Source organism: Desarmillaria tabescens (assembly GCF_030435595.1).
Source record: "Desarmillaria tabescens strain CCBAS 213 chromosome Unknown EV420scaffold_2, whole genome shotgun sequence".
Classification (NCBI taxonomy): Eukaryota; Fungi; Basidiomycota; class Agaricomycetes; order Agaricales; family Physalacriaceae; genus Desarmillaria; species Desarmillaria tabescens.
This window is the reverse complement of record NW_026848301.1, coordinates 274,883-525,047: the sequence shown is the minus strand read 5'-3', so window position 1 is coordinate 525,047 and position 250,165 is coordinate 274,883. Positions and strand designations below refer to the sequence as shown.

Here is a 250,165-nt window from a genome sequence, read left to right as displayed (position 1 = left end):
AGGTGGGTTTCCATGCTTGGGTGATTGGCATCGTTCTGTACTTTGCTTGTGTTATAGAATGGACGCCGAAGGAGTTTCGGTATCCTGATTTTCCTTCGTGTTCTCGGAGCCTATCGGACATCAAACCGATTCCGTACAGACCCTTTCGGTGGGGACAGTACAAGTGAGTGGTCGTGTTTGCATAATACACAGTCGTTGTTTTCTAATGCGGTTTTTATCAGTGTCACGATGGGTATCCGTAACATGCCCTGGGAGGATTGGATCGAGGTACGATCTTCAAGACCTGACCTGAGCCGAAAATGGTGAATGTCAACTTTCGTAGCTCGACGATCAGTTTAATACGTACCATCGTATTCGCGAACGTCGCATTCGCACGCAGGGTGAGAACGTCGTGCGTGTTCTACCGGCTAGACCTGTTGTTGGTTCGGGAGCTTCAGCTGGCAAGTTTCTTTTTGTCCCGATAGTTTACTGTTGAAGGTTTATGATATTTCTGTGCAGCTATTGAGTTAGTTCATGAATTAGCAGAATACTTGCACAAGAGATATCCGGCGGCTTTTCACGTTACCCGAGCAGAAGGCGCTATCAAGACTATTAGGATCCTTCCAGTGGATGCGACCTATGAACTACCGCCTGCTTTACTATCAAGCAGTAAAGGTACCTCGCCGCCGCGTATTCGCAAAGTGGAAGCAAGAGAAGCTGAGGAAGCCATGAAAATTGCGGCGCTATTAGTGCAGGATGATCTGGCGCTGATGGTCGAAGGTTTGAACAGTTCCATTGTCCACGGGTTCACCATTACTGAATGTCAAACAAATCAGGCGCTGATGGACGTTACTATTTCCAAGCAGGAGCAATATGTGTTCCAGGTACTGTTCTCCTCAGTGCTGTTCTGTTGCTGTCACCCAATTCATTACTGACTATTTGGACATAGGCTTCTGGCGTATGCGGGACAAGATAGGCCTACCACTTGATGAGATACACCTTTCTGGAAACGTCCCTCAGTGTAAGAGCTTACGTTCTATATTCTGTTGAAAAAAAGAACTGACAGAAATTAGATCGTGAGAAGCTGCATACGAGTTTTGAGCGATTCTTCCGCCGTCTCCCTGTTGACAAGCCTGTCATCCGTAACAATTACTTTGTACAAGTCGTCCGACCTCAAGGTAAGGATGGAGGTGTCGAAGATGACTCGGTGGACCCAGAAGAATTAGCTTGGTCCACGACGACGAACGGGCCTGAAGGGGAATTCGCACATGGACATCCTGCGCATCCTCCTGAGCAGTCCGCTGGTGGTCTCCAGAGACTCTGAGATTACGAACAGAGCGCCAGACGTTGCGACGATTGCCTCTTTCTGGTGCTGTATTGTTTACGATCAGAACGTACTGTGATCCCGATTGTAGAGTTGGCGAAAGAGCCGGGTGTCCCGGCAAGGATGGCAAGCGCCGTGAGAAGCTGGCCGGACAGCGTAGAGAGGTACAAAGGCAAGGAGCTATATGGAAGTATTTTGGTGGAATACCTGGACAAGTGCGCGCAAGAACAGGCTGAGAGAGGTGTAAAGGAGGATCCCGCGAAGAAGTACCCGTTCTAGACTGTAGAAAAAAGATTCATATGGTTATGTCAGAAGGGTGTGTCACCAGGAACACGCGTGGTAACAGCTGGCTTATGTGCCTGGAGGGAAGTGAACCTTTGATTCGACCCCAAACTTTACTGGTTTTGTTTCTCTTCAACTAACTACGTCCTTCATTTTAACCACATTCCTTTAATCGCCTTAAATCCCTGTAAAGTCTTCTTCACGATATCTTCTCAACTTCATTGCGATGTCTCGTAAGTCCTCAACTGCACCGCAAGCCTAGAATCTGTTCTAAGCAGAGATTACAGCTCCTCGTGTCCACAGATTACCTCTCAACCAAATGCTCGACTACACTCTGATACCGGCACCATTAGGTACGAATCTTGCTGGATAATAATACTCTCGGACACTGACAGCTCTCGACAGACCTTTCTCTCCCATCTCTAACCGAAAAATCGCCTCTTCCTGCCATCATCGTCACGCCATCATCTCCCGTCTCCACACAGGACTTCTCCATCGCGTTCCTAGCACCCGAACCGAAGCCTTCCATACTCAAACGCCTGTCGCTCAAAGCCCCCACAGCCATCATCATCATCCTTATCCTCTTCATTTTGGTCTGTCACGTGGTCACGCACCGACTGGCGGCGAGGAGACCGTATCTCGACTTTCACGAATCCCAAGCTAGTACTTGGTATCACATCCCGTCGTTCTGGGGTCCAGATATCCCCGAAGATAAGCGGAATTTCGTCATTTCGGAGACAATGCCGAGTTAGCGGAGGGATGGTTGAGGGAATGTGGGGTCTATATTTATGTTTCTCTTCTAGGTTGACTGTTGGTTTTGATTTATACATCGTTGTTTTGTGCTTTCGGTTCTTTTTATGTGAGTGTCTTCAAGGTCGGGTCAAGGTAAATCATAGTGGTTACTAGGCGCTTTGTACTTTGGTGAGCACTCCAAGTCCTTGGCAACATCTCCAACTGACTTGTTCGACAGGTCCACATGCTTGTGTCGGGGACATGAAGAAGGAGAAGACGGATACACATAATTAACCTGAATAAGGGTCGACTTTTGACATCATATTGCCCGTTGCTTCTTCTTCATTGTTCATTATGGCCCGACGAAAGGCCAACCACTACAGAGTGAGCTCCTTTTAGACCATTCGCATCAGTCATACCCGCTCATCTTCCCCGAGGAATGCTAATGTGGATTGGCAGCTGCCAGTCTTTTTTTGGGGTGGCAGATATAACAATTTTCATAAGAGTTCTGTTCTACTCCGTGCGCGCGTCTGGCGGCGAATATGTATTCATCTTTGAATCTGTCTGATAGGTAGTGACCCAAGAGCGGTGATGTCATGCAACAGTAGGGTGGGATGTGCTGGTTGATTAGTTCGGCATAGTCTCTCGAGGTATGCTATATTCTTTTCTTTGTCATTGGGATGCTGAAAAGCGTGTCGAACTAGAATCGTGCATCTCAACACGCCTTTGCAGCAAGGCAAGACACGCAGCAGCCAAGGACACCTGCCGCACTGGCAGTTGCCGAGCAGACGGGTTCTTCTCCCAGCACTAAGTACCCAAGGAGGTACCGGGTCCATCTCCCGAGGAGTGGATGAACAGTCGGCGCGCCACCAACTGATGGATTCTGTTCTTCCATTCTTTTTATGGGATTTAAACCATAACTGAGCTTTCTTAAAGTAACAAGGGGAAGCTAAGGTTGGCGTTTCGCTCTTTCCTCCAACCATGTTTCGTCGAGACGACGCGACCTCCACACTCTCTGCTACCGAGTCGGGAATGGAGACTGGGCAAGCCTCGAGTTCTTTCCCGTCGGCTTTTGCGTCTCAGACGGATACCGGGTTAGGTGAAAATACGTCTACACCACCTGCGAGTACCCATACCACACGCCAGCCAAGTCTTACTCTATTTCCATCTTTAACTCTCATTCCTTCATCAACGGGACGTCAATTGGTGGCTGTGGAGACTTCGACACCCCCTGAATCTTCAATGGATACCACAAGCAGGCCGGGTCCCACTATACCCCCATCTCCAACCCCCATTCCTTCGTCAACGGGCCGTCAAATGGTGGTTGTGCAGACTTCGACTCCTCCTGACCCGTTCAGTTTTTCCATGCCTAGTCCGTGGATTGGTGCTACAACCAGACTTTCTGATACCCTCACGTCTTCGACCCTGTTGGATACCACTCCTGTTGCTAGTGCCACGGAAGTTCCATGTCTGCGGATATACCCTCATCTACTATGCTTTTTAATTCTATTTTGACTGCATTATATCCTACCTCAACCGCTGTGCCCGCCTCCTCTATTTCCATTCCTCCGCCAGTGACTTCCATTTATTCTATCCTCCCCGTATTGGATTCTACGACAATATCTACTTCCTCCTCATCTTCACCGACTTTGACGTCCGTTCATTCCATGCTGTCTTTATCAGAATCATCTACTTCAGGCCTCGCGCCGGAGTCGCAACCTTCGACAATCGTTTATTCCATCCTACCTGTATCCGATTCGATACCCACCACCGAGTCTTCAACACTCGCTTATTCCATCTTGCCTGTATTGGATGCTTCTACTCCCGTTGTACCTACATCGACACTCGTTTATTCCATCCTTCCTACTTCTACTACCACCGCCATCATTTCACCTACTCCCACGACAGCATCCGAGTCCTTGACATCCAACTTTCCCTTACCTAGCGTCACGGTCGCCCCTGCAAAAGATGTGTACCAGTCCACCAGTGTTCCTGGAGCTCCCATTACTCTCGCAGAGAGCCGATCGTCGGAAGCGGTGGACTCGTCCTCCTCCTCGCTGTCTTCATCTGCGAGTGAACCATCCAGGTAAGCACTTATTTTTTTTCTGTTTCTCTCAAACTGAGAACTAACGTCGTTCTTAGTTCCAGTCAGCGTATCAACAACTTGGCTCTTCAGCCCACAGCAGACCCAGGTATCAACAGTCTTCCAGTGACAGTGATTACGAGTGGGAGTATAACGCGTACGTTTGTTGTACGTCCGACAGTTGGGATCACGGGTGTTGGTGGAGCGCCAGGGGATGGGGAAGCGAGGGGCCTGCCCTCCTCCGGGTGAGTGATTCTTCCCCACGTCCAATTTGACTTCGTCTCATGTTGACAATGACATTTCTCGTCACCTTTGCAATAGTGATACAAGATCTCACCCCAAGGCTCTTCCAATTATCCTCGGGTCGGTACTTGGCTGTGCAGCGATGATAGGACTGTTGCTTTTCGTTGTGTGCAGGAGAAGGAGACTTCGACGTTGGCATCGGCTGCCGGAGCCGTCATTCCGAGACGTGTATGAGCCAGCGTTGGATGCTAGCAGGCACAGTTCGAGGTTTTTGAACCCGTTTTCGGATATTGATGATGATTGGTCGATTATTGCTCCCGGAGATGTTGAGAGGCCTGTTTCTGCGACGACGACGGCGAGTACGTTGGCTTTTGCGCCTTCGCAGGGGGATGGGGATGATTTGGATGTGTCTGAGCGTTGGGAGACGCGCCGGACGAGGTGGTTAACGTTGTCGCCTCCTGCTAGGTGGTAAAGATCTGTTTTATTTTATTTTTCAAATACGTTAGTTCATTTGTTGTATTTATGGTTTTTATGACTATTTTACAGCGTGGTACGCGATTTTTACCAGCTGGCAGTTGGACCTATCTGTCAATGAGTTATTTCGCAAGGATTGTCTGTTGGTTGTTACGATGAGTCAAGTCTAGAACGAATTAGGTGCGTGGTGCCGGCGGAGGTTGAGTGTGAAACGTTAGAGGCGGTGGGTCAAGGGGCTGCGTTCGTTATGTACCCCTGATTGGCTGTATAATATTCGATCATCTGCTAGCTATAAGAACAGGCTCGCCTTTTCAATCTTGCATCCCTCTCCTCTCTTCTCTTTGCCTGTCATGAGTGTCATCACCATTCTCCGACTGACTGCCCTTAGGTATGTTTTCTAGCTCGTTCCCTCTAAGCATGTTGCTCACTTTTTTGTTTTTTGAAAACAGTCGCGACATTGGTATTCTCGGTTATCATACTGGGATTGAGTGCCCATATCACTTATCTGACCACGACGGTGTATGGGGCCTACTTCACGTTTGCTGCCATGTCCATTGCGACGGCGTGTCTCACCATTCTTACCCTGCCGGTCATGTGTGTAACTTGCTCCCTGGTGATCCCCCCTAGGATTGACAGCTTGTTCAGGATTGCGATTGATATCACTCGAAAGGGTGCTTTTACATCTATGGTGGTGGTAGAACTCTCTTGGTTGGGTAAGGCTCTGCGAGGATTGTTTGACGCGTTAACTGACTCTGAGGGTTTGCAGGTGTGCTGTGGGTGCTCTGGCTGACGAGCGCGGCGCTGACGGCCGATGCTAATACCAAGACCTTCGTGTCCGGGTGTGGTTATATCAACAGTACGTGTTCTCATGGCTACGCGTTCCTTTGGCTTCCTAATAAGTACTGATATAATAATGATTTCAGCGGAGATTGACCAAGCGTGCAAAGAGTTCAACGCTATCGAAGCGTTCGGATTTTTGAATTGGCTTATCCGTACGTGATCCGTCCAGTTCTCATCTGCCAGGATTTGACAAGTGGTTATATCATCAGTGTTGGGATATACGATCACGCTGATTGTTTTTGCTATCATTGCGGCAAATCGAGGAAATAATGGTGTTTGGACGTCGTCTTCTACGGCGACTGACTTTTTCGCGAGGGGTCCTGGAGCGTACAGTGGTGCGAACACTGTTGCTCCGGAAAAAGTCAACTATGCGCCTGCGCAGCCTCAGCCTTCGGTTGTTCAGTATCCACCTCAGTCTCCGTCTGCGTATAGTGCTCAGCAGCCCCAGCATACCCAGCAGAGTTCTTATCCTCAGGTATAAAATAGTGTCTGGTCGTCGTACGATACCTTTGTTACCCAAATGGCAATGCAGTTTTGAATTTTGGAACGTGCCTCCCCAAAAGTTGGAAGTCTCGGCAGTAACCGCTCTTCTTAAGGCAGTCAGGGGAGGTAGTCGGGTTTACATAAATAAAAAAAACTACTACGACTACTGCGACGACGACGAAAGCGGGATGGACGCGTTATTCGTCCCTCTTGCTCAAGTAGCTGGCGCGTCCGTCGACCAGATAAAGGTACCGGTTGCTGATCGTCTCCACATGCTCAGGCTGGCCCTCTGACCTGGGTTCGGTTTTAGCTGATTTCTTGTCTGCTCATCGCGTTTCCTTTGGGATCCGTATTCGTTCGCATTCCTTCGAGCAAGCCGCATCTGAAGCACCTCTTCAATATCGCTATCACTCTTTTCTTCTTCCTGCCGGTTCTCCAGATCCCGCATGCGTTCTTCCAGCTGTTGGGTAGTGTGTTGGCGGCGTATACTATTGCAAAGTATCATACGGGGCCGAGTATGCCTTGGATCGTCTTTGTGTGCGTTGTATAGTTGTTGTTACTACTTATGATGGGGAGCTGAAGTCGGTGTAGGGTTACTATGGGACACTTGACTGTCAAGTGAGCACTTGTCTGTTCTTCTGTTTGATGTTGTGGCTTATAGCTGGTGCAGCCATACGATACGCTACCTCCTAGCACAGAGCTACGAGACGATGGACGTTACTGGCCCCCAGATGGTGTTGACCATGAAGCTGACGACGTTTGCTTGGAATGTGTATGATGGTCGGCGGCCTGTTCAGGTGCGGCGGTTTCACTCTTTCATTGGATGGCTGGATCAATGAATGCCTTGGCTAGGACCTCGACAAATGGCAAACTTCGAAGCGTATTCCGACTTACCCATCCCTTCTCGAGTTCTTGGGTTATGCGTACGCTCCCCGTCTGGCAACCCTTCCTACTTCTACTGAGCCGCTTAATAGGTTCTACTTCCCTGGTGTCCTCGTCGGACCATACCTCGAATATGTCGACTATATGGAGCTCATCACTGAAAAACTATACGAAGGCCATGTCAAGGAGAATGCCAAACGCAATCTTCCGAGCGGACGCAAACGCGTTGCCTACCGTAAGATGGTCGAGGGCCTCGTGTATCTCGGAATCTTTGTCTTGTTGGGCGCCAAGTACAACTTTGCGACAATTTTGACGCCGTGGTTCGCAGAGCAGAATATGTGGTGGAGGTAAGGTCAGGTTGCTCTGTGCATTATGTTTTCTAATCATATAGTCTAGGTTGCTTTGTTTCCAACCGTTTGGTACCCTTGAGAGGAGCAAGTACTATGCCGTGTGGACCCTTACGGAAGTACGTCAACATGGACCTGCATATATCGAGGTTGGATACTGATGGGCCTCCTAGGGAGCTAGTATCTTGACTGGGTTAGGCTTCACCGGCTACAACGCTTCCTGGCGCATCGACCTGGACTGGCGCCGCGAACGTTATACCATCCGCCATTGAGATCCCTTCCAATTTCAAGGTTCTCTTGGACTCGTGGAACATGAAGACCAACGTCTGGCTCCGCGAGTGTGTGTACAAGCGCGTCACGCCTAAGGGGAAGAAACCTGGCTTTGCAAGTAGCATGATCACCTTTGCGACTAGCGCGTTTTGGGTACGTGTAGTAATGCGATTTCGACTTGAGGTATGCTGATGGTATTTGTGTAGCATGGCGTGGCTGGTGGCTACTACCTTACTTTCATCTTGGGTGGGTTCATCACCACCGCGGGACGTCTCGCGCGTGCCAACGTCCGGCCGCTCGTCATGCCTGCTGAAGGTCAGCCTACGACGGTCGCAAAACGTTTGTACGACTTGGCTGGTACGATTATCACGGTGATGATGGTCAACTATGTCGCTGTGCCGTTTATGCTGCTCACGGTGAAGGATTCCTTGGTCGCGTGGTACCGCCTGGCGTTTTACGGACACATTTTGATTTTCTCAGCCCTGGGCTTCTTCTATGCGGGTGGTGCGAAGATGTTGCGGGCGAAGAAGGGAGGAGGGAAGGCTACGCCAAATGGTAGTGGGTCGACTACACCGGTTGGTGAGAAGACGTTTACGATGCCGCCTTCGTTGGATTCGGTTATGCCACCTAGGAAGTAGGAGTGAGGTGTATATAGAGGGAGTTATGTTGTGCTTTGTCGGAGTCAAAATCGTTCATGAACGAAATAATATATTTTTTTGGATTATTCAAGTTCGAAGAGAAGTTTCAGTTCCAAGTATGTTCAGAGTTCTTTCGTTATCATAAGGGATGTGAAAGCATGTGCATAATATTATCAATGTCATAACACATAGCATACACAAACGACAACGTCGCAGTCGCCTGCAAGCCGACTCCAGTACCCAGTGGTTTGGTTTTGTGAATGCAGCGTTTACACCTTGAAGCCACGGGACTTTCGGCGACCACGACCTTGCTCGAACTAGATGCAAGTTATGAATGATACGGTAACCCATAGAGAAACCAATACACACCTTGCGTCCCTTGGACGTCGTGTAGGGCTTCTTGTGCTTGTGGGGACCCATACCAAAGTGCTTGACAGCCTCCCGGACATTCCTCTTTCCCCTCAACAACACCGTGTTGGTACCAGTGGGCGCACGCAGAGCGAGCTGGTCGAGAGTAAGAGCCTCACCACCAGCATTGAGGATGCGCTCTTTAGCCGCCCGGGTGAATCGCAGAGCCGCGATAGACAATTTAGGGACTTCCGTTAGGCGAATATCGTCGGTGATGGTGCCCACGGTGACGATAGTTTTTGAGGCAAGGTCGAGGGTGTTGGAGGTTTCCTTGACGATTCTTGACAAGGAGAGAGGGGGGCGGTTGATTTTGGAGAGGAACAGACGGTGGAGGATGACCTGCACAATATTCGATTTTTTTGGGAGTGGAAAGATGGGTTGGTGAGACTGACCTTGTTGAAATCCGAGTCTGTCCTTCGCGCCATGAAGCGGTAAAGCTGGGAATGGTCGTCAGTCGTGTAGGACGGTGGGCGAAAAGGTTGGTGGATAATACCTTCACGAGGAGCAAGAGGTACGGGTCCTCGCTCTTGGGTGCGGTCCGGTTACCCTTCTTGACGTGGTGGGCGGTAATGTCGATACCCTACGAAGACGCAGCATCAGAAATCGTGCCTCCAACGCTACCAGCCGCGACGAGCTCACCATCTTGTTCTTGCCCGAAAATGTGTTTGGATCTGTTTTCCACCTTGGGATGCGCTCGGTATGGCCTGTACAGTTGTACAAATAAGGTTCCGTCGCCGATTGAATTTTGGTGCCGAGTGATTCGGCAAACTGTTCTCCGAAAATCCGAAACGGGAGGGGCAGAACCGTTGGGAAAGAGTGATGCTGTTTGGATGTTTTCTTTTCTTGTTTTTACTCCCGTGTGCGTCCTTTCAATAAATTTCTTGCAAATTTCTATTTTCTCGGTTTACCTTTTTTTCGGCGCCTTTGAGTCAGTCTGAAACGATGCAGTGCTGTAAACAAGCAACAACAAAACGTGAAGCTGAACCACCATGGTGAGTCCGTGCGGCCTAGGCTCCCTGCAGCCCTTGCCCCCAATTCTGACCGTCTCTTTCTTTCTTTCTTTTCAACGTGAAGTACGGCGAAACTACGACGACTGCACCGGTCGACCCGTACTCGGATGCCTACAATGCACCTCCTCCAGCCCAAGTTCCAGGTGACAGGGATTCTGCGCCAGTGGCGCGAGGGCGCTCGCGTTCACGAAGTCGCAGCCCGTTCCGTCATAGGTCGCCTGCCCCGCCCAGGCGTCCTGCACATGCGCCCATTGTGAGTCTTTTCCTTGGTGCTCGTTGCAGTGCTCACTGTTCATTAGGCGCCCAATCCGACCAACGTTCTCGGAGTGTTCGGTCTGAGTATACGCACCCAAGAGCGGGATCTTGACGAAGAATTCAGCCGCTTTGGACGTGTTGAAAAAGTTACCATCGTCTACGACCAAAGGGTATGTCCGTTCATGGTCTTGGACCCTGCGCCACACCAACGTTTTTAACAATTTTAGTCCGACCGATCTCGTGGATTTGGTTTCATCAAAATGGCAACGGTCGACGATGCCACGCGCTGCATTGCCGAGTTGAACGGCATCGTAAGTCTTCATTCTGCTTCGCAAGTTCACCGCTCATACGTTGCGTGCTAGGATCTCAACGGCCGCCGCATCCGCGTTGACTATTCGGTTACCGACCGACCTCATGCTCCGACACCAGGAGAGTACATGGGACACCGACGGCCGAATCGCGACAATCACTATACTGGTCGAGACAATAGGGAGCCGGGACCGTGACTATCGCGACCGGGACCGCCGTGATAGGGGAGGAGACAGAGACCGGGACCGGGATCGTGACCCATACGGACGGGATAGCAGAGACTGGCGTGATCGCGACCGGCGCAGCCCGCCGCCTCGACGAGGATATTCTCCTGATTATAGAAGGCGTAGGAGCTATTCTCGTAGCCCGCCGCGTGGCAGCAGCCCTTCGCGTGGTAGGGACTACGAGGCTCCAGCAAGTGCGAATGATTCGCGGTGGTAAGCCTTGGAGTCGTTCTCGTTTGTGCTTCGTCAAGCACAGAGCAAAGGTCAAGGGCAGAAGGTCAAGGGTGCCAAGGAGAATGTGGTTTCAAGTTTGGAGTTCAATTGCTCCCTCAAGTTTCTTCATTCTCTACGAAGATCCTCGGACCCCATTTCAATAGCCAAAAAAAATTATCAAGTTGTCAAGTTATCATCGTCATCTCAAGTTGTCTAGTTATCGTTTGCGTTCTCGCTGTCTTCGCCTATATTATGTTTGCAAGTACAAGAAACCTTCTTGACCCTCTCTGTGCTTACTGACTGGCGCTTACCTGCCCTTGAGGAAAGTGGACGCGTGATAGCCGGCGTTACGGCAACAAATGGATAAATTCGCAAGGACACAGCGTTTCTAGGACCGGGAACGGCGGCGTACTCTTTGATTGTTGGTCCAGCGCTTAAAGGAAGCACCAATTGATGTCGCCGCTGATGGGCTTTTTTGACATTTTTTTCGTTGCGACCGGTCGTGGGATTTAGGTTTGTGTAAGTATTCGTTCTGTGCATGTAATTTATGTACTGTGGAATATATCTGTTCTTGCCGTCTGTTCCTTCTGGGATGCATGCAGCGTAAAAAGAGGTCGCCGTGAGTATGTAACGTAAAGTGAATTTGAATTCCTGTCTTATCGTCATCCCAAAGTGGAAACTAATTTTTGACATCTTTTGAACGTCCATCACTACCTATCCAATGCCTCGTATACGGAAGAGTAGGTATTTTTACTGAAGATTCATTGCATACTCTAATATTCAACAGAGACGAGCAACCGGGGCTCGACCAACGACCGTCGAAAACTTCAGACAAAAGTTAGGGAGAGCAAGAAGAAGAAAGCCAAGGCTGCTAAAAAGAATCCTCAGTGGAAATCAAGTGCGTTCATTTGACCCTTTAACTACGGTTTACCGTATCTTATATTCCGTGCAGAGCAGAAAAAGGACCCTGGTATCCCGAACGAGTTTCCGTACAAGGACCAAATATTAGCTGAAGTGCAGGAACAGCGTCGGTTGGTGTGTAGACTTCCCTTTGGTGGGTGCTGCGTACCTGTGGCCTGACTTGCGTGTAGGCTCTGGAAGAGAAGCAACAGCGAAAGGACGCCAAGAAAGCCAAACCTACCACCACCACCGAGGAAGATGAACCCAAAGGATTCGACCCCGTCGCTAGCATTGCAGCAAAACATCTTGTGAATGCGAAGACTACCAAAATGACTGCTCCCCCTCGGCAGGTTGAAGAAGACGAAGAGAGGAGGAGGAAGTGCCGGCGCTTGTCAATAGAGACCTTCCAACCCTCAAGTCGGTGCTGGAGCACGCTGATGTGCTGTTGGAGGTCTTGGATTGCAGGGACCCCTTGGCGTTCCGGAGTTCTGAGCTCGAAAAGCTCGCACAGTCAGGACGGGTGGTGTTTCTGTTGAATAAAATCGGTGAGTGATTTTTTGTTCGCGGTTCTTCCATGTAGATTGAACTTTTTTCGGTCAGATATCTGTCCGCGAGAAGCCGTCGCTGCGTGGGCCTCACAACTACGTTCTCAACAGCCTACAGTGCTCTTTCGTTCAGCTTCGGCGTTCATTTCAGACGAAGTCCAGTGCCATAAGCAGGAGAAAGGGAAGGGAAAACTGTCGGCTGACAATGCCATTGGTGTTGACGCGCTTTTGAAAACTCTGCTCCCATGGGCAAAAGGCGATAAACCTCTTGTCGTTGCAGTGGCTGGATTCACAAACGTTCGTTTCGCGGCGTACATTCACCGTGATGCGTTACTAAAACTTTTATATCTTAGGCTGGGAAAAGCTCAGTGATCAACTCCGTAGCGAAAAAAGCTGTCCTGCCTACGTATAGCCTCGCGACTTCTTCCCGAGGCCCGACAACGACAGTGCTTCCTCAGGAGGTCACAATCGAAGAGGGGGGCAAGAAGATCAAGTTCGTTGATACGCCTGGCCTGCTGTGGGTAGATAGCGAGCTCACCGAGGAGTCTCGGACCCGAGACATACTGATGCGAAATAAGGGAAGAATCGATCGTTTGAAAGAACCGACACCTGCAGGTGAGTTTTTTTTTCTACCTACTGCGCGTAGTATAAGCGCTGACCCGATTCAGTGGTACACATCGTGTCGCGGGCCAATAACGAGGACTTAATGCTACACTATAGTTTACCAGCATTTTCCAAAGGCGATGTAGATGCATTCCTCCCCGGCTTGGCACGGTCGCATCAGCTCGTGAAGAAGGTTTGTTGCTTCATTCGCTCTCGGATCACCAACATTAATTCATTTTCTATGTGTATGTAGCGGGGAATGTTAGATCTCGTGGGAGCTTCGCGTGTTGTTTTGCGTGAATGGAATTTGGGAAAGCTGCGCTGGTACACAATGCCGGCTTCGAAGGAACCGGTGGATTCAGATGCCGATAAGGGTGTTCTTGTTGCTTTATCAACTCGGAGAGAGCTACGTAAGCGTGGAGGCTTGGTGAAGCTCAGCCCTGGTGTTGTTGATACCCGACTGCCTTCTTTCGAGGAGCCTTACTCTGAAGATCGTGATGACGGAGATGAGGACGGGGACGGGGATGAGGACGAGGGCGAGGACGAGGGCGAGGAGGAAGAGGACGAGGAGAATCAGGATGACACCACAATGTCCGACGAGGAAGAGGAGGAAACAGAGGAGGAAGAGGAGCAGGAACCACTGTCTCCTCCCCCCTTGTCCAGCAAGCAAAAACGTAAACGAGGGAAGGAAGATCTTCTCCCCCCTAGCAAAAAGGTCACATTCGCGTCCGCAGGCACGAAAAAGTCACACCCGAAGACTAGAGAACACACTAGCCATAAATCACAAGCCAAGGTTTTGGCGCCCAAGCCTGCGGAGAAGTCAGAGAGGAAGGTCGCTAACACAGCGCTCAAAACCAAGCCTACAAAGACCAAGACCAAATCGGACAGTGATGGCACCGAGGCTTATGATTTTGGCAAATTCTTCTAGGGCTATCGATACTCGTTATCAATATAATTGCTGTGTATGTCGCACGCGTGGTTTGAGGATCGGAGACAAAATTGTGTTCAACGCATCGAGGTACGTCTCTGCATTTTCTTTTCCAAATTCATTTTCTATTATGTACTGGGCCGGCGGATACAACTTCGCTACCATGCCCGCTTGTTGATATTTATGGGCGCAGTGGCCACACGATACTATCCGGCTCTACGCACTTGCTCATCCTAAAAAGGCGGCTTGGTCCCGGAAAATCTGAGTCGGTCCTCTTTTGGACCGTGCTGGTATGTAAGCTCCCTTTCGCCGAACGAGCATGTTCACATATAGGTTACTACGCGAGAGCGCCCTGAGTACCTTGCCTTTACTATACCAACAAATATCGTGGCGTCTCAGGTTGCGATGTCTGGTCACTGCTTAGTTTCGATCATCCGAGGATCCTGCGATCATACCTGTGGGTAGCGATATAAATGACGAGACAAACTTCCCTCTCCTATAGACTCCCATGATTCTCTCACTCCAATCCCCTCTACAAGAGGTAAGTTGTCCAGTCATTATCTCTGTATCTTTTTTTGAGTTTCGACTTTATGAAGGCCAGGCTTTGCCCAATCTCCCATGGATGTCATCCAGTTGCACGGCTCCCGTCTGAGCTCATCATTAACATATTTTTCCACTGCCTCCCCGACGACTCCTACCCCAGCCTACATGGGAATGCAGCCCCTGTACTTCTCGCACACGTCTGCAGGTCCTGGAGGTCCCTCGCTCTCTCAGTCTCCCGCCTGTGGTCTTCCTTCGAAATTGATTTCCACAATGGTTACGCCACACCGCAGCTAGAAGCGCTGGAGTTTTGGCTCAAGCATTCTAAGGAGCAACCATTATCCTTTAACATCATCTACGAACCACCCACTCACACGACGTGTCGAGTCTTTCAGAAGCGGAGCACGACTTTCGTGAAAGCTCTGCTCCGTTACTCATCTCGGTGGCGGAATGTGAGGTTCGTGACACCTGGCGCTAGTGTCCTTCCTCTCTTTGCAGATCAATCACGGGCATCAGGGCTTCATTCCCTTGAAGCACTGACGCTTGATATGAGAGGAGTTTGGCCATCACATGGCGTAGCCTTGCGCTCATTAGGGATTCAATGGAGCCGGCTCTCAGAGCTACACGTCCGCCTAGATTGCACGGTAGAGGGGCTTCCTACGCTCGATGAAATCTTCGAAATCCTATCAGAAGGCGAGAACCTCATAGCCTGTTCATTCAATGCAGCGTGCACCTTCACCTCAAAGCCCGATCCGACACGCGTCTCGGTGGCGAAGCTCCAACGTCTCAACTTGACGTTGAGAGCGACTTTAGGCTCCGAGGCATGCTTCGGATACTTTTTGGATTCACTCGATATGGTGGCGCTCAGAGCATTACGCATCGAGTGCATAGACGACTTAAATGGTCAAAACTGGAATGGCTGTCATTCATCGATTCTCTCATGCCTGCGCTCAGCAATGATCCGGGAACTCCAGTTACATTACCTACCCCTTTCCACTATCGGTATCATTGACATTCTCGATGCTACACCAGCACTAGAACGTCTGAACCTCAAGTTTGACCTAGGGGACATAGACGGAGACCCGGTGGATAATGTTCTATTTCGGCGCATACCGCAATCAAAGGCCCTCCGAGCTTTGGACATAGAATGTAACGGGAGAAAGTTGAATTGTAAGGCTGTAACGGACATAGTAGAACTAGATACTCTAGAAAGATTTTACCTGGCGACGCTAATTACCATCTGTAGCTGTCTTGATGCACATTGGGAAAGGGGGAGGGATAGAGGAGCAGATATTCAGTTAAGACCTTATTTCCGCCTCTAATTCATTTTATTTTCTTGTGAGAATCAGTTTGTAATGGGCACATGGTGTAGATGGTTTATCACGCCCGCTTAGCATGCGGGAGGTGTTGGGTTCAAGTCCCAATGTGTCCAGTTATGCTGGATATTTACATTTTTTTTTGCCGGATGGAGTGTCCACTGTCAGCTAAAACCTTCAAGAATCAAGAATCAAGAATCAAGACTCAAATGACCACTGACGGACGATGGAGTCCGACCGTTTGGCGTTGACGAGCCTGGAGTCGGACTCTTGACACAAAAACAAACATTGCTTTTTGCCCCTTTTCTTAACTTGTATTTTAGTCTTGGTACTTTCCTTCTAAGACCTAGGTAATAGATTCGATGAATTCCAGCTAGATGTGTCCATTAAATTTCATAAGAATTTCTCTTGCTGCTGGAGTTTACACATTGGAACTCCTGCTAATAATTATCAATAGTAGGTTTTGTGACACCAGTGTTTAGTGTAGTTAACTTACTGGCAAAGAAATGGTAACATACCTCTGCCTTCCAACCTTAAATCTACTTCCACTGCAACAGAATTCCACAGGCGTGACAAGAAATGAATACTGTGCAACTTCCGTGAGTGGCCATCTGTTGAGAACTTAAGAATCGGCATGTCTTGTGAAACCCGGCTGAATTTCCAGGGGTCGCTATTGACGAGCTTAAGTTGAGGCGACGAGATTGACGGAAGCACGGCTTTGGCCGTCTTGTTCCACGCACCCTCAACGTTTCTAATGCCTTGTACGATCTAATCTTCTGGAACGATACTGTCAAGATCCAACTCTTCAGCGTGATGAACAGATGCACTGACAAAGCTGACTACCAAAGAAAGAAAAAGGACGCCAAATTGTTACCCCAGACCCACAGAACCCGTTCATAATGACACAATTACAGCTACATACTACCAACTTACCGTTCCAAGGGCATCAGCGTCGCTCTTTTGCTTATTCGCTGGTTCCTCCTCAAAGCTCATAATGAGCGCCAAAGCCTTCTCGGACCGCGGTGAGATCTTGCACGGGAAGGGCTTTGGTCGACTGATCAGCCCAGCTGTCCACTCGTCCTTCAGCTCGACGCCGCTATTCTCGTCTGCCTTGATGTTCAATACTGATAGGATCATGGCGAAAGCGAGAAAGAGAGTTTGGTCAGCGAGAACATTCCCTGGGCATATACTAAGAGTGAACGTCAGGGTTTGCAATCAGATAGAGAGGCAAGAGGGAGGTTTACCGTCGTCCAAAGCCAAACGCGATATCTATGTCTGGTTCTGGGTCGCGACCGTCCCAGCCGAGGAACCTCTGTGGTTCAAACGCGTCTGGGTTATGATACGTAGCCGGATCTCTGGCCATATGGTGGAGATTTGGCATGATGACAGCGCCTTTCGGGATTAAGTATCCTTGATAAATGTCATCTTGGGACGGAACCTATCACCGTGTTGATGTCAAAAGATCCGCATCTTGGAATGCTGTGCTTACATGGGGAACACACATAGGGAGGACTGGGTTAAAGCGCAGTGCTTCATGGACGAGTGCATTGATGTATGGGAGATTGTCGCGGTCTTCGTATGACGGCAGTCTGTCTTCACCGACGACGCGATCCTGACAGCATCACTATAAGCTCGGATGCCCTAATCGTTGAAGGTAACGTAAATGCTTACCAGTTCTTCTTGGGCTTTCGTCTGGACATGGGGGTATAAGATCATTAATAGGACAAAGCTGTACGTTACAGACACAGTTGTGTCTGATCCGGCGCCATACAACGCTGCTGCGCCCCACTTGATGAGATCTTCTTGTTCGGAGGCCAATGATTTTCCGTGGAGTTTAAGCATCGTCTCCGTGTATGAGGGTTTGGATACGCCACGCTCCTGTTGACGGTAAATGCTTCGAACGTATTTTACGACAAGAAACTGATTTACCATTTGCTGCTTTACAAAGGCATGCGGTCGTTCGACCAGTTCGGTGCACCGGGCCAGATATTTCTTGGCCACTTGCTTAAATCCGGTACCAGGGAACCAGTCTGGCAGGTAACGTACTGGAGAAGGGATGAGGAACGTTCATGAAGAATCTAAACACTTACGGAAAGGAATGACGTCGACCATCCATACTCCGGGCTGAAAGGCGATGGAGGCCTCCGCCATACACTCATCCGCAAGGGTAACGAAGGGATCCGGGGTATCTCTATTGATTGAATATCCATGACTGATAGAGAGAATGATAGCTCCCGTCGCTCTGCAGGACTTGTATCAAGATTTCCGTAATACACAGCCAAAGGTCAGGGACTCTGACTTGCGAATATAATACTCAAGTTGATCGGGGTTCTTCAGTATCTTTGTCAGTAAGCGCCTAATCTCCGTTGTCTGCAGAGAAGTAAACTGCTGCAAGGAGTTTTTGGTGCCTATAGTCTGATGAAGAGTTTTCCGGATGGCGCGAAACCGATGCCCGTTCGGAGACATCGCGATGGATGCTCTCCACCCACACCTGTTTGGTTAAATGAAAATTCAAAAAGATCGGCCAGTGTGGTGATGGGCGTTACATGATGCCTCCAAAGATGGACGAGAAACGGTCAGAATAAATGGATGACCGCTTCTCCAGTAAGTCGATCGCAGTTTGCATATCGTTGAGAATGATGATGCGTTGTCCCAATATTGACAGTGAGCTTATGGGACCTGAACGTAAAGAAGAAGATACGTTGAATGCTGAGATCTGCCAGGAAAGGTTTACATACCGTAGGCTTTATGGTGCTTTGCCCAATGTTTGTATTCGTATTCGCCAGGTTTTGGGAGATCGAATAGGTTACCAATTATTGGCTTTCGAGGGGGCCCTGGAGGTAGGGAAGGCTTAGTTTGAAATATGGAATATAGTTTGGTCAAAGCGTAGAGGAAGGCCAGCACGCCAACGAAGGTGCCGATAGTAACGTCCATCGCAAAGCAAAGACAGGCGGAAACCCCCGAATGATTGGGGGGATGGGTATATTTGAAGGTACGAAGTGGACATTTGGTGCCGTGATTTCAATCGAAAGAGTTATGGAATACGTCCGCTTGTGTTCTAGATCAGGAAACATTGAATGCCCGATCAGATTGAACTGTCATGTTGACCTACGTTAACCACTACCGCCACGATCGAAATTTTCTTTCGACTTTTCATTAGGGCCAAACCTTTTCCTTCAAAGGGCCAATACAACACTGGACTCGACCTTCCACCCACCTTATGGTCCCATTTCTGACATCTCCTAGGGCGGTCCATCAATGAATCCAGGGTCCAATAGGACTAGTGCTAGCCAAACCGGGACCTCCAGCGTTATATCGACTATTTTTTTTCCAATTCGGCAATACCCACCGTCGCAGTCGGATATAGTTACGCTTACTCGAAATCTCCTGATAGCTCCGACATCGATTCTCATGCCGAGCCTGACATCAGAAACGATGGGGTTCAGGGAAGAAGTCCATCATATGTATCATTAATATTCCATTATAATAGGAACGTCTCACGAGTCATTCCCGGTTTGTTTTACCGCCCTCTCCTTCCACTGTATCTGCGACGAGGCCCGTCGCGACTCAGAGCGTTCGCTGCGCGTGTTGCTGTAAATATTCCCTGACATGTCGAACGCCAGCTCTTCTGCAACCGCCTTGCCGGCTCTGGATAATACGGTATGTTCTAAATACTCTCTCACGTAGGGTGAGATTTTCTGACCCGGCGACCTTAGATGGGTATGTTGTATTTAAGTGCCCTGTCAGTCTATCTTGCAAAATCTAGTTCTACGGGTGCTGATGATTGAGAAGGTTTGCTATGGGCCTTTGGGGCGCTGGAACGGTCCAGATGTATTTTTATTATACTGTACGTCGATCCCCCGCTTCTTTATATGCAGAGGACTGACGCGAAGAACACGCAGACGTACCCCGCAGACTCGCGATGGCTAAAGTACCTAGTTGCCGTGACCTGGTGTGCGGACACCGCAAATCAAGGGCTCATTAGCCAATTGGTGTACACATACCTTGTCACAAATTTCGCGAATCCTGCCTATCTATCTGCTTTACAACCGTGAGTCCGGTTGTATCTTGTCCGCGAATAAACTTATATTGATTCATACAATACAGCACGCTCCTTCCAATGATGTTCTTAACTGGCATAATTGCTTTACTTGCCCAAACTTTCTTCTGCTGGCGAATTTGGCGTCGTGAGTGCTCTTCCCTCTCGAATTCCAAACAGAAATCTCATGCAAAACAATCATCAGTCAGCAACGGGAATATCTGGTTGACTGGGGGCACATATATTGTGTGCTTCGCCTCTTTTGTTTCAACGATGGGTACGTGATGTTCGCTCGGAGATTCCATCCCGATACTGATTATCATGTACTAATAGTTTTTTACGGAATGACGGCTGACTATAATGAGTTCGCACAGTTGATTCCGCTACATCCTTATATGCATGCTCTCAATGTCCTGAGCGCTGCATCGGACGCTATAATAGCCGTGGTGCTAGTATACCTTCTGCGCAAACAAAGAACCGGATATCGCAAGACCAACTCCATGATCAACCGCCTCATCCTCTTTACTCTCAACACAGGCGGCATCTGCGGATTATGCGCAATCCTCACACTCGTATTCAACATCGTATACCCCGATACATATATTTATATGTTGTTCTATATCATTGTATGCAGAGGTACGCGGCCTCCAGTTCCAACCTTAACCACCTCACCTCTTGTTCTGTTTCAGTGTACCTGAATTCCCTCCTTGCGACGTGAGCATTCTGAAATCAACCGTTCGCAGCCCTTGTTTTGACCCTAATTCTGTCCATTCAACAGATTGAACTCCAGGGAAACGATCCGTGCAATTGGCAATGCGACTATCATCAACTCTATGCCCAATTTCTCGAATCAAGACTCCATCAGTTTGTCTTTTGTTGGCGCACACGGTCATCCGGAATTGGGACTGGGGTCTTCTGGTACTACGGAGAATGACCGAGATTCCAAGACGGTCGGAGGAGTACGTCCGTTCATTTTTGTTTATCACGTTAAGGGTCCTCATCAATTCGGTAGTCTCGCACTAATGATGGTCATCCGGAGTCGAAAATAACGATGGTGAGTCATTCGTCTCAGATTCATCTATAGTATATGAGGTCTGACAGACAGCCTGTGGCAGTCTGCACCCTAGGAACATCGAAGCGTTAAGGCCTTGTCTATAGTTGGCTACATATCTATTTTGTATTTCGGGTATCTAAAATTATGTGCGAATATGTCTTCATGTCTTAGGTACTTACTATCAATGTTGTATCGTCCCAAACTTGGGATGCAAGGGATTTGCCAAAAAGTGGTATTGCCTGGATGTTTTTAATATAACATACAAAGGAGATAATATAACATAAACAATACATAGCAATATAACATAGGTCAGTAGCATATCTATAGGTCTATCATGAGTTAGAAGGGGCGACTCCACCCTTCTTACGAGGCCCACCAACACTCCTCCCGGCCCTTCCACCTCCCCTTTTATTTTTCCTAGTGGAAGCCTTCAACGCCTCTGCTGTCGCTTCAGCTTCTCGCTTCACTCTCTCCTCCTCCTCTACCCACCATTTCATAAATGCTTCTTCCTCCCTACGAGCCTGTTCTTCCATTTGGATTTCGAGTAGCGATCGACGAGCCTTTCCAAGAACACTGCTCTCCTGCTGCGACTGTTGAATCTCGGAAAAGGACATGCCAGACACGGAAGGAGTCGGAATGTCAAGCTGCGAAGGAGATGTCCATGCTTTTCCTCTGTCGGAGACAGCGTTAGAAAATCAGAATATAGGGACAAACAAATAATAAGACATACGACGACACGTTCCTACCAACGTGCTTGGGCTTGGCTGAAGAAGGTTGTCGCTGGGGGGAAATCACGGGCCCAAGCCCCGGTAAAGTACTGGATGACCCGGTTGCTACAAATGGCTTGATAATTGAGGCCGATGGTGCCTTCGGGGTAGACACAGGCGACGAAGAAAGCTTGGGAAATTTATTAGGTGTGTCGATGCGAGATGGAGATCCAGTTGCGTTCGGGGGTATCCTCCGTAATGACGGTGAGGAACTACTACCTTCGGATATTTTATGCAGGGACACCTGCCTGCGAGATGGATCGTCGGCATTAGGTAGATTACGAGGTACGATGGATCTCGCAGGAACCTCTCTGGCAGCCTCCGCCATGACAGCTCGCATGTCCACACTAAGTATTGATGAGTACCGGAAGATTCTGGAAATGAAGAAACATACCGAGCCACCGAGGTAGATTTCCAGGGAGCGGAAGGGTTAGGTTGATCCAAGTTCGCAGTGGAGATTGGATCAACATCATCCATGGCGAAGATATCGTCGTTTCCGGTGGAAGCAGGGAGACCCTGAGGCTTGACTGCCAACGAGGTAGCCCTGACAGAAGAGTGCTGGACTTTACTGCTTGGCGATAGTCTAACCGAATCCCGACGCATCAACTGTTTGTTTGATCTGACAATTGGGGAAGGGAAATCTTGAAGGGACAACCATTCCGCATGTCTCTCCATAGCGAGCTTGCCCAAGTAATTACGTCGCGTGATAGGCGATTTTGTTATCTGCCTTTCTTGAACAAAACAAGAGAGCTGCTTGACCAAAGCGGGTGACAGAACGTCGAGCATTCGACTTTCTAGAAAACTCTCCAAATTGACGGCGATATAACCCTGGACGGCATTGATCAGATCCTTCGCAGAGTAGTGGGTGGCCTCCGAAAGTATATAACAAGCGTTTTGGATGTTTAAGAAGTTTAATATAATGGATGATGAAATGAGTAACAGCCGATCAAGATGTAGCTCGGCCTGAACACAGGGTGAGTGCAGGCGCGGTAAGGATTAGAAGGCAACTGACCGCGGCGGCCATGACTTCAAACATGAACTCCAGAACGGACTCAACAGAATGCGCAAACTCTATAATTATGATTCTTAGCAGTCAAACTCGTGATTTCCGAATAGAGAAAAACTCACCCAACGTCTCGAACATCTCAACATCTTCTCCACAACATACAAACCTCAAAACATATTGCATCACATGCCACTTCATATGCTTCATGTTGACATGCACTCGGCCAGTCCTGTCCCTCCGGTTCCTGGTCCAATCTTCTTCAGTAAAGAAATCGGCAAAGAAAACGGTTCTAGCCCGCAGAAGAGTAGAATGGCAGAAAACGTCCTTGTCCTGGAACTGCAATACAACGTCTGGGTACTGGGGGGAATCAGGCTCCTTGGACATAATTTGTGCATTACTGAACAGGCTTGTCATATCCCGGATCATCGTTGGTTCTGGAATCACCTTTACAGGCGACTGGATTGCCTTCAAAAGTGAAGGAAGATGTAATAGTTTAGCCAAAACTTGCAAATCTGATTTAATGCGTGCCGAATCCAGATGAGAACCGAAAGACAGGCGCCTATCCCAAACTGACAGTAGATGGTCGGAATACAGATAGTCAAGAAGTATCAAGACAGACATAGGAAGACAGTGAAAAAACATAAGCCGATGGTGACCGGAGGTATGAGTGTAACGAACGGAAATTTGCGAGTCATCTCGAATGGTGCGAGGATTCTGGAGAAGCGAAAGAAGGACCGACGAACGTGCGCTGAGGATGACACGATGAGCGGAGAAAGTGTGATGGGCCTCGTCGGTGGAAATCAAGATATCGGCACCTTGCGTTATTAGTTCTCCTTCCGAGGCATGCGAGTCCATCTGGCGACGTATGACATCTGAAAGACAGTATAGCTTAGACAGGTCTTCCTCGATGCAGTCATCAACCTCATCCTCGTCTTCATGAGCGAGATGCATGCCGACCGCGGGTGTTGGAGACGAGGCCTGTAGCCTGCTTGTATTGGGCTGCGCAGCGAGCAAAAGTAGAATTTCTGCCAAATCCTCTGCTATGCCGTGCCCGTGTACCGAGATGGGATCGGGTTTGTAATCGACTCGCATGGCGCCAAAGGCACCGGAGCTATTCGCACACACTCCAACTACTCGCTGGATGTAAGGAACAAGCTGGTACTTGAAAATCTTCCCAGAACCCTGGGAACCGGTGTTTCCACCTTTGCGAGCGCGCACGAATACATGGCCAGACTCAGTGCAGACTATGATCATGCCGTCACTGCCTACGGCCACGTCCTGGCAGGGCATCAGTCGAACCCAAAGTAAATATGGGAAGAACAAACTTTGGCTGCGCTGAGCTGCTTCTTCAAGGTCCATGCCGGTTGCGGTACAAAGGCTTTGGAAGATGGAGGGGATCCTTCTGCTTCGGTTGGTATCGGGATCACAAGTAGGAAGATCTCTCCATTTGAAGACAAGGCGGCCACTGTATCATCGCAGTTAATTATTTTGGAAACGTGGGCTCCCTTGATAGCCTGAGGAGGTCGGTAGGGCTGTATTTGCTGGGGGAAACCATGCGCCGGGAAGCTGTTGTCAAATGTCGGTGTTCAGAATATGATAACCGTACATAGAAGACTGACTTGATCTTGAAGCTCCGGTCACTCCATACACAAATGACTTCTTGCGTCACAAGAAGGCAGATCATGGCGGCGTCCGTGAGACATACAGACGTGACGGGCCTGGTGATTTTGGTGACTTTCCGAGGCAGAACTTGTACGGGTTGAGCTGATTTATCGTAACCTGATCGCACTATGTTAGAAATGAGCCATGCACAAAACGATGAAGCGCACCTAATTGTCCGTTATTTGTGCCCCATGTAAAGACCTCCGTCGCGGTCCAGCAAGCAGACGAAGTCTTGCTCGCGGCAACACCCCTGACAAATTCTTTCTTGAGTTGACCGACAATTTTCTTCGGTGTCGACTGAATAGGCTCTTCAATCCGACCAATGCTAGCGATCGAACTTGTTTCGACAATGTAACCTAGCTGTGCAAACCGATTCAGTCCCCAGCTGAGAACTTCGCCGGTGTCGGTGAGAGCCAAAGTGTGATCTTGCCCCAGCGCGACAGAAACTATAGTCTGATTGAGCTGTGATAGCTGAGTCAAGCTGTACTGGGTATGTTGTCCGGGCCCGAGCCTACAGAGACTTTTCGTCAATAGGTGAGTCACTAGCACCGAAATGACCACCCTGACCGTCCTCCGCTTCCGAATCCACAAAGTCTTAAATTTGCCTTCTTCTCACATGTAACGATGACTAGCATTTAAGGTAAAAATACGAAGAAGAATAGAAACGGAAACACACACCAGTATGTAGTTTGGAAGTCTGGACCTGGCGAACTTGTAGTGGAAAGAACCTGGTGTAGATATTGGAGCTATCGGAAGAGTCTCTGCGAGGAATGACCACCTGGTCTGGGTATGTACGATCGTCACCATCGCCAAGACCGAGAGTAGCGTTCCTGTTACAAAGTCAGCCTGAGTAACGTATGTATTCTGAGCCAGATACCTGTTTGCGCCCCACATGTACGGCTCGGCACCAGAAACATTGACAGACGGTTTTGTGCCCTCTACCGTCGAGTTGTACAACTCAAACGCGGTATAGCCCTCGAAGTCCTTCAGCGAGATGTCAATGTCCGAACGTTGGAGCAACAAAAGGCTATGTGATATCAGCAAGGTTCACCGCGAGATTTTGTGAAGTAACATACGCAGCGCCCAAGTTCCCGTGAAATAAGGCCCTATGTAGGGGAGTCCAATTGCTCTCCAGATCCTGTACGTTGACGTTGACAGCAAGATGGCGAAGAAGCAATCGCACATATTCCAAGGTATCTATCGACGAGCAAGCGAGGTGGAGAACCGTTCGTCCTAGCCTATCGCGTCCGTTGATCTCTGCCGCAATAGCCATTCCGACGGCGCCTCCCTTCGACCATGACTTTCCACCACTACTGCTGGTGCTGATGCCAACTGACCGGTCGCTGCTGGCATCGAGCAGGCGCTGGAAAGCTTGCTGGTTGCGTAGAGAGAAATGAACATGGAGCAAGGTCATATACCAGAAGAGAAGTGGACAGAACGACCCAGAAAAGTCTCTTGAGGAGACCTTTCAAAAGATCGAGCAATCCAGATATCGCTGTGCGCTTGAGCACAGACGACGAAGACGAATCTGCAGTTCCGTGCGCTGGCAGTGGTATACGTCAAGTGGAACGGTGAAGACAACGAGCGATAAGGATAACGGAAAGGAAGCTTAAGGAACGTTCGCATGATGCGTCATCGGGTCCGCTAGAGTCCTCCTGATTCGGAAAGGTAGCACGTGCATGGAACGCACGTGGATGAAACCCCACGCTTCCGAGAATCCGAATCCGAAGTCTGTTGGCTTCCCAATCCTTCGCAACATGGTAGAGATACTCAGTTCTTCAGTCATTCCTTGCAACCATTGCGGTTACCCAATCAATCAATGCGAATATCGTGATAGCTTCCCGCCACCGGTATGGACGGCCCTGCGTACCGGACAACAGGTTTACACCCTCTCAGACGCCACGAGTTACTCCAGCACAATCTCCACCATGCATTCCCAGCTTGCCATCTGGGAAAACGATATACAGCACCTTGAGGCTGCTCTGGATAACCTTAAAACTGACCACCGCAACCTCTCCCGCTATGCTTCTTCCTACCAAAGTATGCTGGCGCCAGTCAGATGCCTACCAGTGGAGATTCTGCTCACCATCTTCGAAGAGGCGTGCTCAGAACTTGGCCTTATATCATTTCAAGATCAAATACCGTACTATTGGAAAGACGAGAAGAACATAACCCTGTATGGCAACACACCCGTGTACTTGGCGTCCGTATGCTACTACTGGCGATCCATTTGTCTATCCACTCCAAAGTTATGGACCCATTCCTACGTTTTCGCCTGCCGTCCATCACTCTCCTCTGCCACCGCGAATCTCATCCTCTTGTTCAATGAGCGGTCTAAGCCCCTTCCCCTCTCCATATCCATTTCTGCGGTTTATGATACGGAGTTTGATCATGACTGCTATTGTGGTCGTTATCGTGATGACGAGCCACTGGATTTCGACTCCCTGGACGAGCTGCTTGGCTTTGGCGAGTTAGAAGATACATTAGTAGACTCGCAGAGGCTCAGGCGTCTTTGTTTAGACGTTGAATGCCGCCATCTTTCTGACTACCCTCCTCTACCATTCTCACAGCTGGAGCAGCTGGAGATCTCTGGTTCTCCGTCTGATTTCCGGGACAGGGGAACCAGCTTATTCGAAGATACATTCAACTACAGCAATCTTCGAGAACTACGCCTTAGTCGCTATGACAGCCACAAGGATCTGCATCTTCCCTGGAAACAGATTGAAACGCTACAGTTATGCAATCTGAATGATATCGCAATTCTGGCGGTTTTTTCCGGCGTCAAACGCGTGACATTGTCGCGCTGTAGATTTGAAGCATCCAGAGGTCTACACGAGCTGACATCCCCGACAGTTCTTACTCTCAAGGAATGCGACGGACCGTTCAATCTCACGAATTCATTCTTGTTTCCTAACCTCTCCATTCTCGAGCTCATCGACACCGATGATTTTGTCTATAATGAGAGAAGTCCTGCACCCCGCTTCAGCGACGTACACTGTCTTGCGTCGGGAATATCATCCACCCGCGACCTCAGACTGAACAACGTGTACCTTCTTTCGGGTGCACAGGTCATTTTATTACTGACCGAGTTGCCACATTTGATGCACTTATCCATCATCGAGCGGAGGGCTTCTAACGAAGCGGATCCTCAGGTAGTAACCAAGTCGCTGTTGCAATATCTTTATGAGGACAACGTTTTGCCCAAGTTGCAGTCCATAAAGCTTATATGGCGCGCGCATAATCCGGTAGAGGAGAATATGGTGATGGATATACTTGAAGCTCGGTCAGGCTTGAAGGAAATCGTTATTGGAAGACGTGATGGAGGAGATTTCAATGAGAACACGCTGGAAAGGATGAACGGATTGAGACAGCAGGGGAGAGCTGCATGGCTCTGGTAGGACCTGTAACTTCTTAATGTACGTTAATGTAATCGAGGATTCAAGGTCGTTTATTCCATACACAAGCGAACTTCTACTTTGCTACATTCTCCGTACAACAATTTCGCGTCTCTGATCCAATGGAACAAGCTCGTTCCACAGCCGCTCATAGCACCAAAGGGGTTGATCTCCATAAGCTGCACCTCCCCACTACTCGTCTGGAACACATCAAACACAAGCCTCTCCCTTCGCATCGTATCTCGAACTTGCTGGGGCAGTGTCTCAGCATGCTCAAAAATCGCTTCCGATATCTGTATAGCCCCTTCATACACCTCTCTAGCACGACACATCGCAGCACTCCGATCTGTCTCGTAAAACGGCTTGTGCCATCTGTACTGCGATATAGCAGAAACGAGCAAGACAGACTCAGATGGCGGGACAAACACGCGGTATTCACGCGCAGGATCGATATCGTGATTGAACGGGAGGAGAAACAAGTTCACCGGCTGACCTTTCCGCCTCTCGAGCTCATCTGCCAGCGCTCGACACGCCCTACGGGATTTGTAGAGCATCTCGTTTATCCCAGCTACGTCATCCACACTTGAATTTGATGCCTCGCTATCTTTGGCACTACAAAAGTCGAGCCGGAGAAAGTACTCCTTGGCCGCGAACACGGACGAGGTGGGGATACCAGCTACGGTGAAGCGCGGGAACATAGAAACGAGCTCGTCCATTTCTGGTGGTTCTCGTTTCCTGAACACCCATACATTGGCTGCTGCAAGGATCTCGGATACTAAGACTGGAGGAAGGTGGAATACATGTACGTTTGCGGGGTCTTCGCGTCGAGTAGTCATGATTAGGTCCACCCAATTTGTCAGATGCTCGACAGTCATATCGGGCATGCGATGGATGAGTATGCTGTCTGGGGATCGCGGGATAACAGATTGGATGGATTCGTAGGAATGCGCATTGGTATTGTATTCGCCAGTTTCGAGTTTTCCAGCTGATTTGGCAGTAGCGATGGAAGCCTTGACGATCTCGTATGGGATAATGTTAACGTCCATCACTGTAGTGGTCAGACCCCTTAGATAGAGATTCAGTGACAAAATGCTACCCTTCTGATTCATCATGATGGCCCCTGTTCACTGGAGTGTTCGGAGCCGTGGTGTTGTACGGCAGTGTCGTTGACATTAAAGTCCTTTGTTTCTGAACTTCACTGTTCAAAACCATCCTCCGATGTGGAGATGGTGAATCAGAACCGAGAAAATAATTTTGAAGAGGACGATAATAGGTGGCAAGAAGACCGGGAGTATTCTCATTAAAACTTCGATCTGCTTTCTCGAATCTCGATCAGCACAAAGCTAGGTTATTTGTAGATAAGGTGCAAGGACAAACTAGCCATGAATTTCGTTAGAGATGTGAACAAAGAAAAGCTTGCCACATAACAAGATGAACCTTATGCAATACTGAATCCTCCATCTACAACAAATGAGTGCCCCGTTACATAACTCGCTCGCTCACTAGCTATGAATACGACAACATCCGCAACCTCCTCCGGCAAACCAAGCCTCTGAAACCTCGTGAGGATGATGAATGCAGTATGACAAACTAGACTCACATTCATCGGGGTCATCTTTTCCAGCATGGAAAAATCCACGTATTCCCTTACATTTTGCAACAAGGGTGTATCCACATATCCTGGACACACAGCGTTGACTCGAATGCCATCTATACTGTGGTTGAGAGCTAATCTCCGTCATTGACACCAAGAAAAAAAGAAACAGAAACAAACGACGAACCAGCGGCTTTGGTCATCCCCACGACAGCATGTTTGGACGCGACATAGCTCGTCACATTCTTGAGCCCGATGCAACCGGCGATGCTACTCATATTGATGATGGATCCGCGCATGCCTGGCCGTCCGGGTATACGAACCAAGGGTTCTTGCCACCTCATGGCCTTGAGTTGTTCGCGCATGCACAGGAAAACACCCCGAGCATTCAAATTGTTTACTCGATCATAAGTCTCCAGCGATGTATCAGCCGTTGGTCCGAGGACACTTTCGGTTATCTGTTATTCGCATGAGGGCCCCAGACATGAGACCTAGGTTATAATTCAGCACGCACCCCGGCGATATTGGCAGCGTAATCGATTCTTCCAAACGTCTTCACAGTGTCATGAACCATTTGGACAACTCGATCTTCCTTCGTCACATCCACCTCCGACATGTGGGATTTGAATTCTGGGTTCGTCACCATAGACGCGACATCCTTGGAGGTTTGTTCCAGGCGAGCACGGTTTATGTCGACAAGGTGAAGACCTGAAGCTCCGGCTCGAGCGAACGCAAGAGCAGTGGCTCTCCCGATGCCGCTACCTGAGAAAAACTTAGAAGAACCAACGGGCCAACAAACAGAGTGGAACGGACCTGCTCCTGTGATGAGAGCGATCCCCGGAACACTAAACATGGATTGCAGTGTAGAGCGAGAGGTGGGGAAGGGGGAACTGTTTATAAGGCACTCCCGGCTACAATTGAACGGCATCATGAGATCTACTCTTTTGCTTCTGCCGCTCTAAAAATGAGGCGTCCAAACACTTATCTTGTGTATTCATTCCGAACGCCGGCCGTTTGACAAGACGATGAACTTTGAGCTAGTCTTTTACTTGTTTGGAAACCCTTTACAGGCATCCAAGAGTTGTGTGCCGGTCTTAACCATGCAGCTCAGAATCAGAACCAGTTCCTTGCCGGTTCTACAATGCCTTCGGTGAGTGAGGCTGCAGGGAAGGTGCCAAGGGAAGATCGTGGAAGCCGTTATGCGACCCACTTCTCAAGGGGATTTTAGGGACAATATATACCCACAGGCATGGATCAAAGATTGTCAGACGACATCAACACCATCTAACAATGCCCAAGAGAACTTGTTCACATCCACTATCGAGACATGCAACTAGCCAAACGGTTAAATTTGTGTATGTTGGAACAGCCATGGACAGAGGAAGTGAACATACCATGGTTCCACAATTGGTGTGCCGCATACTTCGGTCTCCTCGAGTCGAGCAATGAAATAAAAACGCATTGAACGATTATCGTTTAGTTCGTTGCCCTGAAAGATATATCCGCTGCTCTGCAAGTCCGAGTCTGATGGAACAAACACGCAGATTACGCCGACAAGATTCGCCGCGTAATTGCTAGTAGACGTAAATGAGTCGAACACAGGCCACCCAGCTGGTATGTACCTACGTTCTCGAGGATGGCCATGCAGTACTATACAGACGTGGTTATCACAAGCAAAGACACCCAAATTGAGCTTAACGCAAAATTTTAAGCACGGTGGTGTGGGAGAGAAAGGATGCCCGCGAGACTCGGGCCGGTTAAACGCCGTCGACCTTCGATATTTCAATATTCAAGAATATTCAATCTTAGCCTGAATGCCACTCTAAAGAATTGACTCGTAAGAAAAGGGACCAGTTCAGATCTCAGAAACTGGCATGTACGGAATGAACATCATGACATCCTAAGTATCTGTCCAGTATACGTAGTTCCAAAAAGATTTTCCTGCCTGTCGCTAATATTAATCACCCTCCGCTGCTCCTCAGGCAAATCCAACTCATCTCAAAATACATCTAATTCATTCCCTGAGACTCGATGCTGATACGTCCCCCATTCGAAACGTTCCCTTCGCGCGATTATCTCTTTTAGAACCGTATCTACTACCACCGGTCCCTAGCGGGGCCAGTAGAGAACTGTTTCTGCGTCAGTCGATTCCATGTCTGGTTTGTCAGGGAACTCCACTCTTGTGAGATACTGATTCGAATAAACATAGCTATCTTCTTGAGGATTCAACGACATGGCGTTGCCACCCCAAGCTCCTTTTTTCAAGTAGAAATCAGCTTCGCCAGTCCTCGAAAGATGAGAATCAGAATCAGGACTGATCAGAGCCGAAATTCAAACTGAGACAGACAAGTCATGCGTCCGAGTCAAAACTCTACACATCCACACATCTAATTCTATTAAAACCTTCCTCTTAACGTCCCAGTAGCAAGATACCGGGCCACATACAACAGTACCACGGCAAGCATGATCGTACTTCCTATCACAATCACCGTCAGGACAAAATCTCGTTCGTTCCGATTATCTCACCTGCGTAATAGCCCATAGCCTCAAAACCCCTCGTCGCCGTATTAATAGCCCCAGAAATAGGCGGACCCGCAACCGCTCCAAGAGATGCTATCGAGAACGCCATCCCTGTCCGCCTCCCCACATCGCTGATCTCACCAAAGCTGTAGATAGGATTGACAGTTGAGGATATATAAGCCCCGCTTGTGAACCTACCACTCTATTAGTGTCTCACAAAGCACTCGGAGGAGGGAGACGGACCCGTATATTACCACAACGACAATCATGGAAGCGAGGCTCCGCGCGAATGGCCAAGCATAGGTGACGGCGCCTGCTATAATCGTCATGGGGCCAAAGTAGTTCAATGCACCTGTGGATAGGTTAGAGGATGCTCCATGAATACTAGAACGGTTAGGATACCATATCGATCTACACAAATTCCCGCAACGATTCGTCCGACTCCTGAGCTAGCATTAGCGATAGAGACGAGGTAAAAGGCCACATCTGGCGAGACACCGTAGGCGGTAGCGCTAACGCTAATGTAGGTCTGAACTATTGGGCACAAGCGAAACATTAAGAGGGACAGCAATCTCAAAAAGAAACGCTCGCACCTGTATACAGCCCCAGCATTGCAACGAAACCAGACAAACACCAAATAGTATATGGCGTGCTCCTGAAAGCTTTTAGATTGAGTATGCCTCCGGATGCTTTCACAGGCGGAAGTCGACGTTTCATTGTCAAGTTGGCAATTCCCAGACCAAGTATGAGGATGCATCCTATGATTCTTATTGTCCATGGAAATCTGCGGAGTGTTATATCATCGTGATAGCCATACAGAATAGGTACACACCCAACAGTGTCAATAAGCTGACGAGCGACTACCGGGAATACCGTCCCACCAACCGATGCGCCAGTAGACATCAACCCTACTGCAATTCCTCTACGGTGTCGGAACCAATGCCCTATGATCCCCACGCTCGGACCAAATACCATTCCACAAGAAAGCTGAGAATCGATTTCAGAAACACGAAGGGACAGTACAGACAAAACAAACCCCGATGGCAAAGCCCTGGCAGAGGAGAAAATGCCAGTATTGGGTGCATTCCGCGATCAGAAACGTTGCCAGAACAAGTATGATACTCGCTGATAGTAGTGGTGCCTTGAAGCATCCAATATCGAACATGCGGCCCGTAACTACACTCGGCATAAAGACAAGGGCGTACTAATCAATCATAGAAGTATCAGCACTAGACTGGGAAGATCGAGATGAGATTACCTGAATGGAGCCAATCCATGCGCTAACAGGGTCAGTGACAGTTGCGGTTGAATGCGGCAAAAGGAAGATTCACATAGTGGAAGCATCAGAGTCCTTCAGCAACTTTTCTTCATAGTAAGCTTGGAATACCTGTTTGAAGTTGTGCAAAATTCGATAAAATGTTATGAAACGGACTCACTCCCCAGGCGTTCACGAACCCAAACCTAATGAAATATAAATACGTTAAAACGCGGCTCGATTACTGCTGGCACTGACGTCGAAAAGGAACTGCACATTATCTGAAATATGGCCAATGTCTTTATTGACTGATTAAATCAACGACGCAATGCGACTCACTCCTCCAACAACTAACCAAGCCCTCAGTCCGCCATCGGGATAATCTTCCTCCAAGCCAGCGGATGATTTGATGAATCCACGATCATTTTCCGGTTTGATCTGACCAGTCAGAGTCTCGTCCAAAGTCCTTTCGTCAGATATTTCATCAGTTGACAGCGTTTGGGTGTGAGGCAAATGGCGGGACATGGTGGTTTTGAGAAGGAGCACCAGCCAAGTTTTATATGGTGCCATCCTGTCGTCGGTGCATTCGTAGTTGCACCAGTCCGCCTAATAGAAGCGCAGATCCATCGATCAGGGACTCTTCATTGGAGACAGCAGCTCAATTGGTAGGGAAGGTGGGGCACATTAGACTCGGTTCCGGCAGGAGTACGCATATATACAGGTAATAGGTGCTTGCCGCGGTGAGCCGTCGTATTTTGAACGCAAAGATGAAACGGAGACGGGGATAGAGCAGTCGAAGTCTTCATTTCGTTGTTGCAAACTTGAAGGCTTTATCCATTGAAGCCCGAGGGTGGCGAGGAGTATATTCCAGTCAGTTAATAGCAAAAAAGACTTGACGTAACTATCATTCATGAAGAGAAAGATGGAATCCACCGAGAAACTCGGGCTAGAGCAACGGGGAATACACGAGGGAGCCTACAATGAATAGCAGGGGGCTTCACGACGTCGATAACGTGGACAACGAGCCATGCTTCGATCGCGTGTAACATCGATGAGGCGCCAAATCGAACTGGAAGCAAATAGCTCGACGATGGAGCATCCGACCTGAACGGTGCTAGTAGAGTAGAAACGTGGCGACTCACCAATCCATTCCCTTTCAGCGACCTCTCCAACATACCAAACTACATGTGACCCAGTGCTCAAATCCTCGCTGCTGACATAGCCAATGCTCATCTCAGACGTGTAATCGTACCAAGTACAGTTTCTTTTCAATCCATGGCAGGGCTTCCATGCGTTCTTGACGAGCTAATACGTCAACTGACGCGCAACATGCCTAGGCGCGAATTCCATATGCTGGGAATGAACTTAGACTGACGGCAGATGTGCACTCGCCGTTGTTCAAAAGTTGGGTTATCTGTAGAAGCCGTTGTTCGAAAATGGACGGTGTTGGTGGGAGGAGAGCAAGTAGTCCTCGGCACGCTGGGGTCAACGATGACGTCGCAAACGGTTGGCAACGGCCCGATAGCCGGTCTTTTTTCTCTTCACTTTCACACACCGTGGTTTTGTTGCTTGTAGTAATACTTTGCTAGTCAATGCATACGGCATTCTGGGGGTCGACATCTATGGACTTTTGAAGTTACAGACTCCATCTTTCATCGCCGCGCCGTCACATTCATCATTAATATGCCACATGAAATGGACGCACAAAAAGCACTGGCTGAGTCAATCACGTTGACCAGGGATACGGCGAAGATTCCTCCACTTGGACGATTCGTAATATTGTCTTTGGAATGTCGGATTATATTTCCCGTCCGGCATCTTCACACCTCTCTGGCATGCTTCCTTTCAGGTATCCAAGAAGAGTTTCGAAACAATATATAAAGCATGGTTGAATCACATATCAACCTTGACTTGCCATTTACTGCTTCAAATTATGTCTCACTTCGTCTTAGAACCCAGCGAGGTACGTTTATCCATTTTTTTCGCTAACCATACTTTAGCTCATCATACTTTAGAAATTCACCGCTGACAACGCTAGTGCAAGTCGCGCCGCTTGCCTTTATTTTGATAGCAAATTTTCTGACCAGGCAAATTTCCCAGCAACGAGAAAACGCGGATAGCCCGCCTGCAAAGTATTGCCCCGACAAGTCTGGATATAAATGGATCGATCGCGTACGTTGTCATATTTACACTAAAGGTCAAACTATCTGACGATTATTCCAAGTACCTCGCCTCCCTTGACCCAGAGAAAGACTGGGAAGAGATGGTGAAAACCTTTATGAGCTACAACTCGAACGAGTTCATCATCAATATTATGTACTCCGCCACCTTCCTCGTCGTCAACATGAATCCAGTTGGCCTCGCCACCTCCGTCCACACCGGCAAAGTATTCAACAAGAAACAGAAGCGCTTTGAGGACACCCGCGACTTCTTCCTTCCTCTCTTCGAGTTCGGTCCCACCAGCGTCATTCACTCGGAGAACCAGCGTCGTCTCAACGCCCTCCACATGCGTCTCGCCAAACAGCTCCCGGGTAGCTGGGATCATTACGAAGACTTCATCGAGCCCTGTGCAGTCGCTGCGGTGCAGGTACATAACACCATGCGCCTGGCGGGCCTTCCAGGGCTTCCTCCTCACATGCAACGCGCAATGTACCTCTTTGCCAAGTGCCTATATGAGGGATTCCTCATGGAGAGCGGCTTTGTGCCTCCCGATAGCTTCCCTCCCGATTTTGACGCCTGTGTCAAGTTCAATGAGGAATGGGGCCGTCGACCCTGGCCCCAAAGCGATGCGGCCCTTCTGGCAGGGAAAGCTATTGCTGAACAGTTTGAAGAGCGCTGGTTCCCGAAGCCATTTCATTTCGTTGGACGCGCGATGTTTTGCCTACCACTGGCGGATGAGACGCTTGAGTATTTTGGGCTGGGGCCGAGGAATGAGGTCGTGACGTTTTTGGTAAAGAAGGCACTGTGGCTAGCCTTCACGATCAAGGCGTTGATGCCCGATCCAAAACTTGGCACGTATGAGAAGAATAGGATGAGGAGGGAGGGGTTGCCGTTGCCGCAGTCGCCGTTGAAGACCATTATCACGGGTCCTTTGGTGGCTGCTCTGGTGGGTATCGTTATGTACCACTTCGCAAAGATGCAGTAAAGTCAATGCGGAACTATAACACAACGAGTAGGAGTATAGTCATACATACCAGTCGAGTACTATATCCCTGCGTCTTCACTTGTCAGATTGTCTGTTGCTAATGAATGATCAGAGCTTTGAATCGTGGTCAATTCTATACATCCAATTTGAATCTACCATCAACATATCATATCCGAATTTATCTGTAGTTGATTCACTTTGGGCTTAGTTCGATGGGCTCAGTCGGTGTTCTGTTATTACTAATCAAGGCAGCGAGAAGTTCATTCGTCATATATATACATCTTATAAGTGGGTCATGCTGCATGACTGTTCGGCGGAAATTGCCCCATACAAGGCGTCCTTAGGACACGATAGAACCGTGAAATTTTACTTTGTAACATGATCGGGATAAACTACCCCATCGATATACTTGAACCATCTTCCATTCATGATTCTCGGGGTAATGTCCCGTCTTCCCAACTCAACTAGTTCGTGAATGACAAGAGTTGCCACACCAGTTTCTTCTTGAGCTTTTCGAGCAACCCGAGGTGGATATACCGCTTCAAAATTGACGCGGACGCATGTCTGTGTGCCACTTGTCCCCGAATTTAAATTGTGGAACTGCGGCTTGGCTTTGGTCTGTCAAAACCGTTCGTTTGCGAAGCAGAAAGTGGTACGTTTTTACTTACGATTAGAAAGAAGCACCACCACACGCATAAATATTCCTAATTGTGGATAGAGATGAAGCGGTCATTCCGAATAACCGTGGAATTTAGTCTTGACTCTTTCAGTCCCCGCCGAGGGATCGCATACACGCTCCTTGGACAACAGACCAACGACAGACCAATTCAATAGATATTGGGATTTTCCAGCATAGATTTTTCAACCCGAATGTGGAGAAAGTCAGTGCAAAAGACAGATAATCGAATCTTGAGCCACTTCACTTCGACGTCGCCAACAAATCTTGTTAGTGCCTTGAAGTGGGTTGCCCTCAGTGGGTTACTACCATGTAGCTGGGTCGATCGATCATCAATCCATTGTCAAATGACTAATTTTACATCACGTTCGCACGTCCTTTTATGCGGAATCATTTGGACCGGGGCCAAACCGGGACTGACTGTTGCACTACTTAACCGCCATGTCCGAATATTCACTCCTGCCAAATAGTCATGACTTCGCTGGAGCGGAGACGGTTCGATGTTCCCAGAAATGCCCGGGAAATGTCTGTCCTACGGTCTGTGTTGATTGTAGCTTCTTGTACCCTCGCCATGATGGTCAACGTGCGTTCCTTCCTGCTTTTTTTCATGCGTATCGATGCTCACGATAGTCACAGAATGCCAATCAAACTTCCGTCTCCATTGCTCTTCCGACTATGGCAGTTGATTTAGATGTCCCGGAGTCAGAATTAACATGGGTAGTGTCTGCGTACCCACTGAGCGCGGTAAGTTGCGACTTTAGTGGGGATTTATACACTGCTGAGTATTTAGGGTTGTCTGCTTCTAATGTTCGGTCGAATAGCAGATCTCTACGGGCGAAAAAAAGTTTATTGCTTCGGAGCTCTGTGGTTAGCAGTATTCACCTTGGGAGTTTCATTTGCCAACAGTATGTGAGACTGATGATTTCAGTGAGGACCTCTGTTGACATACCTTCTATCAGATGCAATGACTCTGGATATTCTCAGGGGCCTTCAGGGCGTTGGAGCAGCTGCAACAATACCAGCTTCTGCACGTGTCTCCTTGAATGTTATATTGAAGTTTGTTTGCTCACGGATTTTACAGCTCGGAATTCTGGCACACGCTTTCCCTCCTTCTCGCGCGCGTACGATTGCATTTGCTACATTCGCTGCTGGTGCGCCCATCGGCGGAGCCATCGGCACAGCTATCGGTGGTGTAATGGTCCAATTGACTAAGTGAGCGCAGCACGATGCGATCTAAGGTACCTTGCTGAAAATTTGCTTCCAGACAAACCTGGCGATCCCTATTCTATCTCAATACTGTAAGGCCCTCTAATTGGGTGAATGGACATTGCCCTCACGTTTGGCGATAATTTCTAGGGCCTTACAGTTGCTTCCTTGGCTCTGGGCCTCTTTACTATCGACCGCGATCTGCCTTCAACGGAGGATGATCAACGTATCGACGTAGTGGGCACATTCCTGGCAACTGCAGGGCTTGTTCTTATCGTCTTTATTCTAACCCAAGGAGAGCTTGCACCACAGCAGTGGAAGACACCATGTAGGTTCACCCTATCAAAACATGTCGATCAGTACTAATATACCTCAAGATATAACAGCGTTACTCATTACGGGTGTTATTTTCATAGTATTGTTTCTTTTCTGGCAGCATTATCTGGAACGCCAACAAGATTCTGCCAACTCCCCATCGAAATGGACCCCTCCACCACTGATGCGACTATCTCTTTGGACTAGGGCAAACGGACGAGTTGCTGTGGTGATGGTTATCGCATTTCTCAATTGGTGCTGCTTCCAGGGATGGTGTTATTGGACCCAAGTATGGTTCGCGCTATCATCAAATTAACTAAATCTCACTGATATTGCATAGCTTTATTATCAGAACTATGAGGGGCGTACCCCGATCCTCACCGTTGTGCGTATGGTGCCGCAGAATGTCTCTGGTTTGATTTGTAACGTCATAGTCGCGTTTGTGGCAGGCCGCGTGCCTTTCATATACTTCATGGGTACGCCATCGTGTTCCATGGTTTGGGCTGTAGTATTGATATCGTTTAGTATCGGGGACGGCACTCACAAGCGCGGCTAGTCTTCTCTTCGCACTGATAAACCCAACCACAACGTACTGGGCTTTCGATTTTCCTGCGGCTGTACTCTCCGTCGTCGGAGCCGACTTTGTGTTCGCAGCTGGTACACTTTTCATTGCAAAGGTATCCCTGCCACACGAACAGAGTGTTGCAGGTGCAGTGTTTCAAACTATGACTCAGGTAAGTTGTTGGGTATACGCATCGGGATGAAATTGTTGACATTGCCCTTTCAGCTCGGTACTTCCTTTGGCGTGACAATATCCACTGTCGTATATGATAGAGTTCTACGAGCACGGGCGGAAGACTTTGGGACTGACTCGTCAAATGCACCCAAACCGGCACAACTGGATGCCTATCAGGCCGCGGCATGGACAGATTTTGCATTTGGGATCTTTGGTAGATGCTTGCATATATCTTGTGGCCTGTATAAAATCTGACTTTACACTATTCTTTTCTAGCGGCATTGTTAGCATTGGTATTCTTCCAAGGTGCGGGGGTGTTAAAAGAAAGAGAGGGTGATGCCGATACTTTAGCGGTCCCTGAGGATGACGTTCAGACCGAGAAAGCGGCCAAAGAACTGTCGACATGATGCTGAAACGCTCAGAGGAGCAAGTAGAAATATCGTATAATAGACCATATATAGACTGAGAAATCACTCACTCGCATGCAGACAACAGTCGGTTGATAATTTCAATTTATATCCTTTTTTGTTCTTGAGTAGACGCTTCCATGCATTTCCTGCCCAGCTAGGGGTCTCCTAAAGGCAAGAGTTTCAACGGCGCCACATACAACTGAATTGAACAAGGCTCGGGCCAGTGTGACTTTCGTTCAAGCGTACAATGAACGGTGGAGTACTTATGAGAGAGTAGTATTATACCTGCGACTACGCGATGAAATGGCAACGGATTTCTACAGTCATTGGTGACTGTCCTACCGTGGAGACGTGGTCCCACGAGGGTAGTACGGGGCCAGGATGAGTATAATACCTAGGAGCTTTAATCTTCCCCCAAGGGCTTCCAGGGTTGCGCGAAGCCTGAGGGTCGACTTGAAAGTAAAATTATGTAGGTGTGTTAGTGTTGATGCAATCACACAACTGAGTAATGTATTTACACTCCCGTCCTCTGTCAGATCCTTCCTCGACTTTTGTCCAAGATGAGCAAACCAAGCATATTGCGAGGAGTCTACGGTGGTTGTCACTGAAATGAAAGCAGCATCTCAGTCAGCAAAACTCTTAACTCGTAGCATGAAAATCCCGTCACCAAGGTCCAGATGTCTTCGGATGAAAGGATGATCGTCTCCGAACACGTCCGTAATTGTCTGTCGTTGCTCGTACAACCATTCCTCAAAATAGTCTCCTACAAGTTCTCGGGAAAAGGCACGCCCGAGCGCGAGAAATAGCAAGGCCCCCATGTCGAATCCCAGAGGGATACTATACACTCTACTTCTATCAGTAACAGGCAGACAAGCATAAGAAAGAAAAAACGAACGATCTTCCTCGACTCCAAGCTCCGAGCATGCGCAGGATATCTGTCCTTTTATATTCATAATCCCACCCCGGGGAAGAGGAATAATTAGGGTTCTCGGTCAATTTTGTTACGCCCTTCTTTAGAAGAGAAGGGATGCGATGAATGCGTGGTTCCGTCGAGGACGCCACTGGATCGATAGCATTGAACAATACGATGAACTTCCTGGTTAAAGGACCGATATATCCCACAGACCCCAGTGGAATGACCTGTTCAAGCATTGAGATATAACACTCGCGGACACGTAGCCCTACTGTAAATGAGTTGAGTAATGGTACCGATTTTGAAGACATTTAACAACATACTGGGGTACGACCTGGAAAGCAAGGAGGACCATAACATCCGTTCGCCAAACATGACACAACGCACAAAATCCGGTCCCACTTCCTGGTCTGGATAATTGTACTCTCTCCTGGTGAAGGCATCTCGCAAGGTGACAGGAATATCAGTTTCCAGAAATTCAGCGTCTGTAGTCAACGAAGCCAGACATTTCCATTTGGTGAGAGGAGTTGTGAGTCGCTGCACTATCACAGATGTGGCTCCCATGACGGAGAGATGGATGACTTTTTGGTCAACTGCAGGCTGGTTACATTCGCATTCGCAGGGATTGCAGCATCGGAACCGGAAGGGAACCCAGCGGCGGTAGTGGTATATAATAGTCAGCTGTGTGATCTGTTGAGGAATCCAAAAGCGAGGGATATGGACTTGAGGGTCGTCAAGATAGTCTACGTAGATATGGGTAGCGTTTTGAGGTGTTTTAGAGCCGCAGAATAGCCTCCGAAGCGCAGACTCTATTCCCTTATTAGCTGTGATGGAAGGTTCGCATTCCATATCGATAAGGAGCTGTGGCAGAACCATGTAGTCGACCTTGAACGTTATGGTACGACAGAGCGACGGATTAGGTATCGAAGATATCGCCCGGATGGTATACATCTGACTCCCGTTGTAGGAGAGGGGAATGACCGAGTGCGTAGAATTTACGTCCTTCATGATGGCAGACCAGCATCTAGATACAAGGGAGCAGTTTTTGAAGGTTTGTACACGTTCCTCGGTGCAAGATTGAATGGACCAGAGGGAGAAGAGAATCCCGAAGACGAGTTCAGCTGGAAGCGACATAATCACTTGGGCGTTGAGCATCAGCCGAACGTGTGAGGCAATGCTCATAAGGTGCTGACAAAGCGAACGAGAAGGGCTGAATCTTGCCTTCATCCTTGACTCTCCTCGTTCGCAGTCAGCACCTCATTCGCACTTTGCAACTTCGTTGCGTTTTCAGTCATCCAGAAATACTATTACTTTATCATATCATCCACTATGTCTGCTCAAACCAACAATGCTCCCTCAACCTCCTCCGGAAGACCTCATGGCTCGGCAAATCAAGGAACTGGCTTCGACGTCACCATGATAGCAATGACTGCTCAGATGATGAAAGAATTGAAAGGAAGAAATGCTAGGCGAGCGGAAAGGAGAAGGCAGGCCAATGATGCTAGCGAGGTTTCAGAAGATGAAGATGAAAAGGAGCTAGCTGATCGAATGAATTCTCTTGTGCGTACTCATCAAAACAACCCGACTATGTCCACAGCTTCCAAGGACCATGCCAAGGACTCGGAGACAGGCTTCAAATTTGCGGATGCGAAAGCCTTGGCCAATGGAGGTTATCGCACCGTAGAGTCCTCATATCCCGAAGACCTGTTCGTTCTTGCCCGCAATGGAATCTCACCACCGTTGACGATGTTTACTCCCACAACGCTCACGAATATTAGGCTCGGAAGAGACGTAACGTATCGGAAGTTCGCACGAGGTGCTACATCGACGAACATTCGAGTACTCGATACTTCGACTTTCCCCAACGAAAAGGACATGTCCTTGGCCCAATGGCTCGCAGCGTACGAAAACTTCTTGAGCTTTATCTCGGAGTTATGTGAAGGAGAGCAAATCTTCGAAGGTTTTGTGAAACATCACCAGCGAGCAGTTACCGACCCAGACATCGAGGCGACATTCGAGGCTCACAAGGAATTCGACTGCGACCATTTACGACCGCAATTCTTCACTAGGGGAGGCATTATTATTGATGTTAACTCGAAAGAGTACATTGAAGGTTGGAACCGCGTCGTGCAAAGGGTCGCTAGGCGTACGACAGCCCAGGAGATCAAGACTGCCGTTGCTCAATACATCCCAGCCGTCAATGGCCCAACTAGGACCACAAAAAACAAATCCCGGTTTCAACCCTTTGACAAATCTCAGTATTCCTTTCGTAAAGATGGCGAACGCTCGAGCTTTGATTACCTCTGCCTCCGTTGCGGAAAGAAAGGGCATAAAGCCGACGCCTGCAGCGAGAGTATTCCTAACAAACCTGGACGATCCTTCATTGTCGCCTGGAGGGAACATATCTCTACCGCACCTCTGACAACCAGCCCGTCTGCTTACGACACAATGTCCAAGGACCAAACAAGTGTACGATGCCCACCGACGATGCCCTCCACATCTGCTCGTTGTGTGCTGAGACAGGTCATGGTGCCTCCACATGTCCTCGTAACTGAAGGTCAAAAGGTCGTCACACCTTACCGTGCTGAGGTGTGGTGTGATACTCTTCAACGGTGTGGTTTACAGGAAAAATACCCTAATCTCGTACATGACATTATCTACGGTTCTCCCATCGGTTCCCCTCCTCCTCTTACCTCCAATTTCATTCCTTGTAATTCTGCCTCGGCTTCAAAACATATGGACATCATTGACAAGTACATAGCGGACGAGATTGATGCAGGAAGGATGTATGGTGGTTTGTCAATCGAAGATGCTGAAATTTTCTTTGGAGGCCATTTCCGAACAGCGCCGATGGCAGTTATTGATGAGGAAACAAAGTTTCGAATTGTACACAACCTTTCAGCAAAAGACAAGAGCGGCAACAGCACAAATTCTTGGCTCGATGCTCAAGAGAAGCCTACCAAATGGTATACGGCAGCGATTTTTGCAGACGCGGTGAGCTAAATTTCTCCGTAACCTTGGGATGTTCCCTATGTGTATGGAGCTATTCTCCAGCGGCTATTCCGCATTTATTCCGCTGGCCATGGCCATTCCATGCCCAAAATTTTTCGAAGAGCTATTCTCTTCCATGTTACGGTGTTCCTATTGAACATCTGATATGTTCAGTTCCCTAAATGAACTCGGGACGCCCCATTGCGCCCTTTATGTTGTATTAATGACAAATGTACATGTCCTAATTATGTCTTTCAGGTGGTGAAGGCTCCTCCGGGAACCCAAGCCGCTGCGCTGGACTGGGTCAAAGCATACTGATGTTCGCCCATCCTAGCGAAGCACAAATGTTACATTGCCACATTTTGGCGAGATCTTATTTGGGGGAACCATTGCACGCCCTTCGGTTTGTGCACTGCCGGAAATATTCAGGGCGAAGTTGCTGATGCTTTAAGAGATATCCTCCTATTCATCTTAATCATGCTTGAAGTTTTCAAATGGGTCGACGATTTCAATATTTGGCGTTACCCTTGTTCAACAATCACTCACCACGATGGCTCCTCCCAATATCAATATTGTTTCGACCTGTCGACCATTCTCGACATATCTTCCCCATTGGGAATTTTATGGCATCCTGTGACAGAAAAAGGACACGACTTTGCATACGAAACAGTTTATGTCGGTTTCCATTGGGACCTCAAGATGAAAACTGTCTCCCTCCCAGAGAGGAAGCGGGTAAAATACTTGACGAAGCTGACTTCCTTCTTGGAAACAGCTCTAGAGAACCGGACGGTCAAATATGACATGGCTGCTTCTATTCACGGTACTCTACAGCACATCTGTTTCATTTATAAGGAAGGCCGGTCTCGCCTTCCCTCGCTGTCCCTTTTCCTCTCCAAATTTCCCAACAAATTCGTCTCTCATCATATCCCCTCCCCGGTCATCACTGACTCCAAATGGTGGTTTAATGTTCTCTCAGTTCAATCTTACCACCGCACTTTGAAACCCAAAATAGTTTGTGATACCGATGCATGGATAGATGCCTCAACGTCATGGGGAATAGGTATGCTCATCGGTGGCCATTGGGCTGCGTGGAAATTGAAGGAAGGTTGGAAAGCGGAAGGTCGAGACATCGGATGGGCTGAAACTGTTGCTCTAGAGCTCTTTGCCATGTGGGCATCAACGGCGGACTTGTCAGATTGCGACGCCCCGGTGCATGGGGACAATTCTAGCTCCATTGATGCTTATAAAAAAGGCCGCTCTCGTAACCCTCATCGTAACGCATGCATTCGTCGCCTTTCTAATTCATTGATGTCTCACAATATCTCTCTATTGCCAGTATATGTGAAGTCTGAAGACAATCGTGCAGACCCCATCTCTCGCGGCGAGGTGGGAATGGACGAGGATCGACTCCATATTACGTTTCAGCTCCCTTTGGAGCTCAAGGAATTTTTGTCCTATGTATAGGATCCGTTTTCGTCGTGCATCTGCCAGTGCAGATGCTCCCCAATCTGGAGGGCTGTCCCTGGCATCGACAAGTCTGCCGCACCCAGTTGGTGGTAACAGTGTGCCGTCAAAATCGCCTGACCCAACCTTGAAGTCTCCTCGTGTCAAGAAAGGTTCAAGCATTGAACCTTCTGACTTTAGGCCGCTCCGGTTGGCATCGCAGCGAATCCCGTATTGGAAAACACCGTATTCAATCAATTCCTTTGCTCTCCTATCGTCTATCTATCCCCAGCATCTAATAACAGCTTGGAAAGATGTAATGCTGGCTTCAGTAACAGAAGATACGTTGAAGAACTATGGTGCTGGTCTCCTGCGCTTTACTCAGTTTTGCGACAAGTTTCGAATTCCAGAGGATAAAAGAATGCCTGCCGATGATACGTTGCTATCGATTTTTGTCGCAGAAATGGGAGCAGGCAAAGTTAAAAAGTCTACCATCGATACTTGGATTGATGGGATTAAACTATGGTATTTGCATTCTTGAATACCAAGGAAACCCCCAGTTAATTATTCGCTAGGCATGAGTATAACAATGCCCCGTGGTTAGGAGGTGATATGCTACTGCGAACAAAAAAGGGTGCTGATACGCTCGCCCCCCATCCTTGTCCCGAAGAACCAAAATTACCCGTCACCCAAAAACATATTGATACTTTACACAAGCATCTGGATCTCTCAGACCCCTTCGACTGCGCTGTATGGGCTGCCGCATTGACTGCATGGAAAGGTTGTACGAGGCTCGGAGAGATTCTATTGGCCTCGCCTTCTCAATTTGATCCAACACGTAACGTTTTACGCCGTTCTCCACGGACAACTGGAACAGCCGCTAACAATCATTCTTGGATTAGCATTTTTATTCCCTACACGAAAACGAAAAAATACCAAGGCGATTGGGTCACCTGGACATCGGCTGCAGACCCAACTGATCCCTTGAGCGCGATTCAACATCATCTCGATGTCAACTCCGAAATCCCTGACGATGCACCGCTATTTGCCTTTCGTTCGGGAGAGACTGGGTGGACCGCACTCGACAGAAAAAAATTCATGACTCGCTGCAACTCCATTTGGGAAGCAGAAGGGTTGCAGACCGTACTAGGACACAGTTTCCGTATTGGTGGAGCGACTTTCCTGCTCCTGTCTGGTGTCGACCCCTGGGTGGTCATGAAACAAGGCCGATGGTCATCAAAAGCGTTCCTCAGATATTGGCGAAGTATTGAAGAGATCTTGCCTTTATTCATCGGTGATTCTTTAGACAACTTTCGCTCTTTAAAAGAATCCATGTCTAGGTTAGCATCTATTAGTGTATAGTAATCCATCAGCTACTACGTCTGGGGGGAAGTCGGATCCCAGAGGATTCCGACTGTTGATCTCTCATCCTTCGAGATCTTCTTGGGGGGATTCGTAATCCTCTGGATTCTCGTTCGCAGAGAGAGGCTGTTACATAGTACGTGCAGCTTCTCTCACCCCCTCTTCAAGGATAATTTAACGGAAGTGGCTTTGGCAGCGTAGGAAGTAGTCCAGCTATCGGCCCGGAATGTCAATTGTCATGACCTCGCAGCCACCTCACGTGCTGCCAACACGAAAATCAGGATTTGCTTGGGAGTCTGGAGAATGAGTTATCATTAGCGGGTTTCTGTGTCATATGGAGCAACTACTACCTATAAGGCAGATATTACGATTATCTACGAGTTATTTACTCTCTAAGCTACGTACTAATCACAGTGAAACCTATGCGCGAGTTAGAAATTATTTGATGTTTCAACAAAGCCGTAGACAATATTATAATACATGTAACACTTGTAGTATACAGCTGCCTTTACCGAGTACAAATGGGTCGACTATCTCTATTTGTCCTGCCGCATGAACCATAGAAAATACGCATCTAATGCATCATTTATCCAACATCTCCCCTGACCCCACTACGCTGGACGACGACGCATACACAGGAGGAGGTTTTGGAATTATAGCGGGAGGTTCCAGATCCGTGGTGTCCAGTTTACGTTTTAGCCCTGCTGTCGGTGGTGGACAGCCTCCAGGGTCCGCACCCTGACCGTCAGGTTGTAGAGATCCATGCCGACTGCGATTCACAGGTGACGCTATGCCACCTGGGACATCGCCCGTAAAGTCTGCGCTGATAGAAGAGTCTGGGATATCTGGTGGAGAGGTGGCGAAGAAAGAGCTGTAGTCAATCCCATCATCACCGACTGGCAGGCCATCGGACGGTAGTCCCAAGGCACTGCTCAGAAAGTCTATATCACAATCCAGTGCATTGACGGCATTGTCAATGTCTCCGATGCTCTTGTTAAGTGAGCCAGGACTTTGACCATCAGATGGGATAAGACTTTCATCGAGTAGGGATTGTGCGGGAGCATTGTCGCCTGGTGTTAAAGGAAGACGTGGAGACGACTGGCATATATCGAAAAGAGGGAGTTGACTGAAGTCTGTCTGAGAGGGAAAGGGGCCTAGGAGGGAGGAAAACATATCCCAGTCGGAGGTAGACATGCTATCGAAAATGGAGCTGAGTCCTCCGGGGGAAGGGGGGGGAGAGGGTATTGGCTGTGGGGCTATTGACGGATCGATCGTTGCGCTTGGAGCGAATGAGGTATATTGAAAGTCTGTTGCTGGGGCACTGAAAGAGGAGAATGTTTCGGGAACCGCTGGCTTTGGTGCTTCGATAGGTGATGTTGCTGTAAATCTGGTGAGAACAGATTGCTACTGAGCCAAGAAGTATAGTTACGCAGAGCAGAAGCCATGGCGGCCTCTTTGTTATCACCGTCGTGTTCTTCAACCTCCCTGACTTTGCTCGTAACAGAGTTCTCAATCATAAGGCGTGAAGGCTGGGGATGCGCGACGCCGCTACCGCTGGGTTGCGAAATGAGGGTAGCCAGGAACTTGACAATGCGATTTACAGTGTCTTGCAGTTTTGTGTGCCGTTTACGTGCCTGCAGAGCCTCTTCCCACAGCAATTGATCTGAGCGTTTCAGTTCATCTAAATCCTGTGTTATTGCTGTTTGCTGTTTTCTGATTGCAGCTATGCCATTTAATACGGCATGCATATCCAACTGCTGTCCAGCACCCGACGAAGAAGTAGAAGAACTTCCCTGCTCAAAATCAATGGTAGGACGGTCCTTCGCTAGCTTGGTCGGTCGGACGAGGATAAGTTGGTCCTCTTTGTCACGTTGGAAATAGGGATGCGCGTACTGCGACTGCTCTATATCTGTGCTGGCGTTCATTACACCTTGTTGAAGGTTAGACACCTTATGAAAGCCGTAGTTATTGAGCTGGCGAACGAACGAGGAGTACTTGTTATGTTTAAACCATTGTGGAAGATAGTCTCTTGCTAACCGCTCGTGGTCATACACTGTAATGCTCAAATTTAGCCTAAGGTGAAACAACAGCACTTGGACTAGTTACCAATAAACGATTCTCCATCAACCGACCAAGATATCGCATTATTCGTCTCTGGACTGTCGACGATTCTAACGGTGGCACAATGTCAAATGTGATGCACGAAAGAAACGGATATAGTCGGCATACTTGTACAATTTTTGCAGAAATATAGGGACTTTAGAGTTGAACGAGCGGAAAGTGTTGGTCAAGGCAACTTGCTTGTCATTGAAGGACATTACAAGTCAGAAATGATAGAAGCAAGTGGCAGTCAACGCGTGAAAAGGTATCATATTTGTTATCAAGGATAATGGTAAACAAATGCTGTCATTCTACTGCCTGCCGCCTCTCCGATCGCGTTTCCGAACGTCACTGACACGTAGTTATTTACAAGTTATTTAGGCTACTTATTCCAGGGGGGTTGATTGATATAAAAAATTATTCACCCAACTCATGAAGCCACTATAATGATGCTTGGACACAGGCTCTCCAAGCTTCAGTAGCGGCATAAGGTAATGTTCCTCCATCAGAACCTTGCGCATGAGCTAGCGTGTCACGAAATACATCCTCGGCAATGGCCCAAAAATTCTGAGCGTACGCATCGTCCGATGAAGAAGGCCAACTCGACGAAGGAAAGGGCATATCCATCAACTCTGTCCATTGAGATGAATAGAAGACTGGCTGAGGTGAGATATCAGTGCTTTCGCGCACAGGTACAGGCTGTCGTAGGGGGTATACACCACTTGTGAGATGACTGATAGCATCGCTAGCAGCACCAACTATTAGATTTCAATTCACGAGCATAATCATTACTTACCAGAATCGACCAGCAAACGGCCATCTTCAGAGAGTCAAATTTGATGAGCATAACGCGGTTGCACACGGAAGTCACGTACTGTCGCTCAAACGTCTGAAGAGTATTTACACACTGAGTAATGTGTTTGACGTCTTTGCTTTCTGATTTTGCCGTTGGGTTACTCCAACTGTTGAGGAGAAGAATAATCGCGGCGGAGAAGATAGACATCTCAGTAACCTCAGGTTAGTTTAATCCCGCTGATAGCCCGATAGACTCACTGCGCAGTAATACTTAGGACTGTCCGGTTGTTTTCGTGATTGACATTCCAAAATATAGCTGATGGACCGAGCTGCGCTGGTGCTGATTATTAGAGACGGACAAGAAAGAGACGATGGTTTCCCAGGTGTTGGTATGAAGGGTCTATGAATGAGAATTCTGAGGTGATAATAAGAGCAGTACAGAAAGACGGATTGACTGTAAAAAATCTCATTTCCTTGTCGAGGTTCCCAGCGGACTGGCATACAATGAGATCGGTTGCTGTGCGCATCACAGAAAGACGTACTATGTTCAGGTACGGAATCCACCCATTCGTTAACTAAAGAATCGAGTTCGGCGATGATGTCTTCTTTACTTCTCTTGTCAGCGGAACGACGTAGAGCAGTCGGTTTACTTGGAGAATACTTGAAAGAAGTCAGTGCAATCAGCGTAGACCGGCAACTGTACTGACTATTGTTCGAAGGCATTTGAAAAAGATGCGGTTTAACTTAACGTAAGAGCTGAAGAAAGACATCGTAGAAGGTACACCCGAAGGCTGTACAAACGCGCTGTCCCAATATTCGTCATCGCAGTCGATTGGGAGGTCCGCAACAATACTACCCTAACATATTTATAAGGATTTCACCAAAGATATAAGAAACTTACTCCTCTTCCTGAATAGCACATGGTCTACCTAACGCCATGCTTACGATCCTGTCCATGCACACCAAGACCCTTTTGCACGAAGTCAGGCATGTAATAAGCGGTCATCTAAGGGAGGCCAATACCAGAAAGCTCTCTTCAGAAGTTCCTCCTCAGCCGACGGCAACATTCCCGGCCTTTGTTTCCGATGCGCACCAAGGTCTTGTGCCATACGCATAGCGGTTCCCAGTATCGTCCATGAACTGTGTACAGAGAAGCCTTGTACGTAAAAAACCGACAGCTGGAAACTTCTGATCAGCATGGCCGAATTCACTGGGTGAGACAGTAATTACCACGCATTTTTGCAGGTCGTATAACTTCGCAGTTCTCAGTACAGAGACCCGGTGTACTTGAACGAACCATATCCAGCCATGACGATATGGTAACTCGTCATGATCAACTCGTACGCGAGGGTCGTCGGAGAAACGCGAGCCATTTGCGCAAACCATAAGAACAGTAGCTGCAAACGCCTTGTTCGTTCGGTGAAGGCCGGCCGCCAGGGAACGCTCGAACGTAGGGCGGTGGAGAAGAGGCCAGAATCGGTTTATGTGAGAGAAATACAGCTCGACAAGGTTGTCTAGAAGGTCTGGCTCCGGGAAAGTATAATCGTAGAGGTCGACGTCGGTGTCCTCATACTTCCTCTGCAGACCGTCATTAGAGGAACTTTGAAAGGATTCATGCCATACGTACAGACCAAGCATTGGCCCATAACTGATTTCCTGGTAGTCGGGAAGTTGTTACTGAAGGAATTCCTAGTTCTTGTTTGATCTTGAGGGCCGTACTTGTGAACGAGATGCCACTCGACTTCCCAAAGCTTTTCACATCGGGACCACCTACTGCCATTTGACTTAACCTGTCCGCTTCATCTAACTCTGATTCATCGTCAAAGGACACCTCGCCGTCTGCTAGGATGTTATCGTTCCTAGTATTAGAACCATCTTTCGTCACGGTAGTTTGACGTTTCTGGAGTTTCTGATTTCGACTTTTTCCGATCAGTTCTTCTTCAATCACAGCATCCGGAACAAACTTTAAGAGTGGTAAGCAAGCGTCCCACGAAGGCTGATATAGACCGATCATACCTTGCGCAAAACCATTTGCGTCTTTTCTAGTCTTCTCTCGAGCTCTTCGATGTATTCTTTAGTAGAATAGCGGTACTAAAAAGGTCATGAGCTGTACATAAGATAAGCTCGAGGCCTACCGGTATCATCTTTGCCGCAGCAATATACGTGCATTCGACATCATTGGACAAACAGTTCTTGCATTTCTGATTCGACCTTCTGTCACCTTCACCTGTTGTAGAATATGTTATCTCATTATGAGTCACCTAATAGACTCTAGCGCTCACACTTCACTGTTTTTTTTACCGTAAGTAAAAGTTCAGAGATAAATGAAGTAGACGCACCTTTCTTTCTTTTACAATTATCACATGCCTTGGCCACCTTCATATTCCACCTTCACCAGAAGTGAGTTACTAGGTCGTTCACGTTAGTGCTTGAGCCAAAGAACAGTGATGGTGGTAGTTGCCAGTAAGCTTCCGCTTTCAATCCGGTCCGATTTGAAATTTCTGGGCCCTACTGTTTCGTGTAGAATGGGGAAATCAATCCGTTCAGCTTCCTCATGCTGCGCACTGCGCAGCATGACCAGACCACTCACACCAAAAAAAGTAAAATTTCCGCCGAGTTTTTGTTTGTCAGAAACTAATTCCGAAACCAGGAAAATCCCATATATAGGAATCCCGCTCCATCCCGCCTTGAGGCGGGAGAGGGCGCATACCTATATATGGTATCCCGCCAGTTTCTTATTTAGTTTTGGACAGGTGGAAATTCGGCTGAAATTTTACTTTTTTTGGTGTGACTGGGAGGCGGATCTTGGTTACGTTACACTGGAGAATGTCCGGGAATATTTGAAATGGAAAGATAGATTTTTTTGTCAAGAAAGCAACAAGAAAGTAAGCTGTGTAGGCCAATCACACAATAAATCTCGCAGCTTTACGACTCAGGAAAAGAATTGAAAGAAAACGAGGGACTTGCCTAATACAATGTTACTATTAACCCCCGATCCCTCAACGCCTGCATCCTATCCAATACCTCTCGTTGCAGCGGGCCGCCGCGCCTAGGTCCAATAACTGCCGACGTCAAAGTGGTATTACACCTTGTCTCAAGCATCCTGACGACCAGCTCCTCCTCAATGGATTCATACTCCCGCCATACCAACTTCAGATACTCGAGGACCGGCACCAGCCTCTTCAAGCCCTCAATAAACTCGGGCGTAACAAGATCACAGTCGTATGTGTCTTCGACAATCACAAGGCACTTAAGGTGTACCGCTTGGTCGAGTGCCATGAGGACGTACTCATAGGCGATGGGAACGCACACCAAAGTCAGTTCTGTCAAACCAGCTGAAACGGAGAGCAAGTTCGAGATGAACCTTCGTAGGGCGCTAGGCTGAAGGATGATGCTCTTCTCCCCTTCGCTTGTGTTTCGGAGCTCAAGGTGCTCCAACCTGGGGAACTTAGCCGCTCCCACCGCTGCATCGGAATGTATTGTCGTTAGAGAAGTGAGGGGCACAATGTAATTGACCTGAGGACATGGTAAGTTGCACCTAGAAAATTCTACGTGCTCGATATTGGGAAGCTGATGCAAAAAGGCGGAAATGACGTGAGTGTCATGATAGTCGTGGATTCGAACAGTGGTTATTTGGGTCCACGGAAGAATGAAGTGACGGGGATTGAAACATTGGTTAGAGATGTTGAGTTCATGCAGGAGAGGCGCATCTCGGAAAAGAGTGCATGGACTGGAGGCGCCTAATTGCGCGCCGGGCGCAATGGGGGATATACCGAGACATTTTAGGGAAGGCCAACGAAATTGGACGGTATCATTTCCACCATCACGACGGAATATGGAGAAGTCAGGTCTTTCTCGATAGGATGGCTCAAAAATGACATCCCGGCATGCGTCCACGCTCAGATATGGCACCGTTTCTGGGCCACCCCGAGACTCGGGAGGCGAGAGCAGAAGGGCCGCTAGGATATGCGGATGGTCTGCCTCCTCGGGGGCACCGTCGTTCTCGTTCCTTACAAGAGAACGGATCCGCAGCGATAAGATATCCTTGGACTGTGCACGCTTCTGAAAAACCCTGATGAGGTTGAGCTCGCGACTGTGTATGTCCTGGACACTGATAGAGATGTACATGTGTCTCCACAAGTTAGGAGATGCGAGACATACTCCCCGCCAGAAGGAGCAAACTGATGCTAGTCGGATAGGAGTAAGGGACATGGTCTTATTTGTGTTCGACGACGGGAAGATGTCGTCCAGACTGGAGTAGAGGGTTTGTTCGAATATTGCCTGGAGAACTTCGAACGGAAGACGGCGAACAGGAGCGAATAGAGACGCATAGGTAGGAACTACACGCTTCAGTCTCCCGAGGTTGCACTGAAGAGCCTTTATGAGTTTTTCAAGGCGAATTATTTCAGATTTGAGTTTGGTATTTATTTTGACCATTTCGGCAGAAGGGGTGACCAGCGATGCAGAGCGGAGAGAGCGAACGATAGAAGGAAGAGCATCGAAGTACGGCTTGTGCAGCTCTTTAGTGCAGCCATCGCAGAAAATGTAAATGTTTTCCTCGAAATTCATGGTCGTGGTTCGAGATCTAGATCGACGGCCGGTCCGGAAGTGGGGTCCTCGCGTTACATAAGCCGACAGTTCTCTCCCTCACCGACATCGTCCTTTGACGGCCAGCTAGAAGCAGAGGTCGGGTGAGTCGCGTACAGCATGTTCTTTTCTGTTTCTAACATTTTTTCTACAAGTTATGCGAGCTATATGCGATGCAATTGGCTTACAAGTGCCAATGTGCTCAACGTTGTTTACCGCGCCGTTGAGCAGAGGTCGTTCTCAGTGTATGCTCTAAGGCCGTCGCGTACGCTGTCCTCAAGAACGTTCTTTCGGTCTGCAACTGCCCTGTCAAATGTCGAAATTCATCCCTCCCCATCTCCAACATATTTTCCGTCATACCTGGATCCATCTCTTTCTTCACCCCAGCTCTCTCGTGCAGCCTCTCATGCTATAAGGGTATCCATGCAGCACGCCGACGTCAGTGGCGCCTATCACATTTTTAACTCTGTCCGGTTCTCATCTTTGATGGCGAATTCTTCGATCCTCAACGATCCAGAGATGGTTGGAAAATATGAACCATTCAGAAACATTGCCATTAAGCTCCCTCGCCCCGTGTCGCCCCGATTATCCGCACACACACTTCTTCACGCACTTATTCGGCAAAGATTTTTCAGGAAAGCGTACAGTGTATGCAGTTGGATGATGGCGAACGGAATACCTATCCATGTCACAACCTTGGAAGCTGTCATCAAGGGATATGCGGCGTCATCTGCACCCAAAGCATGGGTCAAAGAGCAGTACATCATGCTGCAAGCCGCTCTCAAAACGCCTGCTGTATTTAATCCAGGACCCGCCGTGACCAAGGATGAATTTATCATCTCCACTCTCCAGATCTTGCAATCTGCTCGTGAATACAAGCAGAAACGCACGGACCGTATGTTCCGGGCATTGATTGGCAGCTGTATCCTGCATGGAGAGATAATTCTTGCATCGTTGATATTTGTCGGCCTCGTTCATGACTGGGAAGTCAAGGATGCCCTTGCAGAAGAGCTAGATTCTTTGGCACTGGACTCAAACGAGGAGACGGAGAAATCACGACATCTACTAACCAACTATCAACATCTTCGGCAAGTCTGTAGCAAACCACGTTCTCTTTCCTTGCAGACCATTGTTTCCTCCATTAACGAAAAACTATCCCAAAGACCTGTCGACGATGCTTCGAAAGCAGAGTTTGACGCGTCATTGCAGGCTCTAGCCAACCTAGCGGTTCTCCTTGATCTTCGCGAGTATCCTTTCCCGGACGTCGCAGCCCTCATCCGCGCGCTTTATCGCTGTCCTTACAGCGAGAGCAAAGTATGGATACTGGACAAGGACAATAAGCCGACGCAGGTGAAAGCTTATGATTATTTTCATAGCGTTCTCAGACGGCTCCTTGATGATCTCCCGCCGCAACGCTCCCCCCGTAAGGAGCCATCCATCCACGGGGCTATCACACCTCCTGAGAATGTCCCGCCACTTCCATCCCGCATAGTGACTCGTCGACAGTTGCCCATGTTAGACCTTCACAGCTGCAATGCTCTCCTTCACTACTCCCTTACCCACCGTTCTTCGCCTAAGAAAGCAGATCATGTTCTCAACTACATGGTCGAACGTGAAAAGCCTTTATGGCCGGATATCGTGACGTATAATACTCTTATACGGTCGGGTACCCGCTTGAAACGCTCTGATATCACCCATGCTGCCATGAGCATCTTACGGAATGAGGAGCATTTAGTCAGTCTCGGTCTTTCATCAGATGGTGTTGATGCATTCCTCGGGCCCACACTATCGTATCCAGTAGCGCCAGGTTCCAGCCGCGTCTCAAAGGCACGTTATCGTGCACAGACAGAAAGTATGACACTCCGTGCCCCTGCCTCGACCGTTGCCAAAGTCCTTGATATCGTAACCCTCACATCATACCTCAAACATCTTTCCGAGACCAAAAACTACAATGGTATAATCCAATTACTCTCCATGATCTTTCCCAAACTGTCCACGACGGACCTTTTCTCACCCTGGGAGTTCCGCCCCGTCTTGCTCAGCAAGGTAGCCAAAGAGCTAACACAGTCGTACATTCGTCGCGGGGTGGAGTACGGCCCGGTATTCTTTGCAACGATGATAGAAGGGCTCCGAAGGGGTGGGCACACTGGTCTTGCCGAGCGTGTGTGGAATCTTGCAAGATGGTCTGAACGAGCGAGCTTCCTCCCGGAAATGAACTCTACGAATCGACCCTGGAGGCTGCACATCCACGCGTACACCGCGATGGTGTCGTGCTATGCCCGGGAGGCCAACTATGTTGGATCCTACCCCCAGGTGAAGGGATGGGGTTATGACAACGAAACGCGGAAAAACACTCGTATGAACCGCTTCGGCCCACGGCGTGACGTGGGAAGGCGTTCTGCGTTTGCGTTCTACCTCTCGTTTTGCGATGAATCGGTGAACCGTGATTTCATGGAGCTCGCACAAAAAGCCATAGCTCTAGGGATGGAAGTGGATCCGAAGCAGATCAAGGAGCCAAAGGCTGATGCAAGGTTCTTTTATGCTGTGCTACAAGCGCTGGTGCCTTTGGAGCTACTTCCTACGAGTGGGGTGAGGTTCCCGTGGCTTCGCTTGCTGGACGAAGAACTTGAACTCGGGCTTCGTCCTCGCTACGAAGCCTGCGACTCCGTACACATGGACAGTCTATATCGAGTTGCCACTGACATGTATGCTGCTGGACTCCAAGTGGCTCCTGGCGTTCAGTACTTCTTGCGGCAAAAGTTCGATAGACAAAAGGGAGGGTTCCAGATTGTGAGGAAGACGTTCTCATGTCATACGGAGCCGGAAGTTCGCACTGAGAGCGAATTGCAACGGATGCGTCGTTTGAATAGACATGTAGATATGTAGAAAGAATGAATAGCGCAGTAAATGACGTTAATATTTATGTTGTATTATTGTCTGGGGGTCATGAAGGCGAATCTTTTGGAGGCACTTCTGCAGGCTTTTCTCCTGTACCTCGAAGGAAAACGGCACCCATTGAACCAACAATTTCCCTGGCCTTGTACTCCTTTGCAGCATCAGCCAGCTCATCCACCACCGCTTGCAGCCTCTGGGGTATGTCCTTGGGAGCCTTGTGCCCTTTCTTCGTGACAAACACCAAATCAGCTTTCCTCCCCTTCTCTAGTTCCTTCCTAACGTTATTGAACTTGTGCGTCAAATCCGAGGGAGCCATGTTCCATGTGAACTGGAACTCTTTGTGCTCCGCCTTGCGATGACTTTCTAATCGCCTCGTCTTGGCCGCCTTCATCTTCTCGTGCTCTTTCCACCGTTCTACGAGCTTGGCAATCGGTTTGGGGCTTGTTGACACCAGTTCGACTTTGTATTTTTTGTCATCGATGGTTTCGAGGTAGTCCTTGAGGATGATTTCCCGCAGTTGACCTGTCTCGGGGTCGACGAGGTGGACGGTTTCGAATGGAATTCGTTTGTTTTCGAGTCGGTATTTGTTTCCTGCAAAAGGAACCGGCGTAGAGTGCAAGTGACGGACCTGGCGGCCAGATAACCTCACGACAGCATTGCGAAAAGCCACAAATGAAGCCATGGGTTGACCTAGTTCTGAATTACTGGCAAGGTCGCGTCAATCATGGCATGTACTGACCTTACTTTCGCGTCGTCTTTCTCCCTCTGTACAAGGCGGATCGCTCCGAAAAGAATTACCGCACTGAACAAAAGGTGCGATACTATGTCAGTCGGCAAAGAGCTATATTCTCTGATTTATGGATCCTCACCTGTTGAGATCGTGGTGGGCAAAAGCAGTACGGTTGTATTGTTATCAAAGCCCTATGAAAAACAGAGGTCACCGCCACAAGACCTACGAGGTCCTTGATCAAAAATTCCCCAGGAATAGAGCAGATATCGTGGTAAGTATTCAATGGTAGGTATTAAAAAGTACAAAGATATATTCTAATCTAGGATACCCTGCCTCACTGCCCTCTTTGCGGCAGTTGATCTGAACAACCACGCCAGGTTCTCGTATACAACAAAGGTGACGCAGGTACCTGGCAAAACTCTCACGAAATTGGTTCCAAGACCGCGATAAAATCCACGGAGACCCTCCTGCTGCCAGGTTTTTAATATGGTAGTCCGGATATTTGGATATAGATGCTCTGTTGCATTGGTATTCTGACAAAGGAATCAGCGGAAACGATTCATTAGAAAGGTAGTCTATACCTGTATTCGTGATCGTACGACCTGGTACGGATACGTTATAGCCAACGCTTCCAGCTTGCTGGCACCAGACATGATTGTGTAGGCGGTATTCGACTGCCCCGTTTATAAGTCAGTTGGAAAGCCTAACCAATCGCTCCACGCACCAATTTGTCAACGTCAGGTGTCCAAGGTTGACCCGACTTCTCAAACCGTCTCTTCTTCCTCTCAAATCCCCAGCGTTTCATTTGTTCATACGCCATGAACTGGATGGCACCATTGCTGACACCAAAGAGCCCTAGCCATGTGCCGCGAAAAAGTCCTTGCCAGCCTTCGGACTGAACAATAGTTCGGAGACCGTCTGAACGGAAGATGAATTGGAATTACAATGTTATGTGTGACGAATCAAATAAGCGTACGCCATAGGCCACGGTAGGCGTGGGGAGAGCCTGCGTCAGTGGTGAACATACGCACTCGAACTACCCACAGAGGGTTGGTCATTACGGCCGTCACAGCACCTGTACGACATCAGTACAAACACACCATGAGTATCGAATGGTACGTACTTGCTTCGGCGGAACAAATTAGGTACTCTGCAGAGGACAGCGGTCTAGTAATATCATCTCCAGACGCGCGTTTTTTGAGCATGTTATAGCTGACACGCGATGAGAACACCGATAAGAGCACTGGGAATTGGTCTTACAATAGAAAATAAAACCCCCAGCTTGTTCCATTGCCCGCAATATTAGGACCTACGCCGCGATACAGCCCCTTCCATCCTTCTTGTTGCTTGATATCCTTCAGAGCATACCATATATGTTTCCCGAACGCTCCCTTTGGATTCGTCTCGGATACTTGAAACTGAACTTTGAGACGATCGAGAGGGTTCATACAAAGCGTAGCGACGACACCAGCACCAATTCCTGCAGCTGCATGATCCTGAATGGAAGAGTTATATCAGCTGTGAAGGTCGTGAGAAAACACTAGAACACCGCACCAAGGCAGTCGTAGGAAAGAAGCTGGGCGGTTGCTTCACCATTCCAGCGGCCGCTGGGCAAATTCGACGCGCCTGCAGTAAGTCCTCCGAACGCTACGTAGAACGACGTGAAAGCAAAAAGTAGGGAGCTGGTGTTAGGTAATCGAGGAGTGACTCTAAACTTCGGGCCGGAAACCGGCACGTTGCCTGACTGGTTTTTACTTCGACGACTTCATTTCGAAAATTCGACAAGATGTTCAGTGCTTCCACACACAGCAAGGCTAGCACAAACACAGCTCTGACACATGTTATTGATTCTAATTTCTCTCTGTTGACTTGAAGCTGCCTCTGTTTTGTTCTCCATTATTCCTGGAAGCTAGAACATCCTAACAGTGAATTCTTCTTCAAGGTCAACTGTACGCTTTCTTCGAAAAATGGTCAACGTCCGACTCACGCATCGCACAGCTGATCGCTTCTCTGAAATTTCTCACTTTGTCGGACCGCAATATTGAAACTCATCCGAGTACATATCAGTCCGTGATGATACATCAGCTCCAGGTAGCTCCGGGCCAACATCATCAATTTAATCAATCTTTCATCAGCGGCACCAGAAGGCACTTAGAAGAGAAGAAACTGTTGATGGACCATTTTTCATGTCCCAGGACCAATAGAACGAAGACGCTAGGATATCGCATGGGCAATCCTCGTTTTGGGTCTCCATTCCCTTCCTCGAAAGACCTCGGGCGCTTCTGATCGTATATTAATGCACCTTGCTGGGAATCGCTTCCCCCTCCAGCACCTCTACACGAGTCTTCGCTCACGACCTAGTGAATGTCAGTCATGACCTTGTTAAACTTTCTCTTCCTTCTTCTCGCCGTACAGCTACACACCTGCGTAACAGCCCTGGATCCTCGCTCTACGTCGTGGAGTAGAGCGCTCCATATTGTCGGTCGACAAACTTCTAACATCCCATCGCAATGTCAGACGCCCTGCACTGCTGCTAGTGCCTTGGTCAATGCGGTACGCAGACTCTGGACTCCCATATTATTTCCTGTTCACTGATTATATGCAAAGAATTGTACTCCGGCCCAATGCTGCACGTCTAGCTTTGAGAACAACTATGTGTCTTGCATTGAATGTGTTGGGAGTGCTGCGAACATTACGGACTATTCCTCGTTCCAAACAATCGTGGACGGTACGTTCATTATGTTCTTACTTGCCGCATCAAAATCTCACTATTCTACAGAGTTGGTTGTTCAGTGCTCGATTCAGGGAATAGCAATACCCAAAGTCACTTTCCCTGGTCAAGACGAGAATAGGCCGCTGTCTACTTCGGCCATAGCATCGTCTACTCCAGGTACAGCATCCGGTTCCAGCGCTGGTAGCAGCACGCCAATTTCGCAATCAACAATATCGGGGACTTCAGTTATCACAACCGCCACATCCCATATCTCCGCATCTGTGTCCAGCATTGTGCAAAGTACTATAACCAGTGAGCCGGTATCATCGGCACCTGCCAGTGTTACCTTACGCTCGAGTGCACCTGCATCATTAAGCACTACACCTGCCGCCTCAGGAACTGCTCCCGCGGCTTCAGGAACTGCTAACTCGGCCGTGGCAATGGAGGGCGAGACGTTGTGGATGGTACCTGCCTTAGTTGTCCTTTTTCTTCTCCATGGTGTAAAGCCTTGCGATCAGGAAATCAGGCGTGGAATGGGGACCTGTGTATTAATTATCACCGGGGACAGTGACTAAGTATCATCTGACATTGTATCCTTCCTAAGCAGTACGCTCTAAGTATTCCGCTTCCAAGTTGAATTGCCGTTTCAACATAAACTCTTTATGTAAATCAGCACACCTACGGGTCGGGTCATCTTTGTTCCACCTACTTTTCTATGAAGGTATTCACATGCAAAAGCTTACCGCGTGATGCGAGAGGAACGTTTTTAGTGGCACGTTTGAGCTTACTTTATATTACCACTTTGCAGCAGGGAACACGTCTCGTCTTCTATCATTTTACCATCCGAGTTAGAGCAACTCCGGCTAGCTTTCTGGATTTTCGGCGACTCGATAGGGTGGAAAACCCTCAGCTAGCTGGCTTTCAAACGTCTTAAATCGTACAACTTGAACGACATCCTACTCGTTCAACGACCATCGTACTACGTAGCACCGGTAATACCGGGTCCGTGTCCTCGAATGTTTCTTATGCTTCAACCCTAATAGAACAACTTTGAGAAGAACAGAAGCCATCCGAGGAGCCACTCTTCGTGTCCAGATGTATTCTCATGCTCCGGGAACAACAGAAAACCCGAGTCTAATTTCTGTCCAGGATCTATAACTGACTTTTTGAGGATTGCTTCCGCTATGAAACAAATACTTATTTCCTTTTTGCTTGCAGTCTTCCCTAGGATTTTGCTTACGGCTCGTAAATTTGGCTAGAGCCTAGTGTTATCGTCTGTGATATTGTATGGATTGACCATCAACTTCCTGTTGCGATATATGGTCAAAACGGCACCAAGGGGAGACGTTCTCGATAAACAATGTGTCTTGAGTCTCGTCACTCTCGTGTCTAACTATTTCTGGGCCGTCCCTCTTCCGCGAACCTCCTATTACGCCTTCAATATCAACTACCATGGCCTCTCCTCATTCTGGCAGCAACAACAGCGCTCCGATACCACGACCATCCGCGTGGTCTCGTGGGCCTCCTCATCAGAATAATCCAATAAGCCTATGTCGAGGGAAGATTCTTCCTCTGGGGACCAGAGAGCTCAACAGGGATACAACCGAAACAGGTCTACAAAACGCTGGGGCGTTAGTCACCAGTAAGTCGCAGCCCAACAACCAGTACAAGGTTCATGTCGTCAATACAGCGAGCACCACCACTGCTGCCATTGTCTCCCATGAGACCAATGATTTCCCCGTTGAGTATTCTCCCTTGTGTTGTTAAATGTTGCTGAATATCTTATAGTTTCTTTTTGACCCTCTCCAAACAAGACTTGACGCTTTAGAAGCTGAACTCGCCCAACAACGACTGTTACTCCGTGACCTTATGATATCTGCAGAGCACCTTGCACGACGGGACGCAATCCTGAAGAGTTGGCAAGTGGCCTCCGAGGCAGAAGCTGGTATATTGAAATTTGCATGAGCGGTGACTGTGATACTGACAATGTGGTAGCCTTGTACACATATATTTGGCGGTCATTGGCACCAGAACACCTGGAACAGCTTCATTCTGTCACTGGTGAGCTCAAGTTGCATGTTATGGAAGAGTTTCTCATTTTGGATACAGGAACAACATTTTTCCAAATTGTGAAGTTTTGCGAAAAGCATCGCCGTCAGGGCCAAGTTTTGAACGCTCGCGACGCCAACGATTTTGATATTTGGAACAAGCACTTGAAAGCACAATGGGGTGGGATCATAGGAGCGGTAAGAGCTCGGAAGGAGCAGTATGCCACTCAGAGGTATGCTATTGCGCATCCTCACATCACTGCCACAGACTACAACTCTTTCATTGGGTCTCTGGAGTTGACTGATGCAGAGCGGACATTGCTGGATGATGTCCAAGCTGATGTGTTGAGTTACATGTGATCGGTGCGTTTAGTTAACTTTCTTTCTTCACACACCAACAACTCCCTCAGATCCCTCCTACCATTGCATTGTCCTTGTAACTCTGTTACATACTACCTTCATGGCCTCTGTTCTGCATAATTTTTACTATAAATGGTTGTCGGCTCTGTGTTCCATCCCCAAATAGAATAGAGGATGAAGTATGGTACATTACATCTATCTTGAATAAGAAAGATAGTAGCGTATACACCTCGAAGATCCAAAGCAGTATTCTATGAATCTAGCCAACATTCACTGAGCTGCAACGGGCTGCTGTCCTGTCCTTGCGACCGCTGCGCCAAGCGCTTGCGTCCGAATTGCAAGACCTCTTGTCTTCTCAATGACACTCTGGTATATTGGGAGTGGTGGACGGCTTATTTGGATAACATTCTATGGCAGACGTATTTAGTCTATGGCGTTTGATACAGACCAAGCACAACGAACCTTCTCCAAATCAATCTTGGCATCCGCGCCCATCCGAGTCTCGCGGATAAGGTTGACGATCCATTTTTCACCTTCGGCGCGTGAAAGGTTCAACCGATCGGAGAGATCCCTGCATTCATCATGTTTAGGACAGCAGTCAACGCGACTCGGACCCGGACTCACCCAATATCAATCTTCTGGTGAATTCGGCAATAAGCCTCGCTGATCAGATACCTCGCATTGTCCAAAAATTCCTCCCTAAACTCCTGCAAGAAGTAGTCGTTCTCAACGACTTTCTCAGCCTTGCCGAGCTCCTTTTGCGCGCTCTCGAAGTCGAATTGGACGTAGAGCTCTTTCAAGAAATTGGTGACAGGGTCGGAATACTGGTACTCCTCCATCTGAATGACTTTGACGACTTCCCGAATCGCATTTCTCACCCGCGATGAGCTTGCGTTGGCATTTCCTCCTCCAGCGGAAGATTTTCGGGAGAGAATAGCAGCTGCCGTAAGGTACCGAAGAACCCACGGACAAGCTGTTTGGATTGTATTTAGGTATGTCGGTGACAGGAATGTTTCGAGAAGCAAGGTGCGACCTTGAGGATGTCTGAAGTAGACGAAGAGAGACCAGTGAACAAGCCACGTCCGGGAGTGCAATTGGGCAAGGGCAGGTTCGGGGGCAGAGGCATTTGTGGCTGTTGCGGTGGGCAGGAGAGGCGCAGGCGACCGTGAATCAATGAGTTCCCGGAGACTGTTGAGTTCCTCAAGAGCAATGTCCCATCGTGCAACGAGGATATCCGAGGCGAGTTTGCCCCAATGAGCAGACGTGTTCAGGTCGTTGTCAGTTGACAGAACGCGGAAATGGTACAGGTAGTCAGCGGCACCGCTGTAGTTTCCATACGAATACTGGAATTTTCCAAAGTTGTACAGCGCTGTTATTTGCTCCAGCGTTACCTGTCGAAAAAGTGAGCTGTAATTCAAGAAAAAAGAACTTTAATTGCGCACGTTGTAATGCTCCTTCAGATACTGCAAATTCTGATTTTTGTCTTGTCGCAAAGCCTGTGCAACATCGGGATTTTCAATGACATCGAAAACGGCTTGAGCTTCTTGTTGTAGTCTTTCATGCGTGGATACTGCGTTCTGCCGTTTCTCATCGAACTCTGTTGCCATTGCTGAGCAATCGGAGAAATCATAGCAATACGTACGTACCTGCAGGGACCTCAGCATCTGGGTGTAGCTGCACGAAAAGTGACTGTGCATAGTCGAACATGTTGGTGCCCTTGGCTAGCTCATACTCGGCAACCTGAACATCGGATACTGCGAAGATATTGGTTTCGGCGAGGTGGGCTAGCAGAGGAAAAGCGAGATGACGGTCAAGGTAGGAAATGATTTTCTTGGACAGGTCGTATTCTGCCATTGTCGTCGTCGTCGTCGACTTGGAAGGACGCCCAAATTTTTGAAGCACAGCCACCGACATGAAGCTTACGCTGCTTCCGTTTTGGGAACACAGAGCTCTTCCTGTTTCCTCCATGCATCCTTCTGTTCGTCTACTCTCGACGGCACGTACTCCGCTAATCAGGTTCCTCGGAAAGCGTGTATGGCCTTCCAGTACGTATATTCATTGTGCCGCCTCAGCTGATATTGAACAGAGGTACAGAACCTGAAGCTCCTCACGCTCATCCTTACGGTCCACCCGAGCTCTCGGCAAGTTTCCGGAAAGCATCCCAGCCAGCAGTAGCACAGTCATCGTCGACAAAGACGCTTGCGAGCGGCGTTGCCTTTACCAACTTCTGGGAGGCACCTGAAAGATTTTGGAAGCATGACGTGAATAATGCCGAAATGGCTGCTGTTGAGGTATGTGCCGCGCCGTATTGTTCATTTCGCAAGCTAATGTCAGGATACAGAGTGGAGGTGCATCGTTGTGGTGATGCGAAATAGTTACAATCATCGTCGCCAAGTCTGTCATAAGACGTTTAATCCTTCTCTGCATACGCAAGTAGATGCTGTTCTATCTCTGCCTCTCCCATCACACGCCATTGGCCTCTTGTCTTCACATCCTCCTCCGGTGCATCCGACACAATACCAATCTCAATCTCCCCAGGCTTGTAATCTGTCGCATGGACGGTAGACATGGCCTCAATGGCCATCTCATAATTCTTAGCGATCAGAGCAGAATGAAAGATAATGTAGACATACCTCGATTACCGCGTCACGGCTCAAACTCTTGCCGGCTTGTGCGGCATCATCGGCGCCTCGTCCAGAGTCTAGCTTTTTCCATTTCTTCTCTAGATGATTCATGGCTTCTTGCTGCTTTTGCCCTGCGGCCGTGGCATGGAAGCCTACAAAGTATCCAGCGGGATCCAGTTTGAAGCACTGAGCTCCATATTCAGGATCCATGCCAATGAGTATCATGGCTGTAATATGAGGATGAGTAAGATTGGTCATGTATTGAGAAAAGGAACGAACATATCCCCAGTGGTCGCATGGCTGCTCTCTGGGTATAAACTTGATTGATGTTGGCTAGTCGTCTTGCAAGAGCGTCCGGGGTAATTTCGTAACCATACTTGTACCGAAATTCAGCAGCTTCCGCGCGTGCTCGGGTGACCTGGGCTCTAGCATCCGCTGTCGAATACGTGAGTGATCTAGTGTGACAATCCTATCCTTGGCAAATACCGATAAGCCCAGTCATCACACATCCAATCGTCGGTGTTATACTGAAGAGATGCGTGACGCTTGACGCGTCCAAGAGCTTGTCCTAGAGCGAATGTTATTATTTGTATACATATCGAAATGCAGAATCGTACGGGAACTTTGCGCTGAGTGATTACGACAGAGGTATCCTTTCCGCGAACAGCGATGGCAGTATGAGCAGATCCAGAGATGGCCTTTGAAAGCATATTCTATGCATTGGTGGATGAGCTTGTCGTTGGCAATGGTTTCAAGGTTGACACGAACCAACTTGATATAGGCGCCCTTCCGGAGAGAATACGGTAAGATACCTAACCTGCGTCAATACTATTGCAGAGGTATTGCGAAAATATGCATACCTGTCATAGGATGTTCGGGACATGGTGGTAGATGAGAAAAGTGCGCAAAGTACGCGCGTCGTAGATTTGTGACGTGACGGTCACGGCTGTCCCGGCCCGTTACAGCCGATATCGAACCGGTATCCGAAATCGCGTTACGGTCACATCACTCTCCATATTTTGACTCTTCCCTCGGAGTCAGGTCTTTTGGCTCACGACTCCCTCGTTTCTCCGGTCTCATCTTCGTTGAATCGAATGTCATAGCAATACGCCCAAGTGAAATATTTTGATAGGTCTTGTTTATAAAGTGTCGCCGAAACAAGATGAAGGAAGTCGTACCCTCTCAGGCTCCCAAAGTCATGTATGTAGATTCTACCAAGATTCACCCAGATGGTTAAGCTCACAGTAAACAGAAAGAAACTTCAATTTAGTCTACTCAATGCCCAGGACACTGTCAAAGTTTCTGAGTTCGAAGTCACTCATCGGGATCTGTATACCGCTACGGAACGCCTGCCAGTAAAGGATGGTGTCCTTGACCGACGTCTCTGTGCGTGGGTGTCCTCTCTCGGTTTCTTATATTCTCATTGAATGATAGGGTACGTCGGATAAAAGCGCGTTCTGCGAAACTTGTGGCGAATCATCCGTGAATTGCGTTGGTCATTATGCCTATGTCAAACTTGTCGTGCCGGTGTTCCATGTTGGTTACTTCAAGCATACCATTGACGTCCTCCAATGCATCTGCAAAGTATGAATCCATGCCTCACCCCTCTGTTCTATCTGACTGTTGACAAGACTTGCGCTCGTGTTCTGTTGGAGGAAGAGGAACGACGTCCGTTTCTCAAAAGCTTCCGACACCCGGACATGGAGAATTATCAGCGAACGAAACTTCTGAAGACCCTGAAAGCTAAGACAAGAAAGGCAATCTACTGTCCACACTGTTCTGCGACAAACGGCATCGTAAAGAAAACCGGTGTACTGAAGATCATTCACGACAAATTCCGCGCCAAGAAAACTGCTGACGAAATGGAACGGTGGAAGAAAACATTTTCTTCGGCTGTTGAGGCACAGAAGGAGCTCGGAATGTTTCTGAAAAAGGCCGTGCACGAGGACCTGAATCCGCTGAAGGTTTTGGACCTATTCAAGAGAATATCAGATGAGGTGATTCTATCCTAGCTGAAATATTCATTCATCTAATTCTGTGCCAGGATTGCGAAATCATGGGACTGCGGCCTTCATTCGGGAGACCAGAAGAGTTTATTTGGCAGTATATCTCAGTACCACCTGTCTGCATTCGCCCATCTGTCGCTCAGGATGGCGCGTCGAACGAGGATGATCTCACCGTCAAGCTAACTGAAATCGTGTTCACAAATGCCCTAATAAAGCAAGGCCTGACGAAAGGATCCCCCACGTTTCAATTTATGGTTCGATTGCTTCTCGCTGTTTTCCTGCTGCTATCTCACTGCACTGTGTAGGAACAATGGGAATTTCTTCAACTCTCCGTTGCCGTCTATGTCAACTCTGAAACCCCAGGTGTTAACTCTCAACCTGGCCAGAAGCCCATTCGTGGATTCGTGCAACGTCTCAAGGGAAAGCAAGGTCGTTTCCGTGGGAATCTATCGGGAAAGCGTGTCGATTTCTCTGGTCGTACAGTTATTTCTCCTGACCCGAATTTGCGGATCGATGAAGTAGCTGTACCCGAGCGAGTGGCCAAGATTCTCACATATCCGGAGCGTGTTACCTCTCATAATGTTGAAATGCTCCGGCGGGCGGTGAGGAATGGTCCGGACGTTCATCCAGGTGCCAATTTTGTTGCAAGGGACACGGTCAAAAAGTTTTTGAAGTTTGGGAATCGAGATGCGGTTGCAGATGGATTGGCAATCGGTGATGTCGTAGAACGGCATATTATTGACGGAGATATTGTTTTATTCAATCGACAACCAAGTTTGCACAAGGTATGTCAGTTCTACCTATGTTTGTGCTTCTTATGCTAATGTTAGCCTAGCTATCCATCATGTGTCATAGGGTACGTCCGCGTAATATGCCACCAAAGCAAGCCCCTCATTTCGGTTTAGGTCAAAGTTCGTCCGTGGAGGTCCTTCCGTCTGAATGAATGCGTGTGCGGACCATACAATGCTGACTTCGATGGAGACGAAATGAACTTACGTTGGTGTTACATTCACCAGGAGTACCACAAATTCTGATGTGTTCCACAGACGTACCCCAAACAGAAGAGGCGAGAACCGAAGCCCTGGAACTTATGAGCGTCAAGCACAATCTTGTTACACCTCGTAATGGTGATCCCGTCATCGCCGCCATTCAGGATTTTATTACAGCGTCCTATCTCATCTCTCGGAAAGACCAGTTCTTCGACCGGCGCCAATTCACCCAGATCTGCTGCTATTTTGCCGATGCAAACATACAGATTGATATCCCTCCTCCAACCATCTGGAAGCCGGTCAGGCTTTGGACAGGAAAGCAGATTTTCAATGTCTTAATGCGTCCGAACAAACAATCGAAGGTCTTCGTAAATGTGGAGTCGAAGTGTAATAAATGGGAGGAAGCCAAGGCTGCCAATTATCCAGAGCGGATGCATGTCGTTAAAGATCTTTCACCGAACGATGGTTGGCTCGTTATCGTGAACAGCGAGATCATGTGCGGAGTCATGGACAAGGCCATTGTCGGTAGCGGAAAGAAGAAATCCATCTTTGGTGTCATCATGCGAGATTATGGTCCACATGAAGCCGCAGCTGCAATGAACCGATTGGCGAAGCTATGCGCTCGATGGCTAGGTACTCAATATATCCTCACCTTATTGTCAAATAAATTGCTGACTTTTGGATAGCGAATTTCGGTTTCTCTTTGGGAATTAATGATGTTATACCCGGTCCCGAGCTAACCAGAGAGAAGGACAGATTAGTGGAGCTTGCTTATGCACAATGCCTGGAACATATCGCCCGAGCAAAGAAAGGACAGCTAGAAAACAAGCCGGGATGTAATCAAGAACAGACTCTTGAAGCGCTCATATCGTCGGTCTTGTCAAAAGTTCGAGAGGAGGTGGGACAAATTTGCATGAAGGAGCTTAGCCGTCACAATGCTCCGCTCATCATGGCTACTTGTGGATCGAAGGGTGAGCAAGGAGCTGAAAACGCGTCATGGATGTACTAACATTGTCACCAGGTTCCGTCATCAACGTCTCCCAAATGGTTGCCTGTGTCGGCCAACAAATTATAGCTGGGCATCGTGTTCCCGATGGCTTCCAAGACCGTTCTTTGCCTCACTTCCCCAAGAAATCAAAGGAACCGCCATCAAAAGGATTCGTGCGGAATAGTTTCTACTCTGGGTTGGTTGCAACCGAATTCCTATTCCACGCCATTTCGGGTCGTGAGGGTCTTGTCGATACTGCTGTCAAGACTGCAGAAACTGGGTACATGCAGCGGCGGCTTATGAAGGCGCTAGAGGATCTCACCACGCAATATGATTTGTCAGTCAGGAATTCGACGGGAGGCGTAGTTCAATTTAAGTATGGTGATGACGGTCTTGACCCTGCCTGCCTGGAAAGTGATGCTCAACCTATTGACTTTGAGCGCGCTTGGAGCCACGCATGTGTACGTGGTACCCCATTGACAGTTGAGTCTAGCACTGATGTGGCTATTTAGGCAACTGGGTTGTCTGGCGGCAGAGCTCTTCTGCCATATGAAGTTATGGAAATCGTCAACACTGAACTCAACTCGACAAAGTTCACGAGCGAGTGCACGATGGCGTATCTTGCAACGATCCGTGCATTTATTCTTGACCACGTCGTTCTCAGACAAGTCGAGGTCAGGAAAAGCCGTGGTATGTTCGAAGCATTGGAACGCCATGAAGAATGGGACGAACATACCGATCTCTCTTTCGGAGCTTCTGGTGAGTTGTCTACTTCTGAAAATTGTGCGATTCTAATCGATTTGAGTAGACGCTGACAAGGCGATCGTGCAAAATAAATCCAAGGTCACTGAGTTGCAACTACGGACCTTCTTGGAGCTCTGTTGGTCCAAATATGCAAAAGCTCGCATAGAACCTGGTAAGTCTACGGATTGTTACAGTATTAGCTAGTCTGATACTGTTTCTTTAGGTTCTACTGTGGGCGCTGTCGGAGCTCAATCCATCGGTGAACCCGGAACGCAGATGACTTTGAAAACTTTCCATTTTGCTGGTGTCGCTTCTATGAACGTTACCCTTGGAGTTCCTCGTATCAAGGAGATTATCAACGCTGCTAAGAACATCAGCACGCCTATTATCAGCTGCAAATTGGTTACATGCGATAGTGAGGCGTCAGCTCGTATTGTGAAAGGTCGCCTGGAAAAGACCCTGCTTGGTGAAGTCCGTCGTCTTGTGTTCCGCTGGACGAGTTCACTTTGCTTATTCATATGCATTTTACCAGATTGCTAGCGTCTTGGAGGAAGCCTGGGCTCCTGAGTACACATATCTTGGCGTGATTGTCGATACGGACGCCATTCAAAAGCTTCAGGTTGTGTTTCTTGTTCTCGCTCGGTATATATCGCTAATTGTGTGGTTCAGCTCGAGCTCACATTGGATGACATCAAGTGGGCTATAGTTGGTGCAAAGAAGCTGAAGATCAAACAAGAGGTATGTTTGTCTGGAAGAAGGAAAGCAGCTCTGAACTTATTCTCACTCTAGTCTGTAATTGTCCTTCCGCGCAAAAACCGGCTTCGGATATACGTTGACACGGAGGATAAATATTATCGATTGCGAGAATTGAAGCGAGGGCTGGCCGACGTTGTAGTAAAGGTAGGGATCCCCGCTTTGTGCATCTGCACGCCGCTAAATGCTGTATCAAGGGTGTTCCTGAGATTCAACGAGCCATCATAAACATCAAGGAAAAGGACGATGCTCGAGGAAAGAAGGGAGACAAGGAACTCCTCGTGGAAGGCTATGGTCTGAAGAAGTGTATGGTTACAGAGGGTAAGTCCGGCTAACCTTGACAACGTCGGCTCCCCCAGAACCTTTCTCTTTCAGGAATCGTCGGAGAGTTCACGACCTCCAACTCGGTTATTGAAGTTGCGCAAGTATTGGGCATCGAAGCGGCTCGACGGACAATCATCAACGAAATCCAGACGACCATGAAAGCGCACGACATGATTATCGACCCTCGGCATGTCATGCTACTAGGTGATGTCATGACGTACAAGGTTAATTTACCCGTTCTCACCTCCTCCCTTGCCGCCACTAATTAATAATCCATCAGGGCGAGGTCCTGGGCATCACCCGATTCGGAGTAGCGAAAATGAAAGACAGCGTCCTGATGTTGGCGTCCTTTGAGAAGACGACGGACCATCTCTTCGACGCGGCCGCGTTTGGGAAAACCGATAGCATCTCTGGTGTTTCGGAGAGTATCATTATGGGTAATCCCGCGGCTCATTGTGGGACTTCGATGTCAGTGGTCTCTCTCTTTATATGTTGTTGATGAGAGGGCTCACGTTTTTGTTTCGTCTCAGGCCGGCGTTGTTCTCTAGCGCGCCGACTATCAGCAAACCGAGGAAATTACTGTTTGAAGGGGCGCTGTAAGGTGAATTTAGGTCCTTAGAAGTATATTCTTATTTGTATTCCGACTGTACGCTTAATCTTAGATGTATTCACCTTGATCCGCCTACCGAGCCATTCTGCCATTGACTGTAACGAAGCCGTAGGCTTTAATGAAGGCTTTGTCTCGCTTTCAACACCTATTTCTGATGAGTGCACCAAGGCCACTGTCCTAAGAGTATGCTTGGAATACTGGTAGGTCTGAAGAGACTTTAATTTCCGCCCGCTAAAGATGTTTGATAGAATACATAGTTCCCTGGGGAAAGGTCCCTTCTTTACTACTGCTATCTAAAAATGGAGTCGCATCTATGCTGTTGAAAGTAACTGTTAGGCGGCGATTTCTTCTTCCTTCCCCGTGAGCGTGGCTGGTAATGAAGGTGGTTCCCAGCTACGTAGAGCTCCTACCCACTTGTCTGCCATCGTCATACGCTCATCCTCTATGCCAGTGAAAGCAAGACCCTGACATATCGCCTTGTAACTGTTCTGTAGATGTGTCAATCTTTCTTTGTACGCCTGCAACACCTGGTTGACTTCGGCCAGATCTCTCACGCGGATTGACGGTGTGATGATGAATGATTCTAGGATTTCAAGCGAGTTGAGTATATCCGCTTGGGACCTGAAACATTGTTAGAGTTTTGTGCTCTAGAACGGGAAAAACTTGCGATCGATATCCTTCTATGCACATTTGGAGGGGTTGCGGAAGTGAGGGGGCGTTTCCTATTGCTTTTATGGCGTACATATGGCCCCTAATGTTGTCTCGCATCACCCAGACCTCAAAGCTCAGCACCTTCGAATCGTGGATGAACGCATTTACGAGGCTGGTACAACAAGGGACTTACCGCTACAAGCATTTCCTTCAAAAACTGATAAACACCCGCCATGGTGAGAAAAGTGGAAAGAGCGTCAAGAATCAGATTCCCGAGTACGTCCATTGGATTACGCCAGTATTTTGAATGGGATACAATGGAGAGCGCCGAAATAGCAACCATGATGAACCAATTGATTGTGGACTGTTGATATTGTGAAGTTAAGGGCCTACGAACTTGGACTGGAGCTTACAGTGAACATGTTCATAATGAAAGAGTGTATGCGGTTCATCATCGAGAACGCTGTATCGCGGATTGAGTATTGGTGAGACGAACGTCTGCTCGCGTACCTAAACAACTCGCCCAAGAAGTGACGGCATTGAAGGAAAAGAGTGCAATTTGGATTGCGTTTTTAGGCGACATGGTGGTGGTTGTTCCAGATAGAGAAGCTCCTGTGAATCCATTTCCCGACCTCCGCCGAGTTGGAAGGTTAGACACCTCTTTGAAGGGCGCGCCAATGATGACATCACCCGCTATATGCACGTGACTGGACTCAGACCAGCTTTGCTTGTAACCACCATGGACGACGACCAGCTGCCCTTTGAGCTCGTCGAGGCCATCGTCTCCGAGTTTTGGTTCGCAGAGCATGCCTCGGAAGATCGGATCGCGTTTATGACTGCATGTCCTCTCATCAGCACCATGTGGTGCGGCGTGTATGCGCGCGTTACTTCCAGAGACATATACGTTCCAACGCTCGCCTATCTCTTCTATATCTGCTCTATCGTTCGTTCCACAAAATCTGCCATATACTGCTCTTCTTTCCCAGAATTTACACGTTCCATTACTTGCCATGTCGACCTTATCAAATCCAACAACGACGCCGCCATGCATCCGTATTCAGTTCTCTGCAGCTTGCCAAACTACACCGGATTTCGCAAATGTTTCCCGAATATCCAGTATATCCACCTCCAAACCAGGTTTCCGCATTGGATCAGGTCGCCCCTTTCTTGTCTCGTCGACAGCTCGTCCGAACACGCGTTTCCATAGCCTTCAATGAATCCACGACGCGACTCAGTGTGCTTCCTGTGGACTGGCACATTGCTGTTGACGATCCGCCAGATAACGAGGAATATGACTCATTCCGCCTTCTCACGACATGGAGTGTCTTCCTTGTCGAGTATACTTGTGATATGGTCCAATGCTGCTCCCAGTTCATGAGCATATGGAGCTCTCCCTCCGTCACCTCCGCGGCGACAAACTCGTATCTACTCTGAAGATGTCCGTTATTTCAGCAATCGTATTCGCATCCAAGAACGAGAGGGTGACCTATGGGACATAAATTATCGCTTCCGGAAAGCAGCAGGACCGCCTATGGGTAAGATGCTATTCTTCACGAGCTTTGGCTGCTTGATGTCTCTTAGACCTCAAGAGTTTCTTTTCTGACTTGTACGAGGACGTGCTCTGGGCTGTCAAAGGTTCCACTGCGATTGAGAGTCACATGTGGAGAAACATCTTGGAGCTTGAAGATAGCATCTATTACCAGCAACGAGCCCTAACTACCAATCAAAAAACCCTAGTCTTGGCACACCCTTTACCAGTGAAGAAAATCGTACGTGGATTTATCCGGTTCATGGCATACACTCACATTACCTTCCAATAGGAAGAGAATAATGACGGTTCTGAACAGTTGGTATGAATGTAAGAATACGCAGCCCTCCTTTTAGAAAATGTGATGTATTATCGTATGTAAATCGTATCATTTTTGTCGAGTGATGTTTGCGTGCTCGGTGAATAACAAGTGCTGTCGAGCAGTATTGAAAAGCGATAATGCCGAGGTCTATATTGAGCTGCCGCCTTGTTTAGTCGCTGAGCGCCTCAAATGCATGATACATCCCTCTTAACTTTTGCACCTTCAGTTGGGTACGACGGTCCTGCTGTTTTTAGTTACCCATCGCCTGCTTGTATGGACGTACGAATACGTTGAATTCCCATCGATAGCATTTGAGCAGAGGTAAATGAATGTGCAATTGAAGAAGCAGATGTACAGTTTTAACAAGGCTAATAAACACAGACGACGTAAAAATACAATTAAAAATGGCAGGAGAACCAAGAAAGAGTGTAAAGCAAAGCAAAGGGACGTTTAGTGACGGAAAATTTATGCCAGTGTCGGGCAGCCCCGACAGACTTTTTTGGTATCAGGTTGGATCTTATCCCAAACGAGTGAGGTGAAGACGGCAAGTGACAGCAAGAGCTAACTCCTAATCAGGTCAATGAGTGTACTAGAACGAATATGAAGGGCCTCACGATGACAAGAACAGATATGCGAGGGCGCCTAACTGGATCACGGGGAGGCTCTGGCTCCAGAGGTGCCTCATCGAGGGCAAGCTCTCCCTTCGTCGGCTGAAAACCATGCAGGTGATGAGAGTCTGCGTTCACAACGAGCAGGTCACTCACGAGAGCCACAGTGAAATAAACACACTCGTCCCAATCAATATCTCCATCATGAGTTGTAGTCTGTTCAGTTTCCAACTGAAGAAAGTTGTCTGAATGGCAAGAAGCGTGCACACCATCAGGGGATGATTTCTGTTGAAGTATTCGTGGCCATAAGGCTCATATCGAAAGACAAACGAGGGCAGGGGAACGTGTTGGTAGTATATCGTAGCACTTGCAGGAAGAGAATCTGCTTGACGAAGAACTGTGTGCATAGAGGGGAAAAGACGGTCGCGGCTCCGGATGGGAGGCATGACCAAGAAGAAGGAAGAAAGGAGAGGAAAGAACGTTGTGGGAGAATTGATAGTCGGTTTCCCTTGTTTTTAAGTGCACTTGGGCTTCGATATCGGAAGCATCCGTATTGAGCCAGTAGGCAATGTGTTTGGCGTAAACACAAAATGACATAAGGCGAATATCGACCTCAATTTGATCCCGCGGAGACGCTCACTCGTTATAGCGTCATACTCGTCCTTCGAGACACCGGCAAGAAAGACACATCGAAAAGATTGACCCAGATACAAGGAGTCGTTTCCACAAAACTGCCTGCTTACGCCGGAAGCATTCGTTTCGAATTCGAAACTGGATTGAATACGCTGGAAATCGAATAGCATCCTCGACGCCTTGTAACGATTTATTCTGGCAGGAAACTCGGGGCTCTCGCTTGCGCTGTCGGTCCTCACATCTGGCCGTCTTACTGGTTACGCGTATATTCCAGATCTATGCCCTCTATGCTGTTAATGGCTGTATGGCACCACTGCCTGTTAATTGTGACCTTACATAATAAATGTCACACCTGTATGTGACGATTCGTGGGTCACGGTCCCTGGCAGTGCAAACGCAAGCTTACCATTGTACACCTAATATTGCAGAACAATCCATTGCTCCGTCTTCATGCTCGTCTTCTGTGATTGCCGTACAAAGCGAGCAAACGGACGTGCTTTCAATGTTGTTCAAGACCTAGGTCAGAGTTGCAAGATCAGTCTTCGCTTCAGCGACCCAGCCGGCGGGTATCGTCAAGGACAGGAGAATGCCTCAAGACCTGAAGAAACTGAAGACGTACCTTCAACGATTATATCCGGACACTGCGCCCCCAACCCAATTCAACAAAATCGCCCTGTTGTAGCCGTCTCTGGGTTCTTGAATATCTTGAGCTCCCTAAGCGAATGGCCATATACCGGATGGACCTGAGAACTGAAGGACCCATCGACGATCCAAGAAGACTGTTGCTATATTCCCAAGTTCAAGAACACCGACAGCTGATTTTTGTCGTCCGAGATCCGTAAAAGGCGACGGTGAGCAGTGATTCTCGTTACAAGCCTCCATGCAAGAGCTGGAAAGCTTGTAAAACAGTAAAATACTGTCGAGAAGCTTCCAAGAGCAATAATGCAAGTCCTACTGGCGTCCGAGGTTAACGGCAGAGTCGAGAATATTTGAGTTCGAGACGATTGACCGTCCCGCTCTTCAAGTTTCGTTCCGACATATCGAGGCCGTCGTCTCGAAGCCTTCATAGAAAGGCCGTAAATGCGAGCCTGTATCAAGAGAACGAGCTCGACGATGGAGGCAAGGATGGTGGTGGTTTGACACTGGTGTACATCGGTGTACAATGTACATCGGTTGACAAACAAACGGTGCCGTCCGAATTCGACATCTTGTTCAGCCGCCGGGCACCTTTTCTGGCTGCCCTCTTTCTTGGTCTGCACTTGTCTGTTCACCTGTGTTATTTTCCAGATTTTTATTTCGATTTTTGCACCCCTCAGTGGCTGCCTTGAGCGGTGGAAGGTGCCACTGACTTGACGGCACCAATTTTCTGGTTGCCCCTCCTTCAGACAAACTTCCGGATTCGACAATTCTTTTTGCCACGGTTGGATTTAATTCCAAGGCCGCCGCCGTCCTCCGTGTCTTCAAGCCGGTTTCGCGGTGCTACCTGCGACTTCACTCAGAGTCACAAAGATTGTTTGGCCTACTATGCACCAGCAACCTGCTGATGAACGTTGAACCGTACCAGATTACAGTCACGGCAAACGTCGCATTTCTAATAGATCCGATTTTCTCTTAAAACTTGGACGGCGCAACCCATGGGCACAGCAGGCGTTCTGTATACTTCTAGTTCGATTGATGCTCACGATACAAAGCCTATGATAGCTAGGCTGGCACATCATCTTGATTCGAACAGGACGGTCACACTGCACACGCACAGTGTATCTTGAGGAGACCGTGTAAAGACCATACAAGCCCCGGCATTATCGCTCAGTGCCAGCCGTATCAGCGTTTTTTTAAACCATCGGCAGACTGTCGGATTTCTGTCCGGTTAGGTCCACTTCAATCTCCCAAAATTAGTTCCCAGGTAGCTAATTGATTCCTACAGGTGCAGCTCACATTGTCGAGCATGGCCAACGTACATGCCCCATGGTACGCTGAAGCAGCTGTTGGACTAGAACAGTGATCTTGTGTGTCACCATCTCGAAGGGCGCCGAGCCTAGCATTAGATCTCTGTGTATCTGTACGCACGCTCCAAATACGATGTTTTCATCATTCAAAACAGAGACACCTAGACATATTCCAGGTCCAGCTGAAGACGTTGGAACGAAACAGACAGTTATTGTGCTCAAGGACCGCTCACCGTTGAAGTGTGGGATCACTCATCGTCGAGCCAGTTACCTCGGCGCCAATATAGGTACTTCTTTCTCCAAGACATCGAAACAAATTCACGTCTGGGGCAATGCCACTCGGCTATTCTGAGTACACTGACCTCCATTGCTGCCCCCACGAGATCGCGAAGTTCTTATCTCGAATGAACCGGCCCTTAGCCGTGGTGGATGCAGCCATATCCCCAGGTTCTCATTCGCACGAACTCGGTTGGGCCCCTTCGTTTATGAATCGATCAATCATCAGCATTCTCTCAATGCAAATGTCGTCACTTGCGCCGCTGGCATCAGACTACTTAGCGCAAATGTGAACAGTACTGAAGACAGTCGCGCTACATATATGAAATGGATTGTCACTTTCCGGATCATGTGCAGCACCTTCTCTAAACCCCCCATCATGCAAGTCCTCCTCTTTGTAACATCTTCCAAAGAAGAGGTTGCGGTCTAGTGTTCACCATCACGACAATATTTAAGGTGAGTTAGTTCATCACACGTCGAACCTTTTGCAAATATTTTGTATGGGATGAGTGAAACGGAGCCAAGGAACTTTGATCCCGAACGGACTTCGAAGTAGCGCACGATACGGTGGTCACTGGTAAATAAGGAAGGCTGCTACGACTTTATGTGGCTGTTAGGTGTCGTAGACTTCAAGTAGCGAAGTTCGGCTTGAGTTCGACCCACGAAATTGTAGCGGAGTTTCAATTTGCATACTTAAGTGGGCTGTTTACACATTCTTTCTTCACTTCCATCGACGGCGACGATGACGCCGTAGACAGCGCTGACAACGACGTCTTCGTCTCCGCCGGTATCAGTGTCATCTTCTTGCTGCTGTTTACCTCTGTAATCATACGATCTTCTACCTTTATCTCTTTCACCTCGATCACTCGTGATCTCCGTTAGGCTCTGCAATACCATGAGCCGACCTTTCATGGGTGGACATAACAAAGGCCACGGTGGTCGCAGTGGTGGTGGTAATAACTCTGGAGGTCAAAGCAGGATTGGTGGGACAGGGGGACGGGGTCCAGGAGGATTCAATAGCCCTGTCGTTTACAAGGAAAACGTTCTGGCACGGATTCCTGACCACCTGACGCCAGACAAGCAAAACAAGCTTATCGCTGTCCTTCGGAAGGTACCAGTGAAGGCGACGCGTCCAACACGCCCTGACTTCGGTACCTTGGGCAAGCACATCGTTTTGCGCTCTAATTTCTTCCCAATAGAGCTGCCCGAGGGCCCTCTGTATGAATACGAGGTGAAGATCGAGCCAACGACTTTTTTGAACAGGCGCAAAGATCGTATCTTCCAGTTGCTTGAGGCCAGCCCTCAGGTTCAACCCTGGCTAGGCTTCATTGCTCATGATAGAAGCACACGCCTCGTATCTGCTGTGAAGTTCCCGACTTTGAGCGTAGCAGTACCGTTCTATGAAAAGGACCAGGATGGCCCTTCATCTGGTGCCATTACCTACCAGATTTCCATCATCTTCAAGGTCGAGCTGAACTTCGATGAACTCTCCAAGTATGTTTCCTGTATTCCTTGTTTCATTTTCCTTCCATTTATACTCTTTAGATACCTGAATGCCAATGAGGAATACCGGGACTACGATCCATTGCCCATTATATCTGCCTTAAATTTGGTACTGCAGCAGAATGCCATGCGCACAGGTGTACGTATTGGGCAGAACAAGTATTACTTTCAGCCGCCTCCTAGCGAGCACAAGTCCCTGGGGCCCAGCATTGAGGCATGGAGAGGCTTTTCTATATCTGTTCGGCCAGCTTATAAGCAATTAATGGTTAACATGTGAGTTTCGCATGCAAGGAATGAAAACTCATGTTAACCGTCTCATCAGAAAAGCATGTATGGCCCCATTCGTCAAGCCAGGCAACCTTGCAGATGTTCTTGAACTGTTCAATCGGGATTCTCTGGGCGGGATGCCGACGCTTCCCAAGGGCCTTGCCAGGAGCATCAAAGTCGTCACCACCTATCTTGGACATAAGCGACGCTATAAACTCTGGGATATTGGCCACAAATCTGCACAAAATACTACCTTTCCTTGCGAAGAATTTGAAAAGAACGACATGTCAATCGAAGAATTCTTCAAGAAAAGTGTGTACGATTGTCTTTAGACGGCATGCATGAAACTCACACACCTTCGTACAGAGTATAAAATTGATCTGATTCATGGAGCTGACCTTCCAGTGGTCAATGTTGGGAATGCCAAGAGACCAGTATGGCTGCCTGCTGAACTGTGCACGATTGAAGCTGGGAATCCGTACCGAGGACGGTTGAGCAATCAAGAAGTAGCACAGATGATCCGACACGCGTGTAACCCCCCACACGTTAATGCGGAGTCTATAACTGGGGAAGGGTTCAGCAATCTATCTCTCTCGCCTCCCCAGCCACCCGTAGATGGGTTTGGCATTTCCATTGACCAGGAAATGGCCGTCATCCCCGCTCGTGAACTCCCCCCTCCGGAGTTGTCGTATGGTCAAGGAACGCGCAGGGTTACCAACGGTTCGTGGAACATTCTCGGGTCTAAGTTCCATCGCGGTGCGACTATCGACGGATTCTGGGTCCTCCCTATACGAGAGCGAATAAATAATAAATATCCGCCCCCAAAGGATATCAAGCCGTTGATTATGGCGTTCTTGGAGAAGCTGCAATCATCTGGGATGAATGTCCCAGCGGGAATGCCGCGATTACTGTACCCGTTGCCGTTGGCTCCTCTAGAGGAGGATCCGGGGAGGGATCAATTCTCTGAATACTATCAGATCGTGTCTGCAGAATGCGATGCAAAACGGTCCCAGGCCCAGTTTTGTGCTAGTACTGTTAATGCATAGGGACAACTTCATCTATCCTGGTGTCAAAGTGGGTAATTCTTTTGTAATTAGAAAATAGCGTTATTGACAGACGATACCAGCGGAATCGGAGACTCTGAGCTGGGATTGCAAACAGGTTACGATGCAGCTTGAGAATGCTATGAAAGTAGAGAGACAGGACCAATACCTTTCGAATATCGCATTGAAGGTGAATATCAAGCTTGGAGGGATCAATCATAAGGTATGAATTTCTTTCACTTTTTGGGTGCGGCATACGGACTGAGGGGATGTGTTCAGTTGGATGACCAAGCCATGGAGTGGTTGCGCAAGAAGAAGACGATGATGGTAGGGATCGACGTTACCCATCCCTACCCCAGGGACGAGATTTGGCACTCCATCTATCGCGGCGGTCGTGGCAAGCGTGGATGACGACTTCGTCCAGTTCCCTGCGAGCATGAGGATTCAAAGACCTGATACTAATAAGCATTCGAAAGAGGTTAGATCCTTTTCTGTTAGTTTTCCCGCAACTGCTTATGATTTCATTTAGGTTGTCGAGGAGCTGCAACATATGATGCTCGAGCGTCTGTTAGCTCACAAGAAGAAAAACGACGCTTTGCCGGAGAGGATTCTTGTGTTCCGAGATGGTGTTTCCGAAGTGAGTGATGGTGGCAATTCATTGCGACGCTCTCAATGATACTGTTTTAGGGCCAGTATAATATTGTGATTCGAGAAGAAGTCGCGCAAATTATGGAGGCTGCGAAGAAACTCGATACCAAGGACGGGGAGACGTACAAACCCCTTGTATCTGTCATCATATGCGGGAAGCGCCATAATGCTCAGTAGGCTGGCACTGTCCTTCCCCTTGATTTTAGCTCAACTATTCTCAGGTTCTACCCTACAGATAGGACGAATGCAGATAAGAAAGGCAACACGAAACCTGGAACGGTGGTTGACCAGGGGATTACCGGAGTGTGAGTCATCTCTTTTTCTTCCAGTGCGCTATTCTTAGCCTTTACGCGCAGGTTTGACTATGATTTCTATCTCCAAGCCCACGCCGGTCTTCAGGGTACGGTCAAACCGACGCATTACGTTGTCATCTACGACGAGAACGATCTTGGTGTGGATGATCTTCAGAAGGGGACGAACGATACGAGCTATCTATATGCACGGTCCACGAGGGCTGTGAGTCTCATTCCGGCGGCGTATTATGCAGATTTGGCGTGCGAAAGGGGAAGGTGCTACTTGAACGAGTTCTTGTTAGGATGATTCCTCGACTGTTTCTGGGTCGCTCAATCGGGATGAAGAGGCAGCGAGAGTATTTGATGCTGCTCAGGAGGCTTGGGGCCATGGGGTGAGTGTTTGTTTGTTATGTGGTATCACGACTGACTTGTATTTGCAGCTTCACGACGATATCAAGGATAGTATGTTCTATATCTAGAGCCAAGAATTTAAGAGGAAGGAAGATGTCTGACTGTATATGCTGGTGTGCTTTCTGTATCTCTTGTATTGCTGTTGCTGTCGAGTTGCTTTCGTGATGCCATGTTGTAATGCCAATAAATGGGCTTTTGATTGTATGTTATCGCTCATGTCTCCAGGATGATCATAAATAACGACGAGACTCAAGTGTCATAGGATGGACACTGGCGAAGGGCAGGGTTGATCCCTGAAGTGCCCCGCCGGGGTCCTACCACCGACGTTCTACCACCGACGTTTACGAGCCAGAATTTAAGAGTTGGGTCTGCTCAAGGGCTTCAGACTGCGGTTTTCGTTCTAGGAATTGGGATACCTGATGAGTTGCTAAATCATGAGTGGGGCGTGATTGTTCCGCCGATTGCCATGTTTGTAGAAAACGGGCTTTCGTCCACGTCAGCAACCTGTGGAATCCGTGATGATTGATGAGTCCACTGGAAAACTGAAAATACACTCTATGTCTTCAAAAAATATCGCGGTTTTTGATATATTGAAGAAGTAAATGTACAGTGAGAACAAAGCTAACAACACGAACGTAACAATACATCGAAAAATGACTAGGAAAACCAAGAAGGGGTCGTGAGGCATAGCTGAAGGTCGGTTTGGTGATGGAATTCTATGACAATATCGGGCAGCCTCAACAGGATTTTAGTGCGGTGTGTCTGATAGAGGATTGGTGCTTAGCCCAAACGACTGAGGTGCAGACGCCGAGTGACAGCAAGAGCTAAATCCTGACCAAATCAGTGATATACCAGAACTTGAGAAAAGCCTCACTATGACAAGAACAGATAAGCGTCTAACGTGGGCCCGAGGAGGTTCGGGCTCCAGGAGAGCTTCTTCGAGGGCAACCTCTTCCTTCGTGGGCTGAGGCTATCCAGGCAATGAGAGTGAAGCATTCACGACAAGTAGGTCACTCACGAGAGCCACGGTGAAATAAACACGGTCGTCCCAATCAATATATCCGTCATGAGTTGCAGTCTGTGCAGTTTCCAGCTGAAAAGAAAAAATCGTCGGAATTGCAAGAAGTGTGCACACCATCAGAGGATGATTCCTGTTGAAGTAGTCATGGCCATAGGGCTCGTATCGAAAGACAAACGAAGGTAGGGGAATGTATTGGTAGTATATCGTCGCCTTCGTAGTAAGAGAATCTGCTTGACGAAGAACCGTGTGCATAGAGGGGAAAAGACGATCCCGGTTTCGGACGGGAGGCATGATGAAGGCGAAAAAAAGGAAGAGAAAAGAGCGTGGTGGGAGAATCGACGTCGGTTCGGCTTCCCTTGTTTGTAAATACACCTGGGCTTCGATATCGGAAGCGGCACCCGTATTGAGCTAGTATCCAGTGTGTTTGGTGGTAAACACAGAATGACATAAGGCGAATATCGACCTCCAATTTGATCCCGCGGATACGCTCACGCTTTATATTACCATGCCCATCCTTCGAGACGTCGGCAAGGATGACGCGTTCGAAAAGATTAACCCAAATGTCAAGACTCGCTGTTCGTAAACCCTCTAATCATGCCGGAGGCATTCGCTGGAATTTGACACTGCACTGAATATGCTGGAAATCTAATCGCGACTTGAACCAATAAGTTTCTTCTGATGCCTCTTTCGGATTCGAGCCTGTGCTGTCTGCCCTCACGTCTTGTCGTCTTGCTTATTGCGCATATTTTCCAAATCTATACCGCCCACGCCGTCGCTGGCTGTCTGACGCTCGCTGCCCAATTGTGACGTTACATGCGTTACAGAATTATGTCACACATATCACTTGCTACAGCTATATGTGAGTCACAAACCCTGCCCAGTGCGAACCGAAGCTTACAATCGTACACCCACAGTAATCTCTAGCAGTTCCATCCTTCGCGATTGACAGAGTCCAAAACGTCGTGTGCTTTCGATATTGTTCAAGGTGTTCAAGGGAGAGCAAGAGCTGCAAGGATTCATCTGGACATCCAGGAATGGCTAACCGCGAGTATAGTCAACGACAAGGAAATGCCTGAAGCTGAAGAAACTGAAAACATACCTTCAAAGATTATATCCAGACACTGCGCCCCAACCCAATTCAACAAACTCGCCCTGTGCTGACCGTCTTTGGATTCTTGAATATCTTGAGCTCCATAAGCGAGTGACCGTAAATCGGATAGACCTAAGGACTGGATGACCCATCGACAATCCAGGAAGACTATTGCTATATTCCCAAGTTCAAGAGTGCCAACGGCTGATTTTTGTCGTCCGAGATCGGTAAAAGGCGACGGTGGGTAGCAAGTCTCACTGCAAGCCTCCATACGAGTCCTGGAAGGCCCGGAAAAGAATTAAATGCCGTCGAGAAGCCTTGAAGACAATAATGGAAGACCTGCTGGCGTCCTGAACGAAAGCAGAGTCGAAGGCATTTGATTTCGAGAAGATTGACCATCCCACTCTTCAAGTCTCTTTCCAAGATATCGAGGCTGTCATCTTGAAGCCTTTATAGAAAGGCCGTAAATACGAGCCTGTATCAAGAGAACGAGCTCGACGACAGAGGCAAGGATGGTGGTGGTTGACATTGGTGTACATCGGTGTGCATCGGTTGTCACACAAACAAACTGCCGTCCAAATTCGAATTATTTATGTCGCCGAGCACTTCAGAGCCTTTTCTGGTTGCCCTCTTTCTTGGTCTGCACTCAGATATTCACCTGCGTTATTTTCTACATTTTTATTTAGATTTTTGCACCCCTCAGTAACTGTCTCGAGCAATGGCAGCTGCCACTGGCTTGACGGCACCAATTTTCTGGTTGCCAATCGTTCAGACAAACTTCCGGATTCGACAATTCTTTTTTGCCACGGTCAGAAATAATTCCAAGGCCGCCGCTGTCCTCCGTCTCTGCAAGCCGGTTTCGTGAAGATGCCACCTGCGACTGACGCCGTCTTAGTCATTGCACTAGTCGCAGCATGAAGCCTACTTAGGATGCCGATAATCCACTATCACAAAGATTGTTTGGAGCATGTCGGTATCATTCAACCAGTGTTTGAGCAGACAGCTCAGCGTTTCTTCAAGAACTTGACGTTAAACCAAAACATACCTAAGCGTAGGTAGGTACAGTAGCCAGCTTTCGTCACTAACAGTTTCACCCGTGTTAGGTTCGTTCTCCCACTGTGTGTATTCAGGTCAATCAACATATGCCCCTCGACGGTTAACGTTTACCTGTCATTTCGGAGCAATGTATGGGACACTTCTGCTTCAATGTATCGAACTGTATTCGACGACGTACATGATTGTTACTGTTCTCCCACAAAACGGAAGTCGAACGCTCATTCTAGGTATTCTTTTCCCAATCATTCGGTAGTCGTTGCGTTCGCACCGTTCAAGCCGGATATCAGTTGCCAGGCTTCTTTCGAATGCATTAATGCCATCCCGGCCAGGGACGGAAGACCCAAAAGCCTATCGGCATCTTACCAAGATGAGCCGCGGTCCAACATCTTGTGTCAACCGTGTACTAACGAACATATCGGGGTTCCTCAATGCGATCTTGGCTCGGAGGCAGTCTATCGGTGACAGATGGATCGTTGCAGCTATGTACATACCGGCGACAATGAATGAGGACTGGAGTGTTCCTTCGTCTTTGCAGTCATGGCCCATCACATATCCCACACTCAGACTCGGTCGACTGACGATGTTTCCGAAAAGACTGTCACCGAAACTCCTGTAGGGGAAGCCAAAACAAAAAAGAACGACAGATTATCCCCAGGCATTGAGGAAGCTTTTCCTGATGGCGGGTTGAGAGCTTGGTTGGTTATCTCAGGGGTGAGTGAAGTTCTCGTCTTCAAGATCTTTCGACACTGACCACTTGGGTGAATTTACAGACCATGTGCAGCACGTTCTCAACGTGAGCGCTAGCAGCGGTATAATCACCTCTCAGTGAGCTGACCTAGTAGACTAGATTTGGATTCATAAATACATGGGGGGTGAGCATTTCTCTCATTCACTGTTCTAAATGACGCTGACACTACAACAGGTTTTTCAAGCATATTACGAAGAAACCTTGTTGAATGACTCTGATCCTTCTACCATGTTTGTCTTCCTCTTCTCATTCAGTGATCGTCGCTGACCTTTTCAGTGCATGGATTGGCTCCGTTCAGGTATTCTCTCATCTGTATACATTCTAGTAGTATACTGATGCATTCAATCATCTAGTACGCGCTCGTGTTCATGCCGGGTCTCATTACAGGTCGAATGTTCGATATCGGACACTTCAAGGTGCCGTTCATGCTAGCGAGCATCCTGCTTGTCGTAGCAACGTTTCTCCTAGCCGAGTGCTCGCAGTACTGGCATTTCCTGCTCTGCCAGGGCTTCGCTGTCGGGGTTTGTCCTACCCGCGTTTGCTTCTCCCACCACATAACTCATGTTTCCCAGATGGCTTGTGGGACATTATTTGGTCCAAGTATTGGTATCGTAGGGCATTGGTTCCGGCATCGACGAGGGATTGCTATGGGTGTAATGGCCAGTGGCGCGTCGATTGGGGGGACCGTGTTCCCGATAGCTGCTCGCAGGCTCATCAAATCCGTAGGGTGCGTATCTATTTCGTTATAGTACAGCTCTTCTCAGTTCTGTCCAGATTCCCGTGGACTATGCGAATCATCGGTTTCATCCTCGTAGTAGGTTTGGGTATCGCCAACTTGACAATGAAACGCAGGCTTCCGCCTGTGAATTCGCCCGGAGGAATTCTTAATCTGAGAGCGTTCAAAAGTGCACCATATACGATTTGGTGTCTGTCAACTTTCTTTGCCTTTCTAGGACTCTATACAGGTGTGTATGCTCCCTCGATTGGATATCACTCGTTCTCAATTTTATGCCTAATAGTTTTGACTTATATCAGCATCAGCGCCGCCTCATACGGTGTCTCCCCAGACGTCGCATTTTATCTCGTTGCTATCGCTAATGCCAGCTCGGGTATCGGACGAATAGTATCGGGGATGTGTATTGATCGACTAGGTACCCGACCTTTCAATCCATAGATCAGAACTGATTCTTAACACTTTTACAGGTGCCCTGAACTATTTCGGGCCCATGACGATCATTGCGGGTGCTGTCACCTATGCATGGCCATTCGCACGGAATTTAACTTCTATGATTGCCGTCGCAGTGATTTATGGGTACGGTCGTCTCCCAGTTTTGACTTGAGTAACGCTGAAGGAAACATAGGTTCTCCAGCGGAGCATATATCTCGTCGTTCCTCATCCCGATGATTAATCTAGGCGAGATAAGCGATGTAGGGCGACGTACAGGTATGGCGTTCTCGATAGCGGCATTTGGAGCCGTTGCGGGTCCGCCGATTTCTGGGGCTATCAATACGACAACGGGGGGCTTTGAAGCCATGGGGTACTACGCAGGTATGAGAACCGGGTGATTCGGTCCGCGAGAATTTTGTGCTAATACTTAGTCCTGATAGGCAGCGCTGTCATGCTCGCTGTGATACTGATGTACGTCGTCCGGTATCTGGTTATTGGAACGTTGAGAGGAAGGTTTTGAGTGCAGTTTGCTGCGATAACTAGTAACCACTAGACTTATGTAACTTACACATATATACAGCTCTCTTGCTTGCAAACTCTATAAGGATGGAATCCCATGATTCCGCAGCAGTGATGAATGATGTTCTAGAGTATCGAGCCGCCGTCTTGAACGGGAGAAATGGTAACGGATCTCCTGTGGATGTACTTAGGGATATAGTTCGATATTTTCAAGCGGACCATTTGATGTTTCCCCGTCACGCCATGACCCCGCCGACGAACAACACGATGGGACGTTCTAGAGGAGAAGCTTTTTGATCCCTATTCATTCAGAGCCGCCGCTATTTTCTGGCTAAGAGGAAGATGTAGGTACCATGAAATGCCCAACAAATGCACGTATAAATTTCTTTGTCAAGAGTGAGTGCGTGGTCGTATGATTTCACCGTGTAATAAATGTCGTCTTCAAGCTCCAGGACGCTTCTCCGCACGCGATTCCCTGATCACAGTAGAACCATCGAAATCGGTCTCTCACTCATAGTAGACGTTTTGACTACCTCTGAAAGCCAAAAATTAGCCTCTCGTTGTGCTAAAATGGCCGGAAACATTCCAGTCCACAGAAAGCGCGTTAAAGCGCATCGTGACGGAGTCATCGAGGGGGTGGTCATCTGTTGAGATAAGCGGTAATTCTCCAGCCGCTCACCCGGATATAGCAGGGAACCCTCGCAAACAGGCGAGGGTCATCGTCGTTCATCTACCTATTTATCTACATGCCGTGTACACTAATAGAAGCAATAAGATGTAATAAGGAAAGCCGAGGAGGAGAACAGATGAACGGTGCTTCCTACTGAAGATCCCGACGTCGACTGCACCATGATGCGCGACACTTGACATTCCAACATCATCTTCAGTTCGCATATCGATAGCCGGTGAAATACCAACACATACTATGGATCATGAAAAGCGAGACAAATTATTTCTAGTGTGGAAATATCGCGTTTGAGTTTCTGAGAGATGCGATAAGAAATGAAAGAGATATTCCTGCTACGTTAGTAGAAAGTCTTAGAGAGGGAGGGTGGTTTCTCGCCGAGCCGTATGTCATCGGACTTTGCCGCCATCGAAATTTCCCGCCCTGCCAGTGCCTCCTGTCAGCCCTAAATTTATGTTACACTGTGCCAATTCACGTTACTATCAAGTACTACGCTCTCCACGGAGTTGCTCGGCCGAACTTCCTCTCTCTCCAACAGCAATTCTGAGAGAAAATGCGAGCTGGTGGTGGCTTCTGCTGCCACCGAGGCGACCGAGTAATTACTGATCATGACTTCTTCAAGTTACTAAAATTTCCAAGCTACCAGAAGGTCTCTATCCCGCCATATCCGTACAACAAAAGAAACAAAAGTGAAGCCCTTTAAAACCCTAACGCGCTGTGATGATACCTGTTAAAATCCAGCAATCGCCAACAGTCATCTGGTGAGTAAATAATACGGTATTGAATGCGGACGCGTCCGACGTACGAGGCCCCCAGAAGCTCCCGCCAAACTTTGTCCAGATTTTAGCATATTTTAGGCCCCAAAAACGCAAAAACTTTGTCCGCAGTTAGCATATTTTGGGCTATTTTGGGTCCAAACGTCGTCGAACTTTGTCCGGATGTTAGCATATTTTTGGCCTGGCGGTGACACTATCGCCCTGACATCTGAACCGGTATCAGTCCCGATTTGGATTTCTGACTCCTCTGCGCAATATTTTCCCAGAAAATTCCAACGAAAATTTGTAGTCATGTCAAAAGCAGGTAAAGTCGGTCGTCAGTGCTAGACGGCGAAGTCCGCGGATATAGTCGATTCAGGCGACCAGTTTTGTACGGGCCCCGGCCCGGGAGGCCCGAAAGCGACTTTGTCCGAGAGTTAGCATACTTTGAGCCCCAAAAGTTGCATATTTGAGGAACAATTTTGGGATTTTTGCCGGACAAAGTTTGGTGGGAGCTTCTGGGCTGACGTACGGCAAGGGTTCGCCGCTGGAGTGCGAACGTGACCCGGTAAGTAATAGCGTCTTTGAAGAGGACGGAACTACATTCTCCGGCTGACATCGTTATTATTCTAGCACGCTTCTCTCCTGCTAGTAAAATATCTAGAACAGACCACAGATAAATATTGAATCCATCAACCTCGACTAATCACCAGCCCTTCAGACAATGCCTACTTTGTCTTAGAACCTACTGAGGTACGTAGTGTAATCCTTACACGTTTTCACGCCGAACACTCATAGTCGTCACTCCTTAGAAAATTCACGCCGGCAGTGCAGCCGCAAGTGGCCGCTTATGTTGAACTTTGACATCCAAAATTTCTGACTAGGCCATTTTTCCAGCAACGAGAAAACGTGGGTGGCACTCTTGCCAAATACTCCCCCGACAAGTCTGGGTATAAATGGATCGATGCTGTAAGTATCTTATATTTACTCTACCAGGATCAGACTATCTGACCAGGATTCCAAGTATCTCGCATCTCTTGACCCAGAGACTGACTGGGAGGAGATGGTGAAAACGTTTATGAACTACCATGTAAACGAGTTCATTGCCAACATCATCTACTCAGTCACCCTCTTTCTCGTTGTCATGAACCCCGTCGGCCTCAGCGCCATTGTCCATACAAACAAAATATTCAACAAAAAACAACAGCGCTTTGAGGACACTCGCGAGTCCTTCCTCTCCCTCTTCGAGTTTGGGCCGAGCAGTCTTATCCACAGTGAAAACATGCGTCTCGCCAAACAGCATCCGGGTAGCTGGGATCACTGTGATGACTTTATCGAGCCCTGCGCCGTTGCTGCGGTGCAAATGCACAACATGATGTGCTTGGCCGGTCTGGCCGGGTACCCCCCCTCATATGAAGCGCGCCTGGTATCTCTTTGCTAGAGAGCTCTATAAAGGGTTCTTCATGGAAGGCGGTTCCTTTGTCCCTCTTGAGCGCTTCCCCGCAGATTTTGACGCTTGCGTCAAGTTCAACGACGACTGGAGCCGTCGGCCTTGGCCGCAGCCCAGCGAGACGGCACGTCGGGCGGGCAAAGCCTTTGCCGAGCAATTTGAGGAGCAGTGGTTCCCCAAGCCATTGCGTTTTGTTGGGCGCGCCGTATTTTGCTCGCTATTTTCGGATGAGGCACTTGGTTATTTTGGACTAGGGTCAAGGAATGGAGTCGTGATGTTCTTGTTCAAGGAGACGCTATGGCTAGTCTCCACAATCAAGGCGCTGTTGCCTGATCCGAAGGTGGGCTTGTATGAAAAGAATAGGATGAGAAGGGAAGGGTTACCGTTACCGCAGCCGTCTTTTAGAAAATATGGCGTGGGTGCTGCCTGGACAGCTCCTGTCAGCATCGCACTGTACCACTTGATTAAGATATAGTCAGGAGTGTAACAAGGGTCACGGACCAGCTTTCTGCAATGATACGAACCATCTTGTCAAAATCTGTTGAAAATGCCATACTGAAGTTTCGTATCAAAGAATTTAAGCGGTACATTCAGATACTTATACAATATGCATTTTCAATATGACCGCAGTCCCAACTTAGTTTATAAGAAGTCGTATGTTTCTAAATCATCCAAATTTAAATATAACCACAAACTATGGTCAAAATCTTCCTCAGGATGTTTTAACAATAAGATGCCGGACGATGTACATCACTATCACGGCGAGCATGATAGTTGTCCCTACTAAAACCGTTGGCACTCCGAGACCAAAGAATCGTAACTCTCATACCTGCATAATAACCCATAGCCTCAAAGCCTCCGGTTGCTGTATTAATAGCCCCAGAGATCGGTGGACCCGCAACGGCCCCAAGGGCTGCTATCGACATTGTCATTCCTGTGCGTCGTCCAGCGTCACTAATATCGCCTAGTTCGAAGACCGGAATGAGGAACGAGGAGACATATGCTCCGCTAGAGAATCTGCTCATGCTTGAGCATCGACGAGATGTTTAGAACCGAGATAACATACCCGTAGATAACTGCGACGACGATCATGGAAGTCACAGTCCGGGCGAATGGCCATGCGTAGGTGAGGGCACCTGCTATGATTGTCATGGGCCCGAAGAAATCCAAGGCCCCTGCAAATAAATTGGAAACAGGGTTTAAATAAATGATGGAATGGGAAATACTGAATCGATCGGCACAAGTCCCTGCTATTATTCTTCCAATTCCTGAGCTGGCATTAACGGTAGAGACAAGGTAAAACGCAATATCGGGCGAGACGCCGTAAGCAGTGGCGCTGACACTAATATAAGTCAAAACTGTGGAGAACGCCGGTATCAGAAGGGCAAGCTGATTGGTGAACGATGAATATAATAATCGCACCTGTATATATCCCCAGAAATGCGGTGAAAGTAGAAAGACACCAAAGAGTATAAGGTGTGTTGGTGAACGCCTTCAGGTTGAAGATCCCTCCCGATGAGTTTGCGGGGGGAAGTCGGCGTCTCATTGTCAGGTTGGCGATACCCATGCTGAAGACAAGGATGCAGGCAATGGCTCGCATTGTCCACGCGAATCTTCAAGGTAATTCTCTCAGTAAGCTAAGTTGCGAAGAGAATGTACACACCCAATGTTCTTCATAAGATTATGAGCAACTATTGGGAACACAGTACTGCCAACCGCCGCCCCGGCAGATGTCAAACCCAGGGCGATCCCTCGTCGTCGTCGGAACCAATGCCCGACGATACCTACAACGCAACTAAATATCGTCCCACAGGCCAGCTAAGAACCGAGTTCAAAGAATGATGAGCGAATGCGAATGAAAAACATACCCCAATGGCGAAGCCCTGGCAAAGTAGGAAATGCCAGTACTGGGAACACTCAGCAATGAGGAAAGTTGATACGACTAGCAGGATAGTCGCGAGTATGAATGGGATTCTGAAGTACCCAATGTCGAATAGGTGGCCTACTATTAGGCCTGGAAAGAAGATGAGAGCATACTGTTCCATTACGTAGGTACCAGCGTATTGCAGAGATTGATAATCAAAGATACCTGGACAGACCCGATCCATGCACTATTCAGGTGGTTAGTGGATGTGTTTGAAAGATGCAAAGAGGAAGACTCACATGGTAGAGGGGTTAGAGTCTTTCAGCAAGGTCTCTTCATAATATTCTTGGTATACCTATTGAATTTGAGTACCAGGAATCTTTCGAAGATCGAAAAATCACACTGACCCCCCACGCATTCACAAAACCGACCCTTGGACCGTGAAACGCAAGTCAGCAGCGCCAGAGGGCTGTGGTTAACGCTCACGTTGCGAAGGTGCTGCACATGGTCTGGGAAACAAGCACTCATGGTCAGATTAGGTAGGCGTCCGCCTTATAGTAACGCACCCCTCCAATAATTAACCAAGCTCTCAATCCACCGTCTGGAAAATCTTCCAGGCCTGTGGATGTCTTAACAGAATTACTGTCATATTCTGTTTTATCGTTTCCTAAAGTCGTTTCCCTGATAGTATTGTCAGAGATTTCGTCAGTCGATCGCATTCGTGGGTGGGTTATTAGTGGTCCATGATGGGAGGAGGTGCGATGCCCCATTTTTTATACGTGGCGCGAATATACCCAGTACGTTCATATTTGTGCTAGTCTGCTGCCAGCAGCGCAAGTGACGATGTTTTCCTTGAAGGATGTTCATCGTTGATCGATTCGTAGAGAACGGAGGGTGCAATCGACTTCGCGCGGATGAGAATTTGGGCATATGGCAGCCTTATCCATCGCGGCTACGGGCCGGTTCATTCAAGATAAGAACTGCGGCTCGCAATGGAGGCGAAATAGAAGTCGTCGATGTATTCAGGATGACCGGGGAGCACTTCCCCTAATAGATGTGAATTCATTTCAATATCGAAAGTGTTCCCCAGGGTATTGTTGTCGAGGAAGAGGTAACTAGCTCGACGATGTACGTCAACCATGCTTGATGCAGAGATCAGCACCTGTAGGAATTAATAAACCACTTGGGAGCCACTTGGGGGGGAATAAACTTTGAAGTGGATCGAAATGGAATAGACTCGCATAGCCAACCGATTGCAAGGAAAATGCTAGTACAACATATAATGTCAGTATCAGGAAAGGGTTGCAGTATTCCGCATGCATACCTGGGACCTATGCGATTCCTCTAGGTTTGCATAGTCTCTTCAAGACTAAAACCAAGCATGGGCACCTGCTTACACCGAGGTCGATTCGGATCAAGGTGTCGAGTGACGAGGGCGCTCGTGTGTTAGAGCCGGGGTAGAAGAGCAATCATATGCATAGTATCATCCGAACTAAATATGCAGAGTAAGCTTGAGCAGCCTATGGGTTCCGGGATCTAAGCAGTAAAGGGGAAACCAGGTCCATTACTTCCAAGACTGTAGTCTAATAGGACAGGTTGCTGTTACATAACAGTCCAAACAAACTTTGTGACTGCGAGCCTACGAGTTGTAGGTGGCACTTCGTGAAACCGGCTGGAAGAGACGGACGACGGCGACGGCCCTGGAATTATTTCTGACCGTGGCAAAAAAGAATTGTCGAATCCGGAAGTTTGTCTGAACGATTGGCAACCAGAAAATTGGTGCCGTCAAGCCAGTGGCAGCTGCCGTCGTCCGAGACAATCGCTGAGGGGTTCAAAATCGAAATAAAAATGTAGAAAATAACGCAGGTGAATATCTGAGTGCAGACCAAGAAAGAGGGCAACCAGAAAAGGCTCTGAAGTGCTCGGCGACATAAATAATTCGAATTTGGACGGCAGTTTGTTTGTGTGACAACCGATGTACACCGATGTACACCAATGTCAAACCACCACCATCCTTGCCTCTGTCGTCGAGCTCGTTCTCTTGATACAGGCTCGTATTTACGGCCTTTCTATAAAGGCTTCAAGATGACAGCCTCGATATCTTGGAAAGAAACTTGAAGAGTGGGATGGTCAATCTTCTCGAAATCAAATGCCTTCGACTCTGCTTTCGTTCAGGACGCCAGCAGGTCTTCCATTATTGTCTTCAAGGCTTCTCGACGGCATTTCGTTCTTTTCCGGGCCTTCCAGGACTCGCGTGGAGGCTTGCAGTGAGACTTGCTAACCCACCGTCGCCTTTTACCGATCTCGGACGACAAAAATCAGCCGTTGGCACTCTTGAACTTGGGAATATAGCAATAGTCTCCCTGGATTGTCGATGGATCCTTCAGTCTTCAGGTCTATCCGGTTTATGGACATTCGCTTAGGGCGCTCAAGATATTCAAGATTCCAGAGATGGCTACAACAGGGCGGTTTTGTTGAATTGGGTTGGGGGCGCAGTGTTTGGATAGAATGTTTGAAGGTATGTCTTCAGTTTCTTCAGGTCTTCAGGTAATCCTCTTATCCTTGACGAAACTCGCAGGTAGCGGTCCTGACGTCCAGACAGATCTTGCAGCTCTTGCTAGGCCGTGAACAGTCTTGAAAGCACACTATGTTTGCCTTATCCTTGGACTATGGCAACTACGGAGGACAGAGGCTGGCCTATTAGAGATTACGGTGGGTGTACAACGATAAGCCTTGCTAGGGGCCGTGACTCACGAATCGTCACAGATAGGCGTGATATTATTATGTAATGTAAGGTCACAATAACGGGCAGTCGATTTGCCTCCGTCGGTGCCATACAGCCATTGACAGCATAGAGGGCATAGATTTGGAATATACGCGTAACCAGTAAGATGGCCAGACGTGAGGACAGACAGCACAAGCGAGAATGCCAAGTTTCCGCCAGAATAAACCGGTACAAGGCGTCGAGGCTGCTATTCGATTTCCAGCGTATTCAATCCAGTTTCGAATTCGAACGAACGCTTCCGGCGTAAGCAGGGAGTTTTGTGGACACGACTCCTTGTACCTGGGCCAATCTTTTCGAATGTGTCATTCTTGCCGGTGTCTCGAAGGACGAGTATGACGCTATAACGAGTGAGCGTCTCCGCGGGATCAAATTAAGGTCGATATTCGCCTTATGTCATTCTGTGTTTACGCCAAACACACTGGAAAGTCGCTCAATACGGATGCTACTTCCGATATCGAAGCACAGGCGCACTTAAAAACAAGGGTAGCCGACCGACGTCGATTTTCCCACCACGCTCTTTTCTCTCTTTTTTCTTCGCCCTCACCATGCCTCCGATCCGGACTCGGGACCGTCTTTTCCCTTCTATGCACTCGGTTCTTCGTCAAGCAGATTCTCTTCCTCCCAACATGACGATATACTACCAACACGTTCCCTTGCCTTCCTTCGTCTTTCGATACGAGCCCTATGGCCATGGCTACTTCAACAGGAATCACCCCCTGATGGTGTGTACACTTTTTGGCGATTTGGACCGCTTTTTTTTTTCAACCGGAAATTGCACAGACTACAACTCACGACGGAGACATTGATTGGGATGACCGTGTTTATTTCACCGTGGCCCGAGTGAGTGACCTACTTGTTGTGAATGCTTCACTCTTATCACCTGGATAGCCTCAACCCACGAAAGAAGAGGTTGCCCTCGAAGAGGCTCTCCTGGAGCCTGAACCTCCTCGGGGCCACGTTAGACGCTTATCTGTTCTTGTCATAGTGAGGCTTTTCTCAATCATTCCGGTATACTGATTGATCTGGTTAGGATCTAGCTCTTGCTGTCACTCGGCGTCTGCGCCTTACTCGTTTGGGCTAAGCACCAACCCTCTATCAGACATATCGCACTAAAATCTTGTTGGGGCTGCCCGATACTATCATAGAATATTCATCAACCAAGTCGACCCTCCGTTCTGCCTCCCAATCCTTCTTGGTTTTCTTGCCATTTTGAAATGTATTGTTAAGTCTGTGCTTATTACCCTCATTATCACTGTACATTTACTCTTTCAATTGCACATACATTTGCTAATGCCTAAGCGCTACTATTGGGACTTCAAGCATTCAGATGCTCGAATGAGCAGGCATTATTCGGTAGGCGGTGGGCTGTCCGCGTTTTCTCGTTGCTAGGGAAATCACCTGGTCGGAATTGTCGGATACCATGCAGGTAATCAAGCACGACTTGCACTAGCATTGTCGAAGATGAATTTCGGGCTGGAGCGTCAGAGGAGAAGTCACTACGTTGAAGGTTCTCAAACAGAGAAAGGCATGCTTGAATTGACCGAGGAAAGTTGGAATTAACCTCCGGTGAACTTGGATACACGCATCACCGTTGGTCACACTGATAGAATTTGCAGAAAGCGGATACCAGGATCAGCTTGATCAGGCCAATGCGGCGCAAACCAACTAATTCAGTCTAAATCCAGTCTTCCAGTCTTGTCTCGCAGCTTCGATGGCGCTTTCATCTGAGCTCATCCCCTGTATTCTTTCTGAACTCTGGGCTATTCAGTCATCTGCTGAGGGCCACATTCAAGCATTCTCAATCTGTTCTATCGTATCCAAACAACGGTCTACCATCATCAAGAAAGTGAATTCCATGCACTCGGTCATCTCCTTCTCCTATAAGGGAGGTTATCTGTATACCGTCGGGTCGATGTCCGCAATGCCTAATCCACTGCTTTGCTGTACCATAACATTTAAGGTGGACTACGTGATTATGCCAAACGAATCCAGAGAACTTGAACTGGTAAATGCTCTACTCGGTCTCTTGATCACATCATCGTTAACTCTTTACTACAGTTCTACTTTAACGTGATCCTCGGGCTTCGCGTAACCCTGGAAGACCATGGGGTAAGATGAAACCTCCAAGGGATTATACTGGGACCACATCTCCACTGTGGGTCAGTCGCCAATGACTGTACAGATTCGTGGCCATTTTATCTCGTAATTCGGGGCTCAATATGTTCCGATGAAGGAGGGAAGCCTCCAGCTTTCATTTCACATTCTTGTTTCTGGTCTTCACAGCCAAGTCGATGCTCCTTCTCCATATGCCGAATCCCATTGTTGTCGCTTTCAAGTGTCAATTTCATGCAAGTTAGTTTCTTGAAATTGAGAAAGAGTAAAATGCATCGCCTCTGGTATGTTAGACTCGACTTGGAGACTGTAAAGACCAGACGAGGATAAATTATGCCTTGATCGAGCTGCTCGAATCGTACAGTACAGGTTTATCGGGCCGACTCGGAAACTTGAAAAAGTTCGTTGTTTCACTGGCTTCCATGTCTCTAGACGAGGGCTGAATCACTCCTGAAACAGTAGTTAGTTCATATACAGGAGATTTTCCTGCGCTGTTCTTTGACCGTTGACCATTATGCCGCTTTCACAAGTGCAACTTACCACTTTGGCGAGGATGCGCACTTTCTCCGTTAGAGCGATCTATCCTGGCAGCGGGGCAAGAGCCAACGTATGCATTCCTTCGCGTTCCAGTGCTCCCAGGAATAGCGGTCGACAAACCAACCAACGAACGGTTCCTTCTCCTAAAAATTCCAGTTGCTATTATTAGCGCCTCTGCCCGCCGTGGGCGAAAATGGCTGCTATATGTCGCCACAGCTGTCTCAGGGACATCCGGGTATTTGCGTCATGACGGGCGGGACTTACAACTAGAGGGCATGGAAGAGCCAGTGGTTGAGAATGAAACGTACGATTTCGTGGCAGAGGGTAATGCATACTAAGTGATTGTCTGTCTTACTGTTACTAATGTCGTACCCTTAGGTGCGCTCCGCATTGCGGACGCTCAGTGCGGTGACACCAGAACGTCCATCAATCCTGAAGAGAGCTGGCACCACAACAGGGACATGATTGCCAGCCGGGATGGCGGGAGATGCATCATTATGGAGCCTGGAACAGCAGAGCGCATGGATGGTTTCTCTCACTGGGGCGAAGCCGTTAGATGGGCCGCCTGCCAAGCTGCACATATTTTGCCCCACAATAAAGGCTCCCCGGTATGCTATTCAGCGGCTGACAGCGTTATCTTCCTTTATCTTTAGTATATTGAAGCGATAATTCGAGCGAGAGGACTCGACGAGCGCATCAAGTTCCAAGGTGGTATAGACAACGAAAAGAACGCCATGTTCATCAATAGACAAATTCACGCAAAAGGGCTAGCTTACCAAACTTGCGCCTTTTTTTATGTGAGTTCTTCTTCCTGGATGTCACCAACCTTTCGCTTATTTTTGAATACTGAGGTTCCCAATGATTGTATGACCATGGAGGATGTGTTGTATCCCGAGGACCACCCACCGCCTATCCTTCCCGAGTCTCTTCAACATACCCAGCACGCGTATCTACAGTTTCAGATGCTGGACACAGATGCCTACTGGAATTTTCTGGACTTCATGAAGGGGAAGCGGTTGTGGTCAAACAAATTCGTCCGAATGCCTGACGACCGTTCAAGTTTCCCACCTTTCTTCATATGCCATTTTCACTATGGGGCGACTGCGCTCCACCTATGGTTGGATGAAGGCAGCCGATCAATTCTCAATAGTTTTAACTCCCAGCAATACTACACCGAGGCGGACAACGAGGTTTCTGCTTCTGGTGGTAGGAAACAGAGATACCACCAATCGTCTGTTGGAGAGTCAGCGACGGATCTTGTCAGTTGGCTTTGGAGAGCTAATGGAGCTACCATGGAAGAGGATGGGGTGGATGATGCTCAGACAATTATCGACAAAGAGTTTAGATCTGACAAACGGGAGGCGGTGGAGAAATGGTGCCAGGAGACAGTTGCTGAGTGAGAGTGAAGAGATGTTGCATCATTACGCCTTGCTCTGGATTACTGTTGCAGATACGTGGTAGTTATGTTCATTTTCATATCAGCTCTTCTTATGTTCTGAGATTGTGAGAAGAAAGGGGCGACGGTCCCCCTCACGTTTTCATTGCACCTACTCGACACTGGGGATGAATCACCCTCACAATCTCTGCATTACTATTTCTGATGCAGTCGACTCTAGTCCTCGGCCATTGTGAGTGTTCGATGGCTTTCTCCACCTCCAGGGTAATCCTCTGCAAAGTTTGCTCCTTCCCTTCGTCAATGGCGCATTGCCGTAACCTTATGCGGTGAGTGCTCGCCTTCACCAAGTACACAAACTTGCTCGAAGTGGCATGTTGCCGTCTTTTCGCATGTTTCATGGCGTATAGCTTACTGGGAAAGTTATGGTTGGAGCAGTGTAGCAAGATTTATCAAACAAGTATAGCAGCTCAACAAAGGATTGCAATTGTTCTCTACCCTTGGGAACGTCGCCTCGGACATAGCTAGGAAGTGGAGATAATGGCGGTGCAAGTTCAAAGCATCTTTCTTTTCGAACAGACGAACCACAGAGATCAAAGTTCCTTCGTGCACGTGGGCCGAAGCTTGTCTGATTTCATTCTAGTAAGGCTCTAGTCCCAAGAGACCCTGACAAGCGCCCTCAACGTCGGCAATCTATCATCATAGTCATCAGTTCAAGAGGAGGGGAGGCACCGGTAAGGATAGGATTCTACTCACTTCCTTGGGGGCGGATACGGTCAGCACAATGGGGTCCGTTTTGCCCACCAAAACCTCATCCTAGAAAAAAAAAATAAGATGTAGAAATAAACATCCAGGGTCACGAATGAACCTCGATTCTGATTCCCATATTATGGAAAGCCTTCGGATATTGAGGTAGCGGAGGAACGTAGATGCCTAGCAGGAGAAATGCCATGAGGGCAAAAGAATCTGAAGATGCTTATTGTCCCGTACCGGGTTCAATCGTGATAACCATACCCTCTTGGAGACTGTCATCTGGCGGTGAAAAAGATGCGAAAAGAATAAACAAACGAAGTCACTCACGGCGCCGCCCGGCTGATGGTATGTGACTCGTGCAGATCTGAGTTTTGGTTTGTAAAAAGCTTGAACAGGGATCAACTGAGAAGATTACTGTACACGAACCTATACCAATCGGATGGCTCAAGGAGTGCGGATACAGGTCTCTTGCGAGATCAGATGTGCTGACGTTGAAACCAATCTGGGTAAGCTCAGCTCGGAGTAGTCGACATGATGTTGCGTGAAGGCTGGACAAGGTCTCTCCGGCACTTTCATGACACAACGCCACGAGGGCTTTTTGTGCAGAAAGAACGGCGGAATATAGATCATGCTGTGGTCTAGTGAAGGTTCCGTTGGCGGGATAGGTGCGTGCTGAAATGAGAGTGGATTAGCATGATATGCATCAAGTGAACTTGCGAATACGTTACTGATATCAGACGCGTAACCACTGTAAGAAAGTAAGCATCACTGATCACAAGTGAGTAGGCACACGAACTTATATTCACATCCTGCATCGATGAGAAGGAGTTCATTGTTTTGGATCGGCATATTATTTGATGTATAATGTATGATTAGAGCATTCGGGCTACAGAAACGTCAGCGTCGATATTCTGTACATCTCGTGAAAGGAACATACCCGGAAGCAACTACCGGGACATAGGCTAGACGCTGAGCGCCATTTAGACAGCACAGATATTCAAAATGAGCAGACAATGCGGCTTCTGACATTCCAGGATGTGTGAACCGCATGGTCTGGGCTCATTTCAACGAAAAACACACTGAACAAAAACATACAGGTCTTTACCTTGGCATGGGCACGCCCACTGATGTCTGCTGCGGTTCGCATAACGCGTCTTTCTACCTCACTTTTTATAGCTCTCAATGGCGCGACTTTGGACTTTAGCGCGCGTTGTCGTGAGCCAGAGATAGTAGCCATGGTCGCGTCTATCTCACGAGCACGTTTCTTGAGAGGGTTTGATAGATATCTGAGGAACTTTTTGGGCGTGGAATCGTCTTGGTGGGACTGTGGGTCAGAAAAGATGTGAGAATAGGAGGATGCTATTGAGCCCAAATACTTGGGGAAGGATGTTATGGGTTGGGCATCGTCTGCACGAAAGGCTTCTCCGGCGGCGCGGACTCCTGTTCTAGTGCCGGACCATTTCTCTTCGGATGCATCCTTTTCGTTAACGAACAAAGTCATTGAATACCCGCGCGACGTCGAATTCTTCTCTGTGAAGTCATCAGCACGGGAGAACGGGAACAGGTATTCGCGACGTGGGCCTGTTATTCCACATATGATTCCTCGCGACTTTTCGCAGGCTCATGGGCTTAGTAAGAAAGAAATCCCTGGATTCTTGCCGAGGGTTTATTCCTTCGCTGTTTTGCAACGAGGGGAGTCTTCTTTGCTGATTCCGAGGTCGGAGCCGCGTTTCGCTACTGGGACTCATGTTCAAAATGTCGCGAAGTTTCAAAATTTCCATGCAGGATGTACAAGCCCACGGCGTCACAGTGCTTACCGAGAATAACGGCAGAATCAGGCTCCTCAAAGCCGGTAAGATACCAGAAATCCGAATTCTGTCGGTACTTGTGACTGGATGTTGTTCAATCGGTGACTGGTCAAGAAACGCGAACCCACTTACAATATTTCTGGTTGACTATGTCAGGCCAGCGATCCATCAACGTATAGACTAAGAACCACGTACCACCGCTCATGAACGTCACTGGTGCCGCTGCCGCGACAACCATGCTGTTGTCCGGCAGGCTTTCCATGAGCGTCTTCCGCCGCCTCTCATATTCTTCATGTGGTATCCCAGCCGTCAATTCATTTGGCTGAACTACAGAGGAACGCGTGAGTTAGACGAAGCCTTGGAGCGAGACGAGTACCTAGGTGAGGATGTGATGGGTGAAGCGGTTGGCCGTAAACGGACGGTTTCTGTATCAGAGGTCGCGACAAAGTCTGGCTACCAGCAGCAATGGTAGTGACGAGGGCCTGGGCATTGCGCCGTACGGTGGCATACATAAAATTGGTGGCCACGGAAGACAAGGAAGAGATTGGATCATTTGTTTGGCACTGTCTGGACAAATTGCCGGTATTTTCCTCAAATATACAACAGGATGAAATTGAGAAACATGAATTTCGTATTCGACAGTGGACAGGACAACCAAAGGCAACATATACGCTACATCAGACTCCTTCCCACTCTCCTTCGTGGGGGGTAAAAGCTGCTTCGCAGCTGAGGGCAATCCGAGCTGACTAAATGTTTATCTTATCTTATCTTTCACGTGATCTTTAATCTCTCTAAACCTTATTTTTCAGCATGGTAGGCTACACACAAGAACAAAGCAGCATACCTTGGTTAAACCAGATCATAACATTCTCAATCACAACAACGTTGTGATATTGGACGTCTTGGTGCAGGTCCTTCGGTTCGGGCACGTTGCGCAAAACCTCCATGCTTCTCGGGCTGCTCTACGAGAAAGTGCGGGAGATATCGCTGATCTTCTATTCGAGCAAGAAGACTCAGTCATCAGGAGCTGGGCAGCAAGCATCACAATTTAGTGCGTTCCGAGGTAAGAAAGGGATGGCTCAGCCAAACATGTGCAACGCGCCATAGCAAAAGACGCCAGTCTCCGTAATGGGGGGTAAAAAAAAATAAGGTTCAGAAAGATCAAAACATCACGTGAAAGATAAGATAAGATAATATATAAGCTATTCGATTACCCCACAGCTGCGAAGCAGCTTTTACCCCCCATGAAGGAGAATGGGAAGGAGTCTGACGCTACATCAAATTTCCTCTGCAATTCCTCCATCGTCTAAAAACAAATATTTCCACTATTCGCATCTCCATGGTCTATTCCCGAAAGGCTGACGCAAACCGGAGCGCAAGGAACGTAGCCCCATCTTCAGATTGCGTCTAATGATGCGAGATTCATATGGTGCTATGTTGGTCCAGATGGTGACCGAAGGAGATTTGCAGGAATGGTATCATTAACACGTAATTGCGTCCGTGAAAGCATTCCTTCAAAAGGCAAATAATTGAACATGATGATACTTTCGTCGGTCAGTCTGGTCACAGGAGGTCGTAGTCGTCCAGTTCGTCATTATAGGACATGATTGTCCGTTTGAGTTTAGACGTATCGACCCAGGTGACAAAGTCTTCCATTCGTCTACCAGAATGTCAGTAGCAATCAGCAAAAAAAAAACAGTACACACCTTGTCACCAAGAACGCGGGATCTGTAATTGTGTCTGGTCCGACTCGAACATGCCCTTGCTCTATAAATTTTGCGGCCTGTTCCGCTAAGGGCAGGACGCCGAGATAAATGGGAGTACACTCACTGCGCTAACAGTCTCTGTCATCTTGGTCATGCACATGAACACGGCTAGACGCCGGCGACAAAAAGCAGCGACGGTGATTTTGTCAACGTCGCTTAGCTTCGCCGTGGAGTTAAGGACCCCCATATCGTACAGTTTCGCCAGTAGCTGGCTCTCCATGCGAGGTCGGAATGGGTCTTGTGCAGGCAAAATCGAGATCCGGTGTGCAAAGGACCTCAGAGAACCGCAAAGTTTGTTGTACCTGTGACCCAAGGTCGGCGACAGCAATGATAACATGAGAGACAAAGACTTGCTTGTGGTAGTCCTCTCTGTCCTGGACATGGTAACGACGCATGACCTTGATTTCACGGAGATTGGCGTCTTGTTTCCACTGAGACAAACATTAGAGAGTGGAAAAACGACGGAAAAAGACACATACATTGAGAAAATCGACTTTTTTAAGGAGCTTCTGCTCATGATACTTGAGCTTGCGAACCATGACGGGCGGCGGCAGTCGTCGTCGTCGTTGTCAAAGCGTCGTTGACGGCGACGAGGTCCGGAGTAGAGAGATACGAAAAAGGAAGAGGAAGCGAAGCACGCTCCCACGTGGGAACAATTCGTTGAACAACGAGCGCTGGCCTCTGACTAGCCTCGTTTCCCGCACTTCTCTTCTTCCCCCGACGCTATCGACGTCGCTCCCGAGGCAATTCTTGTTGTCGTCGTTGTCGTTCTGCCCGTCGAGCTCCGGTGTCGCCAGCGTGCGCTTTGCCCTGCCGATCACCACAGATTTCCGTTTTTTTTGACATCTGTCTCGGTGTCTCTGCAGTTCTCCAGCTCGCAGACTGCAACCAGTCTGCGTCGTTTTCCCTGTCTTTTATGTGCGTCTACACGCTCGAAGACTCTATTTGCAGCCGCCTGTCTAGGTTTCCGAGCGTCGCAGTTTCTTCCCGGGGCAACTTTTTACGAACATGAACGTCAACGTTCGACCTGAAATGTTGCGTCAAGGCATGGGTCAGCCACCAATGCTGGGTCTCAGTAGCGGCCCATTCATGCAGTCACCTCCTCAGCCTGGCCAGCAGCAGCAATTGGGTATGCCATCATCGACCGTGCCGCCAATGGCCATGTTGAGCGGCGGCCCACCTAATCAGAACCCGTCTATTCAGCATCAGCGGTATCCAATGCCAGTCCAGCAGCAGCATCCTTCAGCGGGCCCGACACAGCGTCCGATGCTGATGCGACCCGTCCAGTCTATGAATCCGTCCCCCGGTGGCGCGCATATGGCAAGTGTTCCTTGCAACTCGCTTTGATATTCTATTCAATTTTCATTTCTCTTCATCTCCCTAGAACATCAATTTCGGCAACAATCCTATGATGCAGCAGCAGCAGCAGCAGCAGTCTATCGCTAATCGCAGGGTCTCTCATACCCAACCACTACCCCCAGGCGGCAACCACATAGGCTCTTTGCCCATGGGAATAAACCAGCAAGGCAATATGCCTACTCAAATGCGACAACCACCGGCACACGGACAGGCGCAGCAGCCGCAGATGCGCCAGCCCTCTGGTCATATGTCCCCCGAAATGGCGATGGGGATGAGGAGCGCTAGCGGCAATCCAGGGCTTCCTCAGAACGTTGTCAGGACGGGGTCAGCACAGATGGGAATCATGAATGGTATTCCTCAGCCAGGTCAGCCGCAGTCTATGCAAGGTGGGATGCAATCGTCGCATCAGAACAACTTTCAGAGTCCTGTACCCCTTCCTCTTCAGCATCAGACCGCGCAAATACCTCCTTCGCCCCGTCCCCCTTCACATCCATCGTCGCATACCCCTGCCATGAATATGGGTCCGGGTCCGTCGCAGCCTAACATAAATCGTCCCCAGATGGCATCCGACAATCCCATGGCTTTTATGGACTTTTCGGCGCCGCAGTTTCCAGGACAGACATCATCGGGGGGCAACAACCAATTTCCCTTTGTGCCTTCATCAACACCACCAACACAAATGGGGGAGATGTCAAGAACCCTACCATCTAACATTGCCAATACGCCACCGAACCGGACCGCCTTCCAGCTGACTCCAGCTCAACAATTTGAGCAGATGCAACAGCAAGGAACTGAAAACTATAATTCATTTGGTATGCCGCCTCCTCCCCGCCCACCATCGCACAATCACCACCACGCCCCGCTGCCGCAGTCACAGCCGTCCTCTCATCCTCCGTCACCCTCCGATAATATAAACACATATCCCCGTCCTGGCTCTCGACCGCGGTCACAGTCCGGACGACCTTCCTCTTCACATACTCCCCGCATCACTCAATCCCAGCTCCCTACAAATACTGCACTTGCAACTACTGGACGCATACCGTCTCAACATACCGGCCCTCAGCCACAGTCTGGACTCCAGCCGCCGCCCGTCCTGAGCTCTAGTCAACCTGCTGGACCGCCAAGACCGCCGAATCAGCCCCAGGGCAATCTTACTCATGGGTCTCCGGCCTCTTCATCTACGGTTTCATCGACTGATCAACACGCGCCGGCGTCTGCTCCCCGTCCGCCGCCTGTAAGCCTGTAAGTTTGATCCGTTTTTCTTGATTGTAATAGCATGCTTGAACAGTATGTTCTATGTAGTGTGACAACAGCACTTGGGAGCGGCCAAGGACTCACACGACTGTTGCAGTTTAGTGGTAACTTATCGAACGAGAGCAAAACGGTACGTACTGCTCGCTTCGCTTATTACCAGGCACTCATTTCCATGATAGAAATTGCAGCTTTCTTGGTGGAATGACCTAATCAAGGAATATTTTACGCAGAAAGCTGTCATGAAAATAACCTTGTGGAAAGATAACCAAAAAACTGAAGCAAAACCATTTGGTACCGCTTTTTCCTGCTATTGATTCGCAGAGATGCTGATTGTTACTGATTAGAAATTGGTGTTCCTATATTGCCCCGCTTCTTCTTGGTGACGACCCAGTCGGGCGTCAAATCCATGACACTAACATTGGACGGGGCTCGAGAACGAATGTATTCCCAGGGTCACTCTGTTGTTGAATGCGTAACGGCAGTTTGGACGTACAAGTACAACAATGGCTACACGGTTACGCTGCGGGGACCTCTGACGGCACATGTCGTGATAACGTCACCGCACCCGCCTGGAACATCGTCTGCTACTGGGAACTATGTGCTGAAATTCGACGATTTCCAGTTCGACGCCAACTATCACGATAAATATATTGCTCTTGAGTCTATCATTGGCACGAGAATGATAGAATCTCCAAAAACGCCACGGATGCGCAATGTACCCACGCCAGGACCCAATGGTGTCGTGAATCAAGAGGATGAGGATAAGAAGTGGGAGGAACCTAGAATTGTCATTGAACAAGGGTCCATTCCAGGGGAGCCTGTCAATGCATTTGGGATACCGCAAGCCACGATGCGATGTTTGGAGGTTCGTCTTGGGTTTTGATCGCACAAATGCCTCGATTGACACTTGTTTGTTTGATTCCAGTTGGCCGAAAGTGTAGCACAGATGACTGACTTGATAACCTTCTCCAACGACACAAAACTAGGGCCAATAGGTTCGTTCTTTTCCTCTGCCAACATCGATAAAGACTTTTAAAGGATACGATAAGATGCTCTGAACAAGTATGCAAACCGACTAAGGGATGCGATGCCGATTGTACCGCTCACCGGAGGTCAACATATGATGAACGGGATGAACCAAATGAATACTGGCGGTGGCATGATGTCACATCCCTTTGCTTCATTTCCCACGGCAAGCGCTATGTCGTCGACAACATTGTATTCTAGCGCCCCCACTTCTGTGACTAACCCTGCCCCACTCCCCCAACCTCAGGCGCCCACATCTTCGATCAGCTCTCCCCAAAATGCTCCGCCGTCAGCTCATAACTCGCCGACGAAGCAGCACAAGACGATTCCACATAACCAGAATGCATCGTCGTCAACAGCATCTTCGTCGACGCCCACATCGACAGCGAACACGCCTGCGCTATCGAATGCTTCGCTGAAGCGCAAACAACCATCTGGCAATATCTCACCAACGACGGGACCAGAGCAGCCCCCTCCAAAACGCGCTACGCGAAAGCGGGGGAGGACTACTGGTGGGGGATAGCATCTCCAAGTTGTGCTTATCTTTTGGCTCATATTTTGCTCTCCGATTTGCATCAGTTAATTTTTGTGCACCATAGATTGTAACTTAGTACTCTACATGGATATCTTACTTCTACCAGGAGACATTTTGTTTTATGCTGTTGTTATTTATATTTCCTTGTAACCTGTACTTACTAGCGAACATTTTTGAAAACCAATGTGTAACGGGGATGGGGGTAGTTGAATCTGTGTTACGGCATTCACCGTGTGGCATTGAGTCAAATGACCGAAGGAGCATCAGCTAGCATTGTTAACCTTTCTTACCAGTGTATAGTGGATTAAAATAAAATTGCAATAAGTAGTAGACTACACCATCCCGTATATCCTAGCCATCTTCCACGTTTGTCATGACACGTATTCGTGTGCAAAGTCACATTGATCCCCATACTTGCATCTGTTTACGGAACGATCAGTCTCCGTCCAATTTTAGACATATGTTGATTCAATGCTCGCCTTCCTGCCTGAAAGAAACTGCATGGTTTTCTTTTATTGTGTCTATACCCATCCTCAGTTCGTCCACCCCGACCACGGCCACGGCCCCGTCCTGCTCCACGCGCCCCTCTTCCTCCGCCTCGCCAGCCGTCCGACGCGTCGTCCTGCCCATATTCGGCAAATCCCCCCGGCTGCTGTGCCCAATTCTGGTCACCACCACCGCCGAAATTCCCATTCCCATTCCCGAACAGTGTTGGATTCAGTTGTTGCAGAAGTTGTTGTAGCTGCTCCGGTCCCAGAGTAGATAATGCAGATGCGTCAACAGGAGGTACATTAATATCTCCATTCAAGCGCACTGCCGCCGGCGTCTCCATCGTGCCCGCCAATTGCGCAACAAGGTCCGCTACTCCAAGGTTTGATGGCGCTGCCTCGGCATTATTCCAGAAAATGCCTTCGACATCAGGTCCCGACGTCATCATCTGCACGTCTCTATCGACTTCTTCATCCGCTATTTGCTTCGCCGGTTCGCCTGGAGATGGGGGAATATGTGCCGTAGTCATATACATCGCACCCAACGCTGTTTCTTCTCGCTGTTCTTGTGTAGCCCTTTCCTCACTAGCCTCTCCCCGTGCCCGTATTTCGATATCGACCGGTATGTCAATCACTGTTCACACTTTGTCAGGTGGTACGCGCAGCTAAGACGTCTTTAACGCTTACACAGAGGTTCAGACCAGTCAATCGTCTCTTCAAACACATGCTGATGAAGTGCAGCTCCCTCACCCTTTTCCAATTCCCGTGCGCTGTGTGCAGTATGCATACCCTATGGGATATTAATTTTAAAGTAAGATTTTTGAAAAGCGAACTGCTGACATCTACGGGATCGTCATCATAGACAGCCTTCTCTATGAACCGTACCGACTCAAGGTCGTTATCGGGAGCCCACGACACCGATTTCTTCTTCTTACCAAGCTTGCTAGGACCCGCCTGCGGGGGGCTACCCGTCGTTGCTGCCGGTGGCGTCGGAGCAGGGGCAGGAGCGGGAGACTCTTTCCGACTCTTTGCCATCGACTTGAGAGCCTCCTGGAACGGGTCGATAGACAGTGGCTGCGAAACATTTGCATCAGGCTCCTTTTTCACCACCGGCGCCTTCTTGAATGTTGGCAGCTTCGGTTTCGGTTTCGGTGCAGAGAAAAAGGATGAATCCGACTTGGCATCCTTCGCCGCAGGCGCCATCACCTTCTTCGTCACCGTCTTTGCGGGGGCCAAAGTCACTGCGGCCTTTTTCACGGGTGCAGCAGAAGGTTTGCTAACAGGTACTTCCAGTTTCCGCTTCTTCGTCTTCGGTTCTAAACCAACATAAAATCGAGCATTAATAAATATTCAGCATTTCAAACTGACATGACTCACCCTCGCTTTTCGTGTCATTCGCGACTTCAACGATCTGACGCCATCTTCGTTCGATGTTCGAAGCCATATCCTTGATCGCTGCGTTGCATAGAACACAAGAAACAAGTTAGATACATGTATTTTATCTCATCGCACGCCTATTACTATTAAAAGAAATGCCATATGCACGTCGGGCACACGTCCACTTGCATTAGGCAGAGAAACACACAACTCACCCGGAGAAGGTGGGTCCTTCGACAGTTTCACTATCAGTTTGCCCAATTTGTACGTTTTCAAAGCGTCAATGTTTAGCGGTAATCGATCGATGATCTGTGAAGCCTGTGAGAAACTTTGAGCCTACCACATGTGACACTCACATGCAAAAGGGGCATTATCGTCTCAACTAAGGTACTATCGTCCTTTGTTGCGAGTACGGACTTGAGCCACTCGCGAGAGATATCCATTGCTGTTGGGTTTTCGGACCAGGCACGAAAATAGTGATTACCTGCACCGTCACGGATCTTGGTTAGTATCTCGAGACGTGTAGCCGCATCGACGTCCTGAGGACCGTAATCTGATATACGAGATGCCAACGTGTTAACGGCCTGGGCTCCGGTGAACGCGGACGCTTGTAACAGAGGCCTGATCGAAGTGAGGAATTGCTGTTTACGTTCCTGTGGGGTGGATCCTGGCGGCTGAGAAGGTGCTGGTTGGGGTGCTGCCGGCGGTGTGGGCTGAGATCCTGACGGTTGGGGTTTGCCGTAGAATTGTGATGGTACGATGGTCGTCATTAACTGGGAGGGCGAGTGTAGGGCCTGGGGTGACAGGGTCCCTTGTGCAGATGCTGTTGCTATTTGCTGTGGATACGAATGTGAATACATATATGGATTGGAGTTGCTGAGTGATAATGAAAGATGCGTGAATGGGTATGAAGTGCGTGCTTGCTGAGGTTGAAAAGAAGGCTGGGAGTATTGTTGAAGGCCGTTCGTGGCTGCGCCATTGAGCGTTGTCAGTGCCGGGCTGAAAGAAAGTTAGCCCCGTGATGTTGATGAAAGATATGATGATTTACTCGATAATCATCGGTTGGGGCGGTGATTGAGCTTGCAGTGGAGGTGAATGTTGCGGTGCCGGCTGGGAGGGCTGGGCTGCTGGCTGGGGAGTTGGTGAGGACGAGGGGCCTGCGCTCGTTGCGCCATTGAGACTGGAGTAATTGGACAAAGGTACCGTCGGCGTCGACTGGGCATTCCAGGTGGAGCCGTAAGGTATCGAATTGAACGGCGCCTGGAAGTAATTCTGAAAGGACTGATAAAACGCCGCAGATTGTGGTGAAAGCGCAGAAGGTGAGCCTGTGGCTGTGTGAAGAAGTGTCACAGAAACAGCTTGAGCACCCTGGACGCTACGCACCGGCAATGTCACCCATGATATCGGCGAAATCTAGCGTCGCTGGCGCCGTTGTCGTCGTTACAGTCGGTGCAGAGGTCGACGCCCCTGTCGACGCTGTCCGCTCTTTGGACCAGTCTTCAAGGGACGATGTCGGACGTTCATGACGAGTCTGCTGCGACGGTTCGGTCAAGATTTGGGTCTGCTGCTGCGGTGAAATCCATTGACTGAAATAATTTGGGTCCATCGCGACTTTTTTCTCTTCCTTTTTCTTACCGAGTCTTATGGACGGTAAGACAACTACGACGCCTTTAGTGAGGAAAATAAGCACAAAGGACCGCTCTGCGCGCCGCCAATTGTGCCAATCTGCTCGACAACGGCCTTATTGACGTCTTTCGCAGTGGTAGCTGGTCCGTGCGACGCCTTTTGAGTGTCGAATGGCTCCAACAGCGAGCCAAACGGGCGACTAGGGTCGTTAGAGCGGCGCTTCAATTATTTCAAAGTCAGATTTTGAGCTCCGATTCAAAACAAAACCTAACAAAATATGGTGAGACCTATAAACGAACCTTGAACAAGGCTTCAAAAACTAAGCAAAGCTAAGCAAGGTTCAAAAAAAATCGTTGACTCGCCGACTCGGGATCTGCCATGGCCCCTTCAAAATTGGAACACGACCGTCTTCAGGTATATTCTCTTCACTGACGCGTCATGTTAGCTTGTTAACACGTCTGTGCAGATGATACGCGGTCTCGAAGACTTGGTGAAGTCGATGAAACACTGCGTCGAGACTTCGGAGGCGTACCTCACATCATACAAGGCTGCATTTTCTGGTAACGGACAGGAAGAGGATGTGAAACCCGTTAAGGGCAAACGAAAGCACTCTGACGTAGAAGAGCCTGTTGTCGATGGCAAACGCAAGCGCCTCGTGAAGACGAAAGATCCCAACGCGCCCCGACGCCCTGCCTCGACCTACCTGTTGTTCCAGAATGACATGCGTAAGGCAACCAAGCTCGAACACCCCAACATCACATTCCAAGAGCTCACGAGCCTGATGTCGAAAATGTGGTCAGAAATGACGGCGGCAGAAAAACAGGTGCGGTGATCGTTTCCCAAATTGTTCGTCTCTCATCATTTGTTGCAGACATATGTTGATCAGCATGACGCCCTTGAACAAAAAGTATGAAGAAGAGATGGCTGCATACAAGGCGCTGCCGAAGGTCGATGGCGAGGATGAAGAAGGTTCAGCGCCTGCTGCCACGGTTTGCGATTCTGCATATATGCGCACTTTCTTGGCTGCTGACGACGTATTTTAGAGCAAGACTACCCGTGCCCCAAAAGAAAAGGCGACCGACAAGGTGAAGGAGAAAACGAAGAAGGACGAAAAAGCCGAGAAAGCGAAGGAAAAGCAGAAAGAGAAAGAACGCGAGCTGGAGAAGGAAAAGGTGGTGGAGAAAGAGAAAGAGAAAGAGAAGGAACGCGAGCAGGAAAAAGCCAAGCCCAAGCCCAGAAAGTCAACGACGGCACCACCTCCTGTGGAATCTAGCTCGAGTGATGAAGAAGAAGAAGAGGAAGAGGAAGAGGATCGTCATCATCTTCCAGCGAGAGTTCTGAGGAGGAGAGCTCACCAGAGCCAGCCCCAAAGAAAGCCAAGACTTCGGCACCTGCATCGACCGCGACGACCAAGAAGAAGAGGGCGTGATGAGAGGGGCGTGTTTTGGACTATGTATGATCTTCTAATAATCTTTGTATTCTACTTATGCTGTACTTAACATTGTTTAACATTTTGACTATTTAGCGACAGCGAGATCACGAGACGCTGCATGATGCGGTGCCGGGAGCAAAATCGGACGCTTTATAAGGCTCTCTCATTGACCACGACCATCTTTTACCTCTCCTCTGAATGTCTCAGCCTCCGTCGTACGGCAGCGAGCCCCAAGTTAACCCAGATACCCGCCAGCTACCACCTGGCTGGATCTCTCAGTATGACAGCAAGTAAGTGTCCTCAACTGTCGCTTATCACGATCGATGAGATTCACTTTCTACAGTTACAAGACTTGGTACGGTTGCCGCTCTCGATCTTTCTGGGGGTCACTGACTGTCGCACAGGTTCTACGTGAATACCCATGCTCAGCCGCCAGTTACTACATGGAACCATCCACTAGGGCCGCCGCCGGCCGCCGGCCCCCCGCCTAGCCAGTACGGTCCTCCAGCCGGCCCCCCGCCTCCTGATAATCGGGGGTACAACCAGCCCCCGCCGCAACAGGGCTATGGTGGATACGGTAATCCCCAGGGGCAATACGGTGGCTACAACCCCGGCTACCCACAACAGCCACAGGGTTACGGTGGATATCCACAACAGCCGCAAGGGTATGGTGGGTACCCACAGGACGGGTACGGCCAGCAACAGCAGAGTGGGGGAAGCAAAGGTCGGTGATGTTCACAGCTTTAACTGATGTGTTCTAATTCCTCCATCTACCATAGGATTACTTGGCGGTCTCTTTGGAGGCGGAAAGCAGAACAACCAAGGCTACCCTCCGCAACAAACCGTCTACCAACAACAGCCACCAAAGAAGTCGGGTGGTATCGGCATGGGCGGTGCCCTTGCTCTCGGTGCGTATCGCCTCCGTCTTGTCACCTGCTTTGATCCCTCATTCTCTTTTAGGCGCCGGTGGTCTACTCGGTGGAGCTTTGCTCGCAGATGCTATCAATGACAACGAAATGGACGCATACCAAGATGGTTTACAAGATGGCGCTGACCAAGATGGCGGTGATTGGTGAAAATGGTTCCTTATCTGCTTCGTTCTTCTTTCTTCCTTCAACTCCAGTTGTAACTGTGCCCATTTGTATTGTTTGTATACACTTGCAATCGATATTTGTATGAAGCATACGCCCCGGGTGACCTTGGCGTCTCAACGGCAGGGTCCTGATCTTGGTAACATGTTCCACTTCATGCACACAGAAAGACGTTAATGGAAGGTCTTCTTACCACAGACGGATACTTATCGATGTCTTGTTCCCGACATTCGCTCTCATTTCGCCGAAATGAAAGTGGGAGTTGAGGATTTTGCTCCGTGATACATGACTAAGGACGTTTAGGATTTTCGTGCCGTCTCAACTCCATGATTGCGCGTTGATGCTAATCTTATCGTGTTTTTGTAGAGTATTGCGCTGCCGCTAGCCTTGGAATTTCATAACTCTTCGGGTATTCAGACATAGGTTCTTGGAGGAGCCCTGGGGAGGCCGTGTCAGGATGCCTAATCCGTCCAGAAAGTTCCGGACACGAAACGGGAAAATCAGTCGGTTTTGTCTGGATAAAACCCCTCTGCCAAATCTCCTAGTGGTTGTCTGGATAGTTGACATGGCATTCTCACCTGCTTTGAAAAAATTGGTTAAGTGGGGATGAACTGCGGGTCGCCCTGAAGAATGCGAGCCAGTGTTGTCGCTGAATCTTTTCACGAAGTCAGCTCAGAATGTCCGGACCATGACACGGCATCGTTTAGACGTCCGTTCTGACGTCCAGTGGACAAAATACACGAGCCTTTGCGAAACTTAGTTGATTTGTTCGGACGAAACACGACATAGCACTTTTTCCCTTGCAAATCTTGTCCGGATGACGACATTATGGGGTGACTTGTTCTTGCTCATGGCTTATTTAAGGAGGCGTTGTGCCTCCGAAGGCATCCACTTTAATAGGTACTTTTTCCTCCTTGTGGCTTTATTTACAAAGGTTATCTCCCATACTTAGATTCCAAAGTTTGTCACTGGCGTAGACGGCCGCAAGTTCGCACGTTTGAATAGAAAAACAGAACGTTCGGTTACACGCTACGGCCGCGGTATACATACCGACGTTATATTGAGCAACACTGTGCAATGTAGTTGTCAACAACTGTATTTGTGTGGCATTCCTATAGGGGGAACACGACTTTCCTGAGGTCCGTATATGCTCTCTATGATAGAATGGAATAACTTACCCTCATACGACTTCAGTAACTACGACATTATTCAATGAACCCTAGAGTCGTCCCACAAGGCCGTCAATTTCATGACCAAAGTGTACTCTGAAAGTTGTATTGTAATTGTGCGGTACACAGATTTTATATTTAGCACCATAGTCACATTGATTTTGCATAGATACCCACCCGGTCCCCGTGAATACGACCGTATGATAGTTATGACGGGCCGAAACCGTCAGCATCTTTGACCATTAATCGGACTTGGTGGTCTTTTGACTTTCGTGACCCATTATGATTTTCCCTTTTCGTCACAGTTCTTGGTCATGCTGAAGGTCTTTGAAAAGTCAAGGTGCACGAAGGCTTCAAGGCGAAGCACTACAGCTTTCTTTTTCGACCACATGTTGCTTCTCTTCGTTTGTCTCCTCTTAAACCTACCGTTGTTCTCTTTCCACTCAATTCAAAGTGGAGTTTCACTGGGTCAATGTTTCTCCGTAGTGATTTCAGGTTCACGCGTTTCGGATTCTTGTCGTTGTCGGTGCTATTATAATTGCATGCTCCAAGTAAAAATATTGTACCAACTCATCTGAAGACCATCACAGGACCTTGGTCATGTCGAGGATCCTATTCACACGAGACTTGCGAACCTCAAACCCTTTCCACAATTGTTGCTGATTCTCCCTTTGCCTTGTGTCCAGAAACCCTACCTGTCTTCAATCGTCTTATGTAGCTTATTTCTTTTCTGCGTGCACTGCACGACGGGTCACAGACTCAGGCTGGAGGGAGAGCGGAAAGCATAATGGATATTCTAAGATGTCTATGGAAGGCTTCCAATGATTCCCAAAGCGTCAATGCTAAACGTCCTGATTTTTGGTCGGCGAAGATAAATAAAATACATAAAGTTGCAGCTGCAGGCGTTCCGGTGTTCACAGCGCTCTTTTACTTGGCAGCGTGGGCCTCCGCTAACCGCTCATCCCACCACCTGCCATCAGAGTCTGTTCGTGTTTGCACCCTGGCGGAACCATCTCCCCTATTAAGCCCCACCCATCTGCAGTTACAAAAGTTAGCAGCTGGAGCGAATGGAATGATCTGCGGTGCTCACTTGTATCGTAAAGTGGTTGGGATGACAGGACCAAACTTCGCACTGGCGTTATGGTTATCTTCCCAAATCCAGATGTCATCCCTATCGCCTTGGCAGTTACTGAAAAGCAGTGTTAGGCCGTAGCAAAAGAGTGGACAAGAACACCATACAAGTGCAAGATGCCAGGGCTCATGAGCGTATGTTCTTCCCCGCTCCCGTCCAGCGCGATTTGCCGTGCAATATGCTCCTCTTCCGTCATATCTTCCTCAAGATCCTCCCCAAAATGGCCTAACGATAAGCCTAGTTGCTGTCGACATGTGCTGACATCCCATCGCAATGATAGGTGCCTGAACATCGTCGGTCTGTAATACCAGATGACGTGAAATATGCCCTGGTCGGCGAAGAATGGATTGTGGGGATCGAAAGGCGCCATCTCATCGGCCATGGGACTCGGTATTCCATCACTTATTCCTCGAGCGAACGGCATAGAGGCTAAAGAGGATTGCTCTGTTTCTGGAAGGAGGCTTGAAGGCATGAATATGGTAGATGGATCACGCATGAGAGCAAGGTTTATGAGCATGATGCAGCTGCAGATCTGTCCGGGATGAGAAGTGGGTCCGAGTGTAGGGAATGACATTAAAGTGTGGGTCTCAAAATGCTTGAAGTCGTTCCACTGCAAATGGCCATGAATTCTGGTAGTAGCAGAGCATTGAGCACACATACGAGCTCTAGAGGATCAACGAGGAATATCATGTCGGTATCAATGAATATAGTTTCTTCAACGTCTACGAGCAATTCATGCATAAAGACCTTGGTGAGGACGTTCCAGTTCTCTCCTATGCCAGCACGGTGGCCTCGTTCGCGCACGCGTTCAGCGGTTAGAGGATAATATGTTGCCTGCAAATCAGGTCGTTGCATTAGCGAATACAAGAAGTCAAGGTACTGACCTGTATGTCGTAAGCTGGTCGTGTGAACAAGGCGAACTTCTTCTCCAGGTACGGGATATTGTCCTGGGTACATATGAGATGAAAGTGCAGCGGCCGACTCGTGTGCATGATTGCAGACTTCATCGCGATGGTTCCTTCATGTGCGACGCTTTCGCCCATTAGAACGATGGTAATTACGATGGGCTCAGGGGGCGGAGTCATTACTGTCAGAGGCGCTGATGGTGACGGGCAGACCAAGGAATTTGCGTCGAAAGAGAGGCGAGACCATTTACCAAAGGAAAGAATGAGAACGAAAGCAATAGGCGCAGAATGCATAAATTCTGTAAGCCCAGGGCATGGGGAAGAGAGAGAGAAAAAATGATAATCATCTACTGAAACTATGAATTGTTCGACGCTGCCTGAGTATTGAGTTGGCATTGAGTGTACTGCCGCTCATGTCCTTGAAACGTAGCAGTCCCGATCGATCACCGTCATGTTTGGTTGTTTGGTTCCTTGCCAAGCCGAGTTCGAGTTCTTGCACAGTCACATCAAGGAACAAAAGGTATCTATTCGGTATATAGAATGGGATTCACAACTCATTATATAAAATTACAGGAAAATGATTTCAAACTCATCTTGTCCGACGTCCATGGCAGATTTAGAGACCCAAATTGATGGGAGTGCAGCCCAAAACAACGATGCTACTCTATAAATGTTTTACCCCTTGTACCATTTCTCCGACCACATATGCTGTTCATGCTTTGTTTGAATGGAATCCAGGATCAGGCGTTGGAGACCGACATCACCCAAGAAAACACCCGTCTTGTAGAGTTCATATTATATTATTATCTCGACAAGATGTCTATGGCGAGTACATGTGCTTGAGTTTATGCATACAGTTACAAGAAAAAATATGACTGTCTTAAATACCGAATAATTCGTCCGCCTTAACAGGGTGGGCAAGGGCTCATAGCCCCGATGCCATTCGCTAGTTCTACCTTTGCCCGCTCGCGTAACTCCCGTCGGAGTATCTTTCCCGCAGCACTGGAAGATGAATCCATCAGCAAGGGTGTTAGCTATAGACAGCTAGAACACACCTTTTAGGAACGACGTCGATAACGACAACACCTCCACGCAAGAACTTGTGTTTAGCAACCTTTGATTCGATAGATTTCGCCACCTCTTGACCAAACGCAACTTTAAGCTCGTCGGTAGTGACTTTATGGGGTTGCGCATGGACGACGTAGGCCCTGGGGAGCTCGGTGGCCTCCTTATGGTCGTACACACCAATGACGGCAGCATCTGCAACTTCGGGGTGACCCAACAGGACGCTCTCCAGCTCAGCAGGAGGAACTAATAAAAATCCAGGTGAATAACACGAAGAAGGAGAGCACGCATCAGTAACTTACCTTGGAAACCCTTGTACTTGATCAGTTCCTTCACCCTGTCGACGATGAAGAAGTGGCCTTCTTTATCTCTGATTGCAACATCGCCGGTCTTGAACCATCCGTCCTCCGTTATAGTGTGTCTTGTCGCGGCCTCGTTATTGAGGTATCCCTAAGCATGGATAATAAACAGGGGAAATCGATGAAAGAGACACGCAGCAATGTACCTTCATAATAGTTGGTCCCTTAATCCAGAGTTCTCCGGGCTTACCCTCCTCAGCATCGACTCCTTCGTCCACCAAACGCGCTTCTAAATTCGAGAGCAGAACACCGATGCTACCAGTCTTCTTCTCAGCGTCGGCCATCGGGAGTAGATGTGTCGTCGGCGAAGATTCCGTCATGCCGAAACCTTGCACAACCGCAACGTCGACGTCCATGGAACGGAAGCGCTCAGTGACCTTCCAAGATTCTATCAGATTACTTTAGATGAAAGGAAGAACCTGAACTGACCTGCTTCGTCAAGTCAGGACCCAGCGGCGCTGCCCCGGAAATCAAAAGTTTGAGCGCAGAGAAATCGAATTTTTGCACCACTGAAAGCCGTTGTCAGGTGGGCTGGGAGATGAGAGTATGAGAGATTGAAGCATACCAGGGTGCCGAGAAAGGAAGACGAGCACTGGCGGAACAACAAGCACGACAGGTATTTTATACTTCTGGATATTGCTGCAGAACTGCACGGGGTCGAAACGAGGCATGATGTAGCATGGATCGCCCATTTTGATATTCAGGAAAAGAAGCATGACAGAGCCTGGGGAGATCGGTGAGACGGATGCATTTGTTAAGACTATCAAACCCACCGTATATATGATAGAAAGGGAGGAAACCGAGCATTGAGCCGCCGATTTCATGGGGATACGATTCGTTGACGATGTCAACCACAGAGGTGAGATTCTGGTGTGTTGTCTAAATTCATTGAATGAGTGATTTACGTCAAAGAAGTATTGTAATACACTGACCTCTACACCCTTGAAGGGTTAGGTTGATGATCATCAGCATTGTGTGGTATAAGTGCAACGGTAGTATAGTTACCTTGGGTTTCCCTGTGGTTCCCTGCATAGATGCCAGAATTAGTAGGTATAGATCCCCAAAGATTTAGCCCGGAGGTACTCACGGAACTGTAACACAGGAATGCAGTTTCATGGGCGAGATCCCCGTCGAATTTCTCCTCCTCTTCCAAAGAGCCGCTCGAAAGAAGGTCCTCCATGCGTGGAAGTCCTGCGGATTCAGGCGTGCTAGCGGCGTCCGGTCCGCCAGCCCAGGCCAAGCTGTTGCTGAGCACGATGATCCGTTTCTCGCCCTCTTTACCGACACCAATTTCCTTGAACATCGCACGAACAGTCGGAAGGCCATCTTCTGTCGAGAAAACGAGATGGGCTCCGCTGTCAGTGTACTGATGAACAAGTTCATGGCTCGTATACGCGTTATTTGCAAGGGTGCAGCGAAGGCCGGCAGAAATAGCTACGTTACACGTTAACGACAGAACCTTGAAAGAATGTAGGATTACGGCGCACCTCCGAGAAGAATAACGGGATAATTCAGCGAGTTGGGCGAGAACACGAGGACGGTATCTCCGCGTTTCGCGCCTAAGTTCTTGAGACCATGCCCAAGGGAGAGACTGAAGTCTCTCAGTTGTCTACGATTTATCGTCGTTCCTGAGGGCGCATCAGTGAACGCGGGTAGCTCTGGGGCATGTCCTCCGATGAGTTCGCCATCTTTGGTCAACAAATGGGTGAATATTGAGTGAGAGAAGATGGGTACAGAGCGCGAAAGTGATGGATAGGTCTTCACTGGCGTAGACATAGTTCTTTGGGGAGGCAAACTCGAGGTAGGGCGAAGACATGGTTTTATACCATGCAGGGATGCAGCATCTCGTAATCGTGAAGGGTGATCGCGGCTTTCCGAAAGATTTGATTGCAACACGGCACCGGGCACCGCTCCGGGCAAGTACTCGCGTTCCTAAGTAGCAGCGTCCCGCACCTGCCGTTATTCTTGCTAGTTTCGTATTCCATTGTTCAACGCATTGCATTGGAAAGCGTCGTGATGGCCCACCCTCATTCCTCATTTGACGACAGAGACGTATGAATGCTATATTTATGATTCCACCTACACCATACCCTGATTCGCTGGGGAAGGGACGACATGATATGACGGTGTCGCCATACACCCTCGGCTTGGGGTAGCTTGGTAAGACGGTGGCCCCATTGTCCCGGTTATCTCTCCCCATGATGAGCCATGTAGGTTTCTCAGATATGGAAGGGCCAGTTTTGAAAGACTGCCTATGGCTTCACCGTGTTTCGTGACCAGAACCTGGATGTATAGCCGGTCTGATCTCCATAGTTCTATATGTCAAAAAGTCGCGCAGCGGTTGAGCGCATAAGTTTTGGGGTCGACCAAGGTAAAACGTTCTACACGGTACTGGGCACACGCTCGATATCTTGATACCGGGGGCAGATCAGTGATTGCAATTCCGAGGACATAATCGGTCTGATTGGCGACAAGTCAGTATATAAAAAGGTTGCAAGGAGCGAACTCAACCGCCGTAGATGGTCCAGTATAATATCAGAAAGAACGATAAGCATAATTTCAACTTACTATTTTTGATCGTTGCACTCTGAAACGACGAGCACTTGCGTCTTTGTGCGTCTTCGTGAAAGGAGAGCAATAAGTAAGTTGTGGCCGATCGCAGGATCCGAGTCGATCGCGACTTACGAATTCAACTGTTCTTTGACTCAAGGGTAAATCTTGATCCAGGAATCGGAACGGAGCCGGGAGAAGTAACAATGGTATTCAGTCTTGCATTTCGCATTGGGGAACATCTCGATAATAGGCGCTATAGTGACCAGGCATTAAGATAATAAATCGTGTAAACTTCCAATATTTGATTTCTAGCGATCATAAAAGCGGGCGTCGTGTATGTAATCCTCGCAGGCTTGGGCCAAAGCCGCTGTAAATCGTCGAATCCTCTAGAATTGGAGAGCCAGATTGCGATTTCAAGGGACAACACTGAGTCAGCTCATCGAATAACAATGTTGGTACTGGGAATCGATAGTCCGCCTGTATAACATGAGCAAGAAACAAGAGGTAATGCGGATTGGGAAAAGACAGCCTAGATGATCGATGATACCAGAGGCATTTCATCGTCAAGTTTGCCATGACACCTGAAGCTGAAGCTTAAATTTTTGAATCACTGTGCATACCCACGCAACGACTATAATTGCCGGCCTTATACGTCCATTGGGCTTCTTCAAGTTTGGGGTGGCTTCGTCGTCGTCATCGATATGTTAAGTCACCTCTGGCGACTGCCAAAGTCGAAGGTGCCAGTAACTATCCGATAGAATTCAGTTTAGTCTATACTACGGAAAACCAGCAGATAAGAGAGCTTCCACAAATAAGACCGAGAACTCACCGGCACCCCACGAGAGAAAGAGGCGTATGACGAGTGATATCCTAATCCACAGCACAAGAAGCCTAACATCCTTCGCACTTGCAAGAGTTAGCAAGAAATCTGCTTTTACTATGCAGCGGCGACCTCAGGCTCAAAGATCTTGCATATCCATCCCAGTTTACCTGCTTTGACATCGTATCACAGAAGGAAGTGCTTTGGGCTTGTACAGCGATCTGTGCATCCCGTCGCCTCGACAAGCGGTGAGAAAATTGTGTCCGTAGCGATTAAAGCAAAAGTTTTTTGCGTCACTTGCATGCAGCTGGGCGTTGAGCATCAGCCGAACGTGTGAGGCAATGCTCATAAGGTGCTGACAAAGCAAACGAGAAGGGCTGAATCTTGCCTTCATCCTTGAAGGACCCCATGCTGAGGTGTATGACTCAGAGCTTATAGGCTTAGCGTGGGCCGCACGAAATGTACAACGATTGCGTGCAACCCACCCAAGCGTACGTCACATTCATTTCTTTGCCGATAACTCCTCTGCAGTTGACTCCATTATACGTCCCAAACGGGGACCAGGTCAACAGCATGCAACAGTGTTTTTCAAGATAGCCACGGAGCTCTTGGAAGAGGACGAAGAAACATCGCTGGAGGTAGCATGGGCACCCGGCCACCAGGACATACCTGGAAACGAAAAAGCGGACGCTTTGGCGAAGGAGGCATGTACAATGTTCGACATGGGACAGCGCACATATGCAAACGCAAGGAGAAGGATGCGAGAACGAGTACAGAAGAAATGGGTACAGGAGTGGGAAAGGACAAGCCCTACTGGCCGCTTTGGACTCGCAAACCGACTCAAACCACAGCTAAAACCAACCCAGAGGTTCAAGGAGACACCACGCGAGGTGTTTGGAAGGCTCGTACAGTGTAGAACAGGGCACGCCCACATGGGCGAGTTCTACGAACTGTTTAACATCCCAGAGGCGACGGACTGCGAATGCGGCGAGCGACTACAAACGCGAGATCACATCATACGATCCTGCCCACGATACAACGACCATCGACAGATCCTACGTGAAGGATCACAGAATCTAGTGATGTGCGACCTTTTGGGCACGACAGAGGGCATCGAAGCGGTCACAAGGTTCCTAGCGGAGTCTGGAGCCTTTACAAAGACCGGAATTCCAAGGCGAGAGGTGGGAATGCCGCTCTGGGAAGATGAACCAGAGCCGCATGAAGAAGAGGATGATGGATAGAACACTACATCACAGCGCTACCGGGCCCCCCCATTGTTTCTTTTCCCTTACTCTTTTTCTATTGTATTTATTCTCTATCTCTTTTCCCTAGACAATGATTTTCGCAACGAAGAATAGACACCTAAAACACACGAAGCTACATAGAATTTTACCCGAGAGTTTTACATACCATAGAGTTGACAAGTAGATTAGTATTACAACGAGTAGCGGTACAGTCATACATAGCAGTAGAGTACTGTACCCCCGCGTCTTCGCCCACTACGAGGCGTGTTGCGGGTCACCAATCCAGACCTTCATCATCATCATCAGCCTTCATCCTTGACTCTCCTCGTTCGCAGTCAGCACCTTATTCGCACTTTGCAACTTCGTTGCGCTTTCAGTCATCCAGAAATACTATTACTTTATCATATCATCCACTATGTCTGCTCAAACCAACAATGCTCCCTCAACCTCATCCGGAAGACCTCATGGCTCGGCAAATCAAGGAACGGGCTTCGACGTCACCATGATAGCAATGGCTGCTCAGATGATGAAAGAATTGAAAGGAAGAAATGCTAGGCGAGCGGAAAGGAGAAGGCAGGCCAATGATGCTAGCGAGGTTTCAGAAGATGAAGATGAGAAGGAGCTGGCTGATCGAATGAATTCTCTTGTGCGTACTCATCAAAACAATCCGACTATGTCCACTGCTTCCAAGGACCATGCCAAGGATTCGGAGACAGGCTTCAAATTTGCGGACGCGAAAGCCTTGGCCAATGGAGGTTATCGCACCGTAGAGTCCTCATATCCCGAAGACCTGTTCGTTCTTGCCCGCAATGGAATCTCACCACCGTTGACGATGTTTACTCCCACAACGCTCACGAATATTAGGCTCGGAAGAGACGTAACGTATCGGAAGTTCGCACGAGGTGCTACATCGACGAACATTCGAGTACTCGATACTTCGACTTTCCCCAACGAAAAGGACATGACCTTGGCCCAATGGCTCGCAGCGTACGAAAACTTCTTGAGCTTTATCTCGGAGTTATGTGAAGGAGAGCGAATCTTCGAAGGTTTTGTGAAACATCACCAGCGAGCAGTTACCGACCCAGACATCGAGGCGACATTCGAGGCTCACAAGGAATTCGACTGCGACCATTTACGACCACAATTTTTCACTAGGGGAGGCATTATTATTGATGTTAACTCGAAAGAGTACATTGAAGGTTGGAACCGCGTCGTGCAAAGGGTCGCTAGGCGTACGACAGCCCAGGAGATCAAGACTGCCGTTGCTCAATACATCCCAGCCGTCAATGGCCCAACTAGGACCACAAAAAACAAATCCCGGTTTCAGCCCTTTGACAAATCTCAGTATTCCTTTCGTAAAGATGGCGAACGCTCGAGCTTTGATTACCTCTGCCTCCGTTGCGGAAAGAAAGGGCATAAAGCCGACGCCTGCAGCGAGAGTATTCCTAACAAACCTGGACGATCCTTCATTGTCGCCTGGAGGGGAACATATCTCTACCGCACCTCTGATAACCAGCCCGTCTGCTTGCGTCACAATGTCCAAGGACCAAACAAGTGTACGATGCCCACCGACCATGCCCTCCACATCTGCTCGTTGTGTGCTGAGACAGGTCACGGCGCCTCCACATGTCCTCGTAACTGAAGGTCAAAAGGTCATCACACCTTACCGTGCTGAGGTGTGGCGTGATACTCTCCAACGGTGCGGTTTACAGGAAAAATACCCTAATCTCGTACATGACATTATCTACGGTTCTCCCATCGGTTCCCCTCCTCCTCTTACCTCCAATTTCATTCCTCGTAATTCTGCCTCGGCTTCAAAATATATGGACATCATTGACAAGTACATAACGGACGAGATTGATGCAGGAAGGATGTATGGTGGTTTGTCAATCGAAGATGCTGAAATTTTCTTTGGAGGCCATTTCCGAACAGCGCCGATGGCAGTTATTGATGAGGAAACAAAGTTTCGAATTGTACACAACCTTTCAGCAAAAGACAAGAGCGGCAACAGCACAAATTCTTGGCTCGATGCTCAAGAGAAGCCTACCAAATGGTATACGGCGGCGATTTTTGCAGACGCGGTGAGCTAAATTTCTCCGTAACCTTGGGATGTTCCCTATGTGTATGGAGCTATTCTCCAGCGGCTATTCCGCATTTATTCCGCTGGCCATGGCCATTCCATGCCCAAAATTTTTCGAAGAGCTATTCTCTTCCATGTTACGGTGTTCCTATTGAACATCTGATATGTTCAGTTCCCTAAATGAACTCGGGACGCCCCATTGCGCCCTTTATGTTGTATTAATGACAAATGTACATGTCCTAATTATGTCTTTCAGGTGGTGAAGGCTCCTCCGGGAACCCAAGCCGCTGCGCTGGACTGGGTCAAAGCATACCGATGTTCGCCCATCCTAGCGAAGCACAAATGTTACATTGCCACATTTTGGCGAGATCTTATTTGGGGGAACCATTGCACGCCCTTCGGTTTGTGCACTGCCGGAAATATTCAGGGCGAAGTTGCTGATGCTTTAAGAGATATCCTCCTGTTCATCTTAATCATGCTTGAAGTTTTCAAATGGGTTGACGATTTCAATATTTGGCGTTACCCTTGTTCAACAATCACTCACCACGATGGCTCCTCCCAATATCAATATTGTTTCGACCTGTCGACCATTCTCGACATATCTTCCCCATTGGGAATTTTATGGCATCCTGTGACAGAAAAAGGACACGACTTTGCATACGAAACAGTTTATGTCGGTTTCCATTGGGACCTCAAGATGAAAACTGTCTCCCTCCCAGAGAGGAAGCGGGTAAAATACTTGACGAAGCTGACTTCCTTCTTGGAAACAGCGCTAGAGAACCGGACGGTCAAATATGACATGGCTGCTTCTATTCATGGTACTCTACAGCACATCTGTTTCATTTATAAGGAAGGCCGGTCTCGCCTTCCCTCGCTGTCCCTTTTCCTCTCCAAATTTCCCAACAAATTTGTCTCTCATCATATCCCCTCCCCGGTCATCACTGACTCCAAATGGTGGTTTAATGTTCTCTCAGTTCAATCTTACCACCGCACTTTGAAACCCAAAATAGTTCGTGATACCGATGCATGGATAGATGCCTCAACGTCATGGGGGATAGGTATGCTCATCGGTGGCCATTGGGCTGCATGGAAATTGAAGGAAGGTTGGAAAGCAGAAGGTCGAGACATCGGATGGGCTGAAACTGTTGCTCTAGAGCTCTTTGCCATGTGGGCATCAACGGCGGGCTTATCAGATTGCGACGCCCCGGTGCATGGGGACAATTCTAGCTCCATTGATGCTTATAAAAAAGGCAGGTCTCGTAACCCTCATCGTAACGCATGCATTCGTCGCCTTTCCAATTCATTGATGTCTCACAATATCTCTCTATTGCCAGTATATGTGAAGTCTGAAGACAATCGTGCAGACCCCATCTCTCGTGGCGAGGTGGGAATGGACGAGGATCGACTCCATATTACGTTTCAGCTCCCTTTGGAGCTCAAGGAATTTTTGTCCTATGTATAGGATCCGTTTTCGTCGTGCATCTGCCAGTGCAGATGCTCCCCAATCTGGAGGGCTGTCCCTGGCATCGACAAGTCTGCCGCACCCAGTTGGTGGTAACAGTGTGCCGTCAAAATCGCCTGACCCTACTTTGAAGTCTCCTCGTGTCAAGAAAGGTTCAAGCATTGAACCTTCTGACTTTAGGCCGCTCCGGTTGGCGTCGCAGCGAATTCCGTATTGGAAAACACCGTATTCAATCAATTCCTTTGCTCTCCTATCGTCTATCTATCCCCAGCATCTAATAACAGCTTGGAAAGATGTAATGCTGGCTTCAGTAACAGAAGATACGTTGAAGAACTATGGCGCTGGTCTCCTGCGCTTTACTCAGTTTTGCGACAAGTTTCGAATTCCGGAGGATAAAAGAATGCCTGCCGATGATACGTTGCTATCGATTTTTGTCGCAGAAATGGGAGCAGGCAAAGTTAAAAAGTCTACCATCGATACTTGGATTGATGGGATTAAACTATGGTATTTGCATTCTTGAATACCAAGGAAACCCCCCCAGTTAATTATTCGCTAGGCATGAGTATAACAATGCCCCGTGGTTAGGAGGTGATATGCTACTGCGAACAAAAAAGGGTGCTGATACGCTCGCCCCCCATCCTTGTCCCGAAGAACCAAAATTACCCGTCACTCAAAAACATATTGATACTTTACACAAGCATCTGGATCTCTCAGACCCCTTCGACTGCGCTGTATGGGCTGCCGCGTTGACTGCATGGAAAGGTTGTACGAGGCTCGGAGAGATTCTGTTGGCGTCACCTTCTCAATTTGATCCAACACGTAACGTTTTACGCCGTTCTCCACGGACAACTGGAACAGCCGCTAACAATCATTCTTGGATTAGCATTTTTATTCCCTACACGAAAACGAAAAAATACCAAGGCGATTGGGTCACCTTGACATCGGCTGCAGACCCAACTGATCCCTTGAGCGCGATTCAACATCATCTCGATGTCAACTCCGATATCCCTGACGATGCACCGCTATTTGCCTTTCGTTCGGGAGAGACTGCGTGGACCGCACTCGACAGAAAAAAATTCATGACTCGCTGCAACTCCATTTGGGAAGCAGAAGGGTTGCAGACCGTACTAGGACACAGTTTCCGGATTGGTGGAGCGACTTTCCTGCTCCTGTCTGGTGTCGACCCCTGGGTGGTCATGAAACAAGGCCGATGGTCATCAAAAGCTTTCCTCAGATATTGGCGAAGTATTGAAGAGATCTTGCCTTTATTCATCGGTGATTCTTTAGATAACTTTCGCTCTTTAAAAGAATCCATGTCTAGGTTAGCATCTATTAATGTATAGTTGGGGAAGTCGGATCCCAGAGGATTCCGACTGTTGATCTCTCATCCTTCGAGATCTTCTTGGGGGGATTCGTAATCCTCTGGATTCTCGTTCGCAGAGAGAGGCTGTTACATAGTACGTGCAGCTTCTCTCACCCCCTCTTCAAGGATAATTTAACGGAAGTGGCTTTGGCAGCACAGTGGACGTTAACACCAGTAATTCTTATTGAATAATAATTTCCAAATATTATTTACTCTGTATATTAGTCATCAAAATCCTTAACGCTGAACTTAGAAAATCCCTATTCTCTCGTCTTGCCTTCCAGGACGCTAATACTACAAGATGTCTGGGCAAACACCTGTTTTTGTTATGAGTGAGCTTTTTTCTCTTTCTTCGCTCTGCTGTTTTGACACAATTCTTAAGATACTGCGCCTGAACGACAGTCAGGACGAAAAGCTCAGATCTCAAATATCACTGCCTGCCAAGGTTTGTACATTACTTCTGTATCGCGGTGCAACGGCTTCTTATTATCTCTGAAGACTGTTGCAGATGTTATTAGGACGTGTCTCGGCCCAAAAGCTATGCTCAAAATGATCTTGGATCCTATGGGAGGCATATTGTTTGTCTTCTTTGGTTTTCGTGCCGTTTTGTCGTTGATGGGACTGTTCACAGACTGACAAATGACGGCAATGCAATTCTTCGCGAAATTGATGTCGCCCATCCAGCTGCGAAAAATATGATAGAGCTGAGTCGTACTCAGGATGAAGAATGTGGAGATGGAACGACGAGCGTCATTATCCTTGGTGTGTTCTCTACTACGTTATTCCATTCTGAAGTTTCCTGATATCTCTAAGCCGGAGAAATTCTTGCGCAGTCTCTTGGACAATTAGAACGCAACATCCACCCTGTCGTCATCATCTCGGCATATAACAAGGCCCTCAAAGAGGCGCTCGAAATCATCAAACGAATATCGGTCCCCATCGACACGTCCAACGATGAGGAAATGCTAGCACTTATTAAAACATCCATTGGCACCAAATTTGTCATGCGCTGGTCTGATCTCATGTGCAAACTGGCCCTACAGGCCGTACGAACGGTTGCCCAGGAAGAAAATGGCCTAAAAACGGTAGACATCAAGCGTTATGCGCGAGTGGAGAAGGTTCCCGGGGGAGAGATCGAGCAGAGCAGAGTGTTGAGCGGTGTTATGCTGAACAAGGATATCACACATCCCAACATGCGAAGACGCATCGTCAATCCCCGGATTATACTCCTCGATTGTCCCTTGGAGTATAAGAAGGGCGAGAGTCAAACCAACATGGAGTTTTCCAAAGCTGAGGATTGGGAGAAAGCTCAGGCTATCGAAGAAGAGCAGATACGGCTCCTGTGCGACAAGATCCTAGAATTCAAGCCGGATCTGGTGATCACAGAAAAGGGCGTCTCAGGTATACAGGACTTTCTTTCTTCCCAATGTATGTCCTCACTTCATGCTAGACATCGCCCAGCACTTCTTTATGAAGCACAATGTCTCTGCCATTCGCCGGGTGAGAAAATCGGACAATAATCGTATTGCTCTCGCCGTTGGTGCAACCATTGTTAACCGAGCAGAGGATCTACGGGAATCTGATGTTGGTACCCGCTGTGGTCTTTTCAACATTGAGAAGATTGGTGATGAGTACGTATGTATCTTAATCCAATGTTTCTGCATCTCATTTCCATTCCAAGATACTTCACTTTTTTGACAGAGTGCAACAATCCCAAAGCTTGCACGATACTCCTTCGTGGCCCATCAAAGGACATTCTCAACGAGATCGATCGGAACCTCGCTGATGCTATGTCAGTCGCGCGGAATGTCGTGTTCAACCCTCTTCTCGCTCCAGGTGGCGGTGCAACGGAGATGGCGATCAGTGTTGGTCTGCACGCTAAGGCAAGAAGCGTTGTGGGCGTGGAGGGATGGCCCTTCAGAGCTGTAGCTGATGCGATGGAAGTTATTCCTCGAACATTGGTGCAGAACAGTGGCGGAAACGCTATCCGAGTTTTGACTGAGCTGAGGGTACAATCTCAGGTTATTCAAACGTGATCATTTCTGATATGATCCTTGTCATAGGCTAAGCATGCGGGTGGCGAAAACTCCTGGGGTGTCAACGGTGATACAGGTAAACCGGTTGATATGAAGGTTTACGGATTGTACGAATCAGCAAGTGTCAAGGTAAGACCTCTCCCCAAAGCGGAAATGTGATACTGACGTTCTGGACAGATTCAGACTTTGAAGACTGCCATTGAGGTAAGGAATGGGTCAAAATATCCTATTTCTATACTAACTCCCTTAATCATAGGCCGCTCGTATGTTGCTTCGCGTAGACGATGTAGTGCAAGCTGTGCGGAAAGATAGAGAACAAGGGCAAGGGGCGCCGCCTGAAGAGATGATGGAGGGTTAATTGATTGAATGTTTGTATCTCCTTGTAATTTGACTACTGCCTCTTTGAAAAGGGCGCATTGCTATGTCGTTGGACGCGTAAGTAAATCATAAGACGCGTTCATGTTGGCAGTGGCAGTGGATCCAGGCACTATATACCCTGCACGTCAAGTTTCAAACTGGAAACTGACAGTTCGCCCTCATGGACATGGTATAAAGGTCGGAAAGACGGGTAGATGTATACCTTCCCCTTGCTTTCCTCACGTCTATACAGTATAGACGTACGATGAGCACTCTGGATGGTCTGAATGGTAGACCGCTGCCGCCAGGTTGGGTTCCCCATTACGATGAACAGTGAGCACAACTGTCTCTTCTTTCTGGAATTTGTCTCCTTATATCTGTTCAAGGGGAAACGTCTGGTAACGTTTGAGGCGTGTAGGATTTTCGGGAGCTAACTAGGGCCAACTCTTATGTTTACAGGTTTGATATTCAGACTGAGAGGGACGACGAAGATTCGTATCAGTCGCAAAATAGATCCGTGCCACGAACTCCTTCGCCTCCTGCCATGGCCGCTGCTTCTCCCCCACAGAAACCTTTGAGCTTTGCTCAGAAGTTGTATGCCAGCGCGCTTCCTCCGAAATATAGTGATCAGCAATCAAGTTCTCCAGATGTTACTGAGCCGTCTCGTCCGACTGCAACTCTTCAATCCCAAAACGCAGCCCTTCCTGACACAGGCCGTTCTGCTCCTCTCAGAGTACGAACACATCAGACTCCGCCTGCTCCCCCGCTCCTTCCGGAAACTTTCCGTCACCAACGCGCGTCCACATACCCCACTCCTTCCGGCACTACTGTAGGTCCCACGGATGTTCCTACAGTGTCTCTCGTTGCACGTCGGCCAGATCCAGCGTCCAGTGGACAGAGCAAGGGTTATTCGACACCAAATCCTACTGCAGCTCCATCAAATCCTCCACAGCATAACTCTTCGCCGCCTCCGCCTCCTGCGATACCGTCGCGACCACCTATTTCACATTACCGAACAGCACCAGCTAGCATATCTGCACCACCACCACCTCTTCATGTACCTTCACCTCCTACAATACCCTCTCGATCTCCAATTACACATTACCCGACTGCACCTACTTCGGCACATCCTAGTAATAGTATGCCTCAACTTGCTTCGCCACCAACGTCATCCGTGAACACCAGTTTCCCGAATCCTTCGCCGCCTCATTCATCACCGTCAACAATAACTCGGTTCCCACAGTCCCCGCCGGAGACTCACAGACACCTTCCCCACCTTCCCCCCACTCCTCTACCAACAGCGGGTTCTTTTCAAGGCACTTCGACTCTGCCACCTCCTGCAACGGTTTCAGATACCAGGAATAGATCCTTATTGACTGACGTGGGGAAAATTGCCGGAACAGCCGCACTGAAATATGCTGGTAGTGCAGCCCTGAACACTCTTACTAGGCGGAATACTGAGTGGTGATGCCTTCGGATGGTCTTTCGACCATTTTTCAAGGTCTCAACATTGGAGATGCACTTGGAGCATTTGATATTTCGCAGCTACAGGGTGTTCTGCAGGGTCAATCAGGAGCCGACTACCAATCCATCATTGATGCTATCACTCAACAGGTCCCTCAGCAGGCGCCTGGCGTCGATTATCAGTCCATCATTAACGAACTTACGAACCTCCAAAATCAAAGCTATCAGCCCGCGGCGGTACCCGCTGTTGACTATCAAGCACAGCTACAGGCCATTACCCAACAGGCTCAAACGAACTACCAAGATGCAATGAACGCGAATATGCAGCAACTGCAGGAGATGAGTATGTCTCAGCAGCAGCAGGCGTATAATCCTATGCAAGACATCATGCAGATGCAGCAACAACAGCAGCAATCGACGATGCAAATGACGCAGGCGCTACAACAACAGCAACAACAGCCACAGCAGATGGCCAGCGCCATGCAGCAACAGCAACAGCAGCAGCAACAACAACAGAATCCGTTCTCGTTTTCTAATTCAGGGGGTCCCTCACAGCAGTCAGCCTCCCCTTCACATCACAGCGCACATCCATACGCCGGTCAATACACACCTCATCATAATGTCCCTGTAAGCCCGCCGGGGCATTCATACCATCATAGCAACAGCTATGGCAATCACTCACAGACGGCGGTTCACCCTCATTCGCATGCACATGTAGGCCATCATTCTGGCCATCATTTTTAAGGTGTGTATTATTTTCTTCATTTTTTTTTCTAGGTGATGGTAACCCAGCCATTACAGCTCCGTATCTGGTTTTCCACCCTTTTCTTTTCACTTCGTGTACCACGATGTATATTGTAGATACTACGTGCTCGATAAAATGTTGTCGACGGCCGGTCCCGCCATTTCCGCTGTTTCGCCACGACGTGACGTGGCACGTGATCACGTCACCTAATTAATAAGGTTGCTGTGACAATCGGACCCGGCGGAACGTGAAAATTGCAATCCACCACCCTTGTTCTCAGCTCATCTGAGAGACATCGACATGGCCCGTGTTACTCGACAGTCGGCACGCAAGCAGCAGGCAGCTTCGTCCACGCCGACTACCACAAATCCATCTCCCACTTTCAGTGCAAGAACGTCCTTGGCAGACACTCCTCCCGACCTCTGATGGAGATCAGGAGGCGGAAGAAATCAAGGTCGCTACAACGAGAGCAAGATCTTCAAGAGCATCGTCGAAGCGTAAGGCTGAAAGTGAAGATTTCGATAGTGAAACAAGCGAAAAACCAAGCCGAAGAGGCAAGCAGGCGCCCAAACGCCGTGCAGTAGGAGGAAATCGTGTCTACGTCGAGGTGCCTGCACGAGCAGCAAAAGCAAAGGAGAACGCAGCTGTAAGCCTTTTTCTTCTGCCATAATGATCTTCACGCCGAGTATTACTAGGCCGAGTCTCCAGTGAAGAGCAAGAACAAGGGCAAGGCCCCCGTGCGACCCAAAGCGACAGCCGTTCAGTGATGACGACCAAAACAGCGCTTTAGAATATGACGAAGACCAATCTCTCGATGAGTCTGATACCAGCGGATCTGAGTTCGTTGCTTCAGACGATGAATCGGCGTTTGAAGGCTCTGTCGGCCCTGGCCGACTGAGGTGTATGACAGGCGTGGACTTCCGACTCTGAGGATGAAGAAGCACTTATGTTGCAACTCGCTGTTCGTAACTCACTCAATGCAAATCGCGAGGACTGCGAGAGAGTCCTCTTCTACGCCAATGTCGCCAGCTGCTCTTCGTGCTGCTGCGGCTGAACACCGACTTGCTCGTGCAAACAGGAGCATCGATGTCGATGACTCGGTTATGGAGTCTACTGGCCAACTCTCTTCTGAGTCAGAAGACGAACCACTTTCACGGAGAGGCAAAGGGAAAGCCAAGGGCAAAGGCAAAGGCAAGGCTTCCGTGGACCCCCCTAAAATTATGACCTTCGCAGAACTACGGAGGCTCCGCAGAGAGGCGAAAAACAAAAACCTTGAGGAGACTAAGGCCACGCGATTGGAAGAAAAGGCAATGCGAAAACGTTTGGGCAGGAGGCTTACCTATGTCAGTATATCATCTACTCAATTTACTCATCTCTGATATCCGTTCTTAGGCGGAAAAATCGACCATCGCCTTACACTTCTATCACGAGGAGCTTCGCAATGTCTGGGGGAATTTGGAGGAATCTATACCTATTGTCGTGCCCGTTAAGGCCGAACAGCCTGAGGGCATAAAGCTCACCCTACTGCCATTCCAACGGGAGAGTCTGTATTGGATGAAACAGCAAGAGCAAGGTGTATGGCATGGTGGTATGCTTGCCGTAGGTCTACTGTTGCTCTTCGCGGGCTGCGCAGCTTATGGTATTCCTATACAGGACGAAATGGGAATGGGAAAGACTATTCAAATCATCGCCCTTCTGGTTTCTGATAAAAAGAAACCAAATCTCGTCATCGCGTATGTGTCCATCTGGTAGCCGTAACTTGATATATTTACAGGCTCTCCCGATAGCCCGACCGTTGCAATCATGCAGTGGAAGAACGAAATCGAAGCTCATACCGACGGCATGAAAGTTCTTATTTGGCATGGCCAGGCTCGAGAATCTGATGTCAAAGAACTCAAGAAGTATGACGTGGTAAGGTACCCGCAATATGTGGCTGTTCGCGTTCTTAATGGCTGCATAGGTTTTAAGTACCTACGCAGTCCTAGAGAGGTTTGTCTTCTCAGTTTTGCTCTAAATATTTGGTTCTGAATTTGTAGACTAGCTCTTTCCGAAAGCAAGAGAAAGGCTTCGAGCGTAAAAAGGGTGAACGTAAAATGCTCATTACTGAAAAGTCGCCGGTACATCAAATACAGTGGAACCGAATCATCGTGAGTGGCTATCTTGTTTCAATAGGTAGGAAATAAATTTCGTAGTTGGACGAGGCACACAATATCAAAGAACGCGCGACCAATACCGCCAAGGCCGCCTTTGAATTACAGGGTAACTACCGCTGGTGTCTCTCCGGGACCCCGCTACAAAATCGTGTTGGAGAGCTATACAGTCTCGTTCGATTCTTGGGTGGCGATCCATTCTCCTACTACTTCTGTAAGGCTCCTGCGTTTCTCGCATCTGTCATCCTGATGATCCTTTGCTAGGTAAACGATGTCCGTGCAAATCACTGCACTGGCGATTCACAGACAAGCGCACTTGTGACGGTAATCTCGATTCGCTGCTTCCTCTCCCGCACTGCTGATGCTTTAGTACAGACTGCGGACATAGCCCAATGCAACATGTAGGTGCATAAATGCTTGACAATGAACAATGGCCCCTCACAATAATCTTTATCAGACTTGTTTCTGGAACAACGAAATCTTGACCCCTATCCAGAAGCATGGGATGCAAGGACCAGGAAAACCGGCCTTCAAGAAGCTCAAGATACTGTTGGACCGTATGATGCTGCGTAGGACCAAGGTAAGATTCACTCGTCTATCTCCCTCTTCGTCGCAAAATTGACCGAGCATCTATAGCTTCAACGCGCCGACGACCTTGGCTTACCCCCTCGTACCGTGATTATCCGTCGAGACTATTTCAGTCCGGAGGAGAAAGAGCTCTATACATCCCTGTTCTCAGATGCCAAGAGACAGTTCAATACATACCTGGATCAAGGAACCATTCTAAATAGTAGGTATTCGTTGAGATCATTGTCTTGTAGTTGGTGCTCACTCTCGTGCAGATTATTCGAATATCTTCAGCTTGTAAGCGCGCGCCTATCTTCTGGACCAGCTGACACTTACCTGGTCTCTTATCAAGGCTTACTCGTATGCGGCAAATGGCTTGTCATCCGGATCTTGTCATTCGGAGCAAAACCAATGCTAATAAATTCATACAAGAAGCTGAGGGCGAGGCCACCGTTTGCCGACTTTGTAATGACATTGCCGAAGACGCCATTCAGTCCAAGTGTCGGCACATCTTCGACCGGGAATGTATCAAGCAGTATCTGAACACAGCTGTTGAACAAAATGCAAGTGTTGACTTGGCGTTTCCGGTGCTTTCGCTCATATTGTGCTCTAGCCGGCATGCCCCGTATGTCATCTGGTCTTGACCATCGATCTGGAGGCGCCTGCCCTAGAGCTGGGAGAAGAACAAGCCCAAGCGCGACAAGGAATTCTTGGCCGGCTTAACATTGACACTTGGCGTTCCTCCACAAAAATTGAAGCACTCGTAGAAGAGTTGAGCAATTTGCGTATGCAGGATTCCACGACGAAGAGCCTCGTTTTCAGCCAGTTTGTAAATTTCCTTGATCTTATCGCTTTCAGACTCCAGAAGGCTGGGTTTACAGTGAGTTTATACTTGCTTGACAGCACTTATCTCCTCATCATGTGCCACAGATTTGTCGCCTTGAAGGGACCATGAGTCCACAGGCCCGTGATGCCACCATTAAACACTTTAGTAAGTCTTGGAAGTCCATATCGCTTGGACGAGTCTCATGACTGTTATTATGTAGTGAATAATGTTGATGTGACCGTGTTCCTTGTCAGCTTGAAGGCTGGAGGTGTGGCTCTAAACCTCACAGAAGCTTCTCGAGTATACCTTATGGATAGTTGGTGGAACCCGGCTGTAAGTAACAGCCCCTTCATCTTCCAGTCTTAATAAACTGACATGAAACAGGTTGAGTACCGTAAGTTTTCCCGGTATTTATATCCGTAGACGCATCTTACAAAGCCCGACACAGAGGCCATGGATCGGATCCATCGTTTAGGACAACACCGGCCGGTGAAAGCAATCAAATTAGTAGTTGAGGATAGCATTGAGAGCCGGATTGTCCAGGTGCGGTGTGCCGTTACTCTAAGCGAGAAGTGCGGCGATGACAACTTTTCCTAGCTTCAAGAGAAAAAATCGGCTATGGTCGACGCAACCCTATCACCGGACGACTCTGTAAGCTGTTTTCTACTGATCTACAGCTCCGCTACTGATTCAACGAATTCTCCTAGGCTATGGGAAGGTTAACCCCCGCCGATGTAAGTTTTTTCTACCTTGTGTCGATTATCTTGGCTAATAGTTGCAGCTTTCGTTCCTTTTCCGCGTGAGCTTTCTTCCTTCCTCTTAATCAATTAAGCCACTCATCGTGCACCCTGATCGGCAGCTATGACCTGCACAGCAGTGCTCACCATTTCCAGTTTCTTCGGAGCCACTTGGCGCTCTTGCAGTCTTGGATAGATACATTCTGCAATGATTATATAGAGTATAGACGTTCTAATGGCGCATCCACATGAACTACTACTGTAGAGCCTCGCTACAGGAACAAAAGAGTTTTGGGTTATTTGCTGTATGTAGGTCTCGAAAGGTTCCTTTACTTGTATGACAGATCTCGGATGACACCGCATTTCTATATTTGGCGCCGAATTCTTATATTATTTAGAGCGGGGTCGATTTTACGTTCCGGTTAGTACCATCACCTTCACCCACATCAACCACATAGCCAGCACTCCAATCTTCCGCAGAAATGGGAAATTCGTCTTCGTCCTCTACAAGATACAGAGACACTGATCTCCCACCCAAGTTTAATCTCCAAGTTCATGCGGACGACACCGATGTACACAGAAGCCGTGATCCAGTGCACGTAGCATCGAATTCTGGTCGTAGAAGGAGCAGATCTGCAAGTGCTGCAGTTCACCGTACTGACCTTGAAGATATCCCTCCGCCTCCGCCATATTCACGTACGCCACCTCGGTCGCATGCTCAATTTTTGACTCCAAGTCATTCAAGTTCGAATTTGAGTCTCAGTCATCCATATCAACTTGCAGGCCAGCGGCGTACCTCAGGCTCATCACGGCCATCTTCTCCTTCAAGAAGTACGTTTCTTCTCTTCAACAGTGTGTCTGTTTATTGAATCTTATCATGCAATAGCATCGGCCAACCGAAGAAGTATCAGCACGTCTCATTGGTTTTGACCTTGTTCTATTCTCTGACACGCATAACGTAGATTTCCGTACTCCCTATCGACAAAAATCTCTTGAAGATGCTCTTGAAATGTTGCGGAAGTTTGATACCGTCATTGTGCTAGATGATTCCAGTTCAATGTATGGTCCTTCTTGGACTGAAGTACGTGATATTTGAGTAGGGGGGAACACATTTAAAGGTCGATTTCAGGCTACAGAGGCTTTATCAGCCCTGGCAAACATGGCTGGTAGATATGACGATGACGGCATAGATATCTATTTCCTGAATAGCCCCCAGTCCGGAAGAAACATCAAGGTGATTCTTTGAGACTACATTATGCTGAAGCAATATTGTAACTTCCGCCTTCAGACTGACGAGGAGGTCAGAACACTTTTGTCGTCTGTTCGTCCCAAAGGTGTCACACCCATAGGAGGGAGGTTAGATGATCTATTGGGAGATTACCTTCATCTCCTTGAGTCCAAGACTTATGAGGAGTTGAAGCAGATTAAACATAGAAATTACATCGTCATAACCGACGGCCAAGCTAGTAAGCGTCTCATAGATGTAGTTGTGAACTTTCCTTACTAATTCACCATCGTACGCCAGCGGATGATCCCGCCACGGTCATCGCATCTGTGGCGCAACGTCTCGACAGAGGGTATTTCCCTCAGACGCAGGTATGACGGTCATGTCTCTGCGATAATCATGCCTCAAATTATGAACAGGTCGGTATACAGTTCATTCAGATCGGTAATTCGAGCAAATCTGCTCGATACTTAAGGGAGCTAGACGACGACCTTCGTAATCAGTATGGCATTCGGGTGAGTTTCTCCTTGTTCTAAGCGCTATAGCGTCCGCTGATCGGATATATTCATAGGACATGGTTGATACGACTGAGCACCATGGACAACTAACTGGAGAATATCTCATCAAGGCGCTCATTGGAGGCATAAACCGTCGGGTTGACAACCATGGTGCTAAGTCTGTAATAGATCGTTAGACATTCAAAGTTGCGTTATCGTTTAGTTTCTTACCATGCTGTTGTATTATGTGACCTTGATTCTTGGAATAATTAGATGTCCCAGTCTTCTAGAGTGAATGCGATGACACCGAACGTGGCTGCAGCCTCTCCTGTCCCTCCCGCAAGGCTCTCAGCTCCTCTTCGCACAAAGCGCACAAGGGCATCCAGCTCTGAGGACATCTTATCCAGTCGTACCGCCCCATCATCCATTGAAGAAGACATCGTGGAAGGCTCCAACAGAAAAGGATGACTCTGGTGCCACGAAAGCCTCGAATTCCTCGTCAGAATCAGAACTGTCACTATCATCTTCCATAAACTGGGAAAAGCCGATGACATCTCTGCGTGCTCGCTTCTGTCCTCGTGTTCGTCGACGCTTCGTGATAAGGGAATGTCGTGAGATATCATGTGTGGTAGTGTCTCCTGCGAAGGCTACAAACATATCACTGAAGTGTAGGGACATGTCCAATATAGATATGATCGTGCGATGAAGTGCTGTTGTCTATGGAGATGTTAGCTTCGGCAGCAATTGAGAACCGCAATACAGACATTGCCCTGCAATAGGCATCGCCCTTGCAATTTATCCAGACTGGCGGGTGTGTGTGTGTAAATTCAATGGCTGTTTCTCATTGCGATGCAACGTACTGCTCGTCATGTAAACGTATCATCTCGTCCATCGATTTTGCAGCGCGTATTGCCTCATGGAACTTGAGAATTTGAACGTGAATGACCTGTATACCGTAACATCGTTAAAGGAATTATAAGGAGAACACTGTAAACGGAACGTACGTAGGTTGTCACGAAATCGAGAAGGGTGCTTTTGTTAGTCACGTCAGCGAACTTACGTTGTGGCATAAACAAAGGAGCGCTTACTTCACAAACCAACTCAGTCGACTTCGTATTGCATAGAAAGTCTTGAGCTCATTCCCCACTTTCCTATCATCGCCACGCACGAGAATCCTCTCAAGCACGTTCTTTGCCCGTTTGATCTGCAAAAGAAAGACGAATATTTCCCCATACACCTGAAGGGTTCTAGGCGTGAAGATGTACGTCAACGGGAATGGCACCGCGTATTCCAAGAGAAGACCGTCAAGGACTCTTACTGTCTTTGCAGCAACCTTTTCCCGGCTACCACGGTACGAAAATCGTACCAGTGACAGTTGAACCCACTCTTTCGCACCAACGTGAGTCCCAGCTTCTACCACATCGTTAAAGGTAGCATTGAGGAAGTGGAAGTCATTCCAATGCTGTTGAGTGTCCATCTAAAAAAAGACGAGGATCAAACACTTACCCTTAACGACAATAGACAGAGGCACAGACCTTGGCGTAAAGTCCATCACAAAAATGGCTCATAGCATCGCCTTTCATCATCAAAAAAAGATTTTCGATGGTTCCCAAGTGTCTCCAAAGATCGCACTCCTCCACTACAGCGTTGGATAGCCAAGATCCTGTCATAAAGCAATAAGGCGCAAGCTCATCATGGATAAGACTGGACAAGATGTCGATGGACACTGAGAATAGTCCCTGTGCTTCGTCCTGTCCTGTCTCATTTGCCACAAGTGCAGCAAGAGGTCGCCATTTCCACTGAACGGATTGATCCTGAGCTGTATTGATACCAAGGGCCTTCAACAGCCCCACAGCCTTACCAGATCTCAGAACAGGCTCAGCAATGTGCCGGAAGAACGTTGGTATACCTTTCCTACTGCCGTCTTCTTCATCTTCATACCTCAATGTATACCCATCAGCCCAATAATCCGGGTCCAACAGCCCTACACCAAATGCTCCCGATCCGAGCCCGTTACTTTCGATGAAGAATTCATCATCCAAATCATCGGCATCGCCCACGCCCATGCCATCCTTTAGCCATCGTCCCACCATTCCCCATAATGGCTCTGCACTCCTGATGAACACCCTCATGACCACGCCGGCCGCTATCCGTTCACCTCTCTCTAAGTGTTTCTGTATCGCTACGAAGAGATGGTCCAACAATGATGCTGTTACCGTCGACGGTGAAGCCTTGGCGGAATAGTCATCTCCAAATACCGTTCGCACTACGTCTAGCAAGACGAAGAACGACCCGCCAAATGTGTCTCGAATTTGCATTTCTAGGGAGAGCAAGCTTACAACCAAGCCATCATCAGAGCCCACGCCGTTCGTTGCCTTGCATATCGCCTCTTCCTTGCTAGCGCACCAAGCATCCCACATGCGTATCTCTGAATCCAAAGCATCGGCGAAAGCTTCAAGCGTTCGTGTTTTCGACTTTGAACCTCCAGGTGTCTGGAAGACATGACTTATGAAGTCACGAAGATGCTGAATAGCAGTGCATGGGCGCGCCAGAGTCGTTAAAATCGACGCCTGAGATGCTAGAGACAAGTGGAGAAGCCGGGGAGTAACAGATGTTCGGTACTCTCCATGTCGCCACTGAAGCATTATGTTGTTGCGACCTTGCAACGCAAATAGGATCTCTCGTATAGCATCATGCTCATAGATATATCGCTGTTTGAATGAATAAATGCAGAAGAAGACTTAAAGACCAGTTACTCACGTCTTGAATATGCGTTAACTCTGTCGGTAGGCCTAGCCCATCTCGGCCTAGGACATTCTGTAATGTAGGCCCTGCTCTCGTGTGAGAACCTTCATGAGCAACAGAAGAAGCGACAACATACCTAAAGTACTCGCATCACCTATATCAAACCTTGTTTTGGTCCCTTCAATTGGCATCTTCCACTCAGTTCGCCAGTACTGTCGTGACTGCAGATCCTCCACCTCTTTACGATGAGATATTGACACGCGTACATGGTGCGTAGGCTTATCAACAGTCGGCAAAGGAGAAGGCGATCGAGGAGGAGTAGGCAGCGACTCTGACGAATCATCGAGGTCCAAGTCTTCCGAGTCCAGCGACAACACCGAGGAAACATCGCTTTGTGAATCGGGTTCACGCCAATTCTTGATGCTACCCGGTGGCAAACCGTAAACACCTTCCCAATGCTCGCCTTCAAAGGGTTCTTCCTCGAGGATTTTCTTCCATGTTAAAGTTTCGGGCTCTTTTGGAGTCTCCGTTAGTGAAGTAAGGTATGCTGACGCATGAGCGAGGGTTCCTTCAGTGGGTGGACTAGCTAGAGCGAGCTGAAAGGATTTCAACAGATGCATATAAATATTCTGGTAATACCTTACCAGTAATTGAAGGTGTGCAGGTACATGGACAGACTGCCTCGCAGTTAAATCTCAGTCGCCAACGTAGACGCAGGCGTCGTACCTTTATTTCTTGATCCAAGTCATGTTCCTTCTCTATCTGCACCTTCAGCAGCTTGTGTGACGCTTGAAGAGCGTCCGCAAGAGCGTCTCGGGACTGAATTCGCGCTTTCTGGATATGTCTGAAAAAAACATTTAGAAACAAGCCTGCAAGACGATGAACCATTCCGACCCACGAATCATCCTATCCACTTCCGTCTCACCAAGAACAATACCGACTTTATTGAGAGTCATGCCTTCGGCACTCAATGAGCGCGTTGCATACGCGACTTGTTCCCTGAACTCGTCTTGATCTGTATTGCCAATGATTCCTCGTACGAGATCCTCACATAGCCCGGTAAGCCGCTGATGGTTCGCACGAGCAAGTCGTGATTGTGGACGCTGCGTGAGACGAGAATGGGGCCGAACAGACGCGCTGGAAGCAGGGCGCGGAACGACAGTGCTTGCACTAGTAGGAGGTCGTGTTGATAGGCTCGACGTTGGTCGGCTCGGTGGTTGACGTCGGGACGCGCTAGATGGGGGACGTGGTAGACGATGAGAGGATTCCGTGCTGGCTGACGGGTGCATGATGGTCACCGTCAAAACCCTAAACTAGGGTCTATGAAATCTCGAAATCTATCTTCGGGGATCACGGGCCGTTACGCTACTACTACATGCATCATACTTTTGAGATGGAAAATCCTTAATTATTTACTTTCGTCACACGCGAACGATTTTTTGAGCGTCCACAGCAAAGTTCCACGTTGCATAACACCATACCTTAGCATGCAAAGAAACGACAACATCAAAAAAAAAAAAACTACTTACTGTACGTAGGGGATGATGGTAGCCGAAGAAAACATATGAAACCAGGTATCAAGCGAATCCAAAGAACAGTATGGAGATAGAAGGAGGAGGAGACATATTATACGATGGCACCAAGCAAATACAGTAGAACGAGAGCATCCGACGAAATAAACAAATAATAAATGGGGTGACCCTTACTCCGCCTTATCCTCCGGCTTCTTCTCACTGTCGCGTCTGGTCAGCCCGGCAGCAGCAAAACCTCGGGCCGCAAAGCCTCCACCTCTGCCTCGTCCTCCGCTTCCCCGTCCCCGATGAGATGCGCTTTCGCTCTGGCGCGTCTCTTTGTCCGTTGCCTGCTTGACCTCAGGTACGGTATCCTTCAGTTTCTGTTGGATTCCCATGAGAATTGCCTCGCATATCAGTCAAGCTAGCTCACCTCCGCATGCTTCTCCAAGCCGGCCTTCATAGCATCTTCGTCCCCAAATTCGATGTAGGCAATCTTTTGCATCCTGTTATTGAACTTGCCCACTGGGAACGTTATGCGAGTGATCTGAAATGCAAGATGTCAAGATCAAGGGGTAAAGATCAAACTCCTGTTGAACGTACACCGTCTTTGGCATCACCAAAGAAGTCTCTCACTTCGGCGTCAGTAGCAGGTATGGTCAAGCGCATAAATATTGTCCAAGGGTTGCGTTGAGGCTTGTTTCGTTGTGGTGTGCGAGCACCCGAGGATTCTGTTGCCGGAGACTTGATGATATCGTCGTTCGGTGCAGGTGTTGAAGGTTTTGGAGGAGCCGGAGACGCCATTTTCGGTGGTGGTGGTGCAGGGGATGCCGGAACAGGAGATGCAGCTGAAGACTTGTCTCTTTCTTTTTCTTTGTCTTTTCGTTCCCGTTTCTCCTTCTTCTTTTTGTCAGGTTTTGAATCAGCCACTGGACTCGCTGCCGTTGCCGTTGCCAGCTCAACCTCGCTTTTGGCTTGAGACTGGGGTTGAGGCGGAGGTGGAGTGGACTTATTCGCAGGCGGGACAGGGGTCGCTGCTTTCGTTGGCGGCTGGCTGCTGACAGGGTTGGGGTGAGGGAGAGAAGATACCGCAGACGTAGGCGTAGGCGCAACGCGTCTATATGCATAGTTGAAGCCTGCAAAGGTTAATGAGTGGCAAGGATGAAGAATCAGAGGCCCTTACCTTGACTCTTCAACTCTGCACTGACCCGGCCGTCCTTGATGTCCAGGATCAAGGCACCGTATGCGGCATCGCACAAATTCCAATTCCAACAATTCTTCCAGGCGGCCTCTTCAGTGGCCTGGAGTGGGAGCGGGATCTTCTCCGCGACGCTAAGGGCCTTATCCAGAAGAACACGTTGGTTGACATCGATGACAGCGTCAACCTGTGTCTTGACATTCTCCCAGACCTTGTCGAACTGCTCCTTGCCACTTGTTAGCTTGCTCCGGAAAGCTTCAAAGTCTGGCTGGATGCTGAACTCATTGTAGGAAGTGGCGTAACGGAAGTGCAATCCGGCAGAGATGGTCAGATCTGCCCTGAGAACGAGCGCCAGCTGAGCGAGGATACCTTCACGTCCAGGACTCGCGTGAGAAACAAGCAGACGAGTTTCTGTCGGGTCAAAGACGCGCTGAGCTGTGTCAACAAGCTGTCCGATTTGCAAAGCTGTTGTCCACATTGTACCCTGTCCACCTGCAATAGTAGCATTTCCTTCTCCATTATCAAACATTTTGTGCGGCACAAGAGCACCGCCAAGTGCAAGAAGACGTAACTTGACGCCACCGACATCGATGCAACGGGTGGTGGCCTCGTCAAGTACATGCAAATTGGGGACGGAATAGGTGCCAAGACGTATCTTTTCGAGTACAAGCACGTCCTCACATGCGCCCCAGGTGGTATATACTGGAACGGAGAGCTGTATTTGACCGGCAAGAAGAAGAGGGAATTCCGAGAGGAGTGACACGGTAACTGTCGAACGGAGAAGAGATGATGGGTTGTTATTGTTGGTTAAGTGGCTACGCTGGGGAGCGGGAATCAAAGGGGAGTAGGTAGTAAGATGCCGCAACGTCCTATCGTTGATTCTGTCGAGACTTGTGGCCTCGAAGAAACCAAAGTCGCCGGTGTGAATGATGGCAATGGCCTGATTCTCGCGAGCAAGGTCATTGAGGGCCGAAAGACGGCCCCGAATGTCTGCAATGCAGAGAATCCGACCATGGGCAGTGTCAAGGACGGTTGTCTGGGTGTCGACGCGCGCCATCGCGGCGGTGGACGACGACAAGGGGTTCGAGTTCGTTGGGGGGCGCGGCGAAGTCATGGCGGAAACTGAAAGGAAGAAATATTAAGATTTTCCCACGCCCTTTGTCTCTTGTCTCTTCCTTCGTCAGATGAGCATTTTTCGTCAAAAAACACTCGAACAATAAACGAATTATTGATAATAAATCTAAGGCGCGACTATCCGGTCATATGTTTCTGAAAACAGCCCAATCACTCGTTGAAAAGTCTAGGGACCGGATCGGATAAAAAGTAGCGAACATATGAAGGAAAACGATTGGACATTGATACTATGAGGGGATAGAGTAGATTTCGAGGAGCCGCTCGTGGTACCCAATGGTGCGTCTTATGAAGTGCTGCAGCGCAGGACCCTCCCAAGTTCTTCCTTCTTCATACAATATCATGGATATACTCGCGAGGAGATTCACTGGTGAAGTTTGTAAAGACATCGATGCACACATGTACGCACTAGACAGGCGACGAAGTTGACTGAGCCATAGCGAAGACTCGAGAGAAAATTGCGCATCGTCGACGCGCAATCCCAACGGTCAACCGTATTCCAGAACGGTTTGCCTGCTTATTGACGAGTGAAGGAAAGGGATCAATACGGCTAATTCCTTGGACCAAGTTCCCTTCAGTTAACTGTATTTAATTTAAGCAACCTCAACCGCCCCCAGCTTGAAGGGGACAGGCAATCGATGCGCTGACCTGCCTTCCTAATCACAACTCAGGGATTTGATTAGCTGAAAAGTTAGAATGGCGGGACCTTGTAGTACTTGTGTAACGGGAATGAATGGTTTTCCTTTGATACATATGACCAGATATCTACATTTTCCTTTGTGGTGATATGTTTAAGTCCAGGTGGACTCAAGGCCTTGAACATGGCACATATGATGAATTATGATTAAAGCATCAGAAAGTGCCTATCAAATTTTTATTGCAGAGATTCCTCCATAAATTAGTTCCATTTGTGGGAGGTCAAGCAAAAGACATATGACAGCGTAAGGTAAGAAAGTATTATACAAGAGTGAATGACGACGTGTGTTGTACAGAAATGATATGTAGCGTCTAGATATGCAAATGAGCAGTTACAACAGGGGTTATATGCGACAAGGTATGACGACAACAAATGCGCAGAACGAATAAACAGAAACAAGATAAACCGTCATTCAGGCGTGTCCACAGAACCGCCGGACATAACTGCTGTTCTCATTGCTTCCACAGCACCCAGATGAGAAGGCAGAATCGGATTGGCACTTTTCATGCGCCATTTCAATGAAGAAAGGACTGAAAGAGCATAGTACGAATGAGTGATATCGCGGAATAGCTGGTTGTAGTCTGACGCAGGGTACGAACATCCTACTGAGCGAATCACGTGCAACAAATGAATATGTAGCATGGTCGTGGTAGCGACAGTCGTAGAAGGTACCCGAATGAGTGTCGCGCTCGCATGTGGAATAAGGGGCAACACGTGGGGGAGATTGCTATGGTCGTGTTCGATAGAAGGGCTCTGAGGATGGGTCTCCTCCCCACTATGCCACGGCGAAGGGTCTGGGATATATCCAAGATCCAAACCCAGATCGCCAAGAGTCGGGGGAACGGAGACGGGAAGTGGGGATTGTTGGAACAAAGCGTACGTGCTAAATGCGATGTCAACGAAAACAGGGTGTGAGTTGTGTTTGGAGGGCTTCGAGGATGAGACAGATGCTGAACGACCGACACTTTTTAACGAAGGAGGCACAGACTTGGGTGTGTCAAATTCGGGGCGAGAAGTGAACATCCAAGGCGTCGAAGGCTCTACAGCGACAACGGACACGTGAACCGGGCCCATTTCTGTATCGGTTTCGAGATATCTTGTCCATGCTAGAAAGCAACTGTCAGTAAAAGTTCTTAATAGCCAGTATGCATTTACCATCTAATTCAGCCTCTCCCATGGAGCCCAGTTTAGCAATGACGATTCTCCACTCTATATTCGCCTTCTTGGCGAAACGTGCAGTGAAGTCCCACACTTTATGGACCAAAAAAGTCATCTCGTCTTCACCCTCGTTAGCTTCACCTCCTCCCTTGCTCGTCAGCCACACTCCGAGATCATGTCCATCACCTCTTTGATCATTACATGACGCAAAAATCCACTTTCCGCATTCGCTTAGCCCGTATCCCACATGCAGAAAGGTACCCTTGTCCATGACTCCTAAGATCATGGCAGTAGCATCTGCTTTGGGGCCACTGTAGACTACCTTGGATTCCTCGGGCGTCCTTGCGAGAACAAATGCAGGGTCCTCTAGAAATTTCGTCACCTCTCCCGCTGAGGATAACTTCCTTGACATAGATCGAACAACAGGAACTAGTATACGGTCGTACACCGAACTGCACAGGTCCTCGAAGTAGATGTTTGAATTCGGAATAGAGTGTTTGTTCTGGTATGAAGTGGAAGAGCATTTGAGGATGGGAAGCAGAAGCCTTGCGCACGATGGAGAAAAGTTGGCGCAGGGTATGAGAGAGTAAGGTCATCGTCGTTATGGAAGTAACGATGAAGACGACAATGCTTGTCCTGGGAGGTGGAGGGGACGATCCAGCGATAAATGCATCTAAATAGAAAGTCAAGGAAACGAAAAGCATCAATATGAATTCACCTACCCAAAGTTTTCCGCAGAGCCGAGTCGTAGCGGATTGGCACAACACCATTCATGTCCTGTTCGCAGAACTGACTTTGGCCTAACAAAACCTTACCAAAATGTTTTCCCTGACAAAAAACCAATGAGACTGTGCTGCACGTATAGTCAATTATACTTTACCTCATAAATGGTCCTGAAATTGATCAACCACTCGCTGACCTTGTCAGACATCTGTTCTTGAGTACTGTCAAATACAACGAATGCTTGAATGTCTTTTTTGCCACTTCTAGGTCCCAGGCCTAGCTTATCCCAGAATCGCAATGCAGGCGGTGATACCTGTATCACAGCATCCCCTTTCCCCACCAATAACATGGGCGCTTCGAGTTTCTCCAATCTCGATTCCGACCCGTTGCTTGTACCAGACGATCCTGCTGTTCACAATAAGCTTCCAGCGTAACCTGAAAAGCGCACACAACTTACCTAACCCAAACAGTTTTTCCAGCTGTACCGGAGCGTTGATATCTTGCACAGATGAAAACAAACGACTAACGACCTGGACGTCTTTCTCCCAAAGAATTCTGCCGATGCCTCCAGAATTCCCTTTTGCATTCACTCCGTCCCATACTGCTGCCCAAACGCTGTTTTCAACAATCTCTTTCCCTAAACTCTCGGCAGCAGCTTGCAACGACTTTCCTTTCCCGACCCTACCAGGGGATACAGGAGTTGGAACAGACGATACGCCTGCGCCTACGCCACTGCTGCCACCGACAACACCAGACCTCAAGGGAGCGCTGAGTGGAAGCATGACCTCGTGCCGAAAGTGCATAGGAAGCAGGGCAGGTCCCATCGGTATCCATGCAGGCAACGGAGTACAAGGCCTTTCTCCCTCGGTTTCATCCACACTCTCTTCCTCTCCGCCGCTCTCCATGTCTTCATCACTGTCATCCACTCCATCCGAATCCTCTTCCGGTTCCGGATTTCCCTCCCGCCACTCTGCTTCCCAGTCATCTCTCTCGGGCTCATCGACGCTCTTTGCTCTCCTCAAAGCTAGCCTTTTCACAACGCCCAGCCGAGGATCGGTAACTTTCTCGTACCGTTTCCGCCATCCTTCCGCTCGGCCCGGGGAAGAAGAGAATTTACCCATGTTATACTTGCCGTCCGTCGCGCGGTAGCTGTCTGCGAAAGGAATCGCATCCCATAGACCACCAGCAGTATCAACCTTCATCTGCACTTTTATATCATCGACTCGAAAGTTTAACACGGACTCTGCCGGTGGAGATGGTAAACCAGTGCCGATATCTGGCGTTGGTTCGATCTCCCAGTGTGGTTCCTCTAGTGGCGCGGCCGGAGTCAAACCCGTCACGGCAGGCATGGGAGGAGGAGGCTTATCATCAAAAAAACTGAAATCGTCCTCCGTGAAATCAGCTTCAAAGTCCATCATGCCTATACCCATGCCTCTGTCTCCACCATTACCGACGTTGACAGTGTCGCCCAAGCCACTCATCCAGTCTTCCATATCCATCCAGTTAGAGTTGAACGGTTCATATGAAGGCTGTGAAGGAGCCGGATTAGGCTGCGGATCGACATCCATCGGTGCAGCAACTGGAACTGTCGGCGAAACATGACCCGAAGGCGGAGGCACCATCAAGTTTGTTTGAGGGGGAGAAGGATAAAAATCAAGCATCTGTTGTTGTTGTTGTGCCTGCTGCTGCTGCATTTGCTGCTGCTGTGTCTGCTGTTGTTGCTGTAATTGTGCTTGTTGTTGCACATATAGATGCGGGACCTGCGTTGATGGAGGTTGCGCTACACTCGTGCCCACGCCTTCTCTCTCTCTTTTGAGACGCTCTCGTTCGCGTTCGCGTTCCTTTGCGACAGCATCGACATAGCTACCCACTTCCTTGGCTACTCGTTTAATATCTCGGCTCTTGGAGATCGTAAGCGTCCGAAACGCGCTTACGGACGTGGGGCTAGAAACCGATAGGAAAGGTAAAGATGGAGTTGACTGCGGAGAAGACTGCAAGGTAGCTGGTAAAGTCGGGATATGGGGTAGAGATGGGATATTGGGGGACAGTGATCGGACGCAGAGCGACGTCGGATATATAATCATGACACCCTTATCTTCGCCCTGCCTATTTTCGACACTGACCCAGGCAATGATGTAGGATTCAGGGTCCCAGGATGACACGCCCAGGCCCTCAAAGCATTCTTTGAACTGTTTCGACAGAGCGGAACATGGACCTTTATACGACGCGAGGAAATAAGCCGGGGTAGCATAGGGCAGCAGCAAGATAGGTGATCCTTGCGTCAAGGATGGCGTGACAGGAAGAAAGGACGTTGGGATGACAAGAGGGTGTATCAATAATCGCGACGACATTAAATGGACTTGAAGGTGACAGTACACGAGAGGCCTTAAGAGTCCATTAGATAAAGAAAGGTAAAATGCGTGAGAAAATTACCTCATAATGGCCCACGGCGCACTCCATTCGTTTGAAGCCGTGGAATGAGCTATCAGGAAGCCCGAATTGAGACGGCCAAGAACGGACGCATCGTGCGAGATATCATCAAGGAGACGGATTCGAACGGAATTTAAGAAATGAGATATGACAGTCCTCAGAGCCTTCGCCGGAAACGTAGGAAAGACGATATCCTGGGGAGAGAACGAAGATGATTCTACGACTGAGAACAATGAGTATGTGCTGTATTTACAGCGGCAAAGTACTCACCATTTAGGCCGTTGAAATCGAGATCATTGAACGAGTCCAGCTGAATTCCCCGTATAATCCGAAAAAGATATATGTAGGAAGTGGCGGCAACATGAACGCTCGAAAGCAAGGAATCCAGCAAAGAGGAACCAGTATGTCGTACTGCAATGCGTCGTCGAAAGGCGTCAATAGTTGCCGGAGAGGATGACGACGCTACCAGATAGGCTACGTTGGATATCTCCTCATTCGTTGTCGCAACATTGAGAGACATTGAGAGGGCAAACCGGCAATACGCGAACCACATTTCCTGCAAGTCCAATTTTGGCAATTTATTTCAAATTCAAAGGTCCGAGGAGAAGGTCGGCCGGACCCTTTAAGTTTTACTTCGTGCGACATGCACGGCTAAAAGCATACTGGCAGTGACCTGGCCAAGTTCTTTCAAGTTATTTTTTCCTGCAGGTGTCGTCTACAGGAAGACACTACAGGCACATTTTATTTCATGTTCCAACTTCTAACCTATTTGAGCTTAGTCGCTCAATCTTTAGATTTCGGCCGATATCTTGAATCCGGCCCTTCTCGACATAATTCGCCATCTCATTGCACACTTATCGAGATGGGTTCCATCGTGGAGCCTGTCAGGAATCCAAGATAGTGGAAACTTGTTCTGATTCCACTTGCGATATGTCGAGACGTTCACAGTGATTGACCTTGGCGCGGTATCTGCCACACGTGCAAGTTGTTACATGGGCAACGACATCGTAAGTAGCGGTGGTAGTAGCAGTCATAGTAACGAAATACAACCAATTACACGATATCCAGTGAGACCGAGCATGAGTTTGGTAAGAAAGTCTAGTAATCATGATCCCATGGTTCGGACAGAGTAACTCGGCAAGAAATGAAAGACAACAGCATGAAGCGTTTTTTCCTTTGCCCTTCACCATCATCTATCTGCAGGAAACATGAAATCCAATGTGAACTTAACGTTGATTGTTAATCCTTTCAATCATCATCTCAAGACTCAGCATACGAGCAGGCTTGTCCAGATGGTTCTTGATATCTTCCTTGGTCACCTGTCTCTCCAATTTTCCCCACTCATCCTCCTTCGAGAATTTGAGCAGTCCATCACGATTTTCCTCCTTCCACCAATCCGGCAGGATCCCGGACTTTTCGGCCTTGGCCACAAACTCCTCAAATGACATTGATGAAGGTCCCGTACCCTGCAAGTACTCGCCTGAGCGGAAGATGCGATACGTATCGACAATTTCGCTATACACGCGCTCAGGACAATCCGCTTTGTATCCGAACATATCCGCGAAAAAATGGCTCTTGCTGCTTGCGGGAGTAGATACGCCCGTCATGGGATTATAAATGGTCCCCAGCATAGACATGGAGCCCAATGGACCCGTCATGTAACCTGGAGGCAGAGATGAATTCGATTGGGCGCCAGGTTGGGCGGCTACTTTCTTGCACTGCGTTTTATGGGTTGGCCAGTCCTCCAGTATTCTATCAACTGAAGGTTCCTTGTGAGAAAGGTGCTGCTTGTACCTTTGCCTGGCATTCAACGCTACAGTACACGCGTTCTTTGCACCTGGAGCAGCGCTGCGTAGCTTCAGTATTGCAATCGGTCTCCGAACATTGGACCATGATGCTCTTTTGACACAAAGGTAAGCTCAAAGAGATCCCAGAGTCCATAAACGGGCGACTTACAGGTGTACAGGAGGTTATAGATGCTTTCAAAAAAAGGCGTTTTTATCTTTTATCAGGGTTGTCGACAGAGACGTAAAGTAATGTCAGAACCACGCTAAAGATCCTTCGGCTGGCGCCTTGAAGTATGATCGGGGATCATGGAGTTTCACACGCCGCATGATTGACTCGCACAATATAGGGACCACTTACACCGTGCTAAGGTTATTGTCGCAGAAAAGTTACAGCCCCAATTTCTCGAAGTTGCCGCTTTGTTTTGAAGTGCTGCTCTTGAAGATCTGAAAGGAGAGTAGAAGGAGGGTGACGCACCAATCCATCGTTGTCATCAGTCGAAAACATTTATGTCCCCTCGAATTCGTCGTTTCGCATTATCAAAGCATATAGTTTCGTGGTATCTACCGACTGTGGTCCATCCCGGTTCTCCTCCCGAAATTACTGGTTTTTCTTATCAGCAGCATTAAATCCCTTGGGGGCGTCCATGCGAACGGGACTCTGGATGCTTGCCAAAGCCTTGATACCAAAATAGATGATGGGCAACAGAACTCCTACGACAATGAGGAGGACAAGAATGAGGCCTGGGGTGAGGAGCTGGTAACGTGCAAGAATTCCTCCTTTCGGAGGCGCCAGCGAGTTTGTTAAAGGAAGGTCCAAGACAGACGGGCTGTCAGGAGACTGGCGCTTGCGGTGCACGGGGAGGACAGAAGTGCTGTATATAGTTAGGTGCTGAGAGTATGGTAGAGCGGATAATGTCAATTCCAGGAGGTCATCTGTAAAGCAAAGTTTAAGGGCGCTTACAAGCACTTGAAGATGAGAGGATGTACCACGTCTCAACATACTGTTCTTCCTTGCGTACCCTTCAACCGAGAGCTCTGGAAGACTTACAACGACAACCGCCTTCTCTCCTGCATTCAATGAGGTATCGCCATACCCAGGGGTCAGACTGACGAGACGCGCATTGCATCTCTCAGAGACGGACTGGGCGAATGTGATGAGGTCTCCTGATGATGAGTAGTCATCATGGCGAACATATGGATACTGGCGCGACGACGTCGAAGAATTTAGGGACCGTGCGATATGAGAATTTGAAGGTAGGTTTCGTAGGTCGGAAGCATGCAGCTGGAGGACGTCAGCAAATTACGACGGCGACCTAGGGAGACGACAACGCACTCCTGGCTGGTCGACTACAATCACTGCCTCATGTACACATATTTCATCGTTCAGCAAAATAGTCTTGAACAGGTCCGTTGAATGTGTACTACTTGGAAGACGGCTGAGCACATTTGAGCTGCAAACTGATTGAGAAATATGATGGGGTCGTATGTGTCACTCAGACGCACGAATGAGATGACCAAGCAATAATAGGAAAAGTATCGGAGAAGGCTAGCGCTACTGGCAGCAATGAAAAGAGAAAGGCCAGTCTGGTCATCGTTGGCCGCGTTGAGGAGGTAATAAGGAAAGACGAAATGAACCGAGCACAGCCCTGATCCAGTAGAACGAACCGGACCGATCTGCCTACGATCACATGACCGGCTATTACCCCGGATCATTGGGTGCGGAGTTGGTCCGTGATTTGTGTTTTCCGGACAGCCATTAGGTCTCCAAGGCTCATCTCAATTCCGTTCTTGACATTTGAGGCATTCCGTTTCTCTCCTTGTCCTTCAGCCACTATGTTCAGAACGTCCTTGAGAGCTTTATCACTCAAATCTGCTCGTTCCATTCGTGCTGCTAGGTCATTCTCCGAGCCGTCTTACTTGGAGTTAGCATTGCTGACAGCGAGCTCAACAGGTCATTCTCGTCGACATGGATCCGCAGAGAAAGTGAAGGAGCCCGAATAGCCTGTCTGGATACGTTCACAGAAGAGGAGCTGATGATCAGAGAGACTGGTGTGTTCTGACAGATAAGTTGCACTCCTCAGCTAATCAGCAGCTTAGTGCAACGATTTGCAAACGATGTCGTACGACCCAAAGTCAAAGAAATGGATGAGAATGAACAAATGGATCCTTCCATCATCAGTGGTTTGTTCGAACAAGGAGTATGTCCTACTCCAAATCCGATTCGATACCCTGCTCACTGTGTCTAGCTCATGGGTATCGAGACATCTGCCGAACACGGGGGCTCTGAATCTTCCTTCACGTCAGCCATCATCGCCATTGAGGAACTTGCCAAAGTTGACCCGTCGGTCTCTGTCTTGTGTGATGTTCACAACACTCTCGTTAACACCGTGTTGCGTAAATATGGTACAGAAGAACAAAAGGATAAGTGGCTACCCCAGCTGTCTGAGTCAAAGGTATGATCATTCTCACATGTTGAACCAAGTCATTTACATCCCCCAGCTTGGATCCTTCTGCTTGTCCGAATCGGCTTCCGGCTCAGACGCATTTGCACTTCAGACTCGAGCGAAAAAGGACGGAGATAATTATATTATCAACGGTACCAAAATGTGGATCACCAACTCGTACGAGGCCGAAATATTCCTTATATTCGCCAACGTACATATAATCAGTTATCTCTCTCAATATTCACTACTCTAACGTTTATTGTATTAGATTGACCCCACAAAAGGATACAAGGGAATAACCTGCTTCATTGCTACCAAGGACATGGGCATTGAAATCGCAAAGAAGGAGCAGAAATTAGGGATCAGGGCGTCCTCGACCTGTACTCTTAGCTTCGACGACGCAAAGGTAACCAATCTTTCAAGCTCATCTTTCATTTCCACCGTTAATAGAAGACATCAGATACCCGCTGAAAACATCATTGGTGGAGAAGGTAACGGGTACAAGGTAATTGGCGTCATACCGCATTTACTCTACCCATGTTTAACCATGCTCTTCTACAGATTGCTATTGAGATCCTCAACGAAGGCCGTATTGGTATCGCTGCCCAAATGCTTGGTCTTGCACAGGGGGCCTTTGCGTTGTCGGTTCCCTACACATACACACGCTCACAGTTTGGGCAACCCATTGGTACCTTCCAGGGTATGGGCTTCCAGTTTGCAGAAGCCGCCACACAGATCGAGACCGCCCGTCTTCTGACGTATAATGCAGCCCGGAGAAAGGAGATGGGCTTGGGTTTCGTCAAGGAGGCAGCGATGGCGAAGTGGTGGGCGAGTAAGGTCGCTGAGAGCGTTAGTGGCAAGGCGATAGAGTGGATGGGTGGTGTCGGGTTCACACGCGAGACTGGTGTGGAGAAGTACTGGCGAGATTCGAAAATCGTATGTTTACCGTTCATCTGTCTTTTCTGCGTACTGATCATTTGCTATAGGGCGCGATTTACGAAGGAACGTCGAACATTCAGCTGCAAACTATTGCCAAGTTCATTCAGAAGGAGTATGGGTCTTAAGCACTGGCGGTTTTGTCATTCAACTAGGTCTTGGACCGTATCACTGTATCACTAGCCTTGTGTTTTATCCAGAACATCATGGTACACTATTCGACAGCATCATATGACACAAATCGGCCACTTGGCAGCGCGCATCTCCGTAGTTCAACTGGTGAATGTTAAACATGCGAATACGGTACCATACATCGCTGCCAAAATTAGACAAATACGCATCAGTAGGTGCTTATGCGCTTTGGACCAACTGGCACAGCTAGAGGCTTACCTGGATGAGCCTGGATATCTCCTTCACACCACCGGAAGAAAATACCTTAAAAAAGTTTGATGCACCTCACGCCGCGGTCCTTGTAGTTGCGGGGGTATGTTCCTTTAGAATAATGGCTTGGTGATTGATAAATAAAACTTCTCTACCACTTGATATGACAGTAACACGGCAGTGCTATGGTGGTCTCGCCCGGAAAGGTGATCAATGGCGGTGGGAACAATCAACGCAGTGTTATTCCATTGGTTATGTTTACGTAAGTTATCATTATGATCTCAGAAAGGAAATCTGCCGTGAAACGATACCTTCATGTTGAACATCTAAATTCTATCTTCTTTCGAATCCGACCCATCGCTTACACCGATACCATGGCATCTACTCTCTCAGAACGACAGAGAGACGACTTGTAAGCATTCGGGATACCTGTCTTTCACCTTTTTGACTATTTCTAGACATAAATCAATCTTGGACTACCTCAACAGCGCCGGGTTTTCCAAGACTGTTGACCAGTTTAAGCAGGAGCTTCCCGTTTGTCGACCAGTTTTCTACAATTTCGCTCGTTAATCAAAGACTAGTAGTCCGACTTTCGATCTGATTTGAGTCAGAATAGCAGCGGTCTTCTCGTTAAGAAATGGACCAGTGTCATCCGGATGCAAAAGAAGGTGCGTCTGCCTTTTTTTGCACGAAACGTTGACTCTGGATACCTTTTAGATTATGGACCTTGAATCCCGTCTAGCGCAGGCACTAGAGGACAGCGCGCATATGGTGCACCTTCCCAACGGCTCAGCTCGACGTTACGACGCAGACTGGATACCAAGTTCTGGCTCTGCCAAACACACCCTTACAGGCCACCGCGACAGCGTCAATGCAGTGGCATTCCATCCTCTCTATTCCGTCATTGCTACCGCCAGCGATGACTGCTCCATCAAGATTTGGGACTGGGAGACGGGGGAGCTCGAACGAACACTGAAGGCTCATACGAAGCGAGTCTCGGACTGTCAGTTTAATTCGACAGGGACGATGCTCGGTGCGTGGCTTTGGAGTATATGTCGAACGTGACGCTGAAACTCGCTTTCCAGTGACGTGCTCGTATGACCTTTTCATTAAGCTATGGAATATCGACAATGATTATCAAAATTCCGCAACGTTGCGAGGACACGAACACTCCATATCCTCGGCGCGCTTTTTACCTGGAGACGATCGTGTCGTGAGCTCTAGTCGCGACCATACCCTCAGAATATGGGAGGTCTCTACTACGTGAGTTTTTCACTTATTAGATCCACTGCCGCCTAAAAGACTGGCTGCTAACTGGAGCCGTGATTTTGACGCTTTCTCAAATGGCATTATTTGGCCTCGTGGAAAGGTCGAGCCTCGTCATTTTTTCAAAAAGCTGACCCCTTTTCCAGGCATTGCATTAAAGTTATTTCACCCCATGACGACTGGATCAGATGTGCTGTTCCCAGCACCGACGGCCGATATATCATAACGTGCTCTGCTGACCATGTATGTGACATTTCCGAGGTTCGTAGTCCTAATTTGACTGTTTACAGACAGCGAAAATCGTAGATACAACCTCTGGTGACGTCAAGACAGAATTTCGGGGCCACGAAAACGTCGTCGAGGCTGCCCAGTTCTGTCCGCCTCATGCAGTCGCTGCCATTCGCGAACTAGTTGCCCTTAAGGTGAGTGTCGATTCTAACTTTCCATATAACAGCTTTTTCATCTTTCGAACTCACAGGCTCCGCAAGGCGCACAAGCAACGGCTCAAGCCTCCATCGTTTTTGCAGTCACAGCAGCGCGAGACAAGACCGTCAAGATATGGGATGCAATCCGGGGCCAATGCTTGCATACCTTAGTATGTGACGATCTTGTACCTATTCTGCCGTTCTTTGATCCGGTTTTCCTCTGTAGATCGGACACGATGACTGGGTTCGCTCTATAGTTTTCCATCCAAACGGGCAATATCTCCTCACGGCATCGGATGATCATTCATTCCGTATCTGGGACCTAAAAAACTGGACGTTGCACACGGAAAGTAGAAGCTCACGAGCGATTTGTGACCGCAATGTCCTGGGGACGTCAGGTTGTTTCTACGCAGACATCGGATCAAGCAGACCCGAATGCGCCACCTGCGTTGGTGAACGTTATTGCGACATGTAGCAGCGATCAGGTATGATTTTCTTTACATTACTAGCATCCTCTTCCACCTTACCGTGTAATTCAGACAGTGAAAATATGGGTTCCACAACGCTGATAGCTGTTGCGTGTTTTATTGCATATTGTGGTTGTTCCTATTGGTTGTTGACTTTTACATGATTTTGTATTCTTAGTACGGAGTTTTTACATCCTTGGTACAGCTACTCTCTCATATAATGTTTAGATTTTTATGCAAATGGATTTTCAACGCTTTTAAGTATTGAGATTCCGCTATCCACTGAGAAACAAGAAAACTGAGGTATACTGTCCGTGTCATATTATATTATGCAAGGTGCGCAAGAAGACACCAACTAAACACTCGACGTAACGTCGACACAGAACCCGACCCTACAAATCATACGGGACCCGCCAACGTGTTCTGCTGCTTGGCTATCTTTTGGCGGCGTATCCCAATGCAATTCACCTTATGCTCGAGCCATTCCTCTCTGGCGGAGCGGGAAGAAATGCTGTCGCTGAACTGAATGGTGTTGCGGCAGCCTACGCATAAGACCTGCCTGCTCTTAATGTTGGAAGCGTCGACCCAGGGATCAGTGGCAATCCATTTGTATTCTGCTATGAGAGGGGGTGCCTTGCGCCTGGAGGTGACCTTGGGATTGGACGGACCTCTCTTTGCCTTGTACAGCGATTTTTTAAGGGGGGTGTTTGGGGGGGTAGGAGCGGAGGACCCAATACCCATGTTACCCATCGCTGCAAGTAGCTGCCCAATGGTTGAGGCTCTGCGGACGATGGCTGGGTGGCTTGGTGGCGCAAGGGCTGGCGCTACTGGGCGGACGCTGCCTATACTCAACATGGCGTTCTGACGACGTAGTGGCATTATGTAGAGCCAAGAATCAAAGACGGGCTCAATGAGGTCGTTCAAGGCCGAACGTGAACTGGTGATACTGGGAGCGTGGAGTCCTGCTTATATACCCAGCCAGGGTTGGCTTTGTTTCAGGGCGCCATTGTTGGGCGGCCGTGGTTGTCTTAGTATCATTGATGCCGCCCTTGTTTGATTGCCCGACGTGATATGACTCCTTCTGATTCGGTGTTGTCTTTCTTCAATATTCATAAATGAAACGTGCTAAACAGGTATGAAGGTGCAGGATCATAAATCAAAATATTACCCTTCGCCTTGACCCCTCGCACATCAAAGACTAAGGGCAGCGGCTACTGTGTCATAATTCGTCCCCAGACTCGGACCATCTCTTTTTCAAGCTGCACTTGATGACATTACGCCACAGACGCAGAGCGATGGCTGAACTTCTTCACACATGCAAACACAGACTTGGCACGTAGGTGTTCGAGCCGTTCTTGCCACTCCTTTGTGAAGGGAATGAGGATAGGCACGACAATTTCCTCAATGGAGGTACTGTTAATGGTCGAGAGGACGCCAATGATAGTATCACATAATGGCGGTTGGATTGCACCCGCGAGCCTGAGGCTACGAAGCTCCCTGTTGTTGCTAAGGTCGAGATGCTGCTGAACGTCTTGTACGGGAGAAAACCAGTGTTCAGATATTTCTTTCGAGGTACCGGAAATGTAAATCTTACCTGGACTCCAGCCTGGAAAGAATGGACGAGATGTAGGACGAAGGATTAACTCGCAAAGATGGGGACCTGCTCCTTTGAGCAAGGTATGCACGTGGGAAGTAATTCGGAACCCAATCCCTCCCAACTCTAGGCGCTGCAGTGAGATGGGGGAAGGCGATGCGGCGATCCAAGCTATGATGCTATTGACGGGTTTGGGGCCGATGATGCAGAGTCGTCGAAGACCTCGCGGGACGCCTGTACCGTTAAGGTCGTCAGTGTCGTTCGGAGGTAAAACCGTGTAGACCGGCGTCAAATCCTGCAAATGAGGAAAGCACGACATGAAGTCTGCCAAGTGTTGCATGTCTGCAAACTTGTTGTTCTCCAACCAAAGCGACGTGACACCCCCAAAAGGTTTGAGCAAATCTCCCAAGCCCGTCTCCCTGGATGTTTCCCATAAAAGGTGCTCGAATCTGAGTAGCGTCAGCCTCTCCAGCTTCTCCAGCGCTGGAACTAGGCTTTCCAAAATACAGCTATCGATGTAGCGTGTATCACCCATCTTGTACCTGCATATCTTCAGCTCCTGGGTGAAATTAGGAATCGACACCAGTGGGGACTGAAAGAGCTCTAGAAAGCCTTGCATCGTTTCTGGGGTGACGACCAAACTTTTGAATAGCACACGACGGCTGGGGGGCAGCCATGTCTTGCATACGAGAGAAAGGGCAGCAAGCGCTTTGAAATCAGGGGTGATGAAGTCGGCAATGGCGCATAGTATTTCGGGGGGGAGCTCGAAGGCCATAGGTGATGCGAAGTAAGAGTGTGGGTCTCTTTTTCAAAGCACAGCGCCTGCCTCCCCGAGTCAGTAGGAACGCCGTCGCCTTCACGGCTCGCAGCAAGTTCGCCGTTTCGAATTGGTCGTGATGACTCGAACTGTGAAGTTCCCGTGGATAAGTATTTGTAATTGTAAGGCAGTACTTAGAGATGATATACATCTCAGATCTTAATTTATCCTAGGTCATCGGCCGGTCTTGTTGGTCTCTGAGATTCTCTAAGTCATTAGCAGTGTCCAACATTTCCGAACCATGTAACAAGTAGTGCTCCGACGAATATCCACTTACTAACGTATATCATGGGAAAATAGGTACGTGAAATCGTATACACATACTCCAGGTTTATAATCATATCGTACAGCTGAGGTAGCCAGCTAATTCAGTCAGGCAAGACTATAACCTCCATCCATTATCCACGCATGACCAGTCATATAACTAGACAACTGACTCGCCGAAAACAGCACATGGTCGGCAATCTCTTCCGGGTAAGCCAGTCGCTATGAACGACGTCTGGTCAGACGAATGGCACCATAGTAGCTATGGGCAAAGTCATACCTTCATCGGAATGGCCTCGCGAATACGATCACTATAGACCATATCCCCCACGTTCACCAGCATCTCAGTATCAACGAACCCAGGACAGACGACATTCACTCGAACAGCATCCGTAGCGTGGTTCAAAGCTGATTGATCAGCCGCACCTCGACTCTTGTCGCATAATAGATCACGTACCAGCAGCCTTCGTCATTCCGACAACAGCGTGCTTCGAAGCAATGTAGCTATTCATCCCCGGAACAGCCAGTTGTCCAGCGGCGCTCCCGAGGTTCGTGATCGCCCCTCGGATAGCGGGGCGTCCAGGAATGTGAACAACGGGTTCTTGCTTGATCATCGCCCGAAGCTCCTCCCTCATGCACATGAAAACGCCACGAGCGTTGACATTGTTAACACGATCATATTCCGCCATCGTCACATCGGTGGTCACAGATGAGATGTCCACTACCTGTGGATATTATTCAATAACAGGATCGTTCTTGAGCAGTCCATCCTACCCCAGCAATATTTGCAGCGTAATCCACCCTTCCGAAGGTCTTGATGGTGTCGTTGACCATCTGAACTACTTGGTCTTCTTTTGTGGTGTCTACCACGGAGGTGAAGACTCTGAAGTTCGGATTCGTGGCAACGCTGACAGTGTCCTTGGCTGTATCCTCGAGGAGCGTGCTACGCACGTCGGTGAGGTGTATGCCGGACACTCCAGCGCGCGCGAATGCAACAGCAGTCGCTCGACCGATACCTCGAGCTGTAGAAGAACCTCAATAAAGAGTCAAGGCAATGTACGAGCAAGCGCGACACGAACCAGCGCCTGTGACTAGAGCGATCCCTTGCAGACCAAGCATGGATATCTTGTTGGGTGGGTGAGATAAGTAGCCACACCTACTTATGGTTGTTAGTTTATCACGCGTTCTCGGGCACGACTCTGTACTTCATTTTCTGAGCCTATTTCTGGTGGATATCCGATGCTGAGGGAAGCAACGTCGTGAGAAGAACGAGGTAGTATTGGGTTTGACAGCGTTCACTTTCTCCGGAACATGCCTTGTGATCGCGAACTTGAAAGCCCCACTCAGTTCATCGTTTCACATATCACAATTGCTTGAATGAATGGAAGTCTCGAGTTTTTTTTTTCCAGAATCCTGGTTCTTTTCTTTTCATGTAACGGTTCACACACGGGGGCCACATCGCCTAAGATTAACCATTGTGCTTTGACAATATCAGTGCCAAGTAAACCAATCAGAGAGGGCCCACGTACCTAACTTACACATACCTCTTTGATGCTCCAAAATCATTTGCCCGGATACATAGCTCCAATCCCTCGGCCTGAAATTCCTTTAGCCGCCTAACATTCCGCTCTGATAACGGACATTTGTACGATCCTGCCTCTGGGACCCATACGTCGAATCTTACCGCACGCAATACCCTCTTCGCATGCCTCTCTGCAATCATCTCCACGAAAACCTCGTCCAAAAACACCATCGCTTCACTTGTGTCCCGATCATAGCGATTGATCGCTAGCGTTCCCAACCGACTCACCAGCGCACCCTGCAGACGGCTCATAAGGGACTTCAGATGGACGCTGGACGGATCCCGGCAACGAGGGATATTTAGGCTAAGAGACTCGAGCTCGGGCGATAATTCAAGGATATGCACCAGGTCCGAGTCTGGGGCTGCATCATACACAGACAGACGATGCAGGAAACACTTGGAGCGGGTGATCAGCCCAAGGAGGGCAGGGAGGATAGCATCCATGCGTGTCTCAACTACGATGTAGGGTCGCAGAGTGATCTCCCTTAGTGCGGGAAGCGTCAAGCTATCAAGGAAACTGCTATCGCGCACATTGAGACGCGTCAAACTGTCGTGGAATACAGGAACGGGTACGGAAAGGATTTGCTGTCGAACGTTACTTTCGAACGCCTCAAGACGGAGCGCTTTGTTGAGTATGTCTAGATCAAAGGCTCTACCTTCTGGAATGCGGTGATCGCAATAATGGACGAGGTTCCTCCACGGAAAGGCGAATCGTGTATATGGTCCCAAGCCGCGAATCTTCACGTTGGTTAAACGTGGAGCAATCTCGAATCCTTCTATGGTGTCCACGCTGGAAGAGTAGCATGAAAAATGAAGATCCGTCAAGGACGACAGACGTCCATGAAGTTGAGAGAGCATAGGTATAAGCTGGAATGGCAATTCCAGTTGGACAACTTTCCACGAATCGGAACAAGATATTAACACCTGGAATAACGCCTGGAGTAGATGCTCCCCGTCTGAACCGCCATCAATAGCCAAGTCTCTCCACGTAAAATTAAGGTTATGACGACAACGAGTGACGACGGCGGTGAGAAGCGAGAGGGGCTGGCGTTTCCAAATGAGACGGGATGGATTAAGGGTAAAGTTTGTCCAGATTTCGGGCAACGACATGGCTGTTGCTCGCCAAGAACTGCAGACTTGACTGAGTGTCCACGGTAGACTGTGGGTGTCAGCCAAGTCGAGCGAATCATATTGCGTTCTGGCCCATAGGAAGATTTCCATCAGCAGTTCAGGTGGGATTCGCTGTATGGGTGGTGATGTGTATCTCTGGTCCTTGCCACATTTCATGTCGATGTGCAAGCCCAGATCAAACTGCACAGTACCACCACCCGTGATGCATTGAACAGTCGAGATCTTTTGGTACAACGCTAATGGCTTGATGAAACTCAATGACGCAGGTACGAATATGTGCCTCAGCGGGTTCGTATCAACATCATCCAGGCGTGGGTTTGCTTCGTTCATCTGGGTAGCAAATGAATGCACAAATCAACGCAAAATACAATGGAACGTACCTTTTCTCGCCCGTTACCCATTGGAAAGTAGAATAGGCCGTACCTCGACGCGTATATAAGACATTTTCTAATGAGTCCTAGGGAGGCCGCCCGCTGTGTTTCCCCAGGGCCAAGCCTCCGACTCGCAAGAGGTATTCATAGATCAAACAAGCCCTTGAGAAACCGCTGATAGTAAGGCCGATATGGGACGCTAGTGCGACAGTAGTGGAGGTCCATGATCAAGATGTTTGTGCTGACACATCCTTGCGGCAAGTTCGACAAATACCACTACCATAACAAGCTAAAAACGATACACGTAGAGCTGCTGTTGTTTCGGAAAAACTCTACATCTACACAGAGTACATATCGACCCTATCGATCCTATCTCCGCCACGGACCGCCCTTCAAAAGACGTTTCAGATCTCGCTTCAAGACCGAAAGTAAAACTCAGGATTGAATGAGAACAGAAAAGAACATTGTAACCACGCGCATATAGTCACGTTCTAGATGCGATACACCGGATCCAGCTCTTCACTTCACCAGCGAGTTCTGCAGCGAGAATCTAACCAAAGTGTCCTTGCGTTTTGCCACGTCGAAAGACTCGTTCGATATTGTCCGATCGATATTCTGAGCCAGGCATCCAAGACAATTCGCAGGACATTGACAAGAGAGATCTTGGTTCGAGCTGTCACGACGCATCTGAGCTCTCGGCGGGCGCGTCGGCGTCTTGGAAACAATGGAGAAGCGAACGCGGCCACTTTTGAGTGAACCATAGAATGAATGTCGACGAGGTATCGCAAGGCGTGATGCAGGAAGAAGTTCTTGTGCCGAAAGGTTACGATTTGGCACAGGTCGAGCCTTGAGGAGATTCATTTTATGATTGACGGAAGTGAGTGCATGCATACCTGTACTACTAATCGAACCGTCTTGGTGGGAGCCTTCTTCCACTTTGCAATGATGACAGCCAGAACAACAGAAACTAGAAAATAGGCCGAAAGTGATGCCAGGACGTAGATGAGAGTTTGACGCTTCGCTTCAGGGATAGCCAGAGAGTAATTGTTGGTAGACATTGAGATCATCAACCGGGATGATATCGTGATGGCCATCAGTAAAATCGAAGAGGATGGTGACGGTACATACTATGTCCGATGTTTTGTTATTGCGAGCGCTAAGAGGAGAATTATGCCCTGCCCGGAGAATTGGCCGGATGTGACCTCACATCGGACCCGTCCGTTGCGGTGTGCCAAACAAGTACAAATGTTATGGCCCCGATAACTTTTGGCGTCGTTTCCGTCCTTTCGTGGCGTCGTATTTCTTTCATTTCTTATCGTGTTATTTCTTTCATTTCTGGGATGCGGTTTTACACGTAAAAATAATGACTGTGTCCAAATGTTGTCGTCTTTCAAGTTTCTATGAATACAGCTTTAGTATGACATGGGAGATGAGCAGCGAGATTTCAGGCTGCAGCGTCGGCAATGTGGAGGGCTGAGGGATTACCAGCAACAACGCCGCGGTACCAGCATCATCAGTATCCATGGAAATATGGCAGTGCAGACGGACGCTCCCTGAGACGACGAGGATTTCAATGGGGTGTTCAAGCAGATCCAGCTCAGGCTGTTCTCTTTGGCGTAATCACCCAAATTATAATAGCTGCACCTTTGACGACGCAGGATTCACTACATACCATCCCGAAACCATGGCTACCAAGTGACTCCTCAGATTTATGGTCTGGGACAGCAACATTTAGCAGTCTCCAGCGCCGAATCGGTTAAAGTACAGGAACAAGAAAATACAAAGGAACCCGTACGGACAGATTGATATCCTTGATTAGGAAATGTACAGATCCAAGCTATGTGATAAAATGACAACGAATCTGTACAGTCATTGGCGACTGCCCCACAGTGGAGATGTGGTTCCAGTACACGGGAGTACGGTTCTTAGGAGGCTTGACCTTCCCCCAAGACGTTCCAAGTTTAGACGACGCTTGAGGGTCAACTTCAAAGTAGTACTGCACAAGTGTTAGTACTGATGTAAACACAAAGACAGATGATACATTTACTTTGTCTAGAAAATTGGCATGGTAAGTTCTCAGAAGGACAAACCAAACATATTGCGACGAGTCTACTGTGGCTGTAACTGAAATGTAGCCAGATGGTCAGTCCATAAAGTTTGTATACATAACATGAACAATCGCTTCACCGAGTCCCAGGTGCGTTCGGATATAGGGATCGCGGTCTCCAAACACATCGATAATTGTCTGGCGGTGCTCGGATAGCCAATTCTCGAATTGATCTCCTACAAGTTCCCGGGAAATTGCATTCCCGAGCCCGAGAAAGAGCGTTTTGACGAAGTTATATGCCAGAGTGATACTATACACTCTGGTTCCGTTAGAAGCAGAGAAATATTGACCACAAAGAAACACGAACGATCTTCCCTTGGTCCAAGCTCCAAGCTTACGCAGAATATCAGACTTTTTATATTCATAATCCCATGCTCGGGAGACGGGATATTTTGGGTCAGTGATTAATTTCGTCCTGCCGTTCTTGAGGAGGCAAGGGATGTGACGGATCGCTGGTTCCATCGAAGAAGCCGGATCGATGGCATTGAACAGGATGACGAACTTCTTAGTGAATGGATGAATATATCCTACTGAGCCCAAAGGAATAGCTTGTTCAAACATGGGGATGTAGGTATGTGTGCTAACTGGATAATTTGAGCTAGAATGCCCAAAAAATATGTATGGTGACGTACGATGCTGCATGGGGACAAGAGTCGAACGGAATCCTCGTTCGCCAAACATAACCCGAGACAGGAATTCCGACCCTATATCTAGCGTTTCATAATTATACGTTTTCCGTGTGAAAGAGGGGATTGGGATATCAAGTTCAAGTACATCCGTAGCCAGCGAAACTAGACATTCCCATTCATTGATAGGGGTTATGAGTGACTTCACTATGAAGGTTGTAGTTCCTATGATGCAGAGATGGCTGACTCGTCGGGAAAGGATGGGTTGGATACATTGACAATAATAGGGATTTGGGAAAGCCACGTCTGCCCAGCATCGGTGGTGGTAGACAATTGTTAAGTGGGTGGTCTGTAGAGGAACCCAGAAGTGGGGGATGTGGACCTGGGGATCGTCAAGATAGTCTACGAAGATATGAATGCCATCTGGGGGTGAGATAGGACCACAGAATATCTTTCGAAGCACCGATTCTATCCCCCTGTTAGCTGTAATGGAGGGTTCACATCCTGAATTCTTGATAGACCATGGCATGATCAGGTTGTCCACCTTGAATGTTATTGTGCGGCAGAGTAGCGGTTTAGGTATTGTATGCATGGATCGTATAGTGTATAGATATCCTCCGCTATAGTCAAAGGGGATGACCGAGTGCGTGGAATTAACCTCCTTGATGATGGCAGACCATTGTTTGGACACAGTGGAGCAGATTGAGAATGCTTGGATGTAGTCCTCGGTGGAAGACTGGATGGCCCAGAGTTCGAAGAGAATGCAGTAGATGAGCTCAGATGGAAGCGCCATGCCAGTTGAAGACAAGACAGGACCGATCGCTCCGTCACCGGCTCGGTAATCCGAATTCAAACTCCGACGGCGCGCCCTCACTCGCTCATCGCGTGCGCGGTCACCAATCTCTCGAGCGGCTCGTCCCCCATGCCGTGCTCGCTCGTCACCGACGCCTGGGAAGGGGTAGGTCACAGATCTGGAGTGTGACTCACATGGTCGCAACACTTTCCACTTTCCTATCCCCCCGTCCTGTAACTTGCACCGTTGTCGTCATTTTACAGTTGACTCTAACTTGTCTACCTCGACTCCTAATCCAACGACCGCTGTCCATCTCAATAATGTACTACACCAGCTTTATGGGTCTCTTGGTCCATCCCAATGTTCGCTGCCGACACGTCCAAGAGGCTCGATCAAGCGATCAACATGTCTCAGTCAGACCGCTTTATATAGAGCTGACCTCATGAAGGGCCAGGTTACTTTCCTTTCCCTTCCACTATGTATTTCTTCCTACTGTATACCTCTCTATTTTCGCTGTTAGCGGCATCCGTGGCTTTCCCCGTATCTTTGATATCCAAACCATCTGTGTTTTCACGCCCACATCAAACGTCCTCTGTGTGCAATTTTCGGTGCGTAATCGCCCTTCACCTCGTTGTGCTTTTTTGATAACTCGCCTAACAGATATCGAATGCAGACTATGATCTGTGGTGGTCCCGCCACAGAACAAGAACCTGGTCAGTGCTAAGGCGACATCAGCTCTTTTCTCCCGACAAATCATGTTCTTTCCTACTGCAGGCAACCTTTCCGTTTTTACACCTGTATACCATCCCCTCCCCATGATAGGCATCCACGGCGTGCATCGCGATATCACCTACCAATTCAGCCTCCAACTACCCACACTAGAATCTCCTACTTCATCAGACACATCACCTCCAGGTGTGAATAGTATGCCTTCAAAAAAACGGCTGGTAATCATTGTTGCTACCATTGGACTGGCGGTCTTTGCTACGGGAATGATTCTCCTTTGGCACTACCGGGGTCAATTGATTGCGCTCAGAATCTTCACGGGCTGTCGGGACTTCCTCCGGCGGGTTTGGAGCTCCATCAAGACTACGTGTGGACGTTGTTGGACTCGGGGCTGTGATAAATGCTCATCTGTATGGAAAACATCCACGAAGTGCTGGATAAGTTTCTGGGCAATCGTCTTGCCCTATCCGGCGATCTTCAAATTTTTTGAAGGATTAGAGGGTCAGGTAAGTCGCACAGTCGTGCCTGCAACATAATACTCATGATCTCTAGTTCACACCATGTCAGTTAGCTATCTACAGAATCGGCCCGGTTGTAAACCTGGGTATCTTGATTCTCTCGCCTTGCGCTATTGCTTTGGATCACGGGTGGCAAACCATCGTGGTGGCAATCGTGAGCTCAACGTACTATGCATTGCGTATGGTCAGGGATGATGTTGTTCGTGAGCCCTATAAATGTCGATGGTCTTGCATTAATGGATATCACAGAAATCAAGGGATTCTGTGAGCGCAGCTGCTGCAGACGGCGCAACGCAAGTACATTTCATATACCATGAAGTTCAGACTTCTAACGGTGAAGGGCAGTGCCATTATGCAAGCACATTTCAACAAGCGGTCATTACTACTGTCGTCTCATAGAAGCGCGATTTGTTCTGGCATATTCAATGTGCTTCAAAGGAATCCGAACCACCACATCACCCAACCCAACACCTCTCAGTGCAAAACCAGATTACCCACGGGAGTTGGTTAGTACCAATTATCCGTTGATACTATCGTAGCCTGACAAATTGGACAAGTTCACGAGTAAGAAAGATCTTCTTGCCATCCTTTTGACATGCGTCGTTGCTGTAACATTCATTGCGGGATATGTGATGGGATCAATCCACTACCCCCGAGAGTGCCTCTTGTTGTCAGCAAGTGTCGCTAATTCCGTCCTCAACGTTTTCACGGATATCATGGTGAATACTGCGTCGTAGAACAAAAGCGCTTCATCTAACTATTTTCAAAAGGTGCCGCAATTCATAGCGGAGTGTATCATCTGGGAGGTACAGCACCATCAATTTAACTACAGTCCTCAGCCTAGCCAGTCTCAGTCGCAGTTACGAATGAAAGACCAAGCACCTGAGTGGTAGGTGCTTATGTTGTATAAAATGATCCCTGACTTAGATCGGTCGCAGGTTCTTGGAGACCGCCAAAGGTTACAGATCGAACGGCTGGCAGTGGCGGATTCCGGAGTCCTGGAAAGACACAGCGGTGTTGACGCAGATGCTAGAATGCATACGCAGCTTGAGGAAGCCGGCGTCCGAATCTCAAACGCCTGGACCTCAGCAGCCTCAGCAGGGCCAAGCAGGGCGCACTACTCTCTTTTTTGTTCTTACACTGTCGTTCCTTTTTTAAAAAACTGTTATCTTTTAATTGTGTCGACAGAGAAAATGAAGTCTTGCAAATAATGGAGAAGCGAACGCTATTACTTTTGAGTGAGCCATAGAACGAGTGTCGATAAAGTGTCGCAGGGCGTTGATGCAGGAGGGGGTTACTGTTCTGAAGCTTACGATTTAGGACGTGTCGATCCTTCAGGACATTTATTTCATGTTTGATAAAAGCGAGAGCACGCGCGCTTCTGCTAATTGAACAGGCTTGGTGGGATTCTATCTCCACTTTGAAATCAAGAACGCGAGAACAGCAGAACTAGAAAATAAGCTAAAAGTGATGCCAGAACGTAGATGGGAGAGCTTGATGTTTCGCTTCAGGGAACGCGCCAGAAGGAGGTTGATTGTAGACATTGAACGATCGGGGACGGATATACAGTCAATCGGAACGTCGAGCTCGACGACGGCCGCAATGATGACAAGAGGTAGCGGCTATTTGGGAATTTTTGTACCTGTTCACCGATTCCGTTCAGCCTGGTATGACCATATTCAGCCATCGGCATCAGACATTTGCTACTTGGATGTCGGTTTGTCGAACTCGATACATTGAGGCCATTCGTCTTACAGGGGGTTTCTCCTTGCGCATTTCTGTCGGACATGCTTCTGGTAAAAAATGGTCTAGAAAGAACGCTTTCGTGTCTGCCAATATGACGCAAATGTATAGTGAAGGAAGAGCAAAGAAATACGTGTATCGATAGGATGAAATTTAAAGAATACGCCAATAAGGCAGCACAAGGAAGTGAAAGATCGAAGAAACTTAATCATCGTTGCTCGCATTGCCGTCTGCAGCCTTCAACGACTGAAGGACATGCTCCCTACGAAGCCACTTGTCTTCCGGAGTGAAGTACCAGCTAAGAACACCAAAGATCGTAACCGAACCAAAGATCACGCATGCCTTTACATCACATCAGAACGAACGACAGCTTCACATAGGCTTTCACTCACGAAATTGAAAGTCTCGGCGGTAGTCGGGAAGTAGAAAGGTGAGATCATGACCTATTCGACCGTCAGCAAAGCGTTCATTCCATAGAATACCGAAAGTCCAGTACCGCAAAAATCAACCCATTGAACAACGCCGCTGCTGCATAAAAGGGCATCGCGAACTTTCCCAAGAGGAAGTGCGACGTTCGGAAATGATTCGGAGTCAAAGTGAACCGCAAAGAGCGCGATCAGCCCGTATGCAGCGATGGTGGGCACACCACCAGCAGACACCAACGACGTGAATGCGACCTGACTAGGAAGAATCGTGCACAAAATAGCAGCCCCGAAAACGAACATAACAGTAACCGCGTTCTTGGGCTGTCCTTGAGAATCCACCTTTCCGATCCATCCTGACATCGGAAGAACACCATCTCGGGCGACCGCGAATACGAGCCTCGATGCCGCTACAATGGCTATGCTAGTGTTCTGGGAAGCAAATGAGACGGAGCCACTACTGTCTGTTATCGAGCATAAACACGAACCAGGAATCAAACCGAGCACCTGCGATTATGGTCATAAAAATGCTGGGGCCTCTACCAAGCGCCAAAGCGTATATCTGGACGAAAGGCTGCGGTGCATCCAGGGCGAACAACTGTGTCCAAGTCTGGCGTGCAGAATAAGAACAAGATGGTAGTCGCGAAACCCAAAGATACTGGTAGCCGCGGCGCTCGTCAAGATGCCTTTGGCTGCTACGACACTTGCGTTCTTCGTTTCTTCCGCAATGTGTCCAGAGGCGTCAAATCCCGTCAATGTTCCGGCAGTGAAAAAGGCTGCAACATACTAAGTGAGCAATCATCTCATGCCCGAGAAGAACACTCTTACAAGGACAAAATCCAAGTTCCATCCAGCAGGGTGCTCCAGTCCCATTATCTGTATTGTCGCGTTCAGTAAAGAGGATTCGTCTATTCCATACAGGAGCTTACAGGTCATGGTAAACACCTCCTTCGCATCCCTGAAGCCATACGTTTTGGAGACACCGATGGGAAGCCAGATGAACACAGAGCAAGAAATCTACCATCATCAATGCCGTGGAGAATCGAAACACCGCCGAATAGAGCTTCGGCGGAAGGTAGTTGATAGCTATAGCTAAAAGTAGCATAGCCTCAGATAACGCCCATATGAACGCGCGCCATTTGACATTATCATTGGAAGAACCACCCGGAAAATCGACTTCCCAGACTTGTAGTTGGGATACTATGTAGTTCGCCGTGGTCTACCAATATTATAAATATACAAACAAAATAGGAGACATGTACCTCAACTTACCTGGCAATTCCCGGCAGCAAAGGTCATCCACGCCTGTGCATGCCCACCAGGCGACGATGAATCCGAAAAACCTAGCATACTTCGGCCCAGCGCTTTCCGCAGCCCAGATGTAGATAGAACCGCTGAGAGGCAACGCAGAGCAGATCTCAGCCAAGACCGCCGCCGTGATAAGCATGAACACGATCGTAATAATATACGAAGACCTGCAAACGGTCTTGGACGACGGAATACGCGGATGAAGATATGCCTACCATACTGCAGCAGGACCGCCGGCGAGAAGCCCCAAGAAGAGACCCGACCTTTCGGCGGCAGGTTTAAGCTATGTACCCACGCGAACGACGAGATAAGAACTAACCTGACACCTCCGATAAAGTTCAAGGCACAAAAACTCGCCGCGAAGCTTTCGATGAGATTCCAGCTTCGATGAAGTTGCTAAGAAAAGAAAATGATGACAGGTCAGTCAGGCCATGGCTCAAAATAACATATGACTATCTACCTGTTTATATCCCAGTTTTTGCTGCAAAAAAATAGGTCAGTACGCCTGCACAGAGCTCCTCGACGGAGCGAAAAAAAATGGGTTAAAACACTGGAGGCTTCCCTACGCAGGTCTGAGCGCTGATCAGGTTCAAGCGGTATTATCTCAACCCTCAAAGGAGTTGCGGTCCTTCCTCCGCAGTGAAAACCGTCATCTGCCCGAGACAGCTACCAAAGCGGACGAGAACCCACAAGTCCAATGAGGATACCCGCAGCCATTCCAGTATACCCACTAGAAATTGAACGTTACCAAGATAGCGACCCATCAACTGCAAGGCTCCCTCCGGAGTTCTAGCATCTTCACCAATTGCAACTGGTCTTGGTCGGCCGGCACCTCAGCCGGAGGCACATCTTCAAGGGATGCCTTGGAATGCGTGGACATACTCAGTATCTCTCGTCGGTGGAGATGGGAGGTGTAGGAGATGTGACCGGATCAAAGATGAAAATTGTATATATTTACAACTGCTTGGTCAATTGATGATAATTCCAGATCAGGTAGCCTGCGCCCTTGTGCCGCATGGTCTGTGCCCCTTGTACCTTTCTACTGAATGTTGAAGCGCTACATGCAAGACTTAGCTTGAAAGCTAGTGAGAAGAAGGAAACAAACATACAGGTTTCAGTGCCTTGATGAGTAGCCATTCCTCGTTCGAAACATCCGCCTTGAAAGAAGACTGGCACGGAACATTAGTCGAGAGTACCCTAGTATTAACTGGAATCCCATACCTTGAGTACGTCAATACTCTGCCGGGAAATATGGCTAAGCAGTTCATCCTTCTCATCGAAATGTCGGCCAAACATCTTTGCCGACTGGTATACCGCGTGCTCAATCTTCACTGCGACCCCTCCACCTGCTTGGGATTTCTTGACAATCTGCTTGACAGATCAGAAACCGAGGTCCTCAACTACTGAAACAACACGCACCTCTTGTGACTTGTGATTTATTTCCAGCGACGTTCTGCGCCGACGAGTTAACACATCAACGGTTCCGACAGATACGCAACAAGGATAACGCACATTTTGCCTAAATCAATTATCTCCTTCTTACCCGTCGCGGCATCGATTTTAACCACAGCGAGCGGCGTTCCTACCCGCAGGGTACCATCTAGAATGTCAACTCCCAAAATAATGGGGTCTCGTTTACAAAATGCGGCAATAATCTTGAGTCTGCAGGGCCATACAGCTTGAGGCGCAGCATCTCGTCGTTTGGCCTCCATAATTTCAGCATTATACGCCGTGAATTTGTCGAACAGGTGGTATATGATATCGGCTACAGTGCGCGATGAGTTTCACAGAAGTCAGGGAGGGGAACGGGAAATTAGTCACCTTTGAAAAGGCGAATACCCATCTCCTCCGCCATTCGCTCAGCGTCTTTATCAACCGGGACATCAAAACAGAGTATACATGCGAGCTCCCGCGCTCTTTCCAACATCGTGGCAGCTCGCATGACGTCTTTCTTGTGGACAGGTCCGATGTTGATTCCAGACACCGGGATCTTGCTGACCTTGAGGAAGTCCAAAAGGGCTTCCAATGAACCAAGCGTCGAAGATTGTACGCAAACGCCGCGACCAGACTTGTCAATGTTGTTCAACAACGATGTCAAATCGGACATGACTTCGTCTCGAAGGTCATCTTCGTCGTCATCGGGCCCACACACAAGCAGCCGAGAACCAGCGATCGCCTTCTCCAGATCTGGCGCCGTGATCTTTACTCCCAAGGCCGCCTTGACTTCCTTGTGATGTACATAGGCAGACTGTAATCGATGTAACTCAGTTGGCCAAATCATGAGCAGATGAAAACTAACCTTGATCCGAAGCTCTCTCAAGGGTTGAGGAGTCAGCAGGGCACGCACTTGAGTGACTATTGGCCCGTTCAAACCACAAACCACAATCTTATCCCCTTCTCTTAGGATACCATTCGACAACACCACATCAATCGTCGTACCCAAACCTTCGATAACTTTCACTTCCAATACCGTGCACTCCAGCTCGCTTAGATACATCAACCGATCGCTCATCCTCTGTTGGGTCAGGTTCACCAGAAGCATGATCATATCCGGTACACCTTCCCCAGTTATTGCAGACGTCGGAACGAGGGAGACGTTCCGAGCAAAGTTCTTGTTATCGTAATAAAGCACTGCATTCAGGCCCTCCTCAGCAAACGCCACGATAGTCTTGGCCACCCTGTCCTCGAACTCTCGCTGGACAGCACGGGTTTGCTTTGCTAATGACTCGCGGAAAGCGCCATCGGGGGTGGCGTCCCAGCCGTACATACGGTCAATCTTCACTGGATATTACCACCAGTCCTTGAAACACGGACATGTGACTTACCTTGTTCAGCGCCACAATGAAAGGCGTTTTACGGTCCCTTAGTAGACGTAACGATTCGAGGGTTTGAGCCTCGAGGCCGTGCTAAGGGAAACAGTTTAGACACCTAAAAGCCCGAGGAAGAGAACAAGGCCATACCATTATATCTACGACTAATATAGCGATATTGCACAGGGAACTTCCACGAGACCGCAAATTGGTAAAAGATTCGTGTCCTGGTGTGTCTATAATCAGAAGACCCGGAATCTTGTACTCTTGTGCACCGTCCTAGAAGCAAGATCATAAGATAAGGCATTGGAACATGAGCCTATCCTTACTTTGTTCATGACAGCGGTCTTGGTCTTGATGGCCTCAACGGGGAAATACGTTGCACCGATTTGCTGCGTAATTCCTCCGGCTTCGCCCTCTTGAACGTTAGTCTGTCGAATCTTGTCAAGTAGCTTGGTCTTCCCAGTATCGACATGTCCCAGAATACAGCAAATTGGACTTCGTAGGTTATCTTTACTACGGGCGGCCAACGCGGCTTCGTGGGCTTTCGCTCGTCGTTCAGCTGCTTCTGCTTTCCTCTGAGCAGCCATCTTCTGAACATTGGTTAGTTCATCGTCAGAAGACGACTCTTCTTCAGAATCAGAGTCGTCAGAATTAGAATCAGAGTCAGAGTCAGAACCGTCTCCGGAGTCGCTTTCTTCTTCTGACTCTCCAGATTCTTCGACAGGTGCGGCTTTTGATTTTGCGACCGGTGGAGGGGCAGCTTTCGATGTCGATGGTGCTGGTTCTGCAGCTTTTGGTGTTGTCGGAGCCGGGACAGGTGCTGAGAACACCATTAGCTGAGACGAAGGATTAATACATGACTAGTCACCTTTCTGTGTCGAAGATTTCTTTTGCTCGATCGGTGCAGCTAAAGGTTTTTCTGGCTCTTCATCACTCGATGCGTCCCAGTCATCCTTGACACCCTCGAGTTTCTTGGCATCCTCATTCTCCTCTTCACTGCTCTCATCCCAGTCCTCCTTTGCAGCGCTCTTCCCGTTAACATCTTCCTTCTCCTTCACCTGTTCCTTGGGCGGTTCAGGCTCAGGTTCAGGTGTCCGAGGCCTCGACTCCGTTACCTCTTTCTTGATGTTCTTCTTCCTATTCCCATAGACGACCTTCTTTGGAGGACCACCAGTCAGCTGTTGCTGCAAGCCCTCAATCTGAGCACCGGAGGCAATCAATGCCTTTTTCCGTATTTCAGCCATCGCCCGCTCTTCCTTTTGTTTCTTCGTGAGCAGTCTACCCTCCTTCTTCGCTAACTCCCTCTTTGCCTGTAAAAAAAATCAGGATCTAGTTCATCATACGAGATGATTGAAACCTACCTTCTCCTTCTCCTTCCGTCTCTGTTTTTCCTCTTCCCTCCGTTTCTCTTCTTCTGCCGCTTTGCGTTCCTCCTCCTCAATCCTCAGTCTTTCAGCTTCCTCGGCCTTCCTTGCTTCTTCCTCTAACCTCTTCTTCTCCTCCATCATGGCCTTCAGGGCACTGATGCCGCCAGCTTTTTTCTTGGTAGGAACTGGAGCCGGGGCGGGCTCATCGTCCTTTTTGGCGGGCTTCTTCTTCTTTTTCTTCTTCGATGCAGCACCTGTAGCAGCACCTTCATCACCATCGCCCTCATCGTCACCTACAGGAGTTTGGGGTGCGGGTTCGGCGGAGGACGTTGGTGCGGGTGCGCTAGGCGCTGCAGCTTCCTTCTTGGCTACTGCTTGAGCCTTCTTTTTGGCCTACAAGTATTCGTTTAGTCTCGTCAGTTATTGAGCGAATGAAAGAACCACGCCTTTTCCCGCTCCTTCTTCAGCTTTTCTTTTTCTTTTTTCGAAAGAATTTTGACGCCGCCACCCTCTGCATCGTCTTCATCGGCATCAGCAGCAGGTGTGGATATTACTGGTGATGATTCAATGGTCGTCAACTGAGCTTCCTCTGATAAGGAATAGATTAAGAATGAGAATCTTCTCTCAAAGATATAGGGAACTTACCTTTTGTCTGGACTTCCAATTCCTCATCCTCAGTCGGCTTCCCTTTAGCAGCCTTGCCCTTCTTTCCCTTCTTGCCCTTCCCTTTGTCCTTGACGGGACCCCACTCTTCATCGGCCAATTCCTCCGCCGTCATTTCAACCGGCTGTTTCTTCGCCTCTGCCTCTTCATTCTCCTCCGCATCGTCGAGATCTACAGGCTGTTGCTTAGCCTTTTTTTTGTCCTTCTTATTCTTTCCACTGCTAGCTTTAATGGCGCTCTGTGGAATGCATGTCAGCGGCAATACGGTGAAGATATTACGCGCAGCAAACGGACCATCAGCCCACCGAAATCTTCTTCCTCTTCTACACCATTATCGACTGCAAGCGCGGCAAATCCACCCCCGCCGCCCTTGACTTCGTCATCGTCATCCTTCAGAGTGAGGTTGACGATGTTATTAGTTGGGACAGATTCACCGGCCTTGTCCCTAAGATACATTAGTATCCGCACGCTGGATGAACGTTATAATAATATATGCACCAGAAATCATCGTCATTGTGCTTCTTGCCCTTCTTGCCCTTTGCGTTTTTTGGTGCCATGGTTTGTCGACGTAGGCCTTTCTGAACGAGTATCGGTGCCGAGTGCGTCAGACTTCGTGAAATCGGATCAAGGCAGAAATGGCTTTGTCAGCATATCGTTTCTTGACCTGCAAGGATCAAGTCCTCACGCGACTCGCCGCCTGTGCTGCGCCGATAGTGGCATTCTATTGAAGTTCTTCAAGTTCATCAGCATGGGACTACTCACTATCATCCGAAAAAATCGCCTTAAAGCGCAGGAAATGCGTATTCTCTTTCTGTACGTCTTCAAAGATCCACCGGTATTCATTTCATACAGAACCTGATTGTCATGTCATAGCGGTCTTGATAACGCCGGGAAGACGACCATATTGAAGTATATATCACATGAAGACACGTCGGCAACGTCTCCTACACTTGGTTTCAACATCAAGACGCTTTCATTACCATCCTCACCATACACCCTAAACATATGGGATGTCGGGGGGCAACGGACTCTCAGGCCATATTGGCGCAACTATTTTGAGCAAACGGATGCCGTGGTGTGGGTCGTTGACTCTGCGGATCGAATGCGCATGCAAGATTGTAAGGAGGAACTGCAGGGTCTCTTAAGTGAGGATGTAAGTCGCGTTTCTCAGTGTAATGTGGCGCTGAGATGACTGTTATGTATAGCGTCTAGCAGGTGCATCCCTCCTCGTGTTTGCGAATAAGCAGGATCTTCCCGGGGCATTGAATATTGCCGAGATTATAGCCGCAAGTGTCTTGTCCATTCCTCCAGATTTCTAATTCTAATTATGATCCCCGTACTTTTGTCATCTAGTCGCTTGACCTCAACAGCATCAAATCTCACCATTGGAAGATATTCGCATGCAGTGCAATGACCGGGGCTAACGTGTTTGAGGGGCTTGACTGGGTTGTAAGTGACGTAGCTGGAAGGTTGTACTACTATTCCTCTACATCTCTCGACTCTTCTCCCGTTTCCCGCCCGCACGATATCAATACAAGCGCAACCTCCGTTTGAATACCGTCAAGCTTTCTGCCGCCGGAGTACGTAGCGGTATAAGGTTATGTTCTGGAATTCACGGTAGTTCTTTTCTCAAGCACGCGAACATTCCCTCTTGCCAAGATAATTCTCATCCGAAAACACCGACATCCTCTGACAACGGGGCAGTCGAAGAATTGCCGCCCACGATGCCATCCCCCGCGAAGTTCACCATGAAGGACACGCTTATACCCTCAAATGACTCCGTATGCCTTCCCACGGTGAAATCGCAGCTAGGTGAGTAGAATCAGGTATATGGGTTCTCAGGCTCTGATTTTTGAGTCTCCGTCTGTAATGCGGAGTAAGATCTCTCTCTTTTTGCTCGCTTTCGCGTGCGCATCATTCTTTGTGCACACCACAAAACTCTCCTTTGATTACGTTACAACCGTGTTCGCTCCCGATGACCCCCAAAAATTGGACAAAAGTTATGAAGACGGAATAGCTCTTCGTGAGCTGATACACACATAGAGGTTGTTACGTGTGTATTCAGTGGATCTCCGAATGACTTGATCACCTGCTGCGCTGATCCATGGGAACGTAAGACACGCAACAGGGACTGGTCACAAATTTCGACGCGTGCGTAGGGCCGTACGGGAGAAAGATCATACATGTGTAGTCTCCGCTACGCCACGGAATGGAATGGAGAAGGTCAACAACACAAGTCCGAGAGAGCAAAAGATGCACGGTGATTAGCTATTCGCCATGGGATGTGCTCGAACTCGTATCCGTCATGGCTTGACAGTTCAGGAATTTGCCGTGGCAAAGGTATCAAGAGCTTAGTCAGATGGAGGCGAAAATCAGATACAAATGGCCTAATACCACGCGTGCCACGGACGGAAACGACTGGCAAGGGACGGGTAGGCCCTAGTGAGCCTCGGACGATGTCATACGGAGGACTGGCCGCGGAAAGGCAGGGTCGCGATACACCGCGACTCATACTTTTTCTAAATGACCTCGAGTAATCTCAGATAATCTTGATGATATGTCTTTCGCGCGACAAGTAGATCCACGGACAGAGAAGGGAAAGAGATCTACAGGGCGGTCCTCGTTGTACCCATTGGTCCACGGACGACTTCATCTATGGACCAACTATGGATTGCACGGTATCACAGACCGCAAAATTTCGATGGTCGCTTCACTCTTCTCCCGCTCAGTGCCACAGTTTGAGGTATAAAAAGCTGACATGGAGTCGGTTTTCTTCTATCGGCCGTGTTTTACATTTGGCTCAGTCGCGCTCAGTGTGCAACTTGACCGCTGTTCCGAAATCACACCAAAGGGGATGTACCGGGGACTTGTTTGGTCGTGTTGATGGTCTGGTAAGTGTTTCGGGGAGCTTCCCTTGAGCTGAAGATAGACTTTAGGTTCGCGCCATGCATACCATTCTATAAGCTAACTATCCGGTGTTTAAACTGCTTTCTCTGGGTCTGGTCTCCGTCTTAGGCTTCTCTGTGGAAAAGTCTGCACGGTCTTCTCAGGCATTCTAAATGAACTTAAGATTCAGATCCGATTGCATAGAGTTGACCCTGGATGCTCTCCCTGAGGACAAGAATATCAATGATTATGATTCTCAAGGCACTACCCTTCGAAATTGAACTGATTCTCTTATCCGCCGAACCCTATAAAGGCATTAACCAGGTTGGTCTCAAATGCCATCATCCAGCGGTCTGTCCTTCTCCCAATGGCCTCCAAGTCCTGCATACAGTTCTCCTCTGAGAGCGCCATTTCACCTCTGGGCGCCCTAGCCCTGTTTTCCCCCCGATCATGGCTCGCTTCGTTTGCTCGCCAGTCTATTCTATCGACACTATCAAGTTCTATCGCTGTTGGGTACCTAGTTGTCGATGATGCTGAAGGCTCTCATACCTACGGAACCCTCAAAAAAGGGTGTAATTATGTCCATATCAAAGTGAAATGTGACAACTTCTGGCTACGACTCATACTGTACGTTGTTTTCCCCTTTCCCGACTGATGACATCGAGGACTAATTTTTCTTCCTTCCTCAGCTCCGGTGATCTTGGCTGTATGTGTCTCGCCTAACCGCCAATCTGTAATCAATCGAAAGCTAACCTGATTTAGTCAGCGAAGCGTACATGATAGGCGAGATCGAACTCCCGGACCTCAGAGCAGCCATGAACGTAAGTACCTTTTCTCAGTCTAGGCATTGAGGGTGATTGAAACGTATTCATCCCCAGTTGTGGCTCGATAATCCAGTCTACAATGCAAGAAACCTTGTCATCTACGTACACGCGCATCACCTCCACGCTTTCCAGTGCATACAACTTCCTTCCTTGGCCAGACAAAAAGTAACGCTCGTCTAAACGTGATCGCATCCTACGATCAATCGAACGAGCTCTTCAAAGCATTCCTTTCATCCGAAATGATGTATTCATGTGCTCTCTGGGATGAATCCGAGGGCGGTGTCCGAGGTGATCTTGAAATCAGGTCCGACTCCTGGTGACCTCGAAGCCGCCCAGCGGAGAAAAATTACACCATGTCCTTCGTCAGGCTCGTCTCAAGCCGGGATACCGTGTTCTCGAATTCGGTTCAGGATGGGGAGGACTCGCGATCGAGGTAAGTAACTTTCCTTTCATTCCTTTCAGTGATACCATTTTTCTCACCTTCTCATTTACAGGCTGCTAGCACATTCGGATGCACCGTTGATACCCTCACGCTTTCCATCGAGCAGAAGACGCTCGCTGAGGAAAGAATCGCTGCTGCCGGTCTTTCCGATAAAATCCGCGTCCACCTCCTCGATTACCGGGATATCCCATCCGAATGGGAAAATGCCTTCGACGCATTTGTCTCCGTCGAGATGCTTGAGCATGTCGGATCGAAACACTACTCCAATTACTTCCGACTCGTCTCTTTCGCATTGAAGCCCCACAATGCCACCGCTGTCGTATCCGCTTCGACTTTCCCCGAATCGCGGTACTCTTCATACCAAGCTGAAGATTTCATGCGCAAGTACATGTGGCCGAATTCATGTCTTCCCTCGGCATCTGCCTTGATTCAGGCGGCTTCTCCCCACTTTAACCTTGAGCGAGTTGAGAACCATGCTGCTCACTACCCGCGAACACTCCGAGAGTGGGGAAGGCGGCTGGAGAAGAATTTGACTCAGGAGATGGTTGCGAAAGATTATGCTGGATTGAACGATAAGCAGTCGTATGAAGCGTTCAAGCGGAAGTGGATGTACCTGTTTGCCTATGCTGGAGCAGGTTTCGCGAAGGGTTACATTACGTGCCATATGTTGACGTTCATTCGAGAGGTCAGTTTGCAGCTTCGTCGTATGTTTCGATTTTACTAAATTGATCTTATCGCATAGAATGATGCGCCTGAAATCTGCGATTAAGCTGATCCTTTTAATTGGGTCAAGGAGTTGCCAAATACTATCATTATCAGTCGCTCATATTCAAGATTAACGGACTCGAATTCACACACATTCTATCTTTCCTCTTCGACCATTTGATTCGCCCTTATTGTTCGGGTGTTCAGTCTTCGCGCAGCTTTCGTCGGTGATATTCTGGAATGGCAAACTAAGGTCCTCTTGCATAACACTGCATCTACTAGACATCACATGCATTACTAAGATGTATATTATACCACTCAAAACGTTGAAATAAAAACACCTGATAATTTTTATCGCCCGAAATGTGCATTCGGAGGTTGGATAACAGCGCGAGTGTGATCACTGTTGAATTGGTATGACCCTTGCGCTTCTTGTACAAGCACATTCTCGCAAAGAAGTCCATACGCACTATTAGAGTTTCCTTGTGAGAGTCATGAAGTCATTAGGTTCGGTTTCATCTCGGTCTGATGTTCGATATCACGGTGTCCAGCGATGCCCGGATGTTCTCACGAGATCGAACTGCCTGCGAATTGAATCAGACTGACCTGTCCCTTGGGATACCCAAGACCTTGAAAACGTTCTCATGTCAACTAGGCATCTTAGTCGGTAAGACTACGGAATAGCTACAGGATCCGACAGTATGCACCGGTTGAAAACGGTAGAATCATCAAGCACTTCACACAACTACTGGGCCTAGGGATCTGCTCTTTCGAAGTCCTTCCAAGATCCCTGCGGGCATCAAGACTCTCCGTATAGCCTAGTCGGTAATGAGGACAGAATGAACGCTCAACTCAAATGACAAATGAACACAATGATTCATGAACTTTTACCAAGTCAGCGCCTTTGCTGTCAGGTAAAGACAGACTAGTCGAGGCCTCCTTGAGGATATTGGGAGTAACATTCATGAGTCGACCCCCATTAAGCCTTTATCATACCACACAAGTGGCCCCGAAGTGGCGCCAGTCATACGATCAGAACGAACTGGGTGATATAGACTGCGCGCTTCCATCCTGCTTTTCCCGTACATGGCACATGTGGGCCAGTATGTATACAGAGAGTCGTAGTCTGAGAACTTAAGATCACGGGCCTCTCCTTCGAACTTTCCTCACACAAGGCCCTGACCGTATAATAATGTTCTGGTAAGAGACCGGTATAATTATAGAAGTGCTGATCTCGTTCAAATCGCTTACTACTCTACAACTTCCGAACAATTGACCATATGACCCGACCATGCTGCCAGCAATTTGGCCAGCTTTCAAGGTTAGACGGGAAGCACATGGATACTTCTTTGATAGTAGAGGAACATGTTAACTCGATGCAGTGGTTCTGGCCGAGGTGCTAGAATGAAGAAAGCAATTACAATGTTGAATTATTTTCCACCTGTATCAGACATCCAATCTTCGACGTAATACATGAAGTAGTCTCTGTGGGCTATATAGCTTGTAATAACAGTACTACCGATATTGAATGGTACATATGGTTTAACATCTATAAATTAGACAATGAGCGGCAACGACCAGATAGCGAGGGTAGTGATATGAGTATGTATGCATGAAATCCACTTGCGAGATGACGAAAACTAAATCACGGTATGTAAAGTAACCCAGAAAACTAGACAGAAAGGACAGATATAATAAGCTGAACAAGGCATAAATCAATCGTAACAATTATCATGAGGGTACCAAACGAGTGGGATCCAACTTCACAACCCATGAATGAAGCTCTTTATTGTTTGGAGCTGCGAGTGCATGAGAATTGGAAGACGTAAAAAGAGTGAACGAAAACGGTTTCTGCCATGAAAGATTGAGAAATTGAGTTCAGTCATATGCAAAAATGACTTACCCCCAACAAAATTTCCTTCTGCGGATCACTTTCCACGTTAGTACCGGTAAGGCTAACCACCCCGACTTCCTCCAATTCATTTGAATGTGCATACATGTGAAGGTATGGTCTGATAATTCATCAGGAGAAGATTAGAAAAGCCACGACCTCAGTGCGCACCTTTTCAGGACGAACCACCGTTTTTCCCATATGTTCTGGCCGGCGTCTACGAGGATCATTAAATGGCCCTTTTTTGTAGCACCATCGCTGAAATGATGTTAATAGAAAAATCAGCGGCGCTCGAATCGTTTACCTTCTCGGTACGACTTTTGTCTCAGAAACAAACTTGATGCCTTCAAGGGAATCTAGATCTGTGGTCTGCTTCGATGGGCAACTACCCTCATCACTTGGCTCCTGGCTGAGAATGATCTAAGCAAAAGGAGAATCAGAGACTGCGCTGACCGGCGATAGATAAAAAAACTCACATCGCCCATTTGTCCAAATCGCTTCTGCCAAAGTTCTAGAGATTTTTTCAGAAGCCCATTGGCTCGCCAAGCAAGTGCATCAGACTGCACATGCTTGGGTGGCGAGGCTCCAAGTATGACACGTATGGCTTGAACATCTGCAGCTCGTCTCTCCATTGTGATCAAGCGGGAGTAATCTTCCACCACAGATATGCCCCGTGGTTTCCACACGCCCAAAGCCTCCTCACCCCGTACATATTTCTCTGACGTATCTAGACGCCATAGATCTTTGGGGGATCTCGTGAGAGGAGGTGACAAGCGCACGCTGAACAATGTACTGCTCTTCGCTAGTATTTTGTTCGATCCCAGGAACGTAAGGAACCGTGAGGGCGGCCTTGCATCTCGTGTCTGCATGGTGATGGCGATATCCGCATTGAACTGAACAGGATCACTGCAAGTCTCGACAGCTACTGCCCAGCTCAATTGTAATAGAATCCGTTGATTGGCTGCCGTCACCCTATTCAATAGAACCGAATCATGGACGCTGGAATCCCATAGAACTTCTGCTGACAACAGACCGGTTCCGTCAGGTCGAAATTCTAGTGTCTGATCCTTAAGTAAAGGAAGCGTCACCAAAGCCTTTGACGTTGATTCGTGCACGCGACCTTTAGGATCAAGTAGCCGGACATTGCCTATCCGTACCTTGGTGATCTCAATCCAAGGGAACTGTTGGCCAGAGTTGGACGCCAGAGAAACCACTATCCGGCGTTGGAGACCTTGGTGAAGCGAAAATGAGCCTGGATCATGACTACCCTGCGAGATGACTGGGACAGGATTGTATTGTCCGTCGGGCGCCAGTTCACAAAGCTGTAACCAGGCCACGACGTCATGTGTTTGTTGCACCACGAAGTCAGTTTCTGACCTACGCATGCACGGCAAACTCGCGGGCCGGGTTTGTGACTCGGGGCTAGAGGTCCCAGAGCGAGGAACGTGCTTGATTTCCCGCATCTCATCCCATCGCTCCAAACGCTCGAGGTACGTCGGCCTGATGGACGCGAAGAACTCTATCGGCGCATATCCTTGACGCAAATGCGCCAACACCTTGGATGTGGCGACAATGCTAAAGCTACGGCGGAACTTTAACTCTGAAAGAGAACCAGATTCGAGATCCACGGTAGTAGATGGGAATACTTCTTCCGACGATATAGTGGGTCCGGCGAAGGAAGATAATCGGACCTGGAGGTGAACAGCTGAAAAGTCATGAGGCGACAAACCCTTTACAGTGTCAACAGTGACAAAGAAGCTGAGTTTACTGCCTGGGGATATAGTCGCTGGAACGGGTGAGGGTGCGCGAGTAGAGGGTATAGATCCATTGGGGTATTTGGAAGAAGCGACAACGTTGACAATCTTGATGTCGATTCTGCATGAACCGATGGCCTCTGACGTGTAACGACAGAATATCGGCACGGTGGATATAGAGGATAACCGGCGTGATAGAGGCGCGAGAGATATCAGTGCATTTCCAACAAATGAATACTCCGGAGGGGGGGAGTCGTAGAAGGGTTCATCGGAAGAAAAGTGTTGCGTGTATGAAGGGCGGTCAATATATGTGGTTAGGTTGCGCATACGCTGCAACTGCTGTTGCAGACGATCGAGCGACCACGTATAAATAGCACTGTGCCGCTTATCAAGTATTTTGACGGCCACCGATGGCTGAGTTGCTGAAGCCAGCACAGGGTCCGAAACATCACCAAATTGGTCCAACCCTGCAATAGTGTCAACAGCAGACACAGGGGCTGCCAATGAACCGCCAGACGCAATCGTGAAGTTGTAAGACACATCTTTATCTAGCTCCTTGCTATAGATATGGTAAGAAGATTGAAAGCGATCAATGACGAGAAGAGAAGTATTTACCTGATGATGTTGGCCTCTTTGACGACGACTGCATTGGATAGAACTACTTCCGCCATCGAAAATGATCGATGTGCTCTCCATTTGTCAAGGACCTTTCGAATAAGCCTGAGTTGCCGTGCTGAGTAAATGACGGGTTCAAAATCCATCGTCTCTAATTCGGTTTCACCACGGGCCCTGGCGTCTATGATACGCTTCATCTGAGCGCGCACAAGGCGAAGTTGATGCTCCATATGATCTTTCTCCACTTTCAGATCTTCCGCTTCGGGAGATGACTCCGCAATCGCATGCAAACGGTTTTCCAACTGGTTCTGCACATCTTTCAGCGGTGTCTCGGGTTCCGGACTGCCCAAGGCATCGACGCTAGTATCATCAGTTGTAGCATCGCTAGCAAACTGTCTCCCCGTCTCGCTCCAGAGGTCATCTGCTTGACTAAGGCTACTCTCTGGGCGAGGCTTGAGATGATGATCTCGCATGGTCTTGACCTGAGTAATCTTATCGAACAGCTTGTTTAAGTCGTCATCCGGCAGATTATCCAAGGTGGGGTCGAGACCTAGACGGGCCAGCGCTGCCTCTCGTTGAGCGAATGTCCAATCCATGTCATCTTCAATCGAAGACACTGTAGATTCCGCCCGTGTTACGGGCATTGATTCCCCGCCATTTTCAAGGTCAGCAGCGGTGAACCCTTGCTGCAAATTGGATTTCATGGTAGCCCTATTCCGCTGCTTGCGGACCTCCTCGGGATTATTGAACCGGAAGACATGGTTATCACCTTCAGACGAATCAGAAATCACAGCACCCGCTTAGAAATGTTCAGCTTACCGAGAATGATTCTGAAGCCAGAACGAAGTTTGTAGGGCTAATCATTCGAAAATGAGGATCGGTCGCTTCTCGACATTTTAATGGAGACGAACCTGTCCAGGAGTGATCTGCTTTCCGTTTAAGAACTAGACGTGAAATATTAGAATTTTAATGTGATTGGCGTCAGAAGAGAATCACAAACCGTGGCGCTATCCGGCATGCAATATATGAAGACTTTACCATCGTTGTTCTCAAAATAGCAGTGTTCCTCAAGAATATTGTCTCCGCTGAGTCGAATGGCCGCAGGCTTTTCGCCCTCCAGCCTGCCGACCTACCAAAACATTCGATCACATGTACAGTGAAGATCAGAGAATGACTGACCATCGTTTTCCCAGGTTTGATTTGGTAAATTAAACATTCGCTCATGAGTGGATCTGTGGATACGATGAGGCTATCAAGAAGTCCTGAAGAGAGATCAGCGCAAACCTTCATTCTATGTGAGATTAATTCCAGGCATTAGTTATGGAAGTTCGAATAGAGAACCGTTGAGAGAAACGTACCAGATTGACTAAATGAGGCATCTACCACCGAGGAGTCAGCGGGTATACGCGCAAAGACAATATTTCGCTTACCTTCTTGGGTGTATGCACGCCCACCAGGTTCTTCTCCACCGTAATGCCCAGCTCCTCGAGGGCCTTCTCACGCTCCTTTTGCACCTCTTGGGTTCTTTGCATCTTCTCCTCCCAGGTCTCATTCAAACTCTGCATCAACTTCTCACTGGTTTCCATCTGTTCTTGGAGCTCAGCTTTCGTTACGGTCTTGATCCGACCGTCCTTCGTTTGATAGGTGACCTTCTGCTTCTCTGGAGGTACCTTGGGGTCGAAAGTGTCTTCCCCAGAGGCGCCCATCACGCGAGCTAGGAGAAGCCAGGCATGACGTTAATATCTACCGAACGATAAAAACAACCACGCACCCCTTAGCAGTTCCAATTCCTCCTTGAGCTCACGCACAAGCTTCGCGTTAGGATCCTCGTTGACTACGGCCTTGTTCTTAATCTTCTTGGCCTGGTCAGCGTACCGCAAGGTGCTTAGTGTCTCCTCGTAATCAGCAGGGGAAATAGCTGCAATCATGGCCGTCTTGGAGTTGCCACCCAGACTGTCTTTCAGTAACCATGTCAGCACCTGAAGGAGTATGAGCTTCAAGTCCTTGATCGTCACAGTCACATAAACTTGCCGAATCACGATAGGGAACAAACTCGTCTGCCTTGTGTTTCTTGCCCTTCTTGTTATCTGAGGCGGCACTCGCCGCTGCGAGGGCCGATATAACTTTCCCAAGGGTGGTAAGAGACTTGTTTATGTTGGCGCCTTCCTTCAATCGTTGTCCGGTAGCACCGGTGGAGTTTGCTCTCTCCGAGCCGGCCAAATCGACTAGGTTAATTCGAGAGACCTTCTCGGTATCCATATTCGTGTCTACATCGTGTCGCTTCATTGTCAGGAGGAGGGTGAATACGGCATGCGAACGAGAAGATCTTAATGGTTGTCAATGGACCCCATCAGAGAGATAAAAAATTGCCGCACGTTTCGTTCATGTTAGTAGCTGCCACAGTCCGCGCCTTATTTCCCTCGTCCATCAGTGTCATCATTTCCTCATAACTGTTAACCATAAGTTTCGATAGGTCCTCTACATACGGACCCAAGCTTGGATGTTCTCGTACACGAAGATTGCCAGAGTTCTTGGGATTCAATAGGTCCCGAACTTTTTCGTTGTAAATCTGCACCATGAGGTCAGCGGCGTTGCATCAAAAACAGGGTTCGGTAATATACCTCAATGTATGAAACCTCTACTGTGAACTGGACGTTAGGGTCTGCTCGCTTTTTAGACTCCACGCGATCGAAAAGTTCAGAACAAGTCAAAGGCGTGATTCCTTTGTCGGGTCCATCTGAAGTGATGACTTATAGCAGGAAAAAAACGCGTATAGCCGAACATACGTACATCCCATCATACTGTATCATAATTAGTGGACTGAATGCGTCGCGAAGATCAGCGACTCACCTATAGGACTTGCCAGACCCTTGGTAAATACCACTCGTCAGTGCCTTGATGCTAACTATAAACTCTATAACGCACCAGTTTGACCATCTTACAACATAACTTCAGTACTTTCAGCGTTCCAGAGGAGAAATGTGTCGCTCACAAGCCAGAATACACGCATTAAAACCTGCAAAACCGTGGTCCAAGAGCTCCTTGCCGAGATCATCGTACAGCATTTGCTGAGAGCAATAACCAGGCTCATCCCTCGGTCCTGCAGACCAATAACTCTTGTCGAAACTAAACGCCATTGTTTTCCTCTCCGTCGCGCGCTTTGAGTCTTGTTGCGAGCCATGCTCTGGAGGGTCAAGAAACGTCTGGTTTCCTTGCATGCGAATGAGTGGCTTCGCGCCCCGGGCGAGCTCTGCAGTAGAAAATGAGAAAGAATTGCAGACTAGAGGTCGATAGACACACCGCGAGAGTTGAGGGGTCTACATCGCACGACAACCTTGATGTTTCCGTCACCAGCCTCTGCCATGTCTAATCCTCCAAAATAATATTAAGAAAATGGAGGTGCCTCGCTTCAAGAGCGAGCCGCAGAGACAGAGAGGGTGAAGGAGGTAAGAAATAGAAAAAAAAGAGAGATGAGGGGTGGCTGATGGTAGAGGGCGAGCAGGCGTTTTGTGGCTGTGCATCAATATCGCACGCGGATGTCGGATAGATATCTTTTATTTGCACGGCAACAATGACATTCGCGTCGGGCAATGTCTCCAGTGCTTCTCATTTGGTCCGATAGCTTTCCCAGTCTTTATTTCTTTTGCTCATTACATCTCTTGAATGTTCCCTGACTAACTGACTAGTAGCAGCTAGCCGTTGCCAGGATTCCCTTGGTCCATGAATGTCTTGGTTGACCGTGGCGAGGGCAAATGGAACGTCGCACTATCCTCGAAGCCGATGTCAGCTAATTGACAGGATTTTATCTCTGGCGGCAATGTAAGCATTGTAGGCACTCACTCGTTACCGTGACCCGGACATTCAGGACCCTTTTACCTCGCAACGAACTTCGTTTCCTTTTTTGCGAAAGTGGCTGAACCCCAGTTCAGTCAGCAATGAATGCTATCCTTCTTGGCTGTCTCTCTTGGCGCTTCGCAGTCCACAACACCGTACCCTTAGTCCCAACCGTGTCTTTTGTTGAATCACTGCCGTGCTCAAATCATCCTCGAGGCATTCATATTTAAATCGGTGAAGAAACCCGTTGTAGGCAGATTCTGGCTGGGGCAAGACTCTTCCGCCGTTCCGCATTTCGGTTCGATTCTCGAAAATGGCTGTGCTAATGGAACGCAATTTATGCTCTTTCGAGTCTCGACAATGAGAACTTGATCTGATCCATGCCGGCAGCAATGAACTATCCGCTTTAAACCTTGGTCTGCCATTTTTTCGTTGGTGGATTTCATCGCCGGAGGCTCTTGTAGCATTACGCATGCAGACGACAGATTATTGAAAAGAATCTCCCACCTGGACCCCGCATGAAATAGTCTAGTTCCATCTTGCCCCATCGATACGATAACTGATGCATTAAATGTCCGAGGGTCTCCTTCGCGGAACTGCGGCTGGCATTACGCTTCTTCGAGAAGAGAAGAGCAACTGGGATATCTTGTTATTTCGAAATTTGGCTGCTTTATATTACCTTCCTTACACTACTTTAGTTACATTAGTACTTGCAAAATAGCATAAACTTAAGTAGTCGGAACTACGGTCCGATACCCAATAGACCCGGATTTCACATGCTGAAACTCTCCTCATTGCCATCTCCAAGCAGCTGTACGCAAGCTGCAAGCCTTGATATGCTACATCTATGGCCATTATGGAAAACTGGGATTCCTATGGCAGAAATACTCTAGATTTGGCCTCTTCTGCTGCATCACTTGGATTTTCGGTCGTCAAAGCAGGTACCAAACTGGGGGTACGTCTCGCCTAGTCCTTCGACGGTCCCGGGTTATTGATGGTCACACAGTTCTCGGTTACACGAAACGTAGCATCGGCAGCCGTCAAAGTAACGACCTCCGTTGTAGACAACACTCTCTTCGGCGGAAGTGATGTCACACAGCCAGTCGTAGGTGGCGCCGTATCCTCTGTCATTTCCTTCGCCGAGCAGATTACCCTGGCGCCTATTTTTCTAAGCGAATATATCACATCTACATCTATAATTGCCGCTCACAGCTCCATCAACGTTCTCAGCGTTATCTTCCCCGGAAGCAGTGAAACCTCCTTTTCTTTGGTCGCCTTTCTTGCCCTACTCAAACGAGAGTGGCAGGAGCTTGGTCATGCGGGAAATCTTCCTGAAAAACAGTATGGGTTGACCCAAGTTGCGAGAGGTGTCATTGCTTGGGTTTCTCTACAAGGAGTTACCCGGGAGTGGCAAGAGAAAAGATTCTTCAAGTCCCTCCGAGAAATCCATGTTCGAGATCCGCCGCGAAGCATCGAATCTTTACACGCTCGCCGGTATGTGGCATCTTGTCTATACAACAGAAGAGTGCCTGCTTATCATTGGGTATTTAGAGGATCCCGTGTGCGTGTCACATCAGATATTATCTTTCCTGGCAATCGCGCCCAAATTATCGCCGCCGATATTGGAGAGGCGCCTCCGCGCGCCCAATCCGTAGCCCACCACCGCCACAAGGTAGCGCATACTAAATCATCACCACAAGTCTTCGTCGAACCCAAAAGACTCTCAAATGCTGCCTTGAAAGCAACTTTGCGTAGGCTCTCGAAAATGGTCCTCGCAGGTTACGGCGGACCGACGCTGCTGTTCTTCGGCGTACCCTTGACACCATCTGGGTCTATGCCTGCCGGTTCCCCGCAGGCACGATCGGAGGAGGCCCAGCTTGCGCGCGCTATCAATGCTTCTGAAGCTGAAGCCAGTGGGGACTTGTCCGAACGAGAGGTACCATCACCAATACCAGATTCGTATTCTTGGTGGGATGTAATGCTCGGGAAGCACGACCATGACATCTTCTCACAGTTTGCAAAGTCTTCCAACGAACACATCCAAGCGGATGTAGTAATCGGACAAGAGCATCTCATGCCTCGTTTCTGGGTTTTGACCGATCATGGTCGACGACAAGTAGTTCTCGTAATTCGCGGCACGATGTCTCTCAATGAGATTGCGGTAGATTTGACATGCGATCCGGAAGAGTTTGCGCCGTCGAGAACAACAACATTAGAGCATGACGAGACGCCTATTCCTGGACAGTTTTCTTTTCCTACCTCAGAACCACCATTACCGAAGTATCAGGTCCACAGTGGGATTCTTCGCATGGCAAAGGCGATGGGAGATGTCGGAAAACCAGTTCAAATTGCCGTACAAGAAGCGTTACATCGAAATCCTGGATATGGTACGCTGTTTCCTCCTGTGCGGTTTACTCTTACCCACTAATGTCGTAGATCTGGTTATTTGTGGACACAGTCTTGGTGCAGGCGTTGCGGCAGTGTTGGGTCTGGTATGTCTCCTCATGTGATGTGGATGATGTTCTTTGTCATCATAGCTTTCTAGATGTGGGCAGACGTGAGGACGTGTTTGACCGTTCGCTCGAGCGGCCTCCCGGTAAAACGACGGGTTTCTGTGTATTGCTTTGCCCCACCGTACGTTTTACGAATGAGTAGTTCTCATAAGCTGATTCTTTCATTAGGGCAACTACTGATGTCCCCCTTGCCAAATTGTCCGAAAATCTGATTGTGTCGTTTGTGTATTCTCATGATGTCGTATCTCGGCTGTCCATAGGAACGGTCAAGGACCTCAGAAATGCAGCCATGTGGTTGTGTGACGCAGATGTTGCAGGGGGTGCCTTGCGAGAGTCGGGTTATGCAGCTGTGACAGACCGTGCAAACAAGTGGAAGGCTGGAATGGGCTCACAAGATGATCCGGATTGGGTGCGTGCCAAGATTCACATTTTCTATACAACGAGGTCTGGAGTTTTTCCCCTAGTTTATTGCTATGCGGAAGACACTAGAAGCGAACATGCAACAGCCAAAAAAGATGTTTCCGCCAGGTCGGCTACTCTGGGCCCTTAGAGACAGCGACCTGCATCCTACACATCGTTCAGGAGAGTCAAGTTCTGGACCAGATAAACTGAGATTGTTCGAAGTTCTTGACGTGGAGAAGACCTTTTCACAAATATTATTTGCGAAGGATATGCTGAGGTAGGGGACTGCGCCATCATTGTTTGGGACCATTGCTGAGATATTGCTTTAACAGTGCCCATTTTCCACACAAGTATGACAGCGTTTTGCATGACCTGCTCTGACTGATGTTTACATGTACCGTGCATCGTATTTCTGCCGTCAACCCTTTAGACGTGAGCATCTTTCACATAATAATTTTACAAACGTATGTACACTACCACATAATAACACGAGCCTGTATAATGTTTTAATCCTGTTCTGTCTGATCTCGTGGTCGATACTTGATCCCCGCTGCTTCCAACTCAGCTTCTATATCTTCTGATATTCGTCCTTTGACTCGCACTGCATACATCCCACGAACAAATTTTGCTGAAAAGGCTTTAGAAAAAGACGAGAAGCGAGAAAGGGCACAGACGTACATGTTCGTTGCCATCTGGCTACCCAACTCTTCTCAGGGTCGGTCACTGCTATGATGCCATCGAAGTACTGCGTAGTACAGCTCTGAATACGCTCGGGATTGTCTCGTAGCTATGAATGAATATGAAGGTGTTCAGATGCACGGGATCGTGGACAGCGACGACGAACCTGGAGAATCGAGTCACAGTTGGGGCATCCGTCTTTACGAAAATCGGAAGATGTTTGAATAACAGAACAGAGCAGACATGCCCGCATTTGCCGACTTCTCGGTGCAGGTATCGCGGCGGTCATAGTTGTAGATGCGAAACTGGAGAAGCTGAAAAAATGATTGTGAAGTCCGTGGAGGAGAGCAAGGCGTGCTGTCAATGTAATGAGGAGCCTGGGAAATTTCAGATGCCTACTGACCGCTGATGCCGAAGGACCCGATCAGCTTTGTCACGAATCACGTGGCATGTCACGGTCCCACCTTACGCGTTCGGCGCCGTACCGCTTGAAGCTTTTGTCATCTTCCCTCTGTGCTCTAATCGTCCATTCTCAGTTTCTGACCGTGGTATACCTGGGTCGATTTTTCTCATATGAGCAATGTCCAGCTTCATCTTTTGTCGGGTAAGTTTCTTTGGGTCATATTCGAATTTCATCGTAATGGCATATACCAGGTGGTCTCTCTGGATTTGCGTCCACGATATGTCTTCAACCCTGTAACAAATTCTCGGCTTTCCTAGGCGATTACACTTACGCCATTCCAAGTTGATCTCATCAAAACACGCCTGCAGCAGGGTGACGGAGCAATAAGATACCGGTACTTCATCAGAATTTTGTGTCGTTTCTTTATTGAAACAGCTTTATTCCCCTAGACACACGTCGGTCATTTTACAGACAACGAAAGAAGTTATCTCCACTCATGGTGTGCAGGGACTGTGGAGAGGTACATCTGCGACCCTTTTAAGGTAGGCCGTACTCGTCTCTGCGTAAATTTCATCATCAATTGAGAGACAGAAATGTTCCGGGCGTAGCCCTCTACATGACCAGCTTGACACAACTCAGGATATTTATGGCAACTTCTCCCTATTTTTCCCGTATTCGTACGCCCTCGGATGATCGTTCAAAGAACACATCGGTGCTCCCCAAACTCAGTAGCCAAGGAAATTTGATAGCAGGCGCTACTGCGCGAGTGGGAATCGGGTTCATTCTAAACCCGTTTTCTGTATTGAAAGCTCGGTTCGAGGTGTGCATAATACACTTTCTTGTGATGAACGTGCCGCTCACAGCTCCGTGCGTGATCTTTATTTATGGTGATATACTCAATGAAGAGCAATATCTACGCGTACGAGAGTGTTGCGCAGGCTTTGACCTCCATCATCCGGCAAGGTCCTTCTGAGTTGTTCCGAGGATTTTTCGCGTCGTCACTACGAGACGCTCCTTATGCCGGCCTATTCGTGGTCTTCTACGAGGGAATCAAACGGGAGGCCTGTGCGACCCTTTCTTTACATGTGATCGTCGTCGGTGGAATGGTTATTGACCCTATCATAATCCAGCTTTGGTCGCACCTCCAACATCAAGCAGCCAGTCCGCTGCCATACACAGCGCTTCTGCCGCATTAGCAGGAGGTATGTCAACTTTGTTGACCCATCCTTTCGACGTGATTAAGGTATGAAGACCTCTGTTTGATTATCAATCAGTCGGAACCTGATTGACTAATTGCATCGTGTTTTACCCTGGACTCACCCATATTCACAGACGAAAATACAAGTGCGTTCCGAGGACAGGTACCATGGATTTACGAGGACAGTTGGGACGATCTGGAAGGTACGTGCATATACTTTCAGTCCGTGGTGGGCGATGTCCGAAAGATCTATCTAGCAACGTGGTGTCTCGGGCTATTTTGATGGCGCCTCTTTGCGTCTCACCCGAAAAGTCCTTAGTTCTGCAATAGCCTGGGCTGTGTATGAAGGTGTCCTGTTATTCATGCGGACTTAGACCTCATTCGTCTCACAATGATTTGCATGTGAGGTCCTCCTGTCTCTTCAGCTGCACTATAATTGAACAACGGATACAGAAGATAGCCTAACTAAATTCAAGTCATAATATTGATACCTCACTCACTTTTCTTTGGCGCCGTCTCGACCAATATGAACTCCTTGACGAAAGTTGTGGTGTACACAAGCACCTACAAATTCGATCGGAGTCCACAAAGATCGGATTCCGACAGATCTGATTCGCGATGGGCCTCGTTGTGTTTGTTTCATGGTGACCGTGACTGTGGAATAGGCCACACCTTAGGCCTATTTTTGCCTGGAACAGCGCCCTGATTGTGGGCCCATTCGTGTGACACAACCTATACAGGCTCCACACCCATTAGTCGACTCAGGGTTACAAAATCCTCCGGATCACAAGCATCTACTGTCCATTGCCGCGGATGCCTGTATTCCACGGGCAATCTGCGGTGCTGTAGTCCGGCAGTCGTCGTGTTTCCACGGATCCGGACGTACGTGGTACGAGGCAAATGGCCATCGTCCTCCTGTGCGACAATTTGACTGTCCTCTGGCATCCATGGAGAGGCCTTCGCCAAGGGATCCATAGGTAATGGCATAATTGCACTAGATTGTCTAGCAAGTGAGACTCAGAGTACAAAATGAAGAACCGTCTCGCAGGCTTTCCTTCAAATTTCGGCCCATTAATCACCCTCTGACGCTCGTGGATGGGCAAACGGATACCGAGGACATGTTTGGTTATGCTTGATGGGATGCGCCGATAGATACTCACGCTTCATGGCTACACCTGTCGAACGAATCCATGGAACACCGGTCGGCCGGCGGATATTTAGCAGGTCGACCGTTAAGAGTAGGCGAGCTTCCTTCGGCACGTCTTGTAGCCTTGTCGCTATTGAATTATATACACCACTTCAGTAGGTCATACTTCTCGTCTCAGTTGCGGCATGCTCTTAGAAATTTCAGATACAGATCTGACACGTTGTTGTTCAAAGTTGTCGACCCTAAGGGTCACCCTGAACAGTTGATTATGCATCATGGATATCTTTCGGGCTGCGTTTAGAACTCAGTGATAAGTCATTCCCGTTCCGAAATGTATAAAGATCGCTCAGTTTCCACTACTTCAAACCATCAACCTCAACCTCTCTTCTTAGCAATGACCTCGAAATCCAGCATGCAATTTTCCACCGAAGGCTGCTATCTCATCTCCCAATGTTCTCATGATGGCCGCCTCTCCCCGATTATGGATTACTTCGTTTGCTCGCCAATCGATTCTGTCAGCGCTTACAAGCGCTATCTCATCTGGATATCTCATCGTTGATGACGCCGAAGGCTCTCATGCGTATGGCTCCAATGAGAAAGGCTGCAATCTCGTTCACATCAAAGTCAGAAACGACAACTTTTGGCTTCGCCTTATGCTGTATGTAGTCATCTGAATTTTTTTGACTTGCTGATGGATTAACCACTTCCCTTCTGCAGCTCCGGTGATCTTGGTTGTATGTGCCCCGCGTAACCGCCAATCAGCAATCAGTTGTGAGCTAACTCAATTTAGTCAGCGAAGCGTACATGATAGGCGAGATCGAGCTACCCGACCTGAGAGCAGCAATGAATGTGCGTACTCTGTTAAGTCCAGACATACACGGGGATTGAAATGCGTCTTAGCTATGGCTCGATAACCAGTCTGCAATGGAAGACACCTTGTCCTCTACTTTTAGTCGCATCACCTCGACCCTGTCAAGTTTCTACAACTCCTTCCTTGGCCAGACAAAAAGTAACGCTCGTCTAAACGTGATCGCATCCTACGATCAATCGAACGAGCTCTTCAAAGCATTCCTTTCATCCGAAATGATGTATTCATGTGCTCTCTGGGACGAATCCGAGGGCGGAGTCCGAGGTGATCTTGAAATCGGTCCGACTCCTGGTGACCTCGAAGCCGCGCAGCGGAGAAAAATACACTATGTCCTTCGTCAGGCTCGTCTCAAGCCGGGATACCGTGTTCTCGAATTCGGTTCAGGATGGGGAGGACTCGCGATCGAGGTAAGTAACTTTCCTTTCATTCCTTTCAGTGATACCATTTTTCTCACCTTCTCATTTACAGGCTGCCTAGCACATTCGGATGCACCGTTGATACCCTCACTCTTTCCATCGAGCAGAAGACGCTCGCTGAGGAAAGAATCGCTGCTGCCGGTCTTTCCGATAAAATCCGCGTCCACCTCCTCGATTACCGGGATATCCCATCCGAATGGGAAAATGCCTTCGATGCATTTGTTTCCGTCGAGATGCTTGAGCATGTCGGGTCGAAACACTACTCCAATTATTTCCGACTCGTCTCTTTCGCATTGAAGCCCCACAATGCCACCGCTGTCGTATCCGCTTCGACTTTCCCCGAATCACGGTACTCTTCATACCAAGCTGAAGATTTCATGCGCAAGTACATGTGGCCGAATTCATGTCTTCCCTCGGCATCTGCCTTGATTCAGGCGGCTTCTCCCCACTTTAACCTTGAGCGAGTTGAGAACCATGCTGCTCACTACCCGCGTAACACTCCGAGAGTGGGGAAGGCGGCTGGAGAAGAATTTGACTCAGGAGATGGTTGCGAAGGATTATCCTGGATTGAACGATAAGCAGTCAGTATGAAGCGTTCAAGCGGAAGTGGATGTACCTGTTTGCCTACGCTGGGGCAGGCTTCGCTAAGGGCTACATTACGTGCCATATGCTGACGTTCATTCGAGAGGTGAGCCTTTCTTGTGAAGTTAAATTTCACAATGTATTAATCGATCTTTTCCCCCTTAGAATGACGCGCCTGAGATGTGCGACTGAGCACAATTTTGCATTCTGATGGAACTGGTTTTCTTCGGACTCGCGGAGCACTGGGATATTGTTATTCTCGGGTATTTATTGCAAAAGTTAGAAGAATAACGCAACAGTCTATTGTGTAAAATACTCTAATGGTATCGAGACGCTAATAATGTTATCAATAATCTGCTCGAACCTCCTCCAGATTTTCGTAGTAGATCGATTCGACGGGCATTACTTGTGATCGGGATTCGACCGTTTTGCTTTAAGAATGTATCTGGCTCCAGTCATTTTAAGCTCTGGCTTTGGCTTTCGCAGATCCAAATACTGGCATTGGTGTCTTTACTCTCTCGAATTCTTGAGGCTAAACGAATATTCTCTCCCGTCATGAAACCATTCATCGATCTCTGAAAGTTATTGGCTTCACCGAGCAGCACGATTTCGACCGAGAGGAGACTAGCCGGACGTACGTATACTGGGAAAGTAAGCTCCTATTGCTTCTGTTCCCCACTGATGATTTAAGAACCGGGAACGTTTTTAAAAGCTTTCTCGGTACTTTCTCCAAACGTAATGCATACAGCGAACCAAGTAACATTACGAATCACCACTCCATAAGCAATTGGCACCTCGCTCATTCTTCGCGAGCGGCACACGGCTCAAGGTTTGTAGTCAGTGTGATAATTCGTCGAATTACAATGCATAGACTGCTAGAACATTATCGACCTTATCTTGCTTGTTTTCTGACTTTGCAACGTGTTCGCTGACCTGGTTACATCCGAAAGGCAAGTGTGCTATTACTACAGTATGTTACTACATATAAGAATTGCGGAATTGCGTACATTACGTGTCCAGGTTCGCATTACCAAAGCCTTCTTGATATCCTCCTCGCTCTTTATCCCGTCCTGCAGCCAGTTCCACGACTCAACTTTATCAGCGAAAAATGCCGGTTTCTGTGTATGAAAGGCCGAAAGATTCGCATCTTTATGCTTCCTAGCAAAGTCATCTCTGGACGTCGGACGCAACAGTCTCTGATAGGTACACTCTCCCTTCACTGGAATCACAGTGAAAACCTCGGAAGAACATCCGACGGCGTTAATCTGATAATGCTTCCGGTGGATGCTCTCGGTGCGCGCTCCGGGCTTGAGTGACTCGACCCGATGCCTCGACCTATCCTCGATCCCCAACTGCATAAGCAACGACAGCACAGGAAGGTCCTTTCGAGCCGGCGTAACAGTCTGTGGTTCCACCAAAAACTGGAACCTCTTCAGCACAGTTTTGGATCTGGAAAGCCAGCTGAGACGTCGAGCTATCGTAGAGAGGATTCTGGAGGGAACCATGGTGCATCGCAGTGATCAAGTCGACAGAGTTCATAGAGCAGCAGCCGTACATCAAGAACCGAAGCATCATATGGGGCAGGTACTGCATGACCTTGCTGTCGCCAGCTTCAGCGAAATGAGTGAAATTGACATAGACATCCTTGAACGCTTCGCGGAGAGGAGGTCCGTGTTCGTCACCAACAGGCCGGATGTTCAAGATGGAGTCTCGCCATTTCTGGTTGAACATGTGGTTGAGGAGGACCAGGACGGGAACTGGGTGACCGTGGGCTACCATATATCCGAATGGCAATCGGGAGGAAGGGAGGAAACGGGAAACGGCGCTTCGTTGGGCGAGGATGACGATGCACCTGCCGACTAGCTGGGGTCGGTTATCCTTGGCGAGGATACCCTCCAAATCTGCCTTGTCGAGTGCGTGTGGGATGTATGTTTCGAGTTGACCTCCTGGGAATAGCTGGGATGCTGCTTCGACGAGGAGGGGTTCTGATGGGTACCCAGTGATCGTGCATTGCCCGTCTCGAGGGACGACAAGGGGAATCTTCAAGTGAGATCGCACGAGTTTGGCTTGCGTGGCTCGGGCGGCGGGGGACGAGCGGTCAAAGTCGAACTGGACAGTAAGGCCCACACATGCATAAAGGAGGTCCTCCCGACCTCTGATGGTCTGCCCGGCGCTTAGTTCATCTTGGATCCAGTATTTATTTGGGTAGTTTTCGAGACAGTGGCTGTTCCATCTATGTAGTCGAGTCGGAGTTTTTTGTTTTCAGTATTGCAATGGAGGCAACTCACAAAGGTCGCCCGAACTTTCTCAGGTATTGTTCACTATGCATGTCTTCAAGGAAAATGCGTCCTCCTCCTAGAGCACGAAGATACCCCACGACGTCGCGTGCGAATACGTCAAAGGGGAGCTCGGTGAATGGAGTATTGGGTTCCTGACGAGGCACAGCCTGAGGGTAAGAAACAGAAATAGAAGGCATAGTAGCCGCTGGCTCAAGATTGGTTGTGGATATGTATATCGTGAAGAACGGAAACTCCACTAGCCATCCCAAGACTGTATTAAAGATGTCCAGAGCGCTGGAAGGAGGGCTACCGAGTTCGCCTTCCTGCGCCAGAGTGTGTGCTTCGTCGAGATAGATGAAGAATTCCAATGGCCTGTCATAGCGTGGAGGTACGACTTTTTGATTGAGAACGTTAACGAGGTCTTGTGTGGCTATCTCGAGCTTCCGCTTGATTTTCACTGGGGATGGACACGTGAATACGATAGAGATTGTTCAAAAAAAGCAGTACGTACTTGATCTGTTTTCCTGGAACGCGTATGTGTGTGTTTGGGGGAGGGGAGGTCATTAGCGATGAGAAGCGGTGGTATGTGGGCACCTACAATTATATCCAGATACTCATCCGACTTTCTAACCACCTCCGCGTAGAAGCCAGAACGAAAAGGACCTACTGTGGTGGGCTGTCTCACCCGCTGCAAGGCGCTGTTTCCACGCCAACGCAAGAGCTTCTGGTGCCGAATACGTTTCCTCGTCACTCAGAGTCTCCGCGGTATACGAAAACGAAGTAGCCAAGAAAGCAGCATACTTGTACATCAAGTTCGGTTTGTCGATCTCACCCCGGCGGGAGGGAACGAGATAGTCGTTTAGGATAGTATCGCTGGGAGGATAAGCAGCGGATGTGAAGCGAGAGAACCGGGAAGATAACGATAAACTCACCGTGAAATCCATCATCAAGTCTCTCTCGTATGTTCATGGGAAAACAGAAGAGTTGCTCGGCGGTTACGTCTGCAATGCGCGACTTGCCTGTTCCGGATGACAAATAGATGGAGGCGGAATTGCCGGACGTGTATCGATGGCGATGGCAGTCGTGGATGTACTGAATTAAGAGGTCCTTGGGACCTTGCCATGGTTTGTGGAAAGCTTCAAAGCTTCCTAGTAGTAGAGAAGGAAGAAGATCCAGCTTGGGTTGACATTGACATCATGATTTGAAGGTAAACGTACGGATTACTGTAATAGTTTTCAGTCACGTCGAGACATGAAGGTGATAGGCCTAGGCTTACGTTGCTTGGAAGGGATGAAAGTAGCAGGGATGTAGGCTGGTGGAAACAAAGGCATGGGACGGTGATATATTTTGGAGAGTAACTAATGGATTGAGAATTAAAAGCAGAGTCAGTGAAACATGTAGATAAGAGTTTTTATGCGGCTCTCAGGACGAGTCAGGACTGCGATTATGAACAGCATTTAGTTGCACGGAATCTACCCTTCGCTCTTGTGGCATATAGATTTGGAGAGGAGTGCGGATTTTGAGTTTCCCCATCTATAGGTTCTTCAAGCCTGGGTTTGGTCGGTCGTGGGCTTGGCTTGGAGATGCGAGGATGAGGGTTTCGTAGTGCCTGAGATGAGATGGCAAGTTCCATGATCAGCATCAACTATTGGGCGCTTTCTTACTACTTTCCCTTCATCCCGCCAAAACTGGAACCTTGTTTTTTTTTTTCCGCCCGAACTTGCATGCAGCATGAAGGAGGGCTCGGAAGAATAACAGCCGCTTGTATATCTTGCAGTTGCGCGATAGATGAAGGCCTGCCGGGACTCGGAGTGTTTGACGTTGAGGAGACGGGGAAAAAACTCAGCGACGTGTTTGTGGGTGTGGGCGTGGGGGATCATCATCAGAGCTCGGAGGCGTAACTTGTATAATGGCTGGGTTGGAGGAACATGGTGGTTACGTTCTGCGCGGCGGTTGCTGTCTGTTCCGGATGAATAAGGTCTCGATGGATGTACTGCAGGAGGAGGTCTTTCGCAGGGAGGCCTCGAAGCTATCCAGCTTGAGTTGGGGGAGGGAGGAAAGCCTCTTACTTCGTTGGGAGGAGAAAGTCGGTCTCTTGGAAATAGAAGGTCTTGCACGCCTTTTTCCGGACGAGGGCCGCGTTGATATTCGTACGGATTACTGCAATTGTCCGTTCACGATTGAGACATGGCAGGTAGAAAGTGATGGGATTGAAGGAATGTATTCTGGTGGAAGTAAAGGCAATGGGTTAAACGAAAGCAGCATGGACTTCGGTTGCACAGCCACCCACTTTCGTACCCTTTTCCGGTCATGCCCCGCGAAAACAGAAAAAGAGGCAAGAAACACAAAAAGCCTGCCCCGGACGCAGACACAGAGCAACAACAACATACCGCAGAACCAGAGCCTAAAGTCGAAGCTGGACCATCATGGATCGTCCCAAATCCCCAACAAGAGCAGGAGCAAGACTCGGAAGCACCTTTTGGGTACCTCGACGCGGACGTCAAGGCGTATTTCCGGACGGTGGACGTGCAGATGCGGCAGTGGCAGGATAGGGAAGTGGAGGTGGATGACGAGGGTAAGTGTGCAGTAAGGAAAGGAAGGAGAAAGCTAATTTTTCGTATTTGTTTAGAAAAACACACGTTCTTCCTCGCTGCCCTCACAGAGATGACAGGGAAAGAAAAACAACTCGCGACTGACCCGGAGTGTTCGGTTGTGCTGGAGAGGATGGTTCATTCGATGGATGATTTTGCGAGGAGGGTGTTTTTGGATAGTTTGACGGGGTCGTGAGTGACTTGGTGTTTTGTTTTTATTTCGTGGTTTCGCTGATGAGGTTAGGTATGAAACACTAGCTCGACATCGGTTCGCGTCGCATGTCTGTCAGACCCTTCTCGAGGTTTCCGGGGAGACTGTTTCGAGGGAGGTGAGGTTCATCGAGTCTTTTGCCGAAAATAATGATTGATTTATTCTATGCAGACGAAAGGTATACTACCTGAAATACCACAAGGTGATGCAAAAAAGGGACATCTCCCAACGATGACCGAACTCGTACTGGACTTATGCGACGTACGTTTCTCATCACGTCCAGACCCAGACCAATCTTACTTATAGCCACGCGAACAGGAACTCCTCCCTGTCCTCCCGCCGCTCCTCCACGACCCGTTCGGCTCACATATCGTCCGCGCGCTTGCTCTCCTGCTCTCTCCTACACCAAATACACATACACAATCCCAGACATCGAAACGCAGTAAAAGCTGGAAAGGCAAGCAAGGCGAGATGCGAAGTCTCTTCAAGTCGGAAAAAGGGGAGGGGGAGAGGCCAAGGAGCTTCGACGAGGCGGCGAGGAAGATCGTGGGTGCGTTCAGGGAGGGGATGAGCGATAATGAGGTAAGGGCGTGTGCGGGGAGTAAGGTTGCATGTCCTGGTCTTGATGTGGGTCTTCATGGTCATGTTTCTCGGCATATATTGATGTTCGTGATAGGTTCTCATCGAAGTTGAAGCCCAGCATGGCATGTCAAACGAAAGCGGGAGCCTGATGGACCGCGTCTTAGTCGGTATGGTCAGTCAAACGCGTGAGTACTTACTATCTCCGGGGACATACTCATATAATCGTCGTGATCATTAGTGAACTCTTTGACGCCCACCACCGAGTCGGACTACATCCACACTCTCCTCCGAGACGCCACCTCGTCCCACCTACTCGAAACCATCGTCATCCAATCTCCTCAACCGGTATTTGACGTTCTCTGGTGTACGTACCTCTGCCCGGAGAACGGCGGTGTCGAACGGCTCGCGACACATGCGGTCTCCAATTACGTGCTGGCTCGAGCCGTGGGTAGGGCGAATCCCACGCAGCTCGGTGGTTTGGGGACGGGGTGGTGGGGGAGGGCAGTGAAGATGGGTAGGTTGGGTGTGGTTAAAGCTATGGTGGAAGTTGGGGGAGGTGGGGAGGACGTTTGGAGTGCGTTGAAGGGCGCGTTTGGGTGCGAGGAGAAGGATGAAGCGGAGGTGTTGGTTAGGGCTGTGATGAGTTTGAAGACGGTTGAGGTTCGTTTGTTCTTGACTGGTTAGATTGGACTATGCTAATGTGTGTCAGGATTACAAGTCCGCAGGTACACCTCCGGAGCCGAATGTACAAGGAGCGTTGTTATTGCAGTCCATGCTGCGTCTCAAGGATCCGTACAACGCTGGTATCATCGAGAGGTTAGTTAGCAGTGCTCTCCCCGCTTTTTAAACTCAAAAATTTTCAGCATCCTATCCCTCCCCATAACATCACTCATCCCCCTCGCCCAGCACCCCGTCTCCTCCCGCGTCCTTGACGTATTCCTCGACTCTCCCACTGTCCCACACAAAGCCAAGCGCCGGCTCGTCCTAGCGTTCCTCGGGCACTTCCATGAATTGGTGGATGATAGGATCGGGAGTCGGGTGGGGGAGAGGTGCTGGGGGTGGAGTGATACGTATATGAAGGTGCGTTTTCGATGATGTGGGATGAGTTGTGGTTTATGTTGTTTGTGGCTGACAGGAAAAGATTGCGCGGAGCGTGATGGATTACGAGCAGAGTTTGGCTGCGTCGTTTTATGGGAGGTTTTTTATTAGGGCGTTGAATTTGTATGTGTTGAAGAAGAGGCCGGGGGAGTGGAGGGATTTGGTTGGGAAGGCGAAGGCGAGGGAGGAGAAGGAAGAGAAGGCTGAACCTCCTGTGGAAGAGGGCAAGGTAGAAGAGGAGAAAGAGGCAGAGAAACCGAAGCAGAAACGAAAACGGGAGAAAGAGAAGGAGATAGATGAGATTGAGATGGTGTTCAAGAAGGTGAGGAAGAAGGGCGCTTTGGAGGGAGACTTGAAGGAGAAGCGAGAAAAGCATGCAGGTGTGTTGGATGATCGGGTTATGGAGGCTATTAGGTCTGCTCCTGGGGAGGGTAAGAAGAAGAGGAAGCGGTAGTCTTTGGGATGTTGCATTCGAAAAGTAGTACTAGAGGTACCTTACTATGTCAGTGTCATTCAAAGATTAGGCTCTAATTAATGCATACATGCCATTCTTGTGGTCTTTCCGGATGGTCATGGTTCGGACGGCCCTTCAGTTTCAACCTAGGATGGTCCCCCTATGCTTCCTCTACGATGCAGTGCACCGAATCTGGCGCACCCTCGAAGCAAGATGTAGGGTAGACACATAGCAAATACTTACGTTGAATCAGGCAAACAGTATGGCCTGGGTTATCAGTTACGTTCTCTGCAGTTACCATACTCATGAACACGTAGGAATAACAACACTCCTTAGGACTGTCCTGTGAGCTCATACATAAAGGTCTAAAGGCAAGGAGGGATTATAGAGGTTTAGATAGGCTACGAGTCTATAGTTGATCGAAAAATCAAGTAAGTAGAGAATGCGATAGTAAAAAAAGATAGCATGACAAAAAATTACAGTCTAAATCAAGCCCAAAGTCTCACCCCGACTTTCAGATGTTTGCCATGAGTTCTATTGTGCCCTTTCAACAACCACCACAAGCTCATCCAACTGCTCTGTCTGGGCTTCAACATCCATTTCAAGGACTGTGCTCTGCCTTGCGGATTCCTGAAGGCTTGAAGTGGAAGGTTGCGAAGGTTGAGATGATTGTGAAGACATTTGGAAACTGAAGGGTCGATACTGTTGCACTTTCATCTTGTTCTTCAGTTGGGCGTGTGTGTCCTGCAGCTGCTCTGCCAAGCAGGAGTGTGGGTGCAACTCCCTACACAGGGTGTTTGATAAATGATAATGGAGTCCAGGATAGTGAATGCACCCTTGCAATGCTAGCTATACCATCAAGATAATACCATCCAAAAGTATTGCTAATGTAGAAAGCCAGATATAGGATCAGAGATATCGAATAGAGAGCAGAGGATTCCACTAGCACTTCAATAAAACGGTGATAAACTCTCAGTCGGCCGCCACCTCCATGTCTAACCCTGGTAACAGTCAAAATGCGGAAAATGATGAGTAGCGTGCACCATAATGTTGTTGCCAGGATGAGGGATGTGTAGGGCATAAGAAATACTGAGCTTGATGCACCAAAGTACCCATAATATACATTGATGATTTTAATCACTAGACATATGTAAAGTTGGATATGTGAAAAGAGTAGATGAGATTGGACACTTTACCTATTGCAGAAATTAGGGAAAGGATTGGGAGCAGAACAATAAGCCAGCACCGTCCCCAAACTATCCAACAGCACCAAATCTAAAGTCAAAACAATGGTAAGCTGATGTGGATCACCAGTGACATAGCACACACAATATATGAGTCTGCAAGAATGGTACTCATGCAGCCTGTAATACCCGCCTCCAAATTGACTGCATGGTTCACAGTATCAAACTTCAAGTATACAGTCCAAAAACTTTGTCCATTTTGGATGAATGCAGAGTATATATATGACCATGTGACAGCAAAAGAGATAGTATCCAAAGCATGGAGGAGAATAATAATGACGACTAGGACTTGGCGGGTTGGCAAACATTTATTGATGACTGTACCACTCACATTAGTTTGGATGACATGGTAGAGATGCTCCTGGCTCACATATATTCCACAGTGTAACAGCAAGAATGCCAGTGTATATGCCTGTCATAAGTCAATACTTACATGCCAAGGTGATAATTGTCATTGCACACCATGCAATAGTGCATAGAGAATTGAGGAGTTCAGCTCAGCATCAAGAGATTGAAACATGAAAGCTTTGTCTGAGTCACTAAGATCAGGTGGAATATCTGTCTGAGTCACCATGAGGCCAAGAGAAATGGGGGAGTGGGTTATGAGAATAACAGATACAACCCTCTTGTTATAACAGTGCAGTCACTGGACACACTCATTGGCTGCTTCAAAGATGATCATCAATGTTAAGTCAGAATGGTATCCTTACCTACAGAATCAAGGAAGCCATCCCAGCAAGGTTTCAGCACAGCTGTCAGATCGAGTTTGGTCTATCATAGGGTGAAATTTGGCTGCAAGATTGATAGAAGAAAGGTGGGTAAGTGTATGGTAGTGATGCTGACAGCTCCTGAGTCCTGGGAAGGGAATTGGCAGAGGTGTCGACATCTGCAAGCTATACCCCAACATGGCCATATACAATGGACAAAATTTTACCCTGGACAGTGGAAATGATTCATCTATCAGAAAAGTAGAGGAGGAGAAATAGTGGGAGTCAGAGTATATGGGACAATTATAGAAACAATTATGGAAACAATTATGGCACCAATTATGAACAGCGATTATGGATCCTCCCCTTTACATTCATTACCTGTAATTGGTATACAGTCAGAGCCAGAGTGATTATGATGATGATTACAACTTATAATTGGACTTATAATCATTGCCATAATTGACCTCATAATCATCAATAATTGGTCACTCTGACTCCCACTAATGCAACATGTACCTCATGATGAGCTTGAAGAATCCTGATCTCTTCTGGAGGCTGTTTCCTTTCCAGTACTTGGTGCATCTTCGAAGGTAGGCATTGTGCAGTGTATCTGGATTCCAAGTCTGAGTCAACCTATCTCTGCATCATCATTTTTTCATTAACAATCACTTGGATGGCAAAGACCATGACATGGGCCAATACTGAATTGAGCTGAGAGAACAGACTGCTGGGACATAGAAACATTGATATCAAGGCTAATGTTGGCATGGTGCAATGGTATTGGAGGGCAGTTATATCATGTTACACAGAAGAGTAACCAGGCACCTAGGAAAGATTGGAAAAGATGGTGAATGAGAGGAAATGCCTGTTTGTTGAGTGATGAAGACAGGGCTTCACAGATGGGCTCATTATCTTGGTACCCATAAGTCATGAAAGGCATGTACTATCACTAACATCCAGGAGGTGATGCTGCAACTCCTGATGCATGAGCATTCAGAATCCTTGTCACTTCCAGGTGATACTAATAATACAAGATAACACATCAGAATGGCGATTATGGTCTAAGCCAATGGTACTTTACAAGACTCACCTATTGTTTGTATCTCCTTTAGTTTGATGTAGCTTCTAGTTTCATCACGTTGTGTGATCGTTGACACTGTAAAGTTCAACCTGCTCTGGGCCATCTCAGTTTCGATCATTGAAGCCAAGGTTGATCCAGTGACACTGACTCAGATCCCATACCAGAACTCCGCCATCATGGTCCTTTCCAACCCACCCACTAACAATGTCCATCCACCCAGAGTCGACTATTATACTCATCTGCAACATGCAGAATAAGTTTCATAAGTTGAAGTATTTCAGCCAAGGTTCATGGTGCCCAATGACATTGTTTGCTAGGACCAGTGATACATGGATACGACGAGGTCATACCTACCATCAACAAGATGCTGAAGATCACAAAGGTGTGCCAATTGGCTGGTGAAGAGGAAAATGAACCCTAACTATAGGCTGAGTTAGATTGTTGGTTGTGAAGTCCTCATTATGATGCAGAATTCGAAAGGTCTGTGTTTGGTTTTTTGGGAAATTGAATCTTACCTTACCTTATGCAGCGCTTGGTCCAACAGACCCAGCTATCGACCTCGAATCCCTAGGGAGCCTCCATGTTGGACAGGCCAAGTTGAACCAGAGCCCAAAGCAGGACCATCATGGATCATCCCTGCCACGAATCACGAGGAGCTCGGTTTGGGTGTGGTATATACATGGCTCCATCGTCCTCGAAGTACATGACCACCAAGTTTTTCACAGACCTCATCTTATGCACATGTCTCTAGGGCATTCCAGTATGTGGATAATGGCAGTTCAGGATCTAAATACAAAGCAGTCTTCACAATGAGGGTAGTCCTGGGAAACCTGCAGAAGGTGGTCTTTGACAATTGGTATAGGCTCCAGCCAGATAAGGGATATGATTCTGTGAGCATGAATTTCGGTTTTTGAGGTGCATTGATTGAATAACAGTTGTCAGTTACAGATGGAGGCACATCCCCTTGTTGGGCTGACCAAAGTTGTTGTATTCCATCCACAACATGGCATGTCTGGCATACCTCATCATAGCGAAGTAATGAAGACACCTATATTATTTCATTGTCATACATGTACAATTCCAATGTCTTGTTCTCACTGATACTCTGCTGCAAACCTATCTTATGCTGAAGATGCTTTCTTATCAGCCCAGTGCTAGTAACCAGAGTCAAAATCAGGCTTCGGATTTTGTATGTTAACACTGCTACAAGTCGATATTATCCATGATGATACTGGTACATAGTTTTTATGCTTCATCTACGGAATCTAGATGTGTAGTAAAGGGGAACCTGCTGGAGAGGGCTATAAATATAAGGGGAAAAAATCAGCACTGGAGTATGCAAACAACTATAGCTCATCACTAGGTAGCTGGGCCACTGACCCGTCATGTCAGCTAGATGCATCAAAGATGTGGGGCAGCTCCTACAGATGGTGGATCAACATCCATAGCGGTTATTGATAGTTCTGCTTGGCTGTGGCATGTTGGCTGTGTGCACTGTACTGTGTATGTGGGTGAGATAGGCGTCTTTGGGGCATCCGAGATTGAGGTGGTTGCAGGGGCGGGTGGAGATGGTGATGAAAATGATTCGCTAGGATGACACCTTTGTGGCTCTTTGGGACATGATACGTTGTTCGCTGTTCGAATTGACGACCCAGGTGAGTGTGAATGAAGAGTGGTTGTCTTCGATGAGTTCGGTGTAGAACGAGAAGGGCTCCTGGTTGGAAGGACACTCTTCTCTGTGGGTGGTGACGTAGCATACTGTGGTTGATATGAAGGCTGTTTCATTACTATCTGTGCAGCGGGCATGGAAGCAGGTGCAGGTGCAGGTACAGGAGGACCAGCCTGGGTAGGTACTGGCATGGTGATGGGCACTGAAGGATGATATTTATGATGGGTTCCTGGGGAGGGGTCCTCCTGCTTTTTGATTTCACTAGGGTGATGCTTTTGTGGTTCTGTGGGTCATGATACAGTGGTTGTCACAGCCTGGGTAGGCACCAGCAAGGTGATGGATCCTGTGTGGCAGGAATGAAGCTCTCTGAGCCTGTATGTGGAGAGTGACCTCTTCCCTATCACCTTCCACTGCCTCACTGAACACATGCAATCGACCAGCCAGACTTCTGTTCCTGTGAATCGGCTGTGCAGGTCCAGATCCCCACTGTCACCAAAAGTCCTCATCTGCTTGTAGTCTTTCAAACCCTCCTCCAATTTAAGGTGCTCTTGTGGCTCATCAACATAGAAGACCGACATGTGTGGAAAGTTATGACTCTTCCACTCAGTGTTGAGGTCATCCAAATAGTTGGTAATCGCTCCATGAAGGTGCTTAAGCTGGCGAGGCTTGGATAGCTTGATGATGAGAGTGCTGAGGTACGTGTCACCTCACTTCCATGATTTGAACTTCATCACAGGAGGCCTGAGATCGTAGATAGGGAGTTTGTCTGTATCAAAAGCAGGTGGTAAATTGGTGAATGTGGCGAGCATAATGTGGGGAGAAAAACCAGGATATGATTTAGAATCGGGCTCCACTGAGGAATCAGGTGGTCAGAACTCCATGAGCTTTTCCCAGGCTTTGTATTCCTCGGGGGATGGGATGAGCTATTGTTGGCTGGGGATAGGCACTAGCAGGTACTAGCGTACCATAGGACTTATCGGCACGATGATGATCATGCTGATCACGCCTTATGCCTTATGTCACATGTGACCATGGACACTTACTTCGTAATTTACCATTTCCTTCTTCTCAGTCTTTCACCATCATCGTCATTTGACTGAGGAGTACGTATTTATTCATTTCCTTTGCATAATTACCTATGCTTACTATCTCACTTTAGTACTGACTGCTCATGTCATCGTATAGGTACCAGGCTATCAGCCATAGTGCATATCCTGTAGACATAAGTGAATATTCACAGCTCTTCGAGAATGATCAGATTCCTTACCCATAACTGCGAGGGACAATGAGAGTTGAGGGGAAGAAAAGCAAGAGTGAATGACTCGTCTTTCCTTTTCAGTGCTGTGCGCTTCAGTAAGGAAGGAAGGAAGTTGGTTTTATTAGTCGTTGGTGTTCTTGAAAGATTGAGTATAAGTATTTGGTACCGCTGTGTGGTTCTGTTGTAGAACTGACATGTGTAGTTGTAATCACACTGGCGAGTGAACATGGGAGGTACATGTATGAGAGTATAGTACCATACTGATTTAGACGAGTCCATGGATGGTATATCAGTGATCACCATACTCCCTATGCATGTGCTGTGCGAATTCATGGAGTTTCCAAGTTCATAGGCAAATCTGATTGTGGCATAAGCGGAGCTGGAAGCAAACATACAAACCCATTCTTCTTTCTACCACTATCATCAAACCAGCCAGCCTTTACTACTGATGTCGCTTGCCACCATCCAAACAATGGTTTCTGTACTAGTCTGTATCCGTCGATACCATATTCAGAACTTTTATGACATACGAGGTAGTCGCGTTTGTGGTGCGAAGGTGGGCCCACTGAACTCGTCATGTATAACCACAATGCTATTCGTGCAGCATATCTTCTCATTCTGAAGCAGTAGATGAGTCACCAGTCTTATATATCTATCTCTTTATGCCCATCATATTATTTACATTGGAATTTCATACCAATCCATGTTCTCGCACATTGAATACTGGACACAGTAAGCTGGCTTTGCTGACGTCTATAACATATTTCATTGGACAAAAATTTCGGTGTCTGTCATGTTGAAATGCCATGCAATCTCATTCATTCTCATGTAAAGCCGTGGTTACATGTGTTTGTTGATCATAAGGAGATATGCAGGATGAACTGCATCCTTACGGTATGTGACATACTCTAACGGACCACCTTTAGTGCATGCCTTGACCTGATAGAGGATGAGGTAACACCATTGCTAATGAAATTGAATGCACGGAATCATATCCCTTGTCAGGTGAGAGCCTGTGGTGTTGTTCATCCTTGAGGAACTGCATCTTTCCGAGCACAGTCCTGGTAACGAGAACAGTGAGGTACTCTGAGCCTTCCAAGAGATTCAAAGCATATTTGATTGCCCTATTAATGCATAGTCAGAAGTCAGAAAGATCATAACACCATACTATGCATACCTGTTGGATGAGGGCGACATGTACAACCCACCCCCAAAGCGAATGCCAGTCCTACAACAATTCAGTTACCCAAGTGACATCACACAGAACAGGAAGACTCACGTCGCGTTGTTCATCACCATCTGGTGTTTATATTCCAAGCTCGATTTGAATGCAGTCCGGATGGTGGGACAGAGTCGACAGTTGGACATCGAACACAACTTAGTATCTGACCTCTTGTCACTGAGGCTACAAGCGGGTTCCTCAGAGTGAAAGCACCTGACCTCCTTCAGTTTGCCTTTTCCAATCTTGCGCATCCTAGCTACCTTCCTGCTGTGAGGATTTTGAGCAAGGAATCTAGTTCAACTGGGTCAACATACCAATACTTCTCAAATGATGTGTGCTGGTAAGCAGTCCAAGTGATGAGGTAGATCTTCATGATTGTAGGCAGGTGCTGCCTCTGATCATTCCACTGTTTCACGAACATCTTCTTAACTAGCAACAGACAGATATAAAAAACAGTCAAGAAATTAAGGAGAGATCTACTCACCATTCTCATAGAAGACATGCCCCTTCAGCACCCTCATGAGCTGAGGTGCCTTCTTCGCAGCTAAGTTGGTGCATCTGTCAGAGCAGAACTGGTAGTCCTTGCGCTTGGGTCATTGGCGGCACAGGAGGCAGATGTCTTTGTGCATTAGGAAGATTGTTGTAAGACTGGAAGACTGGATTGATTAGCCATCTCTGCTAATACAGCTTGGGTAAACAGAAGTAAACTACTCCTACTGACCTCAAGGTATGATGGCTCATTGGGGGAAGTAATTGTGCCGGTCACATGAAATGACCATAGCTTTCCCCACCGCAATCCTGGGACCAGAAGGCTGGCAAAGCAGTGACCAGAAACTTTGGCTTTCAATGTCATGATATGCTGACATGAAAACAAGGCCTAATCCGATTTTCTTCTTCTTTTTCTTCAGTGATGAGTCACTGTTTGTCCCTTTTGCTGCTGCCTTTTCCGCCTTGCATGCTATTTTCCATGATTTCCTTTCCTCTTCAGTATTCTACTGATTCAGAAAAATGTCAGAAAACAGGGAAAAGGGAAGAAAAAGCTCGTACCTTTTCCTCATACCCATTAACAATCTTACTTTCCCCCCGCTTCCTCTTTTTGTCCTTCTTCTCTTCTTCACCACTGTTCATTGTCACATCTGAAATGGCTTTGACAGCAATCTCCATCAGATCCCTCTGCTGTGCTGACATGAAATCCACATCATCAGCCTTAGTGTTATACGTCTCCATCTGTCCTGACATATAAAGTGCTGCTGCTGCTGCTTTTCCTGATTCCTGGCAAACTGCCACATGCTGGTAGCTCCATCCTCATACTCCATTGCATGCAACCGAGATTTGAGCATGGCCCAATGCGCAAGTCCTATTGACAGCACGTCAGGCTCCGATTTTCCATCAGAATCTGCCAGGGCATCCAGGCGTATTGAGAGTGCAGCTTTGGTAACACCCATACACGCCATTTTGCCTTTTAATTCCAGGGTGCCTGGCCAATGAGAGACACGTGGTATATCAGGCCATGCTTGGTTTTCAGAGTGCGAAAGAGGGCTTTTCGTTGCTAAGGATTTGGACAGTACTCACTGGGTGCTTGGTAAGATACATGAAGCTTCCAGCATGGAAGATGAGTCGGGCCCCCAACGAGCTCACTGACGAGGATGGTGAGGTTGGGCCCAATGTCATTCATGTGCTTCTGGAGGTACTCTGAGAGTTGCATGAGATAGGCAGAGATGGAAATGACGTGATCAGAGGGAGTGGATAATGGGCCATGTCAGAGTCAGATGTTTCAGTTCCCATTGAAGCCTTGACAGTTTGCTTGAGGTCTTCAGGTAGTACTGTGGCAAAGGATGTTGATGATACATTAGTATGGAAGCCTGAAAAACAGCTCTTAGCGTCAGAAGAAAAACTTGGACCCAAAAAATGCATACCCATGTGCTTGATCACTTTTGTATATGCGATGGTGTCGACGATGATTTTGGTGATGTCTGAGGAATGCTGTCCTTAACATTCCTTCTTGAGGTCAGTATGAAGTTTGCAGGAAAGTGAAGGACACTTTGACACTCACAGCATGTGTTGATTTCCTTGTTGAGGTCATCGAGAAGGCGATTGCTTGCACAATCACGGTGTTCACCTTGTCAGGTGAGAGTTTATTTTAAAACTAAAAAAGGTTGCCAATGCCAATGCATGCTACAAATACTTGGAAAACGGCCACATACCAGGAGAATGACTAGGACCAAAACTTATAGTCGACAGATCCTTCAGGTCCAACCCGTCCAACGATGATGCAAGCTGTCCCTGGATGCCTCGAAAAAAATTCATATTTGATACACCGGGGGTGGTTTTTATGCTCAGGCAGGTCTTTTATAGCAGTCGCTGCAAGGCCAGTAAGCCACAGAAAAAAGGCATCCAGAGAGACGACAACATACCAAATGTGTAATGGCCTTAAGTCTCAGCCTATGACCACAAGTAAGTATGGGGACATCCCACAGACAACACAGAGCTGGATACTCGCAGTTTGTTAACCTTGTCAGGTGTCTGAGGTCTCAAACTCTTTCCAAATGTTCTGGTCATTCGTCGATGCAGACTTAGACATTAATTGTGAAGAGGTAGTAGCGGGATGATTCCCTATGATGCTACAGAAGAATACACCATATGCTCGCCCTCTCTATCTGCCCAGCTTGCTGTATTCCACAACAAAGTCTTACCCATTCTCCAGGCTGACATTCCCAACCCAAACAAAACCAGTTGTTCATCTTGGCCTAGCCCTCTTCAGCTTGCCAGGTCAAAACTTGCAGGGATAGTTGACTTTCGGCTAGAGTGCAAGACTCACATTGTTCAACTCTGCAAAGGCAATAGCCCACCAGAGCCACCGATGGAACTGTCATTCAATACTACTCGCTGGTGGTATAGGCTGGTCTTTTCCATCTTGTCTCAGGACAACTGAGAGCTGCCTGACAACGATGACACTGAAATACAGATACTGGTCTGGGCTTATATGATGCCATTTTCTCCCTATGTGGTAAGTGAGTACATATGTGATCTTCCACCTTTCTGTTTAATTTACTGCACAGTGATATGGGCCAATTTTCGTGAAGAGATGCTGCAGCTGACAGATCCGGTTGCTCCTGCTTACCTGCCTTCAGACTGTGGTGAGTTTCTGTAACTGTCATACTTTTCATACACTAATGTGTTCTTTTCTAGGCAACAATTCGGGATTCTTGGCACTTCTTGGTACAAAGGTATACACTGTTGTCTCTGCACTCTACACCACTGAGACAACAAACAATCATGACCATAACTCATCTCTACCGCTGTTGCCTGACATCATGGTCCTCCTGTCAGTCTTGCATAACAACGGATCGACTGGTAACATATCCCTTCTGTTACGGGTATGTTATGCATTAAACTTCAACTGGCGAATATATTATGACTCTACCCCTATTTTCCTTATCTTATCTTATCCTTATCCCTCGGAACCCCAGACCTGCCTATCTTATCTCTCAGACCCATGATATTCCACCGGCACACTCCTTACCTGTTTACCTGGTTGCCATCACCCCAGTTCACAGCTGCCACACCCCAGATGACTGATGACCCGCATGTGCCATCATGCTTCTCTTGATGGCATCACACTTCTTAGTAGTTGGATGGGAGTCGACCACCAGTCGAGGGCAGTCTGCGGGATGCAGCCTATTCAGACAGAGTCCCATGCAGATGCAGGTGATATGTGCTCTTTACTCTCATTCGTCGGGAGTACACTTCTTTTAGTGTCCTCACTCCTCATTCGTTGAAAGACGCACTTCTCATTGCACGTGCCCTTGTAGATACTATTCTTAGTACGAGTCTAACATGTATTTAAGCTAGCCTATGCTGTGGCCTTAGACCCCAGCTTCAGCTAAGGTTATATACTCCTAACTCTTACAAGCTCCTTGCTTTCGCTATAAGTGACGCCTAACTTCTCACAATCTACCAGTGCCTCTCTAACACTGAATCACCAAATGCGAGTGACAGGATAGAGATCAGCCTTGGCTCAGATTAGAGTTAGTGCTTAACAATTAGCCAAAGCTTGCCCTTACTACCCTTACCATTGACAACAGTAACTGTATCGCTTCAAGGCAGTCACTGTTATACTTCCAAAGAAAAGAAACCTTCAGCCCGTTATTCAAAACGGCACCCACCATACCCTGAGATCATAAACATTCGTTGTGGTACAATGAACTTTATGCTGCTCACCCCCTCAGACCACACTGCCATTATCTTCAGAAGTACCTTCAGTATCTTGACACTATTAACTGCAGTCACAGTTATCCATATCATCCGACCAACCCGATGCCAAAGAGCACCGACCCCTGGAAGAGGGAGAGTACATGGACTCAATGGCTCATCAACAGGAACCTCACGAACAACAAGCACTGTCCGGCTCCGCTCACTCACACCCTGGCCAAGGGGGGAGCGAGATGCACTTTGACACCCCTTACCCAACAGAGAAGAGTGAGCCCCCATGCTCGAGCTTCAGAGCGAGGATCACTGAGACAGTGAAGGCAAAGAATCCCTTCGGGAAGAAGAGCTCAGACAACTCGGCATCCCTCCAGACAATGGAGATGACCAAGTCAACCCCAGATTTACCACCAAGTACTGGACCAATACGGACGGGTCCTGGGATGCCATGACATGGGGCAACGACAATGACTCCAGGGAGCCATCAATCACCTCCACAGAGTTATCAGCAGCCATCCCAGGGTTTGACGATAATGGAGAGCGTCTCTACCAGAGAGGAACGAGTAGGTTCTATGTCGACATATTTGATCAAATTGTCCATGGATGAACCAGGCAAAGAACCACCTTCAAAGAAGGTGAAAACCTGTTCCTCCCTACCCGGGGACCAGGGGACGTATGGAGAGTGGATGACGCAGGAGGACATCGAAGAGATGAATCTCCAGAGCCAGAGTGGCATGATGCCCCAACCTCCCTCTCGTCATACACCCCTGATGGAACCTACAGAGTTGAAGGACCCTCTTCATGGTGGGACGACGACTCCATCCATGAGTCAGACTTCGTCTGGCCCTCTCCCTGACCCGAATCCGAGGTCCTCCCTAGGACCCTCATCACCATTGCTGACCTCAGAGATTTCACTGAGCCACGCTTTGCCCACATCTCAGAGGCTTCCACCAACAACGCCATCGAAGATGGATCCGACAATGTCATATTCACCAAGTACTCTGACAGTAATAATGAGGAGCTCCCAGAGTACTACACCCACCCAGGATCCCCGATTAGCGAGGGACAGTGGGTTATCTTCCCAGGAGACACACCTGAGGGAGACCGAATCCTCAACTGGTTTGCCAGAGACCAACCCCTTCCAGACCCTATCATCCTCCCAAACCGCATCCCAAGGGAGCTTGACCAGACCCCTCCCCATCCATACCCCTACTGCAACTGCTCCATCTGTCGCCACCTCAGAGCCCTGGCCACAGTCGAGTACAAGGGAGCAAAACCCCCTGATGAGCTTGAACCCTTCCTTGTACCAGAAGGAGGGTTCTTACCCGACGGATACGATGGAGGTTTCCTCCCTCCCCGAGGGCTATGGACCTGGATCTGGAGATGTGAAGACACCCTGGAGATCTGGGATGAGTACTGCTGATACTTCTGGGGCATATGGCAGTGGAACGATGACTGGGATGCAGGATATATGATATTCTCCAGATACCAGGTCATCAGCTACCTGCCCGATCATGACAACAGGTCAGATCCCTGGACCAGAGCTGGGATGGTCATCGAACAATGGCTCCAGGAGGATGAGCCCAGTAGCCTCCGCAGTACCAGCCCCTCCGACAACCCACCCGAGTTCGTCCAGGGCTCAAGCACAGGGGCTTACAGACTGACAAATATATGATCTAACATGGCAGCAAATGTTAGAATGGACAAGCAGACGATTGCGGTACAATGTGGATTGGACCACATCTGACCAAGGACAAGCATATAATGCTGCGGAATTGGGTTCCGCACTGGAGGACCAGATACTTCATACTGAAACTTGGTATCATGCCGCCATTGATTGGAACAAGATACACCCTGATCGTCCTGTAGCACCAGGGAGACGCTATGGTGACGAATCGTTCCCTAACCTGGGAATAGTAGGCCCAGAAAATCTGATCCTGGATATGACCTGGGCACCATCTAGCACACTAGGACTAGAAGCGGCAGGAGGAGGTACCTTCCATGCCCGTAGCATGGGTGGAGAACCCTCACAATCAGTGCCCGTGGGAGGAAAGGGTGAACCAGCACCCGCTGCTCCCAGAGGAGGTGGCGGTGGCCCAGGAGGACCAGGAGGAGGTGGTGGAGGAGGACCTCCACCTATACCACCTCAACCTCCAGTGCAACCACCATCACCTCATAATGATCAGAACCTCCGATCACTACCACGACCTGCCAATCCCCCTTTACCACCAGATCTGCCAGATGGATGGGTCATTGCTGACGGACAAGCCAACCCCTGGGGAAACGTGAAACTGACATTGATAGAGGTCTCTGACAAATTCCATGGGAAGGCCAGTGACCTAGATTGCTTCTTTAATCACTGCGAATACTACTTCGAGGTCTTTGCCCAATACTTCGCACTTAACGAGGCATACGGGTATGGCCCAAGTCGAGTAGTTTTTGCAGCCCACCGATTTGGCAGGGAAGCAATGACCTGGTGGGTCCATCAGCAACGACACTACAAGGACCCACACAGTGGGAGGCACTGCCTCCCCTCCTGGGAGACCTTCCAGGAAAATGTCCAAACACGTTTCAGGGAGGTAGCAGAGGTCCAAATCAAGCAGATGCAATGGAAGAAACTGCAACAAGCGCAGTTTAAGACGGCCATCGAATTTTTTGAGAGGTTCGAACAACTGGCTGTGGAAGCTGAATGCTTCCACAATGATGAGGAAATGGAGGAAGTGGTCACCCTCACAATCTGGCCCAATATTAAACAGATTATTATGGGTGGAGATAATATGTGGCCTACCACCTACTGGGAGTGGAGGTGCAGGGTCCTACAAATGGACGAGAACTACCAAGTTCATCTTGCCCAAGGTGGGAAGTATCCCAGCAGGACCGCTGGTTCCAAGTCTGGAACAGCGGGAGGCTCTTTGAGTGGCTTGAAGAGCAGAAGGGATGCCACTGGATTCACCTATGGCAGTGAAGGCGAACCTATGGACATTGATCGTCTCAAAAGAGAAAAGCGATGTTTCCAGTGTGGACACACTGGACACCAGGGGTGGGACAATAAATGCCCACCTGACAAGTCGAAGTGGCTAAAATTCCCGAAGAAGAAGCCATTGACTTTTGCAACCCATCTCCGAGCTGTCCTAGCAGAAATAGAGGAAGAAGACCTTGCTAGCTCAACAGAGATCGAGGAGATAAAAGAGATGCTGGCATAGGACTCTGCAATTCTACTTCGTCGGCTGGGGTTTATCATGGTATGCCTTATGACACGAATATTCATGCTTATGTTGTATCTGTAGATACTTGTAACAATATATCGCATTCATCTCACACTATGAAGGAATCACAAAACAAGAATGGTGTATCAGGGGATTACCACTGCCCATCAGGCAATGAACCCCGAGGGTTGGGCACGAAAGAGTCAGACCTGACTAGTGACTCGAGGCCGTACCAGTGCAAGACGGATCTCGATCAGTCGATCGAAGATCCAGAAGCAACTCTTGATTGTTCGATCAAGAACCTGGATTGAGTTCTCGATCAACGGATCAAGAGTCCAGGTATGACCAGGAACGAAGCCCAGGATTGACGGGGCTCCTTGTGCCTGTCCCAGCCATTCAATGCTTGTTTAAAAGCAGGAGGGGGACCCTCGAGTCTGCCCATTAACAGCGTACACAGGATTTCCACTGCTTTCACTAGCAATGAACCCCACCAGCCAAGTCCTAGTGCTGGCAGTACTGGCTGTGTCCAAGCCACTGCAAATACCCCTTTGGGGTGCACATACGACACAGCGGAGCCTACTGGTTCGACAGGCGACCAAGGGTGGAACCTTGAGGGTGCAACGTCGTTGTCCCCTGTGGGCGACGTCCACCATATGGGAAGTCAAAACGAGGACTACATAGTCCAACTCCCAGGAAAGTTGCATATAGTGGCAGTGGATCCAGATGATGGTGAACTGGCATCCCCTCCGTGCATCATGGTTCCCCGACAACAGACCACTTCAGTGATGGTGAGGTCGGGGAATCCAGGCGAGCCTAGGGACAAAGCCGAGGGCCGGCGGAGCCCAGCAGACCCAATGGTGGACTGTTGTAAAGCCTCAGGGGAAAACCCAGCACCACACATGGAACCAAGTAGAAAGGATACCCAGGAAATGGCCACCTCTATCCCAGAGGACACCGGCCGAAAAAGCTCAATCACCCACAAGGATCAAGCAGGCCAAACAGGGGAGAGAGGCTCCCCTTCCCAGGTACGTACCTCCTTGAAGGAAGGCACTAACAGCAAAAGTGACTCTAGGTATTTAAAGAGTTTATGGAACTCTCCAAAATCCAGTGAAGTCCCAACTAACCTGAGTGGGTGTCCGCACCGAGGTGAAAGGGAACTGACTGGTCGCATGGTCATAGGAGCAGGGCCTTTGCGGCCTATGGACTGCGACGACGAGAGGAAGACCCCGATACTGCCAATATCAGTGGAGTACTCTCAGGACTCCCAATGGCTGAAGCCCTTTGGAGCCGCCTGGACTCGGCGAGCCATGTGACTCACCAAGATCCCAGGAGAGAAGATGTCACTTCTCAGACAGTGGGTCCACCCTCGACGATGAGCAGAGGTGGATGAGCCACTAGTTACCGACTTGGAGAACCAAGTCAGAGAGTCCTATTTGGACGAATACCGAAAGCTGGAGCATATGGACCAGCTTACCAAACCACCCCAATATGTCCGAGGAGTGAAGGGGCAAAATATCACAATCACCCTACAACTGGAGACCTTTGATACTATGGCCCATCATTCCGTGAAGGCCCTGATTGACAGTGGCTGTACTGGAAGCGCTATTGACTGACAGTGGACCCGTGATCATGGTATTACCATGCATAAAGTGGCTCACCCCACTCTGGTCTATGACATGGATGGTACTCGCAACAAAGGTGGTGACATCACCGAATTCGCTGAAGTCCAACTCAAAATCGGAGACCACAGCAAGTGTATTGAATTAGCAGTCATCGACCTAGGAACCACACCCATCTTCCTAGGACATGACTGGCTACAAAGGCACAACCCACTTATCGACTGGAACACGGGTTCGGTAACTTTGGCATGCTGTGACTGCTGCAAAATACCATTCTGTCTCCCAGATGAAGATCCTGAACAGCAGTGGGGAACCGAAGTTGAGGATGGGGACACCATCCTCATCATAGACTTTGAAGAAGCCTTTCACATACGAGTGGTGGGGCATAAAGCCAATGACTTAGCAGCCAAGGCCAATGAGGGAAAGAAAATAAAATCGTTCAAGGAGATCATCTCTGAACATTACCGGGACTTCATCGATGTCTTCGCCAAGGAAAATTTCGATGAACTTCCCTCTCGCAAGCCTTGGGATCATGCCATTGAGCTGATTCCCAATGCCAATGCCAGTTTGGACTGCAAGATATACCCCTTGAACCCAAAGGAACAAGAGGAATTGGACAAATTCCTCAATGAAAACCTGGCTACCAGCTGAATTCGACCCTCCAAGTCCCCAATGGCATCCCCCTTTTTCTTCATCAAGAAAAAGGATGGAAAACTGCGGCCAGTACAAGACTACTGCAAGCTTAATGAAATAACTATCAAAAACTGCTATCCTCTACCGCTTATCACCGATCTTATGGATAAGCTAAAGGATGCGAGATATTTCACTAAGCTAGACGTCCGTTGGGGATACAACAATGTTTGGATCAAGAAAGGAGATGAATTCAAGGCTGCATTTCGCACAAACCAAGGACTCTACGAGCCCATGGTTATGTTCTTTGGACTAACCAATTTGCCTGCCATGTTCCAGTGGATGATGAATGACATCTTTAAAGATCTCATTGCACAGGGAAAAGTCACCATTTATTTGGATGACATCCTCATCTTCACAAAGGACAAGGTGGAACACCAAAGAATTGTACGGGAAGTCCTGAGGATTCTGTGCAAGAACAAGTTGTTCTTGAAAGCGGAAAAGTGTGAGTTCAAAGTACTCAAGACTGAATACCTTGGGGTCATTATCAGTGAAGGATCCATTAAAATGGATCCAGTAAAAATCGCTGGTATCATGGACTGGCCAGCACCCTCCAAGAAACAGGAACTACAGTCATTCCTGGGATTCACCAACTTCTACCGGCAATTTATCTGGCATTATAGCGCAATCGTCAAACCAATGATGAAACTCATGGGGAAAAACCCTTGGACATGGGGGAAGGAACAACAAGAGGTGTTTGAGGAACTCAAACGACAATTCGCAACAGGAGTCATTTTGGCAATGCCAAACGACTACAACAAGTTTCACATGGAGGTGGACTCCAGCGAAGGGGCAATTGGTGCCATCCTGTCACAGGAACAGGAAGGGAAATGGCGCCCAATCGCATTCCTATCAAAATCTCTTTCCGTGACAGAACAGAATTATGAGATTTACGACAAGGAATTACTAGCAATAATGATCACCTTGGAAGAATGGCAACATTATCTTATGGGTACCCATCAAGATTTTGAAATCTGGATGGATCACTCGAATCTGCAATACTTCCGCAAACCCCAGAAACTCAACCACAGACAAGCGCAGTGGGTTACTGAATTAGCAGAATACCACTTTATGCTCAACCACAAACTGGGAGCGTTGATGAGCCTCAAGGCTCTGTACACTCAGAATTCATGGATTTTAGCATTATAATAAATGCCTTGTCCACTTAGCGGACTTTCACTAAGTCAATGATTGCAATCACGGCAATACCCACTCTTACCGCCAACTATCCTTCCCAGCTCGTATTCCGTATCAATATGCGCCACTTCATTAATGCCGCCAGGCACCTGATTGCAGATCTCACGGATTTAGGACCATCATTGATCGCCCAGCACAGCCATCAATGACCTCAGCATCAAGCATCATTTAGAAGAATGCCGCAGTCAAAGTACCAACTCCATGGCAAAAGACCTAATACCGTGACCTTTCCACTCACTTTACTAAGGCTGTTACAACGCCAAGATAATGCCGCACGCATCTACTTCAGTGTACTACCTTCAGTGTACTTTGCTGCAGCAACACAGCAGCCCAAGAGTCCATATGTCAGGGGAATTCTTTCTGATCACTAAGTCTATACGCAGTAAAACTGTGTGGGTGCTGTTACTTTAGAACTCTGGGAGCACGCATTTTGTATCATTTCTTACCAATCGATGTACTAAGGACTTACTAAGGACTCGTTTCAAGTATTCTAAAATTATTCCGGACTTGTAGTATAAAAGCTAGTATAGTAGGAGTTGCTAGACGGAAGTTACTGGACACTAGCCATCATCCACGTTATCAACCACCGTTATCGCTTGTACTCGCTAGGAGATAGACAATAACAACACAGTCACTCCAAGTTATACTCTCTGTCATGGCTTTTCTTCTAACGGTATTGGTGTATGCTCATATTGTGCCAATACACGGAATTCGGTGTCCACAACTTGCTTTTATCTTTTAATCCGCCAGCATCATTTCACTTTCACCAGCCAGGATCGTTTTCATCAGTTGTCACCTTCTACGTTGCCATTGTTTTACCCAGTTCAGTTCAGGATCGTTACGTCCCCGTGTGGACTCAGATTAGGATCATTATTGCCACCAGCAGCATCTGTCATGGAATTTCGGTCAACAGCTTCAGTATAGGATCATCAGTCATGGTATTTGGTATCTTGCCATCAGTTTCAGTATAGGATAGTCTCCGTGTAGACTCAGGATTAGTATCAGTTTCGTTTTGCCGTTGTTAACCTCAGTATAGTTTCAGTTTCAGTCCAGCCCAGTCCCAGCCATCGTTTTGCCGTCACTAGTTCCCCCTCATATCATCGCCAGCTCATCTTATCTTCGTTTCACCACCAGTTTCTCATTTCTCAACTACAGTCTTCGTTTATTGCCGTCACGGTATTTGTTATCTTGCCAATGGTATTTCTCTTTGACAGCATTTTCTCTAATTCTGTCAACATCGCCCACAGCTTTTACCAGTTAATTGCCGTCACTTTGTTCACGGTTTGCCGGTATTCCCAGTTATACCGGATTCCGTTCCTTCTCGTCTATCGAGACCCTTCCCGGCTTACAGCCAACGTTTTCTAGTACTCAATCATTAAGGGTACTACTTCGCTGACTGAAAAGTCGCAGTGTATACTTGCATTCTTGAGGAATTCATCGCACGGAGGTGCACCAAAACACTCGCACAACAACAAAGCCTTTATTGCCGCTACATGCCATTTGCTGTGAACTCCTCTAGAGTTTTGGTTTTTGCCGTTGCCATGGAAGTTTAGGCTCATCAACAAATTGGATATGGAACCCACCATTAACTCCTTCAATTGAATCCCTCTGTAGGAAGATTCATGAGGACGTCTAAAGGACTGTCAGGATGACAGTCTTAGTTGGGGGGTATTATTATGACCCTACCCCTATTTTCCTTATCTTATCTTATCCTTATCCCTTGGAACCCCAGACCTGCCTATCTTATCTCTTGGACCCATGATATTCCGCTGGCACACTCCTGTTATGGTTTAATCATTTTCTTTTCTTTTCTTACATGTTTTCGCTTACTCCTATGCGTGATTCAAACGGATGAGTTCTCACAGTACTATTTTTAGCTTACGCATCGTGTATTTAAGTAGCAGCCTTTGCTGGCCTAAACCCCAGCTATGGCTAAGGTCTAATCTACCCAAATCATACTCCGAGTTTTGTGACTATCTAAGTCCCAGCCCACTCTCTAAATCTACTTTGACCTCTAAGAGTATCATCCACCGAAGTGCGAGTGGCGATCCTTAGTTGATCTAAGTTGATATTAGTTGGTTGTTGACATTTAGCCATAGCTCATACACACATTGCCCAGTGCCACGTCAGAGAACGAATGCTGCCTAACAACTTACAAGAAATATTCCATTCTTCGCGTTGACCAGAGAAGTCACCATAATATGCTCGCAAGGACAGTGTGTGACTGTCAGCATATCACGGGTGGACCAATGGCAATGCTGAAACCCTATATCCCAATAATCCAACTCGCCGTGTTGGCAGTAGTAATACTGTTAATCCTGACAAGTGCAATTCATCCCGATCTATATGATTGACTACGAAACTGACATCAACCTCATCATTACCATTCTTGTCACACTCACCCTCATCGCCATTCGACTGCTCGTATGCCACTTGCTGAACTGCTTCCAACAATTGCAGTAGCCTTTGGATTACTTGCAGGAGCACTCCTTGCTGTTGCCTTGAGGCAACTATACAGGTGTTGCATCCAACGTCGAAGGGCATGACTACCCTTTCACTACATTCCCCATCTCCCGATCCTGTATCCAGTAAATCCTTACCCGCACATCCCAGTGCAACCAACCCTACACGATGGACGACCCATCACACCCAGAGGACCATCCTCAGATTCCGGGGAGTCTTCCCCCACCCCAAAAGCCTCCTCCGTCGACATCACAGATGTACGAGGAGTCAATCTTGGAGACAGTAGCATCCCAGTTCCAGGAATCTTCGACATCTCTCCCGTTAGAAGAGAAGAAGGAGGGGATATGGACGAGGGCGAAGAAGGTGACAGCCTCAGCGATTTCGAAAGGACCCAGATCCAAGACCTCCTCAACAGCGTCACGATGGAAGAAGGGGATGACCCCTATTCCAGAAGCGAGTGGCTTGCAGCAGAAGCCGACACCAGGGAGTACTTCCACGGAGATGACCTTGCAGAGGACAGTGGAGAACTTGGCCTTGGGGCCTCTGCCGCAACTACTGCCGGTCCAGCTAGAACAGACTCCTATGATGGTAGAGTTGCGCCAGGAGGAGGAAGCGAGTGGCAGGGAATCCCTGTGGCGTGGTACCCCAACACAAGTTGGGTCTTCGCCAGGGAAGAAACTCCTGTGGCCGGAGTTTCGACCCAAACCCCTGGGCCCGAGGACACCCCAGTCCCGCGGACCATTGCCCTTCCCACCGAAATGGAGCAGCATATCTGGGACACCATTGAGTCGTACAACCCGGACACTCACCCTGATACCCTTACAGAAAGTACCCCCACCGACGAACTCCCTGGAGTCCCCGCTTTCACCCCATCAGTCGCACCAAGGGCGTTCGCCGCCTCACTCCCCTTCAATCAGCGACCATGGACCAATGAGTACAACGCGCTCGTCGAGTCCAACTTCGATGTTCAAGCTGCCCAGGTCACCCCAGAAGGAGCGGCCAGAATGGACAGAGCAAGAACGAGTAGCGCACACACCCGAAATGCGGAGCGGCACGCAATCCGAGACCTGGAGGACCTCCCCTTTGAGCCAGACGCCACGGATGATGAGGCCTGTTGAAGAGTCGGAGCAGCCGAGCTTCAATTTCGAGAGGTCCTATGAAGAACATCTGACGACATATACCGAGATGAAGTGAGAACGTGCTTCCTCAACGAGGTCTTTGACGAGGACTGCTCCGACCTCGCGAATTGGAGGAGGGAGCGCAACCTCTGAGAGAGGCGACGACGAGAACACAGAGAGTCGGGGTGGTCGACGAGAGCGAGCTGACAGTGGAATGCTGAGGAGACCACCCAACAGCGCGATAATGAGGGAGGTGATGAGGCAGGTGAAGAGGGTTCTCACTGAACCCATACGAGAGGTGCCAACCGAGTTGGGCCTCTTGCAGTGGGATGCGATGTATGAGATCATCGTGGAGGACATGGTCCAGGACCCGCAGTGGCTTCTCACAGAAGCCAGGGAGGATTACCTCGATGCAAGGATCTCGGGGGATGTATACCTGATGAAGAATATCCTTGAAGTTGATGCCTGGCATAGGGCCACCATCATCTGGAACATTTGCAATCCGGAGTACCCGCAACCTGGGTGCATGGCCTACCGACGACCAGTGCTGATGCCCCACCTGATCAACCTTGCCAGATTCCAGGCTGGAGGAGGAGGGACAGACCAAGGATTCATGGAGGATGAGGGAGCGGAACCCTCTCAGCCCAATAAGGGGAAGGGGTCCATGGTTCCTCCAGCACTGAGGGAGCCACCCCGAGGGCTGCCTCCACCAGTACCGCCAAGGCCTGGAGGATACCCATCCCCTGGACGTAACCCCAGCCTAAGGTCTCTACCGCAACCCCCGAACCCGCCTATTCCACCTGTACCACCTCCCCCGCCGGACCCTATCCCTCCATGGCAGTTGGTGCCGGGAGCGGGGAATAACCCTTGGAACGACATGAAACCGAAGCTAATCATGCAGCCAGAATACTTTATCGGGGAATCATCGGATATCACCTGCTATCTTCATCACTGCGAGCTGTATTTCCAGGTATTCCCAATGTATTATACCCTTAACGAAGCTGGACAGAACCCCTATCGAATCACCTTCGCACAGTCCTACCTGCAAGGGAAGGCACAGAAATGGTGGAACGACCAGTACTACTGATACCAGGATGAACGAGGGCACTGGAAGTTGCCGTCGTGGCAGGAGTTTACCGAGGATCTCACAACGAGATTCTGAGAAGTAGTGGAGATAGCGATCTGGAAGCAGGAGTGGAGGAAACTCCGACAAGCCGACTTCAAAATGGCCATCGAATTCTTCGCGAAGTTCGAAGAACTGGCCCACAAGTGCAAGGAGTTTGGAGACAAGAAGCAGATGTTCGAAGCCATTGAAGCTGCCGTACGACCAACGGTTCGAAACACCATCATGCATGGGGACAACATGCATCCCACCATGTATGCTGAATGGAAGTGGTGGATCGAGAGGATCGACGCCAACTACCGGTACAGCCTTGCCCAACAACAGGGCAGTAAGACCTCCTTGAACCAAAATACTGGTTCGGGTTGAGGCAACCAAAACACCTCCGGAAAAGCCAGCAGCTCTGGGAATTCCGGAGATAAGAAGGACACCATGGGGGTGACATATGGTGGAGCAGGACAGCCAATGGAACTCGACAAACTGTGAAGCGAGAAGCAGTGCTTCAAGTGCGGCAATACCGGGTGGAGCCAGGACCACAAGTGTCCCACTGACAGGACCAAGTGGATCCCTGTTAAACTCCCACCGCACAAGAAGATCCCTGCTCAACGACTATGCCAGCTACTCGCCGAGGCAGAGAAGGAAGAATTAGGAAAGGACATGAAAGTGGAGGAGGTCAAGGACGATAAGTCGTCAAAAGATGAGCCGGCGTCGAAATAAGCGATTTGATGACATCGGCAAAGGACTTAATTTCATCTGGTATGCGCTTCCCTGCTAGTCGGGCTCATTCTGTATATGTAGGTACTCCTTATGAACAATATACCAACTTTTTCGCCACGTTACCAGTAGAAGAAATTAAGGAAAAGGAATCGCAAAATGCAGATGGCATAAGAGGGGATTTCTGCCACTTGACGCGGTCTGCGCCTAGTAATGAACCCTGAGGGGCTGTCCCACTCCAGGAACCCCTGCTTGACAGTATGGGGAAAGTTCTGGCAGTACTGGAGAGGCCCTCATGTCAAGTCCAGGCTGAGGCCAGACGTGGTCACAGCCGCCCCGGACGGGAGAAATGGTCGACAACCTCGGCTGGTGGGCCTACCCCAATTGTTCCTCCAGTCAGCGATGGAAAAGCAGCTGAGGCTGGGAACCGAGAGGACCACCCTCACTCAGTAGTAACCGACAATGCGGTCGCAAACGGTGAGGACCCTCAAGGGGAGCCAATATGTGTGCGTCTGCGAATGGTTACCATGAGTACCTCCGGGTCTTCAGGAGTTAAGAGGAACCAAACCGTGGAGGTTACAATGCCAAGCACAAGCGCCCTTGGCCAGGGCCGAACACAGGGCAGCGAGCCCTCCTCCATCCCCTCGTTGAACAGCGACCAAATGCCGCCTAAGGGCCCTCTTTGGCCTGGTGACCAGATGCCACCATGAGGACAAGAAGGTAAACATTCTAGAGTGACAATCGAGGAGGTTCCAGATGAAGAAGTGTACTTACAGTCTGACATTCCGGTCACACCACCCAAGGGGAAGTCTTTCGTGACCCCCGAGCCAGAATTAGCGCCCGAGGCTCGACGAGCGGTTATTGACATGTACTATGAGCCTTTCGGTATACACTGGACTCGACGTGCACTCTGTCTCACCTCTGACAAATTGGCGGCCTGTGCCATGTTGAACAACTGGGTACACCCCTGTCAAAAAGGGGAGGTAACCCCAGAACTATGCGACACCCTCAAGGAACAGCCCAAGACCGCTGCTGAGGCAAGGGACAGATGAGAATGGATGGAGGACTTGAAGAAGCCACCTATGTATATACAAGGGAGGAAGGGGTGGAATGTATCCATCAACGTACAGCTAGAAACCATGGACACCAGGGACATTTACACCCTAAAAGCATTAGTGGATAGCGGGGCGATGGGAAGTTCTATCGACTGAGGATGGGTAACCAAAAACAGCATCAACCTTAAAAAGGTGGCCCATCCCATTCCAGTCTACAATGCCGATGGCACAAGGAATAAAGGGGGAGATATTATGGAGTATGCTGAAGTCCGGCTACGCATCAGGGATCATACCGAGCAAATCGAATTAGCCATGGTGGACCTAGGTACCACACCCCTGTTTCTCGGGCATGACTGGTTGCAGAGGCATAATCCCTTGATTGACTGGAATACCGGAGCAGTGACATTAGCCTGTTGCACCTGTAGGAAGGTTCCCTTCTCTCTTCCCAATACTGATCCTTCTGCTCGATGGGAGGAATATGAGGAAGGAGACACCATCTTGGTGATAGACTTCGAAGAGGCATTCCATGTACGAGCCATGGGAACCAAAGCCAATGAGTTGGCTGCCCAGGCCCATGCAAAGAAGATGGCCAAGTCCTTTGAGGAGATAGTACCAGAGGAGTATTGAGGATTCAAAGATATATTCGACAAAGAGAACTTCGACGAACTACCGCTGTGGAAACCATGGGATCATGCCATCGAGCTGATTCCCAATGCAAACGCCAACTTGGACTGTAAAGTCTATCCACTCAACCTGATGGAACAAGAAGAGTTGGACAAATTCCTTGATGAGAACTTATCTATGGGGCGCATCCAGGCTTCAAAATCCCCAATGGCATCACCCTTTTTCTTTGTCAAAAAGAAGGATGGGAAACTTTGCCCGGTACAGGATTATCGTAAACTGAATGAGATGACCATCAAAAACTGATACCCACTCCTGCTTATTGGAGAGCTAATGGACAGACTGAAGAAGGCCAAGTACTTCACCAAGCTGGATGTGCGGTGGGGATACAATAACGTCAGGATCAAACAAGGGGATGAGTGGAAGGCCACATTTCGAACCAACCGTGGCCTCTACGAACCTTTGGTAATGTTCTTTGGCCTTACCAACTCCCTGGCCACCTTCCAGTGGATGATGAACGATATATTCAAGGACCTCATCGTGGCCAGAGAGGTGTCCGTGTATTTGGACGACATTCTCATCGCCTCCAAGACCAAGGAGGAACATCGACGTATTGTACGAAAGGTGCTCAAGATTCTTTGAGAAAACAAACTCTTCCTGAAAGCCAAGAAATGCAAATTTGAAGTGGAGGAAACCAAGTACTTGGGGGTGCTCATCAGCGAGGGGAAGATTCGTATGGACCCCGTAAAGATCGCCGGACTTTTGGATTGGCCTGTTCCCTGGAGAAAGCAGGAGTTGCAGTCGTTCCTAGGGTTCTGCAATTTCTATCAGCATTTTATTCGCGATTACAGTAAACACGTCAAGCCTTTAACTTCCTTGACCGGAAAGGTGGAGTGGAAATGGGGACAGGCTCAACAGGGGGCTTTTGAGAAGCTCAAAGAGCTGTTCCGAGAGGATGTAGTACTAGCGATTCCGCTCGATGAAGGGAAGTTCCGAGTAGAAGCCGACTCAAGTGAAGGCGCAGTGGGAGTGGTATTGTCCCAGTGGCAGGATGACAAATGGCGGCCTGTAGCATTCCTTTCCAAGGCCCTATCGATCACTGAGCACAACTATGAGATCTATGACAAGGAGCTCCTGGCCATCATGATCGCCTTAGAGGAGTGGCGCCAATACCTTATGGGAGCGTGGGAGGACTTCGAGATCTGGACTGATCATTCCAACCTCCAATACTTCTGCAAGCCCCAAAAGCTTAATCGACAACAAGCTAGGTGGGTAACCGAGCTGGCCGAGTACCAGTTCACCCTACATCACAAACCCGGCACCCAAAACTGCAAGGCAGACCTCCTATCGAGACGAGCAGATCACAATCAAGGAAAGGAGGATAATTGAGATGTAGTGGTGCTAAAAGCGGAGTATTTCCGGGCCCTAATAATGCCCACCATGGAGGAGTTGCATGAGAGGATCAAGCAGAGTACTCATGATCCCCTAAAATGGGACAGAGGAATTTCAGACTCCCTCAACCATGAAAAGGGAGTCACCCACGAAGGAGGATTGCTCTATTACAACAGCTGGATCTACCTACCAATAGACCGTCGTCTCCGAGGAGAAGTCATTGCCCTAAAGCACGACCATGTCATGGCGGGACACCCCGGTATCGAGAAGATGAAGGAGCTTATCCTCCGTGATTACTGGTGGCCACGAATGCGTCGCGACGTGGAGGCCTACATAAAAGGATGCGAAACCTGTCAGCGAACCAAGGCAGACCATAGACCCAAGAAGGCCCCATTACATCCCAATGAGGTCCCCTTGCACCCGTGGACCCACATTTCGGTAGACATGATTACCAAGCTACTGGATTCCAAAGGTTATGACTCCATCCTGGTCATTGTCGATTGCTTTTCGAAGACCATAATCCCTATAGCCTGTACAGAGGAGCTCACCTCCTTGGGCTTTGCTAAAGTTCTAAGAGACTATGTCTATGTGCCCTATGGCATCATGCCTGAGAAAGTCATCTCCGACTGGGGGTTGGTATTCATCTCCAAGTTTATGAAGGAGTTTTACACCCTCATCCACGTTCAAGGAAATCCCTCCACAGTGTATCATCCCCAGACGGATGGCCAAACCGAGTGGGTTAACCAGGAGATCGAAAAATACCTAAAGATGTTCATCGGCCACCAACAGGATGACTGGAGTGAGTGGTTGCCTCTGGCAGCCTTCACCCATAATAACCATCAGCATTCTGCAACTGGATATTCCCCTTACAAAGTGGTGTTCAGAAGGGACGGACAAACACTCCCTGACTCCCAAGGAATGGTCGCGGTTCCTGTGGCTACTAAACTGGTAGAAGAAATGAAAAAAGCCCAGAGCGAGGCCAAGCAGTCCTTAGACAAGGCAGCGGAATCCATGAAGAGGGCATATGACAAGCACAGAGAAGCGGCCGTAGAGTACCGACCAGGTGATAAAGTATGGCTGGACGCAATGAACCTACGATTACCCCACCCAACCTCAAAGCCTGGGGATCAACGTGTCAGACCCTTCGAAATTGTCACTAAAAAGGGAGTCTCCGCCTACGAACTCAAGTTACCGACTGGTTGGAAGGTTCATAATCGTTTCAATGAGGCTCTGCTTACACCATACATACCCCCTGCATTCCCCAATCAACCTAAACCTGAAAGGCCACCCCCAGAACTTATTGAGGAGGAGGAGGAATACGAAATTGAAGAGATAGTGGAACAAAGGGATAAAGCGGTAGGACATGGGCAAAGTCGTCGCACCATCACCAAATATCTTGTCAAATGGAAGGGATACCTGAAGGAGGAAAACTCCTGGGTGAAACGCTCAAATATGGCCAACGCAGAGGAACTAGTCAATGAATATGAGGCCAGAATCCAGCGGATCATGAAGAAGGTCGAACAGGCGGATAATGGATTACCATATACTGACCCACAAGATTCTTATCCCTCATCCGTAACCTCACATTCTGAAGATGTACGAGCACATAATTGGCATCCAGCATTCAACCCAGAACTCGAAGAGAGTTTCCTCCAAGGAAAATGGCCCACAGTTACTACTGACGAGGCGGACAGGATACCTGTGATCGAAGGTGATGAAAAGGTCGAAACAGACGAAGAATCAGACCTCAAAAATCTACAAAGGGTCCACAAAAGATGGGACTCAGACTCTAACCCCGACGATGACTTATCCTTCTACAGTGAATCTGCGGACGACAGGAGCGACACTAGCTCATTCGGGATGAATGAGTCTTAAAGAGGGGGTAATGTTACAGTTTAATCATTTTCTTTTCTTTTCTTACGTGTTTTCGCTTACTCCTATGCATGATTCAAACGGATGAGTTCTCACAGTACTATTTTTAGCTTACGCATCATGTATTTAAGTAGCAGCCTTCGCTGGCCTAAACCCCAGCTATGGCTAAGGTCTAATCTACCCAAATCATACTCCGAGTTTTGTGACTATCTAAGTCCCAGCCCACTCTCTAAATCTACTTTGACCTCTAAGAGTATCGTCCACCGAAGTGCGAGTGGTGATCCTTAGTTGATCTAAGTTGATATTAGTTGGTTGTTGACAACTCCTTACCCATTTACCTGGTTGCCGTCACCCCAGTTCACAGCTGCCGCACCCCAGATGACCGATGACCTGCATGTGCCATCATGCTTCTCTTGATGGCATCACACTTCTTAGTAGTTGGACGGGAGTCGACCATCAGTCGAGGGCAGTCTGCGGGATGCAGCCTATTCAGACGGAGTCCCACGCAGATGCAGGTGATATGTGCTCTTTACTCTCATTCGTCAGGAGTACACTTCTTTTAGTGTCCTCACTCCTCATTCGTTGAAAGACGCACTTCTCATTGCACGTGCCCTTGTAGATACTATTCTTAGTACGAGTCTAACATGTATTTAAGCTAGCCTATGCTGTGGCCTTAGACCCCAGCTTCAGCTAAGGTTATATACTCCTAACTCTTACAAGCTCCTTGCTTTCGCTATAAGTGACACCTAACTTCTCGCAATCTACCAGCGCCTCTCTAACACTGAATCACCAAATGCGAGTGACAGGATAGAGATCAGCCTTGGCTCAGATTAGAGTTAGTGCTTAACAACTACCCGCATACACTCCGAGAGTGGGGAAGGCAGCTGGAGAAGAATTTGACTCAGGAGATGGTTGCGAAGGATTATCCTGGATTAAACGATAAGCAGTCGTATGAATCGTTCAAGCGGAAATGGATGTACCTGTTTGCCTATGCTGGAGCAGGCTTTGCTAAGGGCTACATTACGTGCCATATGCTGACATTCATTCGAGAGGTGAGCCTTTCTTGTGAAGTTAAATTTCACAATGTATTAATTGATCTTTCCCCCCTTAGAATGATGTGCCTGAGATGTGCGACTGAGCACAATTTTGCATTCTGATGGAACTGGTTTTCTTCAGACTTGTGGAGCACTGGGATATTGTTATTCTTGGGTATTTATTGCAACAGTTAGAAGAGTAATGCAACAGTCTATTGTGTAAAATACTCTAATGGTATTGAGATGCTAATAATGTTATCAATAGTCTGCTCGAACCTCCTCCAGATTTTCTTAGTTGATTGATTCGATGGGCATTACTTGTGATCGGGATTCGACCGTTTTGCTTTAAGAATGTATCTGGCTCTGGTCATTTTAGGCTCTGGCTTTGGCTTTCGCAAACCCAATTACTGGCATTGGTGTCTTTACTCTCTTGAATTCCCCTTGATGCCTTCTCCCAGTACATAATGTATTCAGTGAACCAAGTAATGTTGCGAATCACCACTCCATCCCTTCCCATAAGCAATCATCTCGCTCATCCTCTGTACTACCCAATCACACACTGAGAAGATCATCCTTCATGACCAGCACATTGCTCAAGATTGATAGTCAATGTACAGTATGTTATAACTTGTCGAAAACATATACAATGCATAGACCATTAGAACATTATCGACCACCTGGGCGATTATCTTGCACATTTTTTGACTTTGTAACGTGTTCACTGATCTCCTACATCCAAAAGCACACATGCTATTCCTACAATATGTTGCTACATATAAGAATTGTGGAATTGCATACATTACACATCCAAGTTCACATTACCAAGGCTTTCTTGATATCCTCCTCACCCTTTATCATGTCCTGGAGCCAGTTCCACAACTTGACTTTGTCAGCGAAAAATGCCGGTTTCTGTGTATGAAAGGCTGAAAGATTCATACCTTTATGCTTTCTAGTAAAGCTATCCATAGGCATTGGACACAACAGTCTCTGATAGGTACACTCTTCCTTCACTGGAATCACAGTGAAAACCTCGGAAGAACATCCAATGGCATTAATCTGATAATGCTTCCAGTGGATGCTCTCGGTGTGCGCTCCTGGTTTGGATGATTTGACCTGATGCCTTGACCTATCCTCGATCCCCAACTATGACAGCACAGGAAGGTCCTCTTGAGCCGGCATAACAGTCTGTGGTTTCACCAAAATTGGAACCTCTTCAGCACAGTTTTGGATCCGGAAAGCCAGCTGAGACGTCGAGCTATCGTAGAGAGGATTCTGGAGAGAACCATGGTGCATTGCAGTGATCAAGTCCACAGAGTTCATAGAGCAGCAGCTGTACATCAAGAACCAAAGCATCATATGAGGCAGGTATTGGATGACCTTGCTGTCGCCAGCCTCAGTGAAATGAGTGAAATTGACATAGACATCCTTGAATGCTTCGTGGAGAGGGGGGTCCATGTTCATCACTGACAGGCCAGATGCTCAAGATAGAGTCTCACCATTTCTGGTTGAACATGTGGTTGAGAAAGACCAGAACGGGAACTGGATGACCGTGGGCTATCAGATATCCGAGTGGCAATCGGGAGGAAGGGAGGAAGCAGGAAATGGCGCTTTGTTGGGCGAGGATGACGAGGCACTTGCCGACTAGCTGGGGTTGGTTATCCTTGGCAAGGAGACCCTCTGAATCTGTTGTGGATATGTATATCGTGAAGAATGGGAACCTCATTAGCTATCCCAAGATGGTATTGAAGATTTCCAGAGTGCTGGAAGGATGGCTACCGAGTTCGCCTTCCCATGTCAGAGTGTGTGCTTCATTGAGATAGATGATGAATTCCAAGGGCCTGTCATAGCGCCGAGGTATGACTTTCTGACTGAAAATGTTGACGAGGTCTTGTGTGGCTATCTCGAGCTTCCACTTGATTTTTACTGGGGATGGACATGTGAATATAACAGAGATTGTTCACAAATAGTACATACTCTAACCACCTCAGCATAGAAGCCAGAACAAAAAGGATCTACTGTGGTGGCTGTCTCACCTGCTGCAAGGCACTGTTTCCATGCTAGCGCCAGAGCTTCTGGTGTCGGATATGTTTCCTCACAGTCACTCTTCAGAGTCTCTGCGGTATACAAAAACAGAGTAGCCAAGAAAGGGGCATACTTGTACATCAGTTTCAGGTTGTTGACCTGATCCTGGGAGGGAACGAGATAGTTGTTTAGGATGGTATCGCTGGGAGGATAAGCTATGGCCTGGTAAATGAAGTGAGAACAGGAAGGTAAAATCTCCATAAAATCCATCGAGTCTTTCCCATATGTTCATAGGAAAACAGAAGAGGGTCATGTCCACGATGCGCAACTTGCCTGTTCCGGATGATGAATAGATAGAGGCAAAATTGCTGGACATGTATCGATGTTGATGACAGTCATGGATGTACTGCATTAAAAGATCCCTACTGGGACCTTGCCATGGCTCATGGAAAGCTTCAAAGCTTCCTATGTAATAAAGAAGATCCAGCTTGGGTTGATATTTGAAGGTGTGCTGAACATACGGATTACTGTGTGAGAAGTTCAGTCACATTGAGACAATGTCGGAAGGTGATAAGCTTACATTGCTTGGAAGGGATGGGAGAAGCAGGGATGTATGCTGGTGGAAACAGAGGCATGGGACAGTGATATATGTATTTTGGAGAAATAAGTAACTGATAGATTGAGAGTTAAAAGCAGAGTCATAGATAGGAGGCTATGAGTCATCTCAGGACCCTGAATAGGAGAGTCAGAATGGGACGCACTTGTTCGGGCTGCAAGCATTGCACTTCATATTTCGGGTCGGAAATCGTGGTTTCAACTTGATACAGATGTAACTACACCTCTGCATGGAATCCACCCTTTGCCCTTGGATCCATGGCCCAAGTGTCTGACACCTGAGTATGTAGATATGTAATCCTCAATTGCACAGAGGGTTGGCATATTCTGGTGGAAATCAAGGCATAGACGTGAGTTGCACAGCCACACACACACTTCTTTATTTCACTCCCGGCTGCCATGCCCCAAGAAAACAGAAAAAGAGGCAAGAAACACAAAAAGCCTGCCCCAGATGCAGACACAGAGCAACAACAACATAGCGCAGAAATAGAACCAGAGCCTGAAGTCGAAGCTGGACCATCATGGATCATCAGGACCCATGATTATTCCCCAAGAGGTTTCATCAGAAAATTTGCCTTTTTCAGAAATTTGTCCGGACTTTTGTTCCAAGCCGAAATTCAAAATTTGTCCAGACTGACGTGGAAAGCTTGAGATTTTTTCCTTCTTTCGATCCATCTCTGCATAAATTTTCCTTTATTGGACACATTATGTAATTTTTTGCTGCTGGTGGCACCTGGATAGTGTCCAACAATGCCCAAAACCTGACTTTTGTCCAGACAATGAGGAAACCTTGCTCTTTGAGGGGGTCGATTTGTCCAGATTCTGGGGTAACCTCGCCCCCGAGTTTTCGAAAATTTGTCCAGACTTTTGATGAAACCTTTTGGGGGATAATCATGGGTCCTGGATCATCCCAAATCCCCAACAAGAGCAGGAGCAAGACTCGGAAGCACCTTTTGGGTACCTCGACGTGGACGTCAAGGCGTATTTCCGGACTGTGGACGTGCAGATGCGGCAGTGGCAGGATAAGGAGGTGGAGGTGGATGATGAGGGTAAGTGTGCAGTAAGGAAAGGAAAGAGAAAGCTAATTTTTCGTATTTGTTTAGAAAAACACACATTCTTCCTTGCTGCCCTCACCGAGATGACGGGCAAGGAAAAACAACTCGCGACTGACCCAGAGTGTTTGGTGGTTTTGGAGAGGATGGTGCATTCAATGGATGATTTTGCGAGGAGGGTGTTTATGGATAGTTTGACAGGGTCATGAGTGACTTGGTGTTTTGTTTTTATTTCGTGGTTTCGCTGATGAGGTTAGGTATGAAGCACTAGCTCAACATCGGTTCGCATCGCATACCCTTCTCAAGGTTTCTGGGGAGACTGTTTCGAGAGAGGTGAGTTTCATCGAGTCTTGCTGAAAATAATGGCTAATTTATTCTATGTAGATGAAAGGTATACTACCTGAGATACCACAAAGTGACGCAAAAAAGGGACATCTTCCAATGATGACCGAACTCATACTGGATTTATGTGATGTATGTTTCTTATCATGTCCAGACCCAGACCAATCTTACTTACATCTGCATGGACAGGAACTCTTCCCCATCCTGCCTCCACTTCTCCATGATCCTTTTGGCTCACACATCATCTGCACGCTCGCTCTCCTGCTCTCTCCCACATCAAATACACATATGCAGTCCCAAACATCAAAACACAGTAAAAGCTGGAAAGGCAAGCAAGGCGAGATGCAGAGTCTCTTTGCATCAGAAAAAGGGGAGGAGGGGAAGGGGGAGAGGCCAAGGAGCTTTGACAAGGCAGCAAGGAAGATCGTAGGGGTGTTCAGGGAGGGGATGAGTGATAATGAGGTAAGAGCATGTGCAGGGAGTAAGGTCGCATGTCCTGGTCTTGATGTCAGTCATTGCTTCATGTTTCCTGGCATATATTGATATTCATGATAGGTTCTCATCGAAGTCGAAGCCAAGCATGGTATGTCAAACAAAAGCAGCAGTTTGATGGACCGTGTATTGGTTGGGATGGTCAGTCAAACGTGTGAGTACTTTCTATTTCGTATGCATCTAGGGACATACTCATGACCATTAGTGAACTCTTTGATGCCCACCACTGAGTCAGATTACATCCACACCCTCCTCCAAGATGCAACCTTGTCCCACCTACTCGAAACCATCGTCACCCAAGCTCCTCAACCAGTATTTGACGTTCTCTGGGGTACGTACCTCTGCCCAGAGAATGGCAGCATCGAACGGCTCGCCACACATGTGGTCTCCAATTACGTGCTGGCTCGAGCTGTGAGTAGGGCAAATCCCACGCAGCTTGGTGGTTTGGGGACAGGGTGGTGGGGGAGGGCCATAAAGATGGGCAGGATGGGTGTGGTGAAGGCTATGGTGGAGGTTGGGGGAGGTGGGGAGGATGTTTGGAGTGCGTTGAAGGGTGCGTTTGGGTGTGGGGAGCAGGATGAGACAGAGGTGTTGGTTAGGGCTGTGATGAATCTGAAGACAGTTGAGGTTTGTTTGTTTATTCCTGGCTGGCTGGATTGGACTTAGCTAACATGGAGTGGAATTATTAGGATTACAAGTCTGCAAGTACACCTCCAGAGCCGAATGTCCAAGGAGCATTGTTATTGCAGTCAATGCTTCCTCTCAAGGACCCATACAATGCTGGGATCATCGAGAGGTTAGCTAGCAGTGCTCTCCCTGCTTTTTGACTTGTTAAACTTTTTCTTTTTCAGTATCCTATCTCTCCCCATAACATCACTCATCCCCCTCACCCAGCACCCCATCTCATCCCGCGTCCTCGACATATTCCTCGACTCTCTCACAGTCCCACACAAAGCCAAGCATCGGCTCATCTTAGCATTCCTAGGGCATTTTCATGAATTGGTAGATGACAGGATTGGGAGTCAGGTTGGGGAGAGATGTTGGGGGTGGAGTGATACGTATATGAAGGTATGTTTATGTTTTGTGTATGGGATGTGGGTCTGATGTCCATTGTGGCTGACAGGAAGAAATCACGTGCAGTGTGATGGATTACAAGCAGGGTTTGGCTGCATTGTTTTATGGAAAGTTTTTTGTTAGGGCATTGAATTTGTATGTGTGGAAGAAGAGGCCAGGGGAGTGGAGGGATTTGGTTGGGAAGGCCAAGGCAAGGGAGGAGAAGGAAAAGAAGGCTGAACCTCCTGTGGAAGAGGGCAAGGTAGAGGAGGAGAAAGAGGCAGAGAAACCTAAGCAGAAATGAAAATGGGAGAAGGAGAAGGAGATAGATGAGATTGAGATGATGTTCAAAAAGGTGAGGAAGAAGGGTGCTTTGGAGGGAGACTTGAAGGAGAAGCGAGAAAAGCATGTGGGTGTGTTGGATGATCAAATTATGGAGGCTATTAGGTCTGCTCCTGGGGAGGGTAAGAAGAAGAAGAGGAAGTGGTAGTGGCTCCAAAAAGTAGAGGTACCTTACTATGTTGGTGTTGTTCAAGGATTCGATTCTAATTAATGCATACATGCCATTCTTGCAGTCTTTCCAGATGGTTATGGTTCTGGCATGGCACTTCAGTTTTGATCTAGGATGATCCCAGTATACTACATGGAACCCTGACTCTGCTATCATCAGAGATATCAATCCACATCGTTTCTGGTGACTTTGGACATTCCATTAGGTAGATTGGGTAATATTGATATCACCTGATGTACCAATAATTTGTCATGATTCTAATTGTTCCTCACTGCGTTATTGGTATTCCTCATAGCTGGGGTCAAGAAATATGTCTATACTATATAGTTGATTGAAAAATCAAGTAAGTAGAGAATGCAATAGTAAAAAAAGATAGTATAATAAAAAATTACAGTCTAAATCAAGCCCAAAGTCTCACCCAGACTTTCAGATGTTCACCATGAGCTCTATTATGCCCTTTCAACAACCACCACAAGCTCATCCAACTGCTCTGTCTGGGCTTCAATGTCCATTTCAAGGACTGCACTCTGCCTTGTAGATTCCTGAAAGCTTGAAGTGGAAGGTTGTGAAGGTTGAGATGATTGTGAAGACATTTGGAAACGAAGGGTTGATACTGTTGCACTTTCATCTTGTTCTTCAGTTGGGCGTGTGTGTCCAGCAGCTGCTCTGCCAATAAGAAGTGTGGGTGCAACTCCCTACACAGGGTGTTTGATAAATGATAAAGGAGACCAGGATAGTGAACACACCCTTGCAATGCCAGCTATGACATCAAGATAATACCATCGAAAAGTATTGTTATTGTAGAAAACCAGATATAAGATCAGAGATATTGAATAGAGAGCGGAGGATTCCACTAGCACTTCAATAAAATGGTAATAAACTTTTAGCCAGCTGCCACCTCCATGTCTAACCCTGGTAACAGTCAAAATGCGGAAAATGATGAGCAGTGTGCACCATAATGTTGTTGCCAGGATGAGGGACACATAGGGCATCACAAATACTGAGTTGTATGCATCCAACTTCTCATAATATACCTCAATGATTTTCATCACTAGACATATGTAAAGTTGGATATGTGAAGGAGTAGATGAGATTGGACACTTTACCAGTGGCAGAAATTAGGGAAATGATTGGGAGCAGGACAATAAGTCAGTGTCATCCCCAAACCATCCAATAGCACCAAATCTAAAGTCAAAACAATGGTAAGCTGATGTGGATCACCAGTGAAGTAGCACACACAATATATAAGTCTGTGAGAATGGTACTCATGCAGGCTGCAATACCCTGCTCCAAATTGACTGCTTTGTTCACAGCAATCAACTTTGAGTATACAGTCCAAAAGCTTTGTCCATTTTGGATGAATGCAGAGCATATAAATGACCATTGGACAGCAAAAGAGATAGTAGTCAAAGCATGGAGGAGAATAATAACAATGACTAGGGCTCGGTGGCGAGGTGAACATTTATTGATGACTGTACCACTCATGTTAGTTTGGATGACATGGTAGAAATGCTCCTGGCTCACATATATTCCACAATGTGACAGCAAGAATGCCAGTGTATATGCCTGTCATTATTCAACACCTGCATGTCAAACACTGGATGTTGTTGCCCACCATGCAATAATGCTTGGAGAATTAGGGAGCTCAGCTCAGCATCAAGATAGTGAAATAGAAGAGCTTTGTCTTCATTGGTAAGATCAGGTGGAATATCTGTCTGAGTTGCCATGAGGCCAAGAGAAATGGAGGAGTGGGTTATGAGAATACCAGATATGACCCTCTTGTTATAACAGTGCAGTCACTGGACACACTTATTGGCTGCTTCAAAGATGATCATTGGTGTCAAGTCAGAGTAGTATCCTTGCCTACAGAATCAAGGAAGCCATCTCAGTGAGGTTTCAGCGCAGCTGTCAGATCGAATTTGATCCATCATAGGGTGAAATTTGGTTGCAAGATTGATAGAAGAAAGGTGGGTAAGTGTATGGTAGTGATGCTGATGGCTCCTGAGTCCTAGGAAGGGGATTGGCAAGGGTATTGACATCTGCAAGCTATACCCCAACATGGCCATATATAATGGACAAAATCTTACCCTGGACAGTGGAAATGATTCATCTATCAAAAAAGTAGTGGAGGAGAAATAGTGGGAGTCAGAGTATATGGGACAATTATAGAAATAATTATGGAAACAATTATAGCACCGATGATGAACAGCGATTATGAATCCTCCCCTTTACATTTATTACCTTAATTGGTATACAGTCAGAGCCAGAGTGATTATGATGATGATTACAACTTATAATCAGACTCATAATTGTTGCCATAATCAACCTCATAATCATCAATAATTGGTCACTCTGACTCCCACTAATGCAATACATACCTCATAATGAGCCTGTAACAAGCATGCCGACAGAAATCCGACTTCCACTCAACCCAACAAACCACAGCCCGGAATCCTACAGATTCCAATTCCCAGTTTCTATTTCATATCCCATTCTATATTTAATCTCTCCATTTTAATTTATCAATAGCCTGACATTGCTAAGCACAGCATGTCATCGGACTCCATCAGCTACCGACCGGTAGGCTACAACCACTGACCACCCTAGAATGTAGACCACTCCGAGTAGAAACTAGATCAGACTCCTAACTAGTATATAAACCTTAGAATTACACTGTAGATACTGAGTTTGAATATCAACTTGGTTCAGCCCAATCTCTCTCTCTCTCTCTCTGACTCTAAGTCACTCTTGTCTCCAGTCCATGGAACTCTGATCCGTTGGACTTCTCTCTTACATCACTCTGCAGACTTCCATCCATACTCATCTTAGGGCTTCGGCTCAGGTGTGTCGTTGCTAATAGCTTCACCTATGCTCGACACATCCCACGGCATTCCACTATGTACAATTACTGCCGCAATCCTATTGGCACGATCCTAACAGTATATTTGAACTCAAACCCTTGAGTTGAAATTTCTTCCTAAATCATGTCTTCCACTTTCACCGTTCCTCCAGAAACCAGCTGCAACTCCATGGCCAACAACCGAACCTATACCATGGACAATATTCCTGCCTCCACTTCAAAAGAGGGTCCTCTCCTCTTTGGATTGGATTCCGCTCCTCACCAACAATCCTGTAGGGAAACCTACCTTCACAGTGGCTTCACTGCTCACCAATCTGATGTTAACCAGTCACCTAATCCCTTCATAGCCCAGCAATCGGAATCCAACAGCTGGGGCCAATATTGAAACGAACCTCCACAGAATCCCTCTACGTCCTTGTTCAATGACCTCTGAAGACCTGATGACGATGATGACCAAGGTTTGGAAGATGGGGACTTCCCCCCTCACACACCAGTGAATGGCCAAGAGCACCCATCAGGAAACCCTGGGGGTGGCCCACCCAACCCTGGTGGCCCTGGTGGTCCCAGTGGTCCCAGAGGAGGACCTAACAACAACCCTGGCAACAACCCTAACTTCCCCACCAATGACACTCAGATCCTCATCCAACTCATGAATGTTCTCTGTGGTGTTTCTGATGCGTTCAACGGCAACCAACAACGTACCATGCACACCAAGGTCAAAGAACCAGATACCTTTGATGGTTCGGACTCCCGAAAACTGAAAGCCTTCATCGTCTCCCTCCAGTTGAACTTCAATAACCGTCCTGACACATTCCGATCGGATATGGCAAAAGTCAACTATGCCATCTCCTTCCTTTCTGGTGTTGCACTCAACTGGTTCAAACCAGATATCCTCCATCCTAATCACCACAACCCTTCTGCCTGGGCATACTCATATGCTGCCTTCCTTTTGGAACTCCGAACCAACTTCGGCCCCTTTGATGCCGTCGGAGATGCTAAAGACAAACTCGAAAATCTTCGGATGTGTGACGGAGATCGCATCATGAAGTATATTGTCAAATTCAATCAGTATGCTGCCATTATTGGCTATGGTGATAACTCCCTCCGACATGCCTTCTATCGTGGTCTTTGCTCCTGCATCAAGGATGATATGGCTCACCATGGGAAACCCGATAATCTCTGTGATATGCGGAACCTAGCACAAGAACTTGACGCTCGCTACTGGACTTGGAGAGCTGAAATCTCCTGAGAAAAATGCAGTAATCCATCTTCCTCTTCCAGCAACAGCAACAAGTCAAAGGGTTCTAACTGTTCGTCTTCCTCTCCCTCCAACAACTCTTCCTCTTCCAACCCTAAGCCCTACGCTGACAAGCTAGGCAAAGATGGCCATCTTACTCAAGAAGAAAAGGACTGCCATCGGAAGAACAACCTCTGCATGTTCTGTGGAGGTAAACACAAAACTGAGGAGTGTAACAAGTGCAAAGCCACAGCCTCCACTCAGGGCTGTGCTGCTGCCATGTCTACCACTCCTGAACCCTCTGCCTCTGTTGAGCCGGTTCCATCAGAATCGGAAAACTAGAGAGCAACCCTGTATCCTCCACACTAGGACAGGGTTGCGTTGACTGTCACAGTGCATTGGAGATCGTAACCCTCAATGCTGCCACTCTTTCCAACCACTCCCTAACTGTCCCTCTTTCCTCTGAAGTCAGCTCTGGGTCGGAGTCCGACAGTTCCCCCATTTCTACTATCCTTCGTTTTCTCACACTCATTGATTCTGGCTCTAGCCACTGCTTTGTTGATTCAAAGTACATTGAGGATCACAATCTCACTACCAAATCTATCCCCCCTGTCCAAGTTTGGCTTCTCGATGGCTCCGTCGGATCTCACATCTCCCAATCTATTTCCCTTCCAATCTGTTTCCCTTCCGGAGACACCCTTCCTATTGACTTCTACGTCACTTGTCTAGACTCATCTTGTAACGTCATTCTGGGATACAACTGGCTCTCCTGCTACAATCTATTGATTGACTGGGTAAAGCACAATATCACTTTCCATTCACTATTATCAGTAGTTTCTGCCTCAAGCGCTTCCACGGCTGCTGACACACATGTGCCAGTCTGCTCAGACTCCTTCAGTCCAATCCAACCATCACCCCCTTCCACTCCAAAATCGAGATCCTGACGGGCTCCACCACCTTTTTTTTTTTTTTTTTTTTCCTAAGTATATTGGTTACACATGCGTATGGTCCAATTTAGCTACTTGTGTTACTGTGTGTATGATGTCATCGATTAAGTCAGCTTAACAAGCTGTGCACTTATGTTATGGCACGAAATTATCCCTCGCCCTCGATAACTTGGTGCGACTCGGGCACTGCCACCTTTTCCCACTTTGGGAAATCCTGACCTCTGCCGAGAAATGGCCGCAATCTATCCGTCACCGTCATTTCTTCACCAGACCCTTCTCATGGCCTAGTCCTACTTCCCACCAAACTCCATCAATCCCAGTCCTTCTCCGGTCTCTCTTTCCCAGACCTGCCTTACTCGGCCAAGATCACCAACACAGTGTGATCAATTGATGCGGGGGCGATGTGCCAGGCCGGGGTGTGCTTGGATCACCACTCCATTTTGTTACACCTGGGTCCCAACCAGGCGGCAGCCTTGCGGCATGCGACTCCGTTTCCCTGTCTTATTCGAAAGATCACTGGAAGGGCCTCGAACCGATGCCTAGAATGGCAAGGAGAGATAAGATTTGTCATGTGATTTTAGAGGGGGTAATGTGCGTGACTTGATCATGTTTGGAAAGGGAGGCTGCATTTCACGTGATTCGGATATCGGAAGTGGTAGAACCTGGAAAGTGTCTAGAGTGTTACTTTCTGGGGGGTGGGGGGCTCGAACTCGCGAGTGCGAAAATAAATATTTTCTGTGTGGAACGAGGTACAATCGAACAAGCAGAGGTAACCACTACACCATCTGCCCCCCCCTCCACCACCTTATGAACCTATCTATTCCTATCCTACCATTCCTTCCTTTGGTGCTTCGGCTGCCCCTAAGATATCTATTATTTCGGCTGCCACTTTTGTCTGAGCTTGCGCAGAAGAAGGGGCTCAGCAGTTCACACTGCAGCCTTCTATGCCTAGTGTTAATGGCAAGGCTACCTCTGCGGCTCCCGCTGACTTATCCAATGTCCCACTGGAATACCATGAATTTGCCGATGTATTCAGTGATTCCCTTTCTGAAAAACTCCCCGAACATCGTCCCTATGACCTCAAGATCAACATTGAGGAAGGTTCTACCCCTCCACTCGGCCCCATTTACTCCCTTTCTGAATCCGAACTAAAGGCCTTACACGAGTTTATTGATGATAACATCCATAATGGTTTCATCACTCCTTCCCGCTCTCCGCATGGAGCTCCAGTACTGTTTGTCAAGAAGAAAACTGGTGAACTTAGACTCTGTGTAGATTACCGTGGCCTTAATAAAATCTCTAAAAAAGACCATTACCCTTTGCCCCTCATTTCCGATCTCCTCGACTCCATGTGTTCCGCTCATCTCTACACCAAGCTCAACCTTTGTCATGCCTACCATCTCATCTGCATAGCTGAGGGTGATGAATGGAAAACTGCATTTTGGACCCGCTATGGCTCCTTTGAATGGCGTGTCATGCCCTTCGGACTCACTAATGCTCCCATGGCTTTCCAACGCTTCATCAATGACATCTTTTCTGACATGCTCAATGTATCTGTCATCATATACCTTGATGACATCCTTATCTACTCCGACAATCCTGAGGATCACCGAAAACATATATGTGAAGTCCTTCGCAGACTCAGGGCTAATGGCCTCCACTGCAAGGGTTCCAAATGTGAATTCCATTGGGACTCCATTGAATACCTTGGTTACATCCTCTCACCTGAAGGCTTACGCATGTCCGAAGACAAGGTCAAAGGTATTACTGACTGGCCAGTCCCATGCAAGGTCAAGGATATCCAATCCTTCCTCGGCTTTGCTAATTTCTACCACTGTTTTATTCATGAGTACAGTGAGATCGTCCTGCCCTTAACATGACTCACTCACAAAGGAACTCCATGGAAATTCGACAACAAATGCCTATCCACCTTCAATGAGTTGAAGCAGGCCTTTACTCATGCTCCCATCCTTACCCACTAGCTTCCCGACCATCAACTGGTTGTGGAAACCGACACTTCCGACTATGCCATCGCTGCCATCCTATCCATCTACCTTGATGATGGCAAGATTCACCCAATATCCTTCTTGTCCTGGAGCCTCCATGGTGCTGAACTCAACTATGATATGCACGATAAAGAGCTTCTGGCCATCTTCGAAGCCTTCAAATATTGGCGTCATTATCTTAAAGGCTCCACGGAAGCCATTGACATCGTTACAGACCACAAGAATCTCGAATATTTCTCCACTACCAAGGTCCTTACTCGACGACAAGTGTGCTGGTCTGAATTCCTATCCCAGTTCAACCTTGTAATTCAGTTCCGACCAGGTAAACTTGGTGGGAAACCAGATGCCCTCACTAGACAATGGGACATCTACCCTAAAGAGGGGGATAGTCAATATGCTCAAGTCAACCCTCATAATTTCCAACCTGTTTTCACTCAAGAACAACTCTCCGCTTCACTCCATGCTACATTTCTTGAAGGCCCTGTCTTATGTGCTAGTGCTATAATGGACATCGACAAGCTCCACTATGATATCAAGAATGCACAACTGTCGGACCCCACTGCCATTGAAGGCTTTCGACTCGCATCTTCCCCTTCCAATTTCTCTCAGTGGCCCATGGATGAATCAGGACTACTATGTCTCAACAGTCGCATCTATGTTCTGGACTCCGATGATCTCCATCTTCACGTTCTCCAAAACAATCATGACCACATCTTGGCAGGTCACTTTGGCCAAAATCGGACTCTTGAACTCGTCCGACAGAACTATACCTGGCCACAGATGCGTGAATACGTCTGCCACTACGTTAAATCTTGCACTACCTGTGGATGTAACAAAACACCTAGACACCGCTGATGTGCTCAGTAATGGCGAGTGACAAAAGGCTAGTGAATGGATATGAACACCACAACACCAAAACCCTCTACTACTCTACACTAACCACCAATATTATTGAGTTCGGGTGTTTTGAGTATGATAGAAGCACTCTGCAGACTTCAACAAATCAGGGAAAGGTTGTTTAAAGACATATATTTGGTACTAGTGAGCTACACAAGATGTAATACTCGTGCTAGCGGGGTTTTAAGACACGATTGGATGAATAGTGACTTGGGTTGAGCAACTGCACTCGGTCTAACTCTGATACTTTGAAACTAGTGGCACTCTGGGCCAAATACTGGGTCTCACAAGTGGTCTACACTTGACTAGCAGCACCCTAGGCTTGACTAGTGGCACTCTTGGCCTAAGAACAAATACTTTAACTCTGAGAAAATACTTTAACTAACTTCAAAATGCTCTGAGTCACTCCAAGACAGAATAGTAACTTTAAGACACTTCATTTCGTTCAATACTATAGGTGACTAAGTGACTAGTAGACACTTTGTCGAGGTTAAGCACAAAAGCCTTTAATTGGAGCACTAGAATATGGACTAGTAGGTCACAATTGTGGGGATGGCTTGCCTGGCCTGCGAGGCTGCCCCTCCTACTACTTATATACTACAGAGACAGGTACAGAATAAATATAAATAGATTCTTTAGGGGTAATATTGGTAAGGATATCTTGGCTAGTCACGAATTATGGTGAATAATCACGCAATAGTCGGCCTAGCCTGTTCTTTCTGTCGGATAGCGGGTGAGGGACTCTGCTATTGGGTCGTTTCCTGCACCCTTTGCCCAGTGGTGCTCCACTAGTGACATGGCTATACTAATAGTCGGGTAACCGTGCCTGTAGCAACTGCTCGATCGTGATCGGGGTGCAGCCCAGCTATACTAGTGCCGATCGTATGAGATCTGTATCACACTAGCCAGATCTGGGCTAAGGGTTATGCCTTTACTGGTTCATTTCTAAGTCCTTTCAGAAGTGCTCGTGTGACTAGTCATCCTGACTTAGGTGTTCATGCCCAGATCGGTCCACTAGCGACTGAATAGTCGAGATCTGTGTGGGTTCTTACTTCTTGTTTGGGCGCTAGCAGCTGTATTCTTTACTAGTGACCGTATTTTACTAAGTCATACTAGCTTTGGAGGTGCTAGTCTGGTTGGCTGGTAGGGCTGACCCACTAGTGGTATCATTCCTAAGTCCTGACTCGACTAGTAGCATGCTAACTTGACTATCAGTCCAAAGTCTCAACTATAGCCCTTGATATACGACTAGTATAGGATAGACCTGCAACAGTATTGTTATAAAATCGCAAAATCTAGGTGTGAACGCATAGACGGCATATCACCGATGGCCATTCCGGTGCATCACCCTCATGGAAATCGTCCACAAGGTCGTTGACGTGGCTTCCAAGGAAGTCAACCTTCCTCTCTACGCTTTCCAAGCCCTCCTGGAAGTTGTCCATCTTGTTGCAAAGTTGTTGCAACAAGTACACAACCTCATCGGAGCCCACGGTTTCCAAACCTTCACCTTGTGGAAAAACGCACTTGCTCTTCTTCAATTTGCATTGCTCGCAAGTGCATCCACGTCAGATAAAACACTTCACATTGTCTGCCTTGCAACGACCACAATGCTCTACAAAATGTCAGCATAAACCACGGGACCCAATGGAAGTAACTTACTGTTACCCTTATACTCTTCGTCGTCCGCTTGCATCTCAGGCTCCATCTTCAATTTCTTCAAGGGCCTGCCTAACAGCCCCACAACTTCTTCACCTTCACTTACAACCACTGCACTTGACTTCACCTTCCTCTTCTTTGAAACACCCACAGCTTCCAAATTGTTCACCCTGCCCTTGCCTTTCCTATCCTTCTGCTGCTTCACCAACTTCTTCAACGCTTTCTCCTTTGGATCCTTCTCCCTCTCGTCATCCCCATCCGAACTGCTACCATCTTTATCCTCTGCCTTCTCCTTCTCGGC

The 250,165-nt window shown here is 48.3% G+C and overlaps 89 protein-coding genes and 1 non-coding gene across 90 annotated transcripts in view; 48 read left to right on the top strand and 42 right to left on the bottom strand.

Moving 5' to 3' along the window:
- Positions 1-1,670, top strand: part of EV420DRAFT_1501598 (uncharacterized protein) — a 2,278-nt gene extending 608 nt beyond the window's left edge. Inside the window, exons 1-10 of the mRNA XM_060471072.1 lie at positions 1-2; positions 58-163; positions 222-267; positions 323-440; positions 499-759; positions 816-863; positions 929-1,000; positions 1,053-1,275; positions 1,305-1,348; positions 1,371-1,670. The exon at positions 1-2 is cut by the window's left edge and continues 608 nt beyond it. Coding sequence (XP_060338125.1) covers positions 1-2; positions 58-163; positions 222-267; positions 323-440; positions 499-759; positions 816-863; positions 929-1,000; positions 1,053-1,275; positions 1,305-1,348; positions 1,371-1,582 — 1,132 coding nt within the window. The 3' untranslated portion in view covers positions 1,583-1,670. The remainder of the gene's footprint in view (positions 3-57; positions 164-221; positions 268-322; positions 441-498; positions 760-815; positions 864-928; positions 1,001-1,052; positions 1,276-1,304; positions 1,349-1,370) is intronic.
- A 27-nt stretch (positions 1,671-1,697) lies between these two features.
- EV420DRAFT_431039 (uncharacterized protein) lies at positions 1,698-2,440 on the top strand. The gene is made up of 3 exons (XM_060482078.1): positions 1,698-1,818; positions 1,873-1,938; positions 1,991-2,440. The coding sequence occupies exons 1-3, from the start codon at positions 1,812-1,814 to the stop codon at positions 2,335-2,337; spliced, it is 420 nt and encodes a 139-aa protein (XP_060338124.1). The 5' UTR covers positions 1,698-1,811; the 3' UTR covers positions 2,338-2,440.
- Positions 2,441-3,498: 1,058 nt separating this feature from the next.
- EV420DRAFT_431075 (uncharacterized protein) lies at positions 3,499-5,222 on the top strand. The gene is made up of 3 exons (XM_060482079.1): positions 3,499-4,403; positions 4,460-4,645; positions 4,722-5,222. Exons 1-3 carry the CDS (start codon positions 3,784-3,786, stop codon positions 5,113-5,115), a joined length of 1,200 nt encoding a protein of 399 aa, XP_060338123.1. The 5' UTR covers positions 3,499-3,783; the 3' UTR covers positions 5,116-5,222.
- Positions 5,223-5,294: 72 nt separating this feature from the next.
- EV420DRAFT_1501589 (uncharacterized protein) lies at positions 5,295-6,512 on the top strand. Its single transcript, XM_060471071.1, has 6 exons — positions 5,295-5,503; positions 5,566-5,711; positions 5,763-5,830; positions 5,884-5,973; positions 6,041-6,109; positions 6,167-6,512. Exons 1-6 carry the CDS (start codon positions 5,468-5,470, stop codon positions 6,436-6,438), a joined length of 681 nt encoding a protein of 226 aa, XP_060338122.1. The 5' UTR covers positions 5,295-5,467; the 3' UTR covers positions 6,439-6,512.
- Positions 6,513-6,628: 116 nt separating this feature from the next.
- EV420DRAFT_1684522 (endoplasmic reticulum protein) lies at positions 6,629-8,810 on the top strand (the record flags this gene model as incomplete). The annotated part of the gene is made up of 9 exons (XM_060479265.1): positions 6,629-6,688; positions 6,751-6,977; positions 7,032-7,058; positions 7,111-7,237; positions 7,293-7,363; positions 7,415-7,669; positions 7,719-7,788; positions 7,868-8,092; positions 8,146-8,810. 9 exons carry the CDS (start codon positions 6,629-6,631, stop codon positions 8,575-8,577), a joined length of 1,494 nt encoding a protein of 497 aa, XP_060338121.1. The 3' UTR covers positions 8,578-8,810.
- Positions 8,811-8,846: 36 nt separating this feature from the next.
- Positions 8,847-9,627, bottom strand: EV420DRAFT_1473666 (ribosomal protein L18e/L15P; the record flags this gene model as incomplete). Its single annotated transcript, XM_060469163.1, has 5 exons — positions 8,847-8,894; positions 8,947-9,324; positions 9,378-9,422; positions 9,479-9,565; positions 9,625-9,627. The coding sequence occupies 5 exons, from the start codon at positions 9,625-9,627 to the stop codon at positions 8,847-8,849; spliced, it is 561 nt and encodes a 186-aa protein (XP_060338120.1).
- A 347-nt stretch (positions 9,628-9,974) lies between these two features.
- Positions 9,975-11,000, top strand: EV420DRAFT_1616645 (uncharacterized protein; the record flags this gene model as incomplete). The annotated part of the gene is made up of 6 exons (XM_060475144.1): positions 9,975-9,977; positions 10,060-10,248; positions 10,295-10,420; positions 10,478-10,561; positions 10,613-10,752; positions 10,784-11,000. The coding sequence occupies 6 exons, from the start codon at positions 9,975-9,977 to the stop codon at positions 10,998-11,000; spliced, it is 759 nt and encodes a 252-aa protein (XP_060338119.1).
- A 717-nt stretch (positions 11,001-11,717) lies between these two features.
- Positions 11,718-13,972, top strand: EV420DRAFT_1684510 (P-loop containing nucleoside triphosphate hydrolase protein; the record flags this gene model as incomplete). Its single annotated transcript, XM_060479264.1, has 9 exons — positions 11,718-11,736; positions 11,784-11,894; positions 11,949-12,031; positions 12,088-12,246; positions 12,267-12,441; positions 12,497-12,738; positions 12,795-13,056; positions 13,110-13,237; positions 13,298-13,972. The coding sequence occupies 9 exons, from the start codon at positions 11,718-11,720 to the stop codon at positions 13,970-13,972; spliced, it is 1,854 nt and encodes a 617-aa protein (XP_060338118.1).
- Positions 13,973-14,267: 295 nt separating this feature from the next.
- On the top strand, positions 14,268-15,886 carry EV420DRAFT_430938 (uncharacterized protein). Its single transcript, XM_060482077.1, has one exon. The coding sequence runs from the start codon at positions 14,563-14,565 to the stop codon at positions 15,832-15,834; it is 1,272 nt and encodes a 423-aa protein (XP_060338117.1). The 5' UTR covers positions 14,268-14,562; the 3' UTR covers positions 15,835-15,886.
- On the top strand, positions 15,870-15,944 carry EV420DRAFT_t42. Its single transcript has one exon. It is a non-coding gene; the product is annotated as a tRNA-Ala (tRNA).
- Positions 15,945-16,749: 805 nt separating this feature from the next.
- Positions 16,750-18,762, bottom strand: EV420DRAFT_1616643 (cytochrome P450 oxidoreductase OrdA-like protein; the record flags this gene model as incomplete). Its single annotated transcript, XM_060475143.1, has 9 exons — positions 16,750-17,017; positions 17,073-17,266; positions 17,318-17,440; positions 17,500-17,706; positions 17,758-17,873; positions 17,919-18,070; positions 18,128-18,319; positions 18,375-18,507; positions 18,567-18,762. The coding sequence occupies 9 exons, from the start codon at positions 18,760-18,762 to the stop codon at positions 16,750-16,752; spliced, it is 1,581 nt and encodes a 526-aa protein (XP_060338116.1).
- Positions 18,763-19,170: 408 nt separating this feature from the next.
- On the top strand, positions 19,171-20,915 carry EV420DRAFT_430457 (uncharacterized protein). Its single transcript, XM_060482076.1, has 9 exons — positions 19,171-19,488; positions 19,545-19,570; positions 19,621-19,675; positions 19,731-19,879; positions 19,936-20,015; positions 20,073-20,144; positions 20,201-20,503; positions 20,557-20,826; positions 20,880-20,915. Exons 1-8 carry the CDS (start codon positions 19,438-19,440, stop codon positions 20,583-20,585), a joined length of 765 nt encoding a protein of 254 aa, XP_060338115.1. The 5' UTR covers positions 19,171-19,437; the 3' UTR covers positions 20,586-20,826; positions 20,880-20,915.
- A 226-nt stretch (positions 20,916-21,141) lies between these two features.
- Positions 21,142-25,970, bottom strand: EV420DRAFT_1501521 (uncharacterized protein). The gene is given in 13 exon segments (XM_060471070.1): positions 21,142-21,593; positions 21,652-22,035; positions 22,083-22,651; positions 22,701-22,759; positions 22,817-23,972; positions 24,020-24,260; positions 24,314-24,473; positions 24,524-24,867; positions 24,924-24,984; positions 25,035-25,186; positions 25,234-25,381; positions 25,412-25,414; positions 25,434-25,970. The coding sequence occupies 13 exon segments, from the start codon at positions 25,768-25,770 to the stop codon at positions 21,254-21,256; spliced, it is 3,954 nt and encodes a 1,317-aa protein (XP_060338114.1). The 5' UTR covers positions 25,771-25,970; the 3' UTR covers positions 21,142-21,253.
- Positions 25,971-26,035: 65 nt separating this feature from the next.
- Positions 26,036-27,779, top strand: EV420DRAFT_1684500 (uncharacterized protein; the record flags this gene model as incomplete). Its single annotated transcript, XM_060479263.1, has 1 exon — positions 26,036-27,779. The coding sequence occupies one exon, from the start codon at positions 26,036-26,038 to the stop codon at positions 27,752-27,754; it is 1,719 nt and encodes a 572-aa protein (XP_060338113.1). The 3' UTR covers positions 27,755-27,779.
- A 56-nt stretch (positions 27,780-27,835) lies between these two features.
- On the bottom strand, positions 27,836-28,839 carry EV420DRAFT_1758078 (uncharacterized protein; the record flags this gene model as incomplete). Its single annotated transcript, XM_060480538.1, has 2 exons — positions 28,000-28,839; positions 27,836-27,943 (listed from the first exon to the last, which is right to left on the bottom strand). Exons 1-2 carry the CDS (start codon positions 28,795-28,797, stop codon positions 27,836-27,838), a joined length of 906 nt encoding a protein of 301 aa, XP_060338112.1. The 5' UTR covers positions 28,798-28,839.
- Positions 28,840-29,026: 187 nt separating this feature from the next.
- Positions 29,027-30,627, bottom strand: EV420DRAFT_1501518 (uncharacterized protein). Its single transcript, XM_060471069.1, has 5 exons — positions 30,159-30,627; positions 29,860-30,107; positions 29,533-29,803; positions 29,352-29,479; positions 29,027-29,303 (listed from the first exon to the last, which is right to left on the bottom strand). Exons 1-5 carry the CDS (start codon positions 30,196-30,198, stop codon positions 29,190-29,192), a joined length of 801 nt encoding a protein of 266 aa, XP_060338111.1. The 5' UTR covers positions 30,199-30,627; the 3' UTR covers positions 29,027-29,189.
- A 1,114-nt stretch (positions 30,628-31,741) lies between these two features.
- On the bottom strand, positions 31,742-33,645 carry EV420DRAFT_1259864 (major facilitator superfamily domain-containing protein; the record flags this gene model as incomplete). Its single annotated transcript, XM_060466976.1, has 12 exons — positions 31,742-31,821; positions 31,872-32,059; positions 32,109-32,217; positions 32,268-32,399; positions 32,459-32,649; positions 32,698-32,852; positions 32,902-33,069; positions 33,124-33,145; positions 33,197-33,252; positions 33,302-33,326; positions 33,379-33,401; positions 33,460-33,645. The coding sequence occupies 12 exons, from the start codon at positions 33,643-33,645 to the stop codon at positions 31,742-31,744; spliced, it is 1,335 nt and encodes a 444-aa protein (XP_060338110.1).
- Positions 33,646-34,652: 1,007 nt separating this feature from the next.
- EV420DRAFT_1501501 (uncharacterized protein) lies at positions 34,653-36,392 on the top strand. Its single transcript, XM_060471068.1, has 4 exons — positions 34,653-35,083; positions 35,136-35,159; positions 35,221-35,292; positions 35,345-36,392. Exons 1-4 carry the CDS (start codon positions 35,054-35,056, stop codon positions 36,263-36,265), a joined length of 1,047 nt encoding a protein of 348 aa, XP_060338109.1. The 5' UTR covers positions 34,653-35,053; the 3' UTR covers positions 36,266-36,392.
- A 1,072-nt stretch (positions 36,393-37,464) lies between these two features.
- EV420DRAFT_1616640 (putative efflux transporter) lies at positions 37,465-39,605 on the top strand (the record flags this gene model as incomplete). The annotated part of the gene is made up of 12 exons (XM_060475142.1): positions 37,465-37,524; positions 37,578-37,685; positions 37,732-37,846; positions 37,901-37,974; positions 38,023-38,153; positions 38,206-38,239; positions 38,298-38,475; positions 38,525-38,751; positions 38,803-38,938; positions 38,988-39,196; positions 39,250-39,412; positions 39,475-39,605. The coding sequence occupies 12 exons, from the start codon at positions 37,465-37,467 to the stop codon at positions 39,603-39,605; spliced, it is 1,566 nt and encodes a 521-aa protein (XP_060338108.1).
- A 341-nt stretch (positions 39,606-39,946) lies between these two features.
- On the bottom strand, positions 39,947-41,722 carry EV420DRAFT_1684490 (uncharacterized protein; the record flags this gene model as incomplete). The annotated part of the gene is made up of 5 exons (XM_060479262.1): positions 40,845-41,722; positions 40,504-40,792; positions 40,276-40,454; positions 40,127-40,212; positions 39,947-40,060 (listed from the first exon to the last, which is right to left on the bottom strand). Exons 1-5 carry the CDS (start codon positions 41,701-41,703, stop codon positions 39,947-39,949), a joined length of 1,527 nt encoding a protein of 508 aa, XP_060338107.1. The 5' UTR covers positions 41,704-41,722.
- Positions 41,723-41,898: 176 nt separating this feature from the next.
- Positions 41,899-42,786, top strand: EV420DRAFT_1501497 (uncharacterized protein; the record flags this gene model as incomplete). The annotated part of the gene is made up of 2 exons (XM_060471067.1): positions 41,899-42,022; positions 42,109-42,786. A coding segment is annotated over exon 2 (678 nt), but the record flags the coding sequence as incomplete, so codon positions are not given.
- A 2,072-nt stretch (positions 42,787-44,858) lies between these two features.
- On the top strand, positions 44,859-46,514 carry EV420DRAFT_430189 (DNA breaking-rejoining enzyme). Its single transcript, XM_060482075.1, has 3 exons — positions 44,859-45,480; positions 45,531-46,453; position 46,514. The coding sequence occupies exons 1-2, from the start codon at positions 44,969-44,971 to the stop codon at positions 46,315-46,317; spliced, it is 1,299 nt and encodes a 432-aa protein (XP_060338105.1). The 5' UTR covers positions 44,859-44,968; the 3' UTR covers positions 46,318-46,453; position 46,514.
- A 1,059-nt stretch (positions 46,515-47,573) lies between these two features.
- EV420DRAFT_1260219 (HSF-type DNA-binding-domain-containing protein) lies at positions 47,574-48,635 on the bottom strand (the record flags this gene model as incomplete). The annotated part of the gene is made up of 3 exons (XM_060466998.1): positions 47,574-48,370; positions 48,424-48,488; positions 48,547-48,635. The coding sequence occupies 3 exons, from the start codon at positions 48,633-48,635 to the stop codon at positions 47,574-47,576; spliced, it is 951 nt and encodes a 316-aa protein (XP_060338104.1).
- A 48-nt stretch (positions 48,636-48,683) lies between these two features.
- Positions 48,684-51,851, bottom strand: EV420DRAFT_1501485 (fungal-specific transcription factor domain-containing protein). Its single transcript, XM_060471066.1, is given in 15 exon segments — positions 48,684-48,781; positions 48,794-49,162; positions 49,214-49,237; positions 49,293-49,420; positions 49,471-49,706; positions 49,755-49,872; positions 49,920-50,064; positions 50,114-50,182; positions 50,236-50,390; positions 50,443-50,790; positions 50,840-51,175; positions 51,229-51,303; positions 51,348-51,439; positions 51,495-51,500; positions 51,552-51,851. The coding sequence occupies 14 exon segments, from the start codon at positions 51,592-51,594 to the stop codon at positions 48,859-48,861; spliced, it is 2,079 nt and encodes a 692-aa protein (XP_060338103.1). The 5' UTR covers positions 51,595-51,851; the 3' UTR covers positions 48,684-48,781; positions 48,794-48,858.
- A 148-nt stretch (positions 51,852-51,999) lies between these two features.
- On the bottom strand, positions 52,000-53,801 carry EV420DRAFT_1501473 (uncharacterized protein). The gene is made up of 2 exons (XM_060471065.1): positions 52,180-53,801; positions 52,000-52,090 (listed from the first exon to the last, which is right to left on the bottom strand). The coding sequence occupies exon 1, from the start codon at positions 53,779-53,781 to the stop codon at positions 52,180-52,182; it is 1,602 nt and encodes a 533-aa protein (XP_060338102.1). The 5' UTR covers positions 53,782-53,801; the 3' UTR covers positions 52,000-52,090.
- Positions 53,802-53,919: 118 nt separating this feature from the next.
- EV420DRAFT_1684480 (uncharacterized protein) lies at positions 53,920-57,080 on the top strand (the record flags this gene model as incomplete). The annotated part of the gene is made up of 1 exon (XM_060479261.1): positions 53,920-57,080. One exon carries the CDS (start codon positions 53,920-53,922, stop codon positions 56,683-56,685), a length of 2,766 nt encoding a protein of 921 aa, XP_060338101.1. The 3' UTR covers positions 56,686-57,080.
- Positions 56,715-57,839, bottom strand: EV420DRAFT_429938 (uncharacterized protein). Its single transcript, XM_060482074.1, has 3 exons — positions 57,564-57,839; positions 57,439-57,496; positions 56,715-57,384 (listed from the first exon to the last, which is right to left on the bottom strand). The coding sequence occupies exon 3, from the start codon at positions 57,374-57,376 to the stop codon at positions 56,744-56,746; it is 633 nt and encodes a 210-aa protein (XP_060338100.1). The 5' UTR covers positions 57,377-57,384; positions 57,439-57,496; positions 57,564-57,839; the 3' UTR covers positions 56,715-56,743.
- On the bottom strand, positions 57,558-59,104 carry EV420DRAFT_429857 (mitochondrial carrier domain-containing protein). The gene is made up of 7 exons (XM_060482073.1): positions 58,979-59,104; positions 58,685-58,920; positions 58,548-58,636; positions 58,401-58,499; positions 58,149-58,342; positions 58,006-58,098; positions 57,558-57,957 (listed from the first exon to the last, which is right to left on the bottom strand). Exons 1-7 carry the CDS (start codon positions 59,018-59,020, stop codon positions 57,739-57,741), a joined length of 972 nt encoding a protein of 323 aa, XP_060338099.1. The 5' UTR covers positions 59,021-59,104; the 3' UTR covers positions 57,558-57,738.
- A 693-nt stretch (positions 59,105-59,797) lies between these two features.
- EV420DRAFT_1473649 (uncharacterized protein) lies at positions 59,798-60,712 on the top strand (the record flags this gene model as incomplete). The annotated part of the gene is made up of 3 exons (XM_060469162.1): positions 59,798-59,977; positions 60,032-60,152; positions 60,204-60,712. 3 exons carry the CDS (start codon positions 59,798-59,800, stop codon positions 60,710-60,712), a joined length of 810 nt encoding a protein of 269 aa, XP_060338098.1.
- An 877-nt stretch (positions 60,713-61,589) lies between these two features.
- Positions 61,590-62,545, top strand: EV420DRAFT_1635094 (uncharacterized protein; the record flags this gene model as incomplete). Its single annotated transcript, XM_060476402.1, has 4 exons — positions 61,590-61,877; positions 61,926-62,082; positions 62,133-62,198; positions 62,247-62,545. 4 exons carry the CDS (start codon positions 61,590-61,592, stop codon positions 62,543-62,545), a joined length of 810 nt encoding a protein of 269 aa, XP_060338097.1.
- Positions 62,546-62,815: 270 nt separating this feature from the next.
- EV420DRAFT_1259591 (eukaryotic translation initiation factor 3 subunit 6) lies at positions 62,816-64,399 on the bottom strand (the record flags this gene model as incomplete). The annotated part of the gene is made up of 5 exons (XM_060466963.1): positions 62,816-62,953; positions 63,008-63,116; positions 63,170-63,936; positions 63,988-64,142; positions 64,192-64,399. The coding sequence occupies 5 exons, from the start codon at positions 64,397-64,399 to the stop codon at positions 62,816-62,818; spliced, it is 1,377 nt and encodes a 458-aa protein (XP_060338096.1).
- EV420DRAFT_1684472 (uncharacterized protein) lies at positions 64,190-64,910 on the top strand (the record flags this gene model as incomplete). The annotated part of the gene is made up of 3 exons (XM_060479260.1): positions 64,190-64,590; positions 64,640-64,836; positions 64,887-64,910. The coding sequence occupies exons 1-3, from the start codon at positions 64,458-64,460 to the stop codon at positions 64,908-64,910; spliced, it is 354 nt and encodes a 117-aa protein (XP_060338095.1). The 5' UTR covers positions 64,190-64,457.
- On the bottom strand, positions 64,816-66,070 carry EV420DRAFT_1758065 (20S proteasome subunit). Its single transcript, XM_060480537.1, has 7 exons — positions 66,030-66,070; positions 65,938-65,981; positions 65,787-65,882; positions 65,656-65,737; positions 65,449-65,604; positions 65,179-65,396; positions 64,816-65,129 (listed from the first exon to the last, which is right to left on the bottom strand). Exons 1-7 carry the CDS (start codon positions 66,034-66,036, stop codon positions 64,956-64,958), a joined length of 777 nt encoding a protein of 258 aa, XP_060338094.1. The 5' UTR covers positions 66,037-66,070; the 3' UTR covers positions 64,816-64,955.
- On the top strand, positions 66,051-71,697 carry EV420DRAFT_1501457 (uncharacterized protein; the record flags this gene model as incomplete). The annotated part of the gene is made up of 22 exons (XM_060471064.1): positions 66,051-66,056; positions 66,338-66,369; positions 66,422-66,563; positions 66,604-66,753; positions 66,801-67,166; positions 67,214-67,429; positions 67,481-67,960; positions 68,011-68,031; positions 68,081-68,171; positions 68,222-68,797; positions 68,851-69,135; positions 69,186-69,613; positions 69,665-69,911; positions 69,961-70,068; positions 70,120-70,367; positions 70,429-70,515; positions 70,566-70,634; positions 70,686-70,796; positions 70,847-70,970; positions 71,025-71,197; positions 71,254-71,441; positions 71,504-71,697. The coding sequence occupies 22 exons, from the start codon at positions 66,051-66,053 to the stop codon at positions 71,571-71,573; spliced, it is 4,218 nt and encodes a 1,405-aa protein (XP_060338093.1). The 3' UTR covers positions 71,574-71,697.
- A 74-nt stretch (positions 71,698-71,771) lies between these two features.
- Positions 71,772-72,940, bottom strand: EV420DRAFT_1501449 (uncharacterized protein). The gene is made up of 5 exons (XM_060471063.1): positions 72,745-72,940; positions 72,648-72,697; positions 72,428-72,598; positions 72,251-72,375; positions 71,772-72,204 (listed from the first exon to the last, which is right to left on the bottom strand). Exons 1-5 carry the CDS (start codon positions 72,815-72,817, stop codon positions 71,916-71,918), a joined length of 708 nt encoding a protein of 235 aa, XP_060338092.1. The 5' UTR covers positions 72,818-72,940; the 3' UTR covers positions 71,772-71,915.
- Positions 72,941-72,943: 3 nt separating this feature from the next.
- On the top strand, positions 72,944-74,178 carry EV420DRAFT_1501443 (uncharacterized protein). Its single transcript, XM_060471062.1, has 4 exons — positions 72,944-73,371; positions 73,470-73,655; positions 73,687-73,769; positions 73,816-74,178. The coding sequence occupies exons 1-4, from the start codon at positions 72,974-72,976 to the stop codon at positions 74,052-74,054; spliced, it is 906 nt and encodes a 301-aa protein (XP_060338091.1). The 5' UTR covers positions 72,944-72,973; the 3' UTR covers positions 74,055-74,178.
- Positions 74,179-74,549: 371 nt separating this feature from the next.
- Positions 74,550-75,138, bottom strand: EV420DRAFT_1635087 (uncharacterized protein; the record flags this gene model as incomplete). Its single annotated transcript, XM_060476401.1, has 4 exons — positions 74,550-74,645; positions 74,699-74,794; positions 74,849-74,908; positions 74,962-75,138. 4 exons carry the CDS (start codon positions 75,136-75,138, stop codon positions 74,550-74,552), a joined length of 429 nt encoding a protein of 142 aa, XP_060338090.1.
- A 3,088-nt stretch (positions 75,139-78,226) lies between these two features.
- Positions 78,227-82,216, top strand: EV420DRAFT_1501429 (argonaute-like protein). The gene is given in 13 exon segments (XM_060471061.1): positions 78,227-79,041; positions 79,093-79,323; positions 79,373-79,629; positions 79,684-80,239; positions 80,259-80,391; positions 80,479-80,583; positions 80,692-80,838; positions 80,890-80,997; positions 81,048-81,181; positions 81,230-81,313; positions 81,365-81,524; positions 81,604-81,693; positions 81,742-82,216. The coding sequence occupies 13 exon segments, from the start codon at positions 78,443-78,445 to the stop codon at positions 81,778-81,780; spliced, it is 2,643 nt and encodes an 880-aa protein (XP_060338089.1). The 5' UTR covers positions 78,227-78,442; the 3' UTR covers positions 81,781-82,216.
- Positions 82,217-82,492: 276 nt separating this feature from the next.
- EV420DRAFT_1635085 (uncharacterized protein) lies at positions 82,493-83,024 on the bottom strand (the record flags this gene model as incomplete). Its single annotated transcript, XM_060476400.1, has 3 exons — positions 82,493-82,543; positions 82,587-82,682; positions 82,731-83,024. The coding sequence occupies 3 exons, from the start codon at positions 83,022-83,024 to the stop codon at positions 82,493-82,495; spliced, it is 441 nt and encodes a 146-aa protein (XP_060338088.1).
- Positions 83,025-85,416: 2,392 nt separating this feature from the next.
- EV420DRAFT_1259753 (major facilitator superfamily domain-containing protein) lies at positions 85,417-87,315 on the top strand (the record flags this gene model as incomplete). Its single annotated transcript, XM_060466969.1, has 12 exons — positions 85,417-85,590; positions 85,650-85,672; positions 85,727-85,751; positions 85,802-85,857; positions 85,904-85,925; positions 85,981-86,148; positions 86,200-86,354; positions 86,402-86,592; positions 86,647-86,778; positions 86,831-86,939; positions 86,989-87,176; positions 87,236-87,315. The coding sequence occupies 12 exons, from the start codon at positions 85,417-85,419 to the stop codon at positions 87,313-87,315; spliced, it is 1,323 nt and encodes a 440-aa protein (XP_060338087.1).
- A 1,751-nt stretch (positions 87,316-89,066) lies between these two features.
- Positions 89,067-90,679, top strand: EV420DRAFT_1473639 (uncharacterized protein; the record flags this gene model as incomplete). Its single annotated transcript, XM_060469161.1, has 6 exons — positions 89,067-89,079; positions 89,216-89,322; positions 89,497-89,507; positions 89,639-89,723; positions 89,770-90,152; positions 90,196-90,679. 6 exons carry the CDS (start codon positions 89,067-89,069, stop codon positions 90,677-90,679), a joined length of 1,083 nt encoding a protein of 360 aa, XP_060338086.1.
- A 237-nt stretch (positions 90,680-90,916) lies between these two features.
- EV420DRAFT_1616631 (major facilitator superfamily domain-containing protein) lies at positions 90,917-92,787 on the bottom strand (the record flags this gene model as incomplete). The annotated part of the gene is made up of 12 exons (XM_060475141.1): positions 90,917-90,984; positions 91,034-91,221; positions 91,271-91,379; positions 91,431-91,562; positions 91,627-91,817; positions 91,868-92,022; positions 92,073-92,240; positions 92,294-92,315; positions 92,368-92,423; positions 92,476-92,500; positions 92,555-92,577; positions 92,635-92,787. The coding sequence occupies 12 exons, from the start codon at positions 92,785-92,787 to the stop codon at positions 90,917-90,919; spliced, it is 1,290 nt and encodes a 429-aa protein (XP_060338085.1).
- Positions 92,788-95,398: 2,611 nt separating this feature from the next.
- EV420DRAFT_1473637 (uncharacterized protein) lies at positions 95,399-95,934 on the top strand (the record flags this gene model as incomplete). The annotated part of the gene is made up of 4 exons (XM_060469160.1): positions 95,399-95,575; positions 95,634-95,693; positions 95,742-95,837; positions 95,884-95,934. 4 exons carry the CDS (start codon positions 95,399-95,401, stop codon positions 95,932-95,934), a joined length of 384 nt encoding a protein of 127 aa, XP_060338084.1.
- Positions 95,935-96,774: 840 nt separating this feature from the next.
- Positions 96,775-98,984, top strand: EV420DRAFT_1742872 (uncharacterized protein; the record flags this gene model as incomplete). Its single annotated transcript, XM_060480064.1, has 8 exons — positions 96,775-96,858; positions 96,912-96,962; positions 97,137-97,249; positions 97,335-97,365; positions 97,496-97,826; positions 97,881-98,110; positions 98,156-98,299; positions 98,354-98,984. The coding sequence occupies 8 exons, from the start codon at positions 96,775-96,777 to the stop codon at positions 98,900-98,902; spliced, it is 1,533 nt and encodes a 510-aa protein (XP_060338083.1). The 3' UTR covers positions 98,903-98,984.
- A 51-nt stretch (positions 98,985-99,035) lies between these two features.
- On the bottom strand, positions 99,036-102,006 carry EV420DRAFT_1501383 (peptidase M24). Its single transcript, XM_060471060.1, has 14 exons — positions 101,833-102,006; positions 101,652-101,783; positions 101,589-101,595; positions 101,466-101,539; positions 100,754-101,178; positions 100,586-100,701; positions 100,445-100,534; positions 100,377-100,396; positions 100,075-100,320; positions 99,976-100,012; positions 99,886-99,920; positions 99,764-99,828; positions 99,652-99,711; positions 99,036-99,588 (listed from the first exon to the last, which is right to left on the bottom strand). The coding sequence occupies exons 1-14, from the start codon at positions 101,966-101,968 to the stop codon at positions 99,535-99,537; spliced, it is 1,497 nt and encodes a 498-aa protein (XP_060338082.1). The 5' UTR covers positions 101,969-102,006; the 3' UTR covers positions 99,036-99,534.
- Positions 102,007-102,532: 526 nt separating this feature from the next.
- EV420DRAFT_1501372 (uncharacterized protein) lies at positions 102,533-103,846 on the bottom strand. Its single transcript, XM_060471059.1, has 5 exons — positions 103,702-103,846; positions 103,577-103,653; positions 103,287-103,524; positions 103,163-103,239; positions 102,533-103,116 (listed from the first exon to the last, which is right to left on the bottom strand). The coding sequence occupies exons 1-5, from the start codon at positions 103,759-103,761 to the stop codon at positions 103,020-103,022; spliced, it is 549 nt and encodes a 182-aa protein (XP_060338081.1). The 5' UTR covers positions 103,762-103,846; the 3' UTR covers positions 102,533-103,019.
- Positions 103,847-104,148: 302 nt separating this feature from the next.
- EV420DRAFT_428677 (LIM-domain binding protein-domain-containing protein) lies at positions 104,149-107,602 on the top strand. The gene is made up of 7 exons (XM_060482072.1): positions 104,149-104,542; positions 104,607-105,823; positions 105,884-105,965; positions 106,015-106,126; positions 106,180-106,700; positions 106,761-106,830; positions 106,885-107,602. Exons 1-7 carry the CDS (start codon positions 104,231-104,233, stop codon positions 107,382-107,384), a joined length of 2,814 nt encoding a protein of 937 aa, XP_060338080.1. The 5' UTR covers positions 104,149-104,230; the 3' UTR covers positions 107,385-107,602.
- Positions 107,603-107,820: 218 nt separating this feature from the next.
- EV420DRAFT_1635076 (uncharacterized protein) lies at positions 107,821-110,867 on the bottom strand (the record flags this gene model as incomplete). The annotated part of the gene is made up of 8 exons (XM_060476399.1): positions 107,821-108,518; positions 108,572-108,674; positions 108,725-109,200; positions 109,262-109,339; positions 109,477-109,570; positions 109,618-110,260; positions 110,310-110,592; positions 110,645-110,867. The coding sequence occupies 8 exons, from the start codon at positions 110,865-110,867 to the stop codon at positions 107,821-107,823; spliced, it is 2,598 nt and encodes an 865-aa protein (XP_060338079.1).
- Positions 110,868-111,175: 308 nt separating this feature from the next.
- EV420DRAFT_1501352 (uncharacterized protein) lies at positions 111,176-113,440 on the top strand (the record flags this gene model as incomplete). Its single annotated transcript, XM_060471058.1, has 6 exons — positions 111,176-111,301; positions 111,333-111,710; positions 111,759-111,764; positions 111,796-111,876; positions 111,931-112,328; positions 112,724-113,440. Coding segments are annotated over 5 exons (1,191 nt in total), but the record flags the coding sequence as incomplete, so codon positions are not given.
- A 1,904-nt stretch (positions 113,441-115,344) lies between these two features.
- On the bottom strand, positions 115,345-117,065 carry EV420DRAFT_1501332 (uncharacterized protein). The gene is made up of 5 exons (XM_060471057.1): positions 116,596-117,065; positions 116,372-116,545; positions 115,819-116,321; positions 115,670-115,768; positions 115,345-115,615 (listed from the first exon to the last, which is right to left on the bottom strand). Exons 1-5 carry the CDS (start codon positions 116,908-116,910, stop codon positions 115,507-115,509), a joined length of 1,200 nt encoding a protein of 399 aa, XP_060338077.1. The 5' UTR covers positions 116,911-117,065; the 3' UTR covers positions 115,345-115,506.
- A 441-nt stretch (positions 117,066-117,506) lies between these two features.
- EV420DRAFT_428495 (AMP binding protein) lies at positions 117,507-120,275 on the bottom strand. The gene is made up of 11 exons (XM_060482070.1): positions 119,528-120,275; positions 119,128-119,474; positions 119,046-119,066; positions 118,973-118,981; positions 118,814-118,919; positions 118,606-118,764; positions 118,470-118,549; positions 118,187-118,417; positions 117,984-118,131; positions 117,672-117,927; positions 117,507-117,618 (listed from the first exon to the last, which is right to left on the bottom strand). Exons 1-11 carry the CDS (start codon positions 119,814-119,816, stop codon positions 117,522-117,524), a joined length of 1,743 nt encoding a protein of 580 aa, XP_060338076.1. The 5' UTR covers positions 119,817-120,275; the 3' UTR covers positions 117,507-117,521.
- A 2,845-nt stretch (positions 120,276-123,120) lies between these two features.
- Positions 123,121-124,008, top strand: EV420DRAFT_1501325 (uncharacterized protein; the record flags this gene model as incomplete). The annotated part of the gene is made up of 2 exons (XM_060471056.1): positions 123,121-123,244; positions 123,331-124,008. A coding segment is annotated over exon 2 (678 nt), but the record flags the coding sequence as incomplete, so codon positions are not given.
- A 448-nt stretch (positions 124,009-124,456) lies between these two features.
- EV420DRAFT_1324569 (uncharacterized protein) lies at positions 124,457-124,979 on the top strand. The gene has a single exon (XM_060468726.1). It carries the CDS (start codon positions 124,481-124,483, stop codon positions 124,745-124,747), a length of 267 nt encoding a protein of 88 aa, XP_060338074.1. The 5' UTR covers positions 124,457-124,480; the 3' UTR covers positions 124,748-124,979.
- Positions 124,980-126,078: 1,099 nt separating this feature from the next.
- Positions 126,079-127,744, top strand: EV420DRAFT_428476 (DNA breaking-rejoining enzyme). The gene is made up of 2 exons (XM_060482069.1): positions 126,079-126,703; positions 126,756-127,744. The coding sequence occupies exons 1-2, from the start codon at positions 126,192-126,194 to the stop codon at positions 127,540-127,542; spliced, it is 1,299 nt and encodes a 432-aa protein (XP_060338073.1). The 5' UTR covers positions 126,079-126,191; the 3' UTR covers positions 127,543-127,744.
- Positions 127,682-130,083, top strand: EV420DRAFT_1501323 (chaperonin Cpn60/TCP-1 family). The gene is made up of 11 exons (XM_060471055.1): positions 127,682-127,736; positions 127,788-127,894; positions 127,945-128,007; positions 128,071-128,140; positions 128,194-128,324; positions 128,376-128,963; positions 129,013-129,193; positions 129,244-129,571; positions 129,626-129,727; positions 129,776-129,802; positions 129,855-130,083. Exons 2-11 carry the CDS (start codon positions 127,864-127,866, stop codon positions 129,954-129,956), a joined length of 1,623 nt encoding a protein of 540 aa, XP_060338072.1. The 5' UTR covers positions 127,682-127,736; positions 127,788-127,863; the 3' UTR covers positions 129,957-130,083.
- Positions 130,084-130,732: 649 nt separating this feature from the next.
- Positions 130,733-132,393, top strand: EV420DRAFT_1501317 (uncharacterized protein). The gene is made up of 4 exons (XM_060471054.1): positions 130,733-131,379; positions 131,418-131,435; positions 131,457-132,164; positions 132,221-132,393. The coding sequence occupies exons 1-3, from the start codon at positions 131,097-131,099 to the stop codon at positions 132,161-132,163; spliced, it is 1,008 nt and encodes a 335-aa protein (XP_060338071.1). The 5' UTR covers positions 130,733-131,096; the 3' UTR covers position 132,164; positions 132,221-132,393.
- A 790-nt stretch (positions 132,394-133,183) lies between these two features.
- On the top strand, positions 133,184-136,510 carry EV420DRAFT_1260098 (SNF2 family N-terminal domain-containing protein; the record flags this gene model as incomplete). The annotated part of the gene is made up of 19 exons (XM_060466988.1): positions 133,184-133,507; positions 133,557-133,763; positions 133,818-133,897; positions 133,952-134,075; positions 134,125-134,153; positions 134,206-134,311; positions 134,357-134,528; positions 134,579-134,638; positions 134,690-134,715; positions 134,772-134,894; positions 134,951-135,104; positions 135,157-135,178; positions 135,234-135,450; positions 135,495-135,761; positions 135,812-135,872; positions 135,928-136,040; positions 136,146-136,250; positions 136,305-136,358; positions 136,415-136,510. The coding sequence occupies 19 exons, from the start codon at positions 133,184-133,186 to the stop codon at positions 136,508-136,510; spliced, it is 2,340 nt and encodes a 779-aa protein (XP_060338070.1).
- Positions 136,511-137,453: 943 nt separating this feature from the next.
- On the top strand, positions 137,454-138,363 carry EV420DRAFT_1616619 (uncharacterized protein; the record flags this gene model as incomplete). The annotated part of the gene is made up of 6 exons (XM_060475139.1): positions 137,454-137,525; positions 137,574-137,678; positions 137,733-137,910; positions 137,970-138,040; positions 138,089-138,184; positions 138,241-138,363. 6 exons carry the CDS (start codon positions 137,454-137,456, stop codon positions 138,361-138,363), a joined length of 645 nt encoding a protein of 214 aa, XP_060338069.1.
- Positions 138,364-138,435: 72 nt separating this feature from the next.
- On the bottom strand, positions 138,436-142,211 carry EV420DRAFT_1625907 (Spc98 family-domain-containing protein; the record flags this gene model as incomplete). Its single annotated transcript, XM_060475990.1, has 12 exons — positions 141,806-142,211; positions 141,638-141,755; positions 141,556-141,588; positions 141,048-141,507; positions 140,927-140,997; positions 139,702-140,877; positions 139,255-139,643; positions 139,171-139,198; positions 139,027-139,112; positions 138,931-138,970; positions 138,623-138,883; positions 138,436-138,564 (listed from the first exon to the last, which is right to left on the bottom strand). The coding sequence occupies exons 1-12, from the start codon at positions 142,198-142,200 to the stop codon at positions 138,436-138,438; spliced, it is 3,186 nt and encodes a 1,061-aa protein (XP_060338068.1). The 5' UTR covers positions 142,201-142,211.
- Positions 142,212-142,346: 135 nt separating this feature from the next.
- Positions 142,347-144,763, bottom strand: EV420DRAFT_1625906 (uncharacterized protein). The gene is made up of 4 exons (XM_060475989.1): positions 143,606-144,763; positions 143,026-143,558; positions 142,856-142,969; positions 142,347-142,805 (listed from the first exon to the last, which is right to left on the bottom strand). Exons 1-4 carry the CDS (start codon positions 144,732-144,734, stop codon positions 142,614-142,616), a joined length of 1,968 nt encoding a protein of 655 aa, XP_060338067.1. The 5' UTR covers positions 144,735-144,763; the 3' UTR covers positions 142,347-142,613.
- Positions 144,764-145,509: 746 nt separating this feature from the next.
- EV420DRAFT_1501295 (mediator complex subunit 13 C-terminal-domain-containing protein) lies at positions 145,510-150,295 on the bottom strand. Its single transcript, XM_060471053.1, is given in 8 exon segments — positions 145,510-146,554; positions 146,604-147,035; positions 147,055-147,279; positions 147,329-147,434; positions 147,487-147,737; positions 147,787-149,714; positions 149,763-149,982; positions 150,030-150,295. The coding sequence occupies 8 exon segments, from the start codon at positions 150,277-150,279 to the stop codon at positions 145,857-145,859; spliced, it is 4,110 nt and encodes a 1,369-aa protein (XP_060338066.1). The 5' UTR covers positions 150,280-150,295; the 3' UTR covers positions 145,510-145,856.
- A 459-nt stretch (positions 150,296-150,754) lies between these two features.
- EV420DRAFT_427992 (uncharacterized protein) lies at positions 150,755-151,926 on the bottom strand. Its single transcript, XM_060482068.1, has 3 exons — positions 151,716-151,926; positions 151,554-151,658; positions 150,755-151,501 (listed from the first exon to the last, which is right to left on the bottom strand). The coding sequence occupies exons 2-3, from the start codon at positions 151,650-151,652 to the stop codon at positions 150,986-150,988; spliced, it is 615 nt and encodes a 204-aa protein (XP_060338065.1). The 5' UTR covers positions 151,653-151,658; positions 151,716-151,926; the 3' UTR covers positions 150,755-150,985.
- A 218-nt stretch (positions 151,927-152,144) lies between these two features.
- On the bottom strand, positions 152,145-153,138 carry EV420DRAFT_1259676 (uncharacterized protein; the record flags this gene model as incomplete). Its single annotated transcript, XM_060466966.1, has 3 exons — positions 152,145-152,828; positions 152,880-152,997; positions 153,050-153,138. 3 exons carry the CDS (start codon positions 153,136-153,138, stop codon positions 152,145-152,147), a joined length of 891 nt encoding a protein of 296 aa, XP_060338064.1.
- A 143-nt stretch (positions 153,139-153,281) lies between these two features.
- Positions 153,282-155,531, top strand: EV420DRAFT_1501285 (acyl-CoA dehydrogenase/oxidase). Its single transcript, XM_060471052.1, has 9 exons — positions 153,282-153,441; positions 153,498-153,595; positions 153,644-153,744; positions 153,793-153,999; positions 154,046-154,201; positions 154,259-154,396; positions 154,451-154,495; positions 154,552-154,926; positions 154,977-155,531. The coding sequence occupies exons 1-9, from the start codon at positions 153,380-153,382 to the stop codon at positions 155,052-155,054; spliced, it is 1,260 nt and encodes a 419-aa protein (XP_060338063.1). The 5' UTR covers positions 153,282-153,379; the 3' UTR covers positions 155,055-155,531.
- Positions 155,532-155,610: 79 nt separating this feature from the next.
- On the top strand, positions 155,611-157,722 carry EV420DRAFT_1501276 (dynein regulator). Its single transcript, XM_060471051.1, has 12 exons — positions 155,611-155,719; positions 155,766-155,841; positions 155,892-155,975; positions 156,025-156,340; positions 156,393-156,570; positions 156,720-156,816; positions 156,864-156,995; positions 157,052-157,168; positions 157,225-157,309; positions 157,350-157,483; positions 157,538-157,642; positions 157,694-157,722. Exons 1-11 carry the CDS (start codon positions 155,682-155,684, stop codon positions 157,565-157,567), a joined length of 1,287 nt encoding a protein of 428 aa, XP_060338062.1. The 5' UTR covers positions 155,611-155,681; the 3' UTR covers positions 157,568-157,642; positions 157,694-157,722.
- EV420DRAFT_427916 (uncharacterized protein) lies at positions 157,531-158,657 on the bottom strand. The gene has a single exon (XM_060482067.1). The coding sequence runs from the start codon at positions 158,342-158,344 to the stop codon at positions 157,865-157,867; it is 480 nt and encodes a 159-aa protein (XP_060338061.1). The 5' UTR covers positions 158,345-158,657; the 3' UTR covers positions 157,531-157,864.
- Positions 158,542-160,060, bottom strand: EV420DRAFT_427795 (uncharacterized protein). Its single transcript, XM_060482065.1, has 2 exons — positions 159,060-160,060; positions 158,542-158,996 (listed from the first exon to the last, which is right to left on the bottom strand). Exons 1-2 carry the CDS (start codon positions 159,832-159,834, stop codon positions 158,740-158,742), a joined length of 1,032 nt encoding a protein of 343 aa, XP_060338060.1. The 5' UTR covers positions 159,835-160,060; the 3' UTR covers positions 158,542-158,739.
- A 188-nt stretch (positions 160,061-160,248) lies between these two features.
- On the bottom strand, positions 160,249-161,259 carry EV420DRAFT_1260125 (short-chain dehydrogenase/reductase SDR; the record flags this gene model as incomplete). The annotated part of the gene is made up of 5 exons (XM_060466990.1): positions 160,249-160,362; positions 160,421-160,548; positions 160,598-160,865; positions 160,915-161,162; positions 161,220-161,259. The coding sequence occupies 5 exons, from the start codon at positions 161,257-161,259 to the stop codon at positions 160,249-160,251; spliced, it is 798 nt and encodes a 265-aa protein (XP_060338059.1).
- EV420DRAFT_427813 (uncharacterized protein) lies at positions 161,234-163,350 on the bottom strand. The gene is made up of 3 exons (XM_060482066.1): positions 163,234-163,350; positions 161,679-163,183; positions 161,234-161,620 (listed from the first exon to the last, which is right to left on the bottom strand). The coding sequence occupies exons 1-3, from the start codon at positions 163,252-163,254 to the stop codon at positions 161,581-161,583; spliced, it is 1,566 nt and encodes a 521-aa protein (XP_060338058.1). The 5' UTR covers positions 163,255-163,350; the 3' UTR covers positions 161,234-161,580.
- Positions 163,351-163,527: 177 nt separating this feature from the next.
- On the bottom strand, positions 163,528-164,373 carry EV420DRAFT_1501269 (uncharacterized protein). The gene is made up of 2 exons (XM_060471050.1): positions 164,118-164,373; positions 163,528-164,070 (listed from the first exon to the last, which is right to left on the bottom strand). The coding sequence occupies exons 1-2, from the start codon at positions 164,316-164,318 to the stop codon at positions 163,744-163,746; spliced, it is 528 nt and encodes a 175-aa protein (XP_060338057.1). The 5' UTR covers positions 164,319-164,373; the 3' UTR covers positions 163,528-163,743.
- Positions 164,374-165,126: 753 nt separating this feature from the next.
- EV420DRAFT_1501263 (uncharacterized protein) lies at positions 165,127-166,755 on the bottom strand. Its single transcript, XM_060471049.1, has 3 exons — positions 165,964-166,755; positions 165,272-165,915; positions 165,127-165,220 (listed from the first exon to the last, which is right to left on the bottom strand). Exons 1-2 carry the CDS (start codon positions 166,748-166,750, stop codon positions 165,368-165,370), a joined length of 1,335 nt encoding a protein of 444 aa, XP_060338056.1. The 5' UTR covers positions 166,751-166,755; the 3' UTR covers positions 165,127-165,220; positions 165,272-165,367.
- Positions 166,756-166,822: 67 nt separating this feature from the next.
- On the top strand, positions 166,823-169,216 carry EV420DRAFT_1501262 (uncharacterized protein). The gene is made up of 9 exons (XM_060471048.1): positions 166,823-167,358; positions 167,411-167,463; positions 167,525-167,982; positions 168,029-168,193; positions 168,244-168,287; positions 168,368-168,500; positions 168,552-168,713; positions 168,765-168,883; positions 168,933-169,216. Exons 1-9 carry the CDS (start codon positions 167,228-167,230, stop codon positions 169,150-169,152), a joined length of 1,485 nt encoding a protein of 494 aa, XP_060338055.1. The 5' UTR covers positions 166,823-167,227; the 3' UTR covers positions 169,153-169,216.
- A 725-nt stretch (positions 169,217-169,941) lies between these two features.
- Positions 169,942-176,867, bottom strand: EV420DRAFT_1616612 (uncharacterized protein; the record flags this gene model as incomplete). Its single annotated transcript, XM_060475138.1, has 27 exons — positions 169,942-170,079; positions 170,130-170,180; positions 170,220-170,583; positions 170,660-170,757; positions 170,790-170,935; positions 171,165-171,378; positions 171,432-171,464; positions 171,487-171,634; positions 171,683-171,730; positions 171,787-171,863; positions 172,270-172,299; positions 172,426-172,506; positions 172,577-172,636; positions 172,689-172,835; positions 172,967-173,232; positions 173,289-173,715; positions 173,767-174,243; positions 174,293-174,373; positions 174,428-174,556; positions 174,607-175,100; positions 175,149-175,590; positions 175,642-176,040; positions 176,089-176,114; positions 176,156-176,236; positions 176,293-176,548; positions 176,605-176,755; positions 176,809-176,867. 27 exons carry the CDS (start codon positions 176,865-176,867, stop codon positions 169,942-169,944), a joined length of 4,923 nt encoding a protein of 1,640 aa, XP_060338054.1.
- Positions 176,868-176,959: 92 nt separating this feature from the next.
- On the top strand, positions 176,960-178,122 carry EV420DRAFT_1501249 (ADP-ribosylation factor family-domain-containing protein). The gene is made up of 4 exons (XM_060471047.1): positions 176,960-177,123; positions 177,184-177,463; positions 177,516-177,596; positions 177,664-178,122. Exons 1-4 carry the CDS (start codon positions 177,059-177,061, stop codon positions 177,862-177,864), a joined length of 627 nt encoding a protein of 208 aa, XP_060338053.1. The 5' UTR covers positions 176,960-177,058; the 3' UTR covers positions 177,865-178,122.
- On the top strand, positions 178,030-178,444 carry EV420DRAFT_427271 (uncharacterized protein). Its single transcript, XM_060482064.1, has one exon. It carries the CDS (start codon positions 178,141-178,143, stop codon positions 178,351-178,353), a length of 213 nt encoding a protein of 70 aa, XP_060338052.1. The 5' UTR covers positions 178,030-178,140; the 3' UTR covers positions 178,354-178,444.
- Positions 178,445-179,563: 1,119 nt separating this feature from the next.
- EV420DRAFT_1684318 (cyclopropane-fatty-acyl-phospholipid synthase) lies at positions 179,564-181,681 on the top strand (the record flags this gene model as incomplete). The annotated part of the gene is made up of 7 exons (XM_060479259.1): positions 179,564-179,823; positions 179,886-179,902; positions 179,959-180,017; positions 180,179-180,324; positions 180,357-180,453; positions 180,515-181,147; positions 181,205-181,681. 7 exons carry the CDS (start codon positions 179,564-179,566, stop codon positions 181,229-181,231), a joined length of 1,239 nt encoding a protein of 412 aa, XP_060338051.1. The 3' UTR covers positions 181,232-181,681.
- A 904-nt stretch (positions 181,682-182,585) lies between these two features.
- On the bottom strand, positions 182,586-188,934 carry EV420DRAFT_1501241 (kinesin-like protein). Its single transcript, XM_060471046.1, has 22 exons — positions 188,728-188,934; positions 188,420-188,677; positions 188,353-188,364; positions 188,278-188,296; positions 188,218-188,228; positions 188,049-188,164; positions 187,803-187,996; positions 187,459-187,753; positions 187,199-187,406; positions 186,858-187,141; positions 186,786-186,806; positions 186,712-186,718; positions 186,607-186,659; positions 186,428-186,556; positions 186,339-186,371; positions 186,247-186,283; positions 185,428-186,196; positions 183,535-185,371; positions 183,363-183,478; positions 183,230-183,316; positions 183,071-183,179; positions 182,586-183,018 (listed from the first exon to the last, which is right to left on the bottom strand). Exons 1-22 carry the CDS (start codon positions 188,789-188,791, stop codon positions 182,899-182,901), a joined length of 4,779 nt encoding a protein of 1,592 aa, XP_060338050.1. The 5' UTR covers positions 188,792-188,934; the 3' UTR covers positions 182,586-182,898.
- A 1,117-nt stretch (positions 188,935-190,051) lies between these two features.
- On the top strand, positions 190,052-192,638 carry EV420DRAFT_1501232 (uncharacterized protein). Its single transcript, XM_060471045.1, has 8 exons — positions 190,052-190,216; positions 190,268-190,755; positions 190,813-191,648; positions 191,698-191,753; positions 191,807-191,895; positions 191,943-192,183; positions 192,239-192,453; positions 192,509-192,638. The coding sequence occupies exons 1-8, from the start codon at positions 190,109-190,111 to the stop codon at positions 192,555-192,557; spliced, it is 2,082 nt and encodes a 693-aa protein (XP_060338049.1). The 5' UTR covers positions 190,052-190,108; the 3' UTR covers positions 192,558-192,638.
- On the bottom strand, positions 192,639-193,230 carry EV420DRAFT_1501229 (transcription initiation protein spt4). Its single transcript, XM_060471044.1, has 3 exons — positions 193,021-193,230; positions 192,855-192,963; positions 192,639-192,804 (listed from the first exon to the last, which is right to left on the bottom strand). Exons 1-3 carry the CDS (start codon positions 193,141-193,143, stop codon positions 192,683-192,685), a joined length of 354 nt encoding a protein of 117 aa, XP_060338048.1. The 5' UTR covers positions 193,144-193,230; the 3' UTR covers positions 192,639-192,682.
- A 118-nt stretch (positions 193,231-193,348) lies between these two features.
- On the top strand, positions 193,349-195,034 carry EV420DRAFT_427120 (solute carrier family 25 member 38). The gene is made up of 10 exons (XM_060482063.1): positions 193,349-193,458; positions 193,509-193,550; positions 193,600-193,651; positions 193,707-193,799; positions 193,849-194,077; positions 194,163-194,322; positions 194,388-194,500; positions 194,590-194,658; positions 194,713-194,857; positions 194,909-195,034. The coding sequence occupies exons 1-9, from the start codon at positions 193,428-193,430 to the stop codon at positions 194,827-194,829; spliced, it is 906 nt and encodes a 301-aa protein (XP_060338047.1). The 5' UTR covers positions 193,349-193,427; the 3' UTR covers positions 194,830-194,857; positions 194,909-195,034.
- A 1,029-nt stretch (positions 195,035-196,063) lies between these two features.
- EV420DRAFT_1616625 (cyclopropane-fatty-acyl-phospholipid synthase) lies at positions 196,064-197,660 on the top strand (the record flags this gene model as incomplete). The annotated part of the gene is made up of 8 exons (XM_060475140.1): positions 196,064-196,260; positions 196,320-196,336; positions 196,393-196,451; positions 196,503-196,877; positions 196,994-197,350; positions 197,394-197,432; positions 197,473-197,574; positions 197,634-197,660. The coding sequence occupies 8 exons, from the start codon at positions 196,064-196,066 to the stop codon at positions 197,658-197,660; spliced, it is 1,173 nt and encodes a 390-aa protein (XP_060338046.1).
- A 749-nt stretch (positions 197,661-198,409) lies between these two features.
- On the bottom strand, positions 198,410-200,413 carry EV420DRAFT_1501206 (uncharacterized protein). The gene is made up of 4 exons (XM_060471043.1): positions 200,346-200,413; positions 200,259-200,271; positions 199,757-200,204; positions 198,410-199,701 (listed from the first exon to the last, which is right to left on the bottom strand). Coding segments are annotated over exons 2-4 (1,347 nt in total). The 5' UTR covers positions 200,260-200,271; positions 200,346-200,413; the 3' UTR covers positions 198,410-198,803.
- A 1,644-nt stretch (positions 200,414-202,057) lies between these two features.
- EV420DRAFT_1635046 (armadillo-type protein) lies at positions 202,058-204,683 on the top strand (the record flags this gene model as incomplete). Its single annotated transcript, XM_060476398.1, has 10 exons — positions 202,058-202,322; positions 202,377-202,530; positions 202,583-202,667; positions 202,721-202,810; positions 202,868-203,176; positions 203,226-203,316; positions 203,370-203,791; positions 203,841-203,947; positions 203,995-204,211; positions 204,267-204,683. 10 exons carry the CDS (start codon positions 202,058-202,060, stop codon positions 204,681-204,683), a joined length of 2,157 nt encoding a protein of 718 aa, XP_060338044.1.
- A 459-nt stretch (positions 204,684-205,142) lies between these two features.
- Positions 205,143-206,382, bottom strand: EV420DRAFT_1684284 (uncharacterized protein; the record flags this gene model as incomplete). Its single annotated transcript, XM_060479258.1, has 6 exons — positions 205,143-205,467; positions 205,519-205,823; positions 205,880-205,958; positions 206,013-206,245; positions 206,298-206,339; positions 206,361-206,382. 6 exons carry the CDS (start codon positions 206,380-206,382, stop codon positions 205,285-205,287), a joined length of 864 nt encoding a protein of 287 aa, XP_060338043.1. The 3' UTR covers positions 205,143-205,284.
- Positions 206,383-207,922: 1,540 nt separating this feature from the next.
- On the top strand, positions 207,923-209,315 carry EV420DRAFT_1473607 (uncharacterized protein; the record flags this gene model as incomplete). The annotated part of the gene is made up of 9 exons (XM_060469159.1): positions 207,923-208,004; positions 208,036-208,100; positions 208,189-208,198; positions 208,248-208,389; positions 208,470-208,608; positions 208,667-208,753; positions 208,851-208,907; positions 208,988-209,168; positions 209,239-209,315. 9 exons carry the CDS (start codon positions 207,923-207,925, stop codon positions 209,313-209,315), a joined length of 840 nt encoding a protein of 279 aa, XP_060338042.1.
- A 452-nt stretch (positions 209,316-209,767) lies between these two features.
- EV420DRAFT_1684277 (uncharacterized protein) lies at positions 209,768-210,094 on the bottom strand (the record flags this gene model as incomplete). Its single annotated transcript, XM_060479257.1, has 1 exon — positions 209,768-210,094. A coding segment is annotated over one exon (327 nt), but the record flags the coding sequence as incomplete, so codon positions are not given.
- A 1,391-nt stretch (positions 210,095-211,485) lies between these two features.
- On the bottom strand, positions 211,486-212,457 carry EV420DRAFT_1259286 (uncharacterized protein; the record flags this gene model as incomplete). Its single annotated transcript, XM_060466946.1, has 7 exons — positions 211,486-211,584; positions 211,631-211,769; positions 211,823-211,873; positions 211,925-212,022; positions 212,086-212,134; positions 212,182-212,296; positions 212,352-212,457. Coding segments are annotated over 7 exons (657 nt in total), but the record flags the coding sequence as incomplete, so codon positions are not given.
- Positions 212,458-234,003: 21,546 nt separating this feature from the next.
- Positions 234,004-234,333, top strand: EV420DRAFT_427015 (uncharacterized protein). Its single transcript, XM_060482062.1, has 2 exons — positions 234,004-234,192; positions 234,252-234,333. Exons 1-2 carry the CDS (start codon positions 234,049-234,051, stop codon positions 234,276-234,278), a joined length of 171 nt encoding a protein of 56 aa, XP_060338039.1. The 5' UTR covers positions 234,004-234,048; the 3' UTR covers positions 234,279-234,333.
- A 984-nt stretch (positions 234,334-235,317) lies between these two features.
- On the bottom strand, positions 235,318-236,466 carry EV420DRAFT_1473605 (uncharacterized protein; the record flags this gene model as incomplete). The annotated part of the gene is made up of 4 exons (XM_060469158.1): positions 235,318-235,504; positions 235,671-235,857; positions 235,951-236,097; positions 236,208-236,466. The coding sequence occupies 4 exons, from the start codon at positions 236,464-236,466 to the stop codon at positions 235,318-235,320; spliced, it is 780 nt and encodes a 259-aa protein (XP_060338038.1).
- A 699-nt stretch (positions 236,467-237,165) lies between these two features.
- Positions 237,166-240,229, top strand: EV420DRAFT_1501188 (uncharacterized protein). Its single transcript, XM_060471042.1, has 11 exons — positions 237,166-237,367; positions 237,738-237,860; positions 237,915-238,065; positions 238,121-238,196; positions 238,248-238,337; positions 238,395-238,712; positions 238,761-238,851; positions 238,903-239,324; positions 239,387-239,493; positions 239,549-239,765; positions 239,821-240,229. The coding sequence occupies exons 1-11, from the start codon at positions 237,211-237,213 to the stop codon at positions 240,052-240,054; spliced, it is 1,986 nt and encodes a 661-aa protein (XP_060338037.1). The 5' UTR covers positions 237,166-237,210; the 3' UTR covers positions 240,055-240,229.
- The last annotated feature ends 9,936 nt before the right edge of the window (positions 240,230-250,165 follow it).

Bases quoted from the DNA above. Each gene is read 5' to 3' on its own strand.
- EV420DRAFT_427120 (XM_060482063.1), top strand. From the start codon at position 193,428: ATGAGCAATGTCCAGCTTCATCTTTTGTCGG. The intron at 193,652-193,706 runs GTACTTCATCAG...TTATTCCCCTAG, and splicing joins GACGGAGCAATAAGATACCG to ACACACGTCGGTCATTTTAC. The intron at 194,659-194,712 runs GTACGTGCATAT...AGATCTATCTAG, and splicing joins CAGTTGGGACGATCTGGAAG to CAACGTGGTGTCTCGGGCTA.
- EV420DRAFT_427813 (XM_060482066.1), bottom strand. From the start codon at position 163,254: ATGGGTAACGGGCGAGAAAAG. The intron at 163,184-163,233 runs GTACGTTCCATT...TTTGCTACCCAG, and splicing joins TGGGTAACGGGCGAGAAAAG to ATGAACGAAGCAAACCCACG. The intron at 161,621-161,678 runs GTAAGTTAGGTA...ATATTGTCAAAG, and splicing joins GGAGCATCAAAGAGGTATGT to CACAATGGTTAATCTTAGGC.
- EV420DRAFT_428495 (XM_060482070.1), bottom strand. From the start codon at position 119,816: ATGTCTACGCCAGTGAAGACCTATCCATCACTTTCGCGCTCTGTACCC. The intron at 118,418-118,469 runs GTCAGTTCAGGT...GAATCTTGGAAG, and splicing joins GTCCTGACTTGACGAAGCAG to GTCACTGAGCGCTTCCGTTC. The intron at 117,928-117,983 runs GTAAGTTACTGA...GATTTTTATTAG, and splicing joins CAAGTACAAGGGTTTCCAAG to TTCCTCCTGCTGAGCTGGAG.
- EV420DRAFT_1501443 (XM_060471062.1), top strand. From the start codon at position 72,974: ATGGACGACGACCAGCTGCCCTTTGAGCTCGTCGAGGCCATCGTCTCC. The intron at 73,372-73,469 runs GTTTCCGCATTG...GACGCGACTCAG, and splicing joins TATATCCACCTCCAAACCAG to TGTGCTTCCTGTGGACTGGC. The intron at 73,770-73,815 runs GTAAGATGCTAT...GATGTCTCTTAG, and splicing joins AGCAGCAGGACCGCCTATGG to ACCTCAAGAGTTTCTTTTCT.
- EV420DRAFT_1501229 (XM_060471044.1), bottom strand. From the start codon at position 193,143: ATGACCGCCGCGATACCTGCACCGAGAAGTCGGCAAATGCGGGCATGT. The intron at 192,964-193,020 runs GTTCGTCGTCGC...ATTCATTCATAG, and splicing joins ACTGTGACTCGATTCTCCAG to CTACGAGACAATCCCGAGCG. The intron at 192,805-192,854 runs GTACGTCTGTGC...AAGCCTTTTCAG, and splicing joins AGCCAGATGGCAACGAACAT to CAAAATTTGTTCGTGGGATG.
- EV420DRAFT_1501232 (XM_060471045.1), top strand. From the start codon at position 190,109: ATGGCCATTATGGAAAACTGGGATTCCTATGGCAGAAATACTCTAGAT. The intron at 191,649-191,697 runs GTACGCTGTTTC...CTAATGTCGTAG, and splicing joins ACATCGAAATCCTGGATATG to ATCTGGTTATTTGTGGACAC. The intron at 192,184-192,238 runs GTGCGTGCCAAG...TTTTTCCCCTAG, and splicing joins CACAAGATGATCCGGATTGG to TTTATTGCTATGCGGAAGAC.
- EV420DRAFT_1501269 (XM_060471050.1), bottom strand. From the start codon at position 164,318: ATGGCCATCACGATATCATCCCGGTTGATGATCTCAATGTCTACCAAC. The intron at 164,071-164,117 runs GTATGCATGCAC...AATCTCCTCAAG, and splicing joins CGGTTCGATTAGTAGTACAG to GCTCGACCTGTGCCAAATCG.
- EV420DRAFT_1501263 (XM_060471049.1), bottom strand. From the start codon at position 166,750: ATGGCGCTTCCATCTGAGCTCATCTACTGCATTCTCTTCGAACTCTGG. The intron at 165,916-165,963 runs GTACGTCACCAT...CAAATTATCCAG, and splicing joins TCTTGTCCCCATGCAGCATC to TTAGCACACATACCTACATC.
- EV420DRAFT_1501372 (XM_060471059.1), bottom strand. From the start codon at position 103,761: ATGGTTCGCAAGCTCAAGTATCATGAGCAGAAGCTCCTTAAAAAAGTC. The intron at 103,525-103,576 runs GCAAGTCTTTGT...CTTGGGTCACAG, and splicing joins GACAGAGAGGACTACCACAA to GTACAACAAACTTTGCGGTT. The intron at 103,240-103,286 runs GTGAGTGTACTC...TTAGCGGAACAG, and splicing joins TGACAGAGACTGTTAGCGCA to GCCGCAAAATTTATAGAGCA.
- EV420DRAFT_428677 (XM_060482072.1), top strand. From the start codon at position 104,231: ATGAACGTCAACGTTCGACCTGAAATGTTGCGTCAAGGCATGGGTCAG. The intron at 104,543-104,606 runs GCAAGTGTTCCT...TCATCTCCCTAG, and splicing joins CCCCCGGTGGCGCGCATATG to AACATCAATTTCGGCAACAA. The intron at 105,824-105,883 runs GTAAGTTTGATC...TGTTCTATGTAG, and splicing joins CGTCCGCCGCCTGTAAGCCT to TGTGACAACAGCACTTGGGA.
- EV420DRAFT_428476 (XM_060482069.1), top strand. From the start codon at position 126,192: ATGTATAGGATCCGTTTTCGTCGTGCATCTGCCAGTGCAGATGCTCCC. The intron at 126,704-126,755 runs GTATTTGCATTC...ATTATTCGCTAG, and splicing joins ATTGATGGGATTAAACTATG to GCATGAGTATAACAATGCCC.
- EV420DRAFT_1501206 (XM_060471043.1), bottom strand. The intron at 199,702-199,756 runs GTGAGTTGCCTC...TCGACTACATAG, and splicing joins AGAAAGTTCGGGCGACCTTT to ATGGAACAGCCACTGTCTCG.
- EV420DRAFT_429857 (XM_060482073.1), bottom strand. From the start codon at position 59,020: ATGGTGAAGCAACCGCCCAGCTTCTTTCCTACGACTGCCTTG. The intron at 58,500-58,547 runs GTACGTACCATT...GATGTCGTACAG, and splicing joins AATTTGTTCCGCCGAAGCAA to GTGCTGTGACGGCCGTAATG. The intron at 58,099-58,148 runs GTGCGTGGAGCG...TAAACGGGGCAG, and splicing joins CACCTGACGTTGACAAATTG to TCGAATACCGCCTACACAAT.
- EV420DRAFT_430457 (XM_060482076.1), top strand. From the start codon at position 19,438: ATGTCGAACGCCAGCTCTTCTGCAACCGCCTTGCCGGCTCTGGATAAT. The intron at 20,016-20,072 runs GTGAGTGCTCTT...AACAATCATCAG, and splicing joins CTGCTGGCGAATTTGGCGTC to TCAGCAACGGGAATATCTGG. The intron at 20,145-20,200 runs GTACGTGATGTT...ATGTACTAATAG, and splicing joins CTCTTTTGTTTCAACGATGG to TTTTTTACGGAATGACGGCT.
- EV420DRAFT_1501249 (XM_060471047.1), top strand. From the start codon at position 177,059: ATGGGACTACTCACTATCATCCGAAAAAATCGCCTTAAAGCGCAGGAA. The intron at 177,124-177,183 runs GTACGTCTTCAA...GTCATGTCATAG, and splicing joins GAAATGCGTATTCTCTTTCT to CGGTCTTGATAACGCCGGGA. The intron at 177,597-177,663 runs GCAAGTGTCTTG...TTTGTCATCTAG, and splicing joins ATATTGCCGAGATTATAGCC to TCGCTTGACCTCAACAGCAT.
- EV420DRAFT_1625906 (XM_060475989.1), bottom strand. From the start codon at position 144,734: ATGACTTCGCCGCGCCCCCCAACGAACTCGAACCCCTTGTCGTCGTCC. The intron at 143,559-143,605 runs GTAAGGGCCTCT...TAACCTTTGCAG, and splicing joins TGCAGAGTTGAAGAGTCAAG to GCTTCAACTATGCATATAGA. The intron at 142,806-142,855 runs GTGAGCTAGCTT...GGAATCCAACAG, and splicing joins GCTTGGAGAAGCATGCGGAG to AAACTGAAGGATACCGTACC.
- EV420DRAFT_1501501 (XM_060471068.1), top strand. From the start codon at position 35,054: ATGTCTCACTTCGTCTTAGAACCCAGCGAG. The intron at 35,084-35,135 runs GTACGTTTATCC...ATCATACTTTAG, and splicing joins TCGTCTTAGAACCCAGCGAG to AAATTCACCGCTGACAACGC. The intron at 35,160-35,220 runs GCAAGTCGCGCC...CAAATTTCCCAG, and splicing joins TCACCGCTGACAACGCTAGT to CAACGAGAAAACGCGGATAG.
- EV420DRAFT_1758065 (XM_060480537.1), bottom strand. The intron at 65,883-65,937 runs GTTCGTGTCAAC...ACCAATGCATAG, and splicing joins AGGGCGCCTATATCAAGTTG to AATATGCTTTCAAAGGCCAT. The intron at 65,397-65,448 runs GTTCGTTCCTTT...CTCATATTACAG, and splicing joins CATGCGACCACTGGGGATAT to CCATGATACTCATTGGCATG.
- EV420DRAFT_1501429 (XM_060471061.1), top strand. From the start codon at position 78,443: ATGAGCCGACCTTTCATGGGTGGACATAACAAAGGCCACGGTGGTCGC. The intron at 80,392-80,478 runs GTGGGTAATTCT...GATTGCAAACAG, and splicing joins TCATCTATCCTGGTGTCAAA to GTTACGATGCAGCTTGAGAA. The intron at 80,584-80,691 runs GTATGAATTTCT...CGATGATGGTAG, and splicing joins TTGGAGGGATCAATCATAAG to GGATCGACGTTACCCATCCC.
- EV420DRAFT_427916 (XM_060482067.1), bottom strand. From the start codon at position 158,344: ATGCCACTACGTCGTCAGAACGCCATGTTGAGTATAGGCAGCGTCCGC.
- EV420DRAFT_431039 (XM_060482078.1), top strand. The intron at 1,939-1,990 runs GTACGAATCTTG...AGCTCTCGACAG, and splicing joins TCTGATACCGGCACCATTAG to ACCTTTCTCTCCCATCTCTA.
- EV420DRAFT_1501285 (XM_060471052.1), top strand. From the start codon at position 153,380: ATGTTCAGAACGTCCTTGAGAGCTTTATCACTCAAATCTGCTCGTTCC. The intron at 153,596-153,643 runs GTGTGTTCTGAC...TCAGCAGCTTAG, and splicing joins GCTGATGATCAGAGAGACTG to TGCAACGATTTGCAAACGAT. The intron at 154,202-154,258 runs GTACATATAATC...TTATTGTATTAG, and splicing joins TATTCCTTATATTCGCCAAC to ATTGACCCCACAAAAGGATA.
- EV420DRAFT_1324569 (XM_060468726.1), top strand. From the start codon at position 124,481: ATGGACATCATTGACAAGTACATAACGGACGAGATTGATGCAGGAAGG.
- EV420DRAFT_427271 (XM_060482064.1), top strand. From the start codon at position 178,141: ATGGGTTCTCAGGCTCTGATTTTTGAGTCTCCGTCTGTAATGCGGAGT.
- EV420DRAFT_1501518 (XM_060471069.1), bottom strand. From the start codon at position 30,198: ATGTTTAGTGTTCCGGGGATCGCTCTCATCACAGGAGCAG. The intron at 30,108-30,158 runs GTCCGTTCCACT...AGTTTTTCTCAG, and splicing joins CGCTCTCATCACAGGAGCAG to GTAGCGGCATCGGGAGAGCC. The intron at 29,804-29,859 runs GTGCGTGCTGAA...TGCGAATAACAG, and splicing joins ACGCTGCCAATATCGCCGGG to ATAACCGAAAGTGTCCTCGG.
- EV420DRAFT_1501295 (XM_060471053.1), bottom strand. From the start codon at position 150,279: ATGTCTCTCAATGTTGCGACAACGAATGAGGAGATATCCAACGTAGCC. The intron at 149,983-150,029 runs GTGAGTACTTTG...CATTGTTCTCAG, and splicing joins CGATTTCAACGGCCTAAATG to TCGTAGAATCATCTTCGTTC. The intron at 146,555-146,603 runs GTAAATGCATAC...GTTGCTTTCTAG, and splicing joins GGGAGAGGCTGAATTAGATG to CATGGACAAGATATCTCGAA.
- EV420DRAFT_1501521 (XM_060471070.1), bottom strand. From the start codon at position 25,770: ATGACCTTGCTCCATGTTCATTTCTCTCTACGCAACCAGCAAGCTTTC. The intron at 24,985-25,034 runs GTGTGTGTTTCC...CTTAAATGCTAG, and splicing joins GACTTCCAAACTACATACTG to TCATCGTTACATGTGAGAAG. The intron at 24,474-24,523 runs GTGCGCTTCATC...TAGTGCGATCAG, and splicing joins CACAAATAACGGACAATTAG to GTTACGATAAATCAGCTCAA.
- EV420DRAFT_1501485 (XM_060471066.1), bottom strand. From the start codon at position 51,594: ATGAAGGTGGCCAAGGCATGTGATAATTGTAAAAGAAAGAAAG. The intron at 51,304-51,347 runs GTAGGCCTCGAG...TGACCTTTTTAG, and splicing joins CTGCGGCAAAGATGATACCG to TACCGCTATTCTACTAAAGA. The intron at 49,873-49,919 runs GTCAGTACAGTT...ACTTCTTTCAAG, and splicing joins TCAAATGCCTTCGAACAATA to TATTCTCCAAGTAAACCGAC.
- EV420DRAFT_430938 (XM_060482077.1), top strand. From the start codon at position 14,563: ATGAAGGCCAGGCTTTGCCCAATCTCCCATGGATGTCATCCAGTTGCA.
- EV420DRAFT_1501262 (XM_060471048.1), top strand. From the start codon at position 167,228: ATGTATTTCTTCCTACTGTATACCTCTCTATTTTCGCTGTTAGCGGCA. The intron at 167,464-167,524 runs GTCAGTGCTAAG...TTCCTACTGCAG, and splicing joins CGCCACAGAACAAGAACCTG to GCAACCTTTCCGTTTTTACA. The intron at 168,714-168,764 runs GTGAATACTGCG...TATTTTCAAAAG, and splicing joins ACGTTTTCACGGATATCATG to GTGCCGCAATTCATAGCGGA.
- EV420DRAFT_1501276 (XM_060471051.1), top strand. From the start codon at position 155,682: ATGGCATCTACTCTCTCAGAACGACAGAGAGACGACTT. The intron at 155,842-155,891 runs GTTTGTCGACCA...AAAGACTAGTAG, and splicing joins AGTTTAAGCAGGAGCTTCCC to TCCGACTTTCGATCTGATTT. The intron at 156,817-156,863 runs GTATGTGACATT...GACTGTTTACAG, and splicing joins TAACGTGCTCTGCTGACCAT to ACAGCGAAAATCGTAGATAC.
- EV420DRAFT_431075 (XM_060482079.1), top strand. From the start codon at position 3,784: ATGTCTGCGGATATACCCTCATCTACTATGCTTTTTAATTCTATTTTG. The intron at 4,404-4,459 runs GTAAGCACTTAT...CGTCGTTCTTAG, and splicing joins TCTGCGAGTGAACCATCCAG to TTCCAGTCAGCGTATCAACA. The intron at 4,646-4,721 runs GTGAGTGATTCT...CCTTTGCAATAG, and splicing joins AGGGGCCTGCCCTCCTCCGG to TGATACAAGATCTCACCCCA.
- EV420DRAFT_1501317 (XM_060471054.1), top strand. From the start codon at position 131,097: ATGCCTCAACTTGCTTCGCCACCAACGTCATCCGTGAACACCAGTTTC.
- EV420DRAFT_1501188 (XM_060471042.1), top strand. From the start codon at position 237,211: ATGCCCCAAGAAAACAGAAAAAGAGGCAAGAAACACAAAAAGCCTGCC. The intron at 238,066-238,120 runs GTCATGAGTGAC...TGATGAGGTTAG, and splicing joins TTTATGGATAGTTTGACAGG to GTATGAAGCACTAGCTCAAC. The intron at 238,713-238,760 runs GTCAGTCATTGC...TATTCATGATAG, and splicing joins TCGCATGTCCTGGTCTTGAT to GTTCTCATCGAAGTCGAAGC.
- EV420DRAFT_1501383 (XM_060471060.1), bottom strand. From the start codon at position 101,968: ATGTATGCCACCGTACGGCGCAATGCCCAGGCCCTCGTCACTACCATT. The intron at 100,397-100,444 runs GTTCGTGTGCCT...ACTTTCTTACAG, and splicing joins GATGCAGGATGTGAATATAA to TGGTTACGCGTCTGATATCA. The intron at 99,921-99,975 runs GTGAGTGACTTC...GCCAGATGACAG, and splicing joins ACCATCAGCCGGGCGGCGCC to TCTCCAAGAGGGTATGGTTA.
- EV420DRAFT_1501332 (XM_060471057.1), bottom strand. From the start codon at position 116,910: ATGCATTCTGCGCCTATTGCTTTCGTTCTCATTCTTTCCTTTGGTAAA. The intron at 116,546-116,595 runs GTCAGTACCTTG...CCTGATTTGCAG, and splicing joins GACCAGCTTACGACATACAG to GCAACATATTATCCTCTAAC. The intron at 116,322-116,371 runs GTATGTGTGCTC...GGCCATTTGCAG, and splicing joins TCGTTGATCCTCTAGAGCTC to TGGAACGACTTCAAGCATTT.
- EV420DRAFT_1501473 (XM_060471065.1), bottom strand. From the start codon at position 53,781: ATGAATTTCGAGGAAAACATTTACATTTTCTGCGATGGCTGCACTAAA.
- EV420DRAFT_1501589 (XM_060471071.1), top strand. From the start codon at position 5,468: ATGAGTGTCATCACCATTCTCCGACTGACTGCCCTT. The intron at 5,831-5,883 runs GTAAGGCTCTGC...GAGGGTTTGCAG, and splicing joins GGTAGAACTCTCTTGGTTGG to GTGTGCTGTGGGTGCTCTGG. The intron at 5,974-6,040 runs GTACGTGTTCTC...TAATGATTTCAG, and splicing joins CGGGTGTGGTTATATCAACA to CGGAGATTGACCAAGCGTGC.
- EV420DRAFT_429938 (XM_060482074.1), bottom strand. From the start codon at position 57,376: ATGGCTTCATTTGTGGCTTTTCGCAATGCTGTCGTGAGGTTATCTGGC.
- EV420DRAFT_427015 (XM_060482062.1), top strand. From the start codon at position 234,049: ATGGTTGCGAAGGATTATCCTGGATTAAACGATAAGCAGTCGTATGAA. The intron at 234,193-234,251 runs GTGAGCCTTTCT...TTCCCCCCTTAG, and splicing joins TGCTGACATTCATTCGAGAG to AATGATGTGCCTGAGATGTG.
- EV420DRAFT_427795 (XM_060482065.1), bottom strand. From the start codon at position 159,834: ATGGCCTTCGAGCTCCCCCCCGAAATACTATGCGCCATTGCCGACTTC. The intron at 158,997-159,059 runs GTAAGATTTACA...CTCCCGTACAAG, and splicing joins CTTTCCAGGCTGGAGTCCAG to ACGTTCAGCAGCATCTCGAC.
- EV420DRAFT_1501449 (XM_060471063.1), bottom strand. From the start codon at position 72,817: ATGTCGCCTAAAAACGCAATCCAAATTGCACTCTTTTCCTTCAATGCC. The intron at 72,376-72,427 runs GTAAGTCCCTTG...CACGATTCGAAG, and splicing joins TGAAGGAAATGCTTGTAGCG to GTGCTGAGCTTTGAGGTCTG. The intron at 72,205-72,250 runs GCAAGTTTTTCC...ACAATGTTTCAG, and splicing joins TGCATAGAAGGATATCGATC to GTCCCAAGCGGATATACTCA.
- EV420DRAFT_427992 (XM_060482068.1), bottom strand. From the start codon at position 151,652: ATGGTCCAATGTTCGGAGACCGATTGCAATACTGAAGCTACGCAGCGC. The intron at 151,502-151,553 runs GTACAAGCAGCA...AGAATACTGGAG, and splicing joins GCGTTGAATGCCAGGCAAAG to GACTGGCCAACCCATAAAAC.
- EV420DRAFT_430189 (XM_060482075.1), top strand. From the start codon at position 44,969: ATGTATAGGATCCGTTTTCGTCGTGCATCTGCCAGTGCAGATGCTCCC. The intron at 45,481-45,530 runs GTATTTGCATTC...ATTATTCGCTAG, and splicing joins ATTGATGGGATTAAACTATG to GCATGAGTATAACAATGCCC.
- EV420DRAFT_1501241 (XM_060471046.1), bottom strand. From the start codon at position 188,791: ATGGCAGAGGCTGGTGACGGAAACATCAAGGTTGTCGTGCGATGTAGA. The intron at 186,557-186,606 runs GTCAGTCATTCT...ATGTTTTGGTAG, and splicing joins TCAAACCTGGGAAAACGATG to GTCGGCAGGCTGGAGGGCGA. The intron at 183,019-183,070 runs GTAAGTCATTTT...CTTTCATGGCAG, and splicing joins AGAAGGAAATTTTGTTGGGG to AAACCGTTTTCGTTCACTCT.
- EV420DRAFT_1501323 (XM_060471055.1), top strand. From the start codon at position 127,864: ATGTCTGGGCAAACACCTGTTTTTGTTATGA. The intron at 128,008-128,070 runs GTTTGTACATTA...AGACTGTTGCAG, and splicing joins AAATATCACTGCCTGCCAAG to ATGTTATTAGGACGTGTCTC. The intron at 129,803-129,854 runs GTAAGGAATGGG...CCTTAATCATAG, and splicing joins CTTTGAAGACTGCCATTGAG to GCCGCTCGTATGTTGCTTCG.